A 288,358-nucleotide genomic window follows, 5' to 3' on the forward strand; every position below is an offset into this window, starting at 1 on the left:
CGTGGAGATACAGCCCGAGAATGAAGCCAACTCATGGGAAAGCAGAGCAGAGAGAACAAAGAGAAGTCCTTTCTCTTTGGCCGTGATTGAAACCTAACCCCTGAACTTTTCAGTTACATTTGACACAATATGATCTTTGAGTTTCCGTCACTTGTAACTGAGTGACAGAGCCTGGAAAATCGCAACTGAGCCTGGAAAATTCTTATAGCAAGACTGATGTCCTGCATGTTTCATACAAGAATATCACATCAGCACAGATGAGAAAAACATGCCAGAAACAGTCAGCGTCATCATAAAGGAGAAAGATACATGATCTGAATAAGATCACCACTGCAATTCCCAAAATGATAACAAGTGATAACTCAGATGTGCATATTGCTTTACAGCTTATAAAGTAGTATTTTGTCTATGCAAAATACTATAAGACAGCCATTTTGGAAACAAGGAAGAAGAAACTAAAATGGAAAGACAGAGGCTGTCCCCAAACAACTTAAATTTGAGTGAGGTGTTTCTGCCCCAAAGCCTAAGTTCTTTCTACTATTGGCTCCCTTTCACTGGAAGTTTTATTTCAAGCCATCTCAAATCTTTTCTGGGAATAGGTGTGGGTTTGCATTATTTATACATGATAAACTGAAGTAGGGTGAACAGGAGTTACGTTTACAATAATCATTAAATTGCACATTTCCCCAAGGATAATTTTTTTTTTAGGTCCTTCTGATTTCTTTCAAACTCGGGACAGCGGGGCCTGAACTGAATGGTAATTTTGTGTGACCCCAGACTTCACTTTACACAAGTAGTCAAAAGCCTTATGTAATTGCTAACTTCTCAGCCCACTACATCCCTCCCTCCCTCCCTCCTGCCCACCTCCAGAGGACAGGGCCGCTGCCTCATCCATTACCAAGTCTCCCTCAGCCAAGTGAGGGGGCAGTGCCAGGTGTCAGGAAAACTACACGAAGCTCCTGCAGTTCTGGCTTCTAAATTTCCTTGGTCAGATCCCCGAAAATGATGCTCAGAGAGGCGGCCTCCGGGCTGGCCCGCTGCTCGCCATCGATCTTATGACGCTATTTTTCACCGCCCCGAGCTGGAGGTCAGTCAAGAGCGTTTTCAGCCCACGTGCTAGAATCGCTGTTCAGCCCAATTTAAATGAATTTGACAAGTCAGTTTTCATGAGCTGCAGCATTAAACACACTCTCCAGGCCCAAAAGTAGATCCTGTGTAGGTGTAGCCTCCAGTCTGATAAATAACAGAGTTGTGCGCTCATTTCAGTTGAGGATGGAAAAGGCAGCAAATAGTGGTTTTCAAAATAAGGTTTATTCATCATTAAAAAAAAAAAAAAAAAAAAAGATCTGGAGCAAACTTTTACACCCAGCTGGTTCAAGGTATGAGAAATCACCTGTTGCATCAAAATAAAATTGTGCTCACACTCTGTTACTCAAAGAGGTGAGGGTCTCACCAGTTCAGAGATGTCTACCTCTGTTTGTGCATCAAATGCTAATTAAGGTACAAACCCAGTCAGGAGAACTCTGAGCACCAGGCTCTCTTACATTTTTCACTGCTCTGTACCCCAAAGTTTTATAGGATCTAAAGGCATGACTGGAAGTGCCTGCCCTCCAAGGAGTGATCATAGCAAGAAATATTTCCTCCATCTTATTCCCAGTTCAAATGTGGAAGTCAGACTTGGAAGAGCAAGGAGATTGGAGTAGACAGAGAAGGAATGAGGGGACATAAAATTCCAGCTGACTGGATTGGGATTTTGAAGGGTAAGTTCATGCACACTGGGGCCATTAGTACTTGTTCCTGTCCACTTTTTGTTTTGGGACATTCACCCCAAGAAGGGACCTAATCAGGAAAAGTGCCAGCCAGGAGGTGGGGTACCCCTTTTGGTGGCCCTCGGTTGGGAGGGGGCCGAGGAAAGCAAAATCCATAGCAAAGGCTTGAGAGCCATTCAGTATTTTTTTTCGGTTTTATCCCAGACTGGAGCTACTCTTTGGTCTGTTTGCTGAAGACAATTATCACAACCCAATACTGGATTTTCCAGGTCCTTGGCTTTTCTAATAGCTCTTGGCCACTTCCTGTGATGTGGCTAGAAATGAAACGTGTTGAAGTGCAGGTTAACTTTATCATTCAGTGTCAGCAACTCTAAGAATGGATTCAAGTGTTCTTGTTCATGGGAAATATATATGTGAATTATATTGTTTTTTCAAGGATGTGTGCAGCTTTCTCTTATATGTTCAGACGACAGAGGAATAGATGATAGATGATAGGGAAGGAGGGAGGGAAAGAAAAAAACGGTGGTGTGACAGGATGTTAAAGGTGGTGGATTGGGGTATCGGGGGAGGGGGGTCGGGGTATGCTGGAGTTCTATGAATGGGGTTTGTACTGTTTTTGCAACTGTTCCTGTAAGTTTGAATTTATCTCAAAATAAAATTTATTAAAAAAAAAAAAAAAAAAGAATGGATTCAAGAATCAACATTGACCGGACATATACTATGTTGTAGGCGCTAAACTAAGCCACTCTTCTTATTTAATCCTCCCAAGCATCAACAGAAATAGTAATTATTCTCTTTGTTTTCAGATGAGAGCAGGAAGGCCTCCTGATACGTCCGGGCTCATGCTGTAGGTGTGGATTTCACGCCGTAGTTCCCGAGGCAGGGTGTGGGACATGACGTAGAGTAAGTGGGATGTGGCTGTGCATTTTCAGGGCAGCTGGAAACTTCCCTACAAGTTGTCAAGGCACAGGAAAAGACAGAGACAAAACAGCCCTATGGATAAGATTTCTGCTTGAAGATTTTTGACGAGTGCAGTTGTTTTCAGACCTGGTTGATGGGCAGAAATAAGCATGGAGCTTTATAAAAATATTGGCTGGGGACCCTTCCCCAAGGAAGGTTTCAGTTGCTCTCGGGGAGTGCCTGGTGCTGGGAGAGAAGGTACACGGATCCCAGCTCTGCCACTAATAGGCAGCGGACATGAAACGTTACCTGGCTCCGGTGCCTTTGTTTCTGTGTCTGTAGAGTGGGGTTATACAAGTGCTTGCTGGGGAGGCACCTCAAAGGTTACTGTGAGGACAGAGTAAAGTGATATGACAGCTGTTAAACTGCCTGAAATGCCCCAAGTGCTTTATCATGGCACACTAGTAATGTGTGAGTGCAAGTTTCACCCCAACCTGTCAGTATTGGGGATCAAATATTCTTAAATTGTTGCTAATACGGAGTGCGTAGAATTGCAGATTACTGAAGCTTTCACTGTAATTTAGGTTCTTTCCTCTTTTTGTGCCCTCAATGGAGAAGTACTTTCTGTAGGTGAATTCGTATATAAACGTGCCACTCTCTTCTATAGGTTGAATACTCTCTGTTCTCTTATCTTTGCTTGGAATCACAGGGATTTTATAACTGAAAGGGTATTTTTGTCTAACTTTCAGCATTATCTTGAAATTTGTTGGTGGATATTTTCCCCAGTGCTCTTATTATTGCTGTGGAACCCAGACATGGGCACAGAATCTTACCAAAGTGGAATACAATGGAGTCATGGTGCACTGAGGCCACAGTGGCACCACAGTGAGACAAAGCAAAGTGCACGCTGAAGTGGAGACGGGGGAAGCCAGCCTGCACAGAGCAGCTGGAGCAGACGCGAGGGAGGCCAGCAGTGGAGACCAAGTGGCCCCTGAGAGAGGGAGGATCGAGCGTTCTGGCTGTGAACCACGTTGAATGGATTTCTTTTTCTTACAACTGAAGGAGCCTTGAGTAGGATGGGGGCTGGTAAGGATTGGGTGAAAGAGATACGCATTTTGGGGTGCAGACAACAAAGTGTGTAGAAGCAGGTGGGCCCGCAGTGGGGCGCAGGCTGCACTTCTGGGTGATGAGTCTTTTCCCAATCTACTCTGTTCTGAAAGTGCTCCCAGAGCACACGGGCCTGTCTAGGGCCTGCCAGCCTGTGCCTGGCAGGAGGCCAACGTGTGGAACCCAGTGTCTGTCGCATTTGGGCCTCTGCCATGTGCAGAACTGCTGAGTAAGAACAATAAACTACCCCCCTCGCCAGTCCTGTGATGCGCAAGGCTGACCACCCAGCCCCCTCAGCCCCACAATTTACAATTTAGAACCACCGATTCCTAAAACCAGAAGGGGCCTTACAGATCCTCTCCATCAGACCCCGTCCACTGCAGATACCCCTTTTCTGCTTACCAGCCTGTCTCCAACCACGTCCCCTCAATCATCAGACAAGTTTTTCCATCCCAGATCACTGGCGATTGCAACTGCCTCTGGCAGAATGCCTGGCAAAAATAAGCATTAGAGATGATGGGAAACGAGGGAACTCCAGTTCTAACTGCCTGGCTTTATTTCTTGTTCCTTTCTCGCATGTGTCTAGCCTTAATCCCTTAATCTCTCTTTTTTTGTAGTTCATGAGGAAATCAACCAATTGGGCCAAAGTGAAAAGCGTGTGTGTGTGTGTGTGTTTAAACTGTTATTTAAAATACCATGTTTTCTTTGCTATCCACTTGCAGCAGCATTGGTAAATGCAACTTGAGAAAAAAACATGTTTTCCATTTCAATTCATTAAGTTTGCAGTCTAAGTTTGGGGGACTTGGGGGTGTATCTTTGTGTAGGTGGCTAATAGAACATGATCTCCAAGCTGATTAACTGATGCTGTTAAGATTTTACTTGCCAGTGGTCTCTGGGGGTGATTAAGAGTTTAATTTTCTAACAGGCTATAAAGCTTGGGGAGTAAAAAGGACTCACTACTTCCAAAAGTTGCAGTGGGACAGGAACAGGGGAGAGTCCATTTGACTGAGCCCACTGGTGGGGGCGGCCTGGCGCAGGGGGCCGTGACTTGCTCCTGTCTCAGATCCCGGCTCCAAGCAGAACTAGAGCGTCATAGGGATCAGGCTTCTCACATGGGAAACGAGGAACGGGATGTCGTGGGGCTCGCAACTTAAGCAAAAGCTTCCAGTCATGGTGACTTGAGTTCCAGCCTTAGCCTGTTCACAGTTCCACTGTGACACGGTCAGGAACTTATCTTGGTTTTCTTCACTTTAAAAAACAGCTTATCACTTATCTCCCCAGACTATAGTGGGGAATAATTACTCAAAATCACACTCTCAGACATTTAGCAAATCATCAAAGGAGCGACAGGTATCTCCGGTATCTCTTTCCTCAGTGACACTCATTTCCCCATGCACTGTGCGTGTACAAATGGCTCACTCCAATGTTGGCTTTCAGTGGACCTTCTCCCAGAGGACTTAATTCTTACGTCTCCTCATGGCTATGAATCCAGGCACTTTCTTCCCTCTGTGAGGTGGAATTTACCTGTTAATCCTAGGAGTGTTAATGCAACAGAGCAGGCCCCCAATTGTGCAGACAGACCCAGACTCTCTCCGCTCCCTTCCCTGGCAGGAGCCAATGAAGACTCCTTGGTTGTGAGACTGCGGACATGAGTCTTACCTGTGTCCCCTGGCTGCCCGCCCCCCAACCAGCACCGAGGGCAGTGCTTAGAATGAAGCCGTGGGAAATTCTAGAATTGTCTGATGCACTGCAGTCTCTCCTCTTCTCCCACATTTAGTCCTGGAGGGAAAGGTTCTTCCCAGATAGCAGGACTTCAGTTATTTTCTAATGCTAAAGTCCAGGAGATAGAAATGGGGCATTATGCATTTTTTGGAGTGGCCTAAAGTTAGGTTACGTCATTAAAGGAAAGCTCTCTTTTTGGCTTGATTTTCAAATGGATATACAATATTTTTAATTACCCAAACCATGAATATATTTTCATTGTACAAATATACACATATATATACCCCCCTCTCCCACCTTGTCTTGTCTCCTATTCTAATCCCCTCTCCAGAGGAGACATCAAATAGCAAGTGGCCTGAGTCTGGCTCCTTTAACTCGGCCAAGTGCACTGGAGATTTGGCCGAATTGTGTGTACAGCAGTTCCTTCCTTTTTGTTGCTGAGTAGTATTCCATTGTATGACTGTATCACAGCTTATTTAGTCATCAGTTGGTGGACAATTGGGTGGTTTCCAATTTGGTGATTGTGATTAAAATGGCTATAAACATCTGTGTAAAGGTTCTTGTGTGAACGTACATTTTCATTTCTCCTGGGCATACTTAGGACTGGGGTTGCTGGGTTGTATAGTGGTGGTTTAACTCTGTAAGGAACTACCCAACTGTTTCCCAACACACTGGCCTGTTCTGCATTCCCATACACAGCGTTTGGAGCACTGGCTGCTCTGAATGTTCCTCAGCACATGGTACTGCCAGGTTTTGAAAATTTTAGCTATTCTAGCAGAAGTGGAGTGAAACTTTGTTGTGGTTTTAGTTTGCATATCCTTAATGACCAATGATGTTGAGCAGTTTGAACATCATGTGCTTATTTGACCATCCACATATATTCTTGGTGAAGTGTGTTTGCATTTTTTTGGGTCCATTTTTAAATTGGGTTGTTTGTTCTGTTATTATCGAATTTTGAGAGCTCTTTATATAGTTTGGATATGAGTCCTTTATTGTGTTTTAACTCTCTTTCAGCATCATTGATGAGATCATCACTTAGCTAGCTCTGAAATTGTTACCAGTAGCGTCATGCTTTAGTGGTATTTCTTCAGATGCCCCCACTTGACACATAAGTGGGTGGTTGGGAGGCGAGTCTGGGCAGCAGGCTGGCTTAAAGGACTCGGGAGAGAAGCCTGCAGCTTCTCAATCATTTGTAACTTTTCTCAATCCACTTTCCCTAACAGTGTATCAACTAGCTTTGACACAGCTCTATCCATCCCTTTACCATCCCTAGATGTTTTTATGGAAAAAAAAAATTATTGTGGTTAACACTTACACAACACAAAATTTCTCATTTTAACCATTTTCCATTATACAATTCAATGGTATTAATTACATTCACAATATCGTGCTAGCATCACCACCATCCATTACCATAACTTTTCTATCACCTTTCCAAAGGCTCTGTATCTATTACACATTAATTTCCCATTCCCTCCCACTACCCCTGTCCCTGGTACCCTGTAATCTACCTTCTGTGTCTATGAATTAGCTTATTCTAGTTACCTACTATGAGTGAAATAATACAGTATTTGTCCTTTTGGGCCATAATGTCTTCAAGGTTCATTCATGTTGTAGCATGTGTCAGAACTTCATTTCCTTTTTTATGGCCGAATAATATCTCACTTTATGTACACACCACACTTGCTAATCGACTCATCTGTTGGGCTGCTTCCACCTTTTGGCTATTGTGAGTAACGCTGCTATGAACATCCGTGTTCAAGTATCTATTCAAGTCCCTCCTTTCAATTCTTTTGGGTATAAGTGTGATTGCTGGGTCACACAGTAATCCTATGTTTAATTTATTGAGGAACTGCTAAACTGTTTCCAATGTCTGCACCATTTTACATTCCTACCAACAATTTGCAAGTGCTCCTGTTTCTCCCCATCTTTGTCAACACTTATTTCCATTTTTTTTTTTTAATAAAAATGTCTCACTGTGGTTTTCAATTGCATTTCCCTGATGGCAAATGATGTGGAGCACCGTTCATGTGCTTATTGGCCACTGCATATCTTCTTTGCAGAAATGTCTAGGTCCTTTGTCCATTTTTAAATTGGGTTGTCCTTTGGTTATTGAGTTGTAGGAGTTCTTTACATAGGTGGGATATTAAACCCTTATCTGATTTATAGTTTCCAAATATTTCCTCCCATTCTGTAGGCTGTCTTTTCACTTTCTTGATGTCCTCTGACACCCATGTGTTCTTGAACCCCTGTGTTCACTCTCATGGGGTAAGCAAACCAGGCTGGGTCTGCCTTTGCAAAGCCTAGCACTCTGGATTTTTCATCTGTAACTAGTAATGTGCACTGGGGGCCAGTCATCTCTAATTGAGGAAAAGGATAAGAACTCTCCACTTCTGCCTCAGGTCTCAGCCTTGGTTAGGTCCTCTGGTCTAGCTGGGAATCACAGGGCTCCAGCATACGAGTTACTTGACCCCATTTAGCTCTTGCTCCATATTTATCACTGTGCCAGTTTGAATGTATTGTGTCCCCCAAACACCATTATCTTTGACATAGTCTTGTGGGGCAGACATTTTGGTGCTGATTAGATTTGCTTGAAATGTGCCCCACCCAGCTGTGGGTGATGACTCTGATGAGATATTCCCATGGAGGCATGGCCCCGCCCATTCAGGATGGGCCTTGATCAGTGGAGCCATATAAATGAGCTGACTCAAAGAGAAGGAACTCAGTGCAGCTGTGAGTGACATTTTGAAGAGGAGCAAGCTTGCTAGAGAGGAATGTCCTGGGAGAAAGCCATTTTGAAACCAGAACTTTGGAGCAGACGCCAGCCATGTGCCTTCCCAGCTTACAGAGGTTTTCCGGACACCACTGGCCATCCTCCACTGAAGGTACCCGATTGTTGATGTGTTACCTTGGACACTTTATGGCCTTAAGACTGTAACTGTGTAACCAAATAAACCCCCTTTTATAAAAGCCAATCCATTTCTGGTGTTTTGCATTCTGGCAGCATTAGCAAACTAACAGAAGCCTTTCCCTTGATTCCCCAAAGATGGAATTAATCATTTCATTCTCTGTGCTACCTCCATATTTTACATATTTTATATACGGTGATAACTAACACTGACAGTACGTTTTGTGTCACAGTGTCCTAAGTGCTTTACAGATGTTGGCTTACTTAAGTTTCAGCACAATTTTATGATGTAGACGCTCTTAATATTCCTATTTTGCAGATGAGGAAACAAAGGCACAGAAGGTAAGCAACTAGCTGCAGGTCATGGTTATGAATCCAGGTAGCTCTTAGAACATTCTGCCATGTGTTTCTACTGCTGTACTTAATACACCACGCTGCCATTTATTTGCTTCCAAGTCCTTTTCAATCCTGTAAGTTCTTGACAGAAGGACCTGTCTTATTTGTTCATCTCAGTATCTCTGGTACTTGGCAGTACCAAGATGACGTACTTCCTTTGTGCTCACTGGGCCACTGCAGAGACCCTCAACTGTGAGGGGCCAAATCAGCAACTTTCTCATGAGCCTGGAACTGAAGGTTTAATAGGTGGTCAAGGATATAAGAAAATCAAGTCCACTGGCCATCTGCAGTACTCCTGGAAAATGACCATCACCTCATCTAAATCCAGAATGAACAGGGACATCACTCCACAAACGAGAAGCTCCACAACCTTAACAAGAATTGGAAACCAATCTCTAAAGGGAAAACAACTCAAGCAGAATCCAGAAGCAATTCTTTTTGGTTTGGGAAAGATGGCTCTTGAGACTCTGTGACCCATTAGTTACTGAGGAGAAAAACACAAGGCACCGTGGGTGGTAGGTTATAGCTGGGGTGACCAGCAGAGTAGCACCCCTTACCGAACACCTAATAGGGACTAAGAGCCTGCACACCTGAGTGCTGTCCTTGGACTTGAATACTGCCTCTGCCACCGAGTTCTATGAGAACCTGGAAGGGCTCTTTACTCTCTCAGCGCCTCGGGTTCAACACCTATAAACAAGGGTAACAGAGAACCCATGTTATTAAGGTCGCTGAGGATCAAATGAGTCAACATGAGTCAAATGCTAACACAGTGCCTGGCACAGAGTTAAGGATCTAAGAAACCTGAGCTAGCATTCTTCCCACAGGCAGAGAAATGCCGGTATGAGGAGAACATTATCATGCACAGCGATCACCTTCACCCCTGGTGCCCAACACAGAGTGGGCATCAATAGTTTTTCATGGGATGAATGAATGGCAAAATAATTAACGAGATTTTGTACAAGGAGAGGAACTAGAATGGTAATTGGAAGTGGGGCCTAAATGCAGCAAGCCCAGCCCAATATTCTTTAATTCAGTCTTCTATATAAGGAGATCATTACATTCTAGACATCCACTATATTAGTTCATAAAATGACTGTGAGGTGTTGTATAAAACCTTCTTTGTGTCTTAGGAGTCATCATTGGTTAAGCTATATTCAAGGAAGTTTTTAAATTAAGAATATATTACTGCATTCCAATGCTTTAAAAATTGAAAATCCATGTAAAGCATAAATAGCAACACTGAATTAACTGGAATATTCCAACTGACAGCAACACTATTTCTTACTAGACTGTGCCTGCCTCTTTTCCCTAGCACTTTTATGTCCCCAGTGCATGGGATGTATTAATTCTCAACACATACTCATCAAGTAAATAAACAGCCACATTCCATGACCATACCAGTGCCCAGCAACATATTCTTTTGGTGATACTTACACTTCCAAAAAACAAATAAAAACTCAGATCATTTTAAGAACTTTTAAATACAAATCTCAACATTTTTAATGTAGAAAGAAAATTATTCCTCAAAGACCTAAAATTTAAGACTAAATGACTAGGCAGAATGTAGTTTAAACTGGAAGCTGAAGCATCTGAAAAGTTCTTTTTAACTTAGAAGCTGCTAAAAGCCACTGACTTTCTTATAGCAAACTATTAAAGACTGGTCTATTTGCCAGACAGTTCATCATATTATTGTATTAAAAACGAAGGAAGTATATTAAAAAAGGTTAAAGAGTGACCTCTGATCCCTTCCTCTTAGATGTTATGAAAATTATATTAGGCCCAGAACTCAGATCAGAAAGAAAACCTGAATCAAAAAGTGAACAAGCTCACCATCTACTAGACTTACACAAATGCTAGGGAAATGCCAATGTATTGAAGAGAAGTTGGGTGTGTGGCAGATAAAGTCATAATGCAGGTGAAGTCTGAGCACAAGGCAGCCTTTCCTTTCACCTCAGCACCCCACCCCCATCACATTCCACTGGGACCCTTCACTCACACTAAGTCTAAATAACAGACCCCCCTTTAAAGACATAACCCCTATCTGACTATCTGAAGTGTGACAGAGATAAACCTTTAGCAAAAGGATCTTGACTTGAAAGGTGGAAGTTTCTTCTTCATTCTGTAGGTGTCTCGGTTCAAGTAGGGATACCAAAGAGAAGCTCCCTCTTCTTCACAACTTTGCCTGGTGTCAACTCCACTGACCTGGTTTGGAGTTGGGATTCAGAGGGTGGGGGAAGAGAGAACTCTGGGAAAGTCCACTCTGATAGTCACTCTGCCCCATGGTAGAAATCCCCCAAAGGGGAACAAGACCTCACGATGGTATGTTGGGCAGAAAATGGTTCTATAAAATGGACATAACTTACCTCTCAGCATTGTTTCTGAGGATTAAATGAGATAATATTTTAGAACATTTAACGCTAGGCATATAAGGGCTTCGTAAGTGTTTACTATTATTTTACTGATATGTACCTACAACAGTAAAAATAAGCTTCAAAGGAAATTTGTTCACAGATCATTAGGAACAAGTACAACACTGTTGAAATCCGTAAGAGCTGCTCATGATACAACAGAGCAAAATTTATTTTCTTTTTTAAAGATACATCACTTCAGAAGTTACTGTGGCAACAAGTAATTTCAAATCTTTCCAATGCTCAGGAAACACAATCTTATCATATTTTCTCAATTAGAACATCCCTTAAGTGTATATACTAGAGGAGTTTAAACATCTCATCCATTAAATATGGCCTTCCTGTCTTCTTATGATGTGACATCTTATTAGAGATGTGTGTCTTCCCTGTCAGCTTTCCTCTCTCTCAGCTGCACAGTGATTACAAGGAATTAGGATGCCTACTTCTGGGCTGTCAGAAGCAAGAGAGTCCTGACCAAAAGCATAAGTGAACTGGGCGGAAGGTGGATGTGGTGGTTTAGGGCCGTATGTACTCCAGAAAAATACGTTGTTGAAGTTAATCCACTTGGGGGTATGAACCAATTGTAAGCCCGACCTTTTGATGAGGTTACTTCAGATAAGGTATGGCCTGCCTCTATCAGGATGAGTCTTAATTCTATTACTGGAGTCCTTTTTAAGTGAATAAAATTCAGACATAGAGAGAGAAAGCCACAGAGAGCAGCCAGAAGCTGAATATCAATGGAACCTGGAAGAGGAGGGAGAGACTAGGAGTTGCAGCCATATACCTTGCCATGTGACAAGGGAAGGACCAAGGATCGATAGCAGCCAGCCCCCAAATGCCAAGTTTTTGGGGAGAAAGCATCCCCTTGATGCTTCATCATTGTTTAAGCCAGCCCACTGCATGGTATTTGCTTGAGCAGTCAAGGAAACCAAAACAGGGGAGTCTCCTCCACAATTTACTGCCATATTTTAGGCAATTAAAAAAAAATTAATAAGGAATGACACTTGTCTACCATATGACCCAGTTTAACTACCCTACTGAAGAGACTACACGTGTCTGAAGAGACCCAAGCAGACACAATCAGGTGTGAGGAGGTAAAAGGTAACTATAATAAGCTGAAGAAAGAAGATTTACAGAAATATCAAAACATAACTTCAAATGAGACACAGCTCTGAACTGGAAACCCTGTGAGCAGTCACTGAATTCAATCTGGCAGACATTGTCACCACAAAAATAAAATGCATGGGTAGAGGAGACACAGGTCTATTTCAGGATAGTAGCATAGATCAAAAAAGACAAGTCTGGGGGAAAGATATATGCTATGAACCAAGCACATAACAGGTACACAGAATTCTTATTTTCTATACAGATTTCTTTATCATACATTATATATTTGTTCAAGTAAGCAACAATTGCAAAGTAATGGGGATATGCTTGATTCCTGCACCCAAACAAGGTATAACACCACATTTGGAAGTGGAGTGGGGAATGGGACCACCCTCCTTAGTCAGAATTTTATTTTAGAGAAATGCAAGGATAAAAATTTTCTTAGTGCAATGGTACTCAACTTCTGAATTCTGGTGTTGTGTTGCATTTTTAAAATGAAATAATAATAACACTTATCTTAATGCACAGATATTTCCTTGCATTGTTTTAATTATACAGCACTTTCTTAAATCTTTGGCATTTATTACTCTGTTGCAAACAACTAGAAGCACCTGACAAGATGAACAAGCCAAAAAACCTTTCACTGTGCTTAGCTTGTGAAAGCTCCTTTTTTTGGGGTGGTCTTGTTTGTGTGTATGATTTTGGACTGCCTAATATATAACATTTGTGCTAGAAAAAAACTTTAAATGTGTACATGTACTGATTTAATTTTAAAATTAATTAGAAAGATAAATGAAACACTTTCACCCGACAGGAATGACTTAAGACATGAACCTTTTCTGTCTGAACACACCGGCCTCACTTCCACTTCCTCCTAAAGATACACAACCCGACTTTAATTTGTCATATGATGGTCAATACATGCTTGCTGAGTGCATAGTAAAATTCTGGGTGCAAAGTGAGTCTCTGAAGTTTATAATCTGTTTGGAGGAGATAAATATTGGAATTCTGGAGAGGTATTTAATTTTTAATTATTTGAAAAGCAAGTAAAACAACCCCACCAATTGACCATAATTTTTTCCATTCCTCATATCAGTATCACTAGGGTAAGATAAGCTAAACTGTGATCTTTGTAGAAACATTAAATGCTCTCCTTTCACTAATGTACTTTTGAGCATGAAATGTGATCACCTGTTTAAAAAAAAAGAGACAAATATTCTTTGACAATTCAGAATGAGGAACTTTGGCTTTTTATTCCTTTTAAGTGTTTCTGTAGTTGACTATTTTTCTTGCTACACTTTTCATTTTGGATCTGTCTTACCTTAGGCTCCTCAAAAATACAGCAAGGATGGAATGTCCTCATTTAAAAACTATTTCCTAATTTTACATTTTAAAAGTTAATACTTAAAAAGAAAAATCCTCTTTAATCCTTCATCCCTACCATCTTCATGAATAATCTGGTTGAATACTAGGTAAGTCTATAAATAAATTTGTTCTTTCTCCTTGAAAAACACTTAAGCTTTATAAGAATTAATGTTTTAAAAAATGTAACAAGAGAAATTAAAGTACAAATCATTTTTTCCCTATGAACAGATGGTGCTCAAGTATTCAAGTACCAATATTGCTTACTTATTAGTATACTAGCACATCCCCATTTAGTTGCTTCATTACTGTGGTGGTATACAGTCTTCTTAATCACTCTTTTCTTCTCCTTGATAGTGTCTGTACTCTGGCTTCAGTTCCCATGTGTTTTTGTGGGTCCCTTTTACATTTTGAATACCAATTTCTTTTAAGATGTCCTTCAGGTATCCCTGAAAAAACAAAACAAAACAAAACAAAAATCCCAAAAGATGAGATTATGAAGGCAGGAAATTCAATTTAAAATAAAATGACATGCCAAAGCACATTTACAAGTAATAAAAATTATGATCCTGGGGAATGAGGTCAACAAAATGGCAGTGTGAAATGCTCCAGGGTTCCATCCCCCTAATTTTTCAACAAGCAAAAACAACAAGGGTTACAGTAACTGGGTGATTGTTGAATCAGGAAAAAAGCAACTTAAAAATGACTGGAAAACCTCTTGGTGCTCTTTCTTTCCTGGCTCTGTGTGGAAGGAGCCTACGCTCTCGGTGCATTTCTCCGTCCTGGTTCCAAGGGAGCAGGGTAATCCCTATGTGCAAACTGCGGTGCATGTATGCCTGTGCCAGTCTGTCTGGTGGCAGCCTGAAGGACTGAACTAGACACTTGTCTCTGTCTTGACATCCAAGAAATTGCTCTGGATGTAGAAGTGGCTTGTGGGGCAGCTAAATCAGTGTAAGAAACAATGAAATATCAGTGTCCTGGGGCAAAGGCTTAGTGGCTTTAAGAAATAAAATAGAGCATCCAGGATTGGGAGGAAAGACAGTTTCCTACAAGAAGACAATGCATTTGGATCTGCACAAATGGGGAAATTCCTAAGGCCATGAGCGTGCGTGCCCAGGACAAGACACATACTCAGAGAAGACTGAAGAGGACTGCATGCTTTTGCCTTGGGCAGTTCTTCAGGTTCACTGTTAAGGTGGTTTTGCTCTGAAGGAGAGCACCAGCCAACACAGAGCCAATCTGCAAAGACTGCAGAAAGTGTTTTTGTTTTGTTTTGTTTTATTTTATTTTGGTTAGCTCCTAGCAGAAAGATTCAGTGAACTTGAAGAAAAGGCAATTGAAATTATTCAGGCTGAGGAACATCAAGAAAAAAGAATGAAGAAAAGTAAACAGATCCTAAAAGACCAACTAGACCAAAGAGAAATAGAACACACATTCTTCTCTAGGGCACATGGGTCATTCCCCAGGAGAGACCTATGTTAGGTCACAAAAGTCTCAATGAATTAGAAATACTGATGTTACAGAATACATCTTCTCCAACCACAACGGAATGAAGCTAGAAAAGAACAACAGTGAAGGAACTGGAAAATTCACAAATAAGTGGACATTAAACAATGCACTCTTAAACAACCAACGGATCAAAGAAGAAATCTCACGGGAAATTAGGAAATGCCTTGAAATGAATGAAAACAAAAACACAGTATCCCAAAACTTATGGGATGCAGCAAAGGCAGAACTCTGAGGGATATTCATAGCTGTAAATGCTGGTCATTAAAAAAAATCTCAAATCAGAGATCTAAGTTCAAAACTGGAGGAACTAGATAAACAAAAGCAAATTAAACACAAAGCAAGCAGAAAGAAGGAAATAAAGATCAGAGGAGAGAGAAATGAAATACATAATAGAAAATACAGAACAGAATCAATGCAACCAAAGGTAGGCTCTTTGAAAAGAGCAATAAAATTGACAAACCCTCAACTAGAATGACAAAAACAAAGAGGATGCAAATAACTAAAATCAGAAACTGGGGGGAGAGGGGACAATACTACTGACCTCACAGAAATAAAAGGATTATAAGAGTATACTATGAACAAATGTATGCCAATAAAGTCTATAACTTGAATGAAATAGACAAATTCTCAGAACACAGAAATTACCCAGAATGACCCAAGAAGAAATAGAAGACCTCGAAAGACCAATAACAAGACACTGAATCAGTAAAAAACAAACAAACAAACAAAAACCCAACAAAGATAAGTCCAGGATCAAATGGCTTCACTTATTTCACTGAACATTCAAGAATAATTACTTGACTCTTCCAAAGACTTGAAGAGGAGGGAATACTTCCTTCCTCATTCGGTGATTCTACGAGGCCAGCATTACCCTACTACCAAAGCCATATAAAGATATCACAAGAAAATTAATATGCAAGAATCTTCAACAAAATACTAGCAAATTGAGTCTAACAACACAAATATTAAAAGAATTATACACCATGGCCAAGTGGGATTTATCCCAGGAATGCAAGAGTGGTTCACCATAAGAATGTCAATTAATATTATACACTGAATTAATACAATGAGAGGAAAAAGCCCATAACAATCTGAATTGATATAGAAAAGGTAACCAACAAAATCTGTACCCTTTCTTGACAAAAAACACGAAAAAACCTATAAATATAAGGGAACTTCCTCAACATGATAAAGGGCATATATATGTAAACATCCCACAGCTAACATCATACTCAATGACGGAAGCTGGGGAGTTTCTCCCTTAAGATCAGGAACAAGGATGCCTCCTTTCACCACTACTATTCAATCTTGTCCTGGAGGTGTTAACCAGAGCAATAAGGCAAGAAAAAGAAAAAAGAAAAAAGAAAAAAAGAAAAAAAAAAAAAAAAGGGAATCCAAATGAAAAGAAGTAAAACTTTCCCTAGTCACAGATGACCTGATCCTGTATACAGAAAACCCCAAAGAATCTACAAATCCATAAGAAAGCTACTTGAGCTAATAAACAAATTAAGCAAAGTGGCAGGATACAAAATCAACACATAAAAAAAAAATCAGTAGTGTTCTATAAGCCAGCAAGGAACAATCTGAAAAAGAAATAAAACAATTCCATTTACAATAGCATCCAAAAGATAAAATAACTAGGAATAAATTTAACCAAGATGTAAAGGACTTGTACATGGAACACTGCAAAACTATGAAAGAAATTAAAGAAAATCAAAATAAATGAATAGATATTCTGTGTTCATGGATTGGAAAACAATATTGTTAATATATTTGTACTATTCAAAGTGATTTATAGATTCAACACAATCCCAATCAAATTCCAACAGCTGTCTTTGTAGAAATGGGAAAGCCAAAAGACCCCAAATAGGCAAAACCACCTTTAGAAGGAACAAAGTTGGAGGACTCACACTTCCCAATTAAAAAAATTATAAAGCTACAGTTATAAAACACAGCGTGGAACTGACACAATGACAGACATATAGACCAGTGGAATAGAACTGAGTGTTCAGTAAAAACCTGCACACCTATGTCCAACTGATTTTTGACAAGGGTGAAATTCCATCCACCGGGAAAGAATGGTTTCTTCAACAAATGGTGCTGGGAAAAACTGAATATCCATATCCAAAAGAATGAAACTGGATTCATACCTTACACCATGTACAAGTAATTCAAAAGAGAACAAAGATTTAAATATAAGAACTAAAACTAGAAAACTCCTAGAAGGAAACATAGGAGGGTAACTTCAGGACCCTCGTATTAGGCAATGGATTCATGAGCAACAAAAGAAAAAAAAATAGATAAACTGGACTTCATCAAAACTAAAACCTTAAAAACTTTTGTACATGAAAAGACATTATGAAGAAAGTAAAAAGATAGCATACAGAATGGGAAAAAAATACTTGGAAACCATATATCTGATAAGAGTTTAATATCTAGAATATAAAAGAAATCCTACAACTTAGTAATAAAAAGACAAACAACCCAGTTAAAAAGTGAGCAAAGGACTTGACACTTCCCAAAGAAGATATACAAATGGCTAATAAGCACATGAAAAGATGCTTAACATCATTAGCCAAAGGGAAATGCAAATCAAAACCACAATGAGATATCATTTCATACTCAATAGGATGGCTCTTATTTAAAAAAATGGAAAATAAGTGTTGGCGAAGATGCAGAGAATTATAACCTCTCATACATTGTTGGGAATATAAAATGGTATAGCCACTGTGGAAAAGAGTTTGGCGGTTCTTCCGAAAATTTAGTATAGACTTACCATATGACTAGGCAATCCTACTTCTAGATATATGCCTAAAAGAACTGAAAGTAGGGATTTGAACAGAAATTTTACACCAATGTTCAGAGCATCATTACTCACAACAGCCAATAGGTGGAAACAACCCAATCATCCACCATCAGAAAAATGTATAAACAAAATGTGGCATATACACACAATGTAGTACTATTCAGCCATAAAAAGAAATGAAGTTTTAAAACATGCTACAACATGGCTGAATCCTGAAGACATCATATTGAGTGAAAGAGCCAGACACAAAAGGACAAATGTATGGTTTCACTTATGTGAACTAACTAAATATGCAATTCATAGAGACCAAAAGCAGATTACTGGTTACCAAGGGTGGATAGGGAATGAAGGGAGTGGGGAATGGGGAGTTATGCTTAATGGGTACTGAGTTCCTGTTTGAGGTGATGGAAAAATTTTGGTAATGGGTGGTGTTGATGGTAGCACAACACTTTGAATGTAACATTTTGAATTGTGTACTTCAAAGTGGTTATAATGGGAAATCCTATGTTATACATATGTTACCATGATAGAAAGTTTAAAGCTGGTATCTAGGAGTAAAAGGAGTAACTGAGGTTAGTTTATACCCATTAGTAAAATGTAGTTGACTCGCTAATTAGCTACTCATCTTGGTAGATGTAGGACTGATATCTGACTTGTGTATGAGGCCCAAAGGAAAGATGTGAGCGATTGTGTAGGACAGAACTCTGTATTAGGGTATTTTATGTCTCTGAAAATTCAATGGACATATACCAAATGATTACCATTTTCATGGAAATTGCTGGCTATGATAAGTATAATATAAAATCCCATTTCTGGGAGGACTTCTGGGAAGATGGTGGAATAGGTGAGCGGAATGGACTTCTCCTCCACGAAAGAAACTAGAGAGGGGCCGGAGGATGCCTGGGACCATGGTTTCAGGGTATTATTGGCCATAGAGGGTCCCCCACAGTACGTGGACAAAAACATGAGATGACGACTTGAGGGATGGGGTGAGTTTGGCCAGGTCCACCTCCCAGGTCGGCGGTGGTGGGATGCCCTCCAGGCAAGGGAGTGAGCAGCGGCTCTCCACTCCCATGCACCTACTTTGGTGGTTAGCCGGGGAGGTGATCCTCCACAGCGAGACAGTTGGGAGCGCCTCTGAGGGAACCCAGGAGACAGCATTTGCTCTCCCGCCATGGAAGTCCAGGGGGTGCCCTGGCAAGAGGCAGGGAAAGGAGAGGGTGCCATACCAGTGCATGAGGAGCCCCTTCTACATCCCAGAGACTCGCAGGTGCATGGCAGGCAGGGACAGGCAGGGAGCAGGGCATGTATGATCTGCAGGACACCCTGGAGCAGACTCCCTGCTTAATTGCTCAGGGCGCACAACACAGCCCCAGAGCAGGCTGTCCCCAGTGCACATGGAGAACTGGTGCACTAATTGGTTCCCCACCCAGTTTGGACTCTGCCCAGCACACAGGAGAAGTTTGAGGAAGACCAACCTGAGAGCACCACCTGCTGGTAGGATAGGGAAACTGCACTCCAGCAAGCTGCAGCTCTTCCAAATTATATATAAATGCTCAATAATCCTGCATTTTCCAAAATAATCTTATCAAGACAAGCAAATGCCCTGAAGCCAACAGAAAATCACAAAGCGCTTGAAGAATCCAGAAGATATGGACAAGCCAAATGAACAAATTAAGAAGCCAGAAGAGACACAAAATTTAGAGCAATTAATTAAAGAAGTACAAACAAATCTCCAAAACAACTTCAACAAGATGGCTAAGGACATAAAGGAAATCAAGAAGACTCTAGAAGAGCATAAAGAAGAATTTTAAAGAGTAAATAAAAAAACAGCAGATATTATGGAAATAAAAGACACCATGGATCAAATTAAAAATATACTAGAGACACCCAACAGCAGACTGGAAGAGGCAGAAGAAAGAATAGGTGAACTAGAAGACAAGGCAATTGAATGTGAATGCATAAAAGAATAAATGGTGAAAAAAACTGAAAAATTTGAAATGGAGCTCAGAGAAATGATGGACAATATGAAGTGAACAAATATAAGAATCATCAGGGTCCCAGAAGAAGGGTAAAGGGCTAGGAAGAGTCTTTCAAGACACAGTTGGGGAAAACATCCCAACCCTTCTAAACAACATAAAAATGGAAATCAAAGATGCCCAATGAACTCTAAATAGTATAAACAAAACAAAACAAAACAAAAACCTACTCTAAGACATATATTGATTAGATTGTCAAACAACATGAAACTAAGTAATGACTGACTACTCAGCAGGCACTAAGGAGGTGAGAAGGCAGTGGTATGACAGTTAAGATTCTGAAAGAGAAAAATTGCCAGCCAAGAATTCTTTATCCAGCAAAGCTCTCCTTCAAAATTGAGGGAGAGCTTAAAATTTTCACAAACAAATGCTGAGAATTTGTTAACAAAAGACACACACTGCAAGAAATACTAAAGAGAGCTCTACCAACTGAGCAAAAAAGAAAGGAGAAAGAGGTCTGGAGAAGGGCACAAAACTGAAGAGTGTTAGTAAGGGTAACTTAAAGGAAAAAAGGGAGAGGAAAAAAATTTAGATCTAATAACTAAAAACCAAAGGATAAGATGGGTGGCTCAAGAACTCCCTTCATAGTAATAACTTTGAATGTGAATGGATTACCCTCCAATTAAAAGATATAGACTAGTAGAATGGATTAAAAAGTATGACCCATTGAAATCTTGTTTACAAGAGACTCATCTTAGACCCTGCGATACAAAGAGACTGAAAGTGAAAGGATGGAAAAAAATATTCTATGCTAACTGCAACCAAAAGAAAGCTGGGGTAGCTACACTAACATCAGACAAGATAGACTTTTAATGCAAAGTTGTAATAAGAGACAAAGGACACGCTATATTAATAAAAGGGATAATTCACCAACAAGAAATCATAAATGTTTACGCACCCAACCAAGGAGATCCAAAAGACGTGAGACAAACATTGGCTAAACTGAAGGGATAGACATGTCTACAATAATAGTGGGAGACTTCAAGACACCACTCTCTTCTATAGATAGAACAACTACACAGAGGACCAATAAGGAAACTGAGAACCTAAACAATATGATAAATGAATTAGACTTAACAGCCATATATAGTTTGCTACATCCCAAAGTACCAGGATATACATTCTTCTCTAGTGTCCATGGAACGTTCTCCAGAACAGATCATATGCTGGGGCACAAAACAAATCTTGATAAATTTAAAGAGACTGAAATTATTCAAAGCACATTCTCTGACTATAATGGAATGAAACATGAAATCAATAGCCACCAAAGAACCAGATCCTTCACAAATATATGGAGGTTAAACAACACACTCCTAAACAACCAATGGGTCAAAGAAATTCCAAGAGAAATTGTTAGATATCCAGAGATGATTGAAAACAAGAATACAATATATCAAAATCTGTGGGATGCAGTGAAGGCGGTGCTGAGAGGGAAATTTACAGCTCTAAATGCATATATCAAAAGGCAAAAAAAAAAAAAAGGCAGGAAAGAGCTAAAACCAAAGACTAAACTGAGAATGATCGGCAAACTAACCCTAAAGCAAGTAGAAAAAAATAACAAAGATTAATGCAGAAATGAGCTGGAGAACAAAAAAACAATAGAGTAAATAAAACGAAAAGTTGGTTCAAAAACAAAACAAAACAACCAACCATTTCTGTTTGCCAATATGAAGGCCAAAAAGCATTCCTCTATAAGCTGACTAATATAAATTATAATACTTCCTTCTTGGAGAAGAGAGAAAACTTAATTATTTAAAAGTATTTTCTTGTTGCAGAACAAACCAATCTAACCATAATTTTTGCGTGTGTGTCAACTGAAAGAACCAATTACAGTATTAGAATGACTCATCCCATTGAAAATATTTAATGAAATTTGTCTAAAATGTGTTCCCCAATCCTAAGGGCCTGTAGAGATAAAATTTTTAAAAAATGAAGTCATATAATTTTATGCTAGCCAAAATTAATGACTGATGTATTTCAGTAGGTTATTTGAGTTTACGGTATTGTAGAAACAAACACATTTCCAGCCTACTTTTTTAAATAAGAATTTTTATTTGTTATCCATTAAAAGATATATTTTTAATTCTGATATGGAAAAATTTGTATATAAAGAATAAATGATTATCCCTGAGTCACACACTGCAGCCTGGGTAGAACAAGAGGAAAAGCTAATGTGGAAATCTTGGTTCAAGTTCTAGCTCTGTCCACTGACAGCAGTGTGCCTTCAGGCAGGTAACAGCTTACCTGGCCCTCAGCTTTGTTGTCCACAGAACAACGGGGCTGGACTGCATCAGTGATTCTCTATGCAGGGGTGGGGGCTACTGGAATCCACGGAGGTGGCTGCTTGTACACAGTTTAAGTCTTTGACATTAAAATTTTGCAAACCTTAATGGAGTTCTGATATTTTCCCCATTTAATGAAATGGGGCACTAATTAGAAAAGTGACTGAGAAGCACTTGTCTAGATAATATTTAAGGCAGTGCCCCTCTCAAGTGTGGTGCTAGGACTACCTGCCTCAGACCCCCCTGGGAAGCTTGTTAAATAAGCCCCATCTTAGGCCTACTGAATAAGAATCTCTGGGCCCAGGCCCAGGAATCTGCATTTTAACAAGTCCCTAGGTGATTCTGATATAACTACCCTCAAGTTCCACAACATCTGCTTTAAGAACTCTTCCAGCTCTTACATTCTAGGGTCTCTGAGTCCTGGGTGTTGTTCTTAGTTCTCTGGGCTGCACTACAGCTGGAGAGGATGCATTACCAACATAACCTAACCCACCTTAGGCTGCCTGGAGCCACGCTTGCTAGTTTATCAAGTCCTTTCATGGGCAGGTAGGTTCTCTCCTGGAAACAGAACAGCTGACTAGCACTGGCACTACACACTGGTTCCTTGGAAGGCTCTGGGTGGCTCGGTGCTCACCTGGGCAGCCCTCCCACTCTAGCAGCCTGGCCCCAGCAGGTGGCAGCAGTGGTCCACATCAGCCCCGGGTTCCTCCAGGAGGGACCCAGGGAATGAGTAAGCATAAGGGCTTGAGACATCCAGGTAATAGGCATGTCTACCATCTGCTCCTTCAAATTACATGGAGAATATGGGACACTGTCCAGAAAGCACTTTCTAATCGAATGGGCTTCATGAAAGGAAAAAGACGGGCTGGGTACAAATGATTTTCAGTTTAGGTGCCAAGAATGACATCTTTGTAAAATGCCAAAGAATGGTTTATTGTGAGACTGGCTAAGACCCTGTATACAAACAACCATAGAATTGTGGATGCATTTCAGTGAGTGAGACACGCGAAAAGAGCAATCGCCAGGAGCATTCCGGTCGCCTGCGGAAGCTCACTTAACTTCAAGTGTAGCGTGCCCATTTATAATCCAGGTACAGCAAATGAAAAGCCTAAAAGTAGCTAAATACAAAAATATTAAGAAAGTCTTAAGTGTATAAACTTGGTTGCTTCCATGTTTATTCCACCCTCATTTTGGTAAACTAGTATAATAAAGTAATGGTGCATTTTTAATACATGAATATGTCACTCCCCCCCATCATAATCACAATAAGAATGGAATGAACCATTGAATTTCTCAGTTTGTGAGGAAATAAGATGGGATTAGGGTCACAATGTCCAGCCACAGTACAGAATTTTGTGTGTGTGGGGAGAGGCAAACTTTCTGTGATGTTCCAAACAGCAACTTAAGACCATTTTACTCCAACCAAATGTATCAACTTGGCGAGGGAGAAGACAGAAAGCCTTAGGAGAGCAAGGAGTAGTGACTGCAGGGAAAAATAAGGTCAGGAAACCCCCAGAGAGAAGATGACACAGGAAGAGACAGTGAGATATGCCATTCTCCAGCTTAAAAATTTTCAGTGACTTCCCCTCTGATCTACAGGTTAAATTCCAAACTCCCTTCACAGGCATGTATTCAGGTCTGGCTTTTCCATTTGATCTCATTTTTTGATAGTGTCCCTTCCACATACTTGCTCTTTCTGTGTCTGCCTGCTTCCCACGTTCTTTCCACATGCTGTTCCCTTTTCCCTGTAATGTTTATTCCCTCCCCTCACATCTGAACTCCTCATGCTTTAGGACTAGGCTCAAATGTCAGTTTCTCAGAGAAACTTTTCCTTACAGCAACACCCCGTATTTTCACAGTCATAGTCATACACTTCAAGAGTAGGCCTTATGTGCCAGTTTGAATGTATTGTGTCCCCCAAATGCCATTATCTTTGTGGTCTTGTGGGACAGACGTTTTGGTGCTGGTTAGATTTGCTTGGAATTGTCCCAACCAGCTGTGGGTGGTGACTTTGGTGGGATCTCCCATGGAGGTGTGACTCCACCCATTCAGGGTGGGCCTTGATCAGTGGAGCCATATAAAACATGCTGACTCAAAGAGACTGGATGGAGTGCAGCTGTGAGTGACGTTTTGAAGAAGAGCAAGCTTGCTAGAGAGGAATGTCCTGGGAGAAAGCCATTTTGAAACCAGAACTTTGGAGCAGACACCAGCCACGTGCCTTCCCAGCTAACAGAGGTTTTCCGGACGCCATTGGCCATCCTCCAGTGAAGGTACCCGATTACTGATGTATTACTTTGGATACTTTATGGCCTTAAGACTGTAACTGTATAGCCAAATAAACCCCCTTTTTATAAAAGCCAATCCATCTCTGGTGTTTTGCATTCCGCAGCATTAGCAAACTAAAACAGATTTTGGTACCAGAAGTGGGGTGCTTTTGCTGCTGAGTTTGCAAATACCAAACATGTTGGAACGGCTTTTTAAATGGATAAGGGGGAGTTTCTGGAAGAGTTGTGAGGAGCTTGATAGAAAAGGATAAAACTGCTTTAAAGAGACTGTTTGTGGAAATATGGACTCTAAAGATACTTCTGATGAGGACTTGAACAGAAATGATGAATGTGTTGTAAACTGGAAGAAAGGCGATCCTTGTTTTATTTATTTATTTATTTATTTATTTATTTTAATTCAGTTTTATTGAAATATATTCACAAACCATACAGTCATCCATGGTATACAATCAACTGTTCACAGTATGATCATATAGTTATGCGTTCATCACCACAATCTATTTCTGAACATTTTCCTTACATCAGAAAGAATCAGAATAAGAATAAAAAATAAAAGTGAAAAGAGAATACCCAAACCATCCCCCCATCCCACCCTATTAGTCATTTAGTTTTTACTCCAATTTTTCTACTGATTTTTTTTCAATTTTTTAACTTTGTTTATCAAAAAATTAAAAACAAACAGGCAAACAACAACCAAAAAAACCCCACAACATTTCAAACAAAGCAATGGATTAAGGAAAACAAATAACCTAAAATAACTACGTTGCTTCCAATATGTTCCTACCATACTCCAAGAAAATTAATAAACCATGTCCAAACAGAGGAGTAAGAAAAACAAATAATCTAAAATAACTACATTGCTTCCAACATGTTCCTACCATACCCCAAGAAAATTAACAACCCCTAAGAAAACAAAGGAATAAGAGAAAAAAAAAACCTAAAATAACTCTATTGCTTCCAACATGATCTTACTATATCCAAGAAAGTTTACAAACCATAATCATTCCTGAGCATTCCCATAACATTGAGATTACCCTCCATAGTTTATCTGTTCTTATTAGATTATCATTCCCCCTCCACTAATTGGTATCTCTAGGTCCCCTACATTCTACAGTATAAAACATTGTACATTTCTCACAGAATTCACATTAGTGGTAACATACAGTATCTCTCTTTTTGTTCCTGGCTTATTTTGCTCAGCATTATGTCTTTTTTTTTTTTTTTTTTTTAATCTTCATTTTATTGAGATATATTCATATACCACGCAGTCATACAAAACAAATCGTACTTTCGATTGTTCACAGTACCATTACATAGTTGTACATTCATCACCCAAATCAATCCCTGACACCTTCATTAGCACACACACAAGAATAACAAGAATAATAATTAGAGTGAAAAAGAGCAATTGAAGTAAAGGAGAACACTGGGTACCTTTGTCTGTTTGTTTCCTTCCCCTATTTTTCTACTCATCCATCCATAAACTAGACAAAGTGGAGTGTGGTCCTTATGGCTTTCCCAATCCCCTTGTCACCCCTCATAAGCTACATTTTTTTACAACTGTCTTCGAGATTCATGGGTTCTGGGTTGTAGTTTGATAGTTTCAGGTATCCACCACCAGCTACCCCAATTCTTTAGAACCTAAAAAGGGTTGTCTAAAGTGTGCGTAAGAGTGCCCACCAGAGTGACCTCTCGGCTCCTTTTGGATTCTCTCTGCCACTGAAGCTTATTTCATTTCCTTTCAAATCCCCCTTTTGGTCAAGAAGATGTTCTCCGTCCCACGATGCCAGGTCTACATTCCTCCCCGGGAGTTATATTCCACGTTGCCAGGGAGATTCACTCCCCTGGGTGTCTGATCCCACGTAGGGGGGAGGGCAGTGATTTCACCTTTCAAGTTGGCTTAGCTAGAGAGACAGGGCCACATCTGAGCAACAAAGAGGCATTCGGGAGGAGGCTCTTAGGCACAACCATAGGGAGGCCTAGCCTCTCCTTTGCAGCAACCGTCTTCCCAAGGGTAAAACCTGTGGTAGAGGGCTCAACCCGTCAAACCAACAGTCCCCTATGTCTGTGGTCATGTTAGCAACCATGGAGGTGGGGTAGGCAAATACCCCTGCATTCTCCACAGGCTCCTCAAGGGGGCACTGCATCTTTTTTTTTCCCTTGTTTTTTGTCTTTTTTTTTTAACTTTCCCTTCTTTTTTAAATCAACTGTATGAAAAAAAGTTAAAAAGAAAACAAACATACAATAAAAGAACATTTTAAAGAGACCATAACAAGGGAGTAAGAAAAAGACAACTAACCTAAGATAACTGCTTAACTTCCAACATGTTCCTACTTTACCCCAAGAAAGTTACCTAATATAGCAACATTTCTGTGAACTTGCTCCTACTATATCCATCAGAAATTAACAGACCATAGTCATTCCTGGGCATCCCCAGAACGTTAAAAAGCTTATCTGTTCTTCTTGGATTATTGTTCCCCCTTCCTTAATTGCTCTCTATTGCAAGTTCCCCTACATTCTACATTATAAGCCATTTGTTTTATATTTTTCAAAGTTCACATTAGTGGTAGCATATAATATTTCTCGTTTTGTGCCTGGCTTATTTCGCTTAGCATTATGTCTTCAAGGTTCATCCATGTTGTCATATGTTTCACGAGATCGTTCCTTCTTACTGCCGTGTAGTATTCCATCGTGTGTATATACCACATTTTATTTATCCACTCATCTGTTGAAGGACATTTGGGTTGTTTCCATCTCTTGGCAATTGTGAATAATGCTGCTATGAACATTGGCGTGCAGATATCTGTTCGTGTCACTGCTTTCCGATCTTCCGGGTATATACCGAGAAGTGCAATCGCTGGGTCGAATGGTAACTCTATGTTTTGTAAGGAACTGCCAGACTGACTTCCAGAGTGGCTGAACCATTATACAGTCCCACCAACAATGAATAAGAGTTCCAATTTCTCCACATCCCCTCCAGCATTTGTAGTTTCCTGTTTGTTTAATGGCAGCCATTCTAACCGGTGTTAGATGGTATCTCATTGTGGTCTTAATTTGCATCTCTCTAATAGCTAGTGAAGCTGAACATTTTTTCATGTGTTTCTTGGCCATTTGTATTTCCTCTTCAGAGAACTGTCTTTTCATATCTTTTGCCCATTTTATAATTGGGCCGACTGTGCTATTGTCATTGAGTTGTAGGATTTCTTTATATATGCAAGATATCAGTCTTTTGTCAGATACATGGTTTCCAAAAATTTTTTCCCATTGAGTTGGCTGCCTCTTTACCTTTTTGAGAAATTCCTTTGAGGTGCAGAAACTTCCAAGCTTGAGGAGTTCCCATTTATCTATTTTCTCTTTTGTTGCTTGTGCTTTGGGTGTAAAGTCTAGGAAGTGTCCGCCTAATACAAGGTCTTGAAGATGTTTTCCTACATTATCTTCTAGGAGTTTTATGGTACTTTCTTTTTTTTTTTTTTTTGGTACTTTCTTTTATATTGAGATCTTTGGTCCATTTTGAGTTAATTTTTGTGTAGGGGGTGAGGTAGGGGTCCTCTTTCATTCTTTTGGATATGGATATCCAACTCTCCCAGCCCCATTTGTTGAAAAGACCATTATGACTCAGTTCAGTGACTTTGGGGGCCTTATCAAAGATCAGTCGGCCATAGATCTGAGGGTCTATCTCCGAATTCTCAATTCGATTCCATTGATCTATGAGGGTTGCTGGTGCTGAGTTCCAACTTGGCAGGCCGGGGCCAGGGAACCTGGTCAGCCCCTGGGGGAGGCGATGGGCATGGGCAGTAGCGCCCTCCACAGCCCCCCCCCAGGGAACCTGGCCAGCCCCTGGAGAGGGTAGTGGGCATGGGCAGTAATACCCTCCACAGCCCCCCGGGCCTGAGAAAGTGGAGCCGGCTACAGGCCCCATCTCCCTCACCCAAAATACAACCGTTAGAGGAAGCTTGCCAGAGAAAACCGCCCCCTTTATCTTGCCCGCACACTCCCCGTTGCCAGAGCAACTCCCGCCACCACCAGTGCGCATACACCGTTGCCAGAGCAACTCCTGCCCTTTTTCAAACGACCTCCGCGCCCGCTCAGAACCAGTCCTAGCCTTTATCCCCTCAACATTGCCATGTAAGGACCCCACACCCCTAACACCGACCCCGCCCTCTATGCCACCCTATATAACTTGTGCTCACCCCTGAATAAAGGCTTTTTGTTCTACTACCTTGAAAAACTCGCGTCCCTCTCTCGCCGCCCTCCACACCTTGCACGCCTCCGCCGGGGACTCGGCCAAGTCCCCCGCCTCACCTTCGCCTCCGGGAAGAGCTGCCGCCGGTACCCCTCAAGCAACACTGAGCGCAGAGGGTTCCGTGGCTGCCCGCCCCTAGCTGCGACCGCAGATCTATATGTCTATCTTTGTGCCAGTACCATGCTGTTTTGGCAACTGTGGCTTTATAATAAGCTTCAAAGTCAGGGAGTGTAAGTCCTCCCACTTTGTTTTTCTTTTTTAGAGTGTCTTTAGCAATTCAAGGCATCTTCCCTTTCCAAATAAATTTGATAACTAGCTTTTCCAAGTCTGCAAAGTAGGTTGTTGGAATTTTGATTGGGATTGCATTGAATCTGTAGATGAGTTTGGGTAGAATTGACATCTGAATGACATTTAGTCTTCCTATCCATGAACATGGAATATTTTTCCATCTTTTAAGGTCCCCTTCTATTTCTTTTAGTAGAGTTATGTAGTTTTCTTTGTATAGGTCTTTTACATCTTTGGTTAAATTTATTCCTAGGTACTTGATTTTTTTAGTTGCTATTGAAAATGGTATCTTTTTCTTGAGTGTCTCTTCGGTTTGTTCATTTCTAGCATATAGAAACATTACTGACTTATGTGCATTAACCTTGTATCCTGCTACTTTGCTAAATTTGTTTATTAGCTCTAGTAGCTGTATCGTTGATTTCTCAGGGTTTTCTAGATATAAGATCATATCATCTGCAAACAATGACAGTTTTACTTCTTCTTTTCCAATTTGGATGCCTTTTATTTCTTTGTCTTGCCGGATTGCCCTGGCTAGCACTTCTAGCACAATGTTGAATAACAGTGGTGACAGCGGGCATCCTTGTCTTGTTCCTGATCTTAGAGAGAAGGCTTTCAGTCTCTCACCATTGAGTACTATGCTGGCTGTGGGTTTTTCATATATGCTCTTTATCATGTTGAGGAAGTTTCCTTCAATTCCTACCTTTTGAAGTGTTTTTATCAAAAAGGGATGTTGGATTTTGTCAAATGCTTTTTCAGCATCTATTGAGATGATCAATTGATTTTTCCTTTTTGACTTGTTAATGTGTTGTAATACATTGATTGATTTTCTTATGTTGAACCATCCTTGCATGCCTGGAATAAACCCCACTTGGTCATGGTGTATGATTTTTTTAATGTGTCTTTGGATTCGATTTGCAAGTATTTTGTTGAGGATTTTTGCATCTATATTCATTAGGGAGATTGGCCGGTAGTTTTCCTTTTTTGTAACATCTTTGCCTGGTTTTGGTATTAGATTGATGTTAGCTTCATAAAATCAGTTAGGTAGTATTCCATTTTCTTCAATGTTTTGAAAGAGTTTGAGTAAGATTGGTGTCAGTTCTTTCTGGAATGTTTGGTAGAATTCCCCTGTGAAGCCATCTGGCCCTGGGCATTTATTTGTGGGAAGATTTTTGAGGACTGATTGGATCTCTTTGCTTGTGATGGGTTGGTTGAGGTCTTCTATTTCTTCTCTGGTCAGTCTAGGTTGTTCATATGTTTCCAGGAAATTGTCCATTTCCTCTACATTATCCAGTTTGTTGCCATACAGTTGTTCATAGTATCCTCTTATAATTTTTTTAATTTCTTCAGGATCTGCAGTTATGTCACCTTTTTCATTCATTATTTTGTTTATATGGGTCTTCTCTCTTTTTGATTTTGTCAGTCTAGCTAGGGGCTTGTCAATCTTGTTGATCTTCTCAAAGAACCAACTTTTGGTGATATTTATCCTCTCTATTGTTTTTTTGTTCTCTATGTCATTTATTTCTGCTTTAATCCTTGTTATTTCTTTTCTTCTACTTGGTTTAGGATTGGTTTGCTGTTCATTTTCTAGCTTCTTCAGTTGATCCATTAGTTCTTTGATTTTGGCTCTTTCTTCCTTTATAATATATGCGTTTAGTGCTATAAATTTCCCCCTTAGCACTGCTTTTGCTGCATCCCATAGGTTTTGGTATGTTGTGTTCTCATTTTCATTCATCTCTATATATTTAGCAATTTCTCTTGCTATTTCTTCTTTAACCCACTGATTGTTTAGGAGTGTGTTGTTTAACCTCCAGGTATTTGTGAATTTTCTAAGTCTCTGATGGTTATTGACTTCTAATTGTATTCCATTGTGGTCAGAGAATGTGCTTTGAATAATTTCAATCTTTTTAAATTTATTGAGGCTTGTTTTATGTCCCAGCATATGATCTATTCTGGAGAAAGTTCCGTGAGCACTAGAAAAGTATGTGTATCCTGGTGATTTGGGATGTAATGTCCTGTAGATGTCTGTTAAATCTAATTCATTTATCAGATTGTTTAGGTTTTCAATTTCCTTATTGGTCTTCTGTCTGGTTGATCTATCTATAGGAGAGAGTGATGTGTTGAAGTCTCCCACAATTATTGTGGAAACATCAATTGCTTCCTTTAGTTTTGCCAGTGTTTCTCTCATGTATTTTGTGGCACCTTGGTTGGGTGCATAGACATTTACGATTGTTATTTCTTCTTGCTGAATTGCCCCTTTTATTAGTACGTAGTGGCCTTCTTTGTCTCTCAAAACATCCCTGCATTTGAAGTCTATTTTATCTGAGATTAATATTGCTACACCTGCTTTCTTTTGGCTGTAGCTTGCATGAAATATTTTTTTCCATCCTTTCACTTTCAGTTTGTGTCCCTGTGTCTAAGATGAGTCTCTTGTATGCAACATATTGATGGTTCATTTTTTTTGATCCATTCTGCGAATCTATATCTTTTTTTTTTTTTTTTTTTTTTTTTTTAAGCTTTTATAAAGGGGGTTTATTTGGTTACACACAGTCTTAAGGCCATAAAGTGTCCAAGGTAACACATCAGCAATCGGGTACCTTCACTGGAGGATGGACAATGGCATCCGAAAAACCTGTTAGCTGGGAAGGCACGTGGCTGGCATCTGCTCCAGAGTTCTGGTTTCAAAATGGCTTTCTCCCAGGACATTCCTCTCTAGGCTACAGTTCCTCAAAAATGTCACTCTTAGTTGCTCTTGGGGTGTTTGTCCTCTCTTAGCTTCTCCAAAGCAAAAGTCTGCTTTCAACAGCTGTCTTCAAACTGTCTCTCATCTGCAGCTCCTCTCTCAGCTCCTGTGCGATCTTCAAAGTGTCCCTCTTGGCTGTGGCAAGCTTGCTCCTTCTGTCTGAGCTTATATAGTGCTCTGGTAAACTAATCAAGGCCCATCCGGATTGGGCGGGGCCACACCTCCATGGAAATCATCCAATGAGACTTATCACCCACAGTTGGGTAGGTCACATCTCCATGGAAACACTCAAACAAAGAATTACAGTCTAATCAACACTAATACATCTGTCCACACAAGATTACATCAAAGATAATGGCTTTTTCTGGGGGACAGAATACATTCAAACTGGCACAAGCCCCAACTCTTTCACAACAATGAAGGCCCTTGGTGACCTGGCCCCGACCCCCTCCAGTCTCATCTCCTTCCTGGTCCTCCAGCCACTCTGGGCTCCTTACATTCCCCATCCACTCCCTTTCCCTATTCTGGTCTATGTCCACATGTCCCCCTCCCCTTTCCCCTAGTGGCACCTGTCACAGCCTGACCTGTACTTCAAGGCTCAGCTCAGATGCTGCCTCCTCCATGCAGACTTCCCTCTTCTTTCTCTCGGCAGAAGCATCGAGTCCCACTATGGCTCACCCAAACTGTGTCCCTGTTCACCCCACCTGACAGTAGACCCTTGTGGAAGGGCAGGGCCATGCCCACCTTCATGTCTGCTCAGAGAATCTAGGCTTGGTCCTGTGGGGAGTGGGGGGCCCCACAAAAGCTAAGGAGATCATTTTATGCCTTTCCAATCAAAAAAATCTGAAAGTTTGATTTTCTGTTGGTGAGACTAAGGGCAAACAGGCTCTCTTTTTTTTTTTTTTTTTTTTTTTTTTTTTTTTTTTTTTTTTAAATCATCATTTTATTGAGATATATTCACATACCACGCAGTCATACAAAACAAATTGTACTTTCGATTGTTTACAGTACCATTACATAGTTGTACATTCATCACCTAAATCAATCCCTGACACCTTCATTAGCACACACACAAAAATAACAAGAATAATAATTAGAGTGAAAAAGAGCAATTGAAGTAAAAAAGAACACTGGGTACCTTTGTCTGTTTGTTTCCTTCCCCTACTTTTCTGCACATCCATCCATAAACTAGACAAAGTGGTGTTTGGTCCTTATGGCTTTCCCAATCCCATTGTCACCCCTCATAAGCTACATTTTTATACAACTGTCTTCGAGATTCATGGGTTCTGGGTTGTAGTTTGATAGTTTCAGGTATCCACCACCAGCTACCCCAATTCTTTAGAACCTAAAAAGGGTTGTCTAAAGTGTGCATAAGAGTGCCCACCAGAGTGACCTCTCGGCTCCTTTTGGAATCTCTCTGCCACTGAAGCTTATTTCATTTCCTTTCACATCCCCCTTTTGGTCAAGAAGATGTTCTCCGTCCCACGGTGCCAGGTCTACATTCCTCCCTGGGAGTCATATTCCACGTTGCCAGGGAGATTCACTTCCCTGGGTGTCTGATCCCACGTAGGGGGGAGGGCAGTGATTTTACCTTTCAAGTTGGCTTAGCCAGAGAGAGAGGGCCACATCTGAGCAACAAAGAGGCATTCAGGAGGAGACTCTTAGGCACAAATACAGGGAGGCCTAGCCTCTCCTTTGCAGCAACCGTCTTCCCAAGGGTAAAACTTATGGTAGAGGGCTCAACCCATCAAACCACCAGTCCCCTATGTCTGTGGTCATGTTAGCAACCATGGAGGTGGGGTAGGCGAATACCCCTGCATTCTCCACAGGCTCCTCAAGGGGGCACTACATCTTTTTTTTTTTTTTTTTTTTTTTCCCCTTGTTTGTCTTTTTTATTTTTTTATTTTTTTTTATTTTTTTTAACTTTCCCTTCTTTTTTCAAATCACCTGTATGAAAAAAAAAGTTAAAAAGAAAACAAACATACAATAAAAGAGCATTTCAAAGAGACCATAGCAAGGGAGTAAGAAAAAGACAACTAACCTAAGATAACTGCTTAACTTCCAACATGTTCCTACTTTACCCCAAGAAAGTTACATAATATAGCAACATTTCAGTGAACTTGTTCCTACTACAACCATCAGAAATTAACAGACCATAGTCATTTCTGGGCATCCCCAGAACGTTAAATAGCTTATCTGTTCTTCCTGGATTATTGTTCCCCCTTCCTTAATTGCTCTCTACTGCTAGTTCCCCTACATTCTACATTATAAACCATTTGTTTTACATTTTTCAAAGTTCACATTAGTGGTAGCATATAATATTTCTCTTTTTGTGCCTGGCTTATTTCGCTCAGCATTATGTCTTCAAGGTTCATCCATGTTGTCATATGTTTCACCAGATCGTTCCTTCTTACTGCCGCGTAGTATTCCATCGTGTGTATATACCACATTTTATTTATCCACTCATCTGTTGAAGGACATTTGGGTTGTTTCCATCTCTTGGCAATTGTGAATAATGCTGCTATGAACATTGGCGTGCAGATATCTGTTCGTGTCACTGCTTTCCGATCTTCCGGGTATATACCGAGGAGTGCAATCGCTGGATCGAATGGTAGCTCTATATCTAGTTTTCTAAGGAACTGCCAGACTGACTTCCAGAGTGGCTGAACCATTATACAGTCCCACCAACAATGAATAAGAGTTCCAATTTCTCCACATCCCCTCCAGCATTTGTAGTTTCCTGTTTGTTTAATGGCAGCCATTCTAACCGGTGTTAGATGGTATCTCATTGTGGTCTTAATTTGCATCTCTCTAATAGCTAGTGAAGCTGAACATTTTTTCATGTGTTTCTTGGTCATTTGTATTTCCTCTTCAGAGAACTGTCTTTTCATATCTTTTGCCCATTTTATAATTGGGCTGTCTGTACTACTGTCATTGAGTTGTAGGATTTCTTTGTATATGCAAGATATCAGTCTTTTGTCAGATACATGGTTTCCAAAAATTTTTTCCCATTGAGTTGGCTGCCTCTTTACCTTTTTGAGAAATTCCTTTGAGGTGCAGAAACTTCTAAGCTTGAGGAGTTCCCATTTATCTATTTTCTCTTTTGTTGCTTGTGCTTTGGGTGTAAAGTCTAGGAAGTGGCCTCCTAATACAAGGTCTTGAAGATGTTTTCCTACATTATCTTCTAGGAGTTTTATGGTACTTTCTTTTATATTGAGATCTTTGGTCCATTTTGAGTTAATTTTTGTGTAGGGGGTGAGGTAGGGGTCCTCTTTCATTCTTTTGGATATGGATATCCAACTCTCCCAGCCCCATTTGTTGAAAAGACCATTATGGCTCAGTTCGGTGACTTTCGGGGCCTTATCAAAGATCAGTCGGCCATAGATCTGAGGGTCTATCTCTGAATTCTCAATTCGATTCCATTGATCTATATGTCTATCTTTGTGCCAGTACCATGCTGTCTTGGCAACTGTGGCTTTTATAATAAGCTTCAAAGTCAGGGAGTGTAAGTCCTCCCACTTCGTTTTTCTTTTTTAGAGTGTCTTTAGCAATTCGAGGCATCTTCCCTTTCCAAATAAATTTGATAACTAGCTTTTCCAAGTCTGCAAAGTAGGTTGTTGGAATTTTGATTGGGATTGCATTGAATCTGTAGATGAGTTTGGGTAGAATTGACATCTTAATGACATTTAGCCTTCCTATCCATGAACATGGAATATTTTTCCATCTTTTAAGGTCCCCTTCTATTTCTTTTAGTAGAGTTATGTAGTTTTCTTTGTATAGGTCTTTTACATCTTTGGTTAAGTTGATTCCTAGGTACTTGATTTTTTTAGTTGCTATTGAAAATGGTATCTTTTTCTTGAGTGTCTCTTTAGTTTGTTCATTTCTAGCATATAGAAACATTACTGACTTATGTGCATTAATCTTGTATCCCGCTACTTTGCTAAATTTGTTTATTAGCTCTAGTAGGTGTATCGTTGATTTCTCAGGGTTTTCTAGATATAAGATCATATCATCTGCAAACAATGACAGTTTTACTTCTTCTTTTCCAATTTGGATGCCTTTTATTTCTTTGTCTTGCCGGATTGCCCTGGCTAGCACTTCCAGCACAATGTTGAATAACAGTGGTGACAGCGGGCATCCTTGTCTTGTTCCTGATCTTAGAGGGAAGGCTTTTCAGTCTCTCACCATTGAGTACTATGCTGGCTGTGGGTTTTTCATATATGCTCTTTATCATGTTGAGGAAGTTTCCTTCAATTTACCTTTTGAAGTGTTTTATCAAAAAGGGGGATGTTGGATTTTGTCAAATGCTTTTTCAGCATCTATTGAGATGATCAATTGATTTTTCCCTTCGAGTTTTTAATGTGTTGTAATACCTTGATTGTTTTTCTGATGTTGAACCATCTTGCATGCCTGGAATGAACCCCACTTGGTCATGTGTATGATTTTTTAATGTGTCTTTGGATTCGATTTGCAGTATTTTGTTGAGGATTTTGCATCTATATTCATTAGGGAGATTGGCCGTAGTTTTCCTTTTTTGTAAGGCATCTTTGCCATGGTTTTGGTATTAGATTGATGTTAGCGTTCATAAAATGAGTTAGGTAGTGTCCATTTTTTTCAATGTTTTGAAAGAGTTTGAGTAAGATTGGTGTCAGTTCTTTCTGGAAAGTTTGGTAGAATTCCCCTGTGAAGCCATCTGCCCTGGGCATTTATTTGTGGGAAGATTTTTGATGACTGATTGGATCTCTTTGCTTGTGATGGGTTGGTGAGGTCTTCTATTTCTTCTCTGGTCAGTCTAGGTTGTTCATATGTTTCCAGGAAATTGTCCATTTACTTCTACATTATCCAGTTTGTTGCCATACAGTTGTCATAATATCCTCTTATAATTTTTTTAATTTCTTCAGGATCTGCAGTTATGTCACCTTTTTCATTCATTATTTTGCTTATATGGGTCTTCTCTCTCTTTGATTTGTCAGTCTAGCTAGGGGATTTGTCAATCTTGTGATCTTCTCAAAGAACCAACTTTTGGTGATATTATCCTTCTATGTTTTTTTGTTCTCTATGTCATTTATTTCTGCTTTAATCCTTGTTATTTCTTTTCTCTACTTGGTTAGGATTGGTTTGCTGTTCATTTCTAGCTTCTTCAGTTGATCCATTAGTTCTTTGATTTTGGCTCTTTCTTCCTTTTTAATATATGCGTTTAGTGCTATAAATTTCCCCCTTAGCACTGCTTTTGCTGCATCCCATAGGTTTTGGTATGTTGTGTTCTCATTTTCATTCGTCTCTATATATTTAGCAATTTCTCTTGCTATTTCTTCTTTAACCCACTGATTGTTTAGGAGTGTGTGTTTAACCTCCCAGGTATTTGTGAATTTTCTAAGTCTCTGATGGTTATTGACTTCTAATTGTATTCCATTGTGGTCAGAGAATGTGCTTTGAATAATTTCAATCTTTTTAAATTTATTGAGGCTTGTTTTATGTCCCAGCATATGATCTATTCTGGAGAAAGTTCCGTGAGCACTAGAAAAGTATGTGTATCCTGGTGATTTGGGATGTAATGTCCTGTAGATGTCTGTTAAATCTAATTCATTTATCAGATTGTTTAGGTTTTCAATTTCCTTATTGGTCTTCTGTCTGGTTGATCTATCTATAGGAGAGAGTGATGTGTTGAAGTCTCCCACAATTATTGTGGAAACATCAATTGCTTCCTTTAGTTTTGCCAATGTTTCTCTCATGTATTTTGTGGCACCTTGATTGGGTGCATAGACATTTACGATTGTTATTTCTTCTTGCTGAATTGCCCCTTTTATTAGTAGGTAGTGGCCTTCTTTGTCTCTCAAAACATCCCTGCATTTGAAGTCTATTTTATCTGAGATTAATATTGCCACACCTGCTTTCTTTTGGCTGTAGCTTGCATGAAATATTTTTTTCCATCCTTTCACTTTCAATTTCTTTGTGTCCCTGTGTCTAAGATGAGTCTCTTGTATGCAACATATTGATGGTTCATTTTTTTTGATCCATTCTGCGAATCTATATCTTTTAATTGGGGAGTTTAATCCATTTACATTCAACGTTATAAACCTGTGAAGGCATTTCTTGAATCGGCCATCTTATCCTTTGGATTATGTTTGTCATATTTTTCCCCTCTGTCTATTAATATCCTTTATTGTACCCATACCGAATCTCTTTAGTACTGAACCTTTCTCCAAGTCTCTCTGTCCTTTCTTTGTTTCTCTGTCTGTAGGGCTCCCTTGAGTATCTCCAGTAGGGCAGGTCTCTTGTTAGCAAATTCTCTCAGCATTTGTTTGTCTGTGAAAAATTTAAGCTCTCCCTCAAATTTGAAGGAGAGCTTTGCTGGATAAAGTATTCTTGGCTGGAAATTTTTCTCACTCAGAATTTTAAATATATCGTGCCATGCCTTCTCGCCTCCATGGTGGCTGCTGAGTAGTCACTACTTAGTCTTATGCTGTTTCCTTTGTATGTGGTGAATTGCTTTTCTCTTGCTGCTTTCAGAACTTGCTCCTTCTCTTCTAGTGTTTGATAGTGTGATCAGTATATGTCTCGGAGTGGGTTTATTTGGATTTATTCTATTTGGAGTTCGCTGAGCATTTATGATTTGTGTATTTATGTTGTTTAGAAGATTTGGGAAGTTTTCCCCAACAATTTCTTTGAATACTCTTCCTAGACCTTTACCCTTTTCTTCCCCTTCTGGGACACCAATGAGTCTTATATTTGGACGTTTCATATTATCTATCATATCCCTGAGGTCCATTTCGATTTTTTCAATTTTTTTTCCCCATTCTTTCTTTTATGCTTTCATTTTCCATTCTGTCATCTTCCAGGTCACTGATTCGTTGTTCAACTTCCTCTAGTCTTGTACTATGAGTGTCCAGAATCTTTTTAATTTGGTCAACAGTTTCTTTAATTTCCATAAGATCATCCATTTTTTTATTTAGTCTTGCAATGTCTTCTTTATGCTCTTCTAGGGTCTTCTTGATTTCCTTTATCTCCCGTACTATGGTCTCATTGTTCATCTTTAGTTCTTTGAGTAGCTGCTCTAGGTGCTGTGTCTCTTCTGGTCTTTTGATTTGGGTGCTTGGGCTTGGGTTATCCATATCGTCTGGTTTTTTCATATGCTTTATAATTTTCTGTTGTTTTTGGCCTCGTGGCATTTGCTGAACTTGATAGGGTTCTTTTAGGATTTGTAGACCAATTGAAGTCCTTATCTCTAATTTATCAGATCTACAGCTTCGTGGAGTACACTTTCTCTAAATAACCAGCAGGTGGCGTCCACGAGCCACCTGTTCTCCACAAGCCAGTTCTCCCCTGCTTAGCCTTTTTGGTGAGTGGGGGAGTGAGTCTTGTGGGGTCCAATTGGTGTCCCAAGCTTGCGTGTGTAGTTGGTGTTGCCTGCCCTGTATATGGGGCGTGTTTCTGGCAGTCAGGGAGGGGGGGGGGTGGCCTCTAACAATCAAATCTCCCTGATGATCCTAGAGTTTTAAAGCTGCTGCAATAGTCTAATCCTTCAGTTCAGTCCTGCCACAGTTTGTCTCTGCCACTGACCCACAAGTCCTTGGTATTGGCGTATGGCTCCTGAGACTTGCAAGTGGGCCTCTCTTCCAGGCCGTGCACCCCGGGTCCTCTGTTGAGGGATGACTGTGCTATGTCACAGGTGAGTGCCGTCCCCCCAGGGCAGTTCTGGGCTGCTGGGCTGTGTAGGGAGTCTCCCAGTCTGCTGAAATGATGGCTGAATGGGGCTTTGTTAATTCACACTGCTCTATCTTCCCAACTCTGGGACAATCAGCTGAGGTTGCAGGGAAGGCTAATGTCCACGCCCAGTTTTGTGGTGTGTGCCTGTTATTTGAAGCACTTCCGTCACACTGGGTTGTCTGGGGCAGTTCTGGGCTATGGGGCTGGAGATGGGCAGGAGTGTTTCCTGTCCACCAGGATGATGGCTGTGAGCAGACACCCCCCTTTTCTTGGGAAGTTGTGGTGTTTAGTGAATTTTCTCAGCCACTGGATTATTGCCTTTTGTCTCAGAGCTCTCCTAGTTCTGCTCTTGACTTGACCTGCCCAAATTGCAAGTCTTTGAAGCTTTCTGTATTGGGCTTCTTAGAGTAATTGTTTTAGAAAAAGAAAAAAGGATTTAAAAAAAAAAAAAAAAAAAAAAACAAAAAACGGGCCCTCCTCAGAGATCTAATGGGTTATTGAAATGCTAAGCGACAAAGCAACCAGGGCCATTAAGGAAAGGTCCACAGGGCAGAGAGATCAGCTTTTCTTCGGGATTTGCATATGCGCCTCAGGGCCCTTCCCCTTTCTATGTTCACCAGAACTCCAAAAATCCTCCGCTTTTATTTTGGAGTTTTTCGTGTTGTTTTTTTTCTATGCCTGTCTCCTCTCTGCTGGGCTGGCTGCTCTCAGATTCTCTGGTGTCTGGTCTCAGTCTATCTATGGTTGGAGTTTGAATCAGTAGAATGAGTTTCCGATAAGGGCTGCCACTGCAGTTCTCCCTTCTCCTTCCCGGAGCTGACAGCCCCTCCTCCCCCGGGACTGAGTCTGGCAGGGAGGGGCGCGGGTCCCCTGGCCGCAAAAACTTACAGATTTCGCTGATCTCAGCAGTTCCACGTTTTCATGAGTGTTGTATGAAGTATGCCCAAAGTCAGATTGCTCTGTGGTGTCCAGTCCACGCAGTTCCTGGCTTTCTACCTACTTTCCTGGAGGAGTAACTAAAACATACAGCTCACCAGTCTGCCATCTTGCCCCGCCTCCGATCCTTGTTTTAAAGTGGCAGAGAATTTGGCAAAATTGAGTCCTGGTGTCAGATGGAAGGAAGAATCTGGAAGCAACGACTTGGAATACTTAGCTGAGGAGATCTCCAGACTATGTGTGGAGGACGTATCCTGGCTTCTCCTTGCAGCTTATAGTAAAATGTGAGCAGAGAGAGATAAACTTAGAACTGAACTCTTGGGTTCAAAGAAACCAGAAGTTGATGGCTTGGAAAATTACGGGCTTCCAGTGGGTAGAATCCCAGAAGCTACAGCCCAACCTGAGGACAAGCCAAGATTGGATAAGGAGTTAAGCAGAAAGAAAGGATTTGTGGAAACTCCTATTGTCTGATGGTGAGATCTTTATAGACGGAGCCATTGCCGGTCTGGACTGGAGGAGACAGACAAGGAAAAAATTAAAGAAAAAATCTCTTCAAAGACAGAGCCATGGAGGTTGAGGTCTGGAGTCAGGAGGTCTCGGGCTGGGAGAGCGGAGCAGCCCACATGCATGGAAAGGGTGAGTTTGCCCTGGAGGTCGAGGGCGGGCTTTCCGCCTCGATGCTCTGGAAGAGTTTTGCCACCTCAGGTCTCAAAGAGGGTGGAGCACATTTCCAGGGAATTGAGGAGAGCCTGGCTGCCACCCCACTGTTCTGAAGGGGTTGAGCGTGTGCCCCAGAGATGTAAGGGAATCCGGGAGCTGCCCCGATGTTTGAGGAGGGTGGGGCCGAGAAGGTGGTCTCCCCAATGTGTGGAAATGTTGGAGTACTCACCTAAGCGTTTGGAGAGGAAAGGGCTGCCAGAAAGGCCCTTAGGAAGGGTTAGACTCCCGCTCTCTCAAGCCCCAAGGAAGCAACGTCGTTCTGTAAATGACTCTTGGACTTTGAAATCTAATGGACTTTGTCCTGTGGGTTTTAGGAACTGTTTTGCTCCTGTTAACCCTGTTTTCCTTACTGTTTCTCCTTATGGCAATGGAAATGTTTATCCTATGAATGTCTCTCCTTTGTATACTGGAAGCACGTAACTTGTTCTAAGTTCACAGATCCACAGCTAAAGAAAGAAGTATGCCTTAGGACTGACCACGCCTATATTTGATTTTGATGGGATTTTGTACTTAACTTTTGTTACTGAAATGGTTTAAGTTTTTGTGATATTGTGATGAAATGAATGTATTTTGTATTTGGAAAGATAATGTCATTTTGGGGTCCAGGGGGTGGAATGTGCCAGTTTGAATGTATTGTGTCCCCCAAATGCCATTATCTTTGTGGTCTTGTGGGACAGACGTTTTGGTGCTGGTTAGATTTGCTTGGAATTGTCCCACCCAGCTGTGGGTGGTGACTTTGGTGGGATACTCCCATGGAGGTGTGACTCCACCCATTCAGGGTGGGCCTTGATCAGTGGAGCCATATAAAACATGCTGACTCAAAGAGACTGGATGGAGTGCAGCTGTGAGTGACGTTTTGAAGAAGAGCAAGCTTGCTAGAGAGGAATGTCCTGGGAGAAAGCCATTTTGAAACCAGAACTTTGGAGCAGACACCAGCCACGTGCCTTCCCAGCTAACAGAGGTTTTCCGGACGCCATTGGCCATCCTCCAGTGAAGGTACCCGATTACTGATGTATTACTTTGGATACTTTATGGCCTTAAGACTGTAACTGTATAGCCAAATAAACCCCCCTTTTATAAAAGCCAATCCATCTCTGGTGTTTTGCATTCCGCAGCATTAGCAAACTAAAACACCTTATTATACTGTCTGTCTCCCCCATTAAGCCATGTGTTCCTAAATGACAGAACAATTACAGGGTTGCCTGGCTGATCACAGGGTCTCAGTACACTTCTACTGAATGAACAGGATGCGGGTAAGAGCAGACAAGGGAGCTAAGAGGACCCGTGGTGGTGGTGGGAGAGGGGTGGGGGGAAGGTAAGGGGCCGAGAGGAGATCATTTACACAGTCCACGAGAATAAACTATGCTAACTCGCATTCTTTTCATTTTTAGACACAGGCTCTGGTTAGCTAGACTTGATAATGACTTAGTTTGAGAAATAAAATTTTACAGACTAAATTGTACTATCTGAATTTGAATGACCTTACTACTAAAATCTGCATTACACTGCTAAAATACTGGAGACAAAGCCAAATTGAGGGGGTAGATTTTAAGGTTCTAACAGGATTGAAGATTAATTGTTTATCTCATTTTTCTTTTCATATTCATTCATTCACTGAGATATTTTCTGTAGGACCTACCAGGTGCCAGGCAGAGTAGGTAAAAAGACTGAAGTCAGTCTTCATCCTTACAGGACTCAAGGGAGGTATATTTAATAATTTGAACTGAAAACTAATTCTGTGCAGAGAGTAAGAGAGACTAGCTCTCCTCTTACTGAATCTATACTTTGATTGCCTGACCACCTGTATTTTGAACCAAGCACTCTAGAACTGAGTGGAGACCACCATTCTCACATAGGATTAGGGAGATTTCTCATTATAGACTATGTGCAACACTGTAGCACAAGGTCTGAAATAATAAACTGGCTCCGGTCCAGCAATTCATCAAAGGGATGTGTGGGAGGGTATTTACAGCAAGACTGGATGTGGAGAAAAAAGGGATAGAATATCACAGCTTCCTTGGAAGGAAAAGGCAAAGCACATAACTGGCCAAACTAGTCAAATGATTAGGATGCAGTTTGCATCTGTGGGTCAAAATACAATTGTGGTGGCCCAAAAGCCAGAAACCCACAACTCAACTTCTTAATTCTTCCCTAAGACTGAGATAAACCCATGGAGAGTCACAAGGCACAAGAGCCTACTATTTTAGACTTCATTTTTCTCTCTTCTTTCCTTCCGCCCCCTGCCATTTCTCATAATCATCCTTTCCTCTACTGCTCTGCCAACCAAATGGAGGACTTATTTGCAAAGCATCTAGGCACTTTGTCAACCATTACATACATAACGAATCAACTACACCTAAATTCCCAGAGGTTGATCAAAAGAACATACCTTTGATGGAGAGGTGAACAGCAAGTACGGATATTTTAGGTAAACTAATAATATGACCCTAATAGGTTTCTAGTTATAGGATCTTCCTCAAAAAGTTAGAATGAATATGCAATATGCAAATCTACACCAAAGATGGCACTGATTAATGCAGCCACCGAGAGGAAATGCACTACATGCTTTTTATAGAAGTGATCCAATGGCAAAAACAACATTATCAGCTCTGCGATAGTTTCCAAGCATCGCTTCATCTTTACATGATTTTCGTTTGACTGTGACTCCTTTAAAAGACAGTCAGGAGAAGAGAGGACTTACTGTTAGTGGACCCGGGACACAAAATGCTTTCATTACAAAACAAACTACACATTAGGCATGAGCTGTGAACAAAGGCAACAGATGTTTCCATGCCCTCAGACGGAAAAAAACTGTGAACAAGAGAGGGAAGGTGACGTTGGGGACTTCCCTGGGACGTGGACCATCTCTGCAATTCTCTCCTCTTTCCTTCTTTCGGCCTCACAGCCTCTTTCCCACTGGACCCTGCCCAACTCCCTACTCACCTCCCACCCCCATCTTCATCTCAGGGTCCCACTGGCTGTATTCTTCCTTTTGTAAAACTCTAAGAAGCAGACAAATGGATAATGAAACGGTCAAGGCACAAACCCTGCTCCTGCCCTCTATCACTTGATCCAAATTCTGAAAAGGCAGGTTATTATTTCATTAATATTTGTGTGCTGGTAAATTACCTTGCTTTAGTAACACTTCATCTGTCTGGAAGATGCTTCACATGTTTGACTTTTTCAGAAAAACAAACTTTACTTCCTTTGGGCCAAACATTTATAATTAAAGCCATTTTTAAAAGTCAGGCTTTTAAAACTATTAATTTATTTGTATATTGAACAAAATCTTGAAATATTGCAAGGTATTACAAGGCTGAGATATAATCATTTCCAACTGGGAAAAATACAGTTAATTTTGAAACTGTTAATTAGGAAAATGCAAGCAATGAGAGATACTGAAAACTTAAAGACGAAATTAATAAGATTCCTTCTGCAATTTACAATATGAATTTCTGCATTCAGAACCATGGCAACTATATACTACTGTATTTGGTCTGAGGTATAGTTTTACAAAAGCTACAGTTTACAAAAAATAAGAAATATCAATTGGCAAAGTTATTATTAGTCTACTTGAAGATATTATTGGAAATTAAATGGGTGTGGATTTTACCAACAGAATTTTCAATAAATTAGCTAGCAGTCCCAATGAAGAAGCAGTATTGACCCTTAAAATATATGGAAAGAGGATAAATTTACTACAGGGCAACAGTAGATAAAACTTTTTGCTGTTTAAGGCTTCAAAAAGAATGATGACAGTCTGGCAGATACTCAAACAGGTTCCACACAGACATAGCAGATGACCTAGCAATTCACTTCCAAGTGAAACGGAAATATATGTTCACATAAAAGCTTGTACATGAATCCTCACAGCAACTTTATTAATAATAGCTCCCAAACGGAAACAACCCAGATGTCCATCAACTGACAAAGAAATAAATAAAATATGGTACCTCCATACAAAAGAATACCATGTGGTGAGAAAAAAGGAACAAAGTACCAACACCTGCTACAACATGGATGAACCTTGAAAACATTGTGCTTAAGTGAAAGAAGCCAGACACAAGAGACCACTTATTACATGGTTCCATTTCTATGAAGTGTCCAGTCTGGGCTAATCTAGAGAGACAGAAAGCAGATCAGTGGTGGCCTAGGGCAGAAAGCAGAGGATGAGAGGGGAGAGGAAATGGGACGAGACTGCTAATGGGTACAGGTTTTCTTTTTGGGGTAGTGAAATGTTCTAAAATTGCTTGTGGTTATGTCTGCACGACTCGGTGAATATATTAAGATCTGTTCATCTGTACACCTAAAGGATACATGTACTGAAAATAAAGGTTTTAAATTGAAAACCAAACCAAAGAAAATACTGGATGTCTTTACGTTTCAGCCAAATAATACCTCTCAAGCTCATTACCACAAGACCTTAAAAAAATTTTTTTATTACCAATTTATAATTGGTAAAGTAACACTTCCAATAAACAGTGGCTAGCTGATACAGACATATCAGCCCATATGTACTAGAAAGTAGGATGGAATTAAAATTATCTGTCTTGGGACATTCTAGAAAGAAGGAATGGTGTTATCATGCTGCAATACAGAACTGGAGAAGGCCAGTGCTGGCACTACAGGGTTTTCTGCCACTGGTCTAATTTTCCCGCTTAATTTACTCATTGAGACAGAGAAAAGGGAGGCTCTGAACTCTTATCCAAATCCATGGAGTAATGTCTGCTCTAATGCAGATACCAGTGCAAAGAAAATGATTTCTTTTTTGAGATTATTTCCATAGGGATGGCAAGCCTAAAAACAAGCCCTTCCAGCTTGCTCAGGGGCAAATTGAAGAAATCAGGAAAAGGCAATAATAAGTTTAAAAACCCTTTAAATTCAAATGGGACTGGAAGGATGGGGAAGGAGATTTTATTGGTAATGCTATTTTTGGGATTAAATATAAATTTTGTAACCTATAGCTTAATTGAAAATTCTGTGGAAATTTTGGGTACAAATAAATGTCTAATTTTGTTAACAGAATGCTATTTCAGTTACAGCTCTTTCCTGTACAGTTTCTTATGTAAAATCTCAACTCAACTGGTTATGACTAAGTTCATCCCAAATTTTACCTCACTGAGGAAAAAGTTATAGTCCCTTAAGCATGGCAGCAGATCTATTAGTTATTACAACCTTCTATTAATAAGGAAGGTATTAAAATTTCAAAAATGTGTTTAAAATTTTGCCCACTTATATCCAACATAGTTAATAATTTATTTGAGCATAACATTCCATATGCTAAGACTTTTAATTAAGGCTTGATTTCTTAAGTTAGCAAATAATTATTTTTTAAAACAGACAGCCCCAAAGGGCTATAATTAATTAATATCCTCTGCTGAGAAATTGGTTCTTTTTAGTATTAGTAGTACCATTCAAAAACTTTCCAGTTATAAGAGAAAGTGAAGACAGAACTAAAAAGGAATATGTGAACAGAAAGAAAATGATACAGCTTTTAAAAAAAGATGAGAGAAGGAATTAAGTAAAGCGTTGGTAGAAAACCAACAATTAATAAGTAGTAAATCTGGGAGTGAGCTACAAATATTAAAAATACCTATTTTTACTTTTGGATTAGGAACTGAATGAACTAGGATAAAAGTTAAATCTTATTCTCTACATGCCAGAGATGTAGATGGCTATTCATGATGATGGCTATTAATAATATAGAAATTAGAAATCAGTCTGTCAGAGAGAAATTAATTTTTTTTTTTCATTAAAAGGGGGCTCCTATTGTTTGAAAAGTATTTCCCTTGTTGTACACAGATTTAGTCATGTTGGAATACAGAGGAGGCAATGGGGTAGGAGGTATTCTCAAGAAAGATGTCAGGAGAACTGGGTTCAATCGGCCAGCCAACTCCCTTCTCTGGTGTATAAAGTAGAAAACTGGACCAGATAATCTCTCAGATTCCTTCTATCTGTAAGATCTAGAGTCATATCCATATCTGTACCATAGTTTGTAATGTGCACCATGAAGGAGAAATAGGAAGGCAGGTTTCTTGCCTGGGCCACCTGGGGAATGGCGGCATCACTTCCTGAAATGGGGAAGCCTGGGGGAGGCCGGAGTGGGGGTTAGAAATGACGAGTTCTGTTTTGAACACATTACATTTGAGATGATGATGAAAATGATGGAACACTCAGTAGGTGCTAACTCGGTGCCAGGCAATGTGTGAAGTGCTTTCCATTCATTTTCTCACTTAACCCTGGTAATGAATTTATGGGATCTGTGGGCTGCCCTTCGATTAGGCTTCTAAATGGAGAAGACAAGGTTTTGGAGGCATGAGTTTGGAGCTCATGGGAGAAGACAGTGCTGGAGCCAACAATCTGGAAGGCACTGGCACGCAGATGCCATTTAAGGCCAGGTTGCTGTGTGACAGAGAAGGGGTCTCAGGACAGAATCCTCGGACAGGCTAACATTTGGGAGCCAGGTAGAAAAGAAAGAGCCAGTGAGGGAAGAGAAAGCCAGGGAGGGAAGTGGTATCTTTATTTATGCCAAGTGAGTAAAGTATTTCAAGGAGTAGAGTGATTAAATATGTCAAAGAATCAAAGAAACAGGAGCAGTTTCAGTGGAGTGACGGCAGACAAAGCCTTACTTAACCAGAAATGGGAAGCGTGGAAGAAATCAGATGACTCTAAGAGGAGCAGAAAAATGAGGAGAGATGTAGGAAAAAGGACTTTTTTTTAAAATGGAAAATATTAAGACATGTTGGTACAATGAAAAGAACGATAAGAAAGGAAGGATTCATTTGGGCTTGCTTTAATGACTGCACTTCCATACTATCTTACATAGTACCTGAAACAGCACTTTTCTGAACACAAATGAAGTTTTAATTTTTGTGCTAGATAGAAGCAAAAAAAGCCATTTCAAACTCACAACCGATCCTAGCTGTCTCACCACTTATTCATTCACTCAATAAATATTTGAGTGCTTATTATGTGCCAGTTACTAGCTAAGGGTTAGAAACAGAAATGAACAAAATGGAGTACCTGCTCTCACAGTGATTTTCCAGTCTAGAAGTTTCAGTGCCATATGTAATTTATACTTTATATCTCCTCTAATACAGTCACCATTAGCCACATGGGGCTACTGGACACTTGAACGTGGCTAGTGCATCTGAGGAACTGACTTTCTAACTTTATTTACTTTTAATTAATTTCAATTTAAATTCAGTCAGCCATATGTTATCACACTGGAATAGTGTAGTTCTAGTTGCAAGTTCAGATATGAAACACCCATAAGCATAAGTGTGCTGAGTGTCACAAAAGGGGCCGTCAGTGTGCTAAGGAGCATGTAACTGAGGGCCCTCTAGAAGCGGACCACTGTGAACACCTGATGTGCTGTGCACAGCACAGTCTGCGTTTATCTCTTTCAGGAACTACCACTCACTGCTCATGGCCCTGCCATGCCCCCACCAGACTGGGAGAGGCAGTGGGTCCCAGCTTACTAGAGTACCCCATCCCCTCGGCTTTTTTGGGAATGATTAGGACAGATGTTATCTCTTTTTTCTTAGGAGTTGCCAGCTGTGAGGTGCTTTAGGAGCCATTTTGGCTTCCAGCTGGCAAGAATCTGCCTAAGCAAAAAGACAGCACACAAGAAAGAGGGACAGATGAGAAGAGATGTGGAGAGATGGGGAGTGACAGTTCTGATTAAATAATTTCAGCAGCTGAATCCAGCCACACATAAAACTATATGCATTCCTGAACTTCTCAGGTACATGAACCAATTATATTTTTGTTTGAGTTGAGTGCCTGTTCCTTTCACCTGAGAGTGCCAACCAATTCACAGACCTATCTTAGCATATACCTGTAAATATATTTTATTTTTTGACAGGAGAAATGCTCAGTTTCTCAAGTTCTCTAGCCATTTTATCCTTTTAAAAGAACCTATCTTATGTATTATTGATTCCAAATTTTGTTTAAATTACTTTTATCCTGGCACTTACTTAGTTCTGTCTGGAACCAAACGCTGAGGGTTTGGATTAACACCACCTTATTGCAGATACAGCAGTGGGTCAGCTTTGTTTATGGAAAGCCTATTGCCTGTTAGGCATTAGAGCTGGAGAACTTGAAGTATAGGCAAAAACTGCTTCAAAAATCAAAGCCATGTGAATCTGTGCCTAATTCCTACTGTTGACTTGAACCTAATTTAATAAAAACACAAAATTTTCAATTACATATTCTGAATTAAAAAATGGCCTACTGGATTGACATAATGGGGAACCACTGATTTAGAAGGGATCATCAATAATTAAAGACAATACCTTAATTTCTCTGATTCTGACCTGAAATTGGGTAGATAGAGCACAAAGAAATTAACAAGCTCAGTTATAATCAGAAGTGATTTTCAATAACAGTCTTACTGAACTGTATGGTTACAGGAACACTAGTAAACGGGTGCTATGTCAGAGAACAGTGTTTTAGAGAGGGCTCAAACTGGTCTTGGCAGCTTGGTGTTTCAAAGGGAGCAATTAGCACTAGAAGTTTCTAATGGTTTGCTATATATGCTTCTATTTACAGATATAACAAAATATGAAGAAGGACTAGACATAACACATTCTTGATGAAAGATGAAAGAGTACCAAGGGAGAAATAATAGGCTTTCTCTGATATTTATTTAGAGGGAGGAAAAAAAAAAGCCTAAAATTAAACCATATAAAAACACCTCTTTAAATGGATACCATGTTAATGCTTTTATATCAGTTATTACCAGAGCTTGGCCTTTTCAAAGTGGCATTGACTTTGATGAGTAACTTGAACTCTTTCTGACTGCTTATGCATGTCACACAGTGGTGAAGGAAAGAGATTGGCCTTAAGGATCACTTTTTCTAATCAATGATTTTCTTGTAAAAGTGAAGGTTTTTAGAAAGAAGAATTAATGCAGAAAGGGAAAAACGTCAAAAACAACAAGAAAATACTTTTGATTCATTCAGAATATGTTAAAAATGACATTCTAAAGGTCAGAAAGCAGATGGTAACTTAAAGATACAGTAATGCTAATAGCAAAGAGAATGGGTTAAGTGATATGCTCCATGATTAAAAATTTGTTATCAAGGCAGCACTGGGAGGAATCAGAAGATGAAAGGCTATCACAGAAGAATGTCATTAAATGCATTTATTACACGATCGATATGAATAAGATCTCTTTTCTTCCCTTTTACACAGGTTCAAAAATTTAATAATAATGCTAATAATAAATATTAGAAAAATACTTTGCAGTTGACAAGGAATTTTCACAGATATTACTTTATTTAATCATCCCAAGGATACTGCAAACTTAGGTATTATTTTAAACATATTTACATAGTATACTATAATTTGAACATATTGGTAAGTTTAATAAGACATATGCCAATATATTAAGGATATTAAACATTAACTATATAGTATATTAGTATATTATATATACTAATATATATATAGTATATTAGTATATTGTATATTAATATTAAACATTAACCACATAGTTTTTAAGTATTTTATACAGGACTATTAGGCTAAGGGGCATGGCTGGGCCTAGAATTGAGGTCCCATTATTCCAAATCCAGTGTTCTTTCCATTATGCCAGGAAGCCCCCTTTTCTAGATCACTGATCTTCAAGCTAGGATTCCTTCAGTCTCTTGGGTACTGCTCAGACTAAAATGAAATTACTAAGGACATACTGATGGCCAAATGTTCAGACCCACTTATGCCCTGTGAACCTTTTAAAGGGGAGAGTTGTCTACACAGAGGAGAGTTGGACTTTGGCCATTTGTTTTTAGGTCAACGGGCTTTGCTAACTCAGTTTAAATGAGGCGGAGAGGAGATGAAACAGGAGAGGGAGAGAATCATAGATTTAGAGCTGGAAGGGATCACAAACTCCCTCAATTTTAGGAACGGATGTCCAGAGAGCATGGAGGTAAATGAGAAGACTATTAAACCCATGCTGACCATCTTCTATGCTCTCCTCTAGGTGATGGTCAAAATCCATCTGAAGAAAACATAGCAGTCCTTGGATACTGAAGATGCAACTGTTTCTCTTTTTTCAAATCTATTTGCAAATATTTATGAGTTTCTACCACATGTGGGCTATGGAGTGTTTAGGGATAAGAATAACTTGCTGAGGCAAGTTAGTCTTTAGAAATAATAAAACTAAAATAGTAAGCTATCCTATTATAAAACAATTTAGTTTCTAGATCAGTGATTGTTAAGTCTTTGAGATCCCTGGCCCTCTATGAGAATCTGGTAAAAATTATGGATCTGCTCCTCAGAAAAATCCACGCATTTCTGCACATACTGTATTCAGGACATTAATGGATCTCCTAAAGCCCACCAACTTATCATGAGTTAAAGAACACTATTTATTACAAGAGATTCACTGAGTACTTCCACATAAAAATCGGGAGAAATACTAAGAATCCTTTTTCTTTGATGCAAAATGTATAAACGTTAGAAACAACATGTCCCATGTTCCGGCAAAGAAATTGCTTTCCCTGGTGTCATCTGAATGTTCCTCTACAAGTGCTTTTTTTCTCATATCTAATATTTGTGTGTTTTTTCATAAGACTATCTTGTCTGATTTCAGAGTTTCTTCATTAAAAGAGAAGCAGCACAGCTTAGCTAATGAATTATTCTATTTCAAATTTTTAATCCAGCTTGGAATGTTGTTTTTAAGACTTTGATGGCAAATGGACTGAAGTCATTAAGATGAGCTGATAATACTGCAGCATGAGCACTTTCCTCCTCTCTAGTAAAAAAAAAAGTATTTAGATCTTTTGAAATTTAAATTAATTTCTTAATGAAAAAGTGAAATGCTGATATATAACAGTAAAAAGAAATCTGTGTGGAAGTAGGCATCTTGTACAATCAACACTGAAGTTTCATAAATCATTTCCTGAAGCTTTGTATAAATCAGAAAACACAAATAAGTCATTTGGCAATATTAAATGTTTGCAAATTTGGTTATCTTGCTATGTATTCTGAATCAAATAAATGGAGCAGCTAAAATTTACATATTCTTGAATATACTGGCAAAGTGGGAAAAAAGGTAAAAGAAACTGGAAAGGGACAGAAAATAAAAGGGCTTCCATTTAATTTCTTTTAGCCTATAAGTAAAGCTGTTATAATTCAATATGCTACTTTGATAACATTAGGTGTGAGAAAATTAAATGGAAAGAAATGTGACTCAAAGGCTGGAGAAAGGATTTGGGTCCTTTGTTACCAGCTGTTTAAATGAATTAGAAATATAAATTATCAGCAAATAGGAACAGAGGTCTGGAGAAGAGATTAAAACAGCAACAACAACAGAGATACAAAGACAGACTTTCTAACAAAACTTACCCAATATTACCTTAAAAAATGGAGACTAGGCCAACCCAGCCCCAATCTCAACAAGCATAAACTGAAAGGGCAGTATGCTCAAGTTTAAAAGGGCTTACTGCTAATAATGTTAGGTAGATTCTCATTCAAACAAAAATCCCCAGAGAACAGCCCACAAGCCAGGGATAAACTCCCTCACCAAGACAGACCAGCAGGACTCTTAAAAGAATGTGATTCTACTGAGGTACGTTTTTCAAATAAAAGGGAAGGAGATGAGCTTTTTTGGAGGAGACAGGAGAACAAAAGAACGACTAAAAATGATATAAACAGTTAAAGGCTGCAGACTTAATGTCAAGGATAAATCAAAAGGAGGATAATTCCACTGTTTCCTCATATGGAATTGCTGATATCAAAGGTGGATGAAATCTAAATAATGAAGTTGATGCTACAAAAATACGAGCTGCATTAAGACATCTTTTCTGAGAGCTGGGATAAAATCTAGCATAGGTGACATTAACTTCTTTACTGTAATAAGAGAAACAAAATCAAGAACCCAAGCTTGGCCAATGATGCCTCACCCATCTCAGGTCTCTTTTGCATACACCCATGGGCTACTAATGTCCTTTCCTGATAGGGAACCTGCAAGCTGCCCCTCTCAGGTCATGCACCTCACAATACCCCTACTGCACCAGCCCAGAGCCTCGTACGGTTCCACGGGGGCATCAAACACAAATAAACACTCCCAGTCATATACCTAACTAACTGCTAAAACCCCACCCCTCTCATCTGTAAAAGGCACAGTTCCCAGGTCCACAGGCTCTTCTCTGGCTCCTGAAACGTTCTCCCCATTGGCCTGTGCAGTGTGCTGCAACTATCTCTTAGGAGCCTCCAGGAGCCGTGAGTATAAAAACTTTCTTTCACACCCGACCTTAAGAAGATCCTCACAGAACAGACATATTAATGGAAGGAGGGCATATTTAAATGACCAATGTGAATATATACATACCACAGGTTGTTTTGTGATGTCCACCAAGTCCTTAAGATTATAATACTGATGCTTCTCAAAAGCCGAAAACAGCATATCCAAAACATACTGTTTATCAGCTCGAGCTCGCTTTCCGTCTTCTTTCTTTTTCCTTTCATATTCAATCTATGCGCAAAAAGCAAAAGAAATAAAGGCATTAATTCAAGATGTGCACTTTGAAACCAGGCATTTTCCTTTCAGTTATCCCGTGATGAAATACCAGGTTTTAAGTTTCCAGGTTGCAGGTTAAAGAGCCATGATTTAGCACCTGGGAGTCCTCTGTGCCCCGGGCTCTTCAGGCCTCCAAGGCCTCTAGGTGGTAATAATGCTGATCTGTGAACCATTTTTACTATTCCCCAAAGTATTATGTAATGTGTCCCCCACGCCCCCCCTAAAGCTTTCTGTGCCCAAACTGTATCAATTCAGTGTGGCTACTGGTTAGCTCGTGTTGATCAGAAAACGTTTATTTGCAGTTCCTTTGCCTTTGATTAACTGAAACACAGTAAAACAGTTCATCTAATAGATAGAATTTTGTAGGTAACACCTTTCAAAACTTGGGGGGTGTCCCATGACAGGGGGTCTAAGGGCAGGCAGATCACAGAATGGGTTCTTTTGGGAGTGAAAAGTTTAGGAAGTGTCAGCAAAAAGGAAAGAGCTGAGGAAGATCTTTTCATCCTTTGTGTGGTCTCCCAGAGCTGGTTTCTTTGCCTATAAGGTGAAGTAAGCTAACTAACAGAAAAGAGTAAATTTATATATACTTGAGGAATCAGATACAAGCTAACCATTTTTCTGAAATCCCCACTTTATCTTAAAAATTCATGTGAACTCTACATTCATCGGTATAATTCATCTTTATTTTTACCACAAAAATAAAATGCCTCTCTTTCAAATGAAAATGATACTGCAGGAAGATGCGTTATGCTTATCCAGTAGTTCTGCACACCTCCAGGCATGCCAGTTTGGGAGGCAGTGAAGCTAAGAGAATGTATAAGTTCTCTCCTATATTACCATCCTGGGACTGTTAATTTGTTTAAAAAAAGAAAAAATAACCTTTTTATTGAAAACATGCAAATTACATTCACTCATTTCAGTTAAGTATTTGTTTTAGAAACACTTAATTTTCATAAAGCATTAGGAATTTATTAGAGAAAAATACATAAATAGTAGCACCGACCCAGGCAATGAAGCATCAGCAGTCTCAATGGAACCTACCAGAAAACAATCTCCTATGCATCAACCACAATAACTACAGTCTTGGAACTAGCTACACAAATAATAAGGTACATTTCAAAACTCACAACTAAGTTACTGCATAAATTCCAGCTTCATATAGTTAGGCCTACTCTATTTTAAAAAAATACAGACATTATCAAAAAGTTAAGATTTAGTTTCTGCTGATGTCAAAATTACAAATACATCTTATAATCAGGGACTTTCCAAATGAGTGGTAAAAGGTAACTGACAGCACTGAGTATCCATCTTTCAACAAAAATAAAATGAGGAGCTAGACAAGGTGAAAGGACTAACAACCATTTTAATTTTTTTGATATGTGCACTTTGGGAATAAAACTCAAAATTCATTCACCTCTTCAGGAGATTAAGCATATTCTATGAACTGGGTACTGTACTAAAATATAAGACAAATAAGACAGTGTTCTCTTTTAAAAGGTATCCTTTTCTTAGGGCTTATGTATTAAAATGAGCAGAGAGAGCCTTGAGTATTTTGCATGTAGTAATAGTAGACCCAGAACTACTTAGGACAAGATAAGGCTTCTGAAAAAAAAGCTAACATATGACAGACTGCTACAGTTTGGGAGCATTGAAATCCATTCAGCCTCAAGATTTCCTGGGTGGGAGGAGCGTGAAAAAGAACATGATGGGCAGCTACAAGACTCAGAGAGGAGCAGAGTAAGTAGAAGAGTTGGAAGTGAGCCCAGAGAGGAGAGACCAGAGAAACCTATGACTAAGGCGGAAATTCTGCCCAATATGGGGAGGAGGGAAAAACAGATGAAAAATACATTTAAGGACAAAGGCAGAAGTGTGAAGTCTGCTCCAACTAAGTGAGGAAGGAGGCTGCGGAGATAGCCAAGATCAAATGGGGTGGACTTGAGGTCCATTCAAGAAAGAATTTTTTTTTCTAGGGTCAAAAGAATAATAGAACTAAGAGGATGGCTTCAGTGTGGATAAAGAAAATCTGACAGATGAGGAGGAAAAATCTCAGAAGTTAAAGCTCAGGGTCTTTGCATTAAAAAGGGGAATGATGTGATGGAATGCCTTAAGGGAATAATCAATATTTTAAGCCTTGTTTGCCTACTTGAAAACGGAATGGTTAATGACTACACTAACCATCTTGATTTGCTCAAGCTCCCACATTATCCAGGGAATAATGGGAATCTGATGAAGTAGCTCCAGCTTGACATGCCTGTGATATCCCTTGAGTGCCCAGGACATTTCTGCAGCTACAGCAACTGCAAGTCTCCCAGAAAGAATCAGTTCAAGCTAATTACAGAAAAATTTGCTGGCAAACATCCTGCCTCTGTGGTATCTGAACTGGCTAGCCATCTCCAAAGACACTCCTGCTGACAAACATCCTGACTCTGCAGTATCTGAACTGGCTAGCTGTGTCCGCACTGCTTGAAACCATCCCTAACCATGCCCTACCCTGTTCCAAGGCAGCCCAAGTCCCAGATAATCCATATAAGCTGCGCCCCAAACCCCAACCCCTGAGCAGTTGCTGTTTCTTAGCCCTGCTCCAAAAGCATGTTTGCTCTTGCTCAGTAAAACCTATTATTATTATTATTTAGCAGCAAAGTCCTCTGGTGTTTCTCCTTTTGGAAAGTTTGAACTTCACTTCCTAGGTCTTTGGCTGTTTCAGGTTTAATATCACCAATGACTAAAATCTTTTGTGCTTTCCCTGTATATACTTGGATTTATTTAGTTTGCATCCTGAAATCACCTTCCACTGTCGTAAAGTTGGCATGGCATTTGAACTGGCTTATATTTTGGACTACACTGGACAATCTAGAAGGGAGGCTAGTGAAAAAGTAGGAAAGAGCCTGGACCCAGGGAATGGAGAAATTGAAATCCTTTTACTCTAGTAAGGTACAGGATAAGATCTGATCACTTACTGAGATCTAGAAAATAGAAGATGATAGATTAAGGAGGGGTGGGAAAGCCTACCCTTCCCATAGGCCTGAGGGAGACGTGGGACTTTATTTAGCCAAAGGCTACTGTTCTTCAAAGAAGACAATGCAAAGGAAGTGTGTACCTTCTAGGCTAGCTAAAGATCAGTGCCAGGCTTTTGTACTTTCTGTAGGTAGCCAGAGATGCCAGGATCTTCTGTCTGCCTCCCCCACCTCCCCAGCTTTAATTCATGCTGAAAGATGTTTATCTTCTTAAATTTAGAAAAAAGAGAAGTGATGGTATCTCTGCTACCCCCCAACCCCCACAAGCTTTTCCTCGTGTAAAAAGACTGGAGAAGACAGGAAGATCAGTAGGAAAAAGGCTTTCAAACAAAGACATCTGCTGGCAAAGCAAGATGGCCCACTTCCGAGAGGCACATGCTCAATAAGGCAGTGGGGAAGAAAAATTCTTTACTGTTCGTTAAGTTGTCACAATCTCAGAGCCACGTGTCAGATCCAAGAGGGCCTGAGTCACAGGTGAGGCTTCAGAATAAAAAAGAATGGAACTTTAAAGTCAGTACTTGGTAAGACTGAGGGTCAGGTTGTGATAAACAGTGCCAGTGAGCAGTGAGACAGCTACTGAGTTCTACTTTGGTGTTCTGGTTTGGATATATTATGTCCCGCCAAAACCCATGTTCTTTAATGCAGTCTTGTGGAGTCAGAGGTATTAGTGTTGATTAGATTGTAATTCTTTGATTGAGTGTTTCCATGGAGATGTGACTCAATCAGCTGTGAGTGAAACATTTGATTGGATAATTTCCATGGAGGTGTTACCCCACCCATTCAGGGTGAGTGTTAATTGGATCACTGGAATCATATAAAGGAATTCACAGACAGAAGGTACTCAGAGTAACTGAGAGTGACATTTTGAAGAGGAGCTGCAGCTAAGAGAGGACAAAACGCCCCAAGAGCAACATTTTGGAGAATGCCATTTTGAAAAGCCACCTGGGAGCAGACGCCAGCCATGTGCCTTCTGATGTAACAGAGGATGGACACCAATGGCCATTCTTCTGTGAAGGTACCAGATTACTGATGCTTTACCTTGGACACTTCATGGACTTAAGACTGTAACTTTGTAACCAAATAAACTCCCTTTATAAAAGCCAATCAATTTCTGGTGTTTTGCAAAACAGTGGCATTAGCAAACCGGAACACTCGGTTTTCAACAATCTTGTATGTTCTTCAATCTCCAAGTGTTTGTCTTGTGTTTATATTATGTTACATTTAATACTGGTGCTTGCCTATCTTAAATTAGGGGGAAAAAAGACTAGACATGTATGTACATCTTTCTATATTCACCATATCTACCTGTGGCTCAATTCCTAGGGCAGTGCAGCCTAGCTCTACTTTTGACTAGTGAATAAAAACTTTTAAAAGTGTAATCCAAAAACCCAGGAATAGAAACTAATAGCTACAATAATAAAAATGGATATACTATTCCTCATTAGAGAAATTTAAGTAGTACAATTTTACCCCTATATTTATTTATAGAAAACACTATTAAAACAAGATTTTTATGTGCAGTATTAATTAAATCTTTTTTGGTAATGTCCAAGACTGGCTCATAAACCAAACTCTGCTCTGAGGTATCAGGTTCATTCCAGTGTTTGTGGAATAATAAAAAGGAATTTAAATGGTTTCCAGGCTCATACTTAGGGTAAAACTAAAGGCTTTGAGGTAACTTTTCTTTTTTAAACAAAACGGTAAAGAAATGGTAATCTTAATATTGTACTGACAACTTTGTACTACAAATAAAGTTAATTCTACAAATAAACTACAAATGATAGGAACTAAGCTATTTAGGAGAAGACAGCAGTTTTGAGATAATTTTATTTCTTCTCCTATTAGCTCTTTTCCCTTTGGGCATTTTGTTTCCCAATGGTGCCTGGACACTGTAAAGAAAGTGGTCAGATATCTAACTTGTTAGCAGCTACTATAAAATATTAGGTAGGATGGATATTGGATGAGAAACAGCTTGCATAGTATGTGGATTTTAATTGCCCATCTCATCCTGCCCCCAGCAACCAGAGATCACAGCATAACTGACAACACAGAAATAAATGTCATTCAGGAAGCACTTTATAATCTCCAGTTACAAATTTTCACAATTAAAAAAGCCATGATATACAATTAATTCTACTTTCACAATAGAAAACAAATTATTCAATACTGAAATGCAGCCAAATGTTGAAAATTCACTGTGGATGTGGTATAGAGAGATGTTCAACTATCATTACTAAAACCTTAATCACTGACTAAAATGATAAATGCTACCCACTGCTGATTAAAATGTTATAATACAATATCTGTAGATTTCTAGACTATTGTTTGCAAAATACTTTGATTGCTTTGTTAAGGCAGTTTGTGAAGGCTTTTAACTTTTAAAGTAGGTATGAATACCATGCTTTGAATATCACGGTTTTGCATTTTAAATCCTTATCCAAGGATCACCCCCCCCCCCACCAACTCTTTCTATTTCTGCCCAGCATGTCATTATCTCCTGGGAGAAAATTAATTAATTCTGTAGCATTCGTCAGTAATTGGAGTGCAAAGCCAAACGGGACAAGCATGTAGTATGTTTATACTATAAACTACTGTGGACAAATATTGCTGAAAAGCCTACATAACATAGTCCCATGGGCATCTGTTTTTATCAGCAAAATCCAAAATTTATACATATAATTAAAAAAAAAAAAAAACCTTAGTTCTGAAAACTAACATAATTCACTGCCACAATGAAGGAAATACAGTATTCATGAAAATGATTTTTTTCTTAGTTCCTGAAGTTTCCCTCAAGATTTAACGTAATAATCATTTTTCTCTCCTCTAACAATCAATTTTCTAGTAAAGCTTTTCTATTTCACTATAGTTTTCTAACCAAGCGCTCTTGCCAGAAAAGGAAGGAAGGAAGGAAGGAAGGAAGGAAGGAAGGGAGGTGTTAGGTTCAGAGCTGTTCAAGAATCCACACAAACGCGAGTCATGGTTTAAGTAGAGAATTTAAGGTTTATTAGGGGAAGAAAGCAGAAGAAAGCAGGTGGGAGCCATCAGAAAAGAAAGAAAGGAAAAATGGCTCCGGCCCTCTATCTGAGAGCAGCATTTTTTAAAGGAAAAACCCACGTTGGGTATTGGGGGGAAGGTCCTGCTGAGTGTGTTCTGGGCCTCAGTTGGGTGAGTGCTTATCAGTTTCTGCTGACTGGTTACTAGGGTTTTAACACACTACTCTTCTTTGATGTGCACTATATTATCTATGTGGAGGAAGCAGGCCTTTTGGCTTGTTTGCGGTCATTCATCTTTATGGGGATATCTGATCTTGCCTTGTCTGCCCCCTGGAGTCTAGGTGCCACTGTGACTGGGATTCCTAAAACAGCCTTCAACCCTTAGTTTATGGCACACCTGGTATTTATGAGATAAGCAGCAGGGCCCGTGGATCAGACACTCCTTCTATATGTTAGACTCTTTTTCTGGGGCCTGACAGGAGGGAGGGAGGAAAGGGAAGGAAAGAAACATTTTTTCAGACTAAGAGGGGAAATAACAAGACAAGAAGATAATAATTTTGCTTACAACCCCTAAGTTTGGTAGAAAAAGGCTTCCCAGTCTCCTTGCAGGTACCACTTCTCTCCTGTAACAGGAGAAGGAGGAGAGAACTGAAACACAACTGCTTCTCTGTATCAGTGGCTGCATGCTAGAATTACCCAGGGAGCTTAAAAAAATTAACATAACTGGCCTCTTCCACACTGGATCAACTAAATTATATCTTTGGAGGTATTTTTCTTTTTTAAAAGCTCCCCAGGTGATTCTAGGGTGCAGCCAGGGCTGAGAACAGACAGTAGAGGACATGATTCCTTATCAGAAAAGGGACTCCTTAGGAGAAAGGTCACAAGAGACTACACAGTACGTGCAAGAATGCTATGAAATTTACACAGGCTAGGTGACAATGGTTACAAAAATTAAACAGGAAACACGCAGAAGCACCCTTATTGGCAATCAGAGACTCGTCCCTACCAGGTGACTCTAAACAACTCTATCAGCAAAAAAATTTAAAGCACAAACTGTATGTCTGTTTATAAATGGCAAAAATGCATGACTGTATTAATATATATGATATAAAGCATACACAAAAAAAGACAAAACTTTCAAGGGGATGAAATAAAATACATTCTTTTAAGAGTAAGTTTGAATTTCATTTGTGAAAATTACAACCCCCCCCCCTTTATTTTTTTGCTATCAAAGTACAGTGACCTCTCTTCACGTCTGGATGCTGAGTTTCCAAATGTACTGTAATTTGTAAGCGCTTCCTACTAGCAACAGCTCATGGAACTCAAGGCACAAAGGTCGAGGGTCACTGTGCCAGTTCTCTGCAACAGGCTGCAGGCCTAGCAGGCTACATTTCCAAGACAGCCTTGCCCACTGGTTTCTAGTGGGGGTGTGTCTAGGGAGAATGGAAGTGGGAGAGTTTTCCTTCTTTTTTTCTGCTTGCAGGAGCACCTCTGGCAGCAAGTTTCCTGATTTCTAGGTAACCCCCTGCTCCCTTTTGCAACCATAGTTCTTTCATTCTCTAGGTGAAATCTCTGCTTGAAATATCTAGAGTTGTTTCTGTTTCTCCGACACTGAGTCATCATTACAGACGGGATGATGAGCCATATTTAAAATGATATTGATCATTTCATTTCTGATCACATCATTATTCTTTTTACCTCAAAGTGTCTGACAGAGAGATCATTTGGAAGGAGAAGAGTCAGTTTTTCCACTTTCTTGTTCACGTTTGCTTTACTAGTATTATCTTTAATATAGTTTCCTTACATGAATCTGTTTAAGCCGTTTGTTCATTCTTTGAGATTAAGTTTAGTTAAAAACAGATACTATAACCTATACATCCCTGAACTGAGCACCAAACATAAATAGCTGAAAGCAAATACAACAGTGAGGGCACCACTGTCCATCCCTCCATGCTGAGAAATTACAGAACAGCACAGGGGCCAGTGTCAATCCACATATTAAATATTCCTGAAGTGTAATTTCTTTCCTTTATTAGGTGAAAAATAAGTATAGGAAAGACCACTTAGGACAAAACCTGACAGGTCAAATACTAGTGAGGGGAGGGTTTTCAGGGCTGAGCTTTTAGGGAAGGGGCAGGCTAAGAGATAATGCTAATCATATAAATCTTTTTGACCCAAAACTGCTTTCTGAAAGGTAGGCATGATAGGGACTATATCCCAGACAGTTTGTGAACTGAAGAGACATATGTGAAATCAGTGCTTAGATTAGCTCCAGGTACAAAGTAGGAGTTCAGGGAGCTCAAATATTTGGAGATGACTGCACATATGTAATATATATAATATATACATATGCACACACACATATGTATGTGGGTGGGTGAAAAAGTTCCCAGGAAAAATGTAAGGTGGTTTCTTTCTGACTAATTGTAGAGATATAGTTCTACATATACATATCTGCCCCTTCCTTTTTTGGTACAACAATTTTCCCTAGTGTTATTCTGATAATGGCATCCAAACAACTTCATCTGTTAAGATGAAATATGGGGTTTCATGTTTATATAGCTCCATCTGTCAAAACTTTGCAAACGTGGTAGCATTATATTGACTGGAGATTTTTTTATAGAATGTTTCGATTACGTTGCTGTTTTTCAACCTTTTAAAAGTCAACATCCCTTTCTGGCAAATAATAATCGTTTTATAATGTTTCTATAGCTGGTATTACAAAGCTCTGCAAGGGCCTCCTGCCCATTCTGATACACTCCCATGAAAAAAAAAATCAGCAAACATTCAAATAATGCAAAGTGATAGATACATACCCAATATTTGTTTTCATGTAAACAAAATCTTAATCAAAAGAAAAGTGGTTACTATAATGAGTTATTGATGCTATGACAACCTTAACAAAGCCCAATAATTTGGACTGAGATATCATTTAATGTTAAAAAGAGTCAGTAAAAAGTAGGATGTTACAGCTTTATCTCCTAGCAAGGAATTCAGAATAAAATGTATCCATACTTATTTTAGTAGTAAAAAGGAAACAATGTAGAAACATGCCCAAAATAAGACATCTGAAGTCTCTCTCTTTTATTTCTGCCAGATACAATGTCAGTGTCACTAAGAGGATGAACTAGAAAGAGCAGGCTAGAGCTTTGACACTGGTGAAGTGCCAGCTTTTATGGACCTCAGAGATATGCCTCTTGCCTCAAGATTCATGGTCTGGAGCAGTACAGCCAAAGTGACCCGTAGAGGGATGTAGGAAAAATAATTACGGTATAGAAATGTGGATTCACTATTACCAAGGCAATATAGATTATACCCCAAACTAGGGATCTGAAAAGGCACGGCAGAGATTTGAATGAAGTGGTATCTCCTTGAAGACAAGGGTTTTTAAAATCCATTTTGCTCATCAGGTGTATATATATCAGGAACAAAGCAGGCATTAAAAAATAATTGCTGTTGTATGGAGACAGGTGTGGTATGACACTGCCACGGCTAAGTGCTAACTTTCTTCCCTGGCTTTCTTCCCCTTTCCCACAACGAAGAGCTGTACTGCTCACTGTTTAACAGTTCAGACAAGTCATCACCACAATTACAACATTTCAAAAAGATATAAAGAAGAAAATCACTTGAGATTGTATCACACCAAAATAGTGGCCTTTGAAATATTTGGCATATATTCTTTAAATTTTTCAAATATGAATACACATTTTTTTCCTGAAAAAGAAAAAAAAGGAATAGTGTTGAATCACTTGTGTTTTTTACTTAATAATATTCGTACTGGTATCTTGATGTCCCCCATTGCTGGACATTTGTTTTCAAATTTTTTTCTCTCTTCAAACAATACAGAAACATTTTTGCATATACACCTTTGGACACTTGCCCTATTATTCTTTTATGATAAATTCTTAGATAGAGGATTGTTAGGTCAAAGAATATATTCTTTCATAGAGCTTTTGACACAAATTACCAAATTTCTCTCCAGAAAGGTTTTATCTCTTTACAGTCTATGGAAAGTATGATCTTTCTTGTCTTTACTGTCTTTTAGCCTTTTCTTTGAAGTATATATTTTATAATATATACTGCCTAATACATGTTATATAATGTATGCATCAATAAAAATAGGTAAACAAAAAAAAAATATAGGCAGTCCTTGCTTTGCACAGTAGCATGAGACGTTAAAATGCCCATACAAGGTGAAATCATGAAAGCAATGTTAATAATCAATGGGAAAAAATACCATTGTTTCATGATCCTTAAACATTGTTAAAACATTAAAAACTCCTTTATGGTCAGTTACAAAGGTAGAGGAAATTTTTTTGAAAAGTAAAATCAATACTTATTTAGTACCCTGTAATTTAAAACATTAACAACATTGAGAATTGAGGTGTTTTATCTCTTTTTAAAAAACTTATCAAAAGTAGTTTGAACAGTGGTTGCCTTCTTCTCATCCTGTAACTTATGATACAAAGTGCGCATCTTTTCTACACTTGGCAAACTGACATACTCCTTACGAAGTCTGGAGCAGTTTACAACATTTTATCCTTTCTGCCTTCAATGTTGTAAACCATCTCTCAGAGTTGCTTTAACGTGATTTTGAGAGATCACTTCCTCTGGGACATCAGCACTCTTTTTGCCAAAAGTACTTTCCTCAGCCTTCTTGGACCAAAAAAGGGGAAGAGAAATTAAACAAAATAAAGTTTCAGTGGCTGACAGATCTCAAATAGAGTCGAGAGATCAATCCTGAGGTTATTCTTATATGTTATATAGATACTCCTTTTTAGTTTTTAGTGTACTGGAATAGCTAGAAGGAAATACCTGAAACTGAAGAACTGTAATCCAGTAGCCCTGACTCTTGAAGATGAATGTATAACTATATAGCTTTTACAGTGTGACAGTGAAATCATGAAAACTTTGCAACTGACACTTCTTTTATTCAGTCTATACACAGATGAGTAAGATAATAAGGACAGCAAATAAATAAATAATAGAGGGGGATAAGGTGTATGGATGTTTTGGGTGTTCTTTTTCATTTTTATTCTTATTTTAATTTTTAGAGTAATCAAAATGTTCAAAACTTGATTGTGATGATGAATGCACAACTATATGATGATACCATGAACAACTGATTGTACACTTTGGATGATTATCTGGTATGTGTCTATATCTCAATAAAATTGCATTAAAAATTAGGAAAAAAACAACAAAATATCCCACTTTCCTCATATATGTCAATAATTTGCCTTTACTAAGTTCCTCTGGCTGCACATCCAGAATCTCTCAAATGGCAGCAATGCCAAAATTCCTATAGGCAAAGATTTCTTCTATAACTTCATTTATGTTAGATTCAAATTTCTCTTCCAGCGTTACCACTTTTTGTTTCTTTTCTACAATTCCATCTTGGATGGCCAATTCCCTCTTTCGAGTGTCCATTTTTGTAAAACGTCATGTGGGTTTATCACCAGGAGATAAGGAGACAATGCAACTCTACCATTTGCTGTATGTGTGTGAACTGAATACCAGATGTGCAGTTACCACTCACCAAGAGACTGAAGGAAGTAATGAGACTGGTCACTGATCATGAAGTGCATCTGTTATTGATGTAGTGATTTGTGTGTGGGCTGAAGAGCCAGCAGGCAAGTCTATACTTTAGGCAACTACTCATGGATAACAGACCTGGGTAACTGAAATTTGAACTGTGTTATTGAGGGACGGTTATTATTTCACTAAAGAATGGAGACTGAAATTCATGTCTATCACAACTGTGCAAAGAGGGACCTGCCCGTGCATATAAGGCATAGAGCAAAAGAATACTCATCTTAAATATATGGCTCAGGCAATTGTCACAGTGAACACTGGGCACATCTGTGTAACTGGCACCCAGATCAGGAAACATCATCAGCACCCTAGAACCCTTTATATTTCCTTCCAGCTGCAAACATCCTGCCTCCCTACCCCAGCATAATTCTGAATTCTAAGAGCAAAGGTTCATTTTGCCTGTTTTGTTCTTGACATAAATAAAACAACCTAGTATGAACCCTTTTTTGTGCCTGGCCTCTTCTGTCCAGCACTAGGTTTGTGAAATTCATCCCCTCATTGCATGATATTTCATTAAGTACCTATAGCATAATGTACTTATATATTCAACAGTTGATGTGCCTTTGGGTAGTTTCTAGTTAGCATTAACACCATATTCCTGACTTTAAATAAAATAAAGTTGAAAAAAAAAAATGGCTGGGAAAGTTGTGTGTCCCTCTGCACCGAAGGCGCTCAGGGCACTATGATGGAGGCCCCTGATAACCAGGTGCCTGACTGCTGCAGTCCTTTCAAAACCTAAGAGTCTATGCTGCAGGAATAAAGGCCTAACAGAATGAAGAAAGACATGCACGAGACTTACATTGTACTGATGATTAGCAACAGGTTTGTAATTGGTTGTTACAACTTTGTCCAGCTGTCGTGACAGTCTTACAGGCTTGGAAGATTCTTCTATCTGCAATCTGAAAAAGACAGGGCATTATTAATGAATGTACTTGTTTAGTACAATCAAACCTGGAGAATTATTCCTATAATTCTTCTTCGTATTCAGTAAGTAACATTTACTATATAAAAAAGTAACCTCAGAAGATATAACAACCTTAATATATTTCAAAAACACAATGAATAGAAAAGATGTGACTATATAATGTAGAGACCAGTAACTTAAGCTACTACATAGTAATCTACCATTTTATAATTTTACAACTTTTTTATAAATTTCATACTTTATAGTCAAACCTTAACTACTAAAACTAAGAAGCTAATCAGATTTAAAATTCTGAAAAAAAAACTCTGCATATGAAAACAGATTATCTTCAATGACTTGGTCTAAAACTAATCAAGTTATTAATTCAAAACTTGTATTCATCTGTTAAAAGATAAACAGAAAGAGAACAGATAGGCACTTGGTTCCAGATAGGGTTAGTGGCTACCTGACTGGTCAGTGCCAACACAGAACACTGCCATCATCACAGAACGTCCTATTGATAGCACTGGTCTAGAAGCACTGAAGGACTCCACATACATTAAAATATAACTCAAAATAGTGCTTCTGCAAAAAGAGTCATAAAATAAATACACAATACTATGTACAGTGTATTAAAAATAATCCTTGACTGGCACAGATATATTCATGGGAGGTTTTGTTTTTGACTAAATATGACATGATTCACATTCAGTCATTTACTTCTTATAAAAAATAAATCAGATCAACTCATTTGGTATAACGGCACAGTACATCTACAATTGTTTTAAGGGGGAAAAGGTGCATTTTTCCAAGGTGACAAATTTTAGAGATAAATGGTATCACTGTACCTTTAGACTTCTCAACAACAAGATATCAGAATAAAAGAATATAACATATTTAAAGTGCTACAGGAAAAAAAACTGTCCATCTTATCTAAATTATAATTGAAGGGTAACAGTGAAATAAAAGCATTTTTTTGGACAAAAATTAAGTTTATCATTCATAGGTCCTCACTGAAAGAACTACTCAAGGACATATTGCAGTAAGAAGGAAAAGGAACTCAAAAGGAACTAGTGACATGCAATAGGCTAGTGGAACTAGTAGGATGCAACTATCACAGCAAAGAAACTGAGAACTATGTTAGAAAATAATCTACTTAATAAAAACAAAAGACCAATTTCAGAGGGTGGTTGTTTAAAAAGAATGTGGAAGCAACATGAAAAAGGGGAAAAAAGACATCAGAATTAAAACACGGTAAGATTCCTATGTGTTCTCTACATTTTTCTGGAATAAGCAACCTATTACTTTTATAATCAGAAAAGGAGGTATGCATTTTTTAAAGAAGAGAAAGCACTGTTTCTTTGCAGGCTAGTTTGAAAGTCATAAAAATGATGGTCATTTAAAAATAATACATATTTAACTATTCAACATTATGTTATTTCATTTGAATGGAACTTGAAATCCTTTGATTCAATAGAATACGAAGTAAAAATGATTTTCATTTAAAATTCCTTTAAAAGCACAACTTACAATATAAAAGATACTTTTTTAAAAATAGTCTTATTTAATTCCTCAGATGAAGTTAATTCCATATTCACTTCTGACTATTTTTAGGTATATAACACCAAATTATTGAGAAAATATTAGATATTTACCAATGGCTTTTTTTGTTGTTGTTGTAAAATTCACACAAAATAAAATACCATTTAAACCATTTTAAAGTGTACAATTCTGTGGCTTCTAGTACATTCACATTGTTTTGCAAACATTACCACCATTTAATTTCAGAACATTTTCATTGTCCCCAAAGGAAACCCCAAATCCATTAAGCAGTCACACTCCATTCTTTTCTCACCCCAAGTCCCAAGCAACCATTAATTTACATTCTATATGTATGGATTTCCCTCTTCTGGACACTTCATATAAATGGAATCATACCAATCTGCAGCTTTTTGTGTCTGGCTTCTTTCACTCAGCATAATATTTTCAAGGTTCATCCATGTTGTAGCATGTATTAGTATTTCATTACTCTTTGTGGCTGAATTATATCCCATTCTATGACTATTCCACATTTTGTTTACCTCTTTATAAGTTGACAGACATCTGGATTGCTTCCATGGTTGGATTACATCAAATAATGCTGCTATGAACATCTGTTTACAAGTTTTTGTTTGAACATCTATTTTCAATTCTCTTAACTATATTTCTAGGAGTGGAACTGCTGGGTCATACAGTAATTCGATGTTTAACTTTTTGAGGAACCACCAAAATCTTTTCCACAGTGGCTGCGCCACTGTACATTCCTATCAACAATGTGTGAGGGGTTCCAATTTCTCCACATTCTTGCCAAACAACACTTATTTTCTGTTTTGTTTTTTAACAGAATTGTTCTTATTATAGTCATCTTAGTGGGTGTGAAGTGGTGTCTCATTACAATTTTGATTCGCATTTCCCTAATGATTAATGATGTTTGACCATCTTTTTATGTGTTTATTGGTCTTTTGTATACCTTATTTGGAGAAATGTCTATAAGTCATTAGTTCATTTTTTAACTGGGTGGCTGGTCTTTTTGCTGTTAAGAGTTCTTTATATATTCTGGATATTAAATTCTTATCAGATACATGATTTGCAAATATGTTCTCCCATTTTGTTGGTTGCTTTCTACTTTGATAGTGTCCTTTGTTGTACAAAAGTTTAAGCTTTGATGAAATACATTTTATCCGCTTTTTCTTTTGGTGCTCATGTTTTTGGTGTAAAGCCTAAGAATTCATTGCCTAATACAAGGGTCCTGAAGATATTTCCTAAAGTTTTCTTCTAAGAGTTTTACTGTTTTAGTTCTTACATTTAGGTTGTTGATCCATTTTGAGTTTCGTTTTGCATATGGTGTGAGGTAGGGGTCCACTTTCATTGTTTTGCATGTGGATATCCAGTTTTGCCAGCACCACTTGTTTCTTTCCCTGTTGAGTAGACTTGGCACACTTATCAAAAATCAGTTGGCCATAGATGTGTGGGTTCTCAATTCTCTTCCACTTATCTGTATAACTATCTTTATGCCAATACCACACTGCTTTGTTTACAGTAGCTTTGTAGTAAGTTTTGAAACTAGGAAGTGTGAGTCTTTCAACTTTATTTTCCCTTTTCAAGATAGTTTTGGCTATTCAGGGTCCCTTGTGATTCCACATGAATTTTAGGATCAGCATGTCCATTTCTGCCAAAAAAGCAGTTGGAATTTTCATAGGGATTACATCGAATCTGTAAATCAATTTGGGGCATACTGCCGTCTTAACAATATTAAGATTTCCAATCCATGAACATGGGGTGTCTTTCCATTTATTTAGGTCTTTGTTGAAGTCTTTCAGCAATGTTTTACAGTTTTAAGTCTTTTAAATACTTGGATAAATTTATTCTTAGATATTTTACATTTTTAGATACTATTGTAAATGGAATTGTTTTCTTAATTTCATTTTAGAATTGTTTATTTCTAATGTATAGAAACATAACTAATTTATGTATGCTGATCTTGTATCCTGCAACTTTACTGAATTTATTAGCTTTTCTAGGGTTTCTGGTAGATAAGATCATGTGATCTGTACAAAGAAAGAGTTTTTCTGCTTCCTTTCCAATCTGGATGACTTTTATTTCTTTTTCTTGCCTAATTGCTCTGGTTAGAACTTCCAGTACAATGTTGAAAAAAATGGAATGAGTAGACATCCTTGTTTTGTTTCTGATTTTAGGGGAGAATCTTTCCGTCTTTAATCAGTAAGTATGACACTACCTGTGGATTTTTCATAGATGCCCTTTATCAGGTTGAGGAAGTTCTCTTTTATTCCTAGGTTACTGGGTTTTTGTTTGTTTGTTTGTTTAAATCATAAAAAGGGTGTTGTATTCTCTCAAATGTCTATTCTGTATCAATTCAGATGATCATATTCTCCCCCTTCATTCTGTTAATGTGGTACAGTACATAGACTAGTTTTCATACTGTGAATTCCCTGTATTGTATTACTGTAATAAATCCTACTTGGTCATGGTGTATAATTTTTAATATGTTGTTGGATTGGATTTGCTGGTATTTTGTTGAGGATTTTTGCATCTATATTCATAAGGGATATATTTCTTTAATTTTCTTTTGTTGTGATATTTTTATCTGACTTTGTTATTAGGGCAATGCAGTCCTCATAGAATTAGATATAAAATGCCCCCTCTCAACTTTCTGGAAGAGTTTGAGAAGGATAGGTATTAATTCTTTTTTTTTTTTTTAATCATCATTTTACTGAGATATATTCACATACCACGCAGTCATACAAAACAAATTGTACTTTCGATTGTTTACAGTACCATTACATAGTTGTACATTCATCACCTAAATCAATCCCTGACACCTTCATTAGCACACACACAAAAATAACAAGAATAATAATTAGAGTGAAAAAGAGCAATTGAAGTAAAAAAGAACACTGGGTACCTTTGTCTGTTTGTTTCCTTCCCCTACTTTTCTACACATCCATCCATAAACTAGACAAAGTGGAGTTTGGTCCTTATGGCATTCCCAATCCCACTGTCACCCCTCATAAGCTACATTTTTATACAACTGTCTTCGAGATTCATGGGTTCTGGGTTGTAGTTTAATAGTTTCAGGTATCCACCACCAGCTACCCCAATTCTTTAGAACCTAAAAAAGGTTGTCTAAAGTGTGCGTAAGAGTGCCCACCGGAGTGATCTCTCGGCTCGTTTTGGAATCTCTCTGCCACTGAAGCTTATTTCATTTCCTTTCACATCCCCCTTTTGGTCAAGAAGATGTTCTCCATCCCACGATGCCGGGTCTACATTCCTCCCCAGGAGTCATATTCCACGTTGCCAGGGAGATTCACTCCCCTGGGTGTCTGATCCCACGTAGGGGGGAGGGCAGTGATTTCACCTTTCAAGTTGGCTTAGCCAGAGAGAGAGGGCCACATCTGAGCAACAAAGAGGCATTCAGGAGGAGACTCTTAGGCACAAATATAGGGAGGCCTAGCCTCTCCTTTGCAGCAACCGTCTTCCCAAGGGTAAAACTTATGGTAGAGGGCTCAACCCATCAAACCACCAGTCCCCTATGTCTGTGGTCATGTTAGCAACCATGGCGGTGGGGTAGGCGAATACCCCTGCATTCTCCACAGGCTCCTCAAGGGGGCACTACATCTTTTTTTTTTTTTCCTTGTTTGTCTTTTTTCTTTCTTTTTTTTTTTTTAACTTTCCCTTCTTTTTTAAATCAACTGTATGAAAAAAACAGTTAAAAAGAAAACAAACATACAATAAAAGAACATTTCAAAGAGACCATAACAAGGGAGTAAGAAAAAGACAACTAACCTAAGATAACTGCTTAACTTCCAACATGTTCCTACTTTACCCCAAGAAAGTTACATAATATAGCAACATTTCAGTGAACTTGTTCCTACTACATCCATCAGAAATTAACAGACCATAGTCATTTCTGGGCATCCCCAGAACGTTAAATAGCTTATCTGTTCTTCTTGGATTATTGTTCCCCCTTCCTTAATTGCTCTCTACTGCTAGTTCCCCTACATTCTACATTATAAACCATTTGTTTTACATTTTTCAAAGTTCACATTAGTGGTAGCATATAATATTTCTCTTTTTGTGCCTGGCTTATTTCGCTCAGCATTATGTCTTCAAGGTTCATCCATGTTGTCATATGTTTCACCAGATCGTTCCTTCTTACTGCCGCGTAGTATTCCATCGTGTGTATATACCACATTTTATTTATCCACTCATCTGTTGAAGGACATTTGGGTTGTTTCCATCTCTTGGCAATTGTGAATAATGCTGCTATGAACATTGGCGTGCAGATATCTGTTCGTGTCACTGCTTTCCGATCTTCCGGGTATATACCGAGAAGTGCAATCGTTGGATCGAATGGTAGCTCTATATCTAGTTTTCTAAGGAACTGCCAGACTGACTTCCAGAGTGGCTGAACCATTATACAGTCCCACCAACAATGTATAAGAGTTCCAATTTCTCCACATCCCCTCCAGCATTTGTAGTTTCCTGTTTGTTTAATGGCAGCCATTCTAACCGGTGTTAGATGGTGTCTCATTGTGGTCTTAATTTGCATCTCTCTAATAGCTAGTGAAGCTGAACATTTTTTCATGTGTTTCTTGGCCATTTGTATTTCCTCTTCAGAGAACTGTCTTTTCATATCTTTTGCCCATTTTATAATTGGGCTGTCTGTACTATTGTCATTGAGTTGTAGGATTTCTTTGTATATGCAAGATATCAGTCTTTTGTCAGATACATGGTTTCCAAAAATTTTTTCCCATTGAGTTGGCTGCCTCTTTACCTTTTTGAGAAATTCCTTTGAGGTGCAGAAACTTCTAAGCTTGAGGAGTTCCCATTTATCTATTTTCTCTTTTGTTGCTTGTGCTTTGGGTGTAAAGTCTAGGAAGTGGCCTCCTAATACAAGGTCTTGAAGATGTTTTCCTACATTATCTTCTAGGAGTTTAATGGTACTTTCTTTTATATTGAGATCTTTGGTCCATTTTGAGTTAATTTTTGTGTAGGGGGTGAGGTAGGGGTCCTCTTTCATTCTTTTGGATATGGATATCCAACTCTCCCAGCCCCATTTGTTGAAAAGACCATTATGGCTCAGTTCGGTGACTTTGGGGGCCTTATCAAAGATCAGTCGGCCATAGATCTGAGGGTCTATCTCTGAATTCTCAATTCGATTCCATTGATCTATATGTCTATCTTTGTGCCAGTACCATGCTGTTTTGGCAACTGTGGCTTTATAATAAGCTTCAAAGTCAGGGAGTGTAAGTCCTCCCACTTCGTTTTTCTTTTTAGAGTGTCTTTAGCAATTCGAGGCATCTTCCGTTTCCAAATAAATTTGATAACTAGCTTTTCCAAGTCTGCAAAGTAGGTTGTTGGAATTTTGATTGGGATTGCATTGAATCTGTAGATGAGTTTGGGTAGAATTGACATCTTAATGACATTTAGCCTTCCTATCCATGAACATGGAATATTTTTCCATCTTTTAAGGTCCCCTTCTATTTCTTTTAGTAGAGTTATGTAGTTTTCTTTGTATAGGTCTTTTACATCTTTGGTTAAGTTTATTCCTAGGTACTTGATTTTTTTAGTTGCTATTGAAAATGGTATCTTTTTCTTGAGTGTCTCTTCAGTTTGTTCATTTCTAGCATATAGAAACATTACTGACTTATGTGCATTAATCTTGTATCCCGCTACTTTGCTAAATTTGTTTATTAGCTCTAGTAGGTGTATCGTTGATTTCTCAGGGTTTTCTAGATATAAGATCATATCATCTGCAAACAATGACAGTTTTACTTCTTCTTTTCCAATTTGGATGCCTTTTATTTCTTTGTCTTGCCGGATTGCCCTGGCTAGCACTTCCAGCACGATGTTGAATAACAGTGGTGACAGCGGGCATCCTTGTCTTGTTCCTGATCTTAGAGGGAAGGCTTTCAGTCTCTCACCATTGAGTACTATGCTGGCTGTGGGTTTTTCATATATGCTCTTTATCGTGTTGAGGAAGTTTCCTTCAATTCCTACCTTCTGAAGTGTTTTTATCAAAAAGGGATGTTGGATTTTGTCAAATGCTTTTTCAGCATCTATTGAGATGATCAATTGATTTTTCCCTTTCGAGTTTTTAATGTGTTGTAATACATTGATTGTTTTTCTTATGTTGAACCATCCTTGCATGCCTGGAATGAACCCCACTTGGTCATGGTGTATGATTTTTTTAATGTGTCTTTGGATTCGATTTGCAAGTATTTTGTTGAGGATTTTTGCATCTATATTCATTAGGGAGATTGGCCGGTAGTTTTCCTTTTTTGTAGCATCTTTGCCTGGTTTTGGTATTAGATTGATGTTAGCTTCATAAAATGAGTTAGGTAGTGTTCCATTTTTTTCAATGTTTTGAAAGAGTTTGAGTAAGATTGGTGTCAGTTGTTTCTGGAAAGTTTGGTAGAATTCCCCTGTGAAGCCATCTGGCCCTGGGCATTTATTTGTGGGAAGATTTTTGATGACTGATTGGATCTCTTTGCTTGTGATGGGTTGGTTGAGGTCTTCTATTTCTTCTCTGGTCAGTCTAGGTTGTTCATATGTTTCCAGGAAATTGTCCATTTCTTCTACATTATCTAGTTTGTTGCCATACAGTTGTTCATAATATCCTCTTATAATTTTTTTAATTTCTTCAGGGTCTGCAGTTATGTCACCTTTTTCATTCATTATTTTGTTTATCTGGGTCTTCTCTCTTTTTGATTTTGTCAGTCTAGCTAGGGGCTTGTCAATCTTGTTGATCTTCTCAAAGAACCAACTTTTGGTGATATTTATCCTCTCTATTGTTTTTTTGTTCTCTATGTCATTTATTTCTGCTTTAATCCTTGTTATTTCTTTTCTTCTACTTGGTTTAGGATTGGTTTGCTGTTCATTTTCTAGCTTCTTCAGTTGATCCATTAGTTCTTTGATTTTGGCTCTTTCTTCCTTTTTAATATATGCATTTAGTGCTATAAATTTCCCCCTTAGCACTGCTTTTGCTGCATCCCATAGGTTTTGGTATGTTGTGTTCTCATTTTCATTCGTCTCTATATATTTAGCAATTTCTCTTGCTATTTCTTCTTTAACCCACTGATTGTTTAGGAGTGTGTTGTTTAACCTCCAGGTATTTGTGAATTTTCTAAGTCTCTGATGGTTATTGACTTCTAATTGTATTCCATTGTGGTCAGAGAATGTGCTTTGAATAATTTCAATCTTTTTAAATTTATTGAGGCTTGTTTTATGTCCCAGCATATGATCTATTCTGGAGAAAGTTCCGTGAGCACTAGAAAAGTATGTGTATCCTGGTGATTTGGGATGTAATGTCCTGTAGATGTCTGTTAAATCTAATTCATTTATCAGATTGTTTAGGTTTTCAATTTCCTTATTGGTCTTCTGTCTGGTTGATCTATCTATAGGAGAGAGTGATGTGTTGAAGTCTCCCACAATTATTGTGGAAACATCAATTGCTTCCTTTAGTTTTGCCAGTGTTTCTCTCATGTATTTTGTGGCACCTTGACTGGGTGCATAGACATTTACGATTGTTATTTCTTCTTGCTGAATTGCCCCTTTTATTAGTATGTAGTGGTCTTCTTTGTCTCTCAAAACATCCCTGCATTTGAAGTCTATTTTATCTGAGATTAATATTGCTACACCTGCTTTCTTTTGGCTGTAGCTTGCATGAAATATTTTTTTCCATCCTTTCACTTTCAGTTTCTTTGTGTCCCTGTGTCTAAGATGAGTCTCTTGTATGCAACATATTGATGGTTCATTTTTTTTGATCCATTCTGTGAATCTATATCTTTTAATTGGGGAGTTTAATCCATTTACATTCAACGTTAAAACCGTGAAGGCATTTCTTGAATCGGCCATCTTATCCTTTGGATTATGTTTGCCATATTTTTCCCTCTCTCTATTAATATCCTTTATTGTACCCATACTGAATCTCTTTAGTACTGAACCTTTCTCCAAGTCTCTCTGTCCTGTCTTTGTTTCTCTGTCTGTAGGGCTCCCTTTAGTATCTCCAGTAGGGCAGGTCTCTTGTTAGCAAATTCTCTCAGCATTTCTTTGTCTGTGAAAAATTTAAGCTCTCCCTCAAATTTGAAGGAGAGCTTTGCTGGATAAAGTATTCTTGGCTGGAAATTCCTCTCACTCAGAATTTTAAATATATCGTGCCACTGCCTTCTTGCCTCCATGGTGGCTGCTGAGTAGTCACTACTTAGTCTTATGCTGTTTCCTTTGTATGTGGTGAATTGCTTTTCTCTTGCTGCTTTCAGAACTTGCTCCTTCTCTTCTATGTTTGACAGTGTGATCAGCATATGTCTTGGAGTGGGTTTTTTTGGATTTATTCTATTTGGAGTTCGCTGAGCATTTATGATTTGTGTATTTATGTTGTTTAGAAGATTTGGGAAGTTTTCCCCAACAATTTCTTTGAATACTCTTCCTAGACCTTTACCCTTTTCTTCCCGTTGTGGGACACCAATGAGTCTTATATTCGGACGTTTCATATTATCTATCATATCCCTGAGGTCCATTTCGAGTTTTTCAATTTTTTTCCCCATTCTTTCTTTTATGCTTTCATTTTCCATTCTGTCATCTTCCAGGTCACTGATTCGTTGTTCAACTTCCTCTAGTCTTGTACTATGAGTGTCCAGAATCTTTTTAATTTGGTCAACAGTTTCTTTAATTTCCATAAGATCATCCATTTTTTTATTTAGTCTTGCAATGTCTTCTTTATGCTCTTCTAGGGTCTTCTTGATTTCCTTCATATCCCGTACTATGGTCTCATTGTTCATCTTTAGTTCTTTGAGTAGCTGCTCTAGGTGCTGTGTCTCTTCTGGTCTTTTGATTTGGGTGCTTGGGCTTGGGTTATCCATATCGTCTGGTTTTTTCATATGCTTTATAATTTTCTGTTGTTTTTGGCCTCGTGGCATTTGCTGAACTTGATAGGGTTCTTTTAGGATTTGTAGACCAATTGAAGTCCTTATCTCTAATTTATCAGATCTACAGCTTCGTGGAGTACACTTTCTCTAACTAACCAGCAGGTGGCGTCCACGAGCCACCTGTTCTCCACAAGCCAGATCTCCCCTGCTTAGCCTTTTTGGTGAGTGGGGGAGTGAGTCTTGTGGGGCCCAATTGGTGTACCAAGCCTGCGTGTGTAGTTGGTGTTGCCTGCCCTGTATATGGGGCATGTTTCTGGGCAGTCGGGGAGGGGGGGTGGCCCCAACAATCAAATCTCCCTGATGATCCTAGAGTTTTAAAGCTGCTGCAATAGTCTAATCCTTCAGTTCAGTCCTGCCACAGTTTGTCTCTGCCACTGACCCACAAGTCTTTGGTATTGGCGTATGGCTCCTGAGACTTGCAAGTGGGCCCCTCTTCCAGGCTGTGCACCCCAGGTCCTCTGTTGAGGGATGACTGTGCTATGTCACAGGTGAGTGCCGTCCCCCCAGGGCAGTTCTGGGCTGCTGGTCTGTGTAGGGAGGCTCCCAGTCTGCTCAAATGATGGCTGAATGGGGCTTTGTTAATTCACACTGCTCCACCTTCCCAGCTCTGGGACATTCAGCTGAGGTTGCAGGGAAGGCTAATGTCCACGCCCAGTTTTGTGGTGTGTGCCTGTTATTTGAAGCACTTCCGTCACACTGGGTTGTCTGGGGCAGCTCTGGGCTATGGGGCTGGCGATGGGCAGGAGTGTTTCCTGTCCACCAGGATGGTGGCTGTGAGCGGACACCCCCCTTTTCTTGGGAAGTTGTGTTGTTTAGTGAATTTTCTCAGCCACTGGATTATTGCCTTTTGTCTCAGAGCTCTCTTAGTTCTGCTCTTGACTTGATGTGCCCAAATTGCAATTCTTTGAAGCTTTCTGTATTGAGCTTCTTAGAGTAATTGTTTTAGAAAAAGCAAAAAGGATTTAAAAAAAAAAAAAAAAAAAAAAAACGGCCCTCCTCAGAGATCTAATGGGTTATTGAAATGCTAAGAGACAAAGCAACCAGGGCCATTAAGGAAAGGTGCACAGGGCAGAGAGATCAGCTTTGCTTCGGGATTTGCATATGCGCCTCAAGGCCTGAGCTCCGCCCTTCCCCTTTCTGTGTTCACCAGAACTCCAAAAATCCTCTGCTTTTATTTTGGAGTTTTTCGTGTTGTTTTTTTTCTATGCCTGTCTCCTCTCTGCTGGGCTGGCTGCTCTCAGAGTCTCTGGTGTCTGGTCTCAGTCTATCTATGGTTGGAGTTTGAATCAGTAGAATGAGTTTCCGATAAGAGCAGCCACTGCAGTTCTCCCTTCTCCTTCCCGGAGCTGACAGCCCCTCCTCCCCCAGGACTGAGCCTGGCAGGGAGGGGCGCGGGTCCCCTGGCCGCAAAAACTTACAGATTTCGCTGATCTCAGCAGTTCCACGTTTTCATGAGTGTTGTATGAAGTATGCCCAAAGACAGATTGCTCTGTGGTGTCCAGTCCACGCAGTTCCTGGCTTTTTACCTACTTTCCTGGAGGAGTAACTAAAACTTACAGCTCACCAGTCTGCCATCTTGCCCCGCCTCCACCCAGGTATTAATTCTTGTTTAAACATTTGCTACAATTCACCAGTGTAGCATCTGGTCTTGAATGTTTCTTTGTTGGTAGTTTTTTGACTATTGATTCAATCTCTTCTATTTCTTCCTGAGTTAGTTTGGGCAGCTTGTGTTTCCAGGACTTTGTCCATTTCATCTAGGTTATATAATTTGTCAGCATACAATTGTTCACGGTATTTTCTTACAATCTTTTTATTTCTGTAAGGTCTCTACAATTGCTTTTTAAAATGTAACATCTAAAATATTATGTTTTGTTTTAACCATGATCCCAAAATTCTGTGTACTCATTTCTGTACAGAATGCAAGTATCGCAAGTCTTTCAACTATTTTACAAAGTGTAAGAAAAGCATTCTGAACATATCTTTAGAAACTTACTGTGTATGCAATCATAAATAATATGTACAGTATTACTTTCCTTATCATTGCCAGACATACTTTCCATGGATTATAGTCACATGTTCTTGGATGAGCACAGATTATAATAATACGCTCTTAAGATCATGAAAGCACTAATTAGAGCGCTATATAGGGATGTCCACTCAAAGATGGACTTTGACTTATCACCCTTCAATTGCCTTTTACTCTTCTTGGGATGGAGTAGAAGCTCCTTCATGTATGACTAAGTCCTTTTGGGTCTAGTCCCTACAAATCTCTGCAGATTTACCCATGATTTCCCAACACCTGCCTTAGACTGCAGCTGTGCCATGATCATATTTTAGAATGACCTTCTTGCTGGCAATCATCCAGCAAGTGTTTACTGGATGCCTGCCTCTGCCAGGTACTATGCCAGAGGCCAGAGATGCAGCAGGAAAGAGAAGACTTGGTCTAGTGGAGCTTATGGTCTAGAGTGGAAGACAGACAGACAAATATTTATTTATGACTAATTAAATGCAATGCTAAACAGGGACTGGGGTTGGTGTTATGACAACTGATTGCACGCTGATATGAACTAAAGCTTGCCCCAAGGTATGTAGCTGTAAGGTACCAGCTGGCATGGGACTGCTCGTGCTGCTGATAGGTTGGGCAAAAAGATTACGCAGAAAACAACTCGTCCAAGCTGAGATGTCTCAATGCTATCAAAAGAGAAATCTTTTGAGAGAGAAAAGTGATTGAAGACAGATATAGGACCACTTGTAAAGCGTTAGAGGAGAACTAAGCATGTGCAACTCCTTGAGAAAAAAAAAAAACCAACTAAGTGGCAGCCTGTTTCTGAACACATTTCTTTGTGTTCTAACCCCTGCCCTATCCACTAATGGAATCATTCCTCAGAGGTTTGGTCTCTCTAAATGCTAATCTACCTATTATGCTGTCACTAAATTATCTTCCCCGTTTCAATCATCTCACTCCACAATTTGATCTTATGAGACATTCAAGGAGGGAAGATGTACTAGCTTCCTTACAAATTAAATGATTGTTCCTATTTACATCATAATTAGAAGGTTCCTCAGGGTTTCAGTTTGTTTAGGTAAGTGCTTCTTTATAAATGGTAGCTTATTCTTGTCATACTCTTACACTTGAATTTATCTGTAGCTACTGGCATCTTGATTCGAGCTCATGTGGCATACTTTCCTAACAATTCTAATGCAACAGTGCTAAAAGCCAATTCTATCACCAGAGTGTTATGTCATTTATAATCTCAAAGTCTTTCATCTTTTAAGTACATAAAGGAAAACACTGCACTTTTTTTTTTCCTTTCAATAAAGAGCTCATATAAAAATTTAACTTTCCTTTAAGACCAGGGCAAGCCAGGCCAAAGGGTAAAGGTTGAAACTGATTGTGTTTTAAAACTTCAACTTCCATATGAAACCAAGGGAATAGATATCCATTTGGTAAAGGATCTAAATTTTCTAAATGGTACAACTCTACAGTCGACTTGTTCAAACACCACAATTGTATGGAACTTTGAATAGGAAGTGAGATACGGTAGGTTAGTATAGGCTAGAGTGAAATAGTGACACATCCCAGAGTAATTTGGGCAGATAATAAAAAATATATTTACAGCCTCCTCCTCCCCAGCCCCGAGGATCTGGGGGAAGGTGTGGATGTGCTGGACATCCTCACCTGGACTGGTGTTGATGTTGTCACAAACACTGGGACTGGCGGTTTGATGTGCTGAGCCCTCGAGCATGGGACTTGCCCTTATGAAGCTCATTACCACAAAGGAGAGTCTAAACTTGCATGTAATGGTGCCTAAGAGTCTCCCCCTGAGTACCTCTTTGTTGCTCAGATGTGGCCCTCTGTCTCTCTGAGCCATCTCGACAGGTGAACTCGCTGCCCTCCCCCCCATGTGGGACCCGACTCCCAGGGGTGTAAATCTCCCTGGCAATGCAGAATATGACTCCCGGAGATGAATGTGGACCCAGCATCGTGGGACTGAGAGTATCTTCTTGACCAAAAAGGGGATGCAAAATGAGATGAAATAGATTCAGTGGCTGAGAGATTTCAAATGGAGTCGAGAGGTCACTCTGGTGGACATTTTTATGCACTATATAGATAACACCTCTTAGGTTTCAATGTATTGGAATAGCTAGAAGTAAATACCTGAAACTACCAAACTCCAACCCAGCAGTCTGGACTCCTGAAGACAATTATATAATAATGTAGATTACAAGGGGTGACAGTGTGATTGTGAAGACCTTGTGGATCACACCCCCTTTATCTAGTGTATGGATGAGTAGAAAAATGGGGATAAAAACTAAAGGACAAATGGGGTGGGATGGGGGGATGATTTGGGTGTTCTTTTTTCACTTTTATTTTTTATTCTTGTTCTGGTTCTTTCTGATGTAAGAAAAATGTTCAGAGATAGATTGTGGTGATGAACGCATAACCATGTTATCATACTGTGGACAATGGATTGTATACCATGGATGATTGTATGGTGTGTGAATGTATTTCAGTAAAACTGAATTTAATAAAAAAAAAAAAAATTTAACCTTCCTATTATACATTTAAAAAGTCAACTTCAGGGTTTTTGTTTTAATTAAAAGTGGACATCTTATGATTCAAAACTCAAAAGGTTAATCTATGAACTGAAAAGATAACACATATTTAAAGAACTAAATCTTAAAATACTTTATTTTAATTAACCATGAATAGTTTAAAATAATTTAGCAGGGTTCTTTACTTAACACTAAATAATTCATTTAACTTATCTCATGAAGTGTCAGAACAATTTGCAACTCCATTTTGGTGCTGAACAATGCATTAAATTAAACATTACTGACCTCCACATGCCTTCAAAGTGAAAGAAAAAAAAAAAGGTTTATCTGGGTTTGTACAAAATAATATGATTTGGTAAATATTTGGTTTGTAAAGCAGAATAGCAAACTATGGAGGTCATAGGCTGGACTGGGGGCAAGCTGAAAGCTTCATTGTCCTGACCATTTAAAAAACAGGCCTTAATTTTTTCAGAAAATTTAAAATACTTCATTATTTTCAAAAAAGAGTAATAGAGAATATTCTATGATCACTTAGGTGCAGAAAGGCCTTGTTTAACCTTAGTTTTATAACCATTAAAAAAAATACTTGATGCAATTCAGGACAATTCAGAATATATTTACATATTCTTAGACGGCCAGGGCTGACCATATCTTTTTGTATCTCCCACAATAGTAGAGGAAGTGCTTGGAAACATGCATTTATCAAATAATTACTGTGCTATTAAGTCATATATATTCATTTGTTAAAGTTATCAAGTAACACATTTACTGAAACTTGCATTCTAATGAAATAAAACTCTGTAAAAAAAATTAAACAAACCCATAATTTTGAATTTTAGGTAACTCAGAATTGTATTCTTCTTGAAATTCAACTTAGTGAAGTCTGAAAGGAGTTCCTGAGTTATTTGCCTGAGTTATAGTACCAAAATGTTAAAATAGCATTTATAATTGGGAAAAAGAAAATAAAACATAGGCATCTGTCTTACAGAATAGCTAAGATTCAGGAAGATGAATTTTAAAGTGAATTTATGTGAACTGAAATCTAGAGAGGTAAGCAGGAAATTAAGCATGTAGGATACTATAGGCTGCCTTAAGGATTTTAAATTAAGTTTAAATCCTAAGGTTAATGGAAAATCAGAGAATACTGAAGCAGGGAAGCAATCAAATTTGAGTTTTTCAAATACTAATCTGGCCACTATATGCAGAATTTTTGGAATGGAGAAAGAAGGGAGTAGGGTGTCTAGGAAAGTGATCACGCTAATCTAGGGAGAAGAAAACAGCTACTTACAACAGGATGAAGGTAAAGAAATTGGAGAAAGACAGACAAACTGAGGAAATATTCTGAAGGTACCTTCAATAAACACTGATATCTACCTGAATTGGGGGCTAAAAGAGAGAGAAAGGCATTAGAATAACGTAGCTCAGGTTTTTGGCTTGAGCAACTATAACCTAAGAAGGTTGATGGACAGGCTCTATCACTACAAAACTGTTTCCTACAGGATTCACTAAAATATTTGTAAACCAGACGCTCCACTTTAATACCTAGAAAAACTATCCCAGTTGGAAATTATAAGAACTTAAAAATTAATAAATTCTCAATTAATAAGTGTTACATAAAGATATGAACTTTTCTTTCTGCCTCATTTACATTAAAATAGATACAAATATAATGTAGAACAGCTTCAAGAGCACCTCATTTCTCTAGACAAGAAATAAAAATAAAAAAGTATCAAGTGTATAAAATTATTTATCTTCGTTACTACTATAAGGAAACAGTTAGAATCAACTCATTGAATTATTACTTTTTCTAGGGTAATTATTTAAGAATTATCTCACATTTCTTCCCATCAAAGGAAAAGCCTAGGGCTACATGACCTTGGAACTGAAACACTAATAAAATGATCATAACTATAAAAATAATAAAAACAGCCTAAGGAACAGATGTCCACATTATAGCAATAACACAGTAAAATACCAAAATATCCAGGATTTCAAAAAAGATTGCAGAACATACAAAGAAACTGGAAGCAAAGCCCTAGTAAGGTATGGTGGTGAGGGACAGCAACACTGCAAATGTGATTAATTCCACTGAATGGCATGTTTGAGAAGGATTGAGATGGTGACATTTATACTGTATATATATTTCCCCAATTAAAAAAAAGAAAGAAAGAAACTAAGGAGATAACAATTCAATGCAATACATGATACTGAATGGGCTCTAAAAATGGAGGAGAAAAGGCTCAAAAATCCCACTGGATTTGTTTCAAAATAAGCAATTTCTCCTTGACATTCGTCAACTTGCCTATAACCAATCCAAATCCATACACACATACACCCAGACATATATTCACACATACACAAAGAAGGGCACAGAGCTCTTGACAGCACTGAAAAGTAGGGAAAAAGATTCCTATAAGGTCAATGTTACTAGGCTATAACCATGGTTCAGAATTATCCTTTCAAAATAATTTAAAGATCTTCTTTATTAATATATCTTATTAGGAGTTATATTCCATACTAGGAATTCAATTTTTCAAATTACTTAGTATTTTGGAAATCTAAAATTCATGTTTAAAAAAAAAATAGTAGCAATACCACTCCCACTCCCTCCCATATTTTAAAGAATAAACATTGGTTAAGACTTGACAAAATGGAAAAAAAGCCAAACCCTATTGCTGTAAGCTGTTGGCAGATTGGGGAAGAGAAGTTGACAAATTTAGCCAGTAAATTCTCCCTTTACTTTACCAGTACATACAGTATTTCTCAATAAGTATTTGCTGAGAAAACGAGCGACTGACACCTTTACTGGACAATTAGATCACAAAGGAAAAGGCAGAATCCTAATCTTAAAAAATACCACAATAATGCCTGGTTTTACACACGGAGTTTCACGTCTAAGCAAAAACCCCTATATAATACTGCCTTGCTAATCTGGTTATCAACATAGAATTAAACAATTCCAGAAAACATCAAACAACAAATGTTTCCACCAGCAGCTGCCAATGTGGAGTCATTCCATAATGTAAATGTTATACTAGCATTAATATATCCTTTGTGCTATAGCCACATTTGACTGCAACTTATGCTATTCTTAAAATTGACCATTTTTATAAAAGAATGTGTATTTTCTTAAGATTTTGATTTCATTTCTGAAAAGGAGAGAATAAAGCAGTGAGAAAGGGAAACAGCAGCTCCCAAGGGGGAGAAGATGCTGCCATTTGCAGGAAAGGCCTGTGGCAGGGAGAGCAGGGACAGCCGTGGAGCACTGTGTCTGGGCACAAGTGAGAGCACATCCACCAGGCCTCACGGCAGCCAGCAAAAGAAGTGCTGAGGACCCAGCCTGGGAGTCAGCGGTCAGAAGGGCTGGCAGAAAGGCCAGGAAATGGAAAAACCAGGGTGACTGTGAAGGTGACCTACTAATACAAAAGGGGTTCTGATAAGCCTAACTTTAAGACGTTGCATTTAGGGAATGCGGAGTTTTTGAAAGGAAAAAAAAAGAAGTGAGTTTATAGAAAGTATCAATATTTGGGGACTAGGACAAAAAGAGCCTCTCTGGGGAACTTAACAGTAAGTACACATTAATCTATTAGAATGTGGAGTTGAGTGACAATGAGAAATTGTCAAGTAATCAAGTTATATGTGGCAGAGTTATTGGAAAGATTACACATAGTAAATATTAGATTATTTAGACAAGTATTTTCTACAAATATTTTTTAATTATGTGTAAACTTCACGAAATCAGGGAATTTCTTGTGTCCCTGGGGCCTAGAACAAGTTTGTAATATGAATAAATAAAAGGAAAAAAAAAAAAGGAAAAGAAGAAAAGGTTTAGGCAGCATTTCATCATCAGAGATGGTAATCTGGTTGTCAGATCATATGCTTTACATTCAGATTTGGCATTTAAGGGAGGAGACTGTAAAACGTATTAAGCTTTAATTTTCACTCTGTAAGAAATACTTAAAAAGGAAAACACATCATTATCTACCAGGGCTGCCTGATATGGTAGATGCTAGCCAAAAATGGCTACTTAAATTATTAAGTAAAATAAAAAAAAAAATCAGTTCCTCAGGCACACTACCCACATTTCAAGTGCCCAACAGTAACATATGACTGTAGATGCTGCACTGGACGAAGCAGAGACAGAGCGCCTCTATCACTGCAGGAACCCTACAGGGCCACATGGGAGCCCCTGAGGCAAACGTTTACAGGGGGCTGTCAAGTAAAGCAGAAAGCAACACTGAGAGGTGAAGGGTTCTCAATGACTGGAAAAGAGTCCTGGGAAACAGGCCCTCAGCTCCTGCTGACTGTTATTCTGAAGGAATACAGGCCCAGGGTTACTAGTTCTTTCAATTATTCAAGAAAAGGCAGAGGGACAAGATATTTATGCGAAATCACTTGCCAATTAATTCAATTAAAAAACAACCCCTGCAAAACTAAAAAACATGTACACTAGTTGTATGAGGCCACTAGTTAGTAGCCCTATGATCAATATACTTTTATCCCAGGTTTTTTTTTTTTTTTAATTATTGTGGTAACATATATACAACATAAAATTTCCCATTTTAGCCACTTTTGAGCATACAATTCAGTGGCATTAATTACATTCAAAATGTGACACTATCACCATCATACGTTACCAAATCTTTCCATCACTGAAAACAGAAATCTTTATACACTAGGCATTAACTCCCCATTCTCCCACCTCACACACACACACTTGGTAACCTAAAATCTACTTTCTGTCTCTATGAATTTGCATATTCTCGTTATTTGATACAAGTGAGATAATACAATACTTGCGTTTTGGTATCTGGCTTATTTCACTCAACATGGTGTCTTCAAGATTTATCCATGTAGTAAGTCACATGTATCAGTACTTCATTCCTCCTCATGGCTGAATAACATTCCACTGTACATATATACCACCTTTTGTTTATTTAATCCATTCATCGGCTGATGGGCACTTGGGTGGCTTCCCTCCCTTTGCCAATGTGAATAATGACACTAGGAACATAGGTGCACAAATATTTGTTCAAGTTCCTGCCTTCTATTCTTTTACATATATACCTAGAAGTGGGATTGCTGGTAATTCTATACTTAATTTTCTGAATACTGTCAAATGATTTGCCACAGTGGCTGCATCATTTTACATTCCCACCAACAAAGAACAAGAGTTCCCATTTCTCTGCATCTCAGCCAACACTTGATAATTCTTTTTTTTTTTTTTTTTTTTTAAATATGCCATTCTAGTGTGTTTCTCTAATGGCTAATGATGTGGGCATTTTTTTCATGTACTTATTGGTCATTTGTATATCTTCTTTATAGAAATGTGTATTCAAGCCCTTTCCCCATTTTTAAATTGAGTTGCTTGCCTTTTTGTTGTTGAGTTATAGAAGGTCTTTATATATATTCTGGGTATTAAACCCTTACCACAAGTTGCTTTGCAAATAGTTTCTGCCATTCTGTATGTTTTCTTTCACTTTCTTGATAATGACAAAAGACTTTAATTTTGATGCAGCCCAATTTTTCTTTTGCTGCTTGTGCTTTTGGTGAAAAGTCTAAGAATCCATTGCCTAATACAAAATTCTAAAGATACTGTAAAAATTTATAGCTTTAGAGTTTTGATTCTTATATTTAGGTCTTTGATCCATTTTGAATTAATATCTGTATATGGTGTGAGGTGGGGGTCCACTTTCATTCCTTTGCATGTGGATATCTAGTTTCTCCAGCACTATCTGATGAAGACAATTTTCTTTCCCCACTGAGTGGACTTGGTACCCTTATCAAAACTCAACTGGCCATAGATATGTGGGTTTATTTCTGAATTTGATTACATTGTTCTGTATGTCTGTGCTTGTGCAGTACTACACTGTTTTGATTACTGTAGCTTTGTAATAAGTTTTGAAATTGGGAAGTGTGAGTCCTTCAACTTTGTTCTTTGTCAAGATGGTCTTAGCTATTTCGGGAATTCCTGCCATTCCATACGAACTTGATGAATGCTTTTTCCATTTTTGCAGAGAGGACTGTTGGAATTTTGATAATGATTGTGTCAAATCTGTAAATTGCTTTGGGTAGTATTGACATTTTAATGATATTAAGTCTTTGAATTCATGAACACAGGATATCCTTCTATTTATTTACCTCTTCTTTAATTTCTTTCAGCAATGACTGGCAGTTTTCCATGTACAAGTCCTTTACATACTTGATTAAATTTATTGCTAGATATCTTATTCTTTTAGTGGCTATTATAAATGGAAATGTTTTCTTGACAAGGTTGTTTTTTTTTTTTTAAGAAAGCAGCAGCAAGCAATTAATAATTATTACTAGAAGCAGCAAAGTAATGACACAAGTGGGTAATAACCACTGGCATCCAGACTACAGCTTTACTGAAGGACCACCAATTCCCTCCATCTCCATTCCCATGCTCCCATCCTGAGGAAAATTCATGAGTTGGTACATCCTGAGCAGAATCCATAGTTGGTTGATGGATTCTTCTAGACTGGTCTTATGGGAGTGCATTCAACTTAGTCGTCAGACAAAAAATCAAAAAATACCTCCTGGAGGCAGAGCAAGATGGAGGTGTGGCACTTAGTTAGTCCTCTAGAGAAACTAGTAAACAGTCAGGAACACGTAGTAAATCGTCTGGAACAACTGTTGGGGCACATCTGTGACTGGACACACATCCGTACACCAGCCTGGAATGGGTGGAATGGCTGAGATCGCAGCACAAAACTGTACGTAAGGCTCCCTAAACTGTGGAGCTGGCACCCCTCCCCCACCAGCACGACAGACTGAGTTTGAAAACTTCACTGTGGGAAAAAGAAGCAGGCCACCTGGAGTGAGGGACAGTAACTCAAGCAAGTACCAACTGCGGTTTTAATTAATAAATTTGGACTACTGGATACAACCCATAAGCACAGATAAATACAGAGAAAGCAGTAAAGTACCCTGAGGTCGCTCCCTGCAGAGAGGAGGTGGGGCTGATGGAAAAAAACAAAAAAATTAAAACAAGAGGCTTTTGGAGACAGCTCAGCCCAGAATACTGGAAAATGTCTGTGTCTCAAGAAAAGGATCACAGAGAATTGGGTACCTATGCTGGTCTAACGGCGAAACTGAGGGACTGGGGATTAGACATCATACAGCTGTGCATCCATCACCACAATTAATTTTTTTTTGAATTTTTAGAACATTTTCATTACTCCAGAAAAGAAATAAAGACAAAAAAAGGAAACTCAAATCCTCCCATACTCCTAGCCACCCCCTCCTACATTACTGACTCATAGTATTGGTACAGTACATTTATTACTGTTGATGAAAGAATGTTAAAATACTAACTGTAGTATATAGTGTGCAATAGGTAGATATTTTTTTCCCTATATGCCCCTCTATTATTAACTTCTGTTATAGTGTCATACATTTGTTCTGGTTCATGAAAGAGATGTCTAATATTTGTACGGTTAATCGTGGACATTGTCCACCACAAGGTTCACTGTTTTATACATTCCCACCTTTTAACCTCCAACTTTCTTTCTGGTGACATATGTGACTCTGAGCTTCCCCTTTCCACCACATTCATGCACCATTCAGCACTGTTAATTATTCTCCCAACATGCTACTGTCACCTCTGTCCGTTTGCAAACACTGAAGTTCAACCTAGTTGAACATTCTGCTCATAATAAGCAACCGCTCCCCATTCTTTAGCCTCGTTCTATATCCTGGTAACTTATATTTCATGTCTATGAGTTTACATATTATAATTAGTTCATATCAGTGAGACTATAAATATTTTTCCTTATGTGCCTGACTTATTTCACTCAATTCAGTGTCCTCAAGGTTTCTTCATCAACCCATTTTTTTTTAAGATGGTTTTGTTCACACACCATACATTCTGACCTAAGTAAACAATTGATGGTTCCCTGTATAATAACGTAGTTGTTAACCACTATCTATATAAGGACATCTCCATTTCTTCCACAAAGGAGAAAGAGTCAAAGAAGGTAGAGAGACAAAAGAAAAAGAAAAAAGACAGAGAAAAAAATGAAAAAACAAACATGACAGCTAGGAAGCAACAAAAGGAAAGATAGCATTAAACTAAAGTAGAATAAAGAGTCAGACAACATCACCGATGCCAAGAGTCCCATACCCCTCCCTTATGTCCCCCTCTTCTATGAATTTAACTTTGGTATATTGCCTTTGTTACATTAAAGGAAACATAATACAATGTTTCTGCTAATTATACTCTCTAGTTTGCAATGACTGTATTTTTCCCCCAAAACCACCCTATTTTTAACACCTTGCAAGGTTGGCATTTGTTTTACCTCATGTAAAAACATATTTGCATATTTTATCACAATTGTTGAGCACTCTATGTTTCACTGAGTTCTACAGTCCCAGTCTTTATCTTTCCTCTTTCCTTTTGGTGTCCCACATGCTCCTAAACTTCCTCTTTCAACCATACTCACAGTCAACTTTGTTCAGTGTACTTACATTGCTGTGCTACCAGCACCCAAAATTGTGTTCCATACCTTTCACTCCTGTCTTTTCCTATCTGTCTGTAGTGCTCCCTTTAGTATTTTCTGTAGAGCAGGCACCTTGTTCACAAACTCTCTCATTGTCTGTCTGTCAGAGAATATTTTAAACTCTCCCTCATACTTGAAGGACAGTTTTGCTGGATATAGGATTCTTGGTTGACAGTTTTTCTCTTTCAGTATCTTAAATATATCACACCACTTCCTTCTTGCCTCCATGGTTTCTACTGAGAAATCCACACATAGTCTTATCAAGCTTCCTCTGTATGTGATGGATCACTTTTCTCCTGCTGCTTGCAGGATTCTCTTTGTCTTTGACATTTGACAATCCAATTATTAAATGTCTTGGTGGAGGCTTATTCAGATCTATTCTGTTTGGGGTACGCTGCGCTTCTTGGATCTGTAATTTTATGTCTTTCAAAAGGGATGGGAAATTTTCATTGATTATTTCCTATATTATTGCTTCTGCCCCCTTTCCCTTCTCTTCTCCTTCCGGGACACCCATGACATGTACATTCCTGCATTTCATTTTGTCCTTAAGTTCCTGGAGATGTTGCTCATATTTTTCCCTTCTTTTCTCTAACTGTTCTTTTGTGTGTAGGCTTTCAGATTCCTTGTTCTCCAGTTCGTTTTCCTCTGCCTCTTGAGAGCTGCTATTGTATGTCTCCATCGTGTCCTTCATCTTGTGTGTTGTGCCTTTCATTTCCACAGATTCTGCCAGTTGTTTATCGAACTTGCAATCTCTACCTTATGTCCGTCCAGTGTTTTCATTATACGCTTCATCTCTTTTGCCATATCTTCCCTAAACTTTTTGAATTGATTTAGCATTAGTTGTTTCAATTCCTGCATCTCAGCTGAAGTGTAAGTTTGTTCCTTTGACTGGGCCATAACTTCATTTTTCTTACTACAGGTTGTAGTTTTCTGTTGTCTAGGCATCTGGTTTCCTTGGTTACCCCAATCAGGTGCTCCTAGACCAGAATGGGCTCAGATCTCAGAAGGAGTCAATATTAGTACCAGGTTTCACTGAGAGCGTGTCTTAGAAGATTGACATACTCTGTGAGGCCTCTAGCTGCTGTGCTTTTCCTAACCTGCCCAGCAAGCAGGTGGTGTCTGTCAGCCTTTCGCTCCTGACTGGTATAAGGAGGTGTGGCCCACAGTTTCTGTTTTGGCTATTTCCTCCCAGGCTCTGGGGTCTGGTTTTGAATGAGAGGCTGGGAGTAGGACTGGGCACCACCTTTTCCCTCTTAGGGAAGATACACCCTCTAGGGAGTGATCAACAGCATTTAAATAGGTTCTTTGTCTGTCTGACTCTGCTATTTCCACCCTTGTCTGGCTCAGAGCTCTATGAACTGAAAATGGTTGGGGCTTTCTCCACTGAGCCGCCCTGGTTGAGAGAGAGAAAAACGGACAGAAAGCCCCCCTTCAGGGCCAATCTACACCCCCCACCCCCACCCCAGCTTCACCAGCCGGCCAGAGATAGCACCTGATCCTCTGGGCTCCCCCTCCTGGTACAGCGAAGTCTTCCAGCTCTTTAAGGTTAGTCACCACTAAAAGCCTCTGTCTGCTTGTTGGGGATTTGTAGCTTGCATCAAGCAGTCCACATTTGTTAATTAAAACCCCAGTTGGAGCTGGACTGAGGTATATTCGCTTGTTCAGAGAGTGCTGCTCTCTATCACAGCAAAGTTTTGCAGTTCATGCTGCCATGGGGGGAGGAGGCTCCCAGCTCAGGTCTGCAGTTTCTACTTACAGATTTTATGCTGCAATCTCAGGTGTTCCTCCCAATCCAGGTTAGTGTATGATGTGTGGGCAGTCACGGTTGTCCCCCAGTAGTTATTCTAGATTATTTACTAGTTGTTCCTGGTTTTTATGAGTTGTCCCAGGGGACTAACTAACTTCAACTCCTCTCTATGCCACCATCTTCTTCTGTCTCTCCTTCTCATTGTATTTTATTTTTATTTTTCCTCTATCTTTTGTATTTTTATTCTTCATTTGTTTTCCTCCTTTGCCTCTTTCTTTGGGGAAGAGATGGAAGTGTCCTCGTATACACTGTGGCGGTGAATGCAAAATTATGTGATTATACTGTGAGTCACAGATTGTGTACTTAGGGTAGATTATATAGTGTGTGAATAAAACTGTTAAAAAATAAACATATGGTCCTGCAACCCATTATTGGGTATATATTTAGAAGAACCAAGAGCAGGAACATGAATGGGCATTGCATACTGGTGTCTATGGCAGCCATATTCACGATTCGCAATGGGTGGAGATGGCCTAATGGTACATCAACTGATAAACAGAATGGTGAACTATGGTGTAATACAATGGAATACCAAGCGGTGGTAAGAAGAAATGAAGTCGTGAGGTATGCACCTAGGTGAATGGACCCTGAGGACAGTATGTCAAGTGAAATAAGCCAGAATTGAAAGGATAAACAGTATAATGGACTAACTACAATGTGCAAACTCTGAGAACTGAATCTGAGAGCACAGTTTATCAGGGGAAGGCTTATGGTAAAGGTTCCTAGATTGTAAGCGCTTACAGCAGTCACATCTATTAATGAGTTGTAATGGTTATCTCTAAATTCTGAGATGTTGAGCTGGTTGGTCCCTGTAATTTCAGGTATCTGTCTGACACCTGAGACTCAGAGCCAGAATTCGGCAGCTATGAATGTTAGCATGACCCCATACAGCAAATGTTAAAAAAGCTGAAAAAGAGATCAAACTTCAGTTAGAGATATGAATGAAATGGATTTGATTAGAACTAAGGCAAACCAGACTACAGGGAAAAATATGATATTGACTGTTTTAAAACCTCAACTTCTGTGTAAGACCCAAGGAAAAGATGTTTATTTGGTTCAAAATCTATACTTTCTTTAGCATGCTATATAATTTAACTTGTATGGTCAGTTTAGTCAAACACCATAATTACATGGAACCTTGAATGGGGAGTGATCTGGTTGGTTTGTACAGGCTAGCATGAAATCCTGATGCATCCCAGAGTAATTTGGGCAGCAAATAAAAAGTATCTGCAAAGCCCCCTTGAGGGCCTGCAGAAAAATGTGGAAATATTAAACTCCCCTAACTGGGGAATTCCTGATATTCTTGCAAGCATTGGGAACTACCATTGTAGTAGGTGGAAGTCCTCGATCTTGGGGCTTGTCCTTATGAAGCTTGTTACTGCAAAGGAGAGACTAAGCCTACTTTTAATGGTGCCTAAGAGTCACCCCCAGAGAACCTCTTTTGTTGCTCAGATGTGGCTTGTCTCTCTATAAGCCCACTCAGCTGGTAAACTCACTGCCCTCCCCCCTACATGGGACATGACTCCCAGGATGTAAATCTCCCTGGCACGTGGGACATGCTTCCCAGAGATGAGCCTGGACCTGGCATCATAGGATTGACCAAAAGTGGGGAAGAGAAATTAAACAAAATAAAGTTTCAGTGGCTGAGAGATCTCAGATGGAGCTGAGAGGTCATTTGGAGGTTATTCTTATGCATTATATTGACATCCCTTTTTAGGTTTTAGTGTAGTAGAATAGCTAGAAAGAAATACCTGAAACCGTTGAACTGCAATCCAGTATCCTTGATTCTTGAAGACTACTGTGTAACTATACAGTTTACATGGGGTGACTGTGTGATTGTGAAAACCTTGTGGCTCATACTCCCTTTATCCGGTGTATGGACAAATGAGTTGAAAAAAGGGGGACAAAAAGTAAATGAACAATAGGTGGGAAAAAGGAGTATGAGATGTTTTGGGTGTTCTTTTTTACTTTTATTTTTATTCTTATTCTTATTTTTTGGAGTAATGAAAATGTTTAAAAACTTGATTGTAGTGATGAATGCACAACTATATGATGATACCATGAACAATTCATTGTACACTTTGGATGATTGTATGCTATGTGAATATATCTCAATAAATTTGCATAAAAATAAAAAAAAATACCTTCATATAATTCGGAAATTTGACCACTTTTACTTATAAAAATTGCAACTTCCTATGGTTCAGCCTAACAACTCCCTCTTTATGGAAGACTTAACACTGAACTGAATCTTCTATATGAGAATAATATAATTCAAAACACTGATTCAGTCTCACCACAATCATGACTTGTTCATGACCATGCAGCTTGTCAGAGGCAGAGTAGGGGAGAAAAATTCAAGTCTCCAGATTCCAGAACCAGTGAGTGCTCTCTGCTTATACCATATTGCATCTTAAATATACTGAAGCAACGCAGATGTCTTTTGGTGGTCTGGTAAAGATAAGCTACCACAACTTAAAATATATTTTTTCTACAGTATGTTCATTACACCAGCTAGCAAGGTATTCAGCAGGGGCCTATACCTCGTGAGGAGAAGATGATTCATACTGGACTTTTGGTACATATTGAGTAAGGAAGAATAAAGAACTTTTGTGTTTTTTTTTTTTTATAATTACTATTTTCTCTTTTTTTTTCTGAAACACTGTAAGACTTTCAATCCCTTGTCAAATTTTCACTTCTCCAAGAAGAGTTTAACACCAGTATACTAAAGAGTAACTATTTACCTCTGTCAGGTAGACAACACAGTCTCCACTATCAGTCCAAAATATAAATATCTTACCTTGTTACCAGAACATTACTATTATCTTAGTTTCCTTTTCTCTCATATTCTTTCTTTGTGTAATCTATTTCTTATCTGATACTTGAAGTGATGTTCAGTGGATACTTTAATCTAAGCAGTAGTGTTACTTCTGAGTCACCAGCACCCCGGCTGCATATAAATACAGATGCCCAAGTTGGTGGTGGAGGTGGGTAGGGACAGCAGCACAACCCAACAATGGTTCTTATGAGTCTGAGGGAGCAATAAGACATCTGAAGTTTGTACTGCCTGAAGTTTTTGTTCAGAAGATTCTAACCTTTGGTGACCTGTAACTTACCCATTGCAATATATTTTTTTCTTTAGTTCAAGTCTGGCACAATTTCTCACCAGATCTCATGAATGCAAATTGCTCTTCACCTTGGAGAGTTTGGATTCCAATATAAGTGTGTGCATGATGGGAAAGAGGAAGAAGGGGACAGGCAAAGAGAGAAGGGACAGAAGTAAGCAAGAGCATGTGAACGGAAGAAACCCTTCACTGCCGGACTCTTTGGTTTTGAATCCCAGTTCCATCACCAAGGGTGACAGGTGTGACCTTGGACAAGTTTCTCAATCTCTCTAACCCCTTGGAGCCCTCACTAGGAAAAATGTGGGTAACACCAATAGGTACCAGTGGGATAATCTTCATAAAACACTTAGCAAATAGCCTGCCCCATAGTACATACTCAGTCATTTTAGCTATTATTGTAGTTATTGTTATCACTGAAGAACCCACACTTGAACCAGAAATGTATAGGAAGTATTCAAATAAGCACAACTTTTAACAACTATTTGGTTCACAGACTGGATTTGAGAACCAAAACGTATGGAGTCTGTGTTCATTTTGTATTCTGATGGAAAATACTTGGCTACATCAGATTTAAAACACTTCTTTCATCTCCTCTGACTTTTCAAGGATAATTAAATTTCCTTCTAAATGCCAGTCAGCTGCAGGTAAAACATTGAACAGCTCACAGAAGTGCTAATTAGAACTGATCATAATCTAACCACCGTACCAAAAGACATATAAAAATACGGTAGCTTACAGTTTTGAGTACATATTCAAACATCTGATTCAAGTAATTCACTGAATTTTAGATGCAGGCAAAATATTTTTGAATTTAATCCTTCAGGACACTCAAGTCAATCACTCACATATAACTTTCAACCAGTAGTAACTAGAATAAATGTCTGAGTTAAACAAAGGCAGAAGAATGCTTCTGGGGAGAACAACTCCTTAAATTATAAATATAACTTATGGAACCATTTTTTAAACTACTAGTCTCAAAAATTATCCCCCCCCCCATCCTTACCATATCAAAATATGATAAAGAAGGTTATATCATTTTTTTTTCCCAGGAGACAGGATGACTTTCAGACAAAACTCCAGAGTGGGTGTAACAGAAGGAAATAATTGTTTTATTCCTCACCTTCCCTTCATCATGGATACCTATTTTACTTTGGCTAGTCCCTATTTTTCACCTCCTTGAACTTTTTAGTTGGTTATTCTAGATTCTCTAGATAGTTCTGGATTATTTTGTATGTATTATTTCACCTCAACAGCCAAACAGGTTAACACCTTCAGGGACCATTAAACAATAATATCTAGGCCCCTTTTCTCCCACAATCCCAAAAGATTAGTTTAGATTTTTATACCCCTTAAATATTTCCCCCAACACTTATCTCCACTGAAGCTCATGAACTTTGCTGTGAGGGAAAGGGGTAGGCAATTTAGGTGGCATCTAGAGATCTTCTTGAAACCCTCATTTCACTACTTGCAACTCAGGAGATTTCACCATCTATTTCTTCTCTCAGATTATTTCCATAAATACTAAATGAGTTATGTCTAAGTACCAACCCTAGGGGCTTCTACTGTTTAAACTCCTCTACCCAGGTAAGAACTCACTCCTGCCTTTTTACTTCTTTACTGATTCTCATCCATATCAAAATAGTCCACATAATCCCATGATGATAATGCCTGACTCAGAAGAATGACTAGTATGAGACAATATCAGGCCAAGTGGTAGTCATGGTGGCAGTTTAGGGTGACATATTTTGGGTTGTCAACTCCTTGAATATTCTTGAATCATATATTAGAAATACAGCAAAGGCTATGAGGCTAATATTTACTTCATAAAATTCCTATTTAATGTGACATATGTTGAAACTGCTAATGAACCAGTAGAAATAAAAATAAAGATAAGTGATTTGCTTTTTTTCTAAATTTGTCCTAAGAAGTCAAGAAGAAAACTTAAGTTAGACCTCTCACTATACCAAAATAATGAACTTCAATGTATCACTTGTAAGTTAAATAGAATACAAACATTTTTCTTTTCATTGAGGACTGAAATGTATTCAGTAATTCAAATTGGAATTTGATTTTGATAGTTTAAAGTCTCACACAGGTTCTACCTTTGTTGAAAAAAATTCTTAAGAAAGTAAGAGAGAAACTGCTGGAAATTACCAACAATATAGTAAGATTATTTCAGTTTCATAACAGGAACATTAATGCTTATATATTCACCATACTGACAGAGTGGTAAGAATAATTATTACATTATTATTTTCTTTTTCACATTTTGTCAGTTCATTTTGCCAGCCCTCTCAGTAGACATTCAACTATGAGTGCCTTTTGTTGCAAGCTTCCCAAATCTATTTATCCACTGACTGATATAGGCTTCTGGTTTGGAATTATCTATTGGGGAATTATCCAAAAACTGATGAAGTTATTTAGCCAACATGCGAAGTTTTTTTTTCATGGAGTCTACAGGTAGATTTATTAAGAATAGATTACATCACTTCAAGAGTTTAGTAAGAGAATTTTTTTTTTTGCCAATAGTAGAGAGAAGGCATTATGAGAAAATATTTAAACTTTGGTATTTCTAAATATATAAAATATTATCTGGTTCAATTCAAAGCAAGTTTGTTTTTTTTGTTTTTTTTTTAATAGCTAGCCCTAGTACAAAGGCAATTAACAAACAGGAAAAAAGTTTATAAACAAGATGTTGGTGAAAATAGTCTTGATGTTTTAGGAATTAAGGCTCTGTGCCATTTTTCTTTGCATTTCTAGCTCTACTTACAACCAGCTTCACGTTTTAGTCACTTACATTGCTGATATGCTTATGCACACCTTTGTACTGTACTGCTCCTTTGGCTGACATCTTTATATTTGAAGCTGGTGAGAAAGATTCACCAGTAGGAAAGCATAAACTCCTAAGTAATTTGTTCCAGTGGTAGAAATAGCATTATATCAAGTTCTTTTCCCAAATTTCCCCTATGACTGATTGAAATACATTCATGGGGTTTGTGGATGAAAGAAAGGGCAAAGTCTGTGTCCGTGTAACAGCCCAAGATGACAAGTTCAAATGGCCACAGAACCTACAACCTTGGCCTCCTGGCATAACTCACTCAACAATGGAGGCTAGAACAAACGAAAAACTAAGTATGTATAGATGCACGTATACATATAACAGTTAATGAACACAGTCTAAAACATGTCCATGTTTCTTCTGGTTCAATATTTAGAGCCAAGAAGAATTAATAAGGATTTGCACTTTTATGATTACTAAGAAGTTCTTTAGAGATTTTCTCATACGCAAAACAGTCACTTTGATGAGTCACTGATTTTTATACAGATCAAAACGACAAAATAGCGATGACTAAAGGGAAGCAGGCTTCTGAGGGTTTGCTTCTACACAAAGTAAGGATTAAAGAATGGAGTATATACTTGATAAAAACGATTTAGGTATGAAATGAATCTGACAGTTTAATATGTACCTTAACATATGTTATAACAGCTAGTATGGCAATAATTTTTTTACATCATTTAAGATTAGGTCAGATTCTTGAAATCATGAACCCTACCACCTGCACAAGCTACCTCATCTTCTCTAAATAACACACCTATACAAGAATGTGTACTTTCTGAAAACTACACGTATACACTATGTGTTATCTCAATGAAACATTTAAAAAGTGAAAACTGACTTATGTAATGGTTAGTTCAAGTAGTGATTAAAGGAGAGTAATGTAGGTGTGTGTGGGAGGAGAATGAAGAAGGTAATGTAGTTCAAGGAGGCTGATCTAACAGAATTAGACAATGAACACTGGAAAAATTGCTGTGATGCATACGACCTTCGAATCTTCACAACTATTATACTATGAACTGCAGGCTTATAACCAGAATCATTGAAAACTATACAAAGCTAAGCACCCAAGATTATTAAGCAGCCCTAACTGCTAACCCTCTGATCATTTCTTTGACTCCCCAAAATGTTTAGGTTAGGGATGAAATAAGCTGCTTTATGGTGACAGAAGCAATGTTTTCTTAGCCAGTTCCTGTGATCTATATCATGAGTATGAATCATTTTTCCAAATTAAAACTTCCATGGTCCTATGACTATGTGATGGGTGCCAAGCGAATACAACAGTGTGATAAAACAATTTCTATTCAGCAAATTTTAAAATACCATTATGGAAAATCCCGGCTGCCTCTGAGTACAAATCAGAATGATTAGCTGCATATCATGTCAAACTGTGGGAAGCTACCCAGGCCTACACTAACCAAGACACTGTTGCTATGGTGACTAAGCAAATATAGCCAATGGCTACTTCATCAGTGACTCCATGAAAACTACAAATGCTGGAATAATAGATGGGAAATATCTGGCAGCATGTGGCTACCAATGTGGGCTGGGATTCAGAGAGGATTTCTTAAAAGAGAAGGTAAGTTTTAAAATTATGTTTTAGCCATTTTCACAAAATTAAGAAGGGAGATTCTGGTGTTAAATAGAACCAAATGAAGTCAGAGAAAAAAATTAGGAAGGAGTGGTTAAGCTCAAGGGAGCACACTCTGCTTAAGGCCAGCTGCTGTGGTACTGATTTTGATAATAAAGAGCGACAGCCATTTAGGCTGTCATTCTAGACGGCCAAGAAGGAAAGAAGGGCTCCCAAGTGACTCCTTGCTTCAGACTTGCTTCTCTGGATGGGGTTTCAGGCCTTAAGTTCTTTCCATCAAGAGGAAGAGAGGGGTGAGAAAGAGGATTTCTGCACAGGTCTCAACTTTGAGGATTTACAGGTTAAATTCAAGAATGAAAATAAAAGCTGGGTATGAAATTCTGTGACACGGTAACAAAAGGTTAATTCTAGAATTAGACATATCCCAAAGAACTTAAATTATTTAGCATTCTATATACTCTTACTCCAACTTCATAAAAAACAAAAGCTGCAAACTAAAAAAGTCCCAAACCCAAACTCTTTTGCCTTTTCCTCGTGAATGTGCATTACCTCAATAAAAAAAAAAAAAAAAAATCACTGAAACCCAGTAAGAACTTTTATCTGACATCATATAGGACCTGACAAAAAATATGCTTATATTTTAGTACTTAGTACATCTTAGTTATATTATGACCGTATGATGGCATGATGCCACAAAAATAAAATACAAGTTCATAATAAAGTGTTGTTAAAAACTGTACCTGACATGCAGCTGCTGATGTAAAACATATGGTTATGAAAAGCTGTAGTATCTTGAGATGGACACGTTCGTTAGCAGTACTAGCTCAAGTTAGTATTTTTTTTTTAAATATTAACATTAAAAAAGAATGACAATATACAAAACTTTTTGACTTTCAGTAAATACTAGGCACGTTAACCTGTTTTTGTCCCTTGCATTTATAAATGTAAACATCAGAGTGTAAAGCCACGTATTTTGAGTACCTCTATTTATTCTCCCATATTTCTCTTATTAGGTCCTTACAACTCTGCTCCATTTACCCTGGAGACTTGTCCACAATACACCTCAAGAGATTCCCTTCCCAACCACCTATTCTCTCTGCTTCTCCCCTACTTCCTATCTGAATGGCTTTCTCATCAGTTTTACTCTAGAGACATAAATTAGTATTGGAATCACCTCTCTCCTACCCTACCTACTCAAACACCCTACCACACACAAGTTGCCACCATTAAATGTATTACACTAATTTTTAATGTACCTATTTTACTTTCCTCATTAAATTGAAAGTTGGTTTTTTTGGGGGGTGTGGTAGGGGAAGGCTATATCTTAAATGCCTTATATGTCTGTCTGTCCTCCTTTGCAGAGCTTAGAATGGTGCCTAATTTGAGTTGACAAAAATATCTCCACTGAGTTATTTTATTTGCCCTTTCTGACCAGGTTTCCTTCTCATCAACAGCTCTGTCTTTAAACATCTTCTCATCTCCACCATTCCAATGTATTTGGAAATTGTTTTTTACACCACCTTCTTTGTTCTTCACAATCTACTAAAAATCCCTCCAATTTCTTTTTATATATTTATGTGTGTATATATATATGTATATGTGTGTGTGCCTATATATATATGTTTTTCTTCTCTGTGTATATATTCTCTAAGAATTAATAGATCTGTTCTCTTCTTGATCCAAAGAAATCACAGCTCTTTTTGGTCCTCCCGTCTCTGAGATCTCTGACTGTAAATAACTTACACCACTGCTCTTTCTAAACTCTGACTTTTCCAAATTACTGTCATCTTACCAGCCACCTTCCATCCCTGACAAAAGTCTCTACTTTCAAACTGATTTCACATCTCTACCATTTCTAAACAGACTGCCAGAGGCAAGTCACCTTGTATCCCACAAGTGCTTGCTCTTGACAAATGAATGGGAAGACAAACATACAAGGAGATCAATAATACCATGTTGTAAGAGCTGCCATGAGAGAGAGATGAGTAAAGCATATGGGGAAGATGGGGAAATTGCCTGGGAGAGTAAGGGAAGGTTCTTCTGAGGACGTGATGGCCCAGCTAGAAGTGGGCCATGCAAAGTGCAAAGAATGAGCAGTGCGGGGCAGAAAAGAAGGTGGCAAATGGCAGGAATGATGAGGCATTCTTAGAAGTACAAGGAGAGGGAGAAAGGGAGGGAGGGAGAGAAGAGAGGAGGAATGTGCAGAAATAAGTTTGTAAAGTCAGGTTGAAGGACCTTTCATCCCAAATTAAGGTATTAGCAGCCAGTTATTAAAATATGGGAGCTAACAGCATTCATTTTAAAATGAAAATTAATTCTGGAAGCAACATGGACAATGAATCAGGGTAAGGAGAGATGGGTGTCTGGGAGAAAAATAAACAAGGGATGAAGAGAAGCTACCAAGTATTAGTGTGCTGAAAGGAAGAACAGTATGTGAGTGCAGTAAGTGTACATATGACTCTGAATTCAAGAGATTTCTTGACTCTCTTGAAATCCAATATTAGTCAGGTCCTGTGTTAGGTAATGTGAGAGAAACTAATATGAAAACACTACAATCTACTGGAGGAGTGGGCAAAATGACTACTCAAACAAAAGGAGTTTGTTTCTTGAGCCTCTGAGGAAGCAAACGAAGGCAAGACTATCAGAGAAAAAAACCTAAGTCAAGGGAAAGTTTTGTGATATTTGTTTTTTTTTTTTAAAAAACAGCTTTCTTGAGGAATATGACATAAAATAAATAAAACATAATCAAAGTGTACAATTTGATAACTTCTGAGATACGTATATACCTGTGAAATCACGTGACGTTGTTTTGGAAAAACTGCCCAGCTTTACAACCTAGGTTCCCCAGTGCTGAATGCTGTTTTCCCTGTGGTGAAATCAATACCAGAAGTGAAGGTTTTTTAAAAAAAGTTGTCTATCTCTGATCAATAATTTCACAAATCTAGGAGAAGAAATTTTATTTTAGATTTTAATTGAAAGGTAACTCAATTTTATATTTACATAAAACTGGACCATATGCTCTTCAAAATTTCATACACAAATGAAAAGACTTTTTCAATGCCAGTATACATAGCAACTGAAAAATGATTGACTAGAAGTAGTACAAATATACAAAAGTAGCTCTCCCATACTTCAGCTTTATTTTTTAAAGGAAAAACATTTACAATAGCAATAAAACCAAAAATTACGTAGCGCTAACCATACCAAAAATGTTCACCCTGGATGAAAAAAGCTGCACGTTATGGAAAGACATAAAAAGAAGGCTTGAATAAACAGAGAGGATTATGTTTCTGAATGAGAAGACTAAAATAATCTAAGAGGCTGATTCTTTTCAAATAATTTTAGAGGTTTAAGAAAAAAATTTTTACTGGATATTTTTGAAGTTGGAAGGAAAAAAAAAAACTGTTCAAAACTTTACATGGAAAACCAAAGAGGTAAGAAGAATCAAGAAAAAAATTACAAAGAAAAATAAAAATGGGAAACATAATATTCTAGGCATTAAAATATATTACATGGCCACAATAATTAAAATAGTGTTTCTGATACAAAGCTAGAATAATGGAATAGAAAAGACAGCCTAGAAACAGACCCTATAATGTATCAGAAGTAAATGTCAGAGAAACTGATACTACAAACCTCTGAAGAAGGAAAGGCTTATTCAGATGAAGTGCTTACGAGAGTAAAAGCGCCATTCTTCAGGATATGTTGATAGGGAAAGAGGCCAAAAAGAAAAGAAGGCTTAGGAGATTATTATCATGACATAGTAAAAATAGTATCATTTTAGAGCTATGGTTAGAACATGACACACATTATCAAGTTTATTTCTGATTAGGTAATACAGTCATATGGTTAGAATTAATAAGGCAGAAAAGGATACATAATTAAAAATAAGTCTTCCTCTTAACACCATATTCCCCAGCCACCCAGATTCTCTCCCTGGAGGCAACCACTGTACCAATGTCTCCCACATAATTCAACATACATTCTGTGACACTTCATTTTTAAAGAAGTTCTTTGGAAATGTTTTGCCTTTGCTCTAGCTCTCTAATCACAGCTGTCTTTGGGAGGCAGGTTGTCATTGGCCAATGTTATTCTGAAGGAAGAGTTCTTTTATTGGTGGGGTATTTAAGAAATGAGAAATCATCAGACTTAGATTTAACTAAAGTCTTCAGTCATTTTATCTCAATATAAAGGTAATAAGTAAAAACATAAGCCAGCGATTTTAAAAATTGGCTTCTGAGACAGTTTTGATTACAGATGAAATAACAACTGAGTTAAATATAGCATTATATTGTTCTTGTCAGCATATTACTTGAAAGCTACACCTCCTTGTTAATAATTCTTCACCTGCCAGACTAGTATTTCTCTAAGTGTGCTCTGCAGCAGTATCATTAGGTTGCCTGTTAACAATGCATATTTCTGGTCCTAATTTAGACCTACTGGGTGAAAAACTCTGTGGGTAGGGCCCTGGAACCCACATTTTAAGTAAAGGTCCCAGGTGATCTGCACACGCACATAAAAGGTTGGTGACCACTGAGTACTATACGGCCCTGTGAACACAGAGGCCCTGCCAGTCTTATTTGTCTCGGCATAGGACCTAGCATGGTGCCTGGAATCAAGAAGGTGCCCCATGATATAGGCTGAAGGTTTCACAAATATATTGGGATTGACTACAAACAGGACATCTTGATATGCTGCCAACATTCAAATGATTTTGAAACTGCACGTTTTGCCCATGATAGAAATTTGAATAACATATTTCACAATCAACAGTTCAATAGAGTTCATTTTTGGGGCATGATTCAGTTTCAGAGCCAAGCGCTTGGAAAGATGTCAGGGAATTTAATCAATAGCTTATTAGATATCTGAGTTTCAGATAGATGCTACAATGCATCATGTTAACAACAGAGACACCAAGTGACTCCCAAGGAAGGATGTTAAAATGAGATATTCTACATATTTTCTACTTTGTGATTTACTAAATACAGTGACATCTGCCCTAACCAAAACCAGGAAAGAAGCAAAAAAGGGCATTTCAACAACCAAAATAGATGTTACAAGGCCAAGCCTGACAGCTCTGGGCACTTGACTCAAAGGCGCGCGCATCAGACCTTCACTCGGAGTCTACTGTCTTCTTTTACATGCACCATTCATTCTAATGGTATTTTTAAACTGGTTTTTAGTTCACAGGAAATTAAAAACACTATATCAGAAGGAAGAGAGGGGCCGCAATAGATGTACCACAATCAATAAGACAAAAATGATGGCTGATAAGAGGGGAGCAAACAACCATATAAAGCAAGCAAACGAATTCTCAAAGTGTAATAATCTGGGGTCATTTTGTGAAGGGGCAAATAATCTTATTCTTCTTGACAATACCGAAAGGCATTTGTTGAGCTACCACATAGTTCGAAACCAGGCGTTCACAATAAGAACTAAGTTAAAAAGGCGGCTAAATTATGTTCCCAGTATACTTGGTATATGGGGTATGGATATATGTATAATTTATAACATATTTTAGAGAGATTTACATTCATTAAAGCTAACTGAAAAATTTTTTAAGTTACAAACTTTTAAAAGGAATATAATAACAGCTATTTAGAAAACTATTAGCAACAACTCATTCCTGTAAATTTCCAGGAAGGAATAAAGATACTCATGTACTAAATGAACAGAGATAATTTTTAAAACAAAATGTCTTTGAAAGAAATAATTTAAATGACCTGTTAATTTGGTTACTGTATAGCATGTACATTTGTCATTTATTCACCATACAGAAACTTTGGAGGATTATCTCTGGAAATCATGGTACTGTATTTTATCAATTATTTTCATCATGAAGGATACTTTTTTTTATGAAATAGAAACATCTGAAGTTTGCATTACAAAAAAAGAGAGCTACTGAAAGGCACTGAAGATAACACAAATAGACGCACAAACTGCTAGTGATTTATGAGCTACCACAGAATACCACATGGCAGTCAATGTAATGATATAAGTAGTGCTAGAAATTCTGGGAACAATAGCATCTGGCCAGCACCACATCCACCCCTTCCAAAACTGGTGTGTGTGGACCAGACAGTACTGGTAAACAACAGCTTTGTAAATTAACTTTGAATATTCAACATTCACATTAGCCTCATAAGGAGTGTATGTGTGTGCGCGTGCATTTGCCTCTGTCTCATTTATATAACCACACTGCTTTGGGCCATGAGATAGTCTTAAAAGGTAGGGAGGGGTCTAGCTGTAGTTCATGAAGCAGATTTATTACTTTTATTTTTGAAATTACCCAGAATTCTGCATCTCAAAGGACAAATTATCCACAGGGAGTAAACTCAAGGGCAGGTAAAGAGTCTTTCTCATCTTTTCGTTCCTGAGTGTCCGGTACATAAGAGTTGCTCAATGTTTACTGAATGAATGGGTTTGCATAAATTTGTGAAGCTAAGGCTGTGACACCTTCAGTATTATGGTATAAAATATTGATTTGGTGGGGGAGAGTTCTGCTCATTCTACAGTATTAACCTTAGTTTCAATAGGTAATTGCATCTTTAATCTCTTGTCCAAGCTACATTACACGTAGTATGTATCATGCCCAAGACGTACTATCTTAAAGGGAAAAGGAGCTCTTTAATTGAGATTTTAAAATTAACTGTGGAATATCTGTAAATTAAGTAAAAGTTAATTCAACTTTATGAGAAATAAAACAATTGTTAGAATTTAACAATTCTAACTTTCAATAAATAGCCTCCCAGACAGAAGAGGCTAAAAAGATTACTAGAAATATTTATCCACTGATTCAACAAATATTTATGGAGCACTACTATGTGCCAGAAACTACGCTAGGTGATGGGGATAGTCAATCATCCATAATTAATTTGTTGATTAAGATAGTCCCACATAGTGATAAATGCTAACAATAAATAATACTGGGTAACAGCAGTTGGTGGTGGGGAGAAGATCTACTATTCCATCTAGAAGCAGTGAGGAAATGCCTCTCTGAAGAGGTGACACATGAACCGAGAGCCACATAATGGAGAGGAGGCTGCCACTTTAAAGACCTGGCGAAAGACTTGTGCTCAGGCAGGAGAGCCCTGAGATAGGACTGCTCTTGTTCTATTTGAGGACAAAAAAGGCGGCTTTGGCTGCTGCCTAGTAAATGAGAAAGGAGAGGGGTGGAACAAGAGGTTGAAGAAGCTTCAGGATCAGATCACACAGCATTTTGAGGCCATATCATGCAGGCTCTTGTGAGTTTTATTCTAATGCAATAAGCAGGTGTGATATGATCAATGCTGACAGCTCCATCCACTCTGTGAAGAATGGTCTGCAGGGGAAAGCAGGAGGCCTCTGCAGCAGTGGAGGCAAGCCCGCTTTAGGGACTGGTCTGTGTGGTCATGCAGGCCCCGTGCTTATAAGTCCCCTGCACTTGATTTAACGTTCTGTCGTCACTGTTTGGAAATTAAATTCTTATGAATGAGGGGCCTGTATTTTTATTTTGCTCTGGGCCTGCAAATTATGTAGTTGGCCCTGAATACAGGTGAGTGAAGATGGCAGTTTAGGCTAGTGCTGCAGCATCAGTGACTAGCAGGGTTCAGGGTGTGTTGCGTTGGTACAGCCGAACAGGACCTGAAGATGGACTGGATGTGTCTTGTCAAGGAGAAGGGAATCATGAATGACAGAGTGGAGAGTGTGCCATTTACAGAAACAGGGAAGACTGGACAAGGATTGCATCGGGGTGGGAGGGTGAGGAACAATCAAGAACTCAATTTCAGGTCTGAAAAGTTAAGATACCTGGGAGAAATCCAAGTGGCACCATCAAGTGGAATGTGCACAGGAGCCTGAAGCTCAGAAGAGAGGTCTGGATTGGAGATACAAATTCTGGAGTTGCCATGTATATAATTTTAATGCGGACAGGATCACTTAGCAAGACAACAGAGGGGAAAAGAGAGCTCAGGACATAAGTAGGAGCCTACAAAGAAGACTGAGGTAAGGGGAAAATTAAAGAGGGTGGGGTCACAGTAACTGAGGAAGGCCTAGGAACCTCACTCAGGGTGAAATATGCTTAATCAGTGACTCTTACTGGATCACATCTAGCCTGTTCAGTCTGGCACTGAAATATTCCACGATCAGCCCTAACCTGTCCTGCCTGAAAGTCAGTTCTCCTGAGCAGTTTTTCTTTTTTTAAACATATTTTTTCTCTCTACTTACAAACTCAAGGATTGCTTAAATATTATCTCACAGCAACTGCAGTAGAGTCTCAAGCAAGATGGAGAGTATGTAAGATGTCTGAGAGTCAGATACACTATTGTGCTTTGACAAACTACTAAGAATAGTCAAGAAGGTAATATTTAAGGCCTGATCACCCCAAAGTCTAAATTAGTTACTCCTCTGTGGGAAATTAAACCTTTTATTAAAGCATTTAACAATCCCAGACCATTTAGAAGCTACTGATTCAATGCACTCTGTTGACACTTGCTCTCTAATAAAGGAACACATGGTGTCTTTCCTTACCCCTCAAGTACTTCAGGGAATCACAGATGAAGAGCTGAAAGTTCCAGTACTTGAAAATAACTTTTAGTAATTTAAGTAAGCTGATGAGAAAAGAGGACCCGTTGCTGGCGAGTCCAGCTCTGACTCGAGCTTGCCTGGTCTGCAGTGTGTCACAGTGCCCACATCAGATCTGTAGAATTATATGACGACACTTCTCTGGAAGATGGCATTGATGTCCTCTTGTTTGGCAAAATCTGTACATTACCACATTTTCTAACAAATAAAAATAAAAACACCAGAGGAAGGGGTACCTTTTCCTAATTTACACAAAGGCACTCTATGGACGGGTGATGGTCCTGGCCCTGACAAAGGGAGCATGGCCGCCTCTGTGGGTCCCGTTCAGCAGCCTGTGTCGGATCATCAGAAGCACTCACCCTCAAAGCAGCGAGGCCGGGATCTGCCCGTTTGGCCCAGGAGAGATAGCTGTCCTGGTAACAACACTCTTGGCAAACCAAAAGGACTACTAAATTTTGTGTATGGGGCCAACCAATAAATGGTGTAACTCCGAGGACATCTCTTCCTCCCCCATGAAAACAATTTGCCCACCCCAAATACCTTGAACAGGCAATTTAATAGATTTCATTTCACATTTAGTAATGAAAAGTTTAAAATCAAATGCCCAGTTTGACTTAAGCCTGTTCATTCTTAAAACGTATTCAGATTGGGTGGAATAGAAAGAATCAGAATGGGATAAAAAACTAGATGCCTAAAGATAGATATTGCTAAGGGGGGAAGAGTGAAAAAAGGAGAAGCCTGGATAATGAAGATAAACTTTCCAGACTTCACAGTTTTGCCTAAGGTTAGCCCTGTTGATTTTCAACTGTGAGTGAACAAAGAGGAATTGTGTACTGAGATATTTTTTCCTGCAAGGCTGTGAAGCTTTGTAGAAACACTATCACATCCCAATACTATTTCTCAGGACTTGTAATTTGAATCCTAAGTACAGCTAAATGCATTTTTAAAAGGCTATTAATTCTGGAGAGATTCATTAATCAAGAGATAACTGTAATTCCTTAACTTCAAAATGCTGATCGTTGGTTAGTTATTTTCTTAATTTTTACTGAACATGTAGAGCTGTTGGGGGAACAAAGATGAAGGATTTATAGGCCCTGATCTCAGGGAGCTCACTATTTAGCAGATACATAAACAAAAGGAATAAAAGTAAAATAAAAAGCAAAATGTGATTAGTGGTTTATTAGAAAAAGTGTAGCAGAAGCTTGGGGGAGATGGCAATTATCCTACCTGGAGAGAAATGGTTGGGGAGATTTGACATTTGAGCTGGATCTTAAAGTGTGAATAGGAGTTTGCCAAGCAGAAAAGCAAACAAAAGGCATTGCAGATGGTTGGACGAGGAAGCACACGACGTATGTGGGGAAGAGCGGAAATGTCTGGTTTTGAAAGAGCGCACAGTTGAGTTGGAATAGCAACAGAATAACTCGGTGCCAGAACCCCGAGGAACACCTATCTAAAAGGTGGGCAGAAGAGGAGGGGGTTCCAAAGAAGACAAGAGATGTTCATGGGGAAACAGGACCCAGATACTGAAGAAAGTTCCCCCTTCTTCTATCTTAAAATGAAAATATCAGAAAGGAAAGAAGGAAATTATATAAATAATATCTTTATCACTTAATTATGCCAGTGCTTTAATTCTTTACATACATTTCCAATAGCTGCTACAATCATTTGGAAATTCTCGTTTCATCAGAATACTCAATCTTCAGGGCAGCCTACGGCTCAAGGGTTGTGGAAGAGACAGCAGCTATGGCTCTTTAGAAGAGTGTGCTCTCTACCCTGAGACTCCCTAGGGAAGTCTTCCTTGTCCCAAATATCAATCACTGGGAGGACCTGTTTTAGTCTTGCCAACTTTTTGTGGTGGTTTTATACCACTGATATTTTTGCACTTTTACCACAGCTAACTATTTATTATAATTTTTTTAAATTCTTCTTTCTTTCTAAGTATTAAGACTGCATCATTTCAATTGCCTTGTTTTCAAGGTCACTGATTCCTTCTTTTGCCCGCTCCAATGTGCTGTTGAAAGCATCTGGGGAATTTTTCTGTTCAGTTATTTTGGTCTTCAACTCCAATATTTGTGTTTGGTTCTTCTACAAATTTCTTTTTGTTGAGATCCTCATATTGTTTCTTCATTGTTTTCCTGATATCTTTTAGTGTTTTCCTTTATCTCCTTGAGCATACTAAGGATCATTTTTTTAAAAGTCTTTGTCCAGTAAGTCCAAAGTTCTGCATTGATGTTTCTGGATTTTTATCTTGTTTCTTTGGATGAGTGTCATTTCTGTTTCTTCGCTTGTCTTGTAATCTTTTGCTGTACACTGTATATCATAATATTTTAATGAGTTAACTCTGGTATTTAGCCTGTCTCTTGTCCTGGGCTTGTGCTTGCTAGTGGCTTTAGGAACTCCTTCATTTACAGGAATGAATTCCCTAGGAAACAGACTTCCTCTCCCTCCCTGGTACTTTATTGTGTGACTGAAAGCAAGTAATCCTTTGCCCTAGGCTGGTTTGACTTTATTGTTTCTTACACCGCTTTGGCTGTCTGCAAGCTGCTTCTGCCTGCAGGACAATTTCTGGGAAGGCTGAGCCAGAGACAAGTTTCCAGGTTCAGTATTTCCTGCCGCCACCCAATAGACTGGCACCAATAGACAGGCACCCCAATGTGCACACAGGGATGACTCTGTTCCCTCCAGAAAGGACCAGGGATCCAAAACGGGAGTGCAGGCTGCCTTCACACCACACCAGGGAGGGGTGGGAGAGAGACCCACAAGGCACCATGAGCTTCTCCTACCATTTTTTAAAGCTGTGTTTTCTTGATTTGCACTTGCCCAGTGACTGCAACTCTTTCACTATTTTCTGGAGTTTTGAGGAAGATGCCTCTGCCAGTTTCTGCTAGTTATTCAAAGACTCTGTGGGGGAACAGCACCTAGGGCATCTTATGCTGCCATCTTGGTCAACTGGAACTATAAAATACATTTTTAGATTATTGTATTTTAATGAAGATGGTTGGCTTATTTTGCGGAATCCTTCACTTTTAAGCAGATAATTTAAAAGGAGCAGCTCATGGGGGAAAGGATGTAGGAACAAGGGCACACCTTTGGTGGAGAAAGCCAGCTAACTTCTTCACTTGGCTTAGCTTTTCAGAAGGACTTCCAGTTCCTTGGAACCTATCTTTACACTGGCTTTTACAAAACAAAACAAAACACCCTTTGATTAAAAAAGACTTATAGGCTACAGCCAAGAGGGACACTTTGAAGAACACACAGAAGCTGAGAGTAGCTGCAGATGAGAGACAGTTTGAAGACGGCCATTGAAAGCAGACTATTGCCCCAGAGAAGCTAAGAGAGGACAAACACCCCAAGAGCAACTAAGAGTGACATTTTTGAGGAACTGTAGCCTAGAGAGGACCGTCCTGGGAGAAAGCCATTTTGAAACCAGAACTTTGGAGCAGATGCCAGCCACGTGCCTTCCCAGCTTACAGACGCCACTGGCCATCCTCCAGTGAAAGAAAGTAGGTAGAAAGCCAGGAACTGCGTGGACTGGACACCACAGAGCAATCTGACTTTGGGCATACTTCATACAACACTCATGAAAACGTGGAACTGCTGAGATCAGCGAAATCTGTAAGTTTTTGCGGCCAGGGGACCCGCGCCCCTCCCTGCCAGGCTCAGTCCCGTGGGAGGAGGGGCTGTCAGCTCCGGGAAGGAGAAGGGAGAACTGCAGTGGCAGCGCTTATCAGAAACTCATTCTACTGATCCAAACTCCAACCATAGATAGACTGAGACCAGACACCAGAGAATCTGAGAGCAGCCAGCCCAGCAGAGAGGAGACAGGCATAGAGAAAAAAAAAACAACACAAAAAACTCCAAAATAAAAGCGGAGGATTTTTGGAGTTCTGGTGAACATAGAAAGGGGGAGGGCCCTGAGGCGCATACTCTGGTGAACATAGAAAGGGGAAGGGCCCTGAGGCGCATATGCAAATCCCAAAGAAAAGTTGATCTCTCTGCCCTGTGGACCTTTCCTTAATGGCCCTGGTTGCTTTGTCTCTTAGCATTTCAATAACCCATTAGATCTCTGAGGAGGGCCTTTTTTTTTTTTTTTTTTTTAATCCTTTTTTCTTTTTCTAAAACAATTACTCTAAGAAGCCCAATACAGAAAGCTTCAAAGACTTGCAATTTGGGCAGGTCAAGTCAAGAGCAGAACTAGGAGAGCTCTGAGACAAAACGCAATAATCCAGTGGCTGAGAAAATTCACTAAACACCACAACTTCCCAAGCAAAGGGGGGTGTCCGCTCACAGCCATCATCCTGGTGGACAGGAAACACTCCTGCCCATCGCCAGCCCCATAGCCCAGAACTGCCCAAGACAACCCAGTGTGACGGAAGCACTTCAAATAACAGGCACACAACACAAAACTGGGCGTGGACATTAGCCTTCCCTGCAACCTCAGCTGATTGTCCCAGAGTTGGGAAGGTAGAGCAGTGTGAATTAACAAAGCCCCATTCAGCCATCATTTGAGCAGACTGGGAGCCTCCCTACACAGCCCAGCAGCCCAGAACTGCCCTGGGGGGACGGCACTCACCTGTGACATAGCACAGTCATCCCTCAACAGAGGACCCGGGGTGCACGGCCTGGAAGAGGGGCCCACTTGCAAGTCTCAGGAGCCATACGCCAATACCAAGGACTTGACGGTCAGTGGCAGAGACAAACAGTGACAGGACTGAACTGAAGGATTAGACTATTGCAGCAGCTTTAAAACTCTAGGATCACCAGGGAGATTTGATTGTTAGAGCCACCCCCCCCCTCCCTGACTGCCCAGAAACACGCCCCATATACAGGGCAGGCAACACCAACTACACACGCAAGCTTGGTACACCAATTGGACCCCACAAGACTCACTCCCCCACTCACCAAAAAGGTTAAGCAGGGGAGAACTGGCTTGTGGAGAACAGGTGGCTCGTGGACGCCACCTGCTAGTTAGTTAGAGAAAGTGTACTCCACGAAGCTGTAGATCTGATAAATTAGAGATAAGAACTTCAATTGGTCTACAAATCCTAAAAGAACCCTATCAAGTTCAGCAAATGCCACGAGGCCAAAAACAACAGAAAATTATAAAGCATATGAAAAAACCAGACGATATGGATAACCCAAGCCCAAGCACCCAAATCAAAAGATCAGAAGAGACACAGCACCTAGAGCAGCTACTCAAAGAACTAAAGATGAACAATGAGACCATAGTACGGGAGACAAAGGAAATCAAGAAGACCCTAGAAGAGCATAAAGAAGACATTGCAAGACTAAATAAAAAAATGGATGATCTTATGGAAATTAAAGAAACTGTTGACCAAATTAAAAAGATTCTGGACACTCATAGTACAAGACTAGAGGAAGTTGAACAACGAATCAGTGACCTGGAAGATGACAGAATGGAAAATGAAAGCATAAAAGAAAGAATGGGGAAAAAAATTGAAAAAATCGAAATGAACCTCAGGGATATGATAAATAATATGAAACGTCCAAATATAAGACTCATTGCTGTTCCAGAAGGGGAAGAAAAGGGTAAAGGTCTAGGAAGAGTATTCAAAGAAATTGTTGGGGAAAACTTCCCAAATCTTCTAAACAACATAAATACACAAATCATAAATGGTCAGCGAACCCCAAATAGAATAAATCCAAATAAACCCACTCCGAGACATATACTGATCACACTGTCAAACACAGAAGAGAAGGAGCAAGTTCTGAAAGCAGCAAGAGAAAAGCAATTCACCACATACAAAGGAAACAGCATAAGACTAAGTAGTGACTACTCAGCAGCCACCATGGAGGCAAGAAGGCAGTGGCATGATATATTTAAAATTCTGAGAGAGAAAAATTTCCAGCCAAGAATACTTTATCCAGCAAAGCTCTCCTTCAAATTTGAGGGAGAGCTTAGATTTTTCACAGACAAACAAATGCTGAGAGAATTTGCTAACAAGAGACCTGCCCTACTGGAGATACTCAAGGGAGCCCTACAGACAGAGAAACAAAGACAGGACAGAGAGACTTGGAGAAAGGTTCAGTACTAAAGAGATTCGGTATGGGTACAATAAAGGATATTAATAGACAGAGGGGAAAAATATGACAAACATAAACCAAAGGATAAGATGGCCGATTCAAGAAATGCCTTCACGGTTTTAACGTTGAATGTAAATGGATTAAACTCCCCAATTAAAAGATATAGATTCGCAGAATGGATCAAAAAAAAAAATGAACCATCAATATGTTGCATACAAGAGACTCATCTTAGACACAGGGACACAAAGAAACTGAAAGTGAAAGGATGGAAAAAAATATTTCATGCAAGCTACAGCCAAAAGAAAGCAGGTGTAGCAATATTAATCTCAGATAAAATAGACTTCAAATGCAGGGATGTTTTGAGAGACAAAGAAGGCCACTACATACTAATAAAAGGGGCAATTCAGCAAGAAGAAATAACAATCGTAAATGTCTATGCACCCAATCAAGGTGCCACAAAATACATGAGAGAAACACTGGCAAAACTAAAGGAAGCAATTGATGTTTCCACAATAATTGTGGGAGACTTCAACACATCACTCTCTCCTATAGATAGATCAACCAGACAGAAGACCAATAAGGAAATTGAAAACCTAAACAATCTGATAAATGAATTAGATTTAACAGACATATACAGGACATTACATCCCAAATCACCAGGATACACATACTTTTCTAGTGCTCACGGAACTTTCTCCAGAATAGATCATATGCTGGGACATAAAACAAGCCTCAATAAATTTAAAAAGATTGAAATTATTCAAAGCACATTCTCTGACCACAATGGAATACAATTAGAAGTCAATAACCATCAGAGACTTAGAAAATTCACAAATACCTGGAGGTTAAACAACACACTCCTAAACAATCAGTGGGTTAAAGAAGAAATAGCAAGAGAAATTGCTAAATATATAGAGACGAATGAAAATAAGAACACAACATACCAAAACCTATGGGATGCAGCAAAAGCAGTGCTAAGGGGGAAATTTATAGCACTAAACGCATATATTAAAAAGGAAGAAAGAGCCAAAATCAAAGAACTAATGGATCAACTGAAGAAGCTAGAAAATGAACAGCAAACCAATCCTAAACCAAGTACAAGAAAAGAAATAACAAGGATTAAAGCAGAAATAAATAACATAGAGAACAAAAAAACAATAGAGAGGATAAATATCACCAAAAGTTGGTTCTTTGAGAAGATCAACAAGATTGACAAGCCCCTAGCTAGACTGACAAAATCAAAAAGAGAGAAGACCCATATAAACAAAATAATGAATGAAAAAGGTGACATAACTGCAGATCCTGAAGAAATTAAAAAAATTATAAGAGGATACTATGAACAACTGTATGGCAACAAACTGGATAATGTAGAGGAAATGGACAATTTCCTGGAAACATATGAACAACCTAGACTGACCAGAGAAGAAATAGAAGACCTCAACCAACCCATCACAAGCAAAGAGATCCAATCGGTCATCAAAAATCTTCCCACAAATAAATGCCCAGGGCCAGATGGCTTCACAGGGGAATTCTACCAAACTTTCCAGAAAGAACTGACACCAATCTTACTCAAACTCTTTCAAAACATTGAAGAAAATGGAACACTACCTAACTCATGTTATGAAGCTAACATCAATCTAATACCAAAACCAGGCAAAGATGCTACAAAAAAGGAAAACTACCAGCCAATCTCCCTAATGAATATAGATGCAAAAATCTTCAACAAAATACTTGCAAATCGAATCCAAAGACACATTAAAAAAATCATACACCATGACCAAGTGGGGTTTATTCCAGGCATGCAAGGATGGTTCAACATAAGAAAATCAATCAATGTATTACAACACATTAACAAGTCAAAAGGGAAAAATCAATTGATCATCTCAATAGATGCTGAAAAAGCATTTGACAAAATCCAACATCCCTTTTTGATAAAAACACTTCAAAAGGTAGGAATTGAAGGAAACTTCCTCAACATGATAAAGAGCATATATGAAAAACCCACAGCCAGCATAGTACTCAATGGTGAGAGACTGAAAGCCTTACCTCTAAGATCAGGAACGAGACAAGGATGCCCGCTGTCACCACTGTTATTCAACATTGTGCTGGAAGTGCTAGCCAGGGCAATCCGGCAAGACAAAGAAATAAAAGGCATCCAAATTGGAAAAGAAGAAGTAAAACTGTCATTGTTTGCAGATGATATGATCTTATATCTAGAAAACCCTGAGAAATCGACGATACAGCTACTAGAGCTAATAAACAAAGTTAGCAAAGTAGCAGGATACAAGGTTAATGAGCATAAGTCACTAATGTTTCTATATGCTAGAAATGAACAAACTGAAGAGACACTCAAGAAAAAGATACCATTTTCAATAGCAACTAAAAAAATCAAGTACCTAGGAATAAACTTAACCAAAGATGTAAAAGACCTATACAAAGAAAACTACGTAACTCTACTAAAAGAAATAGAAGGGGACCTTAAAAGAAAAAAAAAAAAGACTTATAGCCTGACATTTAAAAACAAGTCATAGATTTGTGTACCCAAAGAGTCACCAAAGCATCATTACAGGAGAGGTGAGAACAGTATTTCCAAAGATAACTTGAGAAAATTTCTGAATTATTGCCTTTCACAGTTTCTAGAAGGATTCTAAATCCCCAGTAGGAGATTTATAAACCAAAAATCCATGGGTTTCTGACACACACATGCAATTGATCATGGCCACATCTAGGAGTCCTTGAGGACGGAGAACAAACTAGATGAAAAGTTTATGAAGAAAGGGTAACTCAGTTCTCCACGTATGAATCTGGAGAATACCTGAAGTTAAATATCTGTTTTAGATGTGTGTTTCGTAAAGAGGATTATCACAGACTCTAACAAAATCTTCAGATTTTTTCTCTCTTCTCTACTTCTTTTTCTGCTCTATTTCTAAGTTAAACTATTTACCCACCTCAGGGCAATGATTCAAAGAGAATCTTTCTCATGTGCAAGTCTTCTCTATCATGAGAACTGTAACAAGCTGGATAGAGTTGTGAATATGTCCAGCACAGTTTTCAGGACAGGAGTGCTTACCCAGGTAATTGTCATAAGAGTAATACATAGCAAATTTTTATTGAGTACCTACTCTGTGTCAGATACTTCATGCACTGTGTCGCATTATTTTAATTTTCATCACAACACTGAAATAAATGCTATTATTCCATTTTATAGATGAGGAAACAAAGGCACAGAGAGATCATGTACTTTGCATAGCATCATATAGCCAGTAAATGAGGAAGTCAGTCTCTGAACCCAGGGAGTCTGACTTCAGAGCCTAAGCTCTTCATGACCTCACTCTATTATCAAGCCCCTGCACATATGCAGAATTGCTATCTAATGAAAGTCGTGACCCTCCTGAAAGAGATAAAATGGTTCTCCCTCAAGGGAAGTAATCAAGGGTGTTACTGCTCCTGATGCAAGTACTTCCTATCCCTAAGATGCTTTCTGGTCGATGGGGGTTTGCCTTCCTGAGCATCCACTTCATCCCTCCCCTATGGAGGAGCAGCTCTGGATGGGACTAACTCTAGCTCCCCAGATGGAGTTACATTTCCCCAGGTAGGCTCAGACTACTCCATGCATTCCCATAGTCACTGGCATATTTGTTGGATCAGGAATAGATTCAACAGTCTCTGCTGGCCCACTGAAGGAAATGAAGGGCTCTGTTTTAATAGCTGGTGGGAGAGAAGATCACTTAATTCCCTGGCCCTGATATGAATAAAGAGACAGATAATCCTGAAAGCCATAGGCAGCCATCTTGCCACCCAGAGAAAAGCCAGGCTGAGGACAGTCAAACTGGAGAATGACAGACCCAAGAAAAATTAGATACAACAGAGCTGGAGCATTGACAGCACTGTGAACTTCTGGATATAATCATGGCTAATGCTAGCAATACCACTGGGTTCCATTATTTGAGTCAATGTCTTTCTTTTATTTTTAAGCCAGTTTGCACTAAGCTTTCTGATACTTGCAAACAAAAGCATCCTAACTGATTCTGGCATATTAACTATTAATCTCAATATGCACCCAGCTGAGCTGTGTTTCAAAGAAGATCACCAGAAAGCTACACTCCCATACTATATGCTGTTGGTCGTAAAATTATCTTTACAGAGTTCTGAGTTACTGCTATTACTTCAACTTCCACTGATGAATAACAAAAAAAAAACAAAAACAAACAAAAACAAAAACAAAAAACTATTTTAAGTTTACTATTTAGTTTGCTGTTTAATAAACTTTATATAAAAATTCACATGAAAACAATTAACTCAGCGCTATCATAATCCCAACTTTGTGTGGCTACTGAGAAGCACAGAACAGTTTCTGTTAACTTGTAGCAGTCTGTTCTAGTCTAGAATTTCTAGTATAAATTTCCTAACAGTCAGCTCTTTCATTATTAGGCTCCTATCTTTTAACTCTTAAGGTTAGCATTTTAGGGTATTGGAAACCTCACATCCCAGTTTATCTGAGATAGCTGCAGTTAAGTCTAGGTGTGGAGCCTCTCTGGTTAGTATCCCCTTTCATTCTCACAAGTACCCTGTTTTGCATTGAAGACTGGCTGTTTGATGTGCTGAGCCCTCCATCACCGGACATGCCCTTACAAAGCGCGTCACTGCAAAGGAGAAGCTAAACCTGCTTATAATTGTGCCTAAGAGTCTCCCCGAGTGCCTCTTTGTTGCTCAGATGTGGCCCTCTCTCTCTAGCTAAGCCAACTCAGTGGGTGAACTCACTGCCCTCCTCACTACATAGGATCTGACTCCCAGGGGTGTAAATCTCCCTGGCAACGCGGGATATGACTCCAGGGGATGAATCTAGACCCGGCATCGTGGGACGGAGAACACCTTCTTGACGAAAAGGAGGATGTGAAATGAAACAAAATAAAGTTTCGGTGGCTGAGAGATTCTAAATGGAATCAAGAGGTCACTCTGGTGAGCATTCTTATGCACTACATGGATAACCCTTTTTAGGTTTTAATGCACTGAAATAGCTAGAAGTAAATACCTGAAACTATCAAACTGCAACCCATTAGCCTTGACTCTTGAAGACAACTGTATAGCAATGTAGCTTACAGGAGGTGATAGTGTGATTGTGAAAGCCTTATGAATCACACTCCCTTCATCCAGTGTATGGATGGATGAGTAGAAAAATGGGGACAAAAAAACTAAATGAAAAATAGGGTGGGGGGGTGTTTTGGGTGTTCTTTACTTTTATTTTTTATTCTTGTTTTCACTTTTTCTGGTACAAGGAAAATGTTCAAAAAATAGATTGGGGTGATGAATGCAAAGCTATATGATGGTACTGCGAACAATTGATTGTACACTTTAGATGACTGTATTGTATGTGAATATATCTCAATAAAATTGAATTAACAAAAAGAATAGAGAAAAAAATAGATTGGGGTGATGAATGCACAACTATATGATGGCACTGTGAACAACTATATACTTTGGATGACTGTAAGGTATGTGAATATATTTCAATAAAATTGAATTTAAAAATGTATCCTGTTTAGAATGATAAATTATATGATCACCCTACTTACAATTCACCTTGCATTTCTTTTTTAAATAGGAAGGGACATAAATATAAGACAATCATTCTAATACATAAGAAAAATCACAAACATAATTATTCCTCATGAAATTTATATATGGATAAAAGTAAAAAATTACAACTATTAAATATATTCAAGTACTAGTTTAAATGTGGTGAAGAAAATTCTTTGGTGGTGCCATTATTTTGTTAAGCAAAAATTATATTTATAGAAATGTCTTTTGGCATGAATTTCGTTGCCAGACTACCTACAAGTTACTTCAAGACCACTGAATGAGGGGGTCCTTTTTCCTCTCCTCTTACAGCAAGTTTCCCCAAGACATCTTTTACCATAAAAGGAGACACTAGGAATCAGGCAGGGACAGCATGGTCACCTCTTCCAGGGAAGAGTGTGTCTTAACGTGGAAAAGGAATTCTTTTTTCTCTCTCCTCCATCTCTCCACAGCCAATGTAGTTTCCACAGGGAAATGGCATTCCTTAGGGTTTCAAAGAAAAACCACAAACACTGAAGGAATTAAAAATAAAAACTTTTGAGGCAAGTATTTTTAGATAAGCTGGTGACAGCACACAGAATTTAAAAAGCCATATATTTTCCTACTACATTTACTTTCCCCCAAGGAAACTTACAAATCAGGATGATTGTCTTGTATTTATGTCCTTTCATATTTAAAAAAGAAGTATAATGAGAATTATAAATAGGATGATAATTTACTATTCACAGATTAAGAAAAATTTCAAGGGAGAATAAATAAAAGTTACACAATTGAAATTAGATTGATTTTTAAATTAATACATCAGACAATGAGCTTATATTAAATAATTTATATTTACCAATTCAAAATAAATTTCCTCCTAATGACAAATCATTCAGATCAATCCAAATCAATGTCAGATAAGAGGAAACAATAGAAGCAGTGAAACTGTTTTTCTTCTCCATATGAGAATTAGGTTGCTAGAATTTTAAGATTGCCAAACAAAGCTTCTGGGTTGTCCACCCACCCCACCCCCCCTCTTTTTTTAGATTTTCTTGGTGGCTAACTGGATTCTTACAGGAGTTTATATTATGTGACGGGATCTAACAAAGAAAATTACAGCAAAGGATTCATTTCTTTCTTAGCTTGAAGTTCATTAACTTAAATGTTTACCCAGCTTTTGGGTTTACTGTTTTGGGGTAGTTATGTATTTAATACCTACCTTTATCTAAACGAATAACAGACTTTTTCACTAACTTATTTTTTTTACTAACATATTTGATTCATATGGAAGTTATAACCGCCATAAAATATGGCTAATTTATCAGCTAAAATTTAATTGCATAGAGCTATAAGAAGAACTTTTTATTAAAAATAAATTTCCATGAAAGTAAGACTGATCATTCTTCAAAAACATTACTTATAAATATAAAATATACTCTGCAATACAGCCATTTTTGTTATGAACAGTATATCGTTCATCTGCTATTTGCTAACGTGATACAGTAAAAACTCACTGACCAAAAAAATAGAGGTCACTGACTTAAGTGAAGGAAAGAAAAGTCTTTGCTGACAGAAAGGCTTTCTCTTGTAGTACTCTGGGAATGGAAGACTATTTATCTCATCCATTTTGAAGACTTTAATATTATTGATGAAACGTTTCTGTATTTGTTTTATACCCACTTCCCCCTCTCAAAGCAAGACGTATGTGCACGTATACCTGTGTGTAGGAAATGAAAACCAAGTCCCAGTTTCAAGTGTAGTTCTGACCAAAAAAATTAAAGCAGATAATTACCATTTTCCGCACCTAACTTTTCCACTGGTTACCATTTCAGTCCGTTTCAATTTAACAAATACTTATGGACATTTATTATTTGTAATATATTATGCTAAGTACTGCGTATACAAAAAAAGAAAAGAAGGAAAAGAGAGAAGTGGAAAAGGAAGAAAGAGAAAACTTATTATCCCTGCTCTCAAAAAGCTCACAATGTTGTAGAAGCAACTCCGTACACCCTAAACAACAGTAAAACGACATTAAAATACACCATTAAAGAATAATAAATAAGTACATGGGAATGCAGAAGATGGGAATGACAGATCCTAACTGGGTAGGAAGTGGAAGCTATGAGAAAGTTTCTCCGAAGAACTGACATCTGAGTTGGTTTCAAAGGCTGAGAGGATTTTGGCAGAAGGTGGATAAGGCATTCTAGATAGAGGACAAAACACAACAAAGGCAGAAAAGATGGGAAAGTGCCTCACAAATCTGAGATAATAATGTGTGGTGTGATTCTATACAATGTCTATGTAAAGGAAAACAGCTGAAAATGCAAGCCAGGAAGGGAGGCAAGAGCCAGATTATCAAAAACCTTAGGAGTAGGCAGACAGAAGGAATGCCTCAAAAATTCTGAGCATACGTGAGACATATTTAGGTATGAGATATTTCAAGTACTGAATTGCCAATTCTGTTCTCAAAGACTTCTACCTTAATGTCACCTACATCTGGAAATCTGCCTTTCCACTTTACATTTAATAGCACCCCCACACTTCTGTTCCTTCTCCACTGTATTCTCAGTAAATAGATTTTTTAGATAATCCTCTGTGTGTGTGTGTTTCTTCAGGTCAAAGACTGTAAACTCTTTGGAGCAGGAATACTGCAGTATCTTGTGACTTATTTTTTTCCCAATTAATAATTTTTTTTCCAAATTTGAAAGTCTTACCACAGTAGGCACTCAGAAAAATGTTGAGAATTATAAACAAAATACATGAGGTGCAACTTGGTTACTTTCCTATTATGATAATTTATCCATTGGTACTGCTCTTGCCATTTTAAGTGCTTTCTGCTTCTTTAAGTCTTTTCTATAAATTGCCAACCAGGATTTAAATTAAAACAGACATGGGAATTATAAAACATTCCCACCCCTCTTATCATCCATGTAAACTCTGCCGTGAACCACAGGATGATATGGTGCCAATCTGGCGGTTCACAGCAGGAAGACATCGGCCACAAGAGCCCCCCCAACAGTCTGGACCTAGAGAAATTCCCTGTCCCAGGACCATAGACGTTTACGGCAAGTTCAACAAGTCCTACTGAGTCCAAATATCCTCAAAACCTCTCTGTTTTCTTCCTTCTAACTAAAACTACCCTGGTTTAGTCATGCAGATATTTTTTTTTTTTTATTTTTTTTTTTTAATTCAGTTTTATTGAAATATATTCACAAACCATACAGTCATCCATGGTATACAATCAACTGTTCACAGTATGATCATATAGTTATGCGTTCATCACCACAATCTATTTCTGAACATTTTCCTTACATCAGAAAGAATCAGAATAAGAATAAAAAATAAAAGTGAAAAGAGAATACCCAAACCATCCCCCAATCCCACCTTATTTGTCATTTAGTTTTTACTCCCATTTTTCTACTGATTTTTTTTCAATTTTTTAACTTTGTTTATCAAAAAATTAAAAACAAACAGGCAAACAACAACCAAAAAAACCCCACAACACTTCAAACAAAGCAATGGATTAAGGAAAACAAATAACCTAAAATAACTACTTTGCTTCCAATATGTTCCTACCATACCCCAAGAAAATTAATAAACCATGTCCAAACAGAGGAGTAAGAAAAACAAATAATCTAAAATAACTACATTGCTTCCAACATGTTCCTACCATACCCCAAGAAAATTAACAACCCCTAAGAAACAAAGGAATAAGAGAAAAAAAAAAACCTAAAATAACTCTATTGCTTCCAACATGATCTTACTATATCCAAGAAAGTTTACAAACCATAATCATTCCTGAGCATTCCCATAACATTGAGATTACCCTCCATAGTTTATCTGTTCTTATTAGATTATCATTCCCCCTCCACTAATTGGTATCTCTAGGTCCCCTACATTCTACAGTATAAAACATTGTACATTTTTCACAGAATTCACATTAGTGGTAACATACAATATCTCTCTTTTTGTGCCTGGCTTATTTTGCTCAGCATTATGTCTTTTTTTTGTTTTTTGTTTTTGTTTTTTTTGTTTTTTTTTAATCTTCATTTCATTGAGATATATTCATATACCACGCAGTCATACAAAACAAATCGTACTTTCGATTGTTCACAGTACCATTACATAGTTGTACATTCATCACCTAAATCAATCCCTGACACCTTCATTAGCACACACACAAGAATAACAAGAATAATAATTAGAGTGAAAAAGAGCAATTGAAGTAAAAAAGAACACTGGGTACCTTTGTCTGTTTGTTTCCTTCCCCTATTTTTCTACTCATCCATCCATAAACTAGACAAAGTGGAGTGTGGTCCTTATGGCTTTCCCAATCCCCTTGTCACCCCTCATAAGCTACATTTTTATACAACTGTCTTCGAGATTCATGGGTTCTGGGTTGTAGTTTGATAGTTTCAGGTATCCACCACCAGCTACCCCAATTCTTTAGAACCTAAAAAGGGTTGTCTAAAGTGTGAGTAAGAGTGCCCACCAGAGTGACCTCTCGGCTCCTTTTGGATTCTCTCTGCCACTGAAGCTTATTTCATTTCCTTTCACATCCCCCTTTTGGTCAAGAAGATAGGTTCTCCGTCCCACGATGCCAGGTCTACATTCCTCCCCGGGAGTCATATTCCACGTTGCCAGGGAGATTCACTCCCCTGGGTGTCTGATCCCACGTAGGCGGGAGGGCAGTGATTTCACCTTTCAAGTTGGCTTAGCTAGAGAGAGAGGGCCACATCTGAGCAACAAAGAGGCATTCGGGAGGAGGCTCTTAGGCACAACCATAGGGAGGCCTAGCCTCTCCTTTGCAGCAACCGTCTTCTCAAGGGTAAAACTTATGGTAGAGGGCTCAACCCATCAAACCACCAGTCCCCTATGTCTGTGGTCATGTTAGCAACCATGGAGGTGGGGTAGGCGAATACCCCTGCATTCTCCACAGGCTCCTCAAGGGGGCACTGCATCTTTTTTTTTTTCCGTGTTTTTTTTTTTTTTTTTTAACTTTCCCTTCTTTTTTAAATCAACTGTATGAAAAAAGTTAAAAAGAAAACAAACATACAATAAAAGAACATTTCAAAGAGACCATAACAAGGGAGTAAGAAAAAGACAACAAACCTAAGATAACTGCTTAACTTCCAACATGTTCCTACTTTACCCCAAGAAAGTTACCTAATATAGCAACATTTCTGTGAACTTGTTCCTACTATATCCATCAGAAATTAACAGACCATAGTCATTCCTGGGCATCCCCAGAACGTTAAATAGCTTATCTGTTCTTCTTGGATTATTGTTCCCCCTTCCTTAATTGCTCTCTATTGCTAGTTCCCCTACATTCTACATTATAAGCCATTTGTTTTACATTTTTCAAAGTTCACATTAGTGGTAGCATATAATATTTCTCTTTTTGTGCCTGGCTTATTTCACTCAGCATTATGTCTTCAAAGTTCATCCATGTTGTCATATGTTTCACGAGATCGTTCCTTCTTACTGCCGCGTAGTATTCCATCGTGCGTATATACCACATTTTATTTATCCACTCATCTGTTGAAGGACATTTGGGTTGTTTCCATCTTTTGGCAATTGTGAATAATGCTGCTATGAACATTGGCATGCAGATATCTGTTCGCGTCACTGCTTTCCGAACTTCCGGGTATATACCGAGAAGTGCAATCGCTGGATCGAATGGTAACTCTATATCTAGTTTTCTAAGGAACTGCCAGACTGACTTCCAGAGTGGCTGAACCATTATACAGTCCCACCAACAGTGAATAAGAGTTCCAATTTCCCCACATCCCCTCCAGCATTTGTAGTTTCCTGTTTGTTTAATGGCAGCCATTCTAACCGGTGTTAGATGGTATCTCATTGTGGTCTTAATTTGCATCTCTCTAATAGCTAGTGAAGCTGAACATTTTTTCATGTGTATCTTGGCCATTTGTATTTCCTCTTCAGAGAACTGTCTTTTCATATCTTTTGCCCATTTTATAATTGGGCCGACTGTACTATTGTCATTGAGTTGTAGGATTTCTTTATATATGCAAGATATCAGTCTTTTGTCAGATACATGGTTTCCAAAAATTTTTTCCCATTGAGTTGGCTGCCTCTTTACCTTTTTGAGAAATTCCTTTGAGGTGCAGAAACTTCTAAGCTTGAGGAGTTCCCATTTGTCTATTTTCTCTTTTGTTGCTTGTGCTTTGGGTGTAAAGTCTAGGAAGTGGCCGCCTAATACAAGGTCTTGAAGATGTTTTCCTACATTATCTTCTAGGAGTTTTATGGTACTTTCTTTTATATTGAGATCTTTGGTCCATTTTGAGTTAATTTTTGTGTAGGGGGTGAGGTAGGGGTCCTCTTTCATTCTTTTGGATGTGGATATCCAACTCTCCCAGCCCCATTTGTTGAAAAGACCATTATGGCTCAGTTCGGTGACTTTGGGGGCCTTATCAAAGATCAGGCGGCCATAGATCTGAGGGTCTGTCTCTGAATTCTCAATTCGATTCCATTGATCTATATGTCTATCTTTGTGCCAGTACCATGCTGTTTTGGCAACTGTGGCTTTATAATAAGCTTCAAAGTCAGGGAGTGTAAGTCCTCCCACTTCGTTTTTCTTTTTTAGAGTGTCTTTAGCAATTCGAGGCATCTTCCCTTTCCAAATAAATTTGATAACTAGCTTTTCCAAGTCTGCAAAGTAGGTTGTTGGAATTTTGATTGGGATTGCATTGAATCTGTAGATGAGTTTGGGTAGAATTGACATCTTAATGACATTTAGTCTTCCTATCCATGAACATGGAATATTCTTCCATCTTTTAAGGTCCCCTTCTATTTCTTTTAGTAGAGTTATGTAGTTTTCTTTGTATAGGTCTTTTACATCTTTGGTTAAGTTGATTCCTAGGTACTTGATTTTTTTAGTTGCTATTGAAAATGGTATCTTTTTCTTGAGTGTCTCTTCGGTTTGTTCATTTCTAGCATATAGAAACATTACTGACTTATGTGCATTAACCTTGTATCCCGCTACTTTGCTAAATTTGTTTATTAGCTCTAGTAGCTGTATCGTCAATTTCTCAGGGTTTTCTAGATATAAGATCATATCATCTGCAAACAATGACAGTTTTACTTCTTCTTTTCCAATTTGGATGCCTTTTATTTCTTTGTCTTGCCGGATTGCCCTGGCTAGCACTTCCAGCACAATGTTGAATAACAGTGGTGACAGCGGGCATCCTTGTCTTGTTCCTGATCTTAGAGGGAAGGCTTTCAGTCTCTCACCATTGAGTACTATGCTGGCTGTGGGTTTTTCATATATGCTCTTTATCATGTTGAAGAAGTTTCCTTCAATTCCTACCTTTTGAAGTGTTTTTATCAAAAAGGGATGTTGGATTTTGTCAAATGCTTTTTCAGCATCTATTGAGATGATCAATTGATTTTTCCCTTTTGACTTGTTAATGTGTTGTAATACATTGATTGATTTTCTTATGTTGAACCATCCTTGCATGCCTGGAATAAACCCCAGTTGGTCATGGTGTATGATTTTTTTAATGTGTCTTTGGATTCGATTTGCAAGTATTTTGTTGAGGATTTTTGCATCTATATTCATTAGGGAGATTGGCCGGTAGTTTTCCTTTTTTGTAACATCTTGGCCTGGTTTTGGTATTAGATTGATGTTAGCTTCATAAAATGAGTTAGGTAGTGTTCCATTTTCTTCAATGTTTTGAAAGAGTTTGAGTAAGATTGGTGTCAGTTCTTTCTGGAAAGTTTGGTAGAATTCCCCTGTGAAGCCATCTGGCCCTGGGCATTTATTTGTGGGAAGATTTTTGATGACTGATTGGATCTCTTTGCTTGTGATGGGTTGGTTGAGGTCTTCTATTTCTTCTCTGGTCAGTCTAGGTTGTTCATATGTTTCCAGGAAATTGTCCATTTCCTCTACATTATCCAGTTTGTTGCCATACAGTTGTTCATAGTATCCTCTTATAATTTTTTTAATTTCTTCAGGATCTGCAGTTATGTCACCTTTTTCATTCATTATTTTGTTTATATGGGTCTTCTCTCTTTTTGTTTTTGTCAGTCTAGCTAGGGGCTTGTCAATCTTGTTGATCTTCTCAAAGAACCAACTTTTGGTGATATTTATCCTCTCTATTGTTTTTTTGTTCTCTATGTCATTTATTTCTGCTTTAATCCTTGTTATTTCTTTTCTTCTACTTGGTTTAGGATTGGTTTGCTGTTCATTTTCTAGCTTCTTCAGTTGATCCATTAGTTCTTTGATTTTGGCTCTTTCTTCCTTTTTAATATATGCGTTTAGTGCTATAAATTTCCCCCTTAGCACTGCTTTTGCTGCATCCCATAGGTTTTGGTATGTTGTGTTCTTATTTTCATTCGTCTCTATATATTTAGCAATTTCTCTTGCTATTTCTTCTTTAACCCACTGATTGTTTAGGAGTGTGTTGTTTAACCTCCAGGTATTTGTGAATTTTCTAAGTCTCTGATGGTTATTGACTTCTAATTGTATTCCATTGTGGTCAGAGAATGTGCTTTGAATAATTTCAATCTTTTTAAATTTATTGAGGCTTGTTTTATGTCCCAGCATATGATCTATTCTGGAGAAAGTTCCATGAGCACTAGAAAAGTATGTGTATCCTGGTGATTTGGGATGTAATGTCCTGTATATGTCTGTTAAATCTAATTCATTTATCAGATTGTTTAGGTTTTCAATTTCCTTATTGGTCTTCTGTCTGGTTGATCTATCTATAGGAGAGAGTGATGTGTTGAAGTCTCCCACAATTATTGTGGAAACATCAATTGCTTCCTTTAGTTTTGCCAGTGTTTCTCTCATGTATTTTGTGGCACCTTGGTTGGGTGCATAGACATTTACGATTGTTATTTCTTCTTGCTGAATTGCCCCTTTTATTAGTACGTAGTGGCCTTCTTTGTCTCTCAAAACATCCCTGCATTTGAAGTCTATTTTATCTGAGATTAATATTGCTACACCTGCTTTCTTTTGGCTGTAGCTTGCATGAAATATTTTTTTCCATCCTTTCACTTTCAGTTTCTTTGTGTCCCTGTGTCTAAGATGAGTCTCTTGTATGCAACATATTGATGGTTCATTTTTTTTTGATCCATTCTGCGAATCTATATCTTTTAATTGGGGAATTTAATCCATTTACATTCAACGTTATAACCGTGAAGGCATTTCTTGAATCAGCCATCTTATCCTTTGGTTTATGTTTGTCATATTTTTCCCCTCTGTCTATTAATATCCTTTATTGTACCCATACCGAATCTCTTTAGTACTGAACCTTTCTCCAAGTCTCTCTGTCCTGTCTTTGTTTCTCTGTCTGTAGGGCTCCCTTTAGTATCTCCAGTAGGGCAGGTCTCTTGTTAGCAAATTCTCTCAGCATTTGTTTGTCTGTGAAAAATTTAAGCTCTCCCTCAAATTTGAAGGAGAGCTTTGCTGGATAAAGTATTCTTGGCTGGAAATTTTTCTCACTCAGAATTTTAAATATATCGTGCCACTGCCTTCTTGCCTCCATGGTGGCTGCTGAGTAGTCACTACTTAGTCTTATGCTGTTTCCTTTGTATGTGGTGAATTGCTTTTCTCTTGCTGCTTTCAGAACTTGCTCCTTCTCTTCTGTGTTTGACAGTGTGATCAGTATATGTCTCGGAGTGGGTTTATTTGGATTTATTCTATTTGGAGTTCGCTGAGCATTTATGATTTGTGTATTTATGTTGTTTAGAAGATTTGGGAAGTTTTCCCCAACAATTTCTTTGAATACTCTTCCTAGACCTTTACCCATTTCTTCCCCTTCTGGGACACCAATGAGTCTTATATTTGGACGTTTCATATTATCTATCATATCCCTGAGGTCCATTTCGATTTTTTCAATTTTTTTCCCCATTCTTTCTTTTATGCTTTCATTTTCCATTCTGTCATCTTCCAGGTCACTGATTCGTTGTTCAACTTCCTCTAGTCTTGTACTATGAGTGTCCAGAATCTTTTTAATTTGGTCAACAGTTTCTTTAATTTCCATAAGATCATCCATTTTTTTATTTAGTCTTGCAATGTCTTCTTTATGCTCTTCTAGGGTCTTCTTGATTTCCTTTATCTCCCATACTATGGTCTCATTGTTCATCTTTAGTTCTTTGAGTAGCTGCTCTAGGTGCTGTGTCTCTTCTGGTCTTTTGATTTGGGTGCTTGGGCTTGGGTTATCCATATCGTCTGGTTTTTTCATATGCTTTATAATTTTCTGTTGTTTTTGGCCTCGTGGCATTTGCTGAACTTGATAGGGTTCTTTTAGGATTTGTAGACCAATTGAAGTTCTTATCTCTAATTTATCAGATCTACAGCTTCGTGGAGTACACTTTCTCTAACTAACCAGCAGGTGGCGTCCACGAGCCACCTGTTCTCCACAAGCCAGTTCTCCCCTGCTTAGCCTTTTTGGTGAGTGGGGGAGTTAGTCTTGTGGGGTCCAACTGGTGTACCAAGCTTGCGTGTGTAGTTGGTGTTGGCTGCCCTGTATATGGGGCGTGTTTCTGGGCAGTCAGGGAGGGGGGGGTGGCTCTAACAATCAAATCTCCCTGGTGATCCTAGAGTTTTAAAGCTGCTGCAATAGTCTAATCCTTCAGTTCAGTCCTGCCACAGTTTGTCTCTGCCACTGACCCACAAGTCCTTGGTATTGGCGTATGGCTCCAGAGACTTGCAAGTGGGCCCCTCTTCCAGGCCGTGCACCCCGGGTCCTCTGTTGAGGGATGACTGTGCTATGTCACAGGTGAGTGCCGTCCCCCCAGGGCAGTTCTGGGCTGCTGGGCTGTGTAGGGAGGCTCCCAGTCTGCTGAAATGATGGCTGAATGGGGCTTTGTTAATTCACACTGCTCTACCTTCCCAACTCTGGGACAATCAGCTGAGGTTGCAGGGAAGGCTAGTGTCCACACCCAGTTTTGTGGTGTGTGCCTGTTATTTGAAGCACTTCCGTCACACTGGGTTGTCTGGGGCAGTTCTGGGCTATGGGGCTGGCGATGGGCAGGAGTGTTTCCTGTCCACCAGGATGATGGCTGTGAGCGGACACCCCCCTTTTCTTGGGAAGTTGTGGTGTTTAGTGAATTTTCTCAGCCACTGGATTATTGTGTTTTGTCTCAGAGCTCTCCTAGTTCTGCTCTTGACTTGACCTGCCCAAATAGTAAGTCTTTGAAGCTTTCTGTATTGGCTTCTTAGAGTAATTGTTGTAGAAAAAGAAAAAAGGATTAAAAGAAAAAAAAAAAAAGGGCCCTCCTCAGAGATCTAATGGGTTATTGAAATGCTAAGAGACAAAGCAACCAGGGCCATTAAGGAAAGGTCCACAGGGCAGAGAGATCAGCTTTTCTTCGGGATTTGCATATGCGCCTCAGGGCCCTTCCCCTTTCTATGTTCACCAGAACTCCAAAAATCCTCTGCTTTTATTTTGGAGTTTTTCGTGTTGTTTTTTTTCTATGCCTGTCTCCTCTCTGCTGGGCTGGCTGCTCTCAGATTCTCTGGTGTCTGGTCTCAGTCTATCTATGGTTGGATTTTGGATCAGTAGAATGAGTTTCCGATAAGGGCTGCCACTGCACTTCTCCCTTCTCCTTCCCGGAGCTGACAGCCCCTCCTCCCACGGGACTGAGCCTGGCAGGGAGGGGCGCGGGTCCCCTGGCCGCAAAAACTTACAGATTTCGCTGATCTCAGCAGTTCCACGTTTTCATGAGTGTTGTATGAAGTATGCCCAAAGTCAGATTGCTCTGTGGTGTCCAGTCCACGCAGTTCCTGGCTTTCTACCTACTTTCCTGGAGGAGTAATTGGTGCTGGATCTGAATCATGTTGCAGGGGATCCCACCAGTGCAATATGCACGCAGCCCAAGTACACCAAGAGCCCTGGGCGCCTCCTCCGTGGGTTCCGCGCCAGTGAAGCGCTTGTCCCGCCTGCCGAGGCCGCCGCTTGGAAAATCCATGCAGATATTTTAAACCTGAATTATTATATAGCCTCTGGCTTATCTCCCTGCTCCCAGTCTGTATGTACCCGAACTGTATGTTCCTGTGGGTATGGATCCACTGTAAGTATGATCTTCTGGTGAGTAAGATTTTAAGTTGATATGTGACCCGCCTCATTCAGGGTGGGTCTTAATCCTCTTACTGGAGTCCTTTGTAAGAGGATAAAAGACAGAGAAGACACAGAAAAAAGCCCCAGAGAAGCTGAGAGAAAAAAGCCAGAGAAGCTGAGAGAGAAGCAGCCAGACATGGAAGCAATGAAACACCGGAGAAAAGGAAGAGACCAGAAGACGTTGCCATATGACAGAGGAGCTACGGATCGCCAGTAGCCAGTCTTTGGGGAGAAGGCAGTGCCTGTCAATGCCTTGATTTGGATATTTTCATGGCCTCAGAACTGTAAACTTGCAAGCTAATAAATTATTATTGTAAGATCCAACCCAATTCTGGTAAATTGCATTTTGACAGTTTTGGCAAACTGAAACACAGTCTTTACACTATGGTCATCTATCTCCAAAACAAATCCCTCCATATTCCAACCAACTTAAAATTCTTCGGTGTCTCTGTAAATAGCTATTTAGAGTCCAAGTTTCTTATAAGACTCTTCAGCAGGTAAAAGACAAACCACAGAAAAGATCTGAAAGGTTATCTGCTAAACTTGCTCTTCCAAAGCCAGAACCCAAGCCTAAAAAGAACCCTGCAAAGAAGGGAGAGAAGGTACCCAAAGGAGAAAAGGGGCAAGGATGGGAATAACCCTGCAGAAAATGGAGATGCCAAAACAGACCAGGCACAGAAAGCTGAAGATGCCAAATGAAGTGTGTGCATTTTTGATAACTGTGCACTTCTGGTGACTGTACAGTTTGAATAGTAATTTTTTATCAAGTTTAATAAAAAAAATTTTGTTTTACTCTTTTTTTAAGCTATGTTGTTGGCACACAGAACACTTCATTGTTGTTTTTTGGGGAAGGGGCAAACGTCACTGATAGAATGTCTCTGAAGCTAGACTGATATGGAGGGAAACACCTTTCCCCTCTAAGTTTGAGAGACTTCCTCTTTACTCCCAGGAGATGGGATTCCCTGATGTTGACACAGATTAGCCACCCTGGCACAAATGCCTTGTGATATGGAAAAACTAAAACTCGTTTTATGTCCTCATGTCCTCTTCTCCCTCTCAGCCTTCAGCAAAGACTTGACTCCCTTAAACCTGCTGGGCCTGACCCAAAAGAATTGGTTTCCAGAATGTCAGGCAATTTGGACCTTTCAGTGATGCCCTGGAGACGGCATCTTGCAAAAGAGCAGTGAGTCTTTGTTTAGGTTGTGGATCTTCAAATTGATAATTCTGCCATTTTCATTTCATTTCCTGAAAGTCAGGGTCGGCTCGTGAAAAGTTGTCAAACATGCCACATGTGAAATGTCAACCCTCACTCTAAACTTTCCCTGTTCAGAGCATCAAATGAAGATTTCATTGGGTTTCATAGTGGCTTTCTGATTTTGGTAGTCCACTGAAGAAGGGAGTTTGAAAGTTGCTGTATACTGTTACCAACTGTCTGCCCATGTCCTGCCTGAAATACCATTATTGTTTATGAAAAGTATCTTCAATAAAGCTGGATACAGTTTGGTTTGGGGGAAAAAAAAAAAACTCTTCAGCAATTAATGACGGCCTACATTTCAAACCTTATCTCCTGCCATTCTTTCATTCAACAAATATTTACTGACAACCTAGTATGTGTCACGTATTATTCTAGGCACTTGGTGTAGGTGCATGTGTGCATGCATGTCTATCAGTGAACAAAACAGACACACACACACAAAAGCAAAACAAAGCAAACTAAAAACAAATTATGCCTCATGGGTGCATAAACTGTAGTAGAGAGAAGATGGTGAAAAATGTAAGTAAATTATATAGTATATTGGGAGGTGATATGTGCTATGAAGAAAATACACAAAAGGAGGCACGGTGGTTAGGGTAGGCCTTGTTGAAAAGGTGGTATCTGAGAAGAGATCTGAAAATTTTAGGGAGGTGAGGCATGCAGTTTTCTGGAGAAAGTATGTTCCAAGCAGCAAGAATAGCCAGTGCAAAGGCCCAACCGTGGAAGTGTGTCTAGAATGCTCATGGATTGTTAGCGCAGAGCATGGGGGGTAAGGCCAGAGAGAAGAGGTGCGAGGGAGTAGTGAGATCCTTGTAGACCATTAGAAGGACTTGGGTTTTATTCTGTGCAATATAGGAAACATTACAAATGACACTTGAGCTGAGAATAGCATAATCTGACTTAGATTTTAAAAGAACTGTCCTGGCTGCTATACTGAGAACAGGCTATCATGGAGCAGGGGTAGAAGCAGGAACTCTGGCGGGGAGGCCACTGCAGCAATCCAGGTGACAGATCAGTTATGGCAGCTCATGCAGGTGGTGGGAAATAGACACTGGATGTGTAACACACTGGCACAGTCAACAAGATTTTCTGACAGACTGGATGTGGAGTGTGTGAGAGGAGTCAAGGATATAGCCAAGGTTTTTGGATGAGAAAAACTGGAGAACAGAGTTGGCATAAAAACTGAGATGAGAAAGACTGCTGGTAGAATAGGTTTTGGAAAAAACATTGGGAGTACAGTTTCTGACGTATCTGTAATGTCTATTAAACATCCAAGCAGTTTTGAATAAATAAGTTTGGAGTTCAAGAAAGTGGTCTGGGCTAGAGGTTCAGCCATTTCCTCCCTCAAATCCTGCCCTTCAGGCTTGTGGAACTACATCCAGGTCCCTGAAGTCTCCCCTGTGCCTTTGTGCCTGCATGTTTCTCTGCACCTGGTCAAAAAAAAAAAAAAAATCTCATCCTTTATAACATTCATGTCCTATGTCATCTACTTACATTCATATGATTGTCACCTGAATCACCCTACTTCCTTCCCAACTCACTCGGGTAAAGACAAAAATATATAATGGCTGGTTGTTTAGAGTACTCAAAAAGCCAAACAATTTTAATTTCATTTTAGGTAAGAAAGAAATAGCCATTTCAGAAATACAGCAGGCGACCTGCCTGATCTCATCATCAGAAATCTTTAGGAAACCTTAAGAGAAAATCAAGCCCACAGAAAAAACATCTTGGCAAGAAGCTCAGTAACCAGACTGCATTTTTCAATTCCAATAGTGATTTGAAGAAGATAAATCTTCAAAAAAGACTTGTATTATATAATAAACTATGTAACAGACTTAAAAAAAAAAAAAGAGAGAGAGAGAAAAACCTTTCTGCCTGTGTTCTAAAGCTACAAAATTTTTTATTTTGATTGCCACCCTTCTACCTGCCCTGGAGGGCCATTTAAATTAGAGAAATTATTAAAGAATAAAATCAGTCTTGTCATTTCATCCCATGAGACAGAGTCTAATCTAACTGAGAAAAGGGGGGAAATTAAAAAGATGATATGAAATTTGGAGATGATCCAGCTCAACCAGCTTCTTTTACAGATGAAAATGCTGATCTCCAGAAAGGCTGCTGCTTTCACTTGAACAGTGTGTTCTCAACCACCAGTTCCGTGGAGCCTGCAACGCACTAAACGTAAGCTTGGTGAGGACAGAGAGTTTGTCTATTTGTTCACTACTGTTTCTCTAGCTCCTAAAAAAGCACCTGACACACAGTAAGTGCTGAATGAATGAATCTGGAAATCTAAATACCATGGGCTGAAATATATTACAGATAAACCATGACATAGGCATTAAACATTTCTTCATGTTTATACATCTGCTGACTCTTTGAAAGTCATAAGATTTGGGATGTCAAGAATTTACAGTCATCTTTAACTGCTAACTACAAAATGTTAACCACATACAGAAGTGGATGGAGGGAAACCCTGAAGGAAAATCTCTTAATGAAGTACAGAAGTTTATAAAAGTTCTCTGTAAATGAAAAGAAAACGATGATATTCTAGCAGCTACAGTTGCTTCATATTTTATGAGAAAATTACAGTTTTTGAAAAATAAAATAGTACAAAGGTCTTATTATATGTCTTCAGAGAAGCAAGATTTATAAGGCCAACTAGAAAAAGATTAAAAAAACTTGGATTCCAGGACAATTGCTTAAAATACCTCCAATAAACAGCCTACATTCTGAAAGTTCCCCAGTGTCTTTAGTTTTAAAAGCAGTCTCAAAACACACACACACACAAAGAAAAATTCTCAACAATAACCATAGTTTTCATGTAGTCAATAGGCAATCTAATATATCTCCATTCCAGAAAGGAAATATCATGTAAAATTTTAAAGTTAAAAAAAAACACCAACCTCTTTAATCTCATGTAGTTTTCACTGGCAGCAGGCCGGCATTCAGCTCTTTGTACCACTATTCCTTCCAATGAAAGCTTATCTTGAATGGAAAGAAAAAAATTAACAAAATGCATTCAGAGATAATATTTATCCTTCCCAAGACTTTTGATACACTAACCATATGATAATAAAATATAAAAATAAAAATCAAGGAAACAAAAGGAATAGTATTAACTTTATAGTAGTATCACTGGTTAGACTAAAGAGAAGCCTTATTCTTGGCTAGTAACAAACTGGGCTCCCATTTAGGTTTATTCATAACTTCTCACCAATAACAGCTTTTATACACTCAGCTCTTTCTAAATAAGGTGGCTTCAAGGAACATAAAACAAAATAAAACAATTTCTGAAGGGTATGGAGGTTATCATTTTTGGCAGAGAAGTGACTTCTGAAAATACAGTCAGTCTAAACCAAAGAATGGGGTGTATAAGGTTGAATGTGTGTGTGTGTACATGTGTAAAATTCCAGAATACACTGTGGCTAAGATAGCTGGCCCAGAAAATACTGTGAAAGTAGGCAGGTCATTATCTAGGTTTTATTGTGCACTAAGTTCAGCCTGTCAGTTGCTCTTTTCCGTTTTCTAGAAGAATTATAAATGTGGGTGTGTCAAACTTGAACTTTACTCTGAATACATGCCCAAAAAGCAAAGCATTTTTTTTGACCGTTAATAATAATTCTTGTAAGGGCCCTGTGATGGTTAAGGTCACGTGTCAACTTGGCTAAGTTATGGTGTCCCATTCTTTGGTCAAGGAGGCACTGTCCTGATTGTTGCCGTGAGAGTATTTCATGGATTTAAGTCAGCTGACTGCATCTATGGCTGATTACATCTTTCAACAATGAAAGAGATTGCCTTCAGCCATGAGAAGTCTCGTCCAAACAGCTGAAGGCCTTAAAGGGAGAAATGACAACTTTGGTGGTCATAAAGAAGAATTTCTATCTCTACTTCAGCCAGCCAGCTTCTACTGGGGAATTCACTGAAACCTTTATTAGTGTTCCCAACTTGCGGCCTGCCCTGCAGAATTCACACTTGCCAATTCCCACATTCTCGCCAGCCAATTCCTATAATAAATCTTATAATATTTACATACATAACCTGTCAATTCTGTTTCTCTGGAGGACCCTGACTAATATAGGCCATAAAACTTCTGAAAAACGGAACAGGAAAGCAAAACCTAGCATTTACTGCGTGTCTACTAGGCAACAAGCATCACTGTGGAGTCACTTGGTGTCCGCTGGCTTACTGATAGCACATATATGAAGCTCCCATGATGGCACCAGGTTTCCTACAGCCCAAACATATGGCTATGAGCAGTGAGGACTCACTCATATTTCTGTGAGAATTCACCTGGGTTTGAGAGGAGATGCAGAAAATCCCTTGGTTCATCAGCAATGCACTTATGACTCATCTATTCAGGGTGAATTACTTCATTCATTCCAATGGCATTAACTAAATGCCTACTCTGTGAAGGGCACCATCTAGGCAATGTGCAATCAAAGATGACTATATGACTAAAACACCATGTTGCCTTCCAGAAGCACTGAATTCCCTGGGGAGACAGGTAAACTGACCAAAAGGTAGAGGGCACAAAGAACCAGGCCGGCATGATTGACACTAGGAACTCTATCTGGATTTTGTCTCCAAAAACCAGGGCTCTTTACTGTAGCCTCTGAGTACTAATCACGAATACCTGTATGTACTCAATATTTCCAGGAACTGTCATCACAGTATACACAACAAATCTCAAGTATAGGCTGTCAAACGGCTGGAAAAAGCAGTGATGAGGAGGTGGGGCAAGATGGAGGACTGGTGAGCTGTAAGTTTTAGTTACTCCTCCAGGAAAGTAGGTAAAAAGCCAGGAACTGCGTGGACTGGACACCACAGAGCAATCTGTCTTTGGGCATACTTCATACAACACTCATGAAAATGTCGAACTGCTGAGACCAGCGAAATCTGTAAGTTTTTGCGGCCAGGGGACCCGCGCCCCTCCCTGCCAGGCTCAGTCCCGTGGGAGGAGGGGCTGCCAGCTCCGGGAAGGAGAAGGGAGAACTGCAGTGGTAGCCCTTCTCGGAAACTCATTCTACTGATCCAGACTCCAACCATAGATAGACTGAGACCAGACACCAGAGAATCTGAGAGCAGCCAGCCCAGCAGAGAGGAGACAGGCATAGAGAAAAAAAAATAACACGAAAAACTCCAAAATAAAAGCAGAGGATTTTTGGAGTTCTGGTGAACACAGAAAGGGGAAGGGCGGAGCTCAGGCCTTGAGGCGCATATGCAAATCCCGAAGAAAAGCTGATCTCTCTGCTCTGTGGACCTTTCCTTAAGGGCCCTGGTTGCTTTGTCTATTAGCATTTCAATAACCCATTAGATCTCTGAGGAGGGCCCTTTTTTTTTTTTTTAATCCTTTTTTCTTTTTCTAAAACAATTACTCTAAGAAGCCCAATACAGAAAGCTTCAAAGAATTGCAATTTGGGCACATCAAGTCAAAAGCAGAACTAAGAGAGCTCTGAGACAAAAGGCAATAATCCAGTGGCTGAGAAAATTCACTAAACACCACAACTTCCCAAGAAAAGGGGGGTGTCCGCTCACAGCCACCATCCTGGTGGACAGGAAACACTCCTGCCCATCGCCAGCCCCATAGCCCAGAGCTGCCCCAGACAACCCAGTGTGACAGAAGTGCTTCAAATAACAGGCACACACCACAAAACTGGGCGTGGACATTAGCCTTCCCTGCAACCTCAGCTGATTGTCCCAGAGCTGGGAAGGTGGAGCAGTGTGAATTAACAAAGCCCCATTCAGCCATCATTTGAGCAGACTGGGAGCCTCCCTACACAGCCCAGCAGCCCAGAACTGCCCTGGGGGGACGGCACTCACCTGTGACATAGCACAGTCATCCCTCAACAGAGGACCCGGGGTGCACAGCCTGGAAGAGGGGCCCACTTGCAAGTCTCAGGAGCCATACGCCAATACCAAAGACTTGTGGGTCAGTGGCAGAGACAAACTGTGGCAGGACTGAACTGAAGGATTAGACTATTGCAGCAGCTTTAAAACTCTAGGATCACCAGGGAGATTTGATTGTTAGGGCCACCCCCCCTCCCCAACTGCCCAGAAACACGCCCCACATACAGGGCAGGCAACACCAACTACACACGCAAGCTTGGTACACCAATTGGTCCCCACAAGACTCACTCCCCCACTCACCAAAAAGGCTAAGCAGGGGAGAACTGGCTCGTGGAGAACAGGTGGCTCGTGGACGCCACCTGCTGGTTAGTTAAAGAAAGTGTACTCCACGAAGCTGTAGATCTGATAAATTAGAGATAAGGACTTCAATAGGTCTACAAACCCTAAAAGAACCCTATCAAGTTCAGCAAATGCCACGAGGCCAAAAACAACAGAAAATTATAAAGCATATGAAAAAACCAGACGATATGGATAACCCAAGCCCAAGCACCCAAATCAAAAGACCAGAAGAGACACAGCACCTAGAGCAGCTACTCAAAGAACTAAAGATGAACAATGAGACCATAGTACGGGATACGAAGGAAATCAAGAAGACTCTAGAAGAGCATAAAGAAGACACTGCAAGACTAAATAAAAAAATGGATGATCTTATGGAAATTAAAGAAACTGTTGACGAAATTAAAAAGATTCTGGACACTCATAGTACAAGACTAGAGGAAGTTGAACAACGAATCAGTGACCTGGAAGATGACAGAATGGAAAATGAAAGCATAAAAGAAAGAATGGGGAAAAAAATTGAAAAAATCGAAACGGACCTCAGGGATATGATAGATAACATGAAACGTCCAAATATAAGACTCATTGCTGTTCCAGAAGGGGAAGAAAAGGGTAAAGGTCTAGGAAGAGTATTCAAAGAAATTGTTGGGGAAAACTTCACAAATCTTCTAAACAACATAAATACACAAATCATAAATGCTCAGCGAACTCCAAATAGAATAAATCCAAATAAACCCACTCCGAGACATATACTGATCACACTGTCAAACACAGAAGAGAAGGAGCAAGTTCTGAAAGCAGCAAGAGAAAAGCAATTCACCACATACAAAGGAAACAGCATAAGACTAAGTAGTGACTACTCAGCAGCCACCATGGAGGCAAGAAGGCAGTGGCACGATATATTTAAAATTCTGAGTGAGAAAAATTTCCAGCCAAGAATACTTTATCCAGCAAAGCTCTCCTTCAAATTTGAGGGAGAGCTTAAATTTTTCACAGACAAACAAATGCTGAGAGAATTTGCTAACAAGAGACCTGCCCTACTGGAGATACTCAAGGGAGCCCTACAGACAGAGAAACAAAGACAGGACAGAGAGACTTGGAGAAAGGTTCAGTACTAAAGAGATTCGGTATGGGTACAATAAAGGATATTAATAGAGAGAGGGAAAAATATGGCAAACATAAACCAAAGGATAAGATGGCCGATTCAAGAAATGCCTTCACGGTTTTAACGTTGAATGTAAATGGATTAAACTCCCCAATTAAAAGATATAGATTTGCAGAATGGATCAAAAAAAATGAACCATCAATATGTTGCATACAAGAGACTCATCTTAGACACAGGGACACAAAGAAATTGAAAGTGACAGGATGGAAAAAAATATTTCATGCAAGCTACAGCCAAAAGAAAGCAGGTGTAGCAATATTAATCTCAGATAAAATAGACTTCAAATGCAGGGATGTTTTGAGAGACAAAGAAGGCCACTACATACTAATAAAAGGGGCAATTCAGCAAGAAGAAATAACAATCGTAAATGTCTATGCACCCAATCAAGGTGCCACAAAATACATGAGAGAAACACTGGCAAAACTAAAGGAAGCAATTGATGTTTCCACAATAATTGTGGGAGACTTCAACACATCACTCTCTCCTATAGATAGATCAACCAGACAGAAGACCAATAAGGAAATTGAAAACCTAAACAATCTGATAAATGAATTAGATTTAACAGACATATACAGGACATTACATCCCAAATCACCAGGATACACATACTTTTCTAGTGCTCACGGAACTTTCTCCAGAATAGATCATATGCTGGGACATAAAACAAGCCTCAATAAATTTAAAAAGATTGAAATTATTCAAAGCACATTCTCTGACCACAATGGAATACAATTAGAAGTCAATAACCATCAGAGACTTAGAAAATTCACAAATACCTGGAGGTTAAACAACACACTCCTAAACAATCAGTGGGTTAAAGAAGAAATAGCAAGAGAAATTGCTAAATATATAGAGACGAATGAAAATGAGAACACAACATACCAAAACCTATGGGATGCAGCAAAAGCAGTGCTAAGGGGGAAATTTATAGCACTAAACGCATATATTAAAAAGGAAGAAAGAGCCAAAATCAAAGAACTAATGGATCAACTGAAGAAGCTAGAAAATGAACAGCAAACCAATCCTAAACCAAGTACAAGAAAAGAAATAACAAGGATTAAAGCAGAAATAAATGACATAGAGAACAAAAAAACAAGAGAGGATAAATATCACCAAAAGTTGGTTCTTTGAGAAGATCAACAAGATTGACAAGCCCCTAGCTAGACTGACAAAATCAAAAAGAGAGAAGACCCATATAAACAAAATAATGAATGAAAAAGGTGACATAACTGCAGATCCTGAAGAAATTAAAAAAAAATTATAAGAGGATATTATGAACAACTGTATGGCAACAAACTGGATAATGTAGAGGAAATGGACAATTTCCTGGAAACATATGAACAACCTAGACTGACCAGAGAAGAAATAGAAGACCTCAACCAACCCATCAGAAGCAAAGAGATCCAATCGGTCATCAAAAATCTTCCCACAAATAAATGCCCAGGGCCAGATGGCTTCACAGGGGAATTCTACCAAACTTTCCAGAAAGAACTGACACCAATCTTACTCAAACTCTTTCAAAACATTGAAAAAAATGGAACACTATCTAACTCATTTTATGAAGCTAACATCAATCTAATACCAAAACCAGGCAAAGATGCTACAAAAAAGGAAAACTACCGGCCAATCTCCCTAATGAATATAGATGCAAAAATCCTCAACAAAATACTTGCAAATCGAATCCAAAGACACATTAAAAAAAATCATACACCATGACCAAGTGGGGTTCATTCCAGGCATGCAAGGATGGTTCAACATAAGAAAAACAATCAATGTATTACAACACATTAAAAACTCGAAAGGGAAAAATCAATTGATCATCTCAATAGATGCTGAAAAAGCATTTGACAAAATCCAACATCCCTTTTTGATAAAAACACTTCAAAAGGTAGGAATTGAAGGAAACTTCCTCAACATGATAAAGAGCATATATGAAAAACCCACAGCCAGCATAGTACTCAATGGTGAGAGACTGAAAGCCTTCCCTCTAAGATCAGGAACAAGACAAGGATGCCCGCTGTCACCACTGTTATTCAACATTGTGCTGGAAGTGCTAGCCAGGGCAATCCGGCAAGACAAAGAAATAAAAGGCATCCAAATTGGAAAAGAAGAAGTAAAACTGTCATTGTTTGCAGATGATATGATCTTATATCTAGAAAACCCTGAGAAATCGACGATACACCTACTAGAGCTAATAAACAAATTTAGCAAAGTAGTGGGATACAAGATTAATGCACATAAGTCAGTAATGTTTCCATATGCTAGAAATGAACAAACTGAAGAGACACTCAAGAAAAAGATACCATTTTCAATAGCAACTAAAAAAATCAAGTACCTAGGAATAAACTTAACCAAAGATGTAAAAGACCTAGACAAAGAAAACTACATAACTCTACTAAAAGAAATAGAAGGGGACCTTAAAAATGGAAAAATATTCCATGTTCATGGATAGGAAGGCTAAATGTCATTAAGATGTCAATTCTACCCAAACTCATCTACAGATTCAACGCAATCCCAATCAAAATTCCAACAACCTACTTTGCAGACTTGGAAAAGCTAGTTATCAAATTTATTTGGAAAGGGAAGATGCCTCGAATTGCTAAAGACACTCTAAAAAAGAAAAACGAAGTGGGAGGACTTACACTCCCTGACTTTGAAGCTTATTATAAAGCCACAGTTGCCAAAACAGCATGGTACTGGCACAAAGATAGACATATAGATCAATGGAATCGAATTGAGAATTCAGAGATAGACCCTCAGATCTATGGCCGACTGATCTTTGATAAGGCCCCCAAAGTCACTGAACTGAGCCATAATGGTCTTTTCAACAAATGGGGCTGGGAGAGTTGGATATCCATATCCAAAAGAATGAAAGAGGACCCCTACCTCACCCCCTACACAAAAATTAACTCAAAATGGACCAAAGATCTCAATATCAAAGAAAGTACCATAAAACTCCTAGAAGATAATGTAGGAAAACATCTTCAAGACCTTGTACTAGGCGGCCACTTCCTAGACTTTACACCCAAAGCACAAGCAACAAAAGAGAAAATAGATAAATGGGAACTCCTCAAGCTTAGAAGTTTCTGCACCTCAAAGGAATTTCTCAAAAAGGTAAAGAGGCAGCCAACTCAATGGGAAAAAATTTTTGGAAACCATGTATCTGACAAAAGACTGATATCTTGCATACACAAAGAAATCCTACAACTCAATGACAATAGTACAGACAGCCCAATTATAAAATGGGCAAAAGATATGAAAAGACAGTTCTCTGAAGAGGAAATACAAATGGCCAAGAAACACATGAAAAAATGTTCAGCTTCACTAGCTATTAGAGAGATGCAAATTAAGACCACAATGAGATACCATCTAACACCGGTTAGAATGGCTGCCATTAAACAAACAGGAAACTACAAATGCTGGAGGGGATGTGGAGAAATTGGAACTCTTATTCATTGTTGGTGGGACTGCGTAATGGTTCAGCCACTCTGGAAGTCAGTCTGGCAGTTCCTTAGAAAACTAGATATAGAGCTACCATTCGATCCAGCGATTGCACTTCTCGGGATATACCCGGAAGATCGGAAAGCAGTGACACGAACAGATATCTGCACGCCAATGTTCATAGCAGCATTATTCACAATTGCCAAGAGATGGAAACAACCCAAATGTCCATCAACAGATGAGTGGATAAATAAAATGTGGTATATACACACGATGGAATACTACGCGGCAATAAGAAGGAACGATCTGGTGAAACATATGACAACATGGATGAACCTTGAAGACATAATGCTGAGCGAAATAAGCCAGGCACAAAAAGAGAAATATTATATGCTACCACTAATGTGAACTTTGAAAAATGTAAAACAAATGGTTTATAATGTAGAATGTAGGGGAACTAGCAGTAGAGAGCAATTAAGGAAGGGGGAACAATAATCCAAGAAGAACAGATAAGCTATTTAACGTTCTGGGGATGCCCAGAAATGACTATGGTCTGTTAATTTCTGATGGATGTAGTAGGAACAAGTTCACTGAAATGTTGCTATAGTATGTAACTTTCTTGGGGTAAAGTAGGAACATGTTGGAAGTTAAGCAGTTATCTTAGGTTAGTTGTCTTTTTCTTACTCCCTTGCTATGGTCTCTTTGAAATGTTCTTTTATTGTATGTTTGTTTTCTTTTTAAATTTTTTTTTCATACAGTTGATTTGAAAAAAGAAGGGAAAGTTAAAAAAAAAAAAGAAAAAAGACAAACAAGGATAAAAAAAAAAAAACAAAAAAAAAAACGATGTAGTGCCCCCTTGAGGAGCCTGTGGAGAATGCAGGGGTATTCGCCTACCCCACCTCCATGGTTGCTAACATGACCACAGACATAGGGGACTGGTGGTTTGATGGGTTGAGCCCTCTACCATAAGTTTTACCCTTGGGAAGACGGTTGCTGCAAAGGAGAGGCTAGGCCTCCCTGTATTTGTGCCTAAGAGTCTCCTCCTGAATGCCTCTTTGTTGCTCAGATGTGGCCCTCTCTCTCTGGCTAAGCCAACTTGAAAGGTGAAATCACTGCCCTCCCCCCTACGTGGGATCAGACACCCAGGGAAGTGAATCTCCCTGGCAACGTGGAATATGACTCCCGGGGAGGAATGTAGACCCGGCATCGTGGGATGGAGAACATCTTCTTGACCAAAAGGGGGATGTGAAAGGAAATGAAATAAGCTTCAGTGGCAGAGAGATTCCAAAACGAGCCGAGAGATCACTCTGGTGGGCACTCTTACGCACACTTTAGACAACCTTTTTTAGGTTCTAAAGAATTGGGGTAGCTGGTGGTGGATACCTGAAACTATTAAACTACAACCCAGAACCCATGAATCTCGAAGACAGTTGTATAAAAATGTAGCTTATGAGGGGTGACAGTGGGATTGGGAATGCCATAAGGACCAAACTCCACTTTGTCTAGTTTATGGATCGATGTGTAGAAAAGTAGGGGAAGCAAACAAACAGACAAAGGTACCCAGTGTTCTTTTTTACTTCAATTGCTCTTTTTCACTCTAATTATTATTCTTGTTATTTTTGTGTGTGTGCTAATGAAGGTGTCAGGGATTGATTTAGGTGATGAATGTACAACTATGTAATGGTACTGTAAACAATCGAAAGTACAATTTGTTTTGTATGACTGCGTGGTATGTGAATATATCTCAATAAAATGATGATTAAAAAAAAAAAAAAAAAGCAGTGATGAGAAGCATGACTACCTTATACCAAAATCTGCCAGGAAGGTAATAATAACAGGGCCATAATTATTTTATATTAAATTTAAGCCTAGAAATCTAGAAAGAATTTCCTCTTATTTACATATTTAATAAGCCTAAAATTTGAACTTTTTAAAGTAAAAACAAATATTATATATTCAAGTTTGCCTCTCTACTGAAGCCAAAAAGTCCACCCAGAAAAATTCTTCAGTCATCATACAATAGCAATATTCAGAAATTTCAATGTATAAAGTGTCTTAAATGCATGAGGAAAATCTAATACTGAAACATGACAATCCTTTTTAAAAAAACAGATTTAGAATATCATCCCTGAAAACAACTTAGCTACATATTTTTGAGTTTATTAATGTTGAATATTTAAAAAGCTACCTTCTAATACCACCTCTGCATACTCCCCATTTAGCAATATATACTCCAGGTGGACAGGCTAAATTTAATCTGTAGTTAAGGGTATCTGCTGTCCACCTTCTCCATATGACACCTGAAAAGAGGAGGAAGCATCCAAAGCACCTGCCCATTTCAATGCGGCCACCAGACTCCTCACTTTTCTTCAATCAAGGTCATTCACACAAAGCAATAACATTCCCTTCCCCAAACCATCATTTTCTGTCCATCATAACTTCTTTTCAAATCTAAAGAGCTTTCAAATGCTTCTCAGGTGAAAGGAGATTAACTTGATCACAATCAATGAATTTTTCTACCAACTAGCAGCTCTTAAATAACCTCACATCTCTGTTCACTCACCATCTCCCCTTCTTCTCTTAAATAAAAAACAAACAACTTCCTTATGATACAGCCTGCTAAATGTGATTTGCCTACTCGCTTTTAAAAGCCTTCACACTCCATCCGCATCACATGAACACATCTTCATATTCTTTCCACTACACCATATGTCTTTTGTTCTTCAAAATACTGCTTAAGATTTCAAAAGGCATTAAATATTAGAATTTATTTTTAAAGTGTCTGAAAGCACTATGAATAGGATCTATAATCTACTTACAATAGATCCTATCCATTAGTGTAGGACCCATACTTAGAACTGCTCTGTTGGCCCAGTTTGAAAGACCATAATACTTTGAAAAAATAATACATTTTTCTGTTCATATATTTATCAAATATTTACTGAGTGCCCATTATGCAAAAGGTAATGCAAAAGTACATCAGGAACAACAACTATGAGACATGGCGCCTGCCCTCAAGGAGCACAGCAATTCTCAAACCTTCTGTGGCATATATTCTTAACAAGTACTCAGGAGCCCCAAAGAACTTGCACTTACGTAGGTTTTATCTATCGATACTTACCATATTATAAACTAAAACTGAGAAAATTTTAGAGAATGACAGTGAAAAAGACAAAAAGAGGCTTAATATTATGAAAGTAGTTTTGATCCCACAGGACCCTTGAAAGAATCTCAGGGATCCCCATACCAGTGGGTCCCCAGCTGACATTTTGAGAGCTGCTGATCTAGTAGGATAATAACATATGTATATAAGTTATCTTAATACAGCAGAAGCACTTCTGATAAACCTCCACTTAATCCACTTCCAGGTTAACCAAGGCTCTCCATTCCCCTCTATAAAATATACTGACAGATGCCCACAGCTTCCTAGACATCAGTGGCCAGTAAGCAGGCTGATCTCTAGTACTATACATGTCTGCTCACCTTTATGCTAGTTTTATTCTGTTATTATGCAATTTTATTATATATTATGTAAGCCCATTACCTTATGAGAATGGGGGGGTTGTTTTTATGAAGCCAGATTGAATGTTCTGTTAAGTCTTGATATAAAGGTGAGTTGCTTAAAAAATACTGTCAAATTAGCATGCATGAGACAGCTGTTAAAGACTGGAGGAGAGGCATAAAAATCTAGAAGGATTCTGCATTCATACTGCTTCACAGATTTAAGTTTTTGTTTCCTTTTTAAAGTACCAAAATTGAAAATCTAAACTAAATTATGAGTTCCAATTTTTTCAAGAAAAAGCAAATATGCCATCAGCATCCTATTCTCAAAGAAAAGGCTTTGTTCTACATGTGCATTGGTGACTCCATGAATATTTCTAAGTTTTAAGATCAAATATTTAAGATATATAGGAATGCACACTGATAACATTTTTAAACGATTCCCTGTTTTTTAGTGTAACTGACCAACTACTGGTCCATCCATGTGGGCCACATGGAATTCTATAGAGTGGAATATGTTAAGGGTTATAAGACAGAGACATACATAGCATTGGAATTAAAAAAGAAGAGACTGTGTCTAGCTGGGGACCAAGAAAAGCTCTGGTCTAGACACCAAATGTAGAGAAAGCAATGCTTAAAAAATGAGAAGGATTCAGACTGGCAGGTGAGAAGGGCGGGCACTGAAGGTGGTGGAACAGTGTGAGCAAGGCTTTGGCCTTCTTTCTCTCTCTCTCTCTGGAACTTGTAATTTTCATCTAATGGACCCACACCAGAAATCACTGGAAGGACATATGGAAGGCAGCACTCTGAAAGAAAGCATGCAAGCTAACACTACTGAAGGCCTTGCAATGACCCAATTCCTATCTTTCTCAAGACTTGGCCATTTATTCAGCTCTTTGGATTCTGAGAAATATTCCCTTACCCTTCCCAAATTCTCCCCCAATCTTTTATATTTTTTCTCTAGATTGGTGTGATAATTGGTTGCTGTTACTTGAAACCAAAAGAATCTTAATGAGCATGAATACACAACTTCACGGTGATATTTTATTTATCCATATCCTGCCAGCTAGTTCCAGAAAAAATATGAGCAGAATTTTAAAGGTAAGTACACAAAGCACAGAAGTTTCCTAATTCTGATTCTGTCACCAAATGGCAGTGTTACTTTGGGGAAGTTACTCCATATCTCTGGACTTCAGCACCTATGTAACAAAGCCTCTGGAAACTCTTCCAGTTTCCATGTTCCATGATTCTATTCTATAATTCAGACATTTCACTTAAAAACCCTACTGGCCTTCCCCTCCTCTTGGGGATGTTTCACTATTTCATTAGGTTATTTTGTTTGCTCTTACACTTTCTAAAAGACTAGATAAAATTAAATTTTGAGTAGAAATTAGAAACTGTTTCTTGGAACAACAACAACAAAACATTCAGAAGCTGCCTAAGACAGAAATACATAACATCTGCTCTAAGCTGGGCCTTCCTATTCTATACGTCAATTTGATATATGCTCTACTGAAGAAGTTAAGAGAAATGACCCACTGGCACTTTTCAGAAGTTCACGACATCCCCAGTTTGAACAAGTTAAAGTAATAAGTAAGCAGGAAGTGTGCTTAGTCTTAGCACTGGCATGTAAGTAATGAGATCACACACATCAGAATGTCATCAGGCATCAGGAAGATATGGGCATTCATCGCCACAAGATCACTCTGGAGCCAGTTGAATGTGGAGGCCTTTAAGAACCTTTCCAACTCAAGTTAAAACACAGCCCAGCGGGGCCAGTAACCAAGACTCTGGACTGACCCACTAGACTTGTGAAGCTGACTCTTATTTACATCACACCTGTGTCCACCCTCTCTGGAAAAGGACTGAAAGAATAATATTTCCCCATTATTCTAAAAGGTAAGCCCTTTTTAGTATTCCTAATAGTCTCCTTTCTTATTTAAAATATTTTCTTAGCAGTTTTTTACTGTGGTTCCCAGGGTGAATCCTGCTAATACAAGCTGCCTGGTATCTGAACCAACCAGTCAAGCAAACTTGCTCTCCCTGTATTATTAAGAAGGCAATTCATATCCTACTTAAATTTGTGAGTTGATGTTCTGATCACTATTTACTCCTCAGGAATTTTAGGAATAAATGAGCGGGCTCAGATTTCTAATTAGTAAACTAATTCGAGTCAGCATTTGATTATTTACCTCAAGGCAACAAACAAGTGGTTTCATAAATATTCCTCAAAGTTGTATCTGCTTATGTAATGTTTTATGATAATATTCAAATCATGTGTATGCCTAACACACTGGGAATTCCCAATTTTAAATCAAACACTGAAACCATAATCTGAAGACCAGACTGAGGCTCTAGAAATCTTCTCGGCTTCCTTACCCATAGTATCACTCTTCACTGTCTCCCCTATTTGCTCTTTGCACTTTAAATAGCTAGCCATGGCTCTCTAATTAAAACAAGGGTATCTTTGTTATTTTTATGGATTAAACCTTTCCTAAGGTAGGGAAAGTACTGAAATATATTTTGGCTTTGATTAACATGGTCCCATTTTGGTAACTGATGTCTTTTAGGCAGTAGTAAAGATGAGCACAAGTTCCAGAGTAGGAAGGCAAGGAGGAAGCCAGAGTCAAAGGCTCAAGCCTTCAGTCTTGCTCAGGAGACTGTATACACAGAATGAACTAACTAGAGGAACAACTCGAAACAGCTCCAGGGAGGGTTGGCACAGGTGTGACGTAAGTAAGAGTCCAGAGGTCGCTTCAAAAGTCTAGAGGGTCAGTACAGCACCGTTTAGCCCCCATAAGCAAGAAGAAAGGGAATTCAATGCCACAGAGAAATTAATGAGAGCGCATGAGAAAGGTGACGATATAAGTACGGCTTAAAGAAAGTATAGGATATGGACTGGGAGAAACATGGGTTGTACATTCTTGTACAAGGAATGGTTGTAAGGCTGACCAAGGAGTATCTTTGAATGCCAAGGCTGGATGGCCTCAAGTAAAAAGCCTGTATTGGGAGTAAGAAAAAAGTAGTTAGCTAAAGGAGAAAAATCCAAAGGTAGAGGCTTTAAATGTGCCAAGGTGTTTGGATGGTTCATTGTCTACGAAAACCATAACAAACTTTCAATCAAAGAAATACTGAATGAATAAGCATTTTAAAAGCAAGCCTTTGTAGAATGTTTTAACATGTTATCCTTCTACCTCCTTTCTGCTTATTACACCATAATCAATCAATACTAAAACTTCAAGAAATACAGATGTGGATATGATACTGTCCAAACAGACATAAACTCTACTCCCAAAGTTGGTTTCAAAAAGAAGAGAATGAATCAAATCCAGAAATAAAATATAGCTTAATTAAAAATGTGAAGTGATGCTATGTTGTAATAAGAAAAGACGCATACACTGTAGTAGTTCGTTTTGTTCATTAAAGGGTGCCACACAGCTTTAGCTGGATACTTTCCACTTAAAACTGCAAAGAATTCAAAAGCAATAACAAAAGCGATGAAATGGAGAGAAGACAAATCCTTCCAGGAAAGATTAAGTATCCTGGAGAATAGACTTATACTATAGTCAAACAGGACCAAACACTGTGCTAGATGTGATGGGAGGTATAAAGGAAGAAAAATACAGACCCCTGTGCTTAGGAAGACTGTGCAATATTGATGAGGGAGACAGTATCAGTGAAATACTTATGGACAATCTGATGGCACATATTTTTCAATCAATTGAATATGATTCAAGTTTTCATCAATTTTACCCTCAATAACTCATGTTCTCTTTACCATGTTTAATTAGTAATAGCAGTGATACCATCTATTTGTTTCGTTGTTTATAATTTACTAGTTATTTTGATATTAAGGGATCCTCAAAACTACAGGATAGAGTCCCACCATTAAGAACTCCTTTGAGATAAGTCTCCTTCCCTGAGCCCACCAATTTTCTTAATATGGTGGGTCTTCAACTCTGGTTGATTCTAAGAATCACCTGGGGGACTTTTTAAACGTTGCTAACACCCTGGGCCCACAAACCGAGATTCTGCTTTAACTGGATCATGTGGGGAAGATGCAGTGGTGTATTTTTAAAACCGCTCTAAATAATTCTAATATGCAGCCAGGGCTGAGAACTACTGCTCTAAATCAGTCAGCAAATCAATATCTCTCTGTTAATTCTATTTTTTGGTGTTGTGGTGGGGAGTAGCTCACAGAGCTGCTAAAATATTTCACCAATCATAAGACATAGTCAATTTTAATATTCACCAATATTTTATGCACTACCAAGGAAGACAAAATACTGCCATCAAACTATGACAAGCCAATGGTTTTAAGACATACAATTTCAGAAATGTTAAATGTGAAAAATGTGCAATTCGATAAAGTTCTCCATCCCTGATTTGCAATCCCTCTGCTCTCTGTACAAGAGCCCCTACATTTGCTCCTATGAAGCATGGTAAACTATGCTGCTGTCCTTGCCCCTCTCCCTCCACTGCCCTCTCTCGTCACTAAAAGCACAACAGGGTCCAAGGAGAAGAGGATAACAGAAGAAACAGCAGCAGGGAACAGCGTTTAGGAGCAGAGCCCACTTTGGTAACTGATATTCATAACGATATTACCTTTATAAAAGTTTTCAAAGTCATGGCCCTCATTTTGAGATTGTAGATAATGGTTTTTAATTTAAAATATCTTCTTTCCAAAGAGAAGGTGAAATTCCATTTTGCCAAAGAGCACTATAAATATGAGTTCTGTACAACAATATAATTTCAATAATTTGATGGCCCAAAGAAATGTTTTGCTCATCTATTATAATAAAATTTCCTAGTGAGTAATAATAAATAGGCCACACTTCCAGAAAACTAATTTTAAAAAACTTAAGGTATGATTTCTGCTGACAAAATTATAGGACACAGGCCCTCACAGTACATTTAAAATATGAATTAATAGGATCTATAAATTGTTTTCTACATTACCCCCGCAGTAAAAAACAGAGAACATGTGCAATGGAATTTTACCTTAATTTCTCATTTAGCCTGACATTTTTATTTGTGCTCCTTCCAACACCTAGTGCTTTATTCTTTTCTGTCTTCCCCAAATAAGGGTAAACAATCTGCCTATATAGCAAAGTTTCCCGGGTTTATTTGAAGACTCTGTTCAACCACGCAATATGTTTACAAGTCCCTGACTGGAATTACACATGACTTTCCAGCCAGAGGTTATGTCCATTGAATCTCAGGAAGAGTCAAGCACTCTACATAGTTTGTGAGATGCTGCAGTGAATCAGTTAAATCAGTCAACTGACACAGTAGTTGTGTTATTACAACACCGGTACCAGACAACATGTAATGCAGACATATTTTACATTTCAAAAGCAAACTAAAGTTTTGACATTCAAATAGAATTAGATCAACGTGGAAATATCTTTGACTCTTAAAATATGTCAACATACTACACTGTGTAGTCTATTTGTAACAGGCAAAAAGAGGCTAAAGCATTCACAGTTGAATATCAAAATGGATGTTTCTCACATTCAATGCTAATAGCACTGGAAGAAGCAATCCACACATTAAAAAAAAGAAAGAAAGAAACAACTTGTGAAAGGTGAAGGAAGAAAAATCAGAACAGCATAAAAGTCAGAAGGCCAAGGGTTACCCACATTTCAGAAAAGGAATAGGTAAGGATATTATCACGGAGTCTAGTACATGGGCACCAAATTCAAGTGAGGAAGAAAGACACATATCAATAACACAGAAAAAAATGTAGGAAGTCCAGTGCAGAGACACAATGATAAGTTTAAGTAAAAATTTACAGCTGCTGCTCTTGCTGTAGTTTTTTATTTTCCTTCCAAGGTAGTGAGAACTAATGCTTTTAAAAGACCAGTAGAGAAACATACAAGTGAAAACATCCAAAAACGTTTGGTAGAGATGGATGTGAAGACAGAAGCACACTGTTCTTATTAAAGGTGGCTCCTAAGACCATTCATTTAAATGAAAAGGAGTGTTTGAATTTCATAGAGGAGTGATCTGTTGAGTCTAGGGGGATTAGCAAATCTCACATCTCCCAACCAGGAAAGATACCTTCCTGGTGAGAATCTACCTGTTCCACAGCACAGGAGTATCTCTGGCAATAAATGTGCAAGTACGCATTATGATGATGTGCTGTGCCAATCCCGGTGATGACAATGACCTCACTTCCCACCAGGAGCTGGTAGAAAAGATGGGAATTCTTCCCTTTGGCCTGCAATAAGTTCTACCTAATGCAGATGGTGGGAGATCAGCATTACCTCATATGGAAGGTTTGGCCCAGATTTGCTTAGGCATTGGGCCCAATTACCTATAAGATATACTCAGGCCAAGGATTTGACATGGCATTGTTTACATTTTCAAAGTTGCCTAAAGAGCTCTTTTATAAGTGTGATTACCAATGTCTAAGATAGAGGTGATCCAACTCTAATAACAAGTAGAAAACAGGGCCTCTACCTTTTGAAATCTTATAAACTCTCTGCTTGCAAAGACATGAAATCCTTGAGTCTAGTGGTCAAGTGGATTTAGGAGGGCTGATTTTTGACATAAGAGTCAATCCTTCATAAAACCAGTGAACTTCCAGTTTGTATCAGCAGTGAGGGAGAGAAATATAGCCACATAAACCATGAACGTTTACTGTAGTATAGGTATTGAGGGATTTTTATAGTTTTAGGGTTGTGTTGACCTAACTGACACTTCTTAGGACAAGGTCTCCATCCTTCAGCAGGTGAATATAAACTTAGAATAAACTAAAATGAAGATGACTTGGCTTTCTCCTGAGGGGCACATGTATCACAACAGACAGCAATGATCAATAACCCCTATCATTTCCATTAATTGTAATCATGTTGCTTTAATGGGAGCAGGGTGGAATAATGGGGATAAGGTGGGGCCTACTGGGACTCATTTTTCTCTTTACAACTGCTAGCTGGGGGCAAAAGGATACACAAAAGTCTTATGGATTCATGTCAGCTACTAGTCAAGCACTAAGACAAGGTTTCAGCTACACTACTGTTGCCAGGCCATGGGTAGCAAACAAATCATACATGCCAGGTTTGTAGAAGCCAGGAACACCAAAGTGAAGTCTACAGTGAGAAAAAGCAATCAAAGGTTAGAGGCACATGATGGGATGGTTCAGAGTCTGTCAATGCAAAGCAGCAGAAACAAAGACCGCACATCAGTAGTTTTGAAAACTAGGCAGCAGAAACCAGCAGTAAGCAAATTAGCAAGTGTAAGGGGCTGCAGGAGTGATGGCTGAAGAGATCTGCTGCCCCACTTTTGGCAGTGCTGCCTCAATCTCCACCCCATGGAAGCCCATCCTCCAGCAGCACTAGGATCCAGGCTTCCACCTGATGAAGGCATCTACAAATAGGCAAAACAGAGTGTAAGGAGGCAGATCCAGTGTTACACAGGATTCAACTACATTCACTTTATTTACACATACAAAGAGAATTACAGCAGTCTCCCTCACTGCTGTATTTACTGGCTCACGGTTTTGAGGCTAGAAGTCCAAAATCAAGGCATCATCAAGGTGATGCTTTCTCCCAGAAGACTAAGTTGTTCTGTCACATGGCAATGCACCTAGCAGCCTCTCCTGGCTTCTGGTTTTTCCCTTCTTGTCTGCGTCCTGTTGATGTTCAGCTTCTGGCTACTCCCTCTGGCTTTCTCTCTTTCAAAGGCCTTCAGTAATAGGACTAAGACCCATTCTGATTCAGCTGGGGCTACATCTTAACTGAAGTTAACTCATTAAAAGGTCCTATTTACAAGCACTTACACCCACAGTAATGGATTCAGTTTAAGAATATGTTTTTCTGGGGTACACAGCTCCAAACCACCATAATCACTATACTAGAGTTATGTTGTATTGATTCTGATGTCCCATAAAGTTCATTAAATGAGGGCTCTACCTATAAATGAAATCGTTATCCCTTAGTTCATTTTGCAATTTATGATAATACTCATATGCAGAGGCTATTTGCCATGATAATATGAATTTCATGAATACATTTCCAAAGTTTTAACAACAAAAAAACCTATTTGACATTTTCTTTAAAAACACACCCATAGAAAAGACTATTCAAACACACAAAATCACTGGGAGTGCTGCAATTTAAGAATGATGCATGACTAAGAGGAAACTTTTGTCCAAGTGTTGGCTTTGCCATTAACAAGCTATAAAGTTCTAAACAAAACACTAAAAATTCTCCGGACTGCAATTTTATCTCTGGTAAAATGGGGCGGTTTAATTCCGTGGTCTCTAAGCAAAAACTCAGCTCTAAAAATTTTATGCCTTAATTTTCTAGCTCAATTTCAATGGACTTCTGATAATCTCAATGACACATAAATGTTAAACTCTGCTCTAATTGCAGAAATGATTTTTATATTTGAAGAAAATCTGTTTAGAGAAATTAAAAGGAAAGCATTTTCCAATATCTCTATCAACATACAGTTAAAATCAAATCAAAATTTTAATTCTAAGAACCATATAGTTCCTTAAAATAATCCAGCAGACTGACCAATCAAATAATAGTGTAATGGGGACAGCATTCACATTTTTTTACCACTGGACCTTTAAATTCTAGAAGTGAAAGCTGAGATCCCCAAAATGCTTTGGAAAGCAAGCTGCAAGGAAATGGGAAAAAAGGGGAAAAACATCACACTCACATTGTTTCAGCAGCCGGGTTTTTAAAAAGGGGGGAGGGGGCTGCGCCTTGGTCCTTTCTTTCTGGATTTGTGAATATTAAAAAATAAAATAGAACAAACTAACCACAACTTACCCAGGACGCTATTCTATACAAGGTATGTTGAATCTCTGTCACCCTCCTCTCTCGCCAACACTCATGTACACACAATTACTGCATTTTCCACAGCAATCCCAAGTCTTTGTTTAGCCCTGAAGCGGGTTTAGGGTGAAAGAGAATGCTCAAGCTTATGAACTGTCCATAGGAAATCTTAACAAAAATATAAATGATTACTGCAAATCTTTTCTGCTTGGTTTTTTATCTTTAGGGTAAAAAACAAAATAAAAAGAACCTTTTGTTAAAGACATTAAGAAATTTTCTTCTTACTTGCTACACATCCCAAAATCAGAATGACAGGCAAATCCAATTAAATTTGAATGCGGTGCCACAAATAACAGGTTTAAATATTCTTATTTTGATCTCAAAAATGACTGAACCACTGAAATGCACAGCTTTTTACAGAAGAGAAAATTTTATACACCTAGTTCCTCTCTTCTTAGGTTTTCTATGTATGACTTTAAAAAATGACACAAATTCAATATACATTATTTTCCAAAAGGTGACAGTTATCATTCAATATTCAGGTTGCCTGATTAAGTAATAAGTCAGAAGGCATTTAGAAATGGAGTAAAATTCACATTTAGCTGGAGAATTAAACATTGGTAACTGTTTAACAGGCAAGAGGAAATTCAGTTTACCCTGAGAAACTTTTATTATCTCAAAGACCGTACATGAAACAGCCTCTCACAACAATCCCTTCCCTGATACAGTTAAATGCAAATCATCTTTTTTTTCCGTCTTACTCCAGAAAGCCGGGGCATACACAGCTGACGCGCCACCTACTGCAAACCAAGCAGACAGCACAGGCGATGCTGCCAGCATTTCCATTCCATCACCAGGCTGGGGCTGAATAAAGGCGTGTTTGTGTGTTAGGGTTTCTTTTTCAAAAAATCTCAAAGCCAAGAACGAGCTGCAATAGCATCTGCAAAAAATGGAGCGTAAAATAAACAGAAGAGAAAAAGAAAAGGAGTATGAAGGGAAACACAACAGCCAGGAAGACACTGACCAAGGAAAGAACTGCAAATCCACACTGACGACCCTCAACGTTGGTGGATATTTATACATTACTCAAAAACAAACACTGACCAAGTACCCAGACACTTTCCTTGAAGGTATAGTAAATGGAAAGATCCTCTGCCCATTTGATGCTGACGGTCATTATTTCATAGACAGGGATGGGCTCCTCTTCAGGCATGTCCTAAACTTCCTACGAAATGGAGAACTTCTACTGCCTGAGGGGTTTCGAGAAAATCAACTTCTCGCACAAGAAGCAGAATTCTTTCAGCTCAAGGGGCTGGCGGAGGAAGTGAAATCCAGGTGGGAAAAGGAACAGCTGACACCCAGAGAGACTACTTTCTTGGAAATAACAGATAACCATGATCGTTCACAAGGACTGCGAATATTCTGTAATGCTCCTGATTTCATATCAAAAATAAAATCTCGCATTGTTCTGGTGTCTAAAAGCAGGCTGGATGGATTTCCGGAGGAGTTTTCAATATCATCAAATATCATTCAATTTAAATACTTCATAAAGTCTGAAAATGGCACTCGACTTGTGCTAAAGGAAGACAACACCTTTGTCTGCACCTTGGAGACACTTAAGTTTGAAGCTATCATGATGGCTTTGAAGTGTGGGTTTAGACTGCTGACCAGCCTGGATTGTTCCAAAGGGTCAATCGTTCACAGCGATGCACTTCATTTTATCAAGTAATCACCTGTGTCACGAACAAAGGCAACAAGCATGCAGCCAGCAAGCTTCGGAAAACCACAGCATCAAAGGCATCCTCATAACGTGCCCAGCTCACTCTACTACAGAGACCTGCTGCTAATCAATTACTGTGAGCTAACGGTATGTAAATTCTATCGCTAACGTGTCCTTCTCTGGGGTGTTCCTGCTGAACAGACTCTTACATCTAAAATGAAAACAGTGATCTTCTACATACTGTAAATAAAGACTGACAGCCTTTGCTATTTGTTTTTCCTTAAAATCTGTCTTGGGCACTTACACAATGAACCAGCATGTACATTATCTATCGTTCTTTTAAGTAAATGGTTAATAAAATATTTTAAGGGGCTATTTAAAGATTTAAAATCCTTTCTACTTATGGCAAAAATCTACAAAGAAACCGAACCGGTAAAATTAGCCATCAAGAGCAAAACTGGTGTACAGATCTACTAACACAGAGCTATGGTGAAACAAAATAAGATTGTAAGACGGTATTAAAACTAGTGATTTAATTTTTAATGGGCAGGCACCAAAAGATTATTTACACTTCCTGTATTTCATACTAAAGTTATAGCTGAATTGCTATTTTGCTGACAATTTCCAGAAAATTGTTTGATTACAATAAAAAATAAATGAAAGCAGTGATAGTTTCGTTGCTTGTATTAATAAATAGAGCAAAAGGTCAAATGTGTCACTTTAAAAGGAAATAGTACCACTTGATTCCACACACTACTGTATGCATTCAATAGGCAAGTTACAGCAACCCTGAATGGTCTGGTAAATGACAAAATCAGCAGATTCATTTCCTTGCAGGCTGCGCTCCAACAGAGCATGTATAACTTAGTCTCACAGAGTAGGTGGTGTAAGAATAATAAAGAAGTTGAATTTCAGAATCATCCTTAATATCTGTTCATTTTTTAAGTTCAGAAATATGAAATGAATACCACTAGACACTATTCTTCTAAAGAACTTTATTGATTCAATACCTATTCTGTTATCAAATCTCAGACTCACTGAGTTTATTAATTTCTTAATACATGTAAACCAGAAATGACTTAAAAGATTTGGTTTTAGAGATTGCTATCTCAAGAAATAATCCAGGAACTTAGCTTTAAATGTGAGTGCACTTTTTTCTTCTCAAACAACAGCTAAATCATTTCCATGCCAATTCTTTTCTTTGGCTTCCACAAATAAATTTTATCTTAAATTGGCTCCATTACATTTAAACCATTAAAACAGGTAATGAAATCTTAATGTTAATAAATGTCAACAAAAGATCTCTGAAATCTTGACTAAGGTTAGTTAAATGAGCAAATATGCCAAGTTTGATTACACCTGAAAACTTAGAATATATGAATTTGCATTCATTCCCAGTTACAACATCTAGGGAGACATACAAGGTGGTTGTACATACTGAAAGAAACCTTTTAAAATCTACTTGTACCAAAAAACTGTTCCACATTAAAGTACAAATTTTTAAAAAACCTCCACATTAACTTCCTCTGTGTACACCAAGAAACAAAAAAATGTTTCTCCTAAAACATCAAATTACCTCTCATGCACTGTAAAATGGCTTAATCAGGATTTAAAGGAATTAGGAAAACAGAGAAAAAAAAGTAAAAATTTATTTTACAGTCACTAAAATTGAACTGTTTATAAACTTTTCCAGTATATGAGTTGTCTTTTCCTTGACATTTGGACTTTGGTAATGAAAAAATGGTAGTGATTTAATGTCAAAGAAGATTTTCTCTAACAAGATTTCATTCCAGATAATAAAAAATAGCCCTGACATATATTTTTGCAGGAGATATAGCAGAACAAATCTCCTCAGGAGTGCTACAAATAAGGTTTTTGCATCAATTCATGAAAAGAGAATTTAATTGTTATAACAGAATTCTTATTGATGGAAACCACTATTTAAAGAAATCTGTGGTTCATTTTTATGTACATCTCTTAAAAATCCTATCTTGATGCATTTAATTCTGCCTTGTATTTTTGATAAATTACAAATTACAATACCCCAAAACATCTATAATCTAGAAGGAAATCTGACTAGATAGATTATTCTTGTGTAACTTTTTACAAATATACTTTTTGTAATTTCAAAATTACTTACACTCAGATTTACATAAATCAAGTGCTTAAATAGTGGGTTGTAAGTCTAGAGAAAATACCTAATTTTAAATTTTACTATTTTCTAAAGATATTCCTTCCATTCAGGAACTCAAGAAATCATATGAAATACCAATTAGAAATCAGAGTAAAGTGACTGCAATATATTTGTAGTCACTATAAAATTCCTTCCTCAAGTCTTTTTCTCATAAACAAATATTACTCTGAAGAATAAATCACCAAATAAAGCTAAATTTATTGTTTTTGTTCAGAAGGTTAATAAAAACAGGTTATATAGTTTCCACGAGCCAAACACATATACTTTTTTAATGCAATTTTATTGAGATATATTCACATCATACAATCATCCAAAGTGTACAATCAATTGTTCACAGTTTCGTCATGTAGTTGTGCATTCATCACCATATACTCCATACTCTTGAATATGAATTATCCAATGCAGTGATTTTAGCACTGTCCTTAAAATACGAAAAATTAAAAAAAAAATGACTCACGGTTTCACTATATTTTTAAAATGTACATGGCAGCAGGCAGAACAACATACAAAGAAACCGTTATTTTTCAAATAATGTAAGGAAGATGACTACCATCCCAGGCAGAAGACAATGAAACTGAATAAACTTCTACAGCTTTTTTTTTTTTTAAGAAAATTATGTGGCCTTCAAATGCTATTTTTAAGGTGCTAATAATAAAAGGTAACCTTTATTAAATGTTCTGCTACATGCCAGTTACTGTGCTACAAATGTGCATTATCTCAATTAATCCTCACAATGACCCTAGGACAGGCACTACTGTTCTTTCCTTTTCACAGATGAAGACACAGAGACTTAGAGAGCTAAGTAACCTGCCCAAGAGCACATGGCTAGTGAGATGTTTAACCAAGATTTGAAAGCCAGGTATACACGTTCCAGAACCAGCAGGGACTATTATAGCTCTACTAAGAACCTAGAATAAAACAGGCATTCACGAAGTTGGTGTTGAATACAGAACACCAAAATATAGATTTGCCTCACGTGATAATCTCACAATGCAGGTATTCCTAAATGTTGAGTGAAAAATGAGTTTTGAGGAAGCAAGTAATATTTAAGTGGCATTTAAAGAACATGAGGTGAATCATCCCACAAAAGTAAAGAACATCCCAAATCTGTCTACCAGTAAATCTACGTTTTCATGTATCAGGTTTGCTGAAAAGGAGGTTAACTTTGTATGACTCACACAATCCAAGGAACTGACACATTATGGGAAGAAACATGGCACAGTGAAACATGCAACGGGTGCTGGAGTCAGACCACGGCTCAAAATCCGTTCTCTTCCACTTATCAGTTACATGACCTTATGATTAAGCAAGATTCTTAAATTTTGTGAACTTCAAAACTCACAGCAAAATGTGAATGACGATGATGATTCTCAGATAGGGCTTTTGTAAGGTTTAAATTAAATTCTTCAGTGCAGGTAAAGTGCCTTAGCCATCAGAGACTTTCAATAAGCAATGGTTCCTATTACCTCATCAACTTTCTAGTTTAAGGGTGTCTTTACCATATAACATGGAAAAATAGGCACAAAAATACCCATTTACATTAATTAGACTTCCTATCTAGATGTGAACAGAACTGAGAACTTTTTATAAACACATGCTTAATACTCTGATGAAAGACTATAAGGTGCAAAGAAACAGTTTAAACTGCTATGGGCAAAAAGGTTTCATTTGTATTAGTCAAACAATGCATATGATGAGTTTCTTCAACTTTTATCTTCCAGCTTCAAGCACAAAAATCTATAGATCAAAATAATCATTGCAGCTGTTTTATCAGCAATTTGAAATCAGTCAGGAGTAATGTATCTGATAACACAATCCTAAAGATATCCAAATGAAATATATTATGATTCAATGCCTTAAACTGTAATAATGTCAGTCAAGGTTAAAATTACAGTGTCTGAATCGTAATTATCCTTGGTAATAAAGCAGTGGTATAATATGGACTATCCAAAACATCACATAACTTAAAAATTGTTTGTATTTAGTTTTGAAATATATAATGGCTTCTTTTGTAGCTGACTTCTCTTCTTAATCCTATTTACTTAAGCTAATATTAAAATTAATTTGCTTCCATGAAAAGCATCAAGGGAGTGGTGATAAAGGAAAGTGCGTTGAGCAGGGGGAAATATCTGAGATGAAATTTCTAATTTGTCTAAAATAATTTATAAAGAGGTGATTGTATTCCTACTTGCCCTCTTGACAAAAATACACAATGGTTCAAGAGTTTCTATCAAACAAAAATCAGTGGTATAAATCTTACAACCTGTTATAAATGACCTATATTTAATCAAAAATCTTCAACAATGCAAAAGAAGTATAATGTTAAGCATTTTGTATATAAATACCAAACTTCTCATTTTATCAGTCACTAGCTATTTCAGAAAAAATAACTGCATTGGATATTAAAGAGTGAGATAATTATATAATATGCCTCCTTTTTAGAAATCTTAAAAACCTGCTAAAAAAATCTCAAAAAAAAAAATCTCTAATTTTTGAGAATTCCTTTTTGAATCACAGGTGAGGGGGGTAAAGAAGAGGAGAGGGGTAAAAAGACAAAGAAAAGATAGGTTCGACTTCTCAAAAATAAGTGTGATGTGGAGTTCTCTGTATAGAATCTCTATTATTTCTTTAACTGTCCTGTAAGTCTGAAATTATTTCAACATAAAAAGTTTGAAGATGAAAAATGATATAAGCAAAAAAAAAAAAAAAAAAAAAAAGTAGGTTTGATTACTGTCCTCTAGGATAGTTAGCATACATTTTTCTACATTATTAAAATGTAAAATCAAGCCTCTACTGATTATCTCTTAATTATACTCCACTAATTTTAGTTCATTGAAAGAGATGTTTATTAACTATTTTTTAAGGGCCTTCAGAAATGTTGAATGATACTAACTTTACTCTCTATGGCTGGTTGAATTTGATAACCTTCTATGGCTTAACATGGTCTTAACAAAGGCTAAACCCTCTAGCACTTTCAGTACTTAAAATATCATACCATTTGATTAATTTTGAACTATATATTTTTAAAACATTTAAAATAAATATAAATGCAAATATTGATGATCCTACCATCCTAATGAAACTATTTTGATTTTTCATATTTTCCTGGACTCCATCCATGTAGATAGTTTTAAAGAAAACTTATAGAAAGAAAAGGATTCAATAGTTACTGGAGAGAAATACTAAACACAAAAATCTAAAAGTCACAGGTGATTGATTTTTTTAAAACAACAAAACCAAAACTACAACCACAGGCATTTATAATATGCATATGTCTAATTGTTACATCACAGCCAAAAAATAACACTTATGATTCAGTATATAAAAATTCAGCTACCATAAAGACTAGAAAGTAGGCTATATTAAAAAGCCATTTTGGATATAAGTTATATTTCTTTTTTGTGTCTTAAGCAGTATTTGGATTATCTGGAGATGGGGCAGACTGCACTTAAGAAGGGGCAAGGAAAAAAGGTCAACTACATCTCTTACTATCACAGAAAAATGCATTACTACATATACCGTAAAATTTACTAGATGACAGATATTTAGAAAAACAACAAAGTCATGCTTATATGAAACATACACAAATTTGGCAGTAAACACTGAGGTGTTACGTGAAGCAAAAGGTTATGTGTTCAGTAAAACCATTCCCAATCTTCATTATTTTACCACCCTAAGACTTTCCACTTAACTAAAGGGTGTAATAAAAATTTTTAAGTAGAATTAATTTTAACTCACTTATCTTTTAAAAATGAATATGTGGCAAACAGTGAATTTTTTGGTTCAAAGTAAGTGGAAAAGAAAAGCAGTTGAAGATTTAAAAATCAAAGTAAAAATAGACTATCGACTCTACCAATGTTGAGAATAACTAATGAAGTAAAAAAACTGAAAGCTCTTTTACAGAAACAAATGGTTTTCCAAGAGGGGAACAGCCACCTACCTACCTCTTCCCTTGAATTAAGTCATCGATGGTTGTTTCTGTAAGTTTCATGTATCATGATATTATAAAAGATCACTTTCCTGGGAAAGTATGTGAATGAGTCACAACGAGCAAGAGAAAGTGGGAAGGGCTGGTACTCTGCCCTTTTTCGGAAGAGATAATAAAAATGCCTGGCATTGCCTGAGGTGCTACAGTATCAGGTACTTTACTGATTACTTTTCATGCATTACCTCCTTTAAGCCTACAGATCCCACAAGGTGACGGGGAAGCCAGAGAGTGCTATGTACCTCCCCATTATCAATCTCCCCTTCTCTGTTAGTAACAGAGCCTGACTCAAGGATGGCAAGTGCACCCAGCTAAAAAACTGTATTTCCCAGGTTCTGTGGCTTGTAAGTATGGCCAAGTTATCAAGTTCTAAGCAATGGAAAATAAGCAGAAACTATAGTGTGATTTTGGGATATGCTCCTTTAAAGAGGTACAAAGCTCGTTGAGCCCTTATGCCCACCCCTCCTGCCTCCATTTTGTTGCCCGGGATGTAGATGTGATAGTTATACCGACCACCTTGAGGATGCAAGCCACAAGCTAATGATGGCTGAGGGTTGCCTGATGACAATGGACCCAACATACCTGACTGGAACTTCTTACCTTGGGACTTCCTTTACCAGGGATATTTTGTGATGTCTGAAATGTGAGGTTAATCCTAACTGATAGAGGTGGGTACTATTAGAAAACTCATTTTACAGATGAGGAAACAGAGACCCAGAATTTAAGCAACTTGCCCCTAGTCACACAGCTAGTCAGCAACCTCCAAAGGGTCCATCTCTTCATCCCTGTGTGACACTTCAGACTAGACATGGGAAATTCAGTGGGAGACTTGATAGAAGACATAAGCCTTGAAAATAGGCAAGACATTGTTGAAGGAAGATTGGTATCTCCATTCAAGAGACTAGATCAAGACCCTAGCTTAAAATAACAGAAGTCCAAGTTAGCCAAACAGGAGTCCAGCCTGCCTGGTGGGTAGCTGCAAGAAAAAAAGGAGGTCAGAGATTCCATTTCTGTACAGACATGTCTGACCACAACACAGAAGTGAAAAGTGGTGACAGACAGGTCAAGGAATAACAAATCTAACCAGGAAAGGAAACTCTATAAACCAGGGAGATTTCCCTCATTCAGCTACAGAATCACTACTGGCTTGAGCATCTCATTAAATCCAGAAAAGGGACCAACCAGGACTAACCACCAAATTGATTTCTAAAAACCAACTAAAAATTCTCTCATGGAAATATCTAAGAAAAAGTAGAGTATCTTTAAGCCAATGGAAAGGGGGTATTTATACATTAATTAATTGAAGGAACAACTTAACAGGTTTCTAAGCACAGAAAGCTTTTGTACTGCCCTCTCCCCTGTGGTAAGGGTAAAGGAAGAGTGTGAGGGTGGAGTGAAAAGGCCTAAATCCCCTCTGTTTTCCTACAGTTTTGCACAATTAAATAATATATTTAGGATCGAAAAGCATTTTGAAGACTGTTTAAAAGGTATCTGGAAGGGACTGAAGTAAGAAAATTTGGAAAGGAGCAATCTATTCTGAAAAAATAAATTGGTGGAAGGTAAAAGGAGGACTTGGCTAATATCTTAGAAACAGTAAGTTATGAATGAAGAAATGGTTACATAAGGAGCTGGCTCAGACAGAGAGGGGACCGAAGTTTTAACCAGAAGGGCAGCATTTGTTCCCTAAGTAGCTAGCATTATTAGCACCAGTTTTCCAAATTTATAAGGTTGCAGGAAACTATTCAAACAATTAAACATTTTGCCCAATAACAAATCAACAGAAGCATCAAGAAAAGCAACATCTAGAGTTTTTACACATAAGCTAAAATACTGGGGTTCTGACACTAAAGCTCATATATAATATTTATTATTATTATTATTATCTTAATCAGAGAAAAAATGACCGAAAGACAATGCTTGGTGAGTTTTTTTGGTTATATACAGCAAATCTGATGCTCTGTTAGAGGCAACACCCACAGGTTAACAGACTTATTACACATTTACTTCTAAATACATATTAATCGCTTCTGTATTACACAGCTTTATAAGATAAAACATAAAGTTACTGTTGCTTAAAACCTTATTTTAGATACCCACTAGCAGGCAAATTATCTATAAATCATAGATGACTCTAGCACAAGAGAATACATATGTAAAAGAGTCCACTGGAAACAAAAAGTATTTTGGAAATTGGAAAACTAATAAATGAAACATGTCAGCTAAGACCAATATAGTTAAATAGCATAGCCACATGTGTTGCCTTGGAAACCAGGCATCTTTTAGCCTCCCGTTACCTATAACCAAAACAGGATGAGGACAAATAGAAAAATGTTCTTATTCCTAAGCACTCAAAGAAGACAACTGATAACTTAGCTTCTACCAATCTTTTATTAAATCAAATCAGAGAATGACAGACCAACGCCAGTGCTCAATCAACCTAACGAAAGTCGCTGTCATCTGCTTGGCTTTAAATTAATGCTAGAGTTCTTTTAAATTGTTATCATAACGTGATATCAGCCAAAGCAATTAATCTTCTTGCATCCCTTTTTAAAAATAGGTTGACTTTGGGCTGGTTATCTGTCTTGTAGTCTAAGACCTTCAACCTCAAGTCTACTGTCCATCTCTCTTCAAAATTCTAGCCCCCACCACCATGGGCTCACAGTATACATGTGGAAGAACTGACAGCACTTCTGAAGATTCAGAAGGATAAAGGGTCACTGGTGTTCACCGAGCACTCACTCGTGCCAGGCACTTTGCTAAATACTTTTGTTATTGAGATGTCCAATTTATGGATGGGAAAACTGAGGCTTAGCAAAGGCATGGCTCTAAGGTCTCAGGGCTCATGTGAGTGAGGTGGGTTTTAATTCAGCAGTCAGGTTCCAGAGCCTCCTCGGTTATGACGACATGCATTCTGTCAACCTAAATTCGGCCTCTAGTTTCAAAAAGTAGAAAATCAGCTTTTCTTCACCTATGAAAAACAGTGGTCTCCAAACAACTTTATAAGATAATATGATTCAGAAGTAAGGTACTAAGTTCACCTGGAAACTGTTTTTAACATTAGAAAGGTTAATATATAAATAACTGACATGTTTAAAACATTCTTGGCTAATCCATTCAAGGATTTCCCAATCGACTTCTCTTGGCCAAGCTTCTTTACTCTAATTTATTATGTTAAAAAAAATAGCAATACCTTTCCTTAAAACTATTGCAAATAAGGCTACTAAGTTTAGTTTTCTCTTTAAACAACCAAAGCTTCAATTTCTCCCTGATTTTGTCCCCCACCTTTTAAAAAAAAAGTTCCGGCAAAATGGCAGACTGGTGAGCTGTAAGTTTTAGTTACTCCTCCAGGAAAGTAGGTAAAAAGCCAGGAACTGCGTGGACTGGACACCACAGAGAAATCTGTCTTTGGGCATACTTCATACAACACTAATGAAAACGTGGAACCGCTGAGATCAGTGAAATCTGTAAGTTTTTGCGGCCAGGGGACCCGCGCCCCTCCCTGCCAGGCTCAGTCCCGGGGGAGGAGGGGCTGTCAGCTCCGGGAAGGAGAAGGGAGATCTGCAGTGGCTGCTCTTATCGAAAACTCATTCTACTGATTCAAACTCCAACCATAGATAGACTGAGACCAGACACCAGAGACTCTGAGAGCAGCCAGCCCAGCAGAGAGGAGACAGGCATAGAAAAAAAACAACCCGAAAAACTCCAAAATAAAAGCAGAGGATTTTTGGAGTTCTGGTGAACACAGAAAGGGGAAGGGCGGAGCTCAGGCCTCCAGGTGCATAAGCAAATCCCAAAGCAAAGCTGATCTCTCTGCCCTGTGGACCTTTCCTTAATGGCCCTGGTTGCTTTGTCTATTAGCATTTCAATAACCCATTAGATCTCTGAGGAGGGCCGTTTTTTTTTCTGTTTCTTTGTTTGTTTTTTTTTTTTAAATCCTTTTTGCTTTTTCTAAAACAACTACTCTAAGAAGCTCAATACAGAAAGCTTCAAAGAATTGCAATTTGGGCACGTCAAGTCAAGAGCAGAACTAAGAGAGCTCTGAGACAAAAGGCAATAATCCAGTGGCTGAGAAAATTCACTAAACAACACAACTTCCCAAGAAAAGGGGGGTGTCCGCTCACAGCCACCATCCTGGTGGACAGGAAACACTCCTGCCCATCGCCAGCCCCATAGCCCAGAACTGCCCCAGACAACCCAGTGTGACAGAAGTGCTTCAAATAACAGGCACACACCACAAAACTGGGCGTGGACATTAGCCTTCCCTGCAACCTCAGCTGAATGTCCCAGAGCTGGGAAGGTGGAGCAGTGTGAATTAACAAAGCCCCATTCAGCCATCATTTCAGCAGACTGGGAGCCTCCCTACACAGCCCAGCAGCCCAGAACTGCCCTGGGGGGACGGCACTCACCTGTGACATAGCACAGTCATCCCTCAACAGAGGACCCGGGGTGCACGGCCTGGAAGAGGGGCCCACTTGCAAGTCTCAGGAGCCATACGCCAATACCAAAGACTTGTGGGTCAGTGGCAGAGACAAACTGTGGCAGGACTGAACTGAAGGATTAGACTATTGCAGCAGCTTTAAAACTCTAGGATCATCAGGGAGATTTGATTGTTAGGGCCACCCCCCCTCCCCGACTGCCCAGAAACACGCCCCACATACAGAGCGGGCAACACCAACTACACACGCAAGCTTGGTACACCAATTGGGCCCCACAAGACTCATTCCCCCACTCACCAAAAAGGCTAAGCAGGGGAGATCTGGCCTGTGGAGAACAGGTGGCTCGTGGACGCCACCTGCTGGTTAGTTAGAGAAAGTGTACTCCACGAAGCTGTAGATCTGATAAATTAGAGATAAGGACTTCAATAGGTCTACAAACCCTAAAACAACCCTATCAAGGTCAGCAAATGCCACGAGGCCAAAAACAACAGAAAATTATAAAGCATATGAAAAAACCAGACGATATGGATAACCCAAGCCCAAGCACCCAAATCAAAAGACCAGAAGAGACACAGCACCTAGAGCAGCTACTCAAAGAACTAAAGATGAACAATGAGACCCTAGTACGGGATATGAAGGAAATCAAGAAGACCCTAGAAGAGCATAAAGAAGACATTGCAAGACTAAATAAAAAAATGGATGATCTTATGGAAATTAAAGAAACTGTTGACCAAATTAAAAAGATTCTGGACACTCATAGTACAAGACTAGAGGAAGTTGAACAACGAATCAGTGACCTGGAAGATGACAGAATGGAAAATGAAAGCATAAAAGAAAGAATGGGGAAAAAAATTGAAAAACTCGAAATGGACCTCAGGGATATGATAGATAATATGAAACGTCCGAATATAAGACTCATTGGTGTCCCAGAAGGGGAAGAAAAGGGTAAAGGTCTAGGAAGAGTATTCAAAGAAATTGTTGGGGAAAACTTCCCAAATCTTCTAAACAACATAAATACACAAATCATAAATGCTCAGCGAACTCCAAATAGAATAAATCCAAAAAAACCCACTCCGAGACATATACTGATCACACTGTCAAACATAGAAGAGAAGGAGCAAGTTCTGAAAGCAGCAAGAGAAAAGCAATTCACCACATACAAAGGAAACAGCATAAGACTAAGTAGTGACTACTCAGCAGCCACCATGGAGGCAAGAAGGCAGTGGCACGATATATTTAAAATTCTGAGTGAGAGGAATTTCCAGCCAAGAATACTTTATCCAGCAAAGCTCTCCTTCAAATTTGAGGGAGAGCTTAAATTTTTCACAGACAAAGAAATGCTGAGAGAATTTGCTAACAAGAGACCTGCCCTACTGGAGATACTCAAGGGAGCCCTACAGACAGAGAAACAAAGACAGGACAGAGAGACTTGGAGAAAGGTTCAGTACTAAAGAGATTCGGTATGGGTACAATAAAGGATATTAATAGAGAGAGGGAAAAATATGGCAAACATAATCCAAAGGATAAGATGGCCGATTCAAGAAATGCCTTCACGGTTTTAACGTTGAATGTAAATGGATTAAACTCCCCAATTAAAAGATATAGATTCGCAGAATGGATCAAAAAAAATGAACCATCAATATGTTGCATACAAGAGACTCATCTTAGACACAGGGACACAAAGAAACTGAAAGTGAAAGGATGGAAAAAAATATTTCATGCAAGCTACAGCCAAAAGAAAGCAGGTGTAGCAATATTAATCTCAGATAAAATAGACTTCAAATGCAGGGATGTTTTGAGAGACAAAGAAGGCCACTACATACTAATAAAAGGGGCAATTCAGCAAGAAGAAATAACAATTGTAAATGTGTATGCACCCAATCAAGGTGCCACAAAATACATGAGAGAAACACTGGCAAAACTAAAGGAAGCAATTGATGTTTCCACAATAATAGTGGGAGACTTCAACACATCACTCTCTCCTATAGATAGATCAACCAGACAGAAGACCAATAAGGAAATTGAAAACCTAAACAATCTGATAAATGAATTAGATTTAACAGACATATACAGGACATTACATCCCAAATCACCAGGATACACATACTTTTCTAGCGCTCACGGAACTTTCTCCAGAATAGATCATATGCTGGGACATAAAACAAGCCTCAATAAATTTAAAAAGATTGAAATTATTCAAAGCACATTCTCTGACCACAATGGAATACAATTAGAAGTCAATAACCATCAGAGACTTAGAAAATTCACAAATACCTGGAGGTTAAACAACACACTCCTAAACAATCAGTGGGTTAAAGAAGAAATAGCAAGAGAAATTGCTAAATATATAGAGACGAATGAAAATGAGAACACAACATACCAAAACCTATGGGATGCAGCAAAAGCAGTGCTAAGGGGGAAATTTATAGCACTAAACGCATATATTAAAAAGGAAGAAAGAGCCAAAATCAAAGAACTAATGGATCAACTGAAGAAGCTAGAAAATGAACAGCAAACCAATCCTAAACCAAGTACAAGAAAAGAAATAACAAGCATTAAAGCAGAAATAAATGACATAGAGAACAAAAAAACAATAGAGAGGATAAATATCACCAAAAGTTGGTTCTTTGAGAAGATCAACAAGATTGACAAGCCCCTAGCTAGACTGACAAAAGCAAAAAGAGAGAAGACCCATATAAACAAAATAATGAATGAAAAAGGTGACATAACTGCAGATCCTGAAGAAATTAAAAAAATTATAAGAGGATATTATGAACAACTGTATGGCAACAAACTGGATAATGTAGAAGAAATGGACAATTTCCTGGAAACATATGAACAACCTACACTGACCAGAGAAGAAATAGAAGACCTCAACCAACCCATCACAAGCAAAGAGATCCAATCAGTCATCAAAAATCTTCCCACAAATAAATGCCCAGGGCCAGATGGCTTCACAGGGGAATTCTACCAAACTTTCCAGAAAGAACTGACACCAATCTTACTCAAACTCTTTCAAAACATCGAAAAAAATGGAACACTACCTAACTCATTTTATGAAGCTAACATCAATCTAATACCAAAACCAGGCAAAGATGCTACAAAAAAGGAAAACTACCGGCCAATCTCTCTAATGAATATAGATGCAAAAATCCTCAACAAAATACTTGCAAATCGAATCCAAAGACACATTAAAAAAATCATACACCATGACCAAGTGGGGTTCATTCCAGGCATGCAAGGATGGTTCAACATAAGAAAAACAATCAATGTATTACAACACATTAAAAACTCGAAAGGGAAAAATCAATTGATCATCTCAATAGATGCTGAAAAAGCATTTGACAAAATCCAACATCCCTTTTTGATAAAAACACTTCAAAAGGTAGGAATTGAAGGAAACTTCCTCAACATGATAAAGAGCATATATGAAAAACCCACAGCCAGCATAGTACTCAATGGTGAGAGACTGAAAGCCTTCCCTCTAAGATCAGGAACAAGACAAGGATGCCCGCTGTCACCACTGTTATTCAACATTGTGCTGGAAGTGCTAGCCAGGGCAATCCGGCAAGACAAAGAAATAAAAGGCATCCAAATTGGAAAAGAAGAAGTAAAACTGTCATTGTTTGCAGATGATATGATCTTATATCTAGGAAACCCTGAGAAATCGACGATACACCTACTAGAGCTAATAAACAAATTTAGCAAAGTAGCGGGATACAAGATTAATGCACATAAGTCAGTAATGTTTCTATATGCTAGAAATGAACAAACTGAAGAGACACTCAAGAAAAAGATAGCATTTTCAATAGCAACTAAAAAAATCAAGTACCTAGGAATAAACTTAACCAAAGATGTAAAAGACCTATACAAAGAAAACTACATAACTCTACTAAAAGAAATAGAAGGGGACCTTAAAAGATGGAAAAATATTCCATGTTCATGGATAGGAAGGCTAAACGTCATTAAGATGTCAATTCTACCCAAACTCATCTACAGATTTAATGCAATCCCAATCAAAATTCCAACAACCTAATTTGCAGACTTGGAAAAGCTAGTTATCAAATTTATTTGGAAAGGGAAGATGCCTCGAATTGCTAAAGACACTCTAAAAAAGAAAAACGAAGTGGGAGGACTTACACTCCCTGACTTTGAAGCTTATTATAAAGCCACAGTTGCCAAAACAGCATGGTACTGGCACAAAGATAGACATATAGATCAATGGAATCGAATTGAGAACTCAGAGATAGACCCTCAGATCTATGGCCGACTGATCTTTGATAAGGCCCCCAAAGTCACCGAACTGAGCCATAATGGTCTTTTCAACAAATGGGGCTGGGAGAGTTGGATATCCATATCCAAAAGAATGAAAGAGGACCCCTACCTCACCCCCTACACAAAAATTAACTCAAAATGGACCAAAGATCTCAATATAAAAGAAAGTACCATTAAACTCCTAGAAGATAATGTAGGAAAACATCTTCAAGACCTTGTATTAGGCGGCCACTTCCTAGACTTTACACCCAAAGCACAAGCAACAAAAGAGAAAATAGATAAATGGGAACTCCTCAAGCTTAGAAGTTTCTGCACCTCAAAGGAATTTCTCAAAAAGGTAAAGAGGCAGCCAACTCAATGGGAAAAAATTTTTGGAAACCATGTATCTGACAAAAGACTGATATCTTGCATATACAAAGAAATCCTACAACTCAATGACAATAGTACAGACAGCCCAATTATAAAATGGGCAAAAGATATGAAAAGACAGTTCTCTGAAGAGGAAATACAAATGGCCAAGAAACACATGAAAAAATGTTCAGCTTCACTAGCTATTAGAGAGATGCAAATTAAGACCACAATGAGATACCATCTAACACCGGTTAGAATGGCTGCCATTAAACAAACAGGAAACTGCAGATGCTGGAGGGGATGTGGAGAAATTGGAACTCTTGTTCATTGTTGGTGGGACTGTATAATGGTTCAGCCACTCTGGAAGTCAGTCTGGCTGTTCCTTAGAAAACTAGATATAGAGCTACCATTCGATCCAGCGATTGCACTTCTCGGTATATACCCGGAAGATCGGAAAGCAGTGACACGAACAGATATCTGCACGCCAATATTCATAGCAGCATTATTCACAACTGCCAAGAGATGGAAACAACCCAAATGTCCTTCAACAGATGAGTGGATAAATAAAATGTGGTATATACACACGATGGAATACTACGCGGCAGTAAGAAGGAACGATCTGGTGAAACATATGACAACATGGATGAACCTTGAAGACATAATGCTGAGCGAAATAAGCCAGGCACAAAAAGAGAAATATTATATGCTACCACTAATGTGAACTTTGAAAAATGTAAAACAAATGGTTTATAATGTAGAATTATAGGGGAACTAGCAGTAGAGAGCAATTAAGGAAGGGGGAACAATAATCCAAGAAGAACAGATAAGCTATTTAAAGTTCTGGGGATGCCCAGAAATGACTATGGTCTGTTAATTTCTGATGGATGTAGTAGGAACAAGTTCACTGAAATGTTGCTATATTATGTAACTTTCTTGGGGTAAAGTAGGAACATGTTGGAAGTTAAGCAGTTATCTTAGGTTAGTTGTCTTTTTCTTACTCCCTTGTTATGGTCTCTTTGAAATGTTGTTTTATTGTATGTTTGTTTTCTTTTTAACTTTTTTTTTCATACAGTTGATTTAAAAAAGAAGGGAAAGTTAAAAAAAAAAAGAAAAAAGACAAACAAGGAAAAAAAAAAAAAAAGATGTAGTGCCCCCTTGAGGAGCCTGTGGAGAATGCAGGGGTATTCGCCTACCCCACCTCCATGGTTGCTAACATGACCACAGACATAGGGGACTGGTGGTTTGATGGGTTGAGCCCTCTACCATAAGTTTTACCCTTGGGAAGACGGTTGCTGCAAAGGAGAGGCTAGGCCTCCCTGTATTTGTGCCTAAGAGTCTCCTCCTGAATGCCTCTTTGTTGCTCAGATGTGGCCCTCTCTCTCTGGCTAAGCCAACTTGAAAGGTGAAATCACTGCCCTCCCCCCTACGTGGGATCAGACACCCAGGGAAGTGAATCTCCCTGGCAACGTGGAATATGACTCCCGGGGAGGAATGTAGACCCGGCATCGTGGGATGGAGAACATCTTCTTGACCAAAAGGGGGATGTGAAAGGAAATGAAATAAGCTTCAGTGGCAGAGAGATTCCAAAACGAGCCGAGAGATCACTCTGGTGGGCACTCTTATGCACACTTTAGACAACCTTTTTTAGGTTCTAAAGAATTGGGGTAGCTGGTGGTGGATACCTGAAACTATTAAACTACAACCCAGAACCCATGAATCTCGAAGACAGTTGTATAAAAATGTAGCTTGTGAGGGGTGACAGTGGGATTGGGAAAGCCATAAGGACCAAACTCCACTTTGTCTAGTTTATGGATGGATGTGTAGAAAAGTAGGGGAAGGAAACAAACAGACAAAGGTACCCAGTGTTCTTTTTTACTTCAATTGCTCTTTTTCACTCTAATTATTATTCTTGTTATTTTTGTGTGTGTGCTAATGAAGGTGTCAGGGATTGATTTAGGTGATGAATGTACAACTATGTAATGGTACTGTAAACAATCGAAAGTACAATTTGTTTTGTATGACTGCGTGGTATGTGAATATATCTCAATAAAATAATGATTAAAAAACAAACAAACAAACAAAAAAAAGTTCCATTTCACGAAGGGACAAGAATATATAATATTGTTTATAAAACATTTGGTCTCAATTTCATGATTAATTTAAAATTCCTATTATACAACTTACACTTATCTCCACTTACTTATGATTTCCATTAGTTTGCTGTCAATACAAATTCATTTAAAGGGCAGTTGGCTTGGGCAGCTATAGGCAGCAAACCAACTTCTCATTATTGTATTATCACTGGCACATGTTAAACTATGCAGAGTTAGCTCATGGTATCAAACAATATACACGAGTGCATCACTTTTCAGTACAGTCAACTCTCAACTGGCCCAATCCAATGTCTTATGTATGTTTCTGTGACTCAACGCCTCCTGCCTGGACTTGAACGAATCAGAAGTTTCTCTCCACCCAGCCATCCTAGAGCTGGGCCACAGAGTTACTCTGACTATATTACTTTCTCCCATTATCATTTGTTCTTCTTGCACCCAAATTCTAAAAGTCTTTTAGAGATAAAAGAGGTCAAAGGCAGAACGACTGAGAGTGTGTCTTTATAAGTGTCCCTCACCTTTTTATTTCTGTCAGCATGCTAATGACCATGTGCCATTTTGGAAACGCTTACTTGCTTACTTGCTTAACTGGTTGTTTCTATCCTGCCTTGAAAGTGCGCATGGTGAGCAAGGCCAACTTTTATTGTTCACTTCTTCCAAGCGGCTGTTTCTAAATCAAGTTACTGCAGAATAGCTGCCCTGGAACGTGAGAAGTTTTACCTGAAAATACAAGATCAAAAGCCACCAATTTTTGCAAACTACCACATTTACAAGATAATTATTTAGGTGTTTCCAGTGGTTTGTCACTGAAATGAAGGTGGGATGATAGTCCAGTAAAAAAAAAAGAAAAGGAGCATTCGCACAATGGGCTACTTAGCAGCAATGGAACTGGTTGGTGTTTATTAAGAATTTTTAATGATATAGGAACATGCTTATGATACAATGTTAAGCAATACAAAAATAAAACGTTAGGTTTGATCTTTTTGTTTAATGCAATTTTATTGAGATGTATGCACACACCATACAATCCATCCAAAATATACAATCAGTGGCTCACAGTATGTGAGGAAAAAACTCATAGAAAGAAATGTCAGGATATAAATCTGTTGGGTTATTAGAATTATTATCTTCACATAACTTGTATTTCTGCTTCTTTAGAGTTTTATGTACGTGCCCAGCCTTGTATGATAAGTATGTATTCCTTTGATAATGAGAAATAAAAAACTTTATAAAAGGGAAATGAACTACAAGAAATGAAAATCAATAATTATATCACCATTAATTAAATAAAAAAAAAAAAAAAACTATTGCAAATAAAAAAAAGGAATCAATTTCAAGCTGCCATTAGTTGAAATGTATGACCCTTTCCTTTTGAGGCAGTCAGTGAGAAGGGAGGGAGGAGTATGAGAGAGCTGATGCCATGATATCTGAATATCACTTTTGTTATACCCATCTGAAGAAAGCATGAAGGCACACATGGAATAATTAATTGGATAAATACAATATGTTAAAGCAACAAATTAAGGCAACTTGAATGAAAGACCTCAAGTATAACAAACCCATAGAAATAACAGTAGAAATCATTTTGGTACAAAAACACACAAAGCTAGAGAAAAATAAAATGACCAAAAAATGTTTTACATAATACAAACCAAATTAAACCAAAGCTTATAATTAAGGCAAAAATGTTTACTTATTAAAAATTAGATTTCAACATGAAAGGAAATAAAGATTGGAAGTACAGGGAAGAGAGAATAGGAAAGGAGATTTTGGTTCAATAAGCAAATCAATTCTTTAACAAGTGCATTTATACTGTACAGCCAGCTCAAAAAAAAAAAAAAAGAAAAAAGATTAATCACCTAGAACTCTGTTTGAAGAAAAGGAAGATACACATAAATGTGTTGAAAAATAATAAATGATTAGAAAAGTATAACTAAATATCTAAAATAGACACAAAATATCAATGAGTCTAAAGTGGGGACTAAAAATTCTACAATGAGGCTATAAAGAAACTATACATATATTGTGAAAATCACCCATGAGCCCTTCTTTCAAGGATATGACATGAAAATCTACACAATGAAGAGATGAATGAAAGTAAATAATTTAAGAATAAGATGGCACGATTAAAAGACTGAAAGCAAGTACAATCAATTTACAATTAATATTAAGGTTAAGGGGCAGAGGAATTGGTTGCAGAAAACAATGTTAGTCTTTAAAGCCCTGACAAAGTAAAAATATAATCAATAAAAACTAAGAAACTGTGTTTGAAAGAAAATAATTTCCTAATTTTTCTTAACAGAGAACCAGCAGATTGTCAAAAAGTGAAACATGGAGTTTAAGAAAAAAAAAAAGGACACTCTAATGGTTCTAATTGGTTAATTTTTCCCCTCTCCCCAACTCTAGAAGAAAAGCTTCCTTTGGGAACTTAATTTCTTGTGGAAAAGCAGCATTTTTTCTGGCATTCAGCAATTCTTTTAGTTTCTCTTTCTTCTGTTATTTCAAGTAAATTAACTACCCTTGTTTCTGATTTCTATAGTGGTATGCTGCTAAGCTTAATTATCTGGATCAAATCTCCCACTGAAAACAACCATATAAGCTGAATAAAATCTTCAAAGTATCAAAAAGACCATTAGATAATAAGGAATTACCAGGCCCCAAACCTAGGGAAAACAAATCCCCGAGGTCACAAAGCAATCCAGAGAATCCAGAGAATCCAGAGACAGTGAGGCCCTTTGTTGAGAGAGCCTCACAGAGCAAAGGGGACAGAAATCAAAGGCTGGAGTCTGCTGGAGTCTGCCCGAGTCTAGCAGAATTCCTTACCACAAAAAATTAAAACCCCAAAGGATAAGACCCTCAAGACGAGGGTGAACAGGAAGCGGAAAAGCCCCTGATGAATTGTAGGCAGGGCAACCAGGGGTCCTTCCTTTGCCTGAGACAGCTGGGGTTTATACCCTAGAGTCCCGGCACACTTAACAACAGTGTTCCACTTTACTCTCAGTAATGTTCCAGCTTGAATGATAAATTACATGACCACCCTAACGATCACCTAATTTCAATCCTCTGGTGTATCCTAGCAAAGAAAGGTCCAGCCTTAAACATGGTTTAATGCAGCTGTGGTAGATTTTCTCCAAAGATAACTGCCCCAAATTCTACCCATCCCTGCACTTGTGCACCACTGGTTCCATCAAGAGGTGGAGTTTATTTCCGCTCCCTGTGAATCAGAGCTGGCCCTGTGACTTGCTTTGACCAACTGATGCAGGTGTGATGCTGTGCTAGCTCCAGGCACAGCTCCTAAGAGACCTGGGACCTTGAGGTTTTGCTCTCTTGGACCTCAGTCACCATGTAGAGAGGCTTGGGCTAGACCAAGGAGTGATGAGAGAACACTGGAAGAGAGGCCACCAAGAGGAGAACTAAGATGCTCCAGCCGACACAGCACCAAGTGCTCAGACAATGAGGGACAGGGTCTTGGGCATCGCATTCCTGCCCAGTTCCCAGCTGAGTGTAAATGTGTGAATGACTCCAGCCCAGTTCTCAGCTGGGTGTGGATGTGTGAATGACTCCAGCCGACAGCATGGGGAGCAGAAGAACTCCCAGCTTAGATCAGCTATCCCACAGAATTGGGGAAATAATGCATTATTGTTGTTTTAAGCCCACAAGTTTGGGGGCAGTTTCTTAGAAATAAATTACAGAAATAGTGGGTCAGGATGGTAGCGATCCCAAGAGTCTGGCAGAAGCCAACGCAAATCCTCTCTGGAGGGAAGAATTTTCACTAGAAATCACAGATTCTCTTTATAAATACAACATCCAATACACAGCCAAGAAACTAGATTCCTTGACCAAGTACCAGCAAAAGTATCAACAATAAAGAGAGATGAGGATAGACTTTAGAGATCAGAATTCTCAGATACAGTCTACAAAACAAATGGACATGTTAAGAAATTAAAAATATAATAAGTGAAATTTAAACCTCACTGGATGGATTTAATAGCAGGGTAGATATAACGGAAGAAACCATTAGTAAACTGGAACACTGGAAAAATAAATTTCCCAGAGTACAGCATGGAAAGTAAAAGGGTGGAAAAATCAGAAGAGAGAATAAGAAATACCAAAGATACAGTGAAAAGATTTAATATATGTTTAAAACATCTATTTAATCAGAATCTCAGGAAGGGAGCAAACGAATGCAGCAGAGGCAATATTTAAAATGAAGATGGCTGAAATTTTCTACCACTGAAGAAACACAGTGAAGATCCACAGAAACAAGAAATTCAGTGAATCCCAGATAGCTTAAAAAAATGGAAACCCACACTTAAAACCATAGAAAATCAAAGACAAAGAAAAAAAAATTTAGCAGTCAGAGGAAAATGTAAGACTACCTTTAAGAAACACCAGTAAAACTAACAGCAGAATTTTCTAAGACAAAAACAAAAGAAGACCATGGACTATGTTCAGTGAGTTCAATGAAAATTTTCCACAACCCGGAATTCTATACACAGAGAAAATACAAATTACCAATATCAGGAATGAAAATGAAAATATTAGAGCGCCTATGACATTTCAAAAGAAATGAAGAAGGAAAGTGTGCCAATAAATTTGACAACTTAGATGAGGAAATTTCTGAAAATCAAAAACTGACATAAAGATATAGGAAACCTAAATAGTTCTATAACAAGTTAAAAAACTGACTCAATATTCAGGAACTATAAAAGGTTTATGTTCTAGTTTGCTAAGGCTGCTGGAATGCAAAACACCAGTGACGTATTGGCTTTTATAAAAGAGGGTTTATTTGGTTACACAGTTACAGTCTTAAGGCCGTAAAGTGTCCAAGGTAACACATCAGCAATCGGGTACCTTCACTGGAGGATGGCCAATGGTGTCCAGAAAACCTCTGTTAGCTGGGAAGGCACGTGGCTGGCATCTGCTCCAAAGTTCTGGTTTCAAAATGGCTTTCTCCCAGGATGTTCCTTCCTAGCAAGCTTGCTCCTCTTCAAAACGTCACTCATAGCTCCACTGAATTCCTTCTCTTTGAGTCAGCTCATTTATATGGCTCCACTGATCAAGGCCCACCCTGAATGGATGGGGTCATGTCTCCATGGGAATATCTCATCAGAGTCATCTGATGGTTGGCGCAAATTCCAAGCAAATCTAATCAGCACCAAAACGTCTGCCCCACAAAACTACATCAAAGAATATGGCCTTTTCTGGGGGGCATAATACATTCAAACTGGCACAGTTTACTTACCCAAAGTTAATAAGTTAACCTCACCTAGTTTCATAGATGCTGGTAGAAGACATGAGAATCTTGGTTCAAAGAAAAGGGATTTACTTTTCATGGCAATGCAGGCAACATGAACTTTATGTTTGCATCAGTTCCCCTCACCCCAGAGAGAGATGCAGAGTGGTCTGGATGGATGTTGTGTACACAGTGGTCAAGCACAGAAAATCCCCAATCTTATAAGGGGCCTGCTAGCAAACTTGAACACCATTTGCCTTGTAGGAATCTTCCAAGGCTATCTGCCATACAAACTTTCTTGAAAGGACAGTCTGGTACCAAAGCTGCACAAGACATGTAGAAATGCCATAGAGAATTGGTCCCCAGTACACCATAACTAAAAATTTTCCCACAATGAAAATTCCACATCTAGTTGAAATTTTGCTAAATATTTAAGGAAGAAACAAAGCCAGCCTTACACAAATTCTTCTGGATGACAGAAAAAGTGGGCACACCAACTCATTTTATGAGGCCATTATAACTCTGATACCAAAGCCTGACAAAAACACGTGGAGAAAAGAAAATTATGGGCCAATTTTATATATGAACATACATGTAAAAATCCTAAACAAAAGATCAGCAAACTGAATCCAGCATTATTTAAAAGTATTAGAAATCAAAGCCAAGTTGGGGCTATGTCAGGAAAGGAAATTTGATTAGCAACAGAAAGTCAACATAATTTTCTATACTAACAATATAAATTTTATGATCATCTCAATAGATGCAGAAAAAGCATTCTGTTAACATTCACCATTCATTCATGAACAAACTAGGAAGAGACTGTAATCTCCTTAATCTGATGAGGGCTACATATCAAAAACAAACATCCATAGCAAACATACTTAATGATGAAATGTTAAAAACGCATCACCACATCAGCCTGTACAGTAAGGCAAGAAAAGGAAATAACAGGTATAAAATGTGGAAGGAAAGACACAGAACTGTGATTATAGTCACAGATCACATGATTACAAAGGTAAAAAAAATCTAAAAAAAATCGATAAATTATTAGAATGACTAATATTAGCAAAGCTCCTGGATATAAGGTCAATATAAAAATTCAACTGTATACTGATAACATGCTACAACATGGGTGAACCTCAAAAACATAATGTTAAGTGAAAGAAGCCAAACACAAAAGATCATATATTATATGATTTCATTTACCCATTTATATGAAATAGCCAGAATAGGTAAATATCCAGAGACAGATAAGAAATTTTGGTCGTTGCCAGGGGGTGAGAGGAGGAGAGAATGGGGAGTAACTGCTTAATGGATCTGGAGTTTCCTTTTGGGGTGAAAAAATGTTTTGGAACTAGATAGAAATGCTGATTGCACAACATTGTAAATATACTAAATGTCACCAAACTGTTCACTTTAAAACACTTAATTTTGTGTTAGGTGAATTCACCTTAATAAAAAAAAGGCAAAAAAAAAAAGTCAATTATATTTCTATATACCAGAAACAAACAGATGACAAAAGTTTTTAAAGAGATATCTTATGGAGTAGTGTAAAAAATATCAAATAGCTACAAATAAATATTCATAGATTGGAAAATTCAATAAAAGTTGTGAATTTTCCCCAAGTTGCTATAAAAAGTCAATGCAACTCCAATAAAAAATCCAATCAAGTATTTTGTAGAGTTTCAAGCTGATTCCAAAATTTACACAGAAATGCAAAGAGTGCAAAAATAATCAAGACATTCCTGAAGAAGAACAGGTGGAAGAAGAGCTTACTCTGCTGGCTATCACGACTTCTATAAAGCTAAAGTAAGACAGTGTCATGTTGCACAAGGGTAGATGAATCGACCAACAGAACAAAAACTAAAAAAAGACTTGTGCTTCAATAAATACTTGATTTATGAGAAAGATGGCACTGCAGAGCAGCAAGAAAAAGATGGTCTTTTTAAAAGCTACATAATACACACCCATAAAGGAAAAAAATCTCACACCATACAGAAAAACCAATTCTGTATCTTACCACTGTTAAAAAAATCTTTGTTCAGTGCTCACCCTGTTACTACAGGCCTTTAACTATTTTCTGGAGCTTTGAGAAAGATGTTTCTGCCAGTTCTTGCTGATTGTTCAAAGTTCCTGTAGGGGGGTGGAGCCCAGAAGCTTTTCATTCTGTCATCTTAAACAGCGGTCAACTGATCTTTGACGTGGGTGGCATGATGATTCAATGCAGAAACAATAGTCTTTTCAACAAATGGTGCTGCACCAACTGGATAAACACACAGAGGAATGAAGTTGGATTCCTCCCTTACACCATACATAAAAATCAAACTCAAAATGGGTGGTAGAACTAAATGTAAGAGATAAAGCTCTAAAACCCCTAATAGAAAATACCGGAGTAAATCTCATACCCTTGGGTTAGGCAAAGCCTTCTTAGATAAGACACCAAATGCACAAACAACAAAACAAAAAATATATAAACTGGACTTCATCAAAATTAAAACTTTTTTGCTACAAAGAATACCACCAAGGAAGTGAAGACAACCCACAGAATGGGAGAAAATATTTGCTAATTATGTATCCAATAAGGGACTTATATCCAGAGTATATAAGAACTCGAGCATAAAAAGACAAATAACCCAATTTAAAAATTGGCAAAGGTTCCGAATAGACACTTCTCCAAAGAAAATATACAAATAGCCAATAAGCACATGAAAATATGTTCAATGCCATTAACCATCAGGAAAATGCAAATTACAACCACAGAAGATAATACATCACAATCAGTAGGACGGCTACAATTAAAAAGACAGACAATAAATAGTATTGGCAAGAATGTGGAGAAATTAGAACCCTCATACACTACTGGTGGGAATGTAAAATGTTGCAGCTACTTTGGAAAACAGTCCGGCAGTTCCTCAAAAGGTTAAATTTAGAATTACCATATTACCCAGTAATTCCACTCCTAGGAATATATGAGAAAAATGAAAATGTATGTCCATTCAAAAACTTATACACAAATGTTCATTGCAGCATTATTCGTAAGAGACAAAAAGTGGATATCATCCCAAATGTCCATCAATTGATGAATGGCTAAATAAAATGTGATTTATCCATATGAAGAAATATTATTCAACAATAAAAGGGTTTTAAGTGCTGACACAAGGTTCATCATATTAGAACCTTGGAATAATATTCTAAATTTAAAAAGCCAGTCCAGAAGACAGAAATGTTGCATAATTCCACTTACATGAAATGACCAGAATAGAAAAATTTATAGAGACAGAGAGTAGATTAATGGTTGTTTAGGGTTGAAGGTGTCTGGGGGGGAGGGGTGGGAGTAAGGTGTTTGGGGGGCAATGAGAAGTGACTGCTGACGGATACAGGGCTTTGCTGGGGGTAATGAAAATGTTCCAAAATTAATTGTGGCCCTGGTTGCACAACTCTGTGAATATACTAACAAACACTGATTTGTATACTTTAAATGGTTAAATTGTATGGCATATGAATTATATCTTGATAAAGCTGTTATATATTGTTCTGGTTTGCTAATACTGCCATTCTGCAAAACACAAGAAAGTAGACTGGCTTTTATAAAGAGGGGTTACTTGCTTACACATTTACAGTCTTAAGGCCATAAAGTGTCCAAGGCAAGGCATCAACAATCGGGTACCTTCGCTGGAAGATGGCCAATGGTGTCTAGAAAACCTCTACTATCTGGGAAGGCACGTGGCTGGCATCTGCTGATCCTGGGTTGTGTTCCAGCTCTTCTCTCAGTATCTGCGCATTCTTCAAAATGTTGCTCTTGAGGTGTTTGTCCTCTCTTAGCTTCTCTGGAGCAAAAGTCTGCTTCCAAAGGCCATCTCCAAAATGTCTCTGTACGCTGCAGCTCCTCCAAAAAGTCACTCTTAGTCGCTCTGAGTTCTCTCTGTCTGTGAACTCCTTTATACGACTCCAGTGATCCAATTAACACCCCATTCAGGGTGGCATAACACCTCCCAGGAAATTATCCAATCAAACATTTCACTCACAGTTGACTGAGTCACATCTCCATGGAAACACTCAATCAAAGGATTCCAATCTAATCAACACTAACACACCTGCCTCCACAAGATTGCATTAGAGAACATGGCGTTTTGGGGGACACAATACATCCAAACCGGCACATATATTAAAAAGGCAATACAGAAGAATTGTATGTTATATGAATATATCTCAATAAAATTGCATTAAAACACAAAAGGCAATAAAACATATTGCAGTGGTTTGGAGCTTATGTACCCCAGAAAAAACATGTTCTTAAACTTAATCCATTCCTGTTGGTATGACCCACTGTAAGTAGCACCTAATGATGACGTTACTTCAGATAAGGTATGGCCTAACTAAATCAAGATGGGTCTTAATCCTATTCCTGGAGTCCTTTATAAAAGCAGAATGAAATTCAGCCACATGGGGGGGGGGGGGGAAGCCATAGAGGGAGAAGCCAGAAGCTGAAGATCAAAAGAAGCCAGAAGAGAAGGGAGAGGCAAGGTGAGGTCACCATGTCCAGTGCCACACAACACAAAAGCCGAGACCAAGGACTGCTGACAGCCAGCCCCACAGTGCCACAGACTTCAGGAAGAAAGCATGGCCTTGATGATGCCTTGATTTGGTTTTAGCCTAACCTCAAAACCGTGAGCCAATAAATTCACATTATTTGAGCCAACTCATTGCATGGTGTTTGCTTAAGCAGCAAGGAAACGAAAACATATATGCCTTTTCATTTATAAGACCACTAAATAATATCAGGTTTGCTTGAAGATGAAATAGGGAATTATGAAAAATTCAGAAATTAATTAAATTACAGTGTTTACATGGATAATACATAGTTTTCACTTTGGAGCTATTTAATGTTATACACACACACACACACACACACACACACACACACGTATTATATGACAGGGAAAAGAGCAATCCCTAAAAAAGGAATAGGATCTGTTAATACATTAAATGCAAAATATTTTCTAGAGAAACCTACAAATTTATATAAAGATGAAATGATATACCTGGGATTTGCTTTAAAATAGTATAGCAGTGCATGAGGGAGGGAGAAAGGGAGATACAATTGTAACATGACTGACTATTTGTTGTTAATTGCTGAAACTGAGTGAGTATATGGAAATTCACATATTACTTTTTCTACTAAGTTTGAAATTTATCATAAAAAAAGTGTAACCATAAATGACGAACTTCCAAAAAAAAGGATTAAAAAATTACAAAATCAGTTTTACAAAGATATCTGTAGTTCTACAAAAATGGTAAAAAAGTGATTTTCATAAATATATGATTTCCTAAACAAGTTACATAGCACTATAGCATGCTCCAAATTTAGGCAGAGCACTTTAAAAAGAAATCCTTAACAACCTAACCATGCCTGTTCAGATTAGAGCGAAAGGAGATGAAATTTGTTTCTTACTATCTACAAAACATCATTACACCTAGGTAACACTCTACATAGTTAACTAGCCAAAATACCAACCAAACCAATTTAAAACTGGCTGCAAACAAGGACTAATAATTAACACAACTGAAAGGACCTTAAACAGAATTATAAACACTACTAAAGCTAATTATTTTCACTGCCGAGTACTGCAGAGAACAATGATCATAAAATATGAAATCATCACAAAAGATATTTTTTTTTGGATATTAAATTTTGGAGTTAAAGATACTCAAGTGCTAAGGTATCAGAGCACTTTTATCTGAATAAAGATAATGGGAGATAATACCGGGGAAAAGTCACTATTAGTGAATGTGACACTTGCCTGCTGGAGTGAAAACAGCTAACAGTTGTCTTTTTAACAATACTATGTCCAAAATTGGTCAGAAACCTTCTTTCTTCAGTCTGAGCAACAAAAAGCTGAATTAGATACGTATATAAAATAGTTATGGCTGTGTAACAATTGACTACAAAATGCAGCTTATTTAGTCTCTTACAAGAATGTGATAGCCCGGAAGAAAAAAAAAGGATGAGTGTCTCTCAAATTAAATAACTGTGCCTGACAAACCCTGGGCATTAAATGTGATTTCTCTTCTCCCTACCTTTCTCCAAACCTTCGTTCCAGTAGTTCAGTCTTTGAGATACCTACACCCCAGCCTCTCCTTCCTGGACTGTGGGATTGCTGCCAATCTTCCACATGCCCAGGGCATCTCCACCGGGGTTCAAACCCTCCAGGAGCTACCCTGGCCCTTTATCAGAGGCAGCAAGAAAACACACCATCATAGCTAGGTTCACTCCCCTATATGTACACAGAGCCTTGTCACTCCATGCCTCAGCCTTTATACTCTGTCAATGTTCCAAATTCATCAGGTTCTCTCAAACCTTTTACATGCAATTTCCTCAACAGGCAAAATACTCTGCTTAAGGCAAACTCCTAACAAGTTTTAATTCAACTGCTAGGTTCTCAGTGACGTCTCTCTCACCAGTCCAGGATATTTGGGTTGCTTCTCCTTTGCTCCCACCGTACCCCTTCCCCTCCTACCCCTTGTAACTGTAAATTCTTTGAGGATAGGAAAACTATATATCTCTTCAAAGCCTTTGGTTCTCTGTAATAACGGTCTCATGGTAGGTGGTGAAAATAAATCTGCTCAACCCATTTCTTGATATTTATCTTTCCTCTCAGAATTCTTGAGGCCCAAGTGAGTGTGTTGTGAAAGAATTTTGCAAAGAACTGTACAAATGATGAATGTTTACACACTATACTTAATCTTTTGGATAGTGAACTACAAATGCCTTTGATCCTAATTATAGTGGAGAGATATAAACATCCTGTTATTCTCTCCTATTGAATTTCTAAATTCCCTAAAGGAATAAACTATATGATTCAATTCCTAAGACCAGTAAGGCAACCTTCAGAAATACACAGATCCCTCAAGAATTTTTTTCTATTATTAAATTTCTAACTTCAGAGAGAAAGGAAAATCCATAGTATTCTAATAAGTTTCCTTATTATTTGCCATAGTGGTACATACGAATATTAGAATGCTTTGCCACAGTCAAACCCATTTACTTAAACCTATTTCTTTCAAAGCTCTGTCTTGATTCCTAAAGCAATTAACTATAGAGCACATTATCATGCTGCCCTGTGCCCAAAGAGGTGTAACTTTGCTTTTTACTCACCTCTTCATTCCTTCCTATTTCTTTCCATGCCACAGAGTCGGGAAAGCAACCTCTAGTCTCACTTCTCAAAATAATTCTGCTTCCTCCAAAGGGAGACTGGACTAAAATTAGGGAGTCTCAAGCTCAAATGTTTTCAGGGGTGAGGCAGGTAAAATAAGTGTGTGAAGCCAATGAGTATAAAACAAGGAAAAACGATTAGTACTCTGGCCATCTGGAGAACGAATGCCTGGCCCAAACGCAACAATAGTCATTAAAAACAAGCATCAACAGTCACTAAAAATTAAGCAAAATGCAGGCCAAATAAAACATGTCTGCAGGCTTGGGTTCAGTTTCTCATTCCTGATCCCAACAATTTTTAAGCACTTCTTCCACCTCTAAAATGTAATTCAAAGGAAAGGGCCAAGAGAGCTTTGTTTCCCAAATTACAGAATACTGTATCCAGGAGATATCGATTTCAATGGATCCCTCAGCCCGAAAATTTTAAATGATCAAATAAATTTGGAAATTGCCACATTCCACAGCTTCCCATTTTAACATTCACATTAGACATCAGCATATTAAAGGCTCTACAAGGTCCTGCAATTTTAAAAAAATCTGTTTGAATTTGCTTAACTCAACATTTCCCACACTTACTTGAATTTGGGGCCCCTTTTCAAAGGATCTCACCATTTCAAGGAATCTCAGGAAATTCCCTGAAGACCAGTTTAGGTGATATGACCAGGATCCGTACTCTAGGGGTTGGGAAACTTGCTTGAAGGCCCAGTTGTAAATATTTTAGGCTTTGCCAGCCAAACAGTCGCTACGGCAGCAACTACTCAACTCTACCACTGTAGTGCAAAAGTAGTCAGAGACAATATATAAAAGAATGGACTTGGCTGTGTCCCAGTGAAACCATTTACTAAATCAGCTGGTGAGCCCACGGGCCAAAGTTTGCTGGCCCCCATTTTATGCTAATAATTACCAAATATTTTTGAATGTCTTGTCCTAGAACATCTTTGGTCCAGTATATCAGCCTCTACTTTTAATCTATTTTTATTCTCCCAGCATGTCCTCCTTTTCTCTGTACAGCAAAGTCATATTCTTTCAAGTCAGAATTACCTTTATTAGCCACGAATTTTCTTCCAACCAATATTCCACAACCATCAAGCACACACACACACACACACATGCACAGCCCTCCCACCCCAACTCCTATTCAGAAATGGTCTGGTTCAAAAGGGAAGTCCCTTCCTCTGCTAATAATGGGAGAAAATTACTATTTAAACAATATTCTCCTAATTCCATAAATGTAGCCAGTAAGATCCTATTGGCTGAAGTAGCCATCTATGTACTACTCTTTTTTGATGCATAAACTATAGGACAGTCATAATTTTGTTCTACAGAGTCATTCTCAGGTTCCCAATCAAACGTCATACTATCATAACTGCCTTGAATAATAATATAGGGGACCCCTTTTAAAAGAAAACATTCTCACTGACCCCCAGTATTGATATTATTTTTATTACAGTGGTGCTTACATACATGTAAACATAAATAGGGGTAAATATTTTTATACATGCTACCTCTTCTGGACTGCTACTCTAGTCTCCTAACTGATCTCTTTGCTTCCAACTTTGCCCCACTGGTCTATTCTTCGGTACAGCTAGAGTGAGCCCTTTAAAGCAAAGTCCAACCAAGTCAAAACCCTCCAATGTCTTTCTTTCTCAGTGAGTGTAACACCCAAAGTCCTCGCCATTCCCTACGGCTCTTGCCCCACCTCTCTAGGAGTCTCACCCTTGCTCACTCCTCTGCAGCCACCCTGGCTCCCTTATCAACCCTGAAACCCAGTGGGGAAGCTCTGCCTCGGAGCCTTACACTTTTGTTCCACGTGCCTAGAACATTCTTCCCCAGCTGTCTGTGCATGGCTTCTCACTACCTTCAGGTTTGTGCTCAAGCACCAACTTTGTAGAAAGGTCTCCTCTAACTGGCCTTTATAGCAGCCTCACTCTCTATGCCCATCTTCACTCTCCTTTACTGCGCTATATTTTTCATTGTAGCCCTTATGAGAACCTGACATTAACCGATATACGTAACTTATTCCTTTGATGCTCATCGTCCTCCCCCAGAATGTAATCTTCATGAGGACAGAGACTTTGTTTTGTTCACTGCTATATCCCCACCTCCTAGAACAGTCCCTGGCAGAAAGAATGAAAAGCTCATGCAACTATGAAACCTAACACATCTACATATTAAAATACAAATAAAACTAGAAAACCAATAAAATTCAATTTTAAAATTGATTAAATTAATAATTACATCAAATATGCTGTTACTGTTAATGGTAGAGGTTCATTTGAATTTCAGCCTATTCACCATATAGAATATAAGAACTCAAGCTTTTCACCACTCATCTTTATTTGAACTGTTGCAAAATTAACATCTTTCTTTAACTCTCAGTGGCGTTATCTGGTCATCACTTGGGATGATGCAGCATTTATGTACTAAGTCTGCACCTGTTATTTCCGCATTGACTCAAGGTATTTAATACCACACAGCACTAATGCAACCATTTGTATAAATGTATGCAGTGAAATCAAGATGATCTAGAATACGCAAACGTTAATTGTTAAGCTTATCATTAAAATGAAAATACAACATTTAAAATTTCTCAGAGACTTTTCAAACCCAGGGAATATATATATATGGATTCTATTTAGAGAGATTCTGCCACACTCCAATTTCAAAGGATCATCACTGTCTGGCAGGAAGAGAGAAAAGAATATGCGGTCAGAAAACACAACTCTACCACGTCTGGAAAAAGAATACTCTATCAAATTTCTTCTATATTTCATACATATATATTTAGCTCTTATCACTCTTGGTAATCTTTCATTTTTGAAAAGGAAAAAGCAGTAAGAAGTAAACAATTAATTAAGACTCTGATTAGAATGAATACCTGGCCTAAAAGCATCACTAGCCATTAAAAACAAAACCTAAGAAGGTATATGAAATACCTTGCACAGTGCTCAGCAAATACTGAAGCTGGAAAAAAGTATCCTGATCAGTTTGTTGGCATTGATTGAACATTTATAAAATGCCAAGTACCCCAGGTTGCAGAAATAAATAAAAGCCAAAGTTCTTACCCTCTAGGAGTTTATAAGAGATAATTACCAACATTTAGGTATTGACTATTCTGCTCTTTTATGTATCTATAGGTATATTACACATATAACAAACAAAATGTATACAACAAATTAAGGACGATATTGTATTAGAACTAGCTTTTTAAGTGAATAGTATACTTTCCTATAGTGATGCCATCAAATTCATTTAACTAACTCCTATTGATGGATATTTAGGTTATTTCCAATTTTTTACAACTGTAACTCAAGTTTCAAGGATCCTCCTGGTGGATAAATCTTTATAAACATTCATGAACATCTCTTTAAAATAAATCTTAATAGTAGAACCTTTGGATCAAAAGGTTTGCACATATTAAGGCAATTACAAATCACAACTCCAAACTGCCTTCTAGAAAGAGTAAACCAGCACGAGCTTCCACCATCACTATGTGAGTGTGCGTATTTTGCCACACTCTCCCTAATACTAAAGATTATGATATGTAAAAATCTTTGTCAATTTGATAGGTTAAATGGTATTTTATTTTGGTTTCTTTTCCTTCATTACTGGTGAGTGTGAATGTTCCTTCATTTATTCACTGGCCTTTCACATTTCTTCTTTTGTGAAATGATATGTGCATTCTCAAGATGAGCCTCAAAGAAGCATATGTGGGAATGGAGCTCTTTGTCTGGAGGACATAGAGAGAGACAGCAGAGACAAACGCTCAGAGTTATTGTGTAAGAAGAACCTGGATTCCGAAAGGCTTTCCAGTCCTGCTTTCATGAGGCCAAAATATATTTCTGTTCCTCCCCTTGAAATCTTGGGAGACCTCAATTCTTGACAATAAGTCCTCCTTTTCTTGCACCAGCTTCAGTGATTTCTGATGTTTTTAACCAGAAGAGCCCTCATTAGAACTGCTCTGCCAGAAACAAACAGGATGAACTACACTAGCAGCTCAGGCGCTACAAACCATAAATTTGCCAGGGGGTGAAAGAACTCAACTAAGAAATGAAGCAAAGTAAGTATACCTCATTAGATTAAAAAAATTGATATTCCTTAGATCCAAGCAAGTCCTAAGACTGAAGTTCAGAAGGACTTTAAATAGGGAGCCAAGGTGTAGTTTCAGAGCACATCAGCTTTTTCATGGCTTATGTCACTGCTAAAAATCCCACTGTTTTCTCTCCCTAACTGCTGCCTGTATCTGTTGCTGTTACCATTCTGGCTGAGCACTGTAATCTTCCTCAACCTTCTCTGCTGCTCCCATTGCTGCTGCCCCCACTGGGCTTTCAGAGCAATCTCTCCAGTCCCATGGGGCTCCACGTGCCCTTTTCATCCCTATCCCTCATTTTGACTTCTCCAATTCCTCTGTGAATTGCCTTCCAATTTCAAGATGGTTCTCTCAGCTACCACCGCCAGTCCTTTCTGATTTCAGCCCCTAGTCATTCATGAATGCAGTTTCTCGATATTCTCCAGCTTTCTGAAACAACTACTTCAAAGCCACAGGCTTTTTCCATAAAGAATATAGTTCACCCAGGAGGACAACTGCAAGGGAAAAATATTCTGTATACACAGTACCTCATTAGCTGAAAAAATGTCATTTATTAGAAACGATTTCATTTCAAGGCCGTAAAATTCATGAAAAGTAATTTTACTACATTAACTGCATCACTGATTCAACTGACATTCACTTTCCACAAAGACTTTACTTGCTTCTAAGTCTTGTCAGAAAAAAATATTAAAAGATGTTAAGTGGGAGAAAAAATTAATTGGAACCCATGTAATGGTAAGTATACCAGACTATGTGTCTCACAAACATAACCATGGTTTCTTCCTATAAAAAAGGGGTGTGGGGGGGTGGGGGTTGACAGCAAGGGAGGAAAAGAAAAAGAAAATAAACTTAAAAATTAAAAATTGAAAATAAATCCTGGAACCATAACTCCCTCTGTTTGTTATTTTAAACTTATTAGTCCTTTAGAAGGTGAATGTTTCAGATACTGCAACACTTCTAAACAATACTGGTTGCATCCATGGAAGATCTACACCTGAAAGTATAAAAACAAACAAATAATCTGTATTAGGAAGGAAACAAAGTTACTGAGGATATGTGAGATCCTCAGGAAAACTCAATATAGAGCCCATGAATTCAAAATCAAAGCACAGCTGATAATGTTCTTATCTTTTTATTTCGATGAAAGTTACATGGATGTGTTTACTTTGCAAAAATTCATTAAAGCTATAGAAACTTGTAATTTGTGCACTTTTCCAAAAATAAAAATATTATTTTTTTTTAAAAAAAGCAATGCACACCGTACAATGAAATATTGAGCTACTGCGAGAAGGAGTGAAGCTGTGAGACACGCGACAAGGTGAATGGAACTTGTAGACAGCATTTTGAATGAACTACTACAGAAACAAAGGCAAACACTATAATTCCTCACCAATATGGACTAACTAAAATGTATAAACTCAGAATTGAACCTTAGAGCACAGCTTATCAGGGGAATGCTTATTCTAACAGTCCCTAGATTGTAAGCTCTTATAGCAGTCACATCTATTCCTGAATTGTAATGGCTAACTCCACATTCTGAGATGCTGATCCCTTTGTGTATAAGCTGATAGATCCCTGAACTCTGGGTATCGTGTGACACCTGAAACTCAGAGCTAAAATTCAGCAGATATGAATGTCAGTATTAGCACATATAGCAACTGTTTAAAAAGCTGAAAAAGAATCCAGATTTCAACTAGAGATGTGAATGAAGCACATGTGGTTAGGACTAGGGCAAATCAGACCAAAGGGTAAAGGACAATACTGACTGAATTTTAGAACTTCAACTTCAAATTCCATGCGAGACCAAGGGAAGAGATGTTTAGTTGGTGCAAGATCTATACTTACTCAACAACTTAACTAGCACAGTCTGTTCAAATACCATAATTACATGGAACTTTTAATAGGAAGTGAGACCTGGTAGGTTAGCATAGGTTAGTGTGAAATAGCAACACATCCCAAAGTAATTTGGACAGAGAATAAAAATATATATGCAGCACCACCCCCCCCCCCCAGGAGCTGGGGCAAAATGCAGAGGTGTTGGGCTTCCTAACCTGGATTGTTGCTGATGTTCTCACAAACATTGAGGACTGACGGTTTCATGTGCCAAGCCCTCTATCATGGGAATGGACCTTATGACGCTCGTTACTGCATAGGAGAGGCTAAACCTGCTTATAATTGTGCCTAAGAGTCTCACCCTGAATTCCTTTGTTGCTCAGATTAGCCCTCTCTCTCTAGCTAAGCCAACTTGACAGGGGAACTCACTGCCCTCCCCCCCTGCATGGGCTGACTCCCAGGGGTGTAAATCTCCCTGGCAACGCAGGATATGACTCCAAAGAATGAATCTGGACCTGACACCATGGGATCGAGAACATCTTCTTGACCAAAAGAGAGATGCGAATTGAAGCAAAATGAAACGAAATAATGTTTCAGTGGCTGAGAGATTCCAAATGGAGTCGAGGGGTCACTCTGGTGGACATTCTTATGTACTGTATAGATAACCCTTTTTAGGTCTTAATGCATCGGAATAGCTAGAAGTAAATACCTGAAACAATCAAACTGCAACCCAGTAGCCTTGACTCTTGAAGATGACTGTATAGCAATGTAGCTTACAAGAGGTGACAGTGTGACTGTGAAAGCCTCGCGTATCACATTCCCTTTATCCGGTGTATGGATGGATGAGTAGAAAAATGGGGACAAAAAACTAAACAAAATATAGAGTGGGGGTGGTGGTGATTTGGGTGTTTTTCTTTACTTTTATTTTTTATTCTTATTTTCACTTTTTCTGGTACAAGGAAAATGTTCAAAAAATAGATTGGGGTGATGAATGCACAATTATATGATGGTACTGTGAACAACTGATTGTACACTTTGGATGATTGTATGGTATGTGAATAAAATTGAATTAAAAAAAAAAAAAAAAAAAAAGCAATGCACACCAAATTTGTAAATCTCCCTGGCAACGTGGGACCTGACTCCCAGGCATGAGTCTAGACCCAGCATCGTGGGATCAAGAAAGCCTTCATGACTAGAAGGGGGAAGAGAAATGAAAGAAAATAAAGTTTCAATGGCTGAGAGATTTCAAACAGAGTTGAGAGGTCATTGTGGAGCTTATTTGTATGCATAATGTAGATATCCCTTTTTAGATTTTAGTGTATTGGAATAGCTAGAAGAAAACATCTGAAACTGTCAACCTCCAACCCAGTAGCCCTGATTCTTGAAGATGACTGTATAACTATACAGCTTACATGGTGTGACCATGTGATTGTGAAAACCTTGTGGCTTCCTTTATCCGGTGCATGGACAGATGAGTAGAAAAATGGGGACAAAAATTAAATGAATAATAGGGGGAATGGGATGTTTTGAGTGTTCTTTCTCACTTTTTTTTTTTTTTGAGTAAAGAAAATGTTCAAAAATTGATTGTGGTGATGAATATATCTCAATAAAACTGAATTTTTTTTTAAGAAAAGCAATGCACAGGGAGAAAAAACATTTTTCTAAAAAATCCATGAGCCAAATCTCTTAGTTGATTCAACAAAATTAAATCACAGTTATTCATTAATTTGGTATCTGGGTCTATTAAAGTACTAAAAAGAATTAAAGTACACTGTATGTGCAGCATCCCTAGGAATCACAAGAGTTTAAAATATTTTGGATGCATAGACACCAAGAGAGAAGGCTGATGATCAAAAAACACATGTGCTCCCACAAACATAATAGTTAGTATAAGTATGGATGGTCAGTTGTGAAGTATGTATTAAATAATTTAATCAGGATTACAATACCAAATTTGATCCATGATTTTTAAAAAAGGTAAGGAGGAGGTCAATGTTACTTGTATAAAGACATGATTTTTGCTTTTCTGAATAAAGGAGAGAAAGCTAGAGCTTCCTTTATATCTTGGTTTGGATTTCTCCAGAAGCAGACCCTAAGATAGGTTTTAAGTTCAGCAAACACTAGCAGATAATTGGGGAAGTGAGAGGGGGAAAAAGAAAGGAGCAATTAAAGAGTGTGTTATGCAGCCAGGGACCACTGTGGAAAGCTGGAGCTGACAGCGAGGAGTACGAGCCGCAGTTATCCCACCTGAGCCTTAAAGGAGCTGGGTCTTACCACCAGCTCCTGTCAAGTTACAGGTTGAGGGCTGCTCCCAGGGTGAGTTTTAATATCCTGGCATTTATAGCCAGGCAGAGTAGCTTGTAGCAGGGAAAGCTGTCAGACAAAAAGACATTCTAAGATGTAGAAGTTGGCCAGTGTGCCCAGAAACGGAAAGGGCTGAGGTACCGTGGGCAGGCAGTGGCTAGCCTTCACCTCACAGCAGCAAACAAAGAAAAAGTGTTGAGAATGGCTCTAAATCACCAAAAGGGGTTCCTTTCAAGAAATTATCTATGGTATATAACAAGCTACACAGTGAGGAAAGAATGTGCCAAACCCTCACAGTCATCAAGTCCTGCATAGTTATATAGCAAGACCTCATTTTACACAAACTCAACACACGCAAATTCAGGCATACAGGATTGGCAGTAAAAAAAAAATAATAATAAAGGCAGAGAGAGCAAGAACTCAAATTTTTAAAAATTATTTCTATGACTAATTTTGTTTACTTATCATTACTGGAGAGTTTATTTGCCTTATTTATTTAAAAATGTATGATAGGTATGTTCATGTAAGAAATACTTATTAGATAATGGGGTTGGCGATCATGTATGATTTTCAACTTATGCGAAGGGCCTTGGAACATATTGATTGTGTAAAATGAGGTCCTACTATATAAAAGAAAGTGAGGCTGTAAACAAAAAAAAAGGTGGTAAACTTTTTTCTCTATGATCAGAGATGCCTAGAAGACTCAGCCACAACTTCCAAACCATACAATAGTCTCAAAACAGGCTCTTTCAGAGGGAAGAGGGGGAAAAAAAAATATGTGAAAACAGTATGTGTCCATAGGGTCCTTTTTTCTTCTTTTGGAATAGCTAATGACACGGTCAGTATAAGCAAGACACTGTGGACTCACATACATACACAGAGTTCTTGAGAAAAATGTTAAAAGACTGGCTGACTTTATTTTCAAACATAGCACTTTTTCAGAATGTGCTGGCCTCTGGCCAGGCCACAGATGTTTATTTCTAATAGTTGGTGGTGAGGTTTTATTTCAGAGCTTAAAAATGTTAATAAGGCATTTTGTATTAAAGATATAAAAACTGACCTAACTTTTAAGAGCTTTATTTTAAACTTAAACTTGACTTAGATGTAACCAATTTGTCTATTCTTTTTGGTTAATTTCTTTTACTTTCCAAGTAAGAAAGTGATACTCTAAATTTAGGCTTGCATATAAGCTGTATATAATGCACCTGTTGTTTATACTGACATATACTAATACATTCCCTATGCACACTAATTATATTAAATTAACCATGTTTTTTTATTCCATTCTTATACCATCTACTTCTATTTTACTGTAACTTTTAAAATTTAAAGCCTTCTGTTCCTTAGAGTTTCATCATATTGGATTGACAAGATTTTTTTCTTCTTTCTAAAGGCATCTGTCAACTTTAACTTGAGACAACCTGAAAAAATGAACCTGACAGTCAATGAACACGGCCTAAGTACTTTCCCCCCAGTACTGTCACATGTTTGACTTTCGGTGCTCAGTACTCCTCTAAAAATGATTTTCTATTCTGTCACTCCTTTATCAGCCAAATTCCTCAAAACTGTTATGAAGAAAGACTGCTTCATGTCTTCATACACAAGACATCAATACTTGATGAACTGTATCTTTCCAGTAGTACTTTTACTGAGAGCCAGAGGTTGTAAACTGTACAAGGCACAGTGACTTCAAATAAAGCTGGACCATAAATCAGAAGAAGGAAAATTTTCTAAAGGGGAAAAAAAACAGGAAACATTGGAATTTGAGCATTAAATAGCTCCCACTGACTAGATCTCTAATGGTATTTTAGAATTAATTTTTTAGGAGTCATTGAGGCTACTTTTTTTTTTTTTTTTTAAAGGAATCTTCATGGAGACATGTATTGAAGAATTAAAGGATGGAATGATATGTTGTCTGAGATATACCTTAAAATAAATCCTCCAGGGTACAGAGAGCAATGGTTGGGGTACAGCTGAAAAGGACTGATAATATACTGATAATACAAAGTTGAATGACTGGTACATGGGAGTTCACTATACTATTCCTATACTTTCATATATGTCTAAACTTCTTCCACAAGGAAAAAAAAGTTTTTAAAAAAAGAGTTCTCAAAACAAGGTTAATGGAAAAGGACATTTATTTCTCTCCTGGTAAACTTTTAATTATCATGAAAAAACTGCAAAAATAATTCTTCTGTATTACTATATAGGTGAGAAGTCAGCCATTGTTTCAACTTTATATTGAATGCATTTTCCCTTCACTAAATGCAAATCATTAAGCTTGAAATTAAAAAATTAAGTTCAAATTAAAGTGGGAGAAGTAGAAGCAGAGAAGACATCTTTCTAAATGGAAATACTTTTTCAAGAGCAATAAAAAGTCATGTTTAAATCACTATATTTTTGTTCTAAAAATTTTTCAGTCAGGGCTTCTGTAGAGTAAGAAAAGTGCTTTTGTCAAGATAAACACCCAAATTGTTTTAAAAGTGTAATCTGATAAACAATGTTACAGGAAAAACAGCCATTTTTTTTTCACCATTTAAGCACTGAAAAAATATTGCTTAAGAGAAGATAAAAAGTCAGTAATTAAAAAAAAGTCAGTATAAAGATATGAACTGCAAGACTAGCCTCCTAAAAGCATGCAAATTTCTTCTGGAATAACACAAAAGAAAAGAAAGGAAGAAAGGAGTAAGGAGGAGGAGGAGAAAGGGAAGGAGGAGGTGAGAAGAAGAGCAACAACAATTTACTGGGGAGGTGAACAGTTCTGGTCACTCCTGTTGGTTTTTTCAAAAACCCCATCTTATGTAGCACAAATATCAGCAGCAGTTAAACCAACCAGCTTTCCAATAAAAGTCAAACTGTGTTACATTAGACCAGGACTACTCAATCAATACAAAGTCTTCTCCCTCCAATTTTTCAAATAAAACCCTTTTGGCAACTCTTAGAAGTTAATTAACAAATGAAATATTTACAACATTAAGGGCTAATTCACCCAGGTACAGTTAAATAAGAGTAAAACAAATAGGTTTTCATCTGCATCTGACTGGCTCAGAAGTTTCATTTCCAGACCAAATATATGAGTCTCAGGGCACTTCCTGGATATTCACGGAATATTGAGCTAATAAAAGTGATATTTCAGAAAAAAAAAAACAAAAAACATTGTTCATGTGATTATTATTTCACCCAATATAGATACAGAAAAAGTGACTACATTATCAAAATAAAAAATGCCTGGGTGGCAAAGCTAACACAGTATTCAGACCTCTCCTTTCATCCTTATTCTCTTCATTTGGTATTTCTCACTCAAAAACAAGGGACTGAATTTTTTAAGTTTCTTATTAATAGTTACTTTTAAATTATGGTACAGTTCCAGGCAATTTTTTTAAATGTAAATACTAAACAGAAGAAACAAAAAGAAGTTTTTCCAAGATTTACCCTACCCTGAAAAATCTCTATTCAAACTAAGTACGCAACTTCCATAATTGCTAGAAATCTGGGTAACTTCATAAACCACCTCCAGAGAATATTCTTGATTTTTCTGCAGTTAAGTTGTAAAGATTCTGTCATAGCCAACTGCGGACTAGTCACAATAAATCACAACAATAATATACACTAACATCGGGACAATGGTTATCTCTGGAAAAGGAGGTGGAGGCAGGACCAGAAAAAAAGAAAAATTAAGTATTAGCTGTAAAATGTTTTCTTAAAAAAAAAAAAAAAAGACCTTAAACAATATGGTTAATGTCAATACTTATTAAATATGGCTGTTGGATACAGATTACTCCATTCTCAACAGTTCCTGTAGGCTTGAAATATTTCATTATTAAAAACTGAAGAGTAAATCACATGGTTTAATGGATTTAATCTTTGACTCCAAACCTTAATATTATCCTTATATTGTATTTTTTTCTTTTTCTTCTCCTTACAACATACCAGATTATTAAAGCTAGGTATAAACCAACTGCATATTTAGGCATGCATGCCTAAACAACAGAAAAGAGTATAAACATTTTTATTCCCCTTCCAGTCACTGAATAAAGGAAAATTTTCTGTTATTAGGTTTAATTTTTCAGAGAGTAGACAAGGCTCAGGCAGTTGGCAATAAAATTCAAAGCTGAACATTCGCAGTCAGTCATGAACCTTGGTGGCAGTTCGATATATACAAAACACTAAGTTCATACATTTTGTTTCAGTTTGTTCTTTCTCATGAGTATAAGATTGTCTGAAACTGGCATAACTCAAAATGTTAAATGGCATGGCTGTTACTCAAAGGACTAAACAAAAACCTGAAACCTCACTCCTTCTGCAGGGCCCTTTGCCTGCACTCCACTGGAGAGTTAGCGATGCCGGCATGGTTGCTAAGATGGGTGGGATGAGATGGCAGCATGCGGGGGGGGGGGGGGGGGGATGGCTACTGAGCCAAAAGACAACCAGGACTTGCCAAAGAATTAATAAAAGCTCAGTAAGAGGGCACTTACCCCGGCAGACCTAGCAAAATTTATTCATTTAAGAAAGAGATATGCTTTAAATATATGTATTTCTAAATATGAGAAAATAGAGAGAGTCCAGTCACACAATTTCTTAGGGCTTTTGTTCTCTCTGCAGCATAATGGAGATTTTAAAAGTCCCTCCTTCATGGGGTTGTGGAGAGAATTAAATAACATGTGTGAAGGCAGGTTGTACACCACCACAAAAGTGTAATAAATAAATACTTAAAGGAAATGGTTTAACAGTGGTCCAAGTACAGTTAAATATATATATATGTGTGTGTGTATATATATACACACACACATATATATATGCTGTACTCTTAATACCAAAAACACTGAAATAGGCATTCAATTAATTGCTATAAAATGCACTGGAGGGGAGTGGAATTTGTCAAACCACAGTCATTAAAAGGGTTCAACACATCACAAAATATCTCAAAACTGAAACCTGCAATCTTTTCCATTACAACGCACTGAATCAGCCATCTTCAGAGTACAGTCTGTGGATTCCCGGGGGTCTCCAAGTTTATTTGGGTGTCCACAAGGTCAAAACTATTTTCCATAAAAACAAGGAATTGCCTTTTTCACAAAAGCAACGACAGGTAAGACAGCTGGTGCCTTACCACAAATCAGGGCAGTGAGGTACCAATTCACACCACCTTGCATATACCAGAAGCAAAAAAAAAAAAAAATCAACAACAAAAAAAATCAGTTTCACTTAAGAATATCTTTGATGAAACAGTAAAAGTATGTCTTATTAAATTCCAACCCTTGAGTATACGTCTTCTTAATATTCTGTGACACCAAACAGGAAGTCTGCCTGAAGCACTTCTGCTGGGTACCAACACAGGGTGACTGTCTCCAAGAAAAGCACCTGTGTGACTGTCTGAGCTGCGAGCTGAACTAGCCACTTGTTTCAGGGAAGACCATTTTGCTTGAAAGAACAACGAACAGACAAACCATGGTTATTTAGACTCAGGTGTTTGACAGATATTTCTCAAAATGGAAGAAACAACCATCTTTTCAAAGAAAACAACTGACAGTATTTACCACTGATAAAATTCAATCTTTCAAGTGAAAAGTAGTTTGAAAAACCTGACAGCTCTCCAATACTTAAAGACTTTTCTGATGAAATCAGTGATGTTAACAAATGCAAATTTTTGATACTGTATAATGAAATATGTCAACAATTAGAAGAACTGCATAGCTCAGTGAACCAATATTTTCCAAATGACAGATGTGTGATGATACAAAATCAAGTGTGGGTAAAACATCCATTCAAAGTGCAAGACAGACAGTGGATTTCAATGTAATCTCACATGAATACTTCACTGATAAGGTTTCAGAATCTATGTTGCAATTAAACTTTAAGAAACCACCACTTGAAGAGTTTTGGTATAGTATCAAAAGAAGAATATCCACAATTATCTGAAAAGGCTATTAAGCACTCCCTTTTCCAATTACATAGTAGTAAGAGGTCAGATTTTCTTCACATATTTCAATCAAAACAACACATTGCTACAGACAATGCAGAAGCAGATATCAGAATCCAGCTTGTCTTTTATTAAGCCAGTGAGATTTGCAAAATGCCACTATTTTTTTTGCAGTTTTTCCCCCCATAAAGATACATTATTTATGTTTAACTGTAATATGTAAAGAGGCCCTAAGACCAGATCATTTGAGAACTGTTGATTAAACTAATAGAAAATAATAGCGATTAAGATAGATAAGGCTAAATAAAATCTAAGCTAGTCCTGTTGCATGGCAACTAGTAATGAGCATATGGTGATAATTTAGGAAACAGCATGTAATTTGTGTTTAAAAGCAGTGAGAAGAAAAAATTTCAACAAAGAAGAAAACAACTGTACTCTGAATGCTAACGAAGCAAACATACCTAAACATAAAGCTTAATTCAAATTATGGATAGGATATGACATTCTCAACAAATGGGGGAAACACACCAGGTGACTATTTCCCATAGAACTAAAAATTTCAACTTAAAACAAAAATGAAAACACCCCTTATGTTTATGCTTCATTCACTACATTTGCAGGACCATACTATGTAAAACAGGTAACATCTGTATCAGTTCAGTTTTCAAAACGACTGGTTATTCAGCATCTTCAAAGAGCATTTCCATAGTGATAACATTCTCTTCAAACACAAACTGATAGATTCTAAGACATGTGTACTGATATATGTTGCCAGATTCAAGCTTGAAAATAAAGAAGGCAGGCCACTACCAAATAAATTCTCACATACTTCCAATTATCTCTGCTGCTGTTATCTGGGGAAAATGTCTTCTTATAATATATGCAGTGGTTAACCAAGTATCACAGTACACAGTGCTGAGCTAATCTGATTAGCGAAGAGACAGCAGAAGAATCACCAGTGCCAAAATAAAAATATAATGAGCAAGAAGTAAAGTGGGAAACAGGAATTTAAGATTCAATTTTGAACCTCAAGTGTCTTGAGGAAAATTTAAGTTAACTCTGAAGGGAGAAAACCAGCCATCTGAGTCACTAATAAGCTATCTCACTTCAGAACAATTCTAAGAAAGAAATTCTGTCCAGTCAAGGGGTGACACCTTCAGAGCACTAATATTTCTTAGGAGAAAATAAACTATTTCAACACATGTTTGCTTTCACAAGCACATCTGCTGCAAGCTAACAAACCCTATACCAGGCACAATGGTGATAAGTATGAGATGCAGGCCCCCCAAAAAGGGTTAATTAAGGGACAAAAGAACAATACAGACTTGACTGCCATAGGAAGCCAGATGAAGGAAAAATCAGCATAGGCTAGGGCACAAAAGGGAAGGATGAGGATGACTGTAAAGGGCAAACACAAAGTAAGACAAGGGAATAGCATCCCTGCAGAGGGAAAAACAAGAGGAAAAGCAGAGGAAGCTGTGCCAGGAAGCCACCACAGAAAATAATGGATCTTTCAAGATTAATCAGATTAGGCTGCAAGAGGGTGGAGAAGATGGTGAAGTTTTCAAAGAGCTTCTTTAGATTAACTGGTATCAACAAATGTGTATTTAAAAAAAAAGAAAGATTTGTGTATAAGTGATTTCTTCATTTAGAAATGACCAAATAAGACAACTGAGTGTAAGAGAAACAGGAGGCTAAGAATTAAGGCCAAGAGAAGAGATGACTGCTATTATCACTGACAGAAATATGGATATGAAGAGAATATAGGAATGAAAAAAATGAATTTGATTTCATATCTTCCCTGTTTCTGGTGATAAGACATCCACAAGTAGATTGTCCACTAGGAGACCTCAAGATATGTGTGACTGGAAGTCAGATGAGAGACTGGACATTTGTCACTGTTACCGCTTCTGGGCTAAGCCTCCGTCGTCTCTCCCTGGATTACTGCAACAGCCTCCTGTTTCCATACTTGTCCCTACTAACCTATCAGCCAGAGTCATGCTTTAAAATGTAAATAAGATCATATCACTATTCTTTTCAAAATCCTCCAAGCGGCTCTCCATTTCACTCAGAGTAAAATCCAAAGTCCTTATGATGGCTTACAAATCCCTTCGTGATCTGCCACCATAAACCCCCTTCCTCTACCGTCTGGCTCCCTACTACTCTTACCGCCTGCTTGTCAACATCACCCGTAACTGACCTCCCTGTGACTCCTGGAGCTTGTCAGGCTCGTTCCCACCTTAGGCATTTGTCCTTACTGTGCCCTCTCCCTTGAAAACCTCTAGGTAGCTAAATAACTCCACAATGGCTAACTCTTTCACCTCTTCAAGCCATGTTCAAATCCCACCACGATGATCACACTATTTAAAACTGCAAGCCCCACCCTCAGCCTAGTACTCCTGGTCCCACCTTCCAGGCTCTGCCTTTTTCCTGGGAAACTGATCATCTTCTGACCTGCAATATAACTGACTTATTATGTTTATAGTTTGCTCCTGCCTCCCCTCACCCAACATTAAGCACCATGAAGGCAGAAATTTTACTCATGTTGTATCCTAAGCCTAAAAGAGAGCCTGCAGAAAGTAGGCACAGATATCAATTTGCTGAATTGAATAACTGAAAACAAGAGCCAAAAGGGCCACACTGTTTTTATCACCTCTAAACCTGCCCAATTCTTCCAACATTTCATAACTCAATAATGATCTCACCAACCATCGAGATTCTCAAGCCAGAAAAGCCTGGAAACCATTCTAGACTTCTCATTCTTCCAACTCCTCCACTGCCAACCCATCACCCAAAGCTGTCACAAAATTAACCTCCAATATCTCGAGAACATGATCCCTCTTTTCCACTCCTTTTGTCCCAGTTCATACATTTTTCATCTCTAAAATAAACTATGAAGTTTGTAACTAAGCTTTTTTGCACTGATTTAGCCAGGACTATTCAACGGATTTTAGATCCGTATGACAGAATATAACAGGTAGGAGAAAGCAAAGCGATGAGTGGGACACCTGTTCTTGCGACGAGTGGACATCTGAAGGCTTCATTTTCTTCCCTACTATTCAGGCACACTTATTCATATACTTCAAGGTCCAGCTCAAATATTATCTCCACTTTTGAAGCCTTTCCCATTTCCATCAGGCAAAGTGTGTACCCTTTTTTCCTCTTTTAGGTAGCTTCGTTAGAGCACTTACTGTAGCAATTATTTTTTCACATACCAGTTGCCCCACTGGACAAGAGTCTAGTCTTATTCTGGCACAAGGCTAACACCAAACATATCTGTTGGGCAGATGAATGAACAACAACTTTTAGTCTAGAATTGGCAGCTATAAAGAAGAAAATCTAAGTCTGAACAAAGTAGAGGTGCCAGAGATAGAAGAAATTATAAGTTATCTATATAGTTATGGTGATATAGTACATAAAAATACATAACTGAAGATGCAAGGGAGTAAATAATAAAGGCAAACCACATGAGGTATTTCTATAGAGAGAAGGGTAAGAGATAATAGAAATCCACATGAAAATACCTAATAGAGAAACAGATCATTTAGAATTTCACAGAGAAATGTGGGGATGCAAGAAGTGCTAATCCAAAATAGCCTTTAAAATAAAACATGTTCTCTCAGAGAGGGATTTTACACTAGAAGCCAATTAACTGGACTCATAAAATACTAATGAAATGCAGATGTTTGTAATTAAGGGGAAAGCATTGTGTGGTGGATTGAGTTAGGCGGTGGTGCTGGTGAGTGCTCTTAATTGATTCCTGGGGGTGTGACCACTTAAAGTAGAAAATTTGAGCTAACTAAACTGTAACCAACTGAATCAGGATGGGTGTTAATACTATTACTAGGGGTCTTATAAAGAGAAAGCCCTGGGAAGAGTCTGGAAGCCAGAAGACAGCAGAATTGGAAGAGAAATGGGAGGACATCGTCATGCGGCAGGAAAGCCCAGTGTTCCGGTTTGCTAATGCTGCCATTTTGCAGAACACCAGAAATGAACTGGCATTTACAAAGGGGGTTTATTTGGTTACAAAGTTACAGTCTGAAGGCCATAAAGTGTCCAAGGTAAGGCATCAACAATAGGATACCTTCACCAGAGAAAGGCCACTGGCATCCTGAAAATCTGTTAGCTGGGAAGGCATGTGTCTAGCATCTGCTTGCTCCCAGGTTGCATTTAAAAATGGCGCTCTCCAAAATATCAGCTTTCAACGGCCTTCTTTAAAATGTGTCCCTCAGCTGCAGCAGCAAGCTCCTTCTGTCTGAGCTCTTATATAGGGCTCTAGTAAACTAATCAAAGTCCATGCTGAATGGATGGGGTCACACTTCCATGGAAATTATCTAATCAGAGTTATCACCTAGAATTGGGTGGGTCACATCTCCATGGAAACAACCTAATCCCAAAGGTTCCATCTTAACACTAATATGTCTGCCCCCACAAGATTGCATCAAAGAATGTGGCTTTTTCTGGGGGACACAATATTTACAAATCGGTACCCCCAGTAAACCAAGGACTGCCAGCCAGCCAGAACACTACCAACCTGGTAGGAAACAAGACTTCCAGCCTCCAAAACCATGGGACAATAAATCTGCGTTGTTTTAACAACCCATTTTTGGTATTTATCAAAGCAGCCTAGAAAACAAAGACACACTCTAAAACACACCTATCATAGTCCCCCTCTCTAACTCCACCCCCCCAAAGATACCCAAATATATAGAATTCAATAATCACAAAAACTATCTCAGAAAGGGGCCTCTCAAAAGACAGGAAAAGCTTATTAACAGAAAGAATAAAGTTATTAAAAACTAAAGTTAGCACACTAAAGTCAAATCAGATTCAAATTTTCCTACAACATCTACATTTTATATACCGTGTACTATTAAAAAGAAATGAAAAGTCTAGAAAAGTAGTTTATATATATAAAATAAGCAAGTACAGTTCTATGCTTGAGGACAAATGGAAAAATATTCAAAATTATGCCTGCCTCACATATATGTCAATGCAGGATAAATGGCTTAGTCACTTACATTTTGGCAAGTTTCATGACCAAGCAAGGTAACACGAGAGGAGTGACTCTTTCAGGACACAAACTCCCTCAATGAAAGTTATGGTACTGTCCTATAGAAAAACATACAGCTAGCATTTTAAATATGGAATGGCAGTCCCAGACCCCTGCTGTCCAGGGGTCTACCTACTGATCCAAGGAACCCTATTGTAGAATTGCTACTTTGATGACTAAAAACAGCAATGCCATAAGGTTCTTCAGAAAAAGAAATAAACAATTAAAACTTTCTCTCAGTCATCCAGGCAATCAAGAAACTCTGAACATAAAAATCCATATTAGTTGAATTTTATTATGTGAAATATATCCAATTTAGCTAAAATGCATGCATATGCCTTAAAATAAATTTGACACCTAAAGAGTTTAAAAATAAGATCTAATATGAGTAATAGTAAAAATAACAGTCAATATTTATTGAGCATTTACTAAGTACTGAGTATTGTTCTAAGTGTTTTAAATATATTCATCTTCATTTATAGATAAATGTAAATAATTATTATCTTCATTTTATAAATGAGAAAATTAAGGCACAGAAATGTACAAAGAGTCAGAGAACCATGACATGAAATAGAAATGATCAATGGGATAAAGAAGCAAAAAATTCTGTTACAGTGTACACCATCTAACAGCTACTTAGACCTGCATTTGTATTATCCAGTTCTACAAAGCAAGAACACATTGTCCAAACTTCAGAACAAGAGTGACAGACAATCTTGATCCTCTTCCATATGTCTGCCAAGATAACCCTTATAATATCAGTTTGGGGTACAGTCTAACTAGAAAATGTTCAACACAAAATGTTCAAAATGAATATAATAATCAAAGGATTCAAAAGATTAAAAATGGAAGATTAACTCTGAGGATAACAAACCTCTTTGCTTTCCAAATTACTGTCTTTTAAGTGCCAGCAATAAGTCATGCCTTGGAAAAATAAGCCACTTAATAATTAATAAGATGTAAAAAAAAAAAAAAAAAAAAAAAACCTGAAATAGAGTACCTTTTTCTACAAAGGAAGTTCAAATTTCCCTCCCTCAAACTTTTATCAAGGCTCTGCCTCCTTTTTACCATTTTCGTGCCACTCCTTTTTTCATTCCAGGGACAACCATTATAGCAGAGAAAATCTCACAGGTTTAACACGTCTTATTACATTCCATCAATTGCAAAACAAATTTCAGATTCCTTGGATGTGCCCTTACTATACTCTGTACAACACAGCATACAATATTTGTTGAATGAATGAATGAATACTCTCCTACATAAAATACATATGCTGAAGCTATTATTACATTCACATTTTCTACTTCCCATATTACTACACTACAAAGTATTATAGCATCAGAATAATGCAATGAAACAAATCTTTTATCTTAAACTACAGGATGGAAAACTTACAATTTACCATTTTGTTAGATTATATATCCAAGAAAAAAAATACTAATTTTTATACCAATTTATGTAGCAAATGGTAATTCATGATGCCACACAAAATTTATCTGAGAATATTCCTTTTGTTTTAAACAATGATGCTTTTAACATACTATAATTTCTTATACCTTTCTTTTAAATCTTTGATGAGATACAACAAAATCATGGCTTTTTCTTTTACATAACCAATAAACTTTCTCAATCTGCTATGAGAAAATTAGTTCAACTGTTTAAATCTGTTAAACTGAATTGGCCTGCTGCTTCAGTAGCAATACTCGAAATTCAGTGAAAGACACAAAACCAGGAAACAATAAAAATAAACATATACTCATGCTAAACATAGGCTTATGCTGAATGTATGGTGCAAAGAAGTTCCAGCTGTATTTAATTCACAAACTGAAACACTTGCTCCTGATTTACTGAACTGTTACACTACCCCATAGCAAACACATACAATTTAAAAACTATACACAGAGCTTCTTGGAAGTTGATACCAATTAAAAGCAGTCAATCTTTGTGTAATAAAAGGGCCCTCTTCATATAGAAGCATACAACAGCAAAAAATCAGACTAAAATATTCCCTAATATTAAGCAGTATTTTTCTAAACACATCTTATAGTTGCTGAATAACAATTTACCAAAATAGTCAAGGATGACCTTATCTTGGCAAAGCTCAGAACACTGTTTCTTCAACATCTTGATGCACACTTTTCCATCTGCTTTGTTCTATTTCTTTATAGCCAAAGTGGAAACTAAGCCCTTATCGAGTAAAGGCCAAAATTTCATTAATTAAAGCAAGTATACAGAGCAGAGAAGCAGCATGATATGAACAGTAGAGATAGACAATATTAGGTGGGACAGCTTTGGTAACGAACTGAAAAAAACCAAACTGGTGTCTGTGCTGAGACAGTAAATCTATACAACATGTACAGAAGTAGCATTAAATTACTCCATTCCCAATTACCTGATGAGCTCTCAGTAAATACTGTTAATGTCTGTCCTCCAACACTTTGCAAGACAAATGGATGTTCTCTGGGAGCACTGACTGAAGCTGGTTTTCCTCCAATATCATGAATATTTGCAAGATCTTCATTCAAAGTAAATGACACCTAATAGAAACATTAACCAGAGCTTATCACAATAGACTTTTGTCTTCAAAGTATCGATACAGAAATTCTGATTATAAATCAAAATACTTTTTTTTAAAACTTTGAGTATTTCCAGGCATTTTATTAAACATTTTAAAAAAAATGTTATCAATAAATTACATACTTAGTCATAAAAAGAGAACCTATTTCCATCTGCCAAGCCAATGGGGCTAATATATCATTATAAAGAGAGACAGCCATCAAATATTTTCTCTGGTCTGTGGCTGAAGAAACTATATCCAGAAGAGGAAAAAAATTATTTTTTCCTAAGGTCTTTGAGGTCAAAGGATTATGTCTGGTTGCCTTTATAGCCTTAAAACCTAGTAAAGTGCCTGGTATGTAGTAGGAAACAGTATTTGCTGAATGAATGAAAATTTTAAGAATATTAAGAAAGCTATTACGGTTGGGAGGGCGGAAGTGAGCTATTTACTCTGAAAAGCTTAAACACCTTCATAAACACAGGACATATTTCTTCCTTAGGTTTTAATGACTACTTGAGTACATGTATGTATTATATGAGTATGAGTACATGGTGATGTTCTATTTCTGAATATTTTAATGAATACAATTAAATATTTATACTGCCAATTCAAAATCAAGGTTTAAAATGATTTTTACTATATACAAGATCTCCCCCCAAAAAAGAGTAAATTTTACATTAAAAAAGATTTATAAACATAAAATTACTAATCTCTTAACCACCTAGGAAGATTATGAAATATTTATCAAATATTTATCTACTATGTGCTAGGTACTACAAATTATGCTCTAGACTTAATGAGCCAAAATCTAAAGCCCTCAAAACTCCAAATCAAATGCCTTTGTCACACTGAAATAATAACTAAGGTATTATTGAAGTAATACTAAGCTTCATAATATCCAAAGAGGGGATATTGAGAATGAGCAACTAGAATGGAGTCCATTTACACAAGGGTGGTTATGTCCTTACGTATTCCTGATCATCAGCCACTCATTTGATGTGGGGTTTTCCAGGATGCACACAACACCCTTTCTTTTCTATTATTAATACATAGTAAAATAAATCTGTGTTAAATAAAATTTTCTATAAATGATCTTACCTCAGTCCTTCCTTGATTCCTAAAGAAAGGAAAAAATTTAAGTATTTAGATTTCTTTTTTTCCAAATGTAAGATAAAAAAATAACACTACCTCATATTTACATAAATTATTACATTTACAGAAAAGAACTACTATTTACCCTCGGCTCCCATCAATGACTCCATCACTATTAACCCTGCCCATTTCTTCCAAACCCACTGGAAAAACAAAGTCACATTAATCCCACCTGAGTATTTTAGATATTTTTTTAAGTTTATTGTCACTTAATACCATTACAACCCGTTTTAATATCATTTTATCCAAATAATAATCTTACTACAATTCTTTATTTCTAATGGAACAGCATGTGAATTTCATATTTAAAACCAGATGTATATAGTACTTCAGCAAATTTTACTATTTGTTTTTACTGAAAATATTTTGTTTACTTAAAATCACAAGGATCAAAAATTATTAAATTTAACAATCTTTTAAAATTATAAGCAGTTTTTTCTTAATTAGAAACATAAAATACACTCATTATATGAACATTTTTAATATAGACAAACCCAGACATTTTAAAATAGCTATAATCCCCCAGTTAACATCTTGGCACAATAAATATATCCTTCCAGACTATTTTCTATATATTTGAATATACAGTACATGTTTTTAAATATTTATTTTTTTACAAATATAGAATCAATGGACATCCTATATCATAGCCTAATTTAAAAAAAAAAACATTAAATACTTAATATATGAAAAGCACTGAGTATAAGGCCCCCTGACCCCAGTCAGCAAAATAAAAAAGTACATTCATAACTCCAAAACAAGATAAATTTTAATGTTCAATAAGAGAGCCATGATGTGCCAAGACCAGACAGGAGAACACTATTTCTTCCATTGTAAGAGTTCAGAAATGGCCCAAATGAAGGAAACAGCTCTAAGCTGAGCCATGAGGGCTACCCAGATTTCAATAGGGGAATAAAGTATCAGAAGTGAATAGGTGAGCAAAGTCACCAAAGGGTCTGACCACAAGAGTGATCAGATTTGGCTGGAAGGCAGAGCATAAAATAAGGAATAGTGGGAGATGAACTATAAAGGAGAATTGGAGCTAAACCATGGAAGGTGTTGAATATAACAGTACAGAGTACAGACTTCATTTTACATGCAATGGAGATTCAGAGTTATTATATGAAGAAAAGTACAACAAGAACAATGATACAGTCTGGGAAGCTTAAAGGTGACTAGAGATACAAAAACCAGTTAGATAACTCCTGTATCTCCACAACTCCCAGCTTAGTTCCTACCTACCTGCGTTTAAATGCTCAATCACTCATTCAGCATCTACTACATATCGGCTAGACATTGTGCTAGCTGCATGGTATAGATTGAGCACAGGTCCTGTCTGCAAAGGAGGTTCCAGTTTAATGAAAAAGATCCAATCCATGAACAACTATAATCAAGATCATAATTATCTGACAGAGGTACCACATATTATCATAGAAATACAGACTAGAAAGCCAGAGAAAAAATGAATTGAATGAGGGATGAGGTCAACAACATGGGGAAATTCCAAACTAAGGGAAAAGCCTAAGTAAACAACAGAAAGGGGAAAGCATCCAGCACTTTCTTTCTGACACCAGTGAATGGTAGGCTGGAGTCAACTGGTAAAGAGCTTGTTAGGCCAGACTAATGTGTACAGATTCTTAGACGGATTTGTTTACTGTAGGAATTCTCAGAGTGTTTAATATATTAAAATACAATTAGACTCTCCTTTCTGGAGAAATATCTAGAACAGAGGAGAAATCTTTAAGATTTCACATAAAAATTTGAATCTTCAGCTTCTCTTACAAGAGTGGAAGATTTGGCAACAACAGACCCACAATTCAGCATGACAACAATCCCCTGGACATGTACAGATGGGGCAGGCATTGAATTCACCACAATCCCTTCCCTATCCCACCTAAATGCGACTTCTAGAGGCATACAATTTGCTACCTGTAAGACAGAGGTGCTGCTGGGGACACAAAATTCTCAAAGTAGACACAGAAGGCACATATTTGCATATTTTTAAATATTAGTGATTCCCCACATGATGCTGAATGGAAGACAGATTTAGAAATAATGCTAGGAATTAAAAGTCTTTGAGAGAACCCACATTAGTACAAGCTGTACAACACGGTCCTGTTTAATATAACATATATCAAACATTTTGAAAACTAAAGTATTCTGAGGCAAAATTGTGATGTAGAAAGAAAGGTGACTTTAAAATTAAAACAAGCAACCCACACATCTATGGCCAGCTGATTTTTGACCAGGGTGCCAAGTCCACTAAATGGGGGGAAGGAACAGCCCTTTCAACAAAAGGTGCTGGGAAAACCAGATATCCACATACAAAAGAATGAAAGTGGAGACTTTATCTCACACCATATAAAAAACAATTCAAAATGGATCAAAGACCTAAACATAAGAAGTAAAACTATAGAATTCTTAGAGGACCATGTATTAGGTAATGGATTTTTAGACTTTACGCCAAAAGCACGAGAAACAAAAGAAAAAATAGATATATTGGATTCTGTCAAAATTACAATCTTTTGTGCATACAAGGACATTATCATAAAGTGAAAAGGCAACCAATAAAATGGGTGAAAATATTTGGAAACCATACATCTGATAAGGGTTTAACATCAGAATATATAAAGAACGCCTACAACTCAACAACAAAAACAATTCAATTAAAAAATGGGCAAACACGGGGATGAATGCAGACACGGCATCGTGGGACTGAGAGTATCTTCTTGACCAAAAGGGGGATGCAAAAGGAGATGAAATAGTTTCAGTGGCTGAGAGATTCCAAATGGAGTCGAGAGGTCACTCTGGTGACATTCTTATGCACTATATAGATAACACCTCTTAGGCTTTAATGTATTGGAATAGCTAGAAGTAAATACCTGAAACTACCAAACTCCAACCCAGCAGTCTGGACTCCTGAAGACAATTCTATAATAATGTAGATTACAAGGGGTGACAGTGTGATTGTGAAGACCTTGTGGATCACACCCCCTTTATCTAGTGTATGGATGAGTGGAGGAATGGGGATAAAAACTAAAGGACAAATGGGGTGGGATGGGGGGATGATTTGGGTGTTCTTTTTTCACTTTTATTTTTTATTCTTGTTCTGGTTCTTTCTGATGTAAGGAAAATGTTCAGAGATAAACTGTGGTGATGAACACATAACTATGTTATCATACTGTGTACAGTAGATTGTATATCATGGATGATTGTATGGTGTGTGAATGTATTTCAATAAAACTAAATTTAAAAAAAAAAAATGGGCAAACAACTTGAATAGATACTTCTCCAAAGAAATAAACAAATGGCCAATAAGAACATGAAAAGATGGTCCACATGATTAGCCATTAGGGAAATGAACATCAAAACCACAATGAGACATCATTTCACACTGCTCTGGTTTGCTAATGCTGCCATTATACAAAATGCCAGAAATGGAATGGCTTCTTTAAAGGCGATTTATTAGGTTATAGATTGAGAGTTCTGAGGCCATAAGTGTCCAAACTATGGTATCAGCAAGAGGATACCTTCAACAGCTGATGGTGTCCAGAACACCTCTGTCAGCTGGGAAGGCACATGGCTGGCATCTGCTGGTTCTCTGCTCCTGGGTCGTGTTTCAAAATGGCTTTCTGCAAAATGTCTCTGGGCATCTGTCTTAGCTCTACTCTCTCTTAGCTCCTGTGCATCTTTGCTTCTCTCTCCCAGGGTGTTTCTCCCTAAGCGTCTAGGGGTCCTCTCTTAGCTTCTCTGGGGCAAACTTTGGGCTTCATTCATCTCTTGGTCTAGCATCTCCAAATGTCCTTCTGTCCATATCTCGAAACATCTTCAAGTGTTACTGTCAGCAAGCATCTGGTCTGTGTCGGCAATTAGTTTCTCTGTTAAATACTCCAATGAACTAATCAAGCTCTACCCTGAGTGGGCGGGGCCGCACCTCCATGAAAATAATCTAATCAAAAGTTATCACTCACAGTTGGGTGAGTCACATCTCCATGGAAACACTAAATCAAAAGGTTCCACCCTAATCAAAAGACTAATAAATCTGTCCCAACAAGATAGCATTAAAGAACATGGCTTTTTGGGGGATATAATATATCCAAACCGGCACACATACCCACTAGAATGGCTATTATGTTTTTAAATATGGTAAATAACAAGGGATGGCAAGGATGCAGAGAAATAGGAACCTTAGTGTATCACTGGTGGGAATGTAAAATGGTACAGCTGCTGAGGAAAAAATTTGGTGGTTCATCAAAAAGTTAAAAATAGTACTACTATATGTCCCTGCAATTAAACTGCTAGGTATATACTCAAATGAATTGAAAACAGGGACTCAAATAGATATCTGCACACCAGTGTTCCTAAAAGCAAAATTCATAGGAGACAAAAGAGGGAAGCAACCCAATTTTCCATCAGTAGATGAATGGCTAAACAAAATGTGGAGTGTGTGTGTGGGTGTGTGTATACACACACAATGGAATATTACTCAGCCTTAAAAAGGAATGAAGTCCTGATATATGCTAATACCTGGACGAACACTGAAAATATCCTGTTGAGTGAAATGAATCAGACACAAAGGGATGATATATTATTCCACTTACATGAAATAATTAGAATACGCAAATTCATAGAGACAAAGAAGATTCGAAGTTACAAATTCATAGAGACAAAGAAGATCCGAAGTTACATTAAGGGGAGTTAATGCATAATGGATATAGAGTTTCTGTTTGGGATGATGGAAAATTCTGGTAATGGATGGTGTTGAGGGTAACACAACATTGTGAATGGGATGCTTAGGAGTGGCTGAGTGGGAAAGTTTATATGTTTCCACAATAAAAAAAAAAAGTGACTGAAGAGACAATGACAACTAAATGTAATACATGATCCTGTACTGGATCTAATAATGGAGAAGTAGATGCCCCAAAGGATATTATGGGACACAGAAAAACTTGGAATATAGACTTTAAGCTTTATATCAATGTTAAATTTCTTGAACTTGATAACTGTACTTAAGGTGGTTACATATGTGAATATCCTTGTTCTTAGGAAATGAACATGGAAGTATTACGTGTTCAGGGAGCATGATGTATACAACTTACTCTCAAATGTTTAGAAAACAAATAAAAGGTAAGGGAGGAAGGTAGGTAGGGAGACAGAGACAGAGAAACAGGCATAGACAGACAAAACAGATAGACTATGGATAGATAGATAGGTAGATAAATAGAATGATACAGCAAATATTTAAAAAGTGTTAAATAATGGTGAATCTGGGCATCTGGATGGGGTGGCATACTGGAGTTCACTGAATGGGTTTTGTATTATTTTTGCAAATGTCATGTAAGTTTCCAATTATTTCAAAATAAAAAGTTTAAGAACGGAAAAAAAAATTAAACAAGTTGAAGCAATTATAACCTAATCAAAATGAAGTACATATCAGACATCCAAAAGTTATAAAAATAAACCAAGTAAAATTGTTGAGGAACATCACACAAATTGCTTGACAAAAACAGCCCAAATGCTACCAACTGTTAAGATATTCTGTTGTTCTCATCTTATTCATAACTGGACTCTCTTTTTTACAGGTATTAAAACAGGACCAGGCCTCTCCGGCAGACCGTCAGACTGGAAAGGTCTGCTCCTTCTCACGTGCTCATCCACTGGCCACAATGAGCAGCCCCCCAAGCACGCCTTCCCGGGGAGGGGAAGAACTGCTGACCACCCCAATTCTGCAGGCCACAAATGCCCTGTCCCCAGAAGCTGAAGCCAGCACAGCTCTCATTGCAGTTTCCCCTCAACCCTTCAGTAAAGAACAACCTTGTGTGGTCACTGGGGAGAATGCACACCTGCCCCCCACTGTGAATACAGTGGTATTTCATCCAGAGGAACTGCACCAGTTCTAGGCTGTGACCAGCCGCCAGGTCTGTTTCCCCCTGTAGACTATACATTCCAAGAGAGCAATCTGTTTTGTTCTACACTGGACGCTGAGCATCCAGCCCAGAGTCTGGCACATAGTAGATAATAAATATTTGTTGAATAAATGAAGATCAGAAGACATGGGAAGTGGGAGTAAAGGCGAAAAAGAAAATGTGCTGCACTGAGGATCCTGTTGAAGAGTTTCATTTGGCAGGGGAAGGAGATGGAAGTCATTCTCCTTCCTTACCTATGGAAATATTTATATTGTTGGTTTATTTTTTCAGATTATAAAAGTAATTCTATATTTGTTACAAAACAAGTGTCAATACCAAGTATTGACTAGAACTCTTGTATATTCCTGGTAAGTATATAAATTGATTCAAACACTATTTAGCAGTATATACAAAAGCTAAACATATACCCCAAACCTAGCAATTCTACTCCTAAATATTTGTCCTAGAGAAATAAGCGCACATGTTCACCAAAAGACTTGTACAAGAATATGCTTAGCAGCTTTATTTATAAGAGCCAAAATAGGAAATAACTCAAATGTCCATTAGTGTAGAATGGATCAACAAATTGTGGTGTATTTATACAAAGGAATACTACCCAATGATAAAAAAAGAGCAAACAATACTGTAGCACATAACAATATGGATGAACTTCAAAAAAATTTTGTGACATGTCAGACACAAATGAGTACAATTGGGTCTGATTCCATTTACATGAAGTTCAAGAACCAGTAAAACTAATCTGTGGTAATAGAAATCAGAGTAGTGGTTACTTTGGAAGTTTATCAACTGGCAAGGGGTACAAGGGAGCCTTTGGAGGTGTTGAAAATGCTCTATATTTTGTTCTGGGTGATGATATACGTGTGTGTGTAAGCATTCATCAAGTGTACACTACAGATTTGCACACTTTAGTGTGTGCAGATTATACCCCAATAAAAAAAGTAAACAAATCAAAAAAGTAATAAATGCCCATTGTCAAAAACTCAAAAAAAAAAAAAAAAAAAAAACAGGACCAAATTTGGGAAGCAGTGCATTCCCAGTGCTATTTTTCTCCCTGTCCTCTCTCTCCTAATCCTTCCCCCCATAGCTCTGTCTCTGCTGGGTTAGAATGAACAAGCACACAGTGCAGATCTTCCTAGCTTCTGGCAGATGCCACACAGCAAGCTGTGACTAAGCTTTGGGAGACTTGATGGGGGTGGGGGTGGGAAGTACATGCCACACCACATTAGGCACAATGCAGTATCTGCTGTCTGGATTGTGTGGTATATGCAGTATGACAGTAGGTGAATACATAAAAGGAACTAAGTATATTACATGCATTGATCCTATCAAGTAGTAAAACCATCTCCTTTAAACAGATGAGGAAACAGAGAGGGTGTATTAGTTGGAGTTCTCTAGGGAAACAGAACCAACAAGAGATATCTGTAAATGTAAGATTTTATAAAAGTATCTCACGCAACTGCGGGGATCACAAGTCCGAATTCTGTAGGGCAGGCAGCAAACCGGCAACTCTGATAAAAGTTTTCGATGATCTCCTCAGGAGACATTTCGCTGGCTAGTGGAAGAAGTGAAGGTCCTCTCTCTCTCTCTTAAAAGTCATCAACTGATTGGATTAAAACCAGCTGACTGAATTCTCTCATTGCAGAAGACACACACCCTTTGTTGATGTACTCAGTCACAGGTGCAGTCAACTGGCTGATGATTTAATAAACCAGCCTTCTGGTTTATTAACCAGTCACAAATGTCCTTGCAGTAACAGGCCAGTGCTTGCTTGACCAGACAGCTGGATATCACCTTGCCAAGTTGACACATGAACCTAACCATCACAGAGGGTAAGCAACTTACCCAAAGTCACTCAGCTAGTAAGTGACAAGGTCAGGACTAAAGCCCAGGCCTGCCTGACTCCAAAGTCCATACTCACAACGGATATCCCACTCTGCCTCTCTCAAACCTTAGCAGTTTTCATTTTTTACCCAAATATACTTTTTATTAACCATAGGTTGTTAATCTGCCTCGAAGATACAATAGTTGATCATACATCCCCAGCCTTAAAAATATCTGAAGACAGTTCACTTGGTCTGCCCTAAATCTTCTCTGCTGAGATTAAACAGCCTTAGTAACTTCAAATGTTCCCCTAAGACAATGTTTGTTTGTTTGTTTGTTTTAGTTGTCTCATTATCCTAATCTCACTCTGGTTGAATGAACTTATTTGTCCATGTCTCTCTTTAAGTGCAGTACCAAGAATGGAGTGAGCTACCAGCAAAGAAGAGTGAGATTATCATCCCACTTCATTCTAAACAATAAACATCTATTAACATAGCCTTGTTTTTATAACCACATAACCTTGATGACTCATATTAAGTGTAAAATTGACTAAAATCCTGATAACAGTCACAGGCACTGCTAAGCCACTCCTCCCCCATCCTGCACTTGATAAATGGTGAACTGAGTAATTCAGTAAGAGCAATGAAAATTAAAACTAAGTAAATTAGTAATGTAAACAGGATAGCAATATTTCATCTACTAGGGAACAAGCTTTTTTCAAGCATTTCCATAGCAATCTTAAGATACTAATTACCATAAACTCATTCGTATCATTCAAGAATGATAAAGAGAACAAAACCAGAGTACTAGACTATGTTCTGAAGTTCCCAAGGCTGAGCCTAAGGGGGTTTGAGAAATACCTACTAAGCTATGGCCAGCGGAATAGACAAAGATGTTTCAAAACTTTGTCTATATCAAGTATACAAAATAATCTGTATGTAGAAGTGATCCAGAAGGTTACATACCAAGCTGTTATCCATGGCAACCTCTAATGAGTAGGAGTGGGGAAAACAGATGGCTCTTTCTTTTTTAAAAACAGCATATATTAACTATGTAGTAAGGTATACAGATAATACTGCTTCTATGGGGCTAAGTTAAAACCTCTGGAAGAGTCAATAATGCCAGTACATAAAAAAATCAGACTGAAAGTGAGCTAATGCATGGAAGAATACACAAATGCCCATTAATATTTAGGGCAACCACACAGTTTACTGTTAAAACCAGGACACTGTGGGGAATGAAAGGGGGCACTATTAATAATGACAGAGGGAAAACAGGCATAAACTGGGACTGTTTCAGGCAAACCTGGAGGTCTGATCACCCTGTGAATATTAGATACAACTATGTAAACCATCAGCTCGAAACTATGGGAGGAAAAGAGCACGAAATTTTTCTACCAACCAAGAGATGATAAAGAAAAACTGCAGCATACCTGTGACTGGTTCTTTAGCATGCCATCTTTATTTTATTTTAGTGGTCAAACCAGTACTTAGGGCATGCATAAGTTTTCTGTAAACTCAGTGTCTTTTACTCTGTTCCCCATAATGTTCCCTCATTCCTCCATACCAAAAGAAAGGTTCTCAACCAGGTATTTTCTTTCACAGAGGTTTTCAGGAAAGTGATACTCCTGGTTGGGAAAGTGTATTAGTTAGGGTTCTCTAGGGAAACAGAATCAACATGAGGTATCTGTAAATATAAGATTTTATAAAAGTATCTCACGCAAGTGCGGGGATGCACGAATCCAAATTCTGTAGAACAGGCAGTGAACTGGCAACTCCAATGAAGGTGTTCAATGAACAACTCAGGAAACGCTTCACTGGCTAGCGGAAGAAGAAATGAAGGTCCTTTCTCTCTCTCCCTTAAAAGTCTTCAACTGATTGGATTAAGTCCATCTGATTGAATTCTCTCATTGCAGAAGACACGCCCATCATTGATGTACTCAGTCAGAGCTGCAATCAGCTGCCTGATGATTTAATAAACCAGCCTTCTGGTTTATTAACCAGCCACAAATGTCCTTGCAGTAATAGCTTGGCCAGTACTTGATTGACCAGACACCTGTACACCATCACCTGGCCAAGATGACACTAACCATCACAGAAAGCAACGCATTTTAACACACCTTATGCTATTTCATTTGTCTTACCGCCACCCTATGGTTGGAAAGGCATTATTTACCCACACTGTACAAATAAGAATGCTATGCTAAGGCTTTGAAGGGTGAGGCCCAAGGTCAAAGCACCATCAACAGCCAGCCAGGACTGGAACCCAGGGCGTAAACCCTAGTGTAGCCATTCCACAATGCCATGTGGTTTGTCATTTAAATGCCTTTTCCTGTGGCCTGGATTTCTCCAGGGACATATATTTGTGAGGTTTTATCTTTGTGGTGGCTCCCATTTCCAAATAAAACTAATGTAAAAAATCTGGAATTCTATAAAAGAAAAAGTAGGTAATGATCTGTATGACAAAGGATTTCACACTGAAAAAAACTGCCATAGATTTGAAATAAAAAGTATACATTCTTTTTTTCTCAATTAAAGTATGACAACTCACAACATTCAAGGAACACATTAATTTTAAAAAGTTAAATATACAAATGACAACTATTTCCTGATTATCTGACTGGATTCGTATAAAAGCCCTGCAGTGCAGGCAACTATGAGAATAAGGAAACTAAACTCAGAAAGATTAATCTGTCCAAAGTCTACCACTATTAAGAGAGCTAGAACTAGAACCTGCTAGGTTTTCTTACCCCTAAGAGACCTGAATTCAAGCCTAAATCCACCATTAGATGTGTAGCCTTATTCCTCGAAGAAAGGAGATATTACTTGTCCCTACCTAACTTCAGAGCTTTGATAATAAAAACATGCCTATTTCCAATCAATATCTTATTAAAACAAAATGAGGAATTCAAAGGTATGTGTAAAATAAAGGCAAGTAAGGTAAACATCAAAATGCTTAGGGCTTAAAACACATGAAGTTATCAAAGTTTCTTACTTTAAAGACTTGATACCATCCAAAAAGATAACATCACTCTTCCAAAGAACAAAACCCAGGCTATGTCCAGCAAATCCAAACTGCAGAGCTGATTGACTTTAATGAGGAAACTTGAAAATGATCCCCCAAAGTATAAGCTTTGCCTAAAGACAATGGGTTTTTTAGGCCAAAAGAAGCCTACCCTTTATGCCTTGGGAGAGGAAGCAGGAAAAAATTAAGCCTTAAAAATGATTCCATTCCAATTCACTTGATTTCACTTTTGGAACTATAGCCTAAGGAAATAAGTAAATAAAATAGCTATTGTTACAAAATTTGTCATGGCAGCTTTCATTTACTCATTCAACAAAAATTCGCTGAGCATCTATATATCGGGTACTATATTCTAGACACTGCAGTCAACAGGACAAAATCCTGATATTATGGATCGTATATTCGCATAGGAGAGATGAACAATACACAAACACAGCTGGAACTGAATAAATATTTAACAAATACATGAAAGCATGATGATAAGTGCTACAGAGGGGGAAAAAAAAAGAGGGTCAGGGAGATTGAGACAGAAGAGGGTACTATCTTAGATAGTGTGGTCAGAAAAGACCTCACTGACTTGATATTTGAACAGAGGCCTAAGAGAAGAGAGTAAACTATAGGGATAGCTAGAGGAAGGGTGTTACAGGGAGAAGGAACAGGGGAATAGGAAGTAGTAAGTGTCAGATGCTTCTTAGACATCCAAGTGGAAACACCAGGGAGGCAGCTGTTACGTGAGTTCACAGGAGAGGCCAGTCTTGAGATATATAGTTGAGAATGTCAGCATATAAGTGGCATTTGAAGCCATGAGACCAAATGAGACCACCTAGGAAGAAAGTGAAAAGAAAAGAAAAGAACCAAGGATTGAGCCCTGGGGTCACAAAACCTTAGAGACTGAGAAAATGAGAAGGCCCGAGCAACAAAGACTGAGAAGGAACAGCCAGTGAGGGCTGAAGAGAAACAAGAGAGTGGTGTTCTGGAAGTCAAATTTTAAAAAGTGGTTCCGGAAAAGAGTGATCAACTAGGTCAGATTCTGTGGAATGTCAAATAAGAACCTTCTATTTGACTCTCAGGTTTAAGAATGTGGATGGGGTAGACTGTTTAAAAAATTACCACAAATTCAAGAGGTGGAGTCTTTTGTCCCACCCTTGAATCTGTACTTGGCCATGGAGATGCTTTGGCCAAAAGGATTTTAATAAACATGCTGCATGCAGGGGCTTGAAAAGCGCTTGTGCACTGGGGTTTGCCCTCTCTTTTGCTACTGGAAACTTTTTCATCATCATGCGAATGAGCACACTGGAATGAAACACACATGGCCAATGCCCCATCCGCTATCCAGTCAACCAGCAGACACACGAATGAATGAGGCCATCCTAGATGACCCGGCCCGGGCAAGACAGCCCACACATGAACCACCCAACAGACCCAGAGAATTATCAGCAAATAAACAGTTGTTATTCTGAGACTGTTTGCTATGCATTCAAAGCTAACCCATAAAGTGGAAAAGTGGAGGACAAGAGGTGTTTCCATGGAGTGGCAGGCATGGAAATCTGACTGGAGTTGAATTAAGAGAGAATGGGAGGGACGTAGCACAGGCTTCCAGCAGATACCAAGCTGAACTTTGGAGGCTCTGGTTTCTAACAAGGTCATTTCCACAACCAAAAAACTACAGTTACCCTCTTCCCTAGATATTCCCTACTCCCTTCCAGAGCCCCTATTAATAGATACAGTGGCTTCATGGCCAGTTTATTCTACCAGTGCACCCTCCTTAGAGCAACCAATTATGTCCAACCCAAGCACAGCAACTCACAGGATGCCAAGAAGATGAAGGGGCGGTTTCACTGCCAGCAAGTTTTACCAGTAAACCTGGCTTTACACTTATACCACCTGTCAGCAGAGGCATGCATGTGTCTTTTTATAGGGCAAATAACCATTACCTGACAAGACTTGACATACTATTTCTCTCATTTTCCAAGTACCTTAATGATTATTACAAAACTGAAGTAAAAACAAGAACAAGAACTATAAATACCTTAAAATACACTTGTAAAGATTCCAAAACCAGTTTTTGGCAAATAAATGACAGGTGAAAAAACTTACTTGGCGATCCGCAGTTTCCCAACTTCCCCTCTTCCGGGGGCTTTAGCCCATTGCTGTGACAAGTATTTAGGAACCTAAAACAAAGTAAGACACTAATAAGACTATGTTTTTTGATGCTAACAAACCTTTTTAAACATAAGATGATATACTGCTTCTATTTTATTTTCTGCCTCTAGTAAGTGATCATTAAGTATCAATCTCTCATATGTTTTGAACCATAAAGGATACAAAGTTACATAAGAAATGATTTCAGCTCTCACAGAGCTTAAAGTCAACCTAGCAAAACTAATACAGGTCAAACAGCCTAAAAATAATGAAATGCTAACTCATGTTCCCAAATAAGTCCAATAAAAGTTCAGGTTAGAGGAAGACTATGAGAAAAGTAAAAACAAAAAAAAAGGCTTCTCAGAAAGGATGACACTTGGGTGTGATATGATTTAGAAACAACACTGAATTTAAGATGATTTCAGAAGGTAAGCTTTTTTATGTGTAAGACTGTAACTTTGTCCAATATGACAAAGGATCTCTGAAACAAAAGGGCTTGTTAAAGGTAATAGCTAGCTTTACATAATACTTACTGCTTTCCCAATACTGCTGTAAGTCATGCATTTAATCCTCACATTTCTGAGGGAAGTACTGTTTTACCCCGGTTTACAAGTGATGAAGATGAGGCAGGCACTCAAGGGATTACATAATTTATGAAACGTAATAGAGTTAGTAAATGATAGAGCCAAGATATGACTCCAGAGGTTCTGGCTCTAATATAAACATTGTGTCTATAACTGGATACATGCTCAAAAGGGAGTCCCTACCACTTGACTTGCCTCATTTGTTCCAAGTGGTTCTGGCTCTGGAATCAGGACATACCTATAAGCTTATCCTATTGTGAGGAGTAAATGAGATAATACATACGATGTGTGAAGCATAATACCTCACACAAAGTGATGCTCAATGAGCATTAGGTGTCATCATTATTTCCTACAGTAATCCTGAAATGTTAACATGAATGTGTAACTGAGTCACAGCTGCCAAAGCTGGGAAGGAAAAAAAAACAGTTCTATCTAGCAAGACATCTTTTGCAAAAAGAACCATTTGAATATCTGTCAAACAAATGGCAGTGCCTCAGATACAGTAAAAATTCAGGACTAGAAGGATCAAAAGACGACCCTAATGGCATTTGTTCAATTACGTGTGCATTCTTTACTCAATAACTTACTGAATAATTACTATTTACCAAACAATATGTGAGAGCTTTAAAAAGAGGAAGGTGACAGGGAACTAACAGTGTCAGGTACCAAGCTAGACATTTTACATCCATTGTTCCATTTATTCCTTCCAACACCCTGCAAAATCAGTATCATTCTCATTACTCAACACATCAGAAAACTGAGGATCAGAGAGTTTAAATAACCCAACTAGTTGGTAATAGAGCCAAGACTTGACTCCAGATTGGTCTGGTTCTCTTCCCTACTCCATCCTGTCTCCTGTGAGAGCACACATGCTCAAGAGAGCATGCCAAAGGGAAAGAGGTTTTGAAGATTCCATATCTTAAAATTTCACCTACACTGCACTCTACTCATTCAATCTAGTTTACCTCATGCTAAATGTATCTATCCATTAGGTTTCCTTTGATTACAGGTGACAGAAAATCCAACCTAAATCCACTTAAACACAGAGAATTTACTGGCCTAAAGTAACAAAAAAGTACCTGTAAGGCAGCTTGATTAAGGGCTCAAAGGATATCACTCAAGGGAGACTCCATGATCTCTTATCTCTGCTCCCTCATTTGATACAATTCTTTGACAGGCTTCGTTTAAACTCTCTGATCCTCAGTTTTCTGATGTGTTGAGTAATGAGAATGATACTGAAACAGGCTTCCCCCTTATGTGGCTAGATGACTGAAGTAGCTCCTAAATAGCAATAGCCTCCTTCCCAAAAGTCCCTAGCAAAAATGTTACCGTCTCTCCCAGTGATGACAAGATCATGTGCCCTTCCTGGGCTCTATCACTGTACCCAGAGAGATGAGACACTGGCCAGCCTGAGTCAATGACATCTGGGGGTGACAGGGTGGGGGGTGGTATTCAACACCATTAGAATCACATAGACCAAAAAAGGGGAGCAGCAGTTTCAACAAAGTAAAATCAGGGTATCATGACAGCTTCAGAGTGAACAGATACTGGTTATCAAAAAAGCAAATGTTCACAACATCACGTCAGAACTAAATATAGGATTTAAAAATTAATCTTTACAAAAATTGTTAAACATCAAATAAATCTTTGAATCCTGGAACTATGTAAGTTATTACCTTATGGCCTCAATCCTCAAATCTTACTTAACAAGTCACCCTTTGCTTCTTGCTCTGTCTTTGATTTTTAACACCAAGGAACCTTCATACCAATTACTCCACTGCAAAGAAAAAATATCTTCTACAGATAATCAGTCTATCAATAAACAGCAAGCTAAATTTCCTAATAAAGTCCTTAGGGGAAAGATGCTGTCTTGTCTTCATTTTTTTTGCAAGTTCCTGGTTCAAGCATATTTTTAGATGCCCTAAGACCTTCTCATAATTGATAAGGTATCCCTTCTGTCATGGAATGAATCACGTTCCCCACAAAGTTCAAGGCCCAACTCCCAGACCTGTAGATGTGAACTCATTAGTCAATGGGATCTTTGAAGACACCATTAAGAAGAGGCCAGGATGAATCAGGGATGAATTGGACCATAATCCAAGAGGAGTGGAGTCCTTACAAGCAGAGGGAGTTTGGACAGGTAGTAGGAGGCAGAAGGAGACAGACCAGATATGCAAAAGAAGCAGAGATCGAGTGTGCATTGCCGGCAAGCCGCCACCAGAGCACCATGGACTTCAGAGAAAGCATTTCCTGCCAACACCATGACCTGGGTCTTCTAGCACCCAAAACTGTGAGACAATAAATTCCTGTTGCTTAACCAACCAGTCTGTGGAATTTGTTACAGGAGCCCTGGCAAAATAAGACAGTTTTCACAATCTGTATTTCAAGCAGCCATTCTGATCACCATCTCCTATCTTCCCAGCTCCCTCCTCAGTATTTTGACTCCAATCATTCTTCCAGCCTTTCAATTCACTGACCCTATTTCACATCTCTTCACTGTCACTCATCTGTCCCTACTGCTCTCTTTAATGTACCGTGATTTCATGGTCCATCGTTATAATCATTCCCTTGCCCCTATCTCCTGCAATCATCTTGGCCTGGCAGAACCTTAATCCTGATTAAAACCAATCTCCACTTCTTATTACCCTTTATTAATTTGTTACTTTATTGTGTTATTCCTTCTCCTCCTCCATACTTGCACCTGAGCAGCTGAAGAAAAATTCACAATGATGCTAACTGGTCTCACTTTAAATACAAGGCAAACACCACCAAGTAAGCCTTTAACAATACCTGGCAATCTAACTACATGTCCCTAGTCAATTCACTCTCCCACTCCAGATGATTCACATGTTCTCTCCCATCCTTAAAACTACAACACCTCCTCTTCCCTCCTTGCTGATGACTTGACTTCCCTTCCACTGAGGAAAGACAATCAGTCAAAAAAGAAACTCGAACTCCACGACTTATCTACAGTTGGGTCCTTATACTCTGCTTTCCCTTCTCAAAAGAATAGATGAACTGTGGCCAATCCCTCCACTTGGGCACTGAATTTCTTTCCCCTTTGGATCAAGATCATCTTTCCTTCAATTCTATGCTTTCTTTTCCTCAATTCTACCCTTTCTTTCCTTCACCCCCTTCTCTACTTGATTATCCCCATCAATAAAAAGCGTAATCATCATAATAAAATAGCAAACGCTCACAGAGTGCTTACTAAGTGTGGCAGGAAGACTTTAAAATGGGCCCCAAGGATCCCCACTTCTCGGTATTTACACACTCGTGTAATCCCCTCCCTGTTAGTGTCAGTGGGAACTGAGACTTGCTTCCAACCAATACAATAAGGCAAAGGTGACAGAATGTCATTTCATAGTAAGGTTACATAAGATTGTGACTTTTTGCTCCCTAGCAGATTCTCTCATTGCTTTCTCAGCTCACATGCTTTGACCAACAAGCTGCCGTGTTGGAGAGGCCCATGTAGCAAGAAACAGGATAGCTCCAGAGCAGCCAGCTAGGAACTTAGGCTCTCAGTCCAAAAATCCTGGAGGAACTGAATTCTGCCGACAACCACATGAGCTTGGAGACAATCCTTCCCAAGTTGAGATTTCAGATGAAACTCCAGTCCTGGCTGACACCCTGATTGCAGCCTTGTGAGCAACTATGAAGCAGAAGATCCAATTAAGCCATGTTGGGACTCCTGACCCACAGAAGCTGTAAAATAATAAGTCTGCAATGTTTTAAGTTCGTAAGTCTGTAGTACATAGGTTATATAGTGATAACTAATATACTAAGTGCCAGGCACTCTTCTAAATGTTTTCAATATATTAACCCACTTTAATCTTCAAACAATCCTATTATTTTGTGAGAAAAAATTTCTCTGCCTCTGTTTACAGAAAAACTCCTCAAAAGAGTAATCTGGGATGGCTGTCTACACTTCCTCCTCTGCCAATTTGTTTCAACTCACTCTAAATAGGCTTTACTCCCTACCATTCCACTGAAACTGATCCCCACGATGACCAAAGATCTCCATATTGTCAAGTCAATGTTTAGTCCTCTTCTTACTCATCCTACCAACAATATTTGAGAACTAATTGTTTCTTCCTTCTTCAAACATTTTCTTCACTTGTCTTCTGAGTAACCACGTTCTGTTTTCCTCCTACTTCTCTGAACCCTCCTTTTTTGTCTCCACATCTAAACTCTCAGCTTCCTGACCTCTTAACTCCATAGGGCCCATGAGTTCTTCTCTAGCCACACCTGATCTTATGTAATCTCAGCCAGTCTCATGTCAACTCCCAAATTTAGAACTCAAGTTCAGTCTCCCCCCGTGTGCCAGTCTGGATATACTATGTCCCCCCAAATGCCATTATCTTTAATGCAATCTTGTGGGGCAAACATATTAGTGTTGATTAGGTTGGAACCTTTTGATTGTTTCCATGGAGATGTGACTAGTAACACTTTTGATTGAGGTGTGACCTGTTCATGGGATTGCTTCCATGGAGGTATGGCTCCGCCCCTTCAGCTTGGGTCTTGATTTAATTATTGGAGCCCTATAAAAGCTCAGAAACAGACGGACTTCAGAGAAGCTGCAGCAAACAGATACACTTTGAAGAACGCACAGGAGCTGAGAGTGGAACAAAACCTGGATCAGCAGATGCCAGCCACGTGCCTTCCCAGTTAACAGAGGTTTCCTGGATACCATTGGCCTTCCTTTGGTGAAGGTATACTTGTGTTGATGCCTTCATTTAGACATTTTCATGGCCTTCGGACTGTAACTTTGCAACCAAATTAACCCCCTTTATAAAAGTCAATCCATTTCTGGTCTTTTGCATAACAGCAGCATTAGCAAACTGGAACACCCTGCAACTCCCAACTTATGTATCTGGTTGACTAATATGGAAACTCTCCAGCTGAGTATTCAGCAGGCATTTCAAACTTAAAATCTCCAGATTAGAATTCTTATTTCTCCCTTGTAAACATGCTTCTCCTGCAATTTTAAATATCCCAGGAAAAGACATCTTCATTCTTCTAAGCACCCATGCTGAAGCCTTGGTGTCATCCTGAATTCCTCTTTTTGTCTCACATTCCACATCCAATCAATTGACATATCCTGTGAGCAACACCTTTAAATTATATCCAGACTCAAACCTCTTCTCACCAATTCCAGGGTTACCACCCTAGTCCAAGTCACCATCATCTCTTGTATAAATATTCTAATAGCCTCCTAACTGATTTCCTTGCTTCCAGCTTTGCCCATGTAAAGCTTATTTTCAACACAGCAGCCAGAATGATCAACCGAAAACATAAGTCAGATGATACTACCCTGCTCAAAACCCTTCAATTTGTTTAAGACAGACAAATTGCTGACTATTGCCAGGTACTTTCTTCTAAGCACCTTACAAACATTACCTCCTTTAATCCTCATTAACAACCTTATTTTTATCCCTATTTGGCAGATGAAGAAACTGAGGCACAAAAAAGTTATTACTTGCCCAAGTTTTCACAATTACTAAGTGGGGAAGCCAGGATTCTAACTCAGGTGGTCTGGCTCCATAGCCCATGCTCTTAGTTCCCATGCTATACTGACTCTCTGTGACTCCTCGCTTCCCATCTCCCTCCGGGTAAAAATACTATAATGTCTCAGATGATTTAATGATTTGGTCCCAACTATCCCGACTTTATCTTCAACTCCTCCTCCCTCACTCACTTGACTTTAGCCACACAGAGCTCCTTGTGAGCTATGAACGCTCCCAGCACGCTCCTATCGTAGGGCCTTTAATTTGCTATTCCTCTGTTTGCAACACTTTTCCCAGCTATCTGCAGTGAAGTACTTGTAATTTCCTTTATGTCTCTGCTTAAAGACCACTTTATAAATGAGGCCCTTCCCACCCTATTTAAAATAGCATCCCCACTTACTTTCTATTACTTTATCCTGCTTTATTTTTACTCAAATCACTTGTCACCTGATGTATCTCAAGATATTTGTTACCAACTGTTCCCACACCCCATTAGAATATACTCTGCATGAGGCAGGTATTTTGTCTGTTTCGTTTACTGCCCCAACCCCAGCATCCTGATAGCCTGGCACATAGTAGGAGAAAGGTTATTATTATAATGACTTGATATTATCAAAGAAATGTTAACTACTGTTAATGTAATGGTAGTAGCGGTATTTTATTTTCCTCACTGCTAAAGCAAATACCATGCAATGGGTCAGCTTAAACCAGAGGAATTTATTGGCTCACAGTTTTGAGGCTAGAAGTCCAAAATCAAGGCATCATTAAGGTGATGCTTTCTCCCCAAAATACAGCAGCATTCCAGGGCTGGCTGCTGGTGATCACTGGTCCCTGGCTCTTCTGTGACATGGCAACACATTTAGTTGCCTCTCCTGGCTTCTTCTTTCTCTTTGGGCTCCCTCTGGCTTTTTCTCTCTTTGTTACATTCCCTGTAAGGCCTTCAATAATAATATGATTAAGACCCATCCTGATTCAGCTGAGCCACACCTTAACTGAAGTAACCTCATCAAAAAGTTCTATTTACTGGTTCACACCTACAGGAATGGGTTACACTTTAAAACATGTTTTTCTGGAGTACACAGTCCAAAACCACCACAGGTGGTAATACTGGGAAACACCTAGAATGGGGATTTTAATTTTAATACATCTAATTTCATTCTTAGAGGGAAATCTTATTTCAGAGATCTAGCTTAAAATAAGAGAGAAGAAGGGGAACACTGCCAATAGCAAAATAGGGTATTCTCCAACCTGCTATCTCATATCACTGCTGGTTCCCTGAAACGCTGTTAAGATAAAAAGGAAGACAAAAGTGATGTGGAGCCTTGGAACTCTTGAGTGAGATAAGATTTCTTCAATATATTAACCACGTGTGATCAAACTGCTGGAGACTACAATTTAGGCCTTCAAATAACAAGAAAATAGTTTTAACTGAAGTAATACATATCATATACTAAAACAAATTTAAGACTCAAATTCAGTACAATAAACTGTCCCCAATACAAGCAATTGCCACATTAAAAACAAATTGTGTTCCAAAAGTTAATTGATACAAATATATGATAGTTTGGAACTTAATTATATTGTCATCATGGTTATTCAAAAAATGTAGGTTCCCCAGGTAAGCCTACCAGTTTATTTAATTCAAAAGATTGCCAAAATATTAAATCCTTGTAATGAAAAACAATAGAATATGAGGATAGCATTTCATATATATCTCTCTATACCAGGAGTTTATGCAAATGGGATTCCTGGAAGTCCTAGCTGACTATCATTAATTCATAAAGTTTGAAAAAAAATGAGGGAAAGGGGGAAGATAAAACAATGGTGTATATGGTTCCAAGGCTCCCAAACACTCTTTTTTTCTTTTCTTGGAGCACTTGTAGACTTACAGAAAAATCATGCCAAAAGTACAGAGTTCCCATATACCAACCCCCATATACAGTTTTCCCTACTATTAACATTTTGCACTAGTGTGGTACATTTGTTACAATTAATGAACTGATGAACCAATGTTATTACAATTATATTAACTGAAGTCCACAGTTTACATTAGGGTTTACTCTTTGTTGGTTGTTTGTTTTTTTTTTTACTTTTCATTGTAGTAACATACATACAACATAAAATTTCTCATTGTAACCACTTTCAAATAAGTATACAATTTAGTGGTGTTAATTACATTCACAAGGTTGTGCTACCACAAACAAACTCCATCTATACCAAAACTCTTCCATCACCTCATACAGAAACTCTACCCCTTAAGCATTAACTCCCCATTCCCCAATCCCACCTGGTAACCTATATTCTAATTTCCGACACTATGAATCTGCATATTTGTGATATCATATATCTGTCATTTTGTGTCAGACTTACTTCACTCAACATGATGTCTTCCAGTTTCATCCATGTTGCAGCATGTACTAGGACCTCATTCCTTTTACAAGCTGAATAACATTCCATTCTCTCTATACACTACATTTCATTATCCACTCTTCTGTTGACTGACATATAGGATGCTCCCACCTATTGGCTATTGTGACTAATGTTGCTATGAACATCAGTGTACAAATATCTGTTCAAATCCCTGCTTTCAAATCTTTTTGGTATATACCCAGAAAAGGGACTGCCAGGTCATATGGTAATTCTACACTTGACGTTCTGAGGAACTGCCAAACTGTTTTCCATAGGGGCGGGACCATTTTACATTCTACAACAATGTACTAGAATTCCTATCTCTCTACATCCTCGCCAACACTTGTTATATATATATTTTTAATAATAGCTTAGTGGGTGTGAAGAGGTATCTCATTGTGGTTTTGATCTGCATTTCCCTAATGACTAATAATGTGGAGCACCTCTTCATGTGCTTATTGGCCATTTGTATATCTTCTTTAGGGAAATGTCTATTCAAGTCCTTTGCTCACTTTTTAATTGGGTTGCTGTCTTTTTGTTGTTGAGTTGTAGGATTTTATATATATTCTGAATATTAAACCCTTATCAGATAAAATGTTTCCAAATATTTTCTCCCATGTGGTAAGGTTGTCTTTTCACTTTCTTGATAATGCCCTCTGAAGCACAAAAGTTTTTAAATTTGATAATTCATATTTATCTATTTTTTCTTTTGTTGTTCATGCTTTTGGTGCAAAGTCTAAGAATCCACTGCCCAATAGCAAGGTCTTGAAGGTATCTCCCTATGTTTTCTTCTTGAAGTTTTATAGTTTTATTCTTATATTTAGGATTTTGATCCATTTTGAGCTAAATTTTGTACATGGTGTGAGATAGGGATCCAACTTCTTTCTTTCGCACGTGGATATCCAGTTTTCCCAGCACTATTTGTTGAAGAGACTATTCTGTTCCCACTGAGGGGACTTGGCACCCTTGTTAAAAATCAACCGGCCATAAGATGTGAGGGTTTATTTCTGAACTCTCAATCCTATTCCACTGCTCTATACGTCTGGCCCTGTGCTAGTTCCATGATGTTCTGATTACTGTTGTTTGTAACAAGTTTTGAAACTGGGAAGTGTGAGACTTCCAACTTTGTTCTTCTTTTTCAAGATGGTTTTGACTACTCGGGGCCCCTTATCCTTCCATATTAATTTGATGATTGGCTTTTCCATTTCTGCAAACAAGGCTGTTGGAATTTTGATTGGCACTGTGTTGAACCTGTAAATCAATTTGGGTAAAGTCTGACAATATTTAGTCTTCTAACCTTTTAATATAGATTGTCCTTCCATTTATTTAGGTCTTCTTTAATATCTTTCAGCAATGTTTTGTAGTTTTGTGTGTACAAGTCCTTTACATCCTTGGTTAAACTTATTCCTAATATTTGATACTTTTAGTTGCTATTATAAGTGGAATTTTTTTCTTCATTTCCCTTTCAGATTGTTCATTACCAGTATATAGAAACCCCACTGATTTTTGTGTGTTTATCTTGTATTCCACTACTTTGCTGATTTGCTTATTAGCTCTAGTAGCTTTGTTGTGGATTTTTCTACATATAGGATCATGCCATCCACAGACAGGTAAAGTTTTACTTCTTCCTTTCCAATTGGGTATCTTTTATTTCTTTTTCTTGTCTAACTAACTGCTTTGGTGGAACTCCAGTACAATGTTGAAAAGCAGTGGTGAAAAGTGGCTTTCCTTGTCTTGTTCCTCAGCTTAGGGGTAAAGCTTTCAGTCTTTCACCATTTAGTATGATTGATGGCTGGGGGTTGCGAACGTTTCCATTTACTTCTAGTTTTCTGAGTGTTTTTATCTAGAAGGGGTGCTAGATTTAGTCAAATGCAAGGCTCCAAAACACTTCTGTCAACATGTCATTTGTGAGGTCTCTGTGTTGTTTTCACTGTCCTTACAATAATTAATGAAAAATCAGATGAAAACAAGGTAGTATGTACCAGAAGAATGTTTTCTCAGATATCTCAAGACCAGAGAAAGTGCTAGAAAATGATTCTAGCATCATTTCCTCAGGGAAACCTCCCCTGACCCCCTAGATTAGCGCAAGTTCCTTTGTTATTCACATTCACACAGAACAGTATTTCTTGCTTCAGCGCCCTTTTCTGTTTGTAATTGTATTTTCATTAGGACTAATATTTTATAGATATCTGTTTCCTGCACTATACTATAAACTCCATAAGAGCATGGATCATATCTGTTTTTGCTCACCATATGTGAGGACCCAGGGCCCCAACCCTCCTCCACTATAAGATAGATCCCGGGATTCTCTCTCAGTCTCTGTCTCTCTCTCAATCGGGAAGATCTGTCTCCTGTGTAAGTCCCTAATTAAACTCATGGGTAACTCCATACCAGGCACGTTCTTTGGTCTTGGGGCTAATCTAGGTTGGAACACCATAACATACTCAGTGTTAGGTATGTTAGGTACTCATACCTAAACAATGACTGGCAATCACTAAAAGCTAGTTGGTTAAATAAATCAACCGACCATCGATTCACACAAGTTGAACAGGGTAATAAGGTCAACCCTGCCTTTCAAGCCAAGGCACTAAGGTAACCTGTATGGACATTATTCCTGTAAGTCTCTTTGTCAACTCTGCTTCATCAAATACCTAGCATCCCGACAACTAGTCTCCAAAACCCTGTTTCTCCCTGAGTGCAAACTAATTAAGCACACTGTAGTAGATACTGTGATGTTACACTCGTATTCCCCCTTAAGGTCTAAGGCCTTATTCCCCCAGCTGCTGGGGAGTGTGGCTAGGAGAAAGCCCTCAGCTCTTCACCTTCTTTGAAATTGCCTCCACTGAAGAGAGAACCCTCACACAGGTCATGTCCTCTTCTTGCGCAAACCATATCCAGTGACTGGAAGACAAAGATATACTTTGCCCCAACTCAGGACAGCTTTGGAGGGCTCCCTATGGAGTCATCCTCAGTTTTCATTAAAACTGCCCAAATACATCCTCTGCCAAATCCTGCTCACATCCTTTCCCTTCCTCAGGCAGTGATCCCAAGAACACTCCCTAATAAATTCCTGCATGCTAATCTCCATCTCAGAGTCAGCTTCCCAGGGACTCATTTGCTCCCATGTTTTCTTAAAGTTCAAGATATGGAGGTGACAAGACCCAAAGGACATAGAAAGAAAGTCCCCACCTCACCTCCTGAATCTCCAGGGAAATGATCCATTAAAGAGATCCAAGAGGATTCCTAGTCTTAGCACAAACTTAATAGCCAAACAGATCTAAATTTGAATCACTGTTCCATGCTTGGGCAAGATAATTAACCTCCCTAAGACTCAATTTTATCATCTGAACAATATAATTAGTACCTACTTCATAGGTTTGCTTTGTAAAATACTTGGTACATAAGAAATAAAAGTTCCTTTATCTCCTAGTATCTGTCAACACTGCAGGCTTTTGGGGTACCACCCATTCCAGTTTCCTCTCTCCTGGGTATCTGGCTATCTCTTTGTCACCACTATCCAACTGCTTGCCAGTCTGTGAAGAAAACAAAGCTGAACTTGGTGACACCTGAGTTGCTGAATGGAGGACACACAACATTCACAGGGGGTGATGCCTATTCCTCCTGTCCCATCCTCTCCTCCAACAAACATTAGCCAAACTGTTCACAAGAGGATGGCTGACTGGGCTACAAAACCTACTGCAGCTCTTGTCAATATCCCCACCTCTCCATTACCCAAAAAGAGACAGCATTTCTTACAATTCAGGTTCTCCTACAGTATTCATGACTTTCAAAAATCCCACCCTTAATAACCTCACCAGTTTTTATCTCCTCTTCGTCATCATGTATCTTACCCTCCGGTCAACCATAACTAAAAAAGATGATTTTTCCAGAAGTCCAAATGATTTTAGCCAACAGGAGAACTGTGCTAAAATATTTTAAAACATCGCTCAATTTTAAAATCATGGTTTGGGGTAGTGTGTGTGGTGACAGTGGGACCAGTTGGTGACTTAACAGTGACACAAGACTGTGTGATACAAATAGAATAGTACCAACTGCAAGGGACTAGCTCCCTGACAATGCAAAAATTATGGAGTTTCTAGGCTGTTTATATGTTTTGGCAGATGAGTTATTTAAAGTGTTAAATCCAATCATTTCTATGAACTATTAAAACTTGTTTGGGTGGTCATTCTCTTGTTTGGATGGTCATTCTCTTGTAGATTTAAGATAATCTAAACTCCAGAGATAACATTTCATTAGGCCAAAGCAGTACAGGTCTTGAAAATTCTAGCAAACAATCTATTCACCCTTTCCTGAACATATTCTGCCTCCTCCCAGCCCTGCTAGGAAGTTTTTTCTAACAAATTCCATATGCACTTCTTAAATGTCACCCTCTCAATGAAGTCTTCATTGTACTGGCCAAATAAACATTAGTTTTCCTCTCTCCAAAACTCCTAGATATCTTACACATACAGATCTTACTGTATGTATCCCATTCAATAACTGTCTAGTGACAGAATTAATAAGATATGTACAAGAGGGATAATAAATGAGGAACAACACACAAACTTTGAGAGACTCTAGGAGGAAATTCACATATTTTGTAACAAGTGATCCTCAAAGATCAGAACTCAAGGTATTATTTATCAGAAAAAATATTTAACGTAAGCAGTATAGACTTGAAATCAGTATCTAGTTCCATTCACAAATTCTAATTAGGTAAGAATGAAGGCACACTTTCTAAGTAGTATGTTATCTTTTAATGTCACACAAAGGGAGGTGAAAATGAAATAGATCATTACAATTTGATACACTACCTCAAAATTTATTTCTATATTGCAGAAATGAAAATCCAAGTGTGCTGTCAATATGAGCATGAAAATCACACAGAATGCTAACCCCAGAGCAAATGAAACAAGTTCAAACTCTCAGACAAGTATGCAAATCAAACCCTATTGCTTACTGGTTCTTTTTTAACTAGACTTGAAATTAAAATCTTCTAATAAATAGGGAACATGGGATAGATTTTAGAACAGAAAGTAACTGCTAGCAGTTCTCTTCCTCTGAGACAAGGTTGTCAGAGGATAAGAAGTGGCAAGAAAGGAAAGATTCTACATATTCCTTTCACACCCCTGAAAGATGTATTTTGCAAGTCCATTCACTCTCTTCATAAGATTAGAAAAAAAGAAGAAATACATCCCAAGATGATACTAGAAAATAATGATCTGGCAAACAAAAAATAATCAAAACATTACAACTATCTTTATAAAATAACAAATCACTGGCTTGAGCTGAGTTTGTTTTGAAAGATAAAACATATTCAAATGGGCATAGACAGGAAAACACTGAAAATTTTTTTAAGTTCTTCAACTTTATATTCTTACATTCTTTCACACTCATTTACTCAGTTGTCAAATCCTGACAATTTTTACTGAAAAAGTTTCCCTAACTCCTCAGACCTCTCCTCCCATACCTATGTTACTGCAATAACTTCTCTAATTCTCACTCTGGTCACCTTCCCCCTCTAATTCCAACCATACACTGCCAAGCTTATTTTTTTTCCCTAAAGAATCATTTGCATCCCTGACTTACTCAAAACCCTCCAAAGAAGGATGATATTAACTGTGTTTTAAAAATTTGGCTTCCATGTGGGAACAAAGGAAGAGATGTTTATTTGGTGGAAAATCTATATTTTCCGTAGCACACTATATATATATATATAATTTAACTTGTATGGTCAGTTTACTCAAACACCATAATCACTTGGAACCTTGAATAGGGAGTGAGATCTGGTTGGCTTGTACAGGTTAGCATGGGGCTCTGAAACATCCCAGAGTAATCTAGGCAGAGAATAAAAAGTATTTGCAAAGCCCTTTGAGGCAGTGGGGAAAATGTGGAAATGTTAAACTTCCCCAGCTGGGGAATTCCTGATATTCTCATAAGCATTGGGGTCTACCAGTTTAGTAGGCTGCCTCAATCTTGGGGCTTTCCCTTATGAAGCTTATTACTGCAAAGGAGAGGCTAAGCCTACTTATAACTGTGCCTGAGAGTCACCCCCAGAGAACCTCTTTTGTTGCTCAGATGTGGCCCCTCTCTCTAAGCCAACTTTGCAGGTAAACTCACTGCCCCTCCTCCTACATGGGACATGACCCCAGGGGTATAAATCTCCCTGGCATCATGGAACATAATTCCCGGGGATGAACCTGGACCTGGAATTGTAGGATTGAGAAAGCCTTCTGGACCAAAATGGGGAAGAGAAATTAAACAAAATAAAATTTCAGTGGCTGAGAGATTTCAAATGGAGTCAAGAGGTCATTCTGGAGGTTATTCTTTTGAATTATATAGATATCCCTTTTTTAGTTTTTAGTTTATTAGAATAGTTAGAAGGAAATATCTGAAACTGTGAACTGCAAACCAATATCCTTGATTCCTGAAGATGATCATATAACTATATAGTTTATATGATGTGACCATGTGATTGTGAAAACCTTATGGCTCACACTCCCTTTACCCAATGTACGGATAGATGAGTAGAAAAATGGGGACAAAAAGTAAATTATATAATGAGGGGGAGGAGGGGTATGGGTGTTTTTTTTTACTTTTATTTTTATTTTCTGGAGTAATGAAAATGTTCGAAAATTGTGGTGATGAATGCACAACTATACGATGATACTGTGAACAACTGTTGTACCCTTTGGAGACTGTATGCTATGTGAATATATTTCAATAAAATTGCATTAAAAATGTAGCTTATGAGGGGTAACGATGTGACTGGGAAAACCATATGGACCACACTCCCCTTTGTCCAGTGTATGGATGGATGAGTAGAAAAATGGGGGGAGGGGGGAAGGCACCCAGTGTTCTTTTTCACTTGTTCTTTTTCACTTTAATTTTTATTCTTATTATTTTTGTGTGTGTTGTAATGAAAATGTTCAAAAATTAATTTTGGTGGTAAACACACAACTATATAATGGTACTGTGAACAACTGAATGTATGCTTTGTATGACTGCATGCTACATGAATATATCTCAATAAAATTGAATTTAAAAAATTGCATTAAAAAAAATCCTCCAGAGATTCATGACTTCATATAGACTGCACTTAAGCAGTGGTATTTGGTCCAGTCCTTCCCCCCTGCCCCCCACATATGCTGTGTGCTCTAGGCATAATGGTCTCCTCTTTGTTTTCCAGAGCACACCATGTTAACACACTATTTTAGTCTTGCATTTCTGCTCCAATCTCCATGGTATAATATGCCATATCTCGGTCCACCCATCTAAATCCTATAAGGCTTTAGGAGCATTTATGGAGCATTTACTGTAATGCTCCATAAATTAAATTTATGGAGCATTTACTCTGCTCCAACCACAAATGTATCATCTTAAGTCCCACAACTTTTTCAAGCTCTTTTCTTCAGCCTACAAGTTACCTTCTCCTTAATGAATCTCCTCCATTTAGTATGCAGTTCCGAGTGACAGACGTCCATTTACTCCATCCTTTTATGTCATACTGATGTGCTTGTGGGATAAGTCAAATGAATGCCACAGACTAAGGCAAGAGTTGAAGAAAGATAGATCGTGCATAAATTCATCAAATATTTGTCAAGCAAATACCACGTTTTCATGGAATGTGACTGAGTGTTGGGGGAGAGGATCGCTTTAGACCACGACCACTGCTTTGAAAAATAAAAGGTTTGACATACTAGCAAATGGCCTAAAGGAGCTATTTTAGAAGAGTGGACAGGAAGGAGCTCTCTGAAACTTAAATGATGAGGACTTACCCATGTGACAAGACAGTTAAAGTATTAACAAACCAAACAACCCTACATTTTATTTGAGGGTCAAAGAACGTCACGGTCATATTTTGAACACACGTACGTCTTATGAAACTCCGAGACACAACACTCCCCAATACGAAAAAGTCAAACACAAATACTGTGGGAAGAGCTACCTGATTGCAAATGATACAGCCAAAATATGAAAGTCATTAAATAAAACATTTATTGACATTCAGTTTCACCAGACCCAAGAATGCCCTAAAAGAACGCACCAGTCCCTAGGAACACTCATTCATTGCTGGTGGCAATGTAAAATGGCACAGCCACTGAGGAAGACCTCTGGCAGTCCCGCAGGAAGCTAAGTACAGAACTACCATACCACTGGGCAATTTCACTACCATGTATATACCCATAAGAACTGAAAGCAGGGCCTTGAACAGATTTGCACAGCGATGTTCACAATTGCCAGAAAGATGAAAGCAACCCCAGTGCCCAGCAACTGATGAATGGATAAACAAAATATGGTTTATCCATACAGTGAAATATTATTGAGCTGTAAAAAGAATGAAGTCCTGATGTATGAAACAACATGGATGAACCTTGAAGACATCATGTTGAGTGAAATAAGCCAGGCACAAAAGGACAAATATTGTATAAGCTTACTGTTTAGAAACAATTAGAATAAGCAAACTCACAGTCAGAATCTAGAATATAGATTACCAAGGGACTGGGTGGGGATATGAAACGGAAAGTTAAGCCTTAAAATGCACAGGGTTCCTATTTGGAATGATGGAAATGCTTTGGTAATGGATGATGGTTACGGTAGTACATTATGAAACCAATTAACAGCACTGAAATATATTCTGAAAATAATTAAAAGCGGAATTGTTAGATTGTATGTATGGTAACAGAATAAAAATTTGTTTAAAAAAACCCATGGAACTGCATTACAGTGTACACTAAATTAAACCACGGACTTTACTGTAGCAACTGTTTCACACCAATGCAAGGCACTGGTGGTGGTGGGGATATGGAAATCCTGTGTTTTATCTATGATTGTTCTGTAAACCCACAACTTCTGTAACTTAAAAAAAAAAAAGAACACTCCAGTACAATGGCCTCTTCTCCCATGAGTTCGGTGCTCATCAAGAACCACCGACTAAAGAGAACACTTTTTAAGGGTATATGTGGACCAGTTTTACTTTCTAGCTAAGGAGGCCGTACACAAAGCAGTTTCTCAACTCCCGTATACACACTCAGGACTAACATCAGTTTCACCAAGAGACGATGACCAAATTGTGGACACCGAGACAGGATCCAGGGCAAGCCAAGTCATGGGGAAAGGAGAACCATGCCAGGCAGGATCCAACTTCTAACTGGCTGCAAGACACTGCCTCTCTAAGAGAATTTCCTCATCTGCAAACGGACGTAATAACTCCTGCCTCTCCAGGTACGTGAAACTCTAGTGAGATGGTCATAGAACTTTAAAAGCCGCACGCAGCAGGACGGTCTTAAGTCACTCAAACAATTTCTACTAGAAGGAGCGCAGATGGGAACCGTGCGAATAGTACCTTGACCAGCCACACTCCCGTATTCTGTTTGGCGCCGGTCAGGTCGAGTTCGCCGCGCTCGGCCATGGGTCTGTCACTGGTGGAGGCGTGCGGCCCGGAGGAGCGGACCGGAAGCGCTGGAAGGCTGCGGCGGCGAGTGGCCGGAGCAAAGGGCAAACCCCAGGGGGAGGGAAAAGGGAAGAAGCTCAAGTCGCTCACAAGCCAAGAAGCGGGGAACCGGGAGAAAGAGGAACACTCCTCTAGTGGCCGGAACTGCGCCTGCGCACTGCCAACGTCAGTACGGCGCGCTGCTGCGGACAAACTTCCCGTCCCGGGCAGGAGGCGGAGCCTTCTTGGATGGGCGTGGCCACAGGATGGGGGTGGAGCTGGTTGTGTCAGAGCGATTAAAACGCAAAATAGGTCGGGCCAAAGCGCTAGAGAACCTTTAAAGACTAGATCCCAAACAGAAAAATGGAATTTAGCGAGACAAAAGCTGTCAGTATATGTCCAACCCTGGTTAAGGAGAAAGCGACAGCAATTGCAGGGCAGGGTCCAGGTAAAAATAAAGTGACTTTGGCGTTTAAGTTTCCTAGAAAGTGAATTAGCACACGTGAGACCTGGGATCGGACTGATTAGACCTGGGTTACCGAAAACCCGTTTCTAGACCAGAAAAGAAAAATGTTTCAACGTACAGGCTGCCCCTAGGGACCTCTGACTGAGCAAGCATAGCGCGCCTCCTTGAAGACTCCAAAACCCTGACTTTTTATATAATTAGCTGAAAGACAATACGAACATGTGAGAGATAAGCCTAATTGTTTCAACTCCCCTGCTTAAACAATTTCCTCTCTCTCTTCTTGCCTCTAGAATAAAAGTCCATCCTCTCTGCGGCAAGGGGTCCGCTCGATTTGATACCTTTGCACCTCCTGCCACTCGCTCCAGCAAACATACAACCATGCAGAACCTAGCAGACCAATGTGAACAGGGCAGGATCTTCCTCAACCTTTTCAGAGGCTCTGATTCCCTTTCGTTGGAAGTCCTCTTCCTCACGCCCATTCTTGTCCCTGTCTGCTGCTTGGCAAACTCCTACTTATCTTTCAAGACTAATGGAAGTTCACTTCCTATGAGACCTGTTACCCACAGCCCCAGAGAAAGTTCGTTCTTCTCCACATCACAGTGTGTGATACTTAGCACGCTGCACTATAATATACATGTTTACATGTCTTCCTTTTCTTTCTAGACTATGAGTTCTTCCTAGGCAGAAATAGTGTTTTACAATGTCTAACACAGTGTTTGACACACTGTCAGATTTCAGTGGGTTTTGCTTGAATGAATATTTGCTGGAGAAAAACAAACTGTAAGACATAAGAATGGCAAGTAATGTATTAAATCACACATCAGAGATTTGTACAAAACTGAAGAAATTCCATGTCTCTGTGGCATAGGGCCACGAAAACCATGAGGTCTCTTAGGTCAGCTGGGAAAACTGATAGGAAAGTTGGAAGACCAGCAGTGTGTTGAAAAAGAGGGTTTCCTTCTTTTGTCACAGCTTGGGAAAGAGCTTAAAAACATATAAAGGACAAGCAGGTAAAGTGTTCCCTTTTGCTAGAGCTGCTGTTATGCAAAATACCAGAAACGGATTGGCTTTTATAAAGGGGATTTATTAGGTTACAAATTTACAGTTCTAAGGCCATAAGAGTGTCCAAACTAAGGCATCAACAAGAAGATACCTTCACTGAATGAAGGCCAATGGCGTCTGGAACACCTCTGCCAGCTGGGAAGACACGTGGCTGGCATCTGCTGGTCCTTTGCTCCCAGGTTGCATTTCAAAATGGCTTTCTTCAAAATGCTTCTGACCTTCTGTCTCTCTTAGCTTCTCTCAGCTCTTTACTTGGTTCTCCTGGGCATTTCTCTCTAAGCAACTGGGAATCCTCTCTTAGCTTCTCCAGGGCAAACTCTGGGCTTTACCTCTTAGCTTAACATCTCCAAACGTCCTTCAGTCTGCATCTCCAAGCATCTCCAAGTGTCAGCAAGCATCTATGTCAGCTCTTGAGTTCTCTTAAATAACCCAGAATGGGCAGGGTCTACACGTCCATATGAGTAATTTAATCAAAGATCTCAGCTACAGTTGAGTGGGTCACATCTCCATGGAAACAGTCAATCAAAAGTTTCAACCCAACAAGTTTGGATTAAAAGATCATGGCTCTTCTGGGGTCCATAACAGTTTTAAACCAGCACATAAAGGGAACTTTAAGCCTTAAGTTTTGTTTGTTTGTTGTGTGTGGTTTTTTTTTACACAAGATTTTCTGTTTACTTTCTACATTATGGGAAATTTCAAAATGTTATGAAGGTAGGAATACAATAATGAACCTCTGTCACCCAACTTCAATAATTGTCAACTCATGGGAAATCGTGTTTCATCTAGAACCCCACAAAAGGCCACCTCAAATATTTTTAAACAAATCCTGGATTTCATCCATATTTCTTTAAAAAAAAAAAAAAACCTAACTATACATTCACTCCTCACTCCTAAAATCAAATATCCAGTTGGCTGATTGAATGAAGATTTAAGTAAGGTCCATACATTGTAACTGACTGCTATCTTACTTTAACCTTTTATTGAATCTATGGGTCCCCTATTTTTCCTTGCCTTATTTTTGTTAAAGTCCTTGAACATATCTTTTTTAAAAAGGCAGAGCTCACAGACTTTCCTTTTGTTTGGATATGGGGTGTGTAAAAGAGAACTCAAGGTTGAATCCAAGTTTTGCCTGAGAAATTAGAAGATCAACGTTGTCATCAAACGAGATAGGCAAGACAGAAGGACGTTTGGAGGCAGCCGGTTGAGTTGAGCTGATCTATTAAGCAAGCGCTACCCAAAATGCAGTCCTTGTACCAGTGCTGGACAACAAATTGTTCAGCAAAAGTTCTGATGCTAAAAGTAAGTATCTTAATGCTGATCCCTTTGTGTATAACCTGATTGATCCCTGGAACTTTGGGTATCTGTGTGACACCTGAAACTCAAAGCTAGAGCTCAGCAGATATAAATGTCAGAATTAGCACATACAACAACTGTTAAAAAGCTGAAAAAGAGTCCAGACTTCAATTAGAGATATGAATGAAGCAGATCTGGTTTGTACTAGGGCAAATCGGGCCAAAAGGTAAAGACAATATTGAATGTGTTTAAAAACTTCAACTTCCATGTGAGACCAGGAGAAGAGATGTTTATTTGGTGCAAGATCTATATTTCCCAAATAATTTAACTCATACAATTTGTTCAAACACCATAATTACATAGAACATTGAATAGGAAGTGAGACCTGGTAGGTTTCTATAAGTTGGTGTGAAAGAGTGACACATCCCAAAGTAATTTGGACATAGAATAAAAATATATATGCAGGGACCCTCTGAGGAGCTGGGGGAAAATGCAGAAGTGTTGGACTTCCTCACCTGGACTGTTGCTGATGTTCTCACAAACATTGAGGACTGATGGTTTGGTATGCCAAGCCCTCTATCTTGGGGCTTGCCCTTATGAAGCTTGTTACTGCAAAGGAGAGGCTAAACCTGCTTATAATTGTGCCTAAGTGTCTCCCCCTGAGTATCTCTTTGTTGCTCAGGTGTGGCCTCTCTCTCTCTAGCTAAGCCAATTCTGCAGGTGAACTCACTGCCCTCCCCCCTACATGGGATCTGACTCCCAGGGGTGTAAATCTCCCCAGCAATGCAGGATATGACTCCTGAGGATGAATGTGGACCCAACATTGTGGGACTGAGGGCATTTTCTTGACCAAAAGGGGGATGCTAAATGAATCGAAATAAAATTTCAGTGGCTGAGAGATTCAAATGGAGTCGAGAGGTCACTCTGGTGGACATTCTTATGTACTATATAGGTTTTAGGTTTTAATGCATTGGAATAGCTAGAATACCTGAAACTATCAAACTGCAACCCAGTAGCCTTGACTCTTGAAGACAATTGTATGGCAATGTAGTTTACAAGGGGTGACAGTATGATTGTGAAAGCCTTGTGTATCACACTCCCTTTATCCAGTGTATGGATGGATGAGTAGAAAAATGGAGACAAAAATTAAATGAAAAATCGGGTGGGTTGGGGGGATGATTTGGGTGTTCTTCTTTACTTTTATTTTTTATTCTTATTTTTACTTTTTCTGGTATAAACAAAATGTTCAAAAAATAGACTGGAGTGATGAATGCACAACTATATAATGGTACTTTGAACAATTGATTGTACACTTTGGATGATTGTATGGTATGTGAATATATCTCAATAAAACTGAATTTTAAAAAAAAAGTAAGCATCTTAAGCTGGAAATAGAAATTTGGTAACCATTAGGCAAGGAATGTAGCATCATATGGTATGTAAAGTGGGACAGAATAAGATATGGAGGGCATTGTTGGTTTTTAGAAATATTATTGAGAGGACCTTATATAACAGCAACCTTGTTTTTCATGAACAAAACTAACTGCATCTCTAACTCTCATTAAAGCAGGGCATCAACTTTGTTCCACTTTGTAGATGTTTTCCACAAAAGTTACTGATACACAAACAGGTGACTCAGGCATTAAAATTCATGGCTCAGCAAAATTACAGACACCTTTAGGATCTCCCCAGAATTCCATATTAGATGATAAACAGCCTCATACATAACCTGTCGCTGTTATAGCTCATCTGAAATACCATCCACAAGAACCGAATTCCAGCCATTTCCCCCATTTAGTCTCACTAGTCCTATTTATGACAGAGAGTGTTTTTCAAATAAGAAAAATCTCAAATTAACAGGTGAATTTTATTGCATCTTTAAAATCACAAATAGGTCTGACATCTTGTTTCCGTTGCTGCACAACTCTTAGATTTCATTCTAGAACTCATGATCTCAGTGTCTGGACTTGGACAACCTGCATTAGAATTCCCCTGAAGAGTGTGCTAGAAATGCTAAAAATGCACCTGACCCCCAGTGCAGACATACAAAATCAGAATTTCTGGAAGTAGGTTTGGAAATTGACATCTTAACAAGCTCCCTGGGTATTTCTTTGGCACAATAAAAGCTGAAAAGTATTGTTCTAATCCCACATTGACAGAGCTTGTTAGAACTGGGCTAGACTCCAGTGCCTGATGCTTGAGAAAAAGTTTGCCAGAGATTTTTCTCCTTGTCATTTGCCTTACAGCTAGAATTCCCCCATGCCTTATGAATTCAGAACACACAAGTCTATCATTAGAGTATAACTAAAGCCATTCTGGGAGATTTACAAAATGAAGTGGAAGGAGTTAGAACATTAACAGAGAGCTGAGTCCACTCTCAGATTTTGCCGTTGGCTGTTGCACACAGGAAACAGGCCTGGTGTCCCTTTAGGCAAGAGATTTTCATTTTTCATACTCATTCACGAATACTCTAGCAAATAGACCTATTACCTCCAGAGAAGTTCACTTAAGCAAATGGCACCACCACGAAGCCCTTCTTAATCAGATTCACTATTCATTGGATGTTACTAATATGAAGATTTTCTTTCTAAAATTACAAATGGCATGTGGTTATTAATTACATTTCCCCAACATTAGGGATGTTGTAGATAGATAATTTTGCTTCAATATCACACTAATGCTATAAAACTCCATCTCTGAATTCTCCCTGTATTTTCCTTAGCTCTGCAGTTCTCTGTTTCACAGAATGTCCATCTACCCTGGGAGATTCCTTGTTTCCTGAGTCATAGACAAACACAAAGAAATACTGTACTCCCTAAAATATTTTCCATATGGTTTAGTGTAAAGAGCATGAGCTTTGGAATCAAACACAACTTCAAGTCATAGTTCTACTATATGCTAGCCTAATTATTTTAACCTCTCTGTGCCTGTTCATTTGCTTATAAAATAGGATTATTATACCTACGTGTAGTGACTTGAAGCTGTATATACCCCAGAAAAACATGTTCTTAAGTCTAGTCCATTCCTGTGGATATAAACCCATTGTAAGTAGGACCTTTCGGTGAGGCTACTTCAGTTAAGGCATGACCCACCTCAATCAGGATGGGTCTTAATCCTATTACTGGAGGCCTTTATAAGAGAATAAAATTCAGACAGAGAGGGCGAAAGCCACAGAAGCAAGAAGCTGAAATCAGCAAAACGCAGAAGAGAAGAGAGAGAACAGCAGATACCACCATGTGCCTTGCCATGTGACAGAGGAGCCAAGGATTGCCGGCAGCCAGTCTTCAGGAAGTTAGCATCGCCTTGATGATGCCTTGATTTGGACATTTTCCTGGCCCTAAAACCATGAGCGAAAAAATTTCCATTGTTTAACTGGAACCATTTCATGGTATTTACTTTGAGCAGCCTGGGAAACTAAAACACCTCCTGAGTTAGCCCATGATTAAATGAGAAACACATCAAAAGAATTTGACACCATGATGTGAAAACTATTTGCTAACTACAGTAATTACATTGTGTCAGATCATTGAAAAGAAGCACAGTAGATTTATTATAGACAGTGGTGTGCTGGTAATGTTTATCAACTGGCTCCTTAACCAAAAGAGAAAAAAAAAAAAAAACCACAATTTGTTGTGGTTGCCAATTTCTGTGTTGTCAGCACTCCCACCACAGCCAATTTCAAGCTCCCCACGTGATGTTACTGAATGTGGACCTGGAAGAAATGCTGTGGAGTGTGAAATGCTGTGGAAAGAAATGAATGTGGGAAGGGAAGACATTTCTTCTCTGCAGAAAGGCCAGTGGCATCTGGGGCTCCTCTGTCACATGGGAAGGCACATGGCCAGAGTCTGCTGGGCCTCTCCCAGGGTTAGCTTCTGGTTTCCGTGACTTTCTCCAAAATGTCTCTGGGCTTCTGTCTTAGCTTCTCTCTCTCAGCTCCTGTGCATCCTTGCTTGTTTCTCCCAGGGCATTTCTCTCTAAGCATCTAGGAGTCCTCTCTTAGCTTCTTTGGGGCAAACTCTTTATTTCATCTCTTAGCTTCTCCCCTGGTTCTGGTTTCAGTGGCTGCCTGGACATTTTCCCTCTAAGTGTCTCAGTCTGTGTTGGCTCTCACATCTCTCTCCCTGAGCTCTCTTAAGGACTCCAGTAAACTAATTAAGACCCCACCTTGACTGGGCAGGGTCATATTTCCATGGAAATAATCTAATCGAAAGGTCTACCCACAATTGGGAGGGTTGTGTTTCCATGGAAACAACCTAATCAAAAGATTCTGCCTCCACAAGACTGGATTAAAAGAACATGGCTTTTGTGAGGTACATGATAGATTCAAACCTCCTGCTAACTCCTAGGGGCACTTGGAGCTTTGGCTGCTATAACCTCGAGGCTACCTGCCCTGAGTGCATCCTGTTTTGAGGATATTTGCCCAAAACTTACATGCAAGCTATTGGCATTCAGCCACCTTTGTCTCCAGCCCTATATAGCCTAAAGAGCTGTTGCTATAGGTGCAGACATACTTGATTGAACTTCTTGCCAGTCCCACTGTCCATCAGGAGGCAGCTGCAGCTCTCTGTACACAAGTTCCTCCAATAAATGTTTAAGGACTGGTCACCCTGGCATTCAGTGCCTCTTCATTTGGAATCTCAACAGGCCCCATTTTGGGGGTGGTTTGGGGGCAGCCCTGGCTGGGTCTCCCCCTATTTCTTCATTAGGGATGAGTCCTGCTGAACCAGGCAACAAATGCATTGTAGCACACCATTGTATAGTTTTTCCACATAGACATAAATAACTTCAAGAGCATAGATAGCAGTAAAATCTAGAAAAAAAAGTAGGAAGTGATGAATTTTAATTATTTATTACTTTTGTTTTTAATATAATTTCTTCAATCATTAAGTGTTCTAGGAAATGGGAGTTGCATCTGCAAACCCTGATGTGAGAAGAACTTGGTGAGCTGGTGTCTGGGGGAGCAGAGTGGAAGCCAGTGGGCCAAGCAGAAAGAGTGAGCGGAGAAGCAGAGAAGGCGCCCGGGAGGGAGAGGGAGTGAGAGGCCAGACCTGGTCTTGGAGGCCTGTTCCCAGCAAATGTAAAAGCAATGACAGGTTTTAAGCTTGCATATAAAATAATCAGATTTGCATTTTTAGAAGATCCCCCTACCTGCTGTGGAAGAACGAATTGGAGAGGGCTCAGTGCCGACACCACTGCATGATCCAGGTGGGAAAGGGCAGTGGCTTGGATTGAGGAGGTAGCGATGGAGATGAAGAGAAGTGGATGAATTTAGACACATATCCTAGATGTACTTAGGAGGCAGAACTGACAAGGCTTTGTGGTTCCTTGTTGTGTGGCAAAATAGGGCCATCTACCAAGTGATAACTGAGTACAAGAAAACAAAACAAAACACACACAGTATCCCTCCCTCTTGGAGATCAGACAAGACTCTGCATGTATTTTGCTCATGGAAGTTATAACTGACATGATTCAGTTGAATTGCTTCTGTTAAGTGCCGTCTGTCTGATATAACATATGGCTGCTGTAGCCTGCAAGAAGCCATCACTCTCGGGAAGTCAGTTTAATTGCCCTTTAGGGATTACTGCGGGAATATAGTGTTACATAAAGCTTGAGAAAATCTGATTTGTCACTGCTAATGAAATCCGATTTGTTTTCCTATATAATTTACTGAAATATTTATATCATATTTTATATGTTAAATAAAATTAGTTAGGAAACCACACTGAAATACTTGATCAAAGTGCCCAGATAAAAGTCACAACTAACAGTAAGTCCTAAAATACCATGTTAAACAGATGGATCCTCACTAGTGTTCAGATTTCAAAGCCAGAGAAGCCATGTGTGCTAAATATTAATGAGGAATTATGTCCACATTCCAGCAAAGAGCACAAGCTAGGGGCTTACATTTTACATTACTTTCTACCCAAAAACACAAACATTTGGGGGCCAGGATAGTTTTTGCATGCAGGGTTAGGTGAAAATATCAATTACAGCAAGGAGATGCCACTTCCCATCCATGGGTATAGTCCAGAAAAGTCTAGTCGAGGACCCCTGTCTACAAGCAGAGCATTTACCATAGCTTTGTCAACACAATTTTTACTTCTTTTCCAGTAAATCACTGAGCTGATACAGTGGCTCTGCTCCATGACATTATTGAGGTTCTAGGTCCTTCCATCTTATAATTTCACAATCTCTAGTGTTCCATAGTTGTCCATGTAGCAAACCACAATTTTCCATCCAGCAGGAAATGAGAAAGGGGAAAGAGTTGAACATCACTTTTGCCAGAACGTAAAAATAAAATCTCTTTAGTTTATTTGGACTGGGATCCAAATAAAGGCCAATCACGTTATGATTGGTTGACATGTGTCTTATTCTTTCATTTGTGGTTGTTGAAGAAACCAGAATAGCTGTCCCATACAGTTTTCTCCATTCTGAATTTTGCTGACTGCTAGCGTTTTAGTTTCCTGGCTGCTAAAGCATATAGCATACAGTGGGTTGCTGGTGTTTTAGTTCCCTGGCTGCTAAAACAAATACCATATAGTAGGTTGACTTAACAATGGGAATTTATTGTCTCACATTTTCAGAGACTAGAAGACTTGCTTGTTTCTTGAGTTAGTATCTCTGGCTGGCCAGCAGTCTCTGGGAGTCCTTGGCTTTTCCGTCACATGACAATGCATATGGCGGCATCTTCTACTTTCTCTTCTGGATTCTGTTGATTTCCAGCTTCTGGCTACTCCCCATGGCTTCTTTCTTTCTGACTTTCACTCTGCTTATAAAGGACTCTAGTAATTGGAACTAAAGCCCAATCCAATTCAGTGGGGCCACACCTTAACTCAAGTAACATCTCCATGAAATCTTATTTACAATGGTCCACACCCCCAGAATACTAATGAAGACCAAGAACATGTTCCAACTGGATACACAATTCACTCTGCAGCAGTGGGATCATGTATGAAGTTCCTCCTATCCTTGTATTTCTTGGAAATTTGTAGATCTCGAGGCATGATCAGACTGAAGTGATTTTTGTGGAGGGGAAGATTATGTACTTCATATGTGATCTTGTGCATTCCTAGCTTAGTAAGGTATATAATGTCTGGTTGTCTTTCTTTCTGTAATATTGGCAGCCATCCACAATTATTGCTGAGACTCATTAATTCATTAGGGATTGCAAAATTGTTATATTCAAATCTATCATTCCTTCTTTTGAGAAACTTCCTCATTATCATTCTCATGAGATGTAAGATAAAAACCGTGATTCTGGCACAGGCCTGAGTGCAGGCAGCCTGAGGTTTTCAGGCTTGTGAAGTCTGGGTAGTCACTGGTGGTTACGGGGATTCAGAAATGCACTGTGAACCCTAGAAGATCACCTCCAGAGAATCTGAGTCTCGATCCACTTGCGGGACTGATTCTCCTTCCTCTGATTCCCAGGCTCACAACCTCTTTACCTCTCAACACTAAAAACGATTGTCTTATTTCAAATTTCTTTCCCACAACATCCTTTGAACGCCCATCAGGAAGAGCTTCCACAGCCCATTAAAATTGGAGCATAAATAATTTGCAATTGCCTAATTGGCCAACTGTTTTTATTCCTGGATGTACTGGAGTGCTACAGCTTTTGTCTGTCAAGCATCCAGAAAGAAAGGTAATGTCTTTCTTCTGGGATTGCGGAACTAGATGAATCATGTGCCAGGTGACAACTGTGCCACCTGCACATCCATTCTGCTCAGTGGACATTGGCGACTCATGGGTGACCACCACGTGGGAATACACCAGGCTGGGTCATGAGTTTTTGCTCTGTCACCAGTTGTCCCGCGTGGGCACATCTCTGCAATGTCAGACCAGTAAATTCAATTTATACTTGGGAGGACATAACATGATCAAGAGGGGATGACTCCTAAGCAGAAAGAGTAGTTAGTGATATTTCTGCTCCATTACTATCTATTCTTCTGACAGGCTTGGGCCCAGCTATGGCAGGAAAGAAAGCCCTTAGCAGTTACTTATCATTTAATATTTTTCAGTTTCTATATACCATTCCTTAATAAGATAATAAGAATTGGCCTATTTCCTGAATCCAACGAGCATTATGTAAATAACATTCTTAAATTGATTCTATTATATTGATTCTTTTACAATTCCTTTCAGCCTTCAGAGACCTTGAGCATTGAGTTCTCTGTGTGAAAAAGGATGTTAATTGCTTTCTCTGTGGTCAAACATCCTTTTTGTAAGTCACAAATCCAGTAGCCATTAAGACGGCAGATGAAGAATTGACCATTAGTCATACAAGAGTTATAATTGGCATTTTTTATTTAACTCTAATGCAAATTCATTTTCAGTAGATTTCTTTCTCTTCCCCTAGCATCTTTTAAATGAAATAATCACTGTGACTCTTTCGACTCAGCTTATTCATTACATTGTTTAACTGTATGTGGCTCCTTTCTAAAGATCTCATCTCTCTCTAATTACAACCTGTCTCTTTTATTGTTCAGCATAAAGTGGGGGTCACTAATGATTTTCCAAAGTGCTCCCGATCTTCTGTACTGGCTGTGGTGGTGGGGTTGGCAGGTGGCAGAGGGACAAATACTAGGAAAAAAATTTCCTCTCCATTTCCAGACAGATTTAAACAGTACCCTCTTGTGTGAGGAGGCAGACGTAAGCAAATACGCAGCATCTACTATAGTACTTTTTTAATTTAGATGAACTCTCTAAATTTAAATTCCACCCAGCAAAAAATAAGAAAAATAATTTATGCTGAGAGAATTCTAGAACAGATTACTATTGGACATGAATGACTGCTTAACTTCCTGGACAGGTGCTGCCTTTGACTTAGTGGTGGACTTAAAATATGTCCAGTCTTTGATGCTCTTCAAAATATGAAGCCTAGCTCCCCTCCCCCTGAGTGTGGACCAGACTTGAACGGTTGCTTCAAATGAATAGAATATAGTGAAAATGATATTATATTACTTCCAAGGCTAGATTATAACAAAGATGACTCTCCTACTCCCCTCTTTGTGTGTGTGTGTGTGTGTGATTTTTTTTTTATTAAATTCAGTTTTATTGAAATACATTCACACACCATACAATCATCCATGGTATACAATCCACTGTCCACAGTATGATAACATGGTTATGCGTTCATCACCACAATCTATCTCTGAACATTTTCCTTACATCAGAAAGAACCAGAACAAGAATAAAAAATAAAAGTGGAAAAAGAACACCCAAATCATCCCCCCATCCCACCCCATTTGTCCTTTAGTTTTTATCCCCATTTTTCTACTCATCCATACACTAGATAAAGGGGCTGTGATCCACAAGGTCTTCACAATCACACTGTCACCCCTTGTAATCTACATTATTATGTAATTGTCTTCAGGAGTCCAGACTGCTGGGTTGGAGTTTGGTAGTTTCAGGTATTTACTTCTAGCTATTCCAATACATTAAAACCTAAGAGGTGTTATCTATATAGTGCATAAGAATGTTGACCAGAGTGACCTCTCGACTCCATTTGAAATCTCTCAGCCACTGAAACTATTTCGTCTCATTTTGCATCCCCCTTTTGGTCAAGAAGATACTCTCAGTCCCACGATGCCGGGTCCACATTCATCCCCGGGAGTCATACTCTGCGTTGCCAGGGAGATTTACACCCCTGGGAGTCGGGTCCCACGTAGTGGGGAGGGCAGCGAGTTCACCTGTTGAGATGGCTCAGTTAGAGAGAGAGAGGGCCACATCTGAGCAACAAAGAGGTACTCAGGGGGTCCTACTCCCCTCTTTTTCTTGTAAGAAGATAATTTTATTTAGGCTATTGCAGATTCGAAGATCAGAGTGTCTTCGGGTGCTTTGTAGATGAAGTGATTTACACTTGAAATTGTTTTTTAGGCAGGGAAAGTCTCAGCCAGTTATCTGAACTGGAAATGTTTTTCTCTGTAGTTAGCTAGTTTCGTGGTTACAAAGAGTTCCAATCTTAGCTAATCAGCCATGAGACAAAGAACTGGAAGTTGAGGGTCAGTACAGGAGGTTCTGCCTTGTCAGCAGCAGGTTCAAGCAAAAGGATAAAGGTCTGTGTCTGCACTTGTCAGCTCATGTGTTCCAGGGGAAGCAGATCACCAAACTGACACTCAAGTAGCCCCATGGGGAAGTCCTCATGTATAGATGTTCAGGGGTAAACAAGTTCACGTGGGAAGGAACCAACTTGCCAGCACCAAGCTTCCAACCGTGTGAGTGAGCCACCTTGGAAGCAGTTCCTGCAGCCTCATCGAGCCTTCAGATGACTCCATTCTAGTCTTTGGTTTCCTCCAGCTGCAGCCCCAGTCATCGCAGAGCAGAGAAGCAACAACAGGTTCTGAGCACAGGCTCCCGTTGTCGATGTGTTGATAGAAACCTCTGCCCCTCTCTGCTCCTTCAAAGTCTCTTCTTTGCACTTGAGAGGTAAATTAGAAGGCATCTAGGAAAATAAGTTTGCTGCTTCTAGTAGCACCCTCCCAGAGAAATCTGAATCAGCCAAAGTTTTGTTTCATATTGAAAATGACAATTCCATCAATGAAAACATATTAAGAACTCTTAACCACGCCTCTTAACAACTAAAAACATCAGTTCATTTACTATACAGTGCCCCAAATATTCATTTGTAATGCAACGAGACAACTGTAACATAATCCAACTTAAAAATCTTAAATGAATTAAGCAAAACAGCTGCTACTATAGGAAAATTCAGTTGTGTATGTTTTAAGATGGAAATACTGATGGGGAGTTGGAAACGTATTGTTTAGAGTCTTGCTTTTCAAATGTGGTCCCTGGACTAACAAATGCCTCACTTTAGAGCTTGCTAGAAATGCAGGATTTCTGGAACTCCATCCCAGACCTACTGAAGCAGAATCTACATTTTAACACCATCCCCTGCTGATTTCTGGTTTAGAATCCTGGCTCCCCTCTTGCTTACCTCTTACCCTGTGACTGTAGTTAGTCATTCATCCTGCAGTCTTCCGTGTTCCCAGGGGGTGGCAGTGGGAGTGCGAAGGGGGTGCTAATTCATACATTCTTTCATTCATTAAATATTTTTTTAAATTTTATTTTGAAATAAATTCAAAGTTACAGGAACAGTTGCAAAAACAATACAAACCCCATACACAGCATACCCTGACACCCCTCCCCTGATACCCTGATCCATCAACTTTAACAACCTGTCATACCACCATTTCTTTCTTTCCCTCCCCCCTTATCTATCATCCATCATCCATTACTCTGTCTCCTGAACATGAGAGCAAGCTGCACACATCCTTGAACAAACACTGTAATTCACATATACAATTCTCATGATCAAGAATATTCTTTTATGCAATCCCATCAAGTGCAGCTAAGAAGTTCAAGAAATTCAACATTGACACAAAGCTTACATTCTATCTTTCCTTTTTTTTCCTTTATGTCCCAAATGTGTCCCTTTGAGCATCCTGTCCTCCATCCCAGATCCCATCCAGGATCATCTTTGGCATTCAATTGTCATCTATTTAGACTGTCTTTTTTTTTTTTTTTTCAATTGTGGAAACATATACAGCCTAAATCTTCCCATTCCACCCCCTCCCTAGCATTCCATTAGTGGGATTAATCACATTTAGAATGTTGTAATGCTATCACCTTCCCACCATCCATTACTAGAAATTTCCCTTCATCTCAAACAGCAACCCTACACTCATTTCTTAACTCCCCATTGCCCCTTCCCCCACTTCTCAGAACCCATACTCTCCTTTTCATCTCTATGGTCATATTCTCTGATAATTTCTTTGTGTTTACTGTGGGGCTTAAAATTAACCTCTTAAATCCATAACAATCTTGGTTTTCTTTGATACCACCTTCACTTCAGTAGGACACATAAACTGTGTTCCTATACTCCTCCATTCCCCTGCGTTTGTATAGTTCTTGTCAAAAATTACGTATTTTACATTGAATCCAAAACCACTGATTTGTCATTAGAGTTTATGTATTTCATATCCTGTAGGAAGTAAATAGTGGAGTGCGGTCGGGGTTACTGCTTCTAGGGGGAGTGGCGGCCGGTAGCCGAGCCCTCAGCTCTCGGGGCTGCTTAAAGGGTACCGGCGGCGGGGGCTCTTTCCCGGAGGCGAGGGCGAGGCGGAGGACGTGGCCAAGGTCCTCGGCGAGAGGCGTGCAAGGTGTGGAGGGCGGCGATAAGGACAAAAACACTCTTTATCCAGTAGGAGTATGCGCCAAAGAGATTTATTCAGGGGTGATTACAGGTTATATAGGCTGGTAAGAGGGGCAGGGCTGGAAAGGAGGTGAAGTAGCCTAAAATGGCAATATTGAAGGGAGAGGGGCTAGGATTGGTTCTGAGAGGACGCAGGAGCCGTTGCAGCGGGCGGGGGTTGTTCTGGCCACGGTGCATGCGCGCTGGCGGTGGCAGGAGTGGCCTTGGCACAAGGGAGTATGTGGGTAAGATAAGGAAGTGGGGAAAGGGCAGTTGGGAGAAAGGCGGTTTCCTCCGGCAAGCCTCCCCTGCCAGTGGCATTTTGGGTGAGGAAAAGGGAGCTGCCTTGACCTCGCTCCTCAGGCTCGGGGGGGGCTGCAGAGGGCACTCACGCCCGTACCTACTACCCTCCCCAGGGGGTGATATCAAGTCCCCTGGCCCAGGCCTGGTAAGTCGAGGCACAAGCTCAGCTACCCGCAATTCCCCTTTCTTTTCTAATTAGAGGAAGAGGCTTTACCGGAGAGGCCCGCTAAGGGTGAGGGAAGGGGGAGGTCAGGGAAGGGAAAAAGGGGTTGACGGTGGCTCAGCGAGGCTGAAGTTCAGTGTTGGTGTAGTGCCCGGGCGCTTGACAATGGCTTCGCTGCAGCGGGCTGGGCGAAGGTGAGGGGTTTAAGGTTCAGGGGTTCAGAGAGGCTGGAACTCGAGGCGAGAGCGATGTTCAGGTGATTGAGAAGGGCCTCGCGGTCGGCGGGTCGACCGGTGGCGTTGAGGTCGCGGAGGGTTGGCTGTCATCTTGGAGTGGGGGGCGTCAGAGGTGGCGAGTCGCTGATACTGGATTTGCACGAACGAGGAAAAAATGGCATCTGTTTGTTTTCTTACAAGCTGGACAATTTTGCGTATGATGCAGGGTCCTAAGATGAGAGCTAGAATAATTATTAATAGGGGGCCAAGAAAAGGAAGGATGTATGGGAGGATGGGAGTGAAAAAACTGGACCAATAACTGGTGGCTTCACGATCTCTTTTACGCTTTTCCAGTCCCTCTCGGACCCTTTTCAGGCTGTCCTCGACGAGACCTGTGGAATTGGCATATACACAGCACTCTTCTCCTAGGGCGGCGCAGAGGCCTCCTTCTTTGAGGAGGAGAAGGTCAAGACCTCGGCGGTTTTGGAGCACTACCTCAGAGAGGGAATTGACAGAATTTTTTAGATGGTAAATAGCGTTTTGTAGGTGGCGAATGTCCTCGTCAACAGCCGCCCTGAGGTGAGTTAGGGCGGAGCCTTGACTGGCTAACGCAGCGATTCCGGTGCCAGCGCCGGCAAGACCTAGGAGGGAGGCAATTGTAAGGACGGTGATGGGCTCTCGCTTTTGCAGAAGGGCAGGAGCTGCAGTTCTTTCCAGACGGAGGAAGAAGTCTTCTTCGCTATGATATAAGACCCTAGGGATAAGGACAATTAGGAGGCAAGTTTCTTTATATTCGCTGATGATATTCGTGCTGAGACAGGGGGTAAGTCCTGTAGAGGAGCAGAGCCATTGGGAGGAGTTATGAGGAATGAGAAATTTTGCCGAGCTACTGGGAGATGAGTAGCTGGCACAGGCAGTGAGGTCGGGAGAGTTACTGGAGCGAGGGCGGACGCACTTTCCCGTATAGGAGACTGAATGAAAGGTCAGGGGGACGGCAGAGGTATTTTAATTGCATTCCGAGGGGCTGTCTTCTGTGCTTTCTGAAAAGGAGAGGTTGGAGGCAACGGGCTCGTACAGTGAGGAAGAGGTGGAGAGGCAGAGCCAGCAGGAGGAGGTAAAATTGGGGTTGGAGGAGTTCACTGAGGCAAAGGCGGCTTGGATGAGGCTGAGGAGGGGAGAGGAATAACGAGAAGGGGGCAGAGGAAGCTGGGGTGGTGGGGTTGGCGATGCGTTGTTTGCAGCTGAGGTGCGGTTTCCGGATGCGCTGCTTGTACTTGAAGTGCGGCTGGAGGGCTGTGGAAAAAGGGGGTTAAGGACTTGGTTGGGACCTATGCCAGAGGGTGTTCTTAATGCAGTATTTTGGTCTGGTTGGTTTACAGCCTCCTTTTTTATAAGAATAAGTGATTCTCGGTTGGTTCCTTTTTCATAGATTCTGAAGCCCCAAGTTTGACCGAGTAACCAGGAGGGATCAGTGGGGAGCTGCACTGTAAGATTAAGATGTGTGCAGGATTCCTTACTTTCTTGGCTGAGCCAGTTAACAGTAGGGAGTTTGCACCCTGTAGGGGCCCACTTTAGGGTAAGGTAATGATTAGGAACAGGAGGCTTCCAATTAGTGGCTAATGTTTCACACCCCCAGTATGCACAGTAGTACTTGTTGGGGGAATTACAGCACGATTTTCCAGGATTTGAGGATGGGCACATGTAATATTGGGCCTGGGGATCACTTACCTTTTGAGCGCAGGTTTCTTCGACTCTGGAGACAAAGGTGGCGAAAGGCTTACTCGGCTCCTGGAAGAGCTTGGTAAATTTGTTAGGTCGACGGGCAGAGCAATTGGCAAACGTGCGTAAGGCGATGCCTCTGAGGATAGTCCAGAAGGTGGCAGGGACATTAATATAAGCAGACGCATTTAGAAACGCTTCCGTGCCTAGATAGGCTTCGGGGGGATGATAGACTCCAATGGCTGCATCTTGCTCACTTTGCTTAGCTGCTTCTGCCTGGAAGTGAGCACGCCAGTCAACAAACTGACCGGGGTTAAAAATTGAACGGGCAAGCGAGGCCCAGTCTTGGGGGAGGCAATAGTTCATGGCGAGATCCTGTAGTATTTGGGAAGCATATGGGCTACCTAACCCGTCCTCCTTGACGGCCTTGCGAAGCTGCTTGATAGTATCTAAGTCAATGGGATACCAGTCATGCGGCCTCTGTGGGGTGGGGGCAAGGTTAAGAGGAAAACAGCGAAAAGCACGAGAGAAAGGAGGACACGCTTGCAGAGGACTTGGCGCGGGAGTGGGGGTAGGGGGAGCGTTGCCCCAAGGATTGCCTTGAGGTGCAGAAGGCAGCCAGGGGTTGTTAGTCGGCAGGGTGGAAGGAGCGGCGGCAGCTGCCGGTAGCGGCTCCGAAGGGGAGCTCGCCGGAGGGAGAGGCGGGAGTGGGAGGCCCCAAGCGTCGCAAGATGGCGGCGCGGTAGGCGTGGCTAAGACACAAGATGGTGGATCAGCCCCGCCCTGTGAAAGGGTGGGGTTCAAGGCATAAGATGGTGGACTAGCTCCGCCCTGTGAAAGGGCGGGGTAAAGCGTATGCGGTTTCCGGCCCAGCTTAGGGCTGATGTCATCGCCGGAGCATTTCCTCCCCTCGATGGAAGAAGAAGGAGGAAGTTCGCCATCTTGGCGTGGCGCAGTGTTATTTTGCTTTTTGGGAGTCACCTCGAGCGCGTTGTTAATCTGCTCGACTAAGGACTCCGTGTCCGAGTCATGATTTGAATTAGTATCGCTATCTGAGTCTGTTGGCTGGGTTGATAGGGCCTCTTTGGATTTAACGGGGCCTCTATCAGGGGGGAGGGAGCCTTGAAGGCAGGAGCAGATGGTTATCAAGGTGGGGAGCAAGCCGGGAGGGAAGCGCTTGCTCTCATGTTCCATGGCATTAGTGACTCGATCAATAAGGCGATCATAAGTAACAGGGTCCCAAAGATGGCAAGTGGTGAGCCATGGGTTAAAGGGCAGCAGGAGATCCCAGTATATCTGCAGCTGCCAGACAGACACTTTACAGCGATGCGTGTCTAGGAGACCCGCTAGAGCACGAACTTGAGGTGCCTGACATGTAGATATACGATTACCCATAGCTGAGGGGAGAGGAGGGGGAGTTGTTCCCGAGCCGGGCCGGCCGGCTGGCGGGGAGGAGGAGGAGGAGTTGCTTACCGAGCAGAGAGAATGAGATAAACTGTGGCTGCAAGGCCGAAGGAGACGGCGAGAGCAGAAAGCAGTGCCCTTTGGCAACGAGAGCAGTCGGGGGGGGGCAGTTGCAAAGAGGCACACGGTGCCAAATGAGGAAATAAAGATACAAAGAACTACAGCAAAGTAATGGAGGGGAAGAGGGAGAGCGTTAGGAGGAACGGGGGTCATAGAAGTGCGCATACAAGAGGACGAAGAGAGCGTGGGGGAAGGGAGGAGTTCCTACTGGATGAAGAGAGCGTGGGGGAAGGGAGGAGCGGCTTCGGAGCAAGGAACCTCCCACGGCTCCGGAAGCGGCGAGGGAGAGGCGGCCCTTTACCTTGCAGGCGAGGAAATGGGAAGCTGGAGGGGCGTCCGGGCGAGCGGGCGACCTGCCAAACTGTCGTGTGGAGACGTTCCTCACACGGGGCACCAGTTGCGGTCGGGGTTACTGCTTCTAGGGGGAGTGGCGGCCGGTAGCCGAGCCCTCAGCTCTCGGGGCTGCTTAAAGGGTACCGGCGGCGGGGGCTCTTTCCCGGAGGCGAGGGCGAGGCGGAGGACGTGGCCAAGGTCCTCGGCGAGAGGCGTGCAAGGTGTGGAGGGCGGCGATAAGGACAAAAACACTCTTTATCCAGTAGGAGTATGCGCCAAAGAGATTTATTCAGGGGTGATTACAGGTTATATAGGCTGGTAAGAGGGGCAGGGCTGGAAAGGAGGTGAAGTAGCCTAAAATGGCAATATTGAAGGGAGAGGGGCTAGGATTGGTTCTGAGAGGACGCAGGAGCCGTTGCAGCGGGCGGGGGTTGTTCTGGCCACGGTGCATGCGCGCTGGCGGTGGCAGGAGTGGCCTTGGCACAAGGGAGTATGTGGGTAAGATAAGGAAGTGGGGAAAGGGCAGTTGGGAGAAAGGCGGTTTCCTCCGGCAAGCCTCCCCTGCCAGTGGCATTTTGGGTGAGGAAAAGGGAGCTGCCTTGACCTCGCTCCTCAGGCTCGGGGGGGCTGCAGAGGGCACTCACGCCCGTACCTACTACCCTCCCCAGGGGGTGATATCAAGTCCCCTGGCCCAGGCCTGGTAAGTCGAGGCACAAGCTCAGCTACCCGCAGTGGAGTTACAAATAAAAAATTATTGACTTCTATTTGTATTCCATTGTGGTCAGAGAATGTGCTTTGAATATATTCAATTGTTTGTTTTTGTTTTTTTTTTTTTATTTATTGAGGCTTGTTTTATGTCCCAACATATGGTCTATTCTGGAGAAAAATCAGTGATCACTAGAGAAAAATGTGTGTCCTGATGATTTGGGATGTAAGGTTCTATATACGTCTGTTAAAATTCTCTATATCTCTCTCTCCTTTCTTTGTTTCTCTGTCAGTAGGGCTCCCTTTAGTATCTGAAGTAGGGCAGGTCTTTTATTGGCAAAATCTCTCAGCATTTGTTTGTGAAGAATTTAAGCTCTCCCTCAAATTTGAAGGAGAGTTTTGCTGGATAAAGTATTCTTGGTTGGAAATTTTTCTCTCTCAGAATTTTAAATATGTCATGCCACCGCCTTCTCGCCTCCATGGTGGCTGCTGAGTAGTCACTACTTAGTCTTATGTTGTTTCCTTTGTATGTGGTGAATTGCTTTTCTCTTGCTGCTTTCAGAACTTGCTCCTTCTCTTCAGTATTTGACAGTCTGATCAGAATATGTCTTGGAGTGGGTTTATTTGGATTTATTCTATTTGGAGTTTGCTGGGCATTTATGCTTTGTGTATTTATATTGTGTAGAAGGTTTGGGAAGTTTTCCCCAACAATTTCTTTGAATGGTCTCTCTAGACCTTTACCCTTCTCTTCCCCTTCTGGGACACCAATGAGTCTTAAATTTGGACATTTTATTTTATCTATCATATTCCTGAGATGCATTTCGATTTTTTCAATTTTTTTCTCCATTCTTTCTTTTGTTCTTTCATTTTCTGTTCTGTGGTCTTCTAGGACACTGAGTTGTTGTTCAACTTCCTCTAATCTTGTATTATGAGTATCCAGAGTCTTTTTAATTTGGCCAACAGTTTCTTTTCTTTCCATAAGATCTTCTATTTTTTTATTTACCCTTGCAATTTTTTCTTTTTGCTCTTCTAGGGTCTTCTTTATGTCCTTTACATCCTGTGCCATGCTCTCATTCTTTGACTGTAGTCCTTTGATTAATTGTGCCAAGTACTGTGTCTCTTCTGACCATTTGATTTGGGTGTTTGGGATTGGCTTCTCCATATCGTCTGGTTTTAGCAAATGCTTTAAGATTTTCTGTTGTTTTTGGCCTCTTGGCATTTGCTTTGCTTGATAGCTGTGATCTTCCAGGACCTCTGCTGAGGGAAGGCTGTGCTATGTCACAAGTGCGTGCCATCCCTCAAGGGAAGCCCCAGGCCACCAGGCCGTGCAGAGGCGCTCCCAGCCTGATGCAAAAATGGCTAAATGGGGCATCTCACCCCCCCTTTTTCACACAGCTCCACCTTCCCAGCTCCAGGACAACTAGCTGTGGTTGCATCCAAGGCCACTGTCCACGGCCGATATTGTGGCATGTGCGCGGTGCCGTGGGATACACTCCCCATCACACTGGGTTTCCTGGCACAGCTCTGGGCTGTGGGTATGGCCCAGGCAGGAGTGTCGCCAGCATGCCGGGAAGCCGGCTGCAAGGGGTGTGGTTTCTTTCTCCTTTTGGCTCTCCCCTCTGTCTCTCTGGCCCCGGGACAATCAGAAGCAGGTGTGGGGAGGGCTATCCTCCATGGCAGACACTGAGGCATTGGCTACAGACTGCTCCTGCAGTGCTTCACTGCACGGTTCTCACTGCCGTATCTGTAGCCGCTCCCGGGCTTTGTTTTTTTTTTTTAAAAAAAAGAACTAGTCCATCTCCAAATGCCAACCTGCAGTTTCCTCACACTGCAGCATGGCCGCAGGACTTTCAGCTGGCTTACTCACTTGTTTCAGAATGCAGACTCCCAGTTTCACCAAGTGCACAGTCCCTGTGGTTTTAGCAGACCTTGTCCAGCTGGTACATCGCTGGAAGTGGTAGTCTGGGTCACTTTCTGGTTTTTATCTAGTATTTTTCACGGAGCTGTTTTTTGCCCTGTCTCACCTAGCTGCCATCTTAGGTTCTCTCATTCATTAAATATTTATTGAATATTTGTTGCACTGGGGATAGAGCAGTGAAGAAGGCAAATTAGAACTTTTAAGTCCTCTTTCAACTCTAAAGTTTCTTATTTCTTTAATTATCTGGCAGGTAGAATTCTTTTTGGGGGGACTTTCTTCTACCATCATATGGTAGTAGTTACAGCATCATGCCACTTTTGATAGGGAGACAGGTGCCAGAGAAAGTCTTGGCGAGGGAGGGATTCCCTCAAGATCAGAAACCCACTTACCAGAGATTGGAGTGTAGGAGTATGTGCACATACATTAAAACATCCACTGCCACTGGTGACATCTTGCTACAATTCACCTCCAGAGGGATTCTGAGGTTCTCCCATTTGGCTTTCAAAATTGCTCCACAAAGCACTGGGAAATTTCACAGCATTTTGGGAACAGTGAGATTCTGGCAGCACGTCAAACATCTACTATTGTATCTTCCCAAGTTATATGGCTAACAATAACCCACCAGGCATTGGAGACTAAGTAGCAGAGGTTCATCTAGAACTATAATGCCAAAACTTGCTAATACCACCAGCCATGAGGCTAGCAACCTTTTTCTCTTTTAAGTTCTATTTATAGGACTTTAGGCAGGAAAAAAGAAATCGGGGAGGAGAATAAAAGGAAGGAGAAAAGGAAAAGCAAGTGAGAAGAAAGGGGGAAGTCAAATACCCCTATTCAGGGGCTCCTGGTACCCCAGGCTCCCTGCCTTTGGTCTAGCTCCTTCATTTAGCAGCCAATAAAGAAAAGGCTGAAGCTATTATTTAAAAATGTCATTTCTTTTTCCTTAGAGGCTAGGTTTTCGAAAGCAACTCTTTTTAAACCTTGAAGGAAAAAACTGATTTGTATGACAAGATATTTTGTCAGTTTTATAAAATCGTGCCTTTGTTGACCCTCGCAAATAGTGTTAACTCTTCTGAATACACGTGAGAAATGAGGTGTTATCCTGCCAGTAACATCTCTAATCCTGCACATTTACATAAATGTGAATAAACAATGTGGTTCAGATAATTTGTTGGTAAAATGCAGTGGGTAGACTGTTTTAACCTAATTACACCACTGTGTATCAGTATTTTTCATTCTGATGAGTGCCTGACATACATTCATATTAATAACACATCAATAAATATTTGTTAAATAAATAAATGAGAGAGAATTGGGACAGACAAAACATAAAATACAATTGAGACCCCCATCTGTCAAGGACTTAGCAGTTGGTTGTGTGACCAGTCACCACCTGCTAGCTTAGCAAGGCTGTTTTAATGAAAAGGAATAACATTGATTTATATTCTTTAGTTTCAGTTTGACTCCAGGATTGCACAATATTATGGTCTCTCAGGAGGAAAGATTGTTAAAAGCAATACTGGATGAGGCAGGCATATAATGGTCAAATGGCTGTTACTGAAAATCCTCCTGTGCCAAACATTCATATAATGATCTCGGTTTGTGAGCTTAGAATAATAATGAAGAGGAGATGAGTCTGAAGCCCTAAAGATTGTGTGTTTCTGTGTGCATGGGTGTAACAGCTTACAAAGCACACTTTCCAAAAGCACATGCTTTGAAGAAGCTAGCAGAATGTTGCACGTTCACTGCCTGCTCATTAGTAGCTACTGTTTCTCTTGTCTGCTTTTTTTTTTTAACTGATCTTAAGGATGCAATTAAAATCCCAGTGACTTGCGGTTTCTGCTAGAGAGATAAACAGTACCCGACCCCACATGATCTGTTGCTTGAATAGAGATTGGGATTTCATCTTTTAGCAACTCGATTTTCCATGGTTGCTAAGGAGACTATTTCTACCTCTGTGTCCTACGTGCCATATTGCTTGGAAAGAATTACCACAACATCTCCTATTATTTTCCCAGAGAGAAAACCTGATTACTTGTTAAGCACTCAACATTTTAAGATTCTACCAATCTCTCTAATGTTCTGAGAGCCTCCAGCCTTGGAGTAGAACTTGTGGACATGCTGGCATCCAAATGAGCTCACTTTCAGAATGACAGTGAAGCTTCGTTATATAAAACAGAAGCAGTGAAGCGGTCAGCCTCTGGGTACCAAATTCTTGGGCTCCCTGGCCCGGCATGCTGCAGCACAGTCCTGTTTTGTCGTTTGTTTCGGGTTCTTCACAAGGGCTCACTCCCAAGAATCAGAGACAGGAGACCAAGATGAGATTCCAGCCTTGTTTCTAACAAAGCTGTATGACACTGGGCCAACACCCTCTCTGATCCTCCATTTCCCCTCTGGTTCCCCAGCTTTAAAGGAGAATAGTGATACCTCACACAGGTGTCTCTGAGGATTAAAGAAGATAAAGAGGGCTTTACTTGTAAATTGTGAAGCGTGTGTTAATTTCTGTTCCAGTTCTGTTTCTCCCAAAGAGCAGACTCTAAAGAGTCTAGTCTGAAGCAGGTTTAAGGAGCCAGTGGGATGAACACGTTTGGGAGGAAAAAGGTGGAAATGGGGGTGAGGAGACCGAAATGTTAGATGCTGCCAACCCTCCAGTGACCCCTGCAGCTAGAAAGGCCCTTCAGAGTTATCCCAATAGGGCAAAGATGGTACATAATAAAGAATTTGGCTATCCTTTTTCTCCAGTTCCCAGGAGACAACCTCTAAGCCCTTGGAATTTCCTGAGTGAAAGGAACGGCGGGACCACACCTGATAGTTTAAGCCGACAGGTGACTGACCGGGGGCCCCTCCACGGTTTCTGGTAATGACGGGAGCTGGCCCTACCAGAAAGACCAACAATGTGGCTAGAGGATTGGGACTTAGAACCTTGAAACATCAACCCAACCTCCCTCCAGAGAGAGAAGACAGACTAGAGAAGGGTTCCACCTCAGGCCTACGTAGTGAAGCCCCCCCAAAACTCTAGATACCTGAAGCTTGGGTGTGCTTCCCTGGTTGGCAATACTCATTGAGCGTTGTCATTCTTGGATGCTGGGAGGGTAATACATTGCTGAAGATGAGAGAAATTTCACATTTGAAACCCTCTAAGACTTCACACTATGGGTCTCATCCTTTGACTGGTTCTAATTAGTATCTGTGCCAGTTTGTATACACTATGTCCCCCAGAAAAAGCCATATTCTTTAATGCATTCTTGTGGGGGCAGACATATTAGTGTGGATTGTGTTGGAGCCTGTTGGTTCAGTGTCCATGGAGATGTGACCCACCCAACTGTAGGTGATAACTCTGGTTGGATAATTTCCATGGAGGTGTGGCCCCGCCCAGTCGGAGTGGGCCTTGTTTAGTTACTGGAGCATTACATAAACTCAGAGAGAAGGAGCTCATAGCTAGCTGGAGCTGAGACAGACATTTTGAAGACGTCTGTTGGAAGCTGATGAAGACATTTTGGAGAACACCATTTTGAAATGCAACCTAGTTGCAAGGAAACGCCAGCCATGTGCCTTCCCCGCTAAAAAAGGTTTTCTGGATGCCAGTGGCCTTTCTCCAGTGAAGGTACCCTTTGTGGATGAACACTTTATGGCCTTAAGACTGTAACTGTGTAACCAAATAAACCCCCTTTTATAAAAGCCAATCCAGTTCTGGTGTTTTGTATTCTGGCAGCATTAGCAAACTAGAACAGTATCCTTTTGCTAGAATAAAACTAATTTTGAGTATAGCACTTTTCTGAGTTCTGTGAGTTGTTCTAGGGAATTATCAAATCTGGGAATGGTTGCAGGAATTCCCAAACTAGTAGCCAGGGTCTGAAGCAAAGGAGGCCCTGAGGACCCCCAGACTTGGTAACCAGTGTCTGAAGTGAGGGCAGTCTTGTGGAGACTGTTCCCTCCAACTTTGCGTTCGGTAAACTCATTACAGGTGGGCAGGCCTTTTTAACCCCCATCAGTCAGTTATTGGACGTGGGCCGGCCCAGGAGGGAGCATGACTTTTGCTGAGGCAGCTCAGGTAACCGTTGAAGGAATTAACTGAGGGCAGTCTGCAGACAGCACATCACAGAGAACATTACAATCACTATTATTTCTCACTTCTCCCTAACAAAAAGCCTCGCTCTGTCCAGCAATTTTATGGCAGAAATAAATGATATGCTGTTTGCTAACTTCATGCTTTCACTGGCATTATTCACATTATTTGGCCCCATTCCCCTTACCGAATGCCTTTCAACAGTGTGACTATCCTCAGATTTGATAATTCCCTGGAACAACTCACAGAACTCAGAAAAGTGCTGTACTCAAGACTAGTTTTATTCTAGCAAAAGGATACTTATTAGAACCAGTCAAAGGATGAGACCCATAGTGTGAAGACTGAGAGGGTTTCAAACATGAAGTCTCCCTCATCCTCAGGGACATACTACCCTCCTGGCATCAGAGAGGGACAACACTCAAAGCGCACCCAAGCTTCAGGCTTTTTGAGTGTTTTGGGAGGCTTCGTTATGTGGGCATGATGGAATCATGGGCCATGAGGTTGAACTCCATCTCCACCATCTCCAGTCTGTCTCCTCAACCTGTTTCTTTTTCACCTGGAAGACGCCCATGGGTACGACAGATGCCCGTCAGCATGGGTGGCTTTTTGCCACTGTGATTTTCCTTGGGTGGGCATGGTGGGATCATGAGCTCATTCCTCCTCTCAAAGAAATATATTAGAATCTTGAAACAAATTGCTAATCACATCCATTCCGTGGGAAGTTTAATGCTTACTTTCAAGTGTTGGGGTTAAGTCACTGTTACCCTTACATAACAAAAACAAATGGATTTAAGGAAATGCATTCTAGAAAGATCTCTCATACTACATGTGGACCAGATGGGGAAGACTATAAGCAAGGAGGTTATTGAAGGACTTCCTGTTAAATGCTATAGATTAACTGCTGTGGAAATAAATGAAGAACACCCAAATGAGAACAAACAAAGGCTATCCAGGGCTTGCTACAGCAAGAGAGTCGGCCACCATTATTTGCATTTGGCAGCAATTCAAGGGTAGGCGGAGGAGTGGGAAAGCTTTACACTGGAAAAAGGGAAGACTTGAGGCATGCCCTGATAGGGGGCTGCTGGCCTGGGGAAGCTGGAGCAGGCTGACTAGAAGGAGGCCATTCTATGCAAATGGCTAGGGGAGCATATTTGGCTTTGTTCATTGGGTCCTAAGTTGGAAGCATGGGCAAAAATTACAGCAGCCAATCAGTTATTGACATGTCCTGGCTGTTTTTAGGTCATCATTGCAGGGGTTGTTGTTTGGCTTCCTGGACTGGTTCCTGTAGATAGTGGCCAGCTTCAGGTGCTGCTACAGGTAGTGGGCCAGAGTTTCCTGGTCTGGTTACTGCCTATAGAGAGAGTTTCCTGGTCATTGTCTATTTGAATATTCATTTTCTCATTGCATATTTATTTCCTGTTCCCCCAAATTCCCACTAAAAGGATGCCTCATGTAAAAAAAAAAGAACAAAAAAAATTGTGAAAGAGACAACCAAAGAGGAAAGATTTCTGCACCATTTTGGAAGCTAGAAAATAGATGGAAGAGTGGAAACTGACCCAGCAAGATGAAGAAAAAAAGGTACAATCTAAATGTCTGGGGAAAAAGACTTCTGTATCAATTAGGGATGTGTTCAGCTGCAAGGAATGGAATATATGACAAACAGGCATAAATATAAAGGGGGGTATTTTTCTCATATTGCAAGAGATCCAGAAGAAAGGGGTTGCTGGTATTGGTTCAGCTCTTCACCTAAGCCAGGCTCCACCTGCATAATGGGCAGCCATTAGCTTGTTGACTTTTGTTTGCCTCATGGTCACAAGTTGGTCCCCAAGGCTCCAGACATCAAGTAAGTCTTCATTAAAGAAAGTTTGGGAAAAGAAACAGTTCTCCAAATGTCTCTCCAACAGTCTTTTGCTTCTGTACCAGAGGGTATGTGTAGTTCTCTCCTGGCTCCAAGGGAGTCTGGGAAAGCCAGTACTTCAGCCGAGGCTGGGCTCCTTGCCATCTTAAAGAAGACTGATGTCCTGTTAGCAAGGAAGAGGGACCCTAGATTTTGAGTAGGTATCTGACAGTGCTGGCCATAGATGACCTCCAAAAAGTGAGTTGATTTGCCCTACAGGCACTAGGTACTCTGCAGATTGTTTCCCACACCCATCCTGCCAGCACTCAATCTTTCCCCTTCCATCCACATATACAGAGAGCTACTATTCTTTGGAGAAACTGAAAGGGGAGAAGTTATGGATCTGGGGACACTGCGCTTAGCAGGGAACTGGGATGAAAATCCAGACTAAAAGAAGGGGTGTTTGGGGAAAGTTTGCATGCTGAACAGTGGCACCCCAAGGAAATCACCCAGTTCCCAGAATGCTAGCAGTGGTGTATGCCACCCAGGAGGGAGTCGGAAGGTTCCCTGCCCCCAAAAAGTGAACAGTCCCAGAAAACAGACCTTTTGGTACTCACTGCCTGTCACTGCCACTTTTGTAAGTCTTAAGGGTTAATGAAAAAGAAAAATTGTATTTTAAGCAAAAAACTTGACTAAAGACTTGACCAAAGATTTAAGAAAAATGAAATCAGGCCCCACTTCAAAACCAGCTGTAATGAAATAGGCTATTAGATTGTGCTCTATAAAGAAGACGCTCAGGAGAAGCACTTGGGAAAACAAGATTAAGAGTGAAAAAAATCAAATCCATTCTGTTTGGTCAGGCCCCAATGATTGTAAAATTCCAGACTGCAATGATCTGCCTTAGTTTTCCAGAACTGCTGTGACAAACATCACACAATGGGTAGGCTTAAATAACAAGCATTTAATGTCTCACAGTTTTGAAGGCTAGAAGTCCAAAATCAGTATCTCAGCGGGGCCATGCTTTCTCCCAGATTTGATTGCATTATGTTGCTGGTAGTCCCCTGTCACATGGTGATCTCTCTCTTCTCTGGCTTCTTCTGACTTCTGGTTGTGTCCAAATTCCTCTCTCTATAAGGCCTCCAGTTGAATTGACTAACACTTATCTGGATTCAGTTTGGCCTTATCTAATCATAACATCTTCCAAGGTCCTATTTCCAAATGGGTTCGCCCCCACAGAATGTGGATTAAGATTTGAACATGTCTTTTGTGGAGAACATGATTCATGAGTCTAGAATATAGGTTACCAGGGGATGGGGTGGGGATAGGGAACGGGAAGTTAAGGCCTAAAATGTATAGGGTTCCTATTTGGAATGATGGAAAGGTTTTGTCCATGGATAGTGATGATGGTAGTACAACTAACAGAAATATATTAAGAAGTTAACAAAAATATATTAAGAAATTACTATATTTAACAGAATACAATTAACAGAAATATATTAAGAAATATATATCTGAATGTGATTAAAATGGGGGAAATCTTAGAATGCATATATGGTGACAGAATAACATTTAAAAAAAAATCCATAGATCTACGCTACACAGTGAATCCTAAATTAAACCATGAATTGTAGTTAACAGTACAATTATAAAAATGTGCTTTCATCAATTGTAACAAATGTTCCACCCCAATGCAAGGTGTTAATAATTGAGTGGTATATGGAATCCTGTATTTTATGCATGATTATTCTGTAAACCTACAACTTCTCTAATAAAGAAAAAAAGATGATAAAAAATATATTTGAATATGCCTTTTGTGGGGAACATGATTCAATTCCCAGCATGACCTGTTGTTACCCGAGCTCCGTTCTCATTGAGAAAGAAGTTACTGGAGCTCTGTTCCAGGCTCGCCATCTTGTCACAAGAAACAAGTCAAGGATGAGACAAGTGGGTATAAGCAAGGGAGAAAAGTTTATTGAAAAGTGATTACATGCTCAAGAGAGAGACGTGCACGGGTTGTTTGGCACAAGGGTTTTAACAGATCAAACAAAGGGAGGTGGGGTTTGAGATGTTGGTACATTGTGATTGGTGAATAATCATTCAAATTAAGTACTGTAAGTGGGCTATTGCAATTGGTTGTCTATACATTCTTGTGATTGGCTAGTAAACATGTAAATCAATGTTTGTAAGTAAGCTATTGCAATAGGCTGAATAAACATTCAAATTAAAGGTTGTGAATGGGTTATTGTGATTGGTCCATGTCGCGTATCTTATTTTGTTCAGCCTCCTCGGGTTTCAAGAGCCTGATTGTTCTCCCCAGATGTCCCACCCTCAGAGTCCAAAGGCACCGAGTCCAAAGGCACCTCAGAGCCTGCAAGACGTTTTTGCCATGTCTGACTTGCGTTACTGTGAGCAGGGATCTAACCAATTGGGTGATGGCCCCGGAGGGAATCATCTTGGAACTCTTCTTTCAGGAATGGTGTCTCTGGTCCTAAAATGTCAGTGGTCAGTCTGAATCCATAACCTTGGCCTGTCTGAGAATACACTCAGCCTCTCTGGGTTAAATAATTAAAACTATACCCCAGGAAGAAAGAAAAATAAGTAGGTTGTGGGTATGTTGAAGGAGAAATAAACAGAAATGAATAGACATAATGAAAATATAAATTTAAATCCACAGTCTTGGCACTTTTTATCCTGTTTGAGTATTCAGACTGGCTCTGTGGTCATTAAAATATATAAATGTTTTGCCTGCTTTGAAAGTAGTTACTGAGTTAAAAGGACTCAGAGGCAATGGACTTGCATAAGATTTAATTGACTAAATTTGCAATCAATGTTTGAATGATTGGAGAAAACTCATTTATAAAATTATGCCTTTGATTCGTTAGTGGTGAAAGTAGTTTTTGAATATTTAAGGGATACTAATTGTTCAATGATTAATAAATGCAACATTAGACAAAATACAAGCAGCAGCGAGGACTGCTCCCCAGGAGGAAAACTCCTAGAGACAATTCAACACAGTGAGCCTTTGAATCAACACACACACCCAGAGAACACAATCAACATTTTTGCAGCTTCATTAAGGAACAATTAATATAATACAAATTGCACATCTTTAATTGTACAATTAGTTTTTCAAATGTATACACTTGGGAAAACAGCACCACAATTAAGATAATGAACATTCCTGTCATCTCCAGAGGTTTCCCTGGGCGCCTATGTGATCCAGTCATCCCTGTTCCCCCCAGCCCCCACCCCAGTGGCCGGGCACTCACTCATCTGCTTTCTGTCCCTAGAGATTAGTTTGCATTTTCTATAATATTATATTAAATGGAATCACATGGAATGTACTCTTTTGGTCTTAATTCTTTCAGGCAGCATAGTAATTTGGAGAGTCATCCACATTGCTGCATGTACCAACAATTTGTTCCTTTTTTTATTACTAAAGAGTATTTCATTGCATGCATATACCATGATTTGTTTATCCATTCACCAGCTGATGGACATTTGGGATATTAGGCATAAAACCATTACAAATATCTGTGTACAAGTCTTTGGGGAACATATGCCTTTTTTGTACAACAGATAACCCTTTATCAGCAAGAATAATTATATAACATCATAGAGACAAAGGACAAAGTGTGGTTGCTTGTGGAAGAAATTCAACAAAATGGCATCCACTTTTATTTATTCTCTTTCAAGGTATAGGTGGATGGATAGGTGTAGTCAGTCTCTTGAACTGTATTTTAATACCAACTATCTTTTATTTTGCCACTCTCTAACTCAGTCTGGCACATAATAGATGCTCATTGAAAATTTGCTTTGCTTATTCAAGATGCTCTTTGATGGGTTTAGATCTCATGTATTTTTTTCCTCTGGGTACTGAAAATCCACTCTATAGATTTTTTTTAGGTTCTTAATAGATTTTTTTGATTTAATTTTTTAATAATTTTTTTTAATTAGAGAAATTGTAGGTTTACAGAAAAATCATGTAAAAAATACAGAGTTCCCATATGTTCCCCTGTGGTTGACAATTTGCATTAGTGTAGTACCTTTGTTACAACTGATGAAAGACTATTAAAATACTGCTGTTAATTATAATCTATAGTTTACATTAGATATATACCAACCTATTAACACCTTCTATTAGTCATGCATTCGTTATAATTCATGAAAGAACATTCTTATATTTGTACTATTAACCCCAATCCATCATCCACAAGTTTCACTGTGTTATACAATCCCATGATTTATGTTCTGACTTTCCTTCTAGTAATATACATGCCCAAAACATCCCCCTTCAACCACATTGACATACAAATAATGTGCTACCATCACCACCATCCATTTCCAAACCTTTACAATCAACCTAAATAAAAATTTTGTACAAATTAAGCATCAGCTCCCCATTCTTTACCCCCAAAGTATCTCCTGGTAATCTTTATTCTAGATTCTAACTCTATGAGTTTGCTTATTATAATTAGTTCATATCAGTGAAATCATACAATATTTGTTCTATTGTGCACGGCTTATTTCACTCAGCATAATGTCCTCAGGGTTCATCTATGTTGTTGCATGCATTTGGACTCCATTCTTTTTTACAATAATATTCCATTGTATGTATACACCACATTTTATTTATCTGTTCATCAGTTGATGGACACTTAGGTTGCTTCCACCTTTTGGTGACTGTGAATAATGCCGCTGTGAACACTTGTGTGCAAATATCTGTTTGAGTCCCTGTTTTCAATTCTTCTGGGTAATGGGACTGCCAGGTCACATGGTAATTCTATACTTAGCTTCCTGAGGAACCACCAAACTCTCTTCCACAGTGGCTGGAACATTTTACATTCCTGCCAGCAGTGAATGAGTGTTCCTGTTTCTCCACATCCTCTCCAACACTTGTAGTTTTCTGGGTTTTTTTTAAATAGTAACCATTCTAGTGGATGTGAAATGATATCTCTTTGAGGTTTTGATTTGCATTTCCCTAATAGCTAGTGATAGCGAGCATCTTTTCATGTGCTTTTTTTAGCCATTTGTATATCTTCTTTGGGAGAAATGTCCATTCAAGTCTTTTGCCCATTTTAAAAATTAGGTTGGTTGTCTTTTTATTGTTGAGCTGTAGAATTTCTCTGTATATTCTGGATATCAAACCTTTATCAGATATGTGGTTGTTCTAGTTTGCTAATGCTGCCAGAATGCAAAACAACAGAGACGGATTGGCTTTTGTAAAAGGGGGTTTATTTGGTTACACAGTTACAGTCTTAAGGCCCTAAAGTGTCCAAGGTAACACATCAGCAATTGGGTACCTTCACTGGAGGATGGCCAATGGTGTCCGGAAAACCTATGTTAGCTGGGAAGTCATGTGGCTGGCATCTGCCCCAAAGTTCTGGTTTCAAAATTGCTTTCTCCCAGGACGTTCCTCTCTAGTCTATAGTTCCTCAAAAATGTCACTCTTAGTTTCACTTGGGATATCTGGAGCAAGAGTCTGCTTTCAGTGGCCATTTTCAAACTGTCTCTCATCTGCAGCTCCTGTGCTTTCTTCAAAGTGTCCCTCTTGGCTGTAGCTCCTCTTCAAAATGTCACTCACAGCTGCACTGAGTTCCCTCTGCCCATCAGCTCATTTATATGGCTCCACTGATCAAGGCCAACACTCCATGGAAATTATCCAATCAGAGTCATCACCCACAGTTGGGTGGGGCATATCTCCACAGAAACACTCAAAGAATTACAATCTAATCAACACTGATAACGTCTGCCCACACAAGATTACATCAAAGATAATGGCCTTTGGGGGACACAATATATTCAAACTGGCACAGTGGTTTCCAAGTATTTTTTTCCCATTTAGTGGGTTGTCTTTTCACTTTCATGACAAAGTCCTTTGATGCACAAAAGTTTTTTAGTGCAATTTTATTGAGATATATTCACATACCATGCAATCCTTCCATGGTGTACAATCAATGGTTCCCAGTGCCATCTTACAGTTGTGCATTCATCACCCCAATCTATTTTTGAACATTTTTCTTACACCAGAAAGAATCAGAATAAGAATAAAAAATAAAAATAAAAAAGAACACCCAAATCACCCCCCGAGCCAACCCTATTTTTCATTTCGTTCCCATTTTTCTACTCATCCATCCATACACTGGATAAAGGGAGTGCGATCCACAAGGTTTTCACAGTCACACTGTCACCTCTTGTAAGCTGCATTGTTATACCACTGTCTTCAAGAGCCAAGGCTACTGGATTGGAGTTTGGTAGTTCCAGGTATTTACTTTTAGCTATTCCAATATATTAAAACCTAACAAGTGTTATCTATATAGTGCGTAAGAATGTCTACCAGAGTGACCTCCCGACTCCATTTGAAATCTCTAGGCCACTGAAGCTTTATTTCATTTAATTTCACATCCCCCTTTTGGTCAAGAAGATGTTCTCAATCCCACGATGCCAGGTCCAGATTCATCCCCGGGAGTCATATCCTGCATTGCCAGGGAGATTTACACCCCTGGGAGTCAGGTCCCACTTAAGGGAGAGGGCAACAAGATCACACACCAAGGTGGCTTAGTTAGAGAGGAAACTACTGATTTTTGCATGTTGATCTTGTACCCTGCCAGTTCGCCAAATTTATTTATCAGCTCTAGTAGCTTTATTGCATATTTTTCAGGACTTTCTATATATTGAATCACGTCAGCCGCTGTGCCGGTTTGAATGTATTGTGTCCCCCAAATGCCATTATCTTTGTGGTCTTGTGGGGCAGGTGTTTTGGTGTTGGTTAGATTTGCTTGGAGTGTGCCCCACCCAGCTGTGGGTGATGATTTTGATGAGATGTTCCCATGGAGGCATGGCCCCACCCATTCAGGGTGGGCCTTGATCAGTGGAGCTATATAAATGAGCTGAGTCAAAGAGAGGGAACGGAGTGCAGCTGTGAGTGATGTTTTGAAGAGGAGCAAGCTTGCTAGAGAGGAATGTCCTGGGAGAAAGCCATTTAGAGGCCAGAACTTTGGAGCAGACGCCAGCTGCCTTCCTAGCTAGCAGAGGTTTTCCGGACGCCATTGGCCATCCTCCGGTGAAGGTAGCTGATTGCTGAGGTGTAACCTTGGATGCTTTGTGGCCTTAAGACTGTAACTGTGTAGCAAAATAAACCCCTGTTCTATAAAAGCCTATCCATCTCTGGTGTTTTGCATTCCGCAGCATTAGCAAACTAGAACACCTGCAAATAGTGAAAGTTTTACTTCTTTTCCAATTTGGATGCCTTTTATTTCTTTTCTTGCCTAACTGCTCTGGCTAGAACTTCCAGTACAATTGTTGAATAACAGTGGGGACAGTGGACATCCTTGTCTTGTTACAGATATTAGAGGGAAAACTTTCAGTGTTTGTCCATTGAGTATGAAGTTTGTTGTGGGTTTTTCATATATGTGCTTTACCATGTTGAGGAAGTTCCTTCTATTCCTATTTTTCTAAATATTTTTATCAAGAAAGGATAGTTGATTGCCCAGGTGTGGCCCTCTCTCTCTCTCTAAGCCCACTTGGCAGGTGAACTCACTGCCCTCTATATCCATGTCAATAAATTTTCTTCTGAAACAAAAGGGTGCTGGGTTTTGTCAAATGCCTTTTCTGTGTCAGTGGAGATGATACAGAACAGCAAGAACTGTAGTGCCCTCACTCGATCCAGTGTCTGCTTGGCTAGACCCTCTAAACACGAAATGGACTTTTCTGGAGTGACCCCATCTGGCTGCCTTGGTGGGATACCATATCAGGGAAGAAACCAGAAGCCCTTTTGTATGCAGCACTCCGCAGTGGCATGTGTTCTGCCTCGGGTCTCTGCAGACTTGGGTCCCTGTGCCTGGATATGTGTGGGGCTCTAACTCACTGCTGTGGGTGGCTCGTTAGTCTCTGTCCACAGTGGGAGGGACCTGGGCCACTGCCTCTGAGCAACGCCCAAGCTGCATGGTACAGAGTGAGAGGAGGGCAATGGACCAGCAGGTCCAGAAAGAAATTTCCTAACCAACATTTTTCTTTTACTTTGATTCAGCATTTGTGGAGTCCTTCACCAGTCTCTACTATCCTGCAGAGTTCTAAACAAGTGGGATTTGTCCTTTTATCTGCTAAATCTCTGGGGAGGCTTTTTCAGGGGGTGTCTAAAGTTGCCATGTTGATGATGTCACTGAACATATGCTTTTTTAATCTCTTTTTTTAATGCAATTTTATTGAGATATATTCACATACCATACAATCACACAAAGTGCACAATAAATTGTTCACAGTATCATCATATAGTTGTGCATTCATCACCACAATCAATTTTTAACATTTTCATTACTCCAAAAAAAATAAAATAAAACTAAGAATAAGAATAAAAATAAAAGTGAGAAGAGCACCCAAAGCATCTCATACTTCCCATACCCCCAATTATTCATTTTTGTCTCCATTTTTCTACTCATCTATCCATACACTGGAAAAAGGGAATGTGGGTCCCAAGATTTTCACAATCACACAGTCACACTATATAAGCTATATAGTTACATGATCAACTTCAAGAATCAAAGCTACTGGATTACTGTTCAACAGTTTCAGTTATTTCCTTCTAGCTATTCTAATACACTAGAAATTAAAAAGGGTTATATATGTAGTGCGTAAGAATACCTCCAGAATGACCTCTTGACTCCATTTGAAATCTCTCAGGCACTGAAACTTTATTTTGTTTCATTTCTCTTCCCCCTTTTGGTCAAGGAGGCTTTCACAATTCCCCTGTTGCTGGGTCCAGGCTCTTCCCTGGGAGTCATGTCCCACATAGGGGGAAGGGCAGTGAGTTTACCAGCTGAGTTGGCTTTGAGAGAGGCCACATCTGAGCAGCAAAGAGGTTCTCTTGGGGAGACTCTTAGGCACAATTATAAGTAGGCTCAACTTCACCTTTGCAGTAACAAGCTTCGTAAGGGCACACCCCAATCAAGGGCTCAGCCTTCTTAATTGATAGTCCTCATTGCTTGTGAGAATATCAGGAATTTCCCAGGTGGGGAAGTTTAATATTTTTCCCCACTCCCTCAAGGGAGCTTTGCAAATACATTTTTGTTCTCTACCCAAATTACCCTGGATGAACATATGCTTTTATTTCTCTTAGATAAATACCTCAGATTGGAATGGCTGAGATATGTGGTTTAACTTTTTAAGAAACTTTCAAATTGTTTTCCAAAGTGGTTGTTCTGTATTGCATTCCCACCAGCATTATGTAAGAGCTCCAATTGCTCTATATCTTGACCAGCACTTGGTATGATCAGTCTTTTTCCTTTTAGCCATTTTCATGGTATGTAGCGCTATGTCATTGTGGTTTTAATTTTCATGCTCTTAATCATTAATGATATTGAGCATATATCATGTCCCCATTTGCCATCCATATATCTTCTTTTGTAAAGTGTCTGTTCAAATAGTTTGTGTATTTTTATTGGGTTGTTTGTATTGTATCACTGAGTTCTAAAAGTTCTCGATATATTCTAGAAACAAATCCTTTGACAGGTATGTGTTTTGCAAAACTTTTCTCCCAATCTGTAGCTTGCTTTTTCATTTTCTTCACAGTGTCTTCACAAAAGCAAAAGTCTTTGATTTTAATTTAATTTTGATTTTTAATTTTGCTTTAATTTTGATGAAATCACATTTATTATTATCCAGTGAAATTATCCATAAGGTTTCATGATAAATTAAGAAATTTCAGTCATATAAGATCTCAGAATTTAACCTCCCATGCACCTTTTTTTCGGGAAGCTATTGGTGGATGTTTTCCAAAATTTTCCAGTTGCAAACCAATGAGAGGAAAGCAAGAGATCAGGAAACAGGGGTGCCGACCTTGGAGAGAGGATGCTGAAGGTCACATAGTGACAACAGTGCATGTGGCTTGAAAAACTAGTGTGTCGGAGCAGGAGGCTAGTGCGCTGCTGGAGGGAAGACTCCAAGGACAAACAGTGCTCCCGGGGAGCACCGGCTCCATCTCCCTTCCGGGTCACTCCTTGCAGATCCCTGAGTCCTGCCAGCCCGCTTTCCCAGGAGTACATCCCCAGCCTCTGCTGCAGGGTCACCTCGTTCTGCCACAGCAAACCCCTCAGAAGACACTTTCCCACAGCTCGCTGTCCTTGCCCCACGGACACTGATGGAGACTCAGAGGCACCAACCTAGGGTGAGGTGAGCGCGGTGCCCAGGGATCAGAACTGAAGGAGGCGCTCGCTCTCCACCGCGAGGTCGGCACCTCCTCCTTTCCCCAGACCCAGTTCACCGATGGAAAGGGAAACCAGGAGCACGTGTCTGCCCGTCTACCGCCCCCACGTCTGCCTCACTGTCTTCTGTCTTTCTGTTGTCACTACTCCCTCGTTATCACATTCCCCTTCTACCATGGGCTAAAGTTATAAGGGCAAGCAGAAGTTATTTTCTTTAAGAATTTATATAATTTTTATTATTTAATTAAATTTAGGCCATGGGTTTTTTTTTTTAAGTTCTATTAGAGATTTCTTCACATTCGAATTTTAATTTTAAAAATAGAATGCCAACTTTGTCATCTCGATGTTTCACAAGTGATAAAAACTCCCACATCAAGTAGAACATGACAATCATTAATGATCTAGGAAAAGTATGATGTAGAGAAGAAAGTGCTGGAGAAAACGGAAGTATCCAAAACACATTTTGTTCTCACAGGTCAAACAAATTCTACTGTTCACTGAGACACTTCTGCTGTCAAGGTTTAAGGACAAAATTTTCTGAAGTGCTTGTGTGAAGCTGCAAGTGCATGCTAATATGTGAGAAATGAAGGGGCACAAATCACCTCTACAGTCTTATGTCTGCCTCAGAAAATAGGCAGAAAGCATTTTCAAGCAGTGCACACAGCTTCAGTTTGTGGGATTACTGAATTAGGTATAATCATATTACCCTGATCTACTGAACTTTAAGACCAGGAGTTGCAAACAAGTCTTTTCTTTAGTCAGTTACTGTTAGAGAAGAAGCAAAACTTGATATGGCCATAGTAACATCCCCATCAGCCAAAGACCTATTAGCAAAGAAAAAAAAATGTCCTGCTGCTCTTCCAAATTCAGTTAAAAGTGACGATTTAGTATCACTACAGTGCAGTTCAGTGATCATAGATGCAATCGGGCTGATAATGTTAAGAAGGAATTGTTCTGCAGTCTGATAACTTTTAATATACCGCTAAAGTTTATTACAGTAATGATCAAGTTTCAGATGGATTCTTTACATCCCAGGAGCTCATTCTATGACAGTAATATTTAGCTTTAGTTTGGGCTTTATCAAAGTATTGATTTTAACACTTGGCCATTAAGCATTCAGATAATCGGTATATCTGTTAACTCTCTCTCTTAGGTGTGGATTTTTTAATGTATTAACAATTTTTCCCCCATCTCTTTCCATTCCCCCTCCTCTTCCCTCATTTTTCCTACTATTTTATATGTGTTGGTTCCAGTTAAATTTTAATTTAATCCACAGGTTACGGGACATAAAGACAGGATGTGACTGATCTAGAAAAGTAGTAAGTATCTCCTTGAGTTACATGCAGGTGCCGAGATGACTGGCTTTCCCATTTTGGGAGGTGGGGGTGAGGGGGCTTGTTTGTACAGAAGACAGATGCTTTGGGTTAAACAGGCCATTTTGTTGTTTGGAAATTTAAGTTTCTACCTCAGTAAATCCCTTTCTATTTAAATTACCTAGAGAAGATTTTGTTTTCAACAATTTGTGACTTGACCAATTCAATTTATGTCTTCTAACTTGCTAAGCACTTTAATGACATCATATAATTGAGTCATCACAAGACCAAGAAATAAATACTATTCTTATTTCCATTTCCAAGATGAGGAAACTACTTTTCCAATCTCTTCAGCAGAGAAGGGATTTGAGGGATTACAGAAAAGTTGCAAGAATAGTACAAAGAAATTTTGTGAACCCTTCACCCAGATTCCCCAATTGTTAACAGCTTACCACATTTGCTTTATTTTTTGCTCCCTCCCTCCTTTCTTCCTCCTCTCTTTCTCTCTCTCTCCACACACACACTCACATGTAAATACACATTCATGCCGCACACAATATTTTTTTCTGAACCATTTAAGTTGCAGACATGATGCTTTTGCCCTAAATACTTCTGTGCTTATCTCCTAAAAACAAGAACATTCACTTACATAACTACAATATAATACCAAAAGCAGGAAATTAACATTGATATTTTACTGTCTTCTAATCTACGGACTTTATTTATATTTTGCCAATTGTTCCAGTAATGTCCTTTATAGAAAAAATAACATTAAGAAAAGGAAACTTTTTTCTGGTCCAGGATGCAATTCACATTACATTTAGTTGCCATGACAATTTAGTCTCCTTTAATTGGAACAGTTTCTCAGTCTGTCTTTCATGATCTTGACATTTTCGAGATGTACAAGCCAGCTATTTTGTAAAACGTCTTTCATTTTGGGTTTATCTGGTGTTTCCTGAGTGCACGGTTCAAAATATGCATGTGTATTTTCCCCTCAAATAGTGTGTGTATGTTGCAAAGAACTCAGGCAAAAGAGAAGTGTGTGAGGCAGAAGGTAAAAATTGCCTCTTCTTAACCCCTTTCACCATAAATAATTGTTGTTAACAATTTGATACATTTCTTTTTAGAACTTCAGAATGTTGCTTAAAAATAATTTATTTCAGAATGCATTGCCAAAAGAACAAGAACATTTTCCTACATGATCGATATAACATTATCACCTCAAAATTAATAATCATTCCTTAATATTATTTAATACCCAGTCCACATTCAATTTCCCTCCAATTGTTCCAGAAAGATCCTTTACAGTAAGTTGTCCAAACCAATATTCAATCCAGAATCACACATCCGTAACTGATTGCAATGTCCCCTAAATCTCTTTTCCATTTCAAAGAGTCTGTGATGCTGAAGAATTTTTTAAAATGGCATAATAAGAAAGCAACTATTAATCCCATCAGTCTTGTAACACTGACTGTACTTGCGATTCTGTCAAGAAGAAATATTTGGCTGAGGTTCCCACAGGCTGTCACGCATTCTTATGTGAACAGTGAGAGCCATCGCCAGTGTAGACCAGGACACAACTTGGGGGTGGGGTGGGGTGGGAGGGCTGAGGAGGTGGGTGGGGGGTGGCGGGTGGGTTGCTCAAACCTGGCTCTTCCAGCAGGAATCCAGAAACCAGGCTTATCGACTGGGTCAGCAGCCACTGCCTTGCCCAGCTCTAGACAGGGCACACCACCTCCCTGCGCTGCTTGGGTTTTAACTCTTTTGCAAAGCAAGTAAGAAAGGGCCTAACCCCAGGAGATGTGAGAAACATCTCGTCAAGTAATCAAATCTCAAATATTAAATACAAATAATTTAACTTGACATGAAAAATTACTTCTAAAGCAAATGAGAGGAAAACCACAAGCCACAAGGAATTAGACAAAGAAGTCTCCACTCACACAAAGGAAGAAAAGTCGCTAGTCTGAAGACATTTTGTATTTGGTTTACTTTTCCATTTTTTCCTTCCAGTGTTTCTTTTCTGTGTCACAGGAACAGTAGTTGAGAGCTCATTAGACCAGATAAGTTAATAGGATGCAATGGAATAACATGTTCATTGCAGATCTGAGTGTCATGGAAGTAAATGTACTGATACAGGAGAAAAAGCACTCAGAACTGTGTCATAAATGTTTGCACACATCAGCAAAATGCTGGGGCCGTTTCCTCCAAAGGAGAGTATAATTTGCCTTTGGATCTGCTCTGTGCCTTCATTATCTTCTATTATGTCACAAGCGATGGGTGCAGAGAAAAGAATCCTTTGTCTATCGCTCCGTTGATTATGTGTTAATAAACTTATGAATGAGGCATAATTAATGATGACTTACGGACGGGGCTTTGGGGAGCTGAATCATTCTTGCCAAAACTCTCAAACTGCTTTATAAACTCAGATTTCAATGTATAAACCTACAGTGGCAGATACCCAGCAGGAAAACAGGCTCCCCTCGGGACGCTGCAACCTGGTACATAGGACTAAAATTATAATTCAGAAAGGAGAAGGGAAAATGAATATTAATCAGGCATCTATTATGCTTGGTACTATACCTGTCATAAATAAATATGAAATTGCAACCGTGATAAGAGCTTTGAAGGACAGATAAACGTGGCATGTAATTGGGAGAACTGAGGCTGTCAAGGAGATCAAAGAGAATGACCGTGGGGAAAGGATGGAGAGGAATATTAGGAATTATCAGAGAAGGGGGCCCAGGGCAGGGAGGTGCAAAGTCGTATATACTCAAGGAACTGAAGGACGCTCCATGTGGTTGCATTATTGGGGTGAGGCCTGAGAGAAAGTTCGGAGTGACACATACGAGGCCTCCTAGACTGGGTGCAGGTTTGTGAATTTCTCCTAAGGGCAATAAGAAGGTATAAAGTTTGCTATTCAAATGAGAGGAGGAATTAGATTTGCATTTTGAAGAGACCACTCTGGCTGCAATAAGGAAGATAGATCGGAGAGAAGGCAGAGTTTGATATCAGCAGAAGGCCTGGGGATTTCGGCTGCACACCCCCCACCCCAGCAGACCCTTGCCGGCCCCCTGCAGGGGCCAGGAGGAGGCCCAGCCCCTTCACCCAGTGCCAGGAGGCTCCCAGACCTCCTCATGGAGAAAATTAAGGCTGAACATTTGCCTGAGTGGTCCACGAAGAGAAAGAAGGGAACCTAAAAATGTTACTTAAATTAGTGGATTGGGCAGATTTTGGTTTTGGACTACATTTTCTTCCCTTGCTATCCCAAGAAATGCGAGTTCATAAGATCAGATAAGTAATAGAATATAATGGAATAACATTCCAGTCATACATCTGAGTGTAGTGTGAGTGAATTTACAACTCAGATACAGGAGAGAAGTAAGTAAACACTCAACAGTGTGTCACAAACTTTTTTTTTCGAATCAGAATGTACACATCTAGCAAATTCAGAAACTAAATACAGGTAACTGGGGGCTCAGTGGGGGTGGGGAATAGGGAGTTAATGTTTAATTGGTGCAGAGTTTTTGGGTGATGGAAAAGTTTTGGCCAAGGATGGTGGTGATGGAGGCACCAGTTTGTGAATGTAATTAACAGCGGTGAGTTGCATATTTGAAAGGGGATAAAATGGGATATTTTAGGTTGTGTGTAAGTTACCAAGAAAAAAAGTCACTAGACTGTACAACACAAAGAGTGGACACTAATGTAATCTGTGGGCTTTAGTTAACAGTCTAATTATAATAATATTGTTGCATCAATTGTGACAGAAGTACCACCCTAATGAAAAGTGTTAATAATAAGGAAAAATGCATGTGTGAGGGTAGGTATATGGGAACTTTGTACATCATGAGTGATTTTTCTGTAACCAACAACTGCTCTAATGTTTTTAAAAAAAGCTTGATACCAAAAAAAAAAAAAAAAAAAGATCTGCACACCTAAGGGTTCTTTGTGACAGCAGTGCTCCTTATGTGGATGTACTGCCATTTATTTAACTATTTTCACATTTAATGGTAAACAGTCTGTCTGTGGTATTTTGTTATTACAAAGCCCCTTGTACATGTATCTATGTATACTTCTGAAAGAATTTTCTATGGGATAGATTCTATGGGATAGAGGAATTTCCAGGTCTAAGAGAAAGCCTTTTCAAACATTGATGCATACTGCGTAAAGGATTTCTAAAGGATTGTCCTATTATACAATTCTATCAACAGTCAGGCTGTGTGTTAACCACGCTTATTTCTATCAAGATACACATCACACGTTCATGCATGTTATCTAAGGTGTCTTTTTTCTCTATGATAGTAAAAGTCACCTATGTATTAAGAGATGGACAAAGTCCACTTGACCTATCAAGGAAAGTGCCGTATGTGTTCGAATGAAATATGTGGGTAGCTGCTTGGGGTGATGTACATATGATTCTCACCAGGACTTGTTCAGGTGGGGAATTCTTCAAGGAGGGTGGGTATTTCAGTTTGCTAAAGCTGCCAGAATGCAATATACCAGAAATGCCTTGGCTTTTACAATGGGGGTTTATTAGTTCACAAATTTACAGTTGTAAGGCCATGAAAGTATCCGAACTAAGGCATCAACAGGATGACACCTTCTTTGAAGAAAGGCCAGTGGCATCAGGGGTTCCTGTGTGACATGGGAAGGCAAGTGACTGGCTCTGCTGAATCTTCTCTCCTGGGTTTAGCATCTGGTTTCAGTGGCTTGCTCCAAAATTTCTCTGGGCTTCTGTCTTAGTCTCTCCTGTGGGTCCTTCTTGCTTCTCCCAGGGTGTTTTCTTTCTCTCTTAGCTTCTCTGAGCTCTCTCCAAAAATGTCTCTGCCTTTTATCCTCTCATAGAAGACTCCAGCAAGGGAATTAAGACCCACCTTGAATGGGTGGGGTCACATCTCCATGGAAACAACCTAATCAAAAGGTCCCACCTGACATGACTCCCAAGGGCGTAAATCCCTCAGGCAATCTGGGACATGACTCCCGGGCATGGGCCTGGACCCAGCGTTGTGGGATTGAGAAAAACTTCTTGACCAAAAGAAGGAAGAGAAATGAAACAAAATAAAGTTTCAGTGGCTGAGAGATTTCAAATGGAGTTGAGAGGTCACTCTGGAGGGTATTCTTATATGTTATATAGATATCCCTTTTAACACGTCCCTTCTTATGTGTTATATAGATATCCTTTTAGGGATATGCATATATACAATTCTAGTGTGTTGGAAAGGCTAAAGGGAAATACCTGAAGCTGTTGAACTGCAACCCAGTAACCTTGATTCTTGAAGACGATTGTATAACAACGTAGCTTATACGGTGTGACCATGTGATTGTGAAAACCTTGTGGCTCACACTTCCTTTATCTAGTATATGGACAGATGAGTAGAAAAATGGGGCAAAAATTAAATGAAAAATAGGGTGGGATGGGGGAATGGAATGTTTTAGGTGTTCTTCTTTACTTTTTATTTTTATTTTTTATTTTTTGGAGTAATGAAAATGTTCAAAAATTGATTGTGGTGATGAATGCACAACTGTATGATGGTTCTGTGAACAGCTGATTGGATTCTGTGGATGACTGTACCATATGTGAATATATTTCAGTAAAACTGTATTAAGAAAAAGGGCCCACCCTCAGTAGGTCTGCTCCCACAAGATTGGATTAAAAGAGTATAGGCTTTTCTGGGGTACGTAACAGATCCAAACCAGCGCAGTGGGCTTATTGCTTTGCTGAGCATGCATTTTGAAAATAGGCCTGAGACAGAACTGAATCTACTGTGTTATATAGGGGAGAGGAATTCAAAGTTGGGAGGTGGAGTGATGTCTTAACTTGTCAGGCTGCAATGGCAAACGCCACACAATGGATTGGCTTAAAGACCAGGAATTTATTGGCTCGTGGTTTTGAGGCTAGAAAGATTCCAAAAATCAAGATACCAGCTAGGCTCACTTTTTCCGTGAGTCTGTTCCTTGGGTTGCATCTCTGACTCTGTCGCATGGTGACGTCCTCTTCGTTCATCTGCCCTTCCAGTTTCTCCTGATTTCTGGTTTCCTTCTGTGTGTCTCCTCTGATGTTGGCTTTAGGTTTCTTCTCTCTCCAAGGCTTCCAGTCTTATGGATTAAGACTCACCCTGATTCATTTGGGCCAGACCTAAATAGGATCTAAAAGCCGTATTCACAAATGACTCCCTACCCTGATTTGCTTTAACATATTCAAAGATACTATTTACAAACGGTTTCACACCAGCAGGAATGTGGATAAAGATGAAGTCTTGGCCAGTGTATGTAATGTAATCTACCACAGGTGGGGACTCCGAGAGGCGGCCCCAGAAGCCAGTCACACTGAGCCTGGGCTGGGGAAGGGCAGCGAGGTGAACCCCAGCTGCAGTGCAAGGACGAAGGCATTTTGGAAGCAAACACACCATTTCCTAGAGTTCACAAAATCCCATTCTTTTTTGCATCAGCAATGTCTCAAATTTGTATTTAACCTCTTATTAGAGATTTGGTGAGGCGATTAGTTCTGGCCTTCCTCCCAGGAAGGCACCTGTACAGCTCTCATAAGTTGGCTCAACACAGCGAGGAGAAGCCAGGAGAGCGGATTTCCGATGCAAGAGTTGAGTGAGGTACGGAGAGGTCGCCACCGACGGCAAAGAAAGCGGATCAGAAAGCTCGCTCTGGGCACTCTGATTTTTGTTGTTGTTGTTTGCCTGTTTCTAAGTAGACTTTCTTTTGGGGAGCACTTTTAGGTTTACAGAAAAACTGTGCAGAAAATACAGACTGCTCCTACACAGCCCCCTCTCCCTACCCCAGCGTGTGCGTGCAAACACACACACACACACACACACACACACACACACACACACGGTTTCCCCTATTAATAGCATCTTGTATTAGTGTGTACGTCTGTTACAACTGATGAACATCAGTGTATGTCCATTGATACATAATTACTAAAGTCCATGATTTTCATTAGAGTTCACTCTTTGTGTGGTACAGTTTAGTGGTTTTGAGAAGTGCATAATGCCGTGTACCCAGCATTACAGTATCATACAGAATGGTTTCATTGCCCTGAAAATGCCCTCTGTTCCAACTATTTATCCTTCCTCCTGAACCCTCTAAACTCCTGGCAGCCACTGTTCTTTTTGCTGTCTCTACAGTTTTGCCTTTTCTGGAACGTCATAGGGTTGGAATCATACAGTAAGCAGCCTCGTCAGACTGACTTTTTCACTCAGCAATATGTATTTAAGGTTCTTCTGTGTCTTTTCATGGCTTGATAGCTCATTTCATTTTGTTGCCAATTAATACTCCATTGTATGGGTGTACTACAGTTTATCCACTCCCCTATTGAAGGGCATCTTGGTTTTTTCCAATTTGGGACAATTATAATTAAAGCTGCTGTAAATATTCCTGTGCAGGTTTTTGTGTGGACATAAGTTTTCAACTCATTTGGGTAAATACCTAGGAGCATGATTGCAGGAGCATATGGTTAGCTGGTGTTAAGTTTTGCACAAAACTGCCAGACTTTTGCATTCCCACCAGCAGTGAATGAAACTTCCTGCTGCTCCACATCCTCATCAGCATTTGGTATTGTCAGGGTTTGGGATTTTAGCCATTCTAATAGGTGTGTAATGGTATCTCAGTATTGGTTTAATTTGTAATTCCCAGATGACATAAGATGCTGAGCATCTTCTCATGTGCTCATTTATGTCTTCTGTTTCAAGTAGCAAATCTACATCTGTCTTTACCCTCACCTCAAAACCCATGTGTGTGAGTACAAAGGGGAAATCACTTAAATGAGAGGTTGTGTTCCAAGCTTTGAATCCCACCTTTGGAAAGGGCTCTGGGAATCCTTGCAGACAGCACCCTGAGGGATTTAGGCATGTACTACTATGCCAAAGAGAAGACCAAGGACAGCCAGTGTCCTCAAAACATGAAACCACAGGAGAAGCAAAACTGTGGACAGTGTTATAGCTACTGTAAAAGGCAATGGGTGAGCTGAGAGCTGGGAGGGCCCGACTC

General features: G+C 39.0%; 2 protein-coding genes across 2 annotated transcripts; one reads left to right on the forward strand and one right to left on the reverse strand.

The window, feature by feature from the left end:
* Window positions 1-11,348: 11,348 nt before the first annotated feature.
* On the reverse strand, window positions 11,349-241,218 carry GTF2F2 (general transcription factor IIF subunit 2). The gene is made up of 8 exons (XM_037799715.1): window positions 240,965-241,218; window positions 223,074-223,147; window positions 210,151-210,169; window positions 208,888-209,032; window positions 135,596-135,677; window positions 66,159-66,258; window positions 53,569-53,712; window positions 11,349-14,128 (listed from the first exon to the last, which is right to left on the reverse strand). The coding sequence occupies exons 1-8, from the start codon at window positions 241,028-241,030 to the stop codon at window positions 14,009-14,011; spliced, it is 750 nt and encodes a 249-aa protein (XP_037655643.1). The 5' UTR covers window positions 241,031-241,218; the 3' UTR covers window positions 11,349-14,008.
* Window positions 156,597-158,156, forward strand: KCTD4 (potassium channel tetramerization domain containing 4). Its single transcript, XM_037799714.1, has one exon. The coding sequence runs from the start codon at window positions 156,724-156,726 to the stop codon at window positions 157,501-157,503; it is 780 nt and encodes a 259-aa protein (XP_037655642.1). The 5' UTR covers window positions 156,597-156,723; the 3' UTR covers window positions 157,504-158,156.
* Window positions 241,219-288,358: the final 47,140 nt, after the last annotated feature.

This window comes from Choloepus didactylus, chromosome 12 (genome assembly GCF_015220235.1).
Source record: "Choloepus didactylus isolate mChoDid1 chromosome 12, mChoDid1.pri, whole genome shotgun sequence".
NCBI classification, from domain to species: domain Eukaryota; kingdom Metazoa; phylum Chordata; class Mammalia; order Pilosa; family Megalonychidae; genus Choloepus; species Choloepus didactylus.

What these genes read in the sequence shown, in the direction of transcription:
- GTF2F2 (XM_037799715.1), bottom strand. Translation starts at nt 241,030, where the DNA reads ATGGCCGAGCGCGGCGAACTCGACCTGACCGGCGCCAAACAGAATACG. An exon ending in ATTTACTGAGAGCTCATCAG is followed by an intron (nt 135,678 to 208,887) that starts GTAATTGGGAAT and finishes TTTCCATTCAAG; the next exon opens with ATAAGCTTTCATTGGAAGGA. An exon ending in AACTACATGAGATTAAAGAG is followed by an intron (nt 66,259 to 135,595) that starts GTTGGTGTTTTT and finishes TGTCTTTTTCAG; the next exon opens with ATTGCAGATAGAAGAATCTT.
- KCTD4 (XM_037799714.1), top strand. Translation starts at nt 156,724, where the DNA reads ATGGAGCGTAAAATAAACAGAAGAGAAAAAGAAAAGGAGTATGAAGGG.